At 40.5% G+C, this 270,069-nt stretch overlaps 1 protein-coding gene, 2 long non-coding RNA genes, 1 other non-coding gene and 1 pseudogene across 10 annotated transcripts; 2 read left to right on the forward strand and 3 right to left on the reverse strand.

Annotated features, from left to right (window-relative positions):
• The first annotated feature begins 13,225 nt into the window (after nt 1-13,225).
• Nucleotides 13,226-38,134, forward strand: LOC129657613 (uncharacterized). Of its 7 annotated transcripts, none has more exons than XR_008716882.1 (5): nt 13,226-14,104; nt 14,452-14,632; nt 14,859-14,946; nt 16,006-16,065; nt 36,895-37,445. It is a non-coding gene; the product is annotated as an uncharacterized LOC129657613 (long non-coding RNA). The 7 variants fall into 7 exon arrangements; XR_008716884.1 differs by adding an exon at nt 37,864-38,134 and having other exon boundaries at nt 13,844-14,632; nt 36,895-37,215; XR_008716883.1 differs by having other exon boundaries at nt 13,615-14,632; nt 14,849-14,946.
• A 190-nt stretch (nt 38,135-38,324) lies between these two features.
• Nucleotides 38,325-44,946, forward strand: LOC129657614 (uncharacterized). Its single transcript, XR_008716888.1, has 2 exons — nt 38,325-40,836; nt 44,574-44,946. It is a non-coding gene; the product is annotated as an uncharacterized LOC129657614 (long non-coding RNA).
• Nucleotides 44,947-48,310: 3,364 nt separating this feature from the next.
• Nucleotides 48,311-179,825, reverse strand: ELOVL6 (ELOVL fatty acid elongase 6). Its single transcript, XM_055587959.1, has 4 exons — nt 179,743-179,825; nt 98,116-98,247; nt 63,124-63,275; nt 48,311-51,233 (listed from the first exon to the last, which is right to left on the reverse strand). Exons 1-4 carry the CDS (start codon nt 179,823-179,825, stop codon nt 50,806-50,808), a joined length of 795 nt encoding a protein of 264 aa, XP_055443934.1. The 3' UTR covers nt 48,311-50,805.
• LOC129657354 (60S ribosomal protein L34-like) lies at nt 119,457-132,141 on the reverse strand (annotated as a pseudogene).
• Nucleotides 179,826-243,090: 63,265 nt separating the features above from the next.
• LOC129658213 (small nucleolar RNA SNORA70) lies at nt 243,091-243,226 on the reverse strand. Its single transcript, XR_008717313.1, has one exon. It is a non-coding gene; the product is annotated as a small nucleolar RNA SNORA70 (small nucleolar RNA).
• Between the last annotated feature and the right edge of the window lie 26,843 nt (nt 243,227-270,069).

Raw genomic sequence — 270,069 nt, forward strand, 5'->3', positions numbered from 1 at the left:
CCACAGTTTAAAAGCATCAATTCTTCAGCACTCAGCTTCCTTTATAGTTCAACTCTCACATCCATACATGACTACTGGAAAAACCATAGCTTTGACTAGGTGGACCTTTGTGGACAAAGTAATGTCTCTGCTTTTTAATATGCTGTATAGGTTGGTCGTAACTTTCCTTCCAAGGAGTAAGCATCTTTTAATTTCATGGCTGCAATCACCATAAAACTATAGACATGGTAGCAATTTTTTTTAAATGGAAGTATAAATAACTTTAATAATAAAATTTTAAACTTAAGCCAAATGGACAATTGTCTAGGGAAAAAAAAATCAGCTTACCAAACTAAGAGGAAGAAATAGTTTTAAACCAACTAAAGAAACTTAAAAATTTAAGGGACTTTCCTGGGAGTCCAGTGTTTAAGATCCATGTTTCCACCACCGAGAGTGTGGATTCTATCCTTGGTTGCAGGACTAAGATCTCTCATGTCACATTTGGACAGTTTGGTGATTTCTTATAAAACTAAACATACTCTTATCATACGATCCAGCAATCAACTTTTTTGTATTTACTTAAAGGTGTTGAAAACTTGTTTCCACACAAAAACCTGCACATGGGTGTTTGCTGCTAACTGTTAAGTCGCTTCAGTCGTGTCCGACTCTGTGCGACCCCATAGACGGCAGCCCACCAGGCTCCCCTGTCCCTGGGATTCTCCAGGCAATAACACTGGAGTGGATTGCCATTTCCTCCTCCAATGCATGCAAGTGAAAAGTAAAAGTGAAGTTGCTCAGTCGTGTCTGACTCCTAGCAACCCCATGGACTGCAGCCTACCAGGCTCCTCCATCCATGGGATTTTCCAGGCAAGAGTACTGGAGTGGGGTGCCATTGTTCATAATTGCCAAATTGATTGGAAGCAATCAAGATGTCCTTCCATAGGTGAATGAATAAACTGTGATAATCCAGATAATGTAATATTATTTAGCACTGAAAACAAAGGAGCTATCAAAACTATGAAAAGGAGGAACCTTAAAAAAAATTCCTAAGTAAAAGAAGCCAATTGGAAAAAGCTACTGATAGATTCCAACTGTACAACATCCTGGAAATAGCAAAACTATAAAGAATCAGTGGTTCCAAGGGTTGAGAGGGAGGCATGAATAGGTGGAGCACAGAGGATTTTAAAGCAGTGAAAATACTCTATGTGATACTATAATGGGAGATACATGTCATACATTTTTCCAAACTCAAAGGATGAACACCACCAAGGAGTAAATCTGAAACTGTGGACTTTGGGTGATTGTGATGTGTCAATGAAAGTTCATCAGTTGTAACAAATATACCATTCTGGTGGGGGATGTCAGAAATGGGGGAGGCTATGCATGTGTGGGGGCAAGAGGCATGTGGGATATCCTTGTACCTTCCTCCAATTTTGCTGGGAAACTAAAACCTCTATGAAACAATAAAAAAAGTTATTTTAAAGGAAAACACTGCCTAACTCATTTCATGGGGTTGTTATTATTGTTCCATCACAAAGTCATGTCTGACCATTTGTGACCCCATGAATTGTAGCCAACCAGGGTCCTCTGCCCAGGATTTCTAGTCAAGAATACTGGAATGGGTTGCCATGCCCTGTTCCAGGGCATCTTCCTGACCTGGAGATCAAACTTGTGTCTCCTGTGTTTCCCACATCAATAGGAGGATTCTTTACCACTTGAGCCACCTGGGAAGCCCTATTATGGGGTTAATATAATCCTTATTTCTACATTAGACAAAGTACAAGAAAGAATGCTTATAAATCAAACTCAATTATGAGTATAGATGCAAAATGTCTGAACAAAATATTAACTAATGAATTCAGAAATTAAAGAGAGCTTAAAATGACCAAATGGAAATTCTATGATAAATGAACATTTGGTTAAATATTTAAACCAGAAAACATAACAGTAGTAACATAGCAGTAACAAATTAAAAGAAGAATTAAATGTAGGTTAAAGAAATTCTATAAAATTAAAGATAAATATTTAAAAACTTAAATACAAAAAATAAAATTTTAAAGCATTCAGAAATTTAAAAAATATACTTTAAAAAGACAGGTAACAGAAGTGATAAAGGTCAGAAGAAAATAGAATAATATATGTAAAGTGTTAAAAGGAAATAAATATATTTTTAGATCCAGCAAAAATATTGGTGAAGAAATGAAGGCAAAAATCAAAACTTTGGATAGCAAAAACAGAAAATTGGACAACAGAAGACATGTACTAGTGGAAATACTAGTGATTTTTCAGGCAGAAGTAAAATGATACCAGGTCAAATCATGAAAATATAAGAAATGAAGAACAATTAAAAGAACAAATATATAAGTAAATTTAAATGAATAAAGTCAAAAGTTACCCATGAACAATCTAAGTGGCCATCAACAGATGAGTGGATAAAGAAGATGTGGTTTGTTTATATAATGGACTATTATTCAGCCATAAAAAGAACGAAATAATGAATCATGTCATATGCAGCAACATGGATAGACCTAGAGATTATCACACTAAGTGAAGTAAATCAGAGAAAGACAAATACCATAAGATATCACTTATATGAGGCGTCTAAAATATGACACAAATAAACTTATTTACAAAACAAAAGTTAAAGAGAATTAACTAGGAGGACTTGATCTATCAGATACCAGAAATTATTTACAAACCAATAGCCATTAAGAAGTGTAGTATCATTGTAGGAATATATTAATAACAATGGATAAATAAAATACAAAATACTGATATAAAAAAACTTGAAAGATGATAGAGTGGGACAGAGTGGCACATCAGTGGGAGAAGAATACATACACCTGAAAAAAAGTTTTCTGTACAGAAGATAATAAAACCAATACCCATTTGACACATTTACCAAAAAAAATCAATCTAAGGTAGACTGTAAACTTAAATGCGGGATGCCTTTACAAACATTTATAGGATCATATTTTAATAACCTTGGGTTAAAGGAAAATCTCTTAAGACCTCAAAAAGAAAAATATCAATGAATTATAATTAAAATTAAGAACTTTTCTGTTCCTTAAAGCACATCATAAAGAGAGTAGAAAAGCAAGGTGTAACTTTGAAAAGAAGCTTGAAATTGACAAAGGATGTAAACCTAGAATATATAAGTACTTCCCAAAGGGAACAAGAAGGAAAGAAAGTACAATAGAAAGAAAGGCAGGAAAGGGAACACAGATGTGACCTCAAAACCACTGCACTGAAACATGTATATTACCATATGTGAAATAGATCACCAGTCCAGGTTCGATGCATGAGACAGGGTGTTCAGGACTGGTGCATTGGGATGACCCTGAGGGATGGGATGGGGAGGGAGGTGGGACGGGGTGTTCAGGATGGTGAACACATGTACACCCATGGCTGATTCATGCCAATGTATGGCAAAAACCACCACAATATTGTAAAGTAATTAGCCTCTAATTAAAATAAGTTAAAAAAAAAAAACACATGAAGAGACAATTAATCCCCTTAGTAACCAAGGAAATCAAACCACAAGGAGAGATCATTTCACACTCAACCACTGGGAAAAATGTTAAAGTCAGTGTAGTCTAAGTGTTGGCAAGAAGTGTGGAACAACCAGTACTCTCTGCTGGTGGGGTGATAATTGGTATAATCACATTGGCATCACCAAGCAAGTTTGAACATGTTCATATTTTCAGTTCAGTTCAGTTTAGTTGTTCAGTCGTGTCCGACTCTTTGCGACCCCATGAATTGCAGCATGCCAGGCCTCCCTATCCATCACCAACTCCCGGAGTTCACTCAGACTCACGTCCATCGAGTCAGTGATGCCATCCGGCCATCTCATCCTCTGTCGTCCCTTTCTCCTCGTGCCCCCAATCCCTCCCAGCATCAGAGTCTTTTCCAATGAGTCAACTCTTCGCATGAGGTGGCCAAAGTACTGGAGTTTCAGCTTTAGCATCATTTCTTCCAAAGAAATCCCAGGGCTGATCTCTTTCAGAATGGTCTGGTTGGATCTCCTTGCAGTCCAAGGGACTCTCAAGAGTCTTCTCCAACACCACAGTTCAAAAGCATCAATTCTTCGGTGCTCAGCTTTCTTCACAGTCCAACTCTCACATCCATACATGACCACTGGAAAAACTATAGCCTTGACTAGACAGACCTTTGTTAGCAAAGTAATGTCTCTGCTTTTGAATATGCTATCTAGGTTGGTCATGACTTTCCTTCCAAGGAGTAAGCGTCTTTTAATTTCATGGCTGCAGTCACCATCTGCAGTGATTTTGGAGCCCCCAAAAATAAAGTCTGACACTGTTTCCACTGTTTCCCCATCTATTTCCCATGAAGTGATGGGACCAGATGACATGATCTTTGTTTTCTGAATGTTGAGCTTTAAGCCAACCTTTTCACTCTCCTCTTTCACTTTCATCAAGAGGCTTTTGAGTTCCTCTTCACTTTCTGCCATAAGGGTGGTGTCATCTGCATGTTCATATTTTACAACCTAGCAATTCTAATCTGAGATATATATATGGGGGAAACTCTTACATCAATAATGTATCTCAGTTCAGTTCAGTTCAGTGGGATCAAGACCATTCCCATGGAAAAAAAAAATACAATAATATTTATAATGGCAAAAAACAAAACAAAACTGGAACCCATATAAATATCCATCAACACTAATGTGAGTAAGAAATTACCATATAGGTTTATTACAGAATACTGTTAAGTGAAGTACACCTACCCACATGAAAGTGGATTAATCTGAAAAACAGTATTTAAACAGAAAAGAAAAAATGAAGTATGAAATAATTCCACTATGTAAAGTTATAAGCAGGTAAAGCTAAACAATATCCTATTTGGTGGTGTAGGCTTATGTGGTAAACTTATAAGGAAAAGCAAGGGAATCATTGACAAAAAAATTCTGAAGGGTAGTTGTCTTTGACACCTGGAGAGGAGATCTTCAGTGATGGGCATCCGGGGCTTCTGAGGTCTGGTTGTGTCCTATCTTTAAGTCTCACTGGTAGGGACATAGGTATTTCTATTCTTATTATTTCTCCGTAAACTACCCATATATCATATCACACAAAAAGTGGGAAAAAAATGTGTGTTTCCCAGTTGCCAAAACTGTGAAAAAATTTTTTTTCAAAAAAGAAATAGTGAAAAGAATACAAAAGAAATTGTCCCTCAATTCTATTGAGCATTTCATGGATTCCAAAGCAGAATTATTCACATTCCTTGCATTTGTCTGGGTTAGGTTTTCTGAACTCTGGATCGCGGAAGCCATGGAGCATGTATGCTGGATTAACATGTTTCTGAACTGGGAATTTTCCTCCACAGTTGGAAGAATGAAGACAAGCACGGAGTGCTGTTTACCACATACTCTGAACAGTTTTGGCAAATAGAGGGATAAGAAAGAAGGATGAGATAACAGATTATGAAGAAAGAAAGGCTGTGTAGAAGGCAACATATAGAAAAATAAGAAATTGGCATTTGGAGTCTCATAAGAAATTACCTGGTTGGGGGTAGTAAAAATGATGTTTTAAGTATGATGAAAAGAGTCATTCAAATTCTGGTGATACTTTTTGCTTCATTCTTCTAACACATCTGACCTTTACCAATTCATTGTTAAGGCTTTCCCCTTAACTTTTAGTTTTAGATTCTGCCTTTCAATTCCTGATGCAACTTTCTGTATTTGCTAAATTACTCAATAGATTCACACAACGTTGCTTATGTTTGGTCTGAGCTGGAAATGATAATGAAGCTGTCTGTACTTCCTGCAATCATAAGATAGTTGATAGGGATAATTTTTGAGCAATTAAAATAGAGAGGGAATCAAGATCACAAATGCAAGAAAGCAGAAGCTTCAAGATCCTCTAACAGCTTTTTTAACCCTCTGCAATATTAAAATTTTTACTCTTGGAACCAACTTTTGTTCCTTTCTCATTCCAAACTCATAGCTTTCTTTCCGTTTCTCTCTTGGACTCCAAGTGACTTTTTATTCCCTCGCAATTGTTACCATCTTGTTATTCAAAAACTGTCATAAAACTCAGTAGAGTTCTCAGACAATAAAGGCAAATAGCTAAGTCTGGACTTCCATGATCACTCAGATCCCTAAAGCAGTCTCTCTTTGTCTGCTCAAGGACAGAAGAGGGAAAAGAGCCTTTAAAATCCTAGCTCTGCAAATGGACCATCTTAGAGATACAACATACCCTAAAGATCTTCTAGGTCCGTGTTCAAAGTAGGATTTTCTCTCCCAAGTCTTGGAAGAGGGTCTTGGGCTTCAGCTTTTGACTTGAGACTTGTGGTCATAGGGAGCTTGGTACTCCAAAAGACAATTCGTTATACCGTCTGAGTTCTAAGAAAATTCTTCCTTATATGAGCTGTTAACTCATCCACTGGGCTGGGTCTGACATCTAGAAAGACGCATTCTTCATTTAATCCTTAAAATATCAGAAAATAGTATCTCCTTTTTCAAACCAGGTGTCCAGAGAATCTTCCTTTACAAGAGCCAAATACTCCTGCTTTTGTTGACCATTCCGCTATCCATTACATTTCAGACCTTGCCGACATAGTTCGGACTGTGCCTCTTTGGAGGTCTGACTCCTGGGTGGCAGCATCCTTTTTGATGTGAGAGGCCCAAACTGAACATGCTCGTGCTAAGTCCACTTTAGTCATGTTCGACTCTTTGTGACCCTATCAACTGTAGCCCACCAGGCTCCTTTATTCATGGGATTCTCCAGGCACGAATACTAGAGTCAGTTGCCATGCGCTCCTCCAAGGGATTGTCCCAACGCAGGGATTGAACCTGTGTCTCTTATGTCTCCTGCATTGGCAGGCAGATTCTTTACCACTAGCACCACCTGAGCATCTAAGCATACTCTAGATGTAGCCCAGATCCTGGGAGAACCCTTTTGCACTCAGCTTCCTAAATCTTATTAGTTCTGATAGCAACTACATCAGATGGGAAACATAAATAATCAGGGATTAGAGGCTAGCCCTAAAGAAGTGTTGAATGTAACATTGCCACAGGTTACAGGCATCCATCCAAGATGTGAGGAGAGAGATCTCTGGGTCTGAGGACTGGTCACGAATGGAAGAAGTTAGGCTCTTTCTTAGTCTCTTACCCCAAAGGAGCTCTCATCTCTGCTTCTCTCCACTCTGCCCTCCCTCTTAACAACGTGGCCTCTTCCAGCCTTTTCTGTTTCCTTATAACTTTGGCTTGCCTGTGCTCGCTCCAGTGTGCCCTGAAGCCAACCTAACCCAATTTCTACACAACCTTTCATTTGAAGTGCCCCTCTCCCCAGCATCCAGCTCAGTGTCTCTCAGAATTTCATATCCATCAAATCACATAGAGATATTTAAAAAAATGTGAAGAATGGTTCACTCAGTCTAAGGGAAGGAGTGTATATTTTAAAGTTCTCAGGTGACACGGAAGCTGCTGACCCACAAATCACATTTGGAGAAGCAAAGCAATCGGGATGCAGCTGATCCAGTTTCCCGGTTCCCAGTTCCTGGGAGAAGGAATCTGATTATCCTTGTTTAATTTTTGGTTCATTCACCCTGGGTCACACTGCTCCAATTAGCCACTGGCAGGAGAATAGATGGTCATAGTACAAACACAGCCACCTTGGTTGGCCCTTTCACCTGGAACTGTGGGTAGACTGAGTAGTTCCAAATGCCAGAATGCACCTATGGCAACAGTCAACTCGATCCCCAGGTCATTTTTATACAAATGGTTCACTAAACCAAATTTTACATCTTGCTCTTGTATAATTTTTCTAACAGGAAAGACTTGCCAGGGTCCAGCCCCGGCTGATCCAGGGTATTCGAAGCGGGGACGGCGTTGGCAACCTATTTAATTATTTATTCATCAAAGATATAAAGAGTAATAGAATGAGGATAGCTCAGTAGGAAAATTCAGTGGAGAAAAGAGGCTGAGTAGCTTGGTTTACGCGGGGGACCAATAAAACTTCAAGACAAGAAGTTTGCACCACTTACGTAGGCCACAGGCGTCCTTCCATTCTCCCGAAGGAGAGGAGACACTGAGGCCTCCCCGGTAGGATCTTAGAAGCCCAGGCATAATTAGTAAGCATGGTGGGTTCTGCGCTCCAGATGGAGACTCAGCCAGAGTGAGAGAGAGACATGGGGAGACCAGTCTTTCGAGGAACTGATCCCAATTCTTTATTTTCCATGGTCTACTTTTATACACTGAGATGTTATGCAAAAGTCACGCGGGGTCAGCAGTCCTGACTTTTATCAAAGTCAGGTGCTTCATACAAATGTATACAGAGGTCTTAGGGGTGTTACATCATCTCCTGGCCAGGGGGCCTGCTGACAATTTATGACCCTCTCCTTGTGACAGTGGTCAGTCAACCAGGACACTTATTTCTCCAGGGGTGATTATTCTTAAACAGAGGCCACCCAAATAAAATTACATTCCTATAGGGTGAGGTATAGTGGGTTTTAGTTAAGGAAAGAATTTACTTAGCAAAGGTCTAACGTGATTTATATCAAAGGTTAATACTTATTTCTTCTATATATTCATTAATGTGTGTAAGGGCAGAGGATATGGAGACTTAGCAACAAACATTGGCTCAACAAATGAAAAAACCCTTCACCAATACAATTTCGAATCAGCCCATTATACTTATACTAATAATTTTCTAACTTCTCTAAAGAACCTGTTTTTAGAAGGTTTAAAGCATCTCGTGCCTCTCACGGTTGGGAGGCTGTGAGCAATCACATGTGGCTGGACAAGCCTGTCAGGCAGGCTAGAGAACCTTCAGAGGAGTTTGTAGGTTGAAACACTCCTATCACGCCCAGGAATTATTATTAACTGGAGCTCTAGGTTAACTCCTTCTCCGAAAGAGGTGATGGGGGACAGCCCCCCGTAAAGTCAGAGGTGTAGGTGAGAGCACAAAGTAGTAAAGTAGGCAGGCTCTGGTTATGGGGGTAGATGCTCGAGGATTTCCAGGGGGACTCCTGAGGCTCGATCCCGCCTTTGCGTATGTCGAGCCTCCTTCCTCATGACCTTTGCCATGGGCGGAGTGCCTCACGCCAGCCCCCAACAAAGACTGTCATTTTCAACATGATTGGCATGGTTCTAATTTCCTTTAAACCCTGTCCACATCGTTAGGTTAAACCTATGTTCGATGTGTGGGGCTTACAACTGTCAAGTTAAAATACTCCAAAAAAGAAAAAATTATCAGTTATCTTCTTTTTTTTTTTTTAATTTTATTTTATTTTTAAACTTTACATAACTGTATTAGATTTGCCAAATATCAAAATGAATCCGCCACAGGTTTACATGTGTTCCCCATCCTGAACCCTCCTCCCTCCTCCCTCCCCATTCCATCCCTCTGAGTCGTCCCAGTGCACCAGCCCCAAGCATCCAGTATCGTGCATCGAACCTGGACTGGCAACTCATTTCATACATGATATTTTACATGTTTCAATGCCATTCTCCCAAATCTTCCCACCCTCTCCCTCTCCCACAGAGTCCATAAGACTGTTCTATACATCAGTGTCTCTTTTGCTGTCTCGTACACAGGGTTATTGTTACCATCTTTCTAAATTCCATATATATGCGTTAGTATACTGTATTGGTGTTTTTCTTTCTGGCTTACTTCACTCTGTATAATAGGCTCCAGTTTCATCCACCTCATTAGAACTGATTCAAATGTATTCTTTTTAATGGCTGAGTAATACTCCATTGTGTATATGTACCACAGCTTTCTTATCCATTCGTCTGCTGATGGACATCTAGGTTGCTTCCATGTCCTGGCTATTATAAACAGTGCTGCGATGAACATTGGGGTACTCGTGTCTCTTTCCCTTCTGGTTTTCTCAGTGTGTATGCCCAGCAGTGGGATTGCTGGATCATAAGGCATGTCTATTTCCAGTTTTTTAAGGAATCTCCACACTGTTCTCCATAGTGGCTGTACTAGTTTGCATTCCCACCAACAGTGTAAGAGGGTTCCCTTTTCTCCACACCCTCTCCAGCATTTATTACTTGTAGACTTTTGGATTGCAGCCATTCTGACTGGCGTGAAATGGTACCTCATAGTGGTTTTGATTTGCATTTCTCTGATAATGAGTTATCTTCTTAAAATAGATGTTCATACTTTAGATTCTATTCTGTCATTTCAGTGAGATTTTAAAAGGAAACACAGACTTGCTCTCGTATCAGATACCCTAAAGGAAACCCTTTCTATTGCATTCTTGATCTTTGTACCAGGCCCTGAACTGGGTGCAAATTTGAAATTACAATGGTCAAATGTCCCTTTTCAATAGCCTCTCATGGTGGGCCTGCATGGCCCTTCCAGGAGTCTGAGTGTGATTTGTAAACTGTGCAAATAATATCCAGATGGAAACATAGTAGTTCAGAATGAAAACCTACACCCAATACCCCCACCCACAGACCATGCAGAAAGCTGACTTCCCTGCTACATTAAAGATACTGGAAACCATGTCAGCATTTTACTTTTGCTCCGTAATCTAGATGCTTCCTCCTTGGTAATGATACTACAGTGCTTCGGTATTCCAATTGGCTCCAGAGTTTCTTTAGTCTTTAGTACATAGGTAGTTTGTAGAGACTGAAGTACTTGAGGGAATGTGCAATGGAGAAGTGATGACGAGACAGAAAAATGAGAAAGTTCTCTGGCACGAGACTGGGGAGGGGAACCATGTGATTCTACTTTGGGGAGTCTAGGACGAAATCTTATAACCTTTCATTTCAAGCCTGGCTTGTCAGAGTTGGTTACTATCATTCATTCAGTTAAAAAAAAAAAAAAACTAGTCCTAGAAAAACCATAGGATCCATTTGGGGTTTGCAAGAGGTCTTCCATAATTCAGCAAATTGGCACATAAATTTAATCAGAAACTTGGCTTCCTCTCCATCGCTTCAATTTTGTCAATTAAGAGGCATAGCCACAATGGATAGATTCATTTGGGATGCAAAGAAAATCAAAGTACTCTGGGAGATTTGTTAGGCCAAAAAGACACTCACCTGGGACCATGGTAGAGATCAATTTTCAAGCCCCTGAAAAATAAAAAGAAGCGTCTTTGTGTGAATCTGTCAGTATCAGTACCACTGATGCATGATCCCAGCCATGTTCATGGTGTGTCTGTTTATCACATGGTTTCAACAAGAGTTTTCCATTTTTACCAAATGGGAGATATCAAGACCGAATCCATAGTTTCCTCACTCTGATTTTCTTAGTGGGAATGTCTCTCTTGTCTTTTTTTTTTTAGCGATCTGTAATTTATCTTTGGCTGTAGCTGCAGAGGTTTGTCCTCTTCCATAGGAGGCAATTTTGAAGGCTTACAGTCTTAATATGCTCTATAATTTTTCTTTTTATATCACTGTCATTTTTTTTTAATTTCAAATAAACATCATTAGTCTGAGTTTATCTCATCTAGGTAGTTAATAAGTATAATTTTCATGTAGATATTATAAGAAGAAACATTGATCTGATTCCTACCTTCTATTAGATTATACACAGATATAAAGCACATAGCAACAAGGGTGTCTTCTTTCCTAATAGCAACTAATTTATCCCTTTTAGTGCTAGATAATGTAAAATGGAAGCTTGCATTTGAATTACAGTTCTAATAAACAGTCCTTATTATTGCCTAATTAGAATAATTTATGAATTTTATAGGCTTTTGAGTTTTTGGATTCCATAGCAAGGCACAAGCCTATGTGCTATTTTTTTCCTTCACAAATTTAATCTATGCTAATAGCTATTAAAACTCTTTCAGACTGATGAATATTTGTCTTTAGTGCTTTTCTTGATCAAGATAGTAATTGTTATGGCTTTGAAAAATAATCATTTTATTTATTCTGCCAAGCTCCAAATTTGGTTTATATTAGAACAGTTTGCTCTGCTGTTCTGGCTTTCCCAGTTTCTTTTAATGAAGGACTACTGTTTCAACCGTCTGAATGGCAGTCATTAATTTGTCACACAAAAATATTTTGGTCCAAATCAATATTGATTTGGGTTGTTATTGCATTCAAGTATTTGATAGCTGCATACTATAACTCTAACAGCATCTCAGGCAATGATTTAAGTGGTGATGCTTACAAAACTTACCGAGTTCCATCATGGTCAGCTTTGATTTCTCTCTCACATGCTGTTTCCATTTGTTTCCATGCTAAGTTAGAGACATATTTGTGCAGTGAGCAAGACTTCCAAAAGCCAAATCCCTCTCTTTTCCTAAAGAATGACTTTCCTGCAGGAAAATAGAGCTCATTTACAAAATTTTAGTCAGTTGTTCCTTTGTTTCAGAAAAGCTTGGAAAGGAGACAGACTGGAGGAAATGTGTAATTTTTGACATGAAAAGTGGAGAGATGGATATGAACCTAAATCATAACTTTTTCACTCAGTTTATCAGCTTAAACAGAGCTGGAAACAAATGTTCTTTTGCGAATCTGGATGTGAAGAAAAAGCAAATTTCTGCTTCAGCAGTGTTTGCAGGCTCTGAACATGGACTACTAAAGGGAGGTGAAGTGCTTTCGAGTGTTAGCTAGGTGAACTATTTTAATGGTTAGGTATTTACTTTTCATCCAACATTTAATTATGGAAATTTTTGAAATGCAGTCAGTTGTAAAGAATTTTACAGTGAACAGCTGTAAACCTGCCACTTCGATTCTCCACTAACATTTCACTGTGCTTGCTTCATCGCATATCTAAACTTCTAGCCACCCCTTGATGGAGCCATCAGCTCATCTTATTTTTAATGCATTGCAGACAATGGCGCATTTCTCCTAAAACCCTTCTGTGTGCAGGTTATTAATGAGAGTTCTATACTTGCTAATAGTTTCTTTTTCCTTTTTCGTTTTTTACATTAAAAATTTTTTTTTATTTTATATGGGGTATAGTTGATATACCATGTTGTGTTAGTTTCAGGGGTATAGCAAAATGATTCAGTTATACATATACACATATCTCTTCTTTTTCAGATTCTCTTCCCATACAGGTTATTACAGAATATTGAGTAGCATTCCTTGTGCTGTACAGTAGGTCCTTGTTGATTATCTATTTAGTTTATTTTTTTTATATTAGCAAAATTTACTGAGTAGACAAAAATGATTATGTATTATAACCCAAACTCCTGTAAAAATACAGAATCACTGCAGAAAGCTCCCTTTTGCCTGGTCCTCCTTCATCTCTGTCCACCCTCATCTCCAGGGAACCACAGTTCTGATTTTTTCACCATAGATGAGTTTACCTATTCCAGAACCTCAGTTAACTAGGATCATGATATGTACTCTTTTGTGTAAGACTTCTTTCACTTAGCCTAATTTTTTCCTCATTCCTATTTTTCTGTGCTCACTGGTACTGTATTCCTTTATGTTGCTGAATAGTGCTCTATTATGTTAACACACCACAGTTTGCTTCCATTCTCTTGTCTGTTTCCAGTTTTTAACCATTATGAATAAAGCCTCTATGATCATCCTTATGCCAGTCTTTTTGTGGAGATATATTTTTATTTCTCTCAGGTAGGATTCTAATTCTAGGTGTATCTTTTAGTTTTATAAGACACCGATATTTTTTCTAAAATGGTTGTACCATTTTATATTTCCACCAACTCTTGAGAGTCCCTTGGACTGCAAGGAGATCCAACCGGACCATTCTGAAGGACATCAGCCCTGGGATTTCTTTGGAAGGAATGATGCTAAAGCTGAAACTCCAGTACTTTGGCCATCTCATGTGAAGAGTTGACTCATTGGAAAAGACTCTGATGCTGGGAGGGATTGGGGGCAGGAGGAGATGGGGACGACAGAAGATGAGATGGCTGGATGGCATCACTGACTCGATGGACGTGAGTCTGGGTGAATTCCGGGAGTTAGTGATGGACATGGCAGCCTGGCGTGCTGCGATTCATGGGGTTGCAAAGGGTCGGACACGACTGAGCTACTGAACTGAACTATTATTGTTGTTGTAGGAGAATCAGTCAGCCTAAAGAAGGGAAATATTCCTGTAGGCCAAGATTATTCCAATGAGGATGAGGCAGGGAAGTTAATATCTCTAGAAATCAGAAAGCTCTGTGCCTTCAGGAAAGGATGGTTATCTTATTGGTAGTCTTGGCTCCTTTCTCCTTTTTGTTCTTTCTTTAGGTAATCTCTCATCCCTCAGTTTACATTGACTGGTTACAGAAATGGACACTTGATCTCAATCAGGATAATAACATTCTTTCCTGGGATTTCTGCTCTCTCAAGTTTGTTGTTTGGTTGGTTGCTAAGTTGTGTCCAATTCTTTGTGACCCACCAGGCTCCTCTGTCCATGGGATTTCCCAGGCAAGAAGACTGGTGTGGGTTGCCATTTCCTTCTTCAGGGGATCTTCCCAGCACCCCACCCCACTACCCCGGGATTGAACCCTCACCTGCTGCTTGGCAGGCAGATTCTTTATCACTGAACCAGCAGGAAATTCCCTGAGATAGAGTTCTTCCCTTTGTTTTTGCAGAGATGCTGAGCTGATAAGACATAATGATGGTGCAGCTGGGAGTCACCCCCACGGGAAAGCGTGCCAGAGACTGCATCCCACAAAGAGAAATGCAGCAATGGGGAGAAACGTCTTCCCCATTAGGGCCCTGACTTTGGCCTTTGCTGGGAACCCATTCTCTCAACTTCTGCTGTTCTTACAAGTAAGTCTTCTAACTTTGGGAGAGGAGGGTCCCTGTAAAAGACTGTCAGAGGTTTTTTTCTTTTTTGCTCTCAAACTTTGCTTTAAATTGTTGGTTAATAGATCTGCCAGTCATTTTCTTTTTAAATTCCTCTGGCTTTACTGTTTCCCACATACCCTAAATGCCTAGCTCATTGAACCAGTTAACGCACAGCTCTCCACCTGAATCTCATTGCAGTTCTCCACAGGTTAAAATCTCAGCAATCAGCCTGCCTGAGAACTAGTAGCCTTCCCCCGGCCCTACCAATGAAGCGAGCCTCCTTTCCAACCGGCCAGGTAGGGAGGCAGAGCGTCCACCCTCGGCATTGCTTCCTAGGGTCAAACACAACACCGGGTTAGATTCCCCAGAAGGAGCCTGCGTGGGGTTTCGTGTTCTGGTTGTTTATTGGAAGAAAGCTTTCTAGAGAAGAGGAGAGGAGGCAGGGATAGGGCAGAGCTAGAGACCAGCTTTCTAGTGTGGAAAATCTGGGGCAGGAATTGCCCTGAAGGACTCACCTCTCCTGAGGTGAGAAGACTGGTCTTCTGTTTCACCTTTAGTCAGTATCTGATGGTTGTCTGCCTTTTTGGTCCCCAACCCCCTCAGCACACACCCAGCAGTGGGCAGCTCTCCATTGAGTTGTTATCAGCTGTTGAATTGAATTTCTAGGCCCAGGAAGGAGCCTGCCTGGGGTACTTTATCAGCAAACAGATACTTAGATACCTTATGTGTCCCTGTAAAGTCCCCTCTTGACCAGAAATGCATTACATCCAGCCAACCAATCCCCACACGCCCAGACGACTCTGGACTCTACTTATTTCCTTGTTCTTTCATCCCGGGTTAACTGTGTGGCCCAGCCAATCATGTTTTCTATTTTTCTCTTCCTTTACCAAAATTTTTCTTATTTTTTATTCTCTGAAAGCATCCCACCTTCTGATCCATTTTGCAGTTCCTCAAGTGGAGACTCTGTCCTGACTTTGTTTATATCACTGAAATTGTTTTCCTTAGTTATAACACAGTGACTAGGGGCATGGGTGCACCAGGTTGTAAAGGGAGTGGAGTACCCATCATTAGAAAACTGTTATCCATTGACATGATGGAGAATATTATGGAAAAGTAGTTTGTAGTTTTACAACCAGAAAGTTTCCCAGTTTTACAACTAGAAAGTTTCCCTTTACCTGTTGTTGTGAAACTGATGCCAGTTCTTTCCTCCTACTAAAGGCTATATTTTCCTTAATGTTAAACTGTGTCCAAGTGGAACAGTCTTTTAATTTGAATGGGAAAAACAAGTGAATTTATTAAACAGAGTGTTAATAAAAAGGTGCATTGTAATAATTTTTTCTTCCCATTCCCCATAGGCCTCCCGATGAATCCCCCCACACTCCTCTCCTAAGTATGCCTGTCTGTTGGCTTCTGAGGTAAGAACACTTTTTTTTTTTGGTCAGCTACAGTCCAGGCAAAGGTTTTCCATTCAGTGAATTATCTCCTGTCTCCTGCTTACAGCTAGTGAAGAAGGATACAGTATTACATTATATATTTACCAAAATACATGCTTCAGTATGTGAACCAGAATTAACATTTTGGGTAGAAAAATCCATTTTGTCTCAATAATTTCATGGAAACACCTGAGAAATTGCTTTTCTGAAAGCTGCTGGGAAACTTCCAGAGTGATCTATTAAACCAGAAATGTGAATCTATTTATAGTTGACAAGCAAATACATCTCAGGCATGTTCTCATAGTTTCAAGCTACTCTGACTAGTCCTCATGGCAGAAAACGAAAAAAAAAAGTACTTTTCTGAAGGTAACTCTAATTTTCTTCCCATATTCGGCATACGTGAAGGAATTTAGGGGAAATTTTGCATTGAGTAAAACCCATTTATAAATTTTTCTTATGAAAATATTATAACAGTTGCAGCAATCATGCAGACAGGAAGTGCTCAATCTTTGTTGAGGAAGTGCTCAATCTTTGTTGAGGAAGTGCTCAATCTTTGTTCAAGTCATTGGCTGTGAGAATTAGAAGTGAGAGCTGCTGAGGTCTGTGGTGTAGGACAAGTAGCCTGAAGAATCCTGTTAAAAAGAGAGACTTACACATTTCAGTGTAAGTTTAAGGCCACAAGTAGATAATGACCTTTCAGGGGGGAAAAAAAAATCCACCGAAGAGGTAGATCGCTTTGCCTGCCAGGAGACAGAAGGTTTGAACAGCTCTCAGGAGAGCAATACTGGCTCAGCAGTGGTTTGATTGATCTGCAACTGGATAGGCACTAACTCGAAGAAAGTGTTCTAGAAATATGTGGAAGTTATGGTTTCTCTATTGGACTGCCTTGAAAATTTAACTGTCCCCACAGGTGCTGTATAATCTGTAAAAATGTAGTGACTCATGAGCTTTTGGTGGTGGGTGATGAAGGGTGATGGTGATATGTTGAAAGAAATCACAGTTCTCTTTTTTTTTGGTCAGGAATGGCAGCTTGGTTTGATGCATACTAGCCAATATTTATTGAGGGCTCAGGCTGTACCAAACGCTATCTGAAACGCCCTTTGCTTATGAGGGATGTACTTTTTAATATTATATTTATTTTTATTTATTTGGCTGCTACAGGTCTTAGTTGTGGTATGTGGGTTCTAGTTCCCTGACCAGGGATCGAACCTGAGCCCCCTGCCTTGGGAGCTCAGAGTCTTAGCCACCGGACCACCATGGCGGCCAAAGGGAGGTACTTTTACCACCCACATTTGATAGATAAGGAAATTGAGACAAAGAGAGGTTAAGCAACATGCCCATGGTCACACAGTTAATTAGTGATAGAGTAAGATTTCAGTCCAGATAGTTTAACTCTAGAGCACATGCTCTTTTTCTATTTTGCTACACAGCCTCCAAAAGCATAACCTTAACCGGGAGGAGGCATTTGTAGGCTTATATCATTCAAATTACTTTGAAGAAAGGCAGTGTCCCAGCAAAAAGTTTGAGTGAAGCACTGGATTATTTTCTGGTGAATTCAGTCAACCCTGTTTGGCAACCCATATATTTTGAAAAAGTCAGGTTGCGATGATGGATGGTGTCTAAGTTCTCAATTACTGTGTTTTTTTTTTCCATCCATTTTCCTAAATTCTCCATCTCATTGTATCAATTGGGTTTGTACCAACTAAAAAGACCCGAAGCGCAGTGATGTATATGAAGTCGCCTGGATCTGACCTTGAGTGTGTTTCTCTTTGCTAATGTGAATTTATTGGATTTTTGAGGATCAGAGGCTTGTGCATAATCAGGGGCCATAGTTCAAAGAGGGACTTCATGGGAGCCTAGGATGTTCACTTTCTGGAACAGAGCTCTTTCCACAATGGTGCCCTGTAAACTGAAAAAGCTGAAAAGTAACAGTGCGGGTGATAAGGTGTCTGCTGACAGAGACAGACTCCAATGGTGAAACTGTCCTATTGGAAGTCTCCAGGGCCTTTCAGCCCGAGAAAGCCCTCTGGGGAGGAATATGTTCAGCTTGGGTTGACTCTCTGGTACAGTAGATGCCTGACAATGAGGTGGCTGGGGCTGGTTCCGATGGTGATAGAGACAAGCTGGCAACCAAAATGAGAATAACCCAGATTTATAGCTTGAAAACCTTACCCCAACCCACAGTGTAAAACAAGAGACAACAACTGCCAAATGCCAAGGAACTCAAGGGATTTGATATCTAGAGAAATTAGACCAATTTCTTCTTCTTATATCTTGAAGAGATCATGATACTGTAATCCTACCTTTGACAGTTGTGGGATAATTCAAATGTAATTAATTTAAAGTCACAGGAAAAGTATTCTATCTCTAAAAATTTAAAACATCACAACCCAAAAGACTAAGTGTTAGTGTTTTATGTTTCTAAGTACATAAATATATATTGACTAAATGAATGAATGTTTGCTCTAGCCAATACTTTACCTCCCTGGCTAATCTTTATTTTTATGTGAAATAAAAATTCAAAATTATGCTCAAAACACTTCTTTTAAGTTACTTAACTAACATTTAATCAAAGAACTGCCAGTTAAGTATTATTTGCATAATAGTTTTTGGATGCTTTGTACAATTTCTTTAAAGTCTTGACTAGCTTTTCGTTAATTGTGAGAGAACACGACTCATGCCTTAAGGTTTACATGCATCTAATATTCTGTGCAATTAAGTTTCTGCTTTTCTATTCAGCTCACCTTGTTAGATGGGGATAAAACTATCTTGTACCAAATTAATGGGAATATTGCAGAACCAGTGATAAAATGCCCAAAGTGCTTTGATAATCTTACTTGTGTGTGCCTGGTGATTATTATATTAATTAAAACATCTTTTGGGAGCAGCATGTAAATGGGTTTTTAGTCTTTGAAATAAGTTGATTTTCAAATTGATAATGTAGTTAAATTCAGCTTCATTTTGAAATGTATTTTAGAGTAGAAAAAAAATTGGAACTTTCCCCCACTAAGAGTAACTGTGACTCCTTAGAGAGATGGTTGATTCTGGGTCTGGATGAGGAAAAGCACAGGTGAGCTTGGGACTTTCTGTTTTGGCTGAAGGAGAGGAACCTCTCAGAGACTTCTGAGGACATGCAACAGGGACACAGCAGCAGTCCCAAAGGGTGCTCACTGCCTAAAGATGGGAAAAGCTGAGTAGCCAGAAGAGAATAATGACTACAATTGGTTGAAAAATATGGAAAGTATAAAAACCCATGAGTTAATAAAGATAATGAAAATAAGAGAGTGAAAGGGGAAAAAAAAAATCTCAAAACTCATTTGTCACCTTTGGAAGTCATGGCTGCACCAGATAGATACTCGGAAAATCATTTAAGGATAGAATTAAGAATTTATCCTGCCTTTAGTTTCTGACATAAATTATATTTGAGAGGCCTGAATTACCTGAGTTGATAGAGAATGATTATTTTTTATTTTCCATTATAGCTTATTCCAAGATGCCGAATATAGTTCCCTGTGCTATACAGTAGGACCTTGCTGTTTATTTTATTTATAGTACTGTGTATCTGCTAATCTCAAGCTCCTAATTTATCTGTCCTCCCACTCACTTTCCCCTTTGGTAACCATAAGTTTGTTTTCAATGTCTGTGAGTCTGTTTCCATTTTATAAGTAAGTTCATTTATATCAGTTTTAAGATTCCAATGAGAGTGATATCATAATATTTGTCTTTTTCTGTCTGACTGCCTTCACATAGGATGATAATCTCTAGGTTCATCCATATTGCTGCAAATGGCATTTTTCATTCTTTTTATGGCCAAGTAATATTCCATTTTATCTGTATATCTATATACCTCATCTTCTTTTTTTGATATAAATTTATTTATTTCAATTGGAGGCTAATTACTTTACAATATTGTATTGGTTTTGCCATACATTGACATGAATCTGCCATGGGTGTACATGTGTTCTCCATCCTGAATCCCCCCTCCAACCTCTCTCCTCATCCCATCCCTCTGGGTTATCCCAGTGCACCAGACCCAAGCATCCTGTATCATGCATCGAACCTGTACTGGTGATTCATTTCACATATGATAATATACATGTTTCAATGCCATTCTCCCAAATCATCCCACCCTCGCCCTCTCCCACAGAGTCCAAAAGACTGTTCTGTACATCTGTGTCTCTTTTGCTGTCTCACATACAGGGTTATCGTTACCATCTTTCTAAATTCCATATATATGTGTTAGTATACTGTATTGGTGTTTTTCTTTCTGGCTTACTTCACTCTGTATAATAGGCTCCAGCTTCATCCACCTCATTAGAACTGATTCAAATGCATTCTTTTTAATGGCTGAGTAATACTCCATTGTGTATATGTGCCACAGCTTTCTTATCCATTCGTCTGCTGATGGACACCTAGGTTGCTTCCATGTCCTGGCTATTATAAACAGTGCTGCGATGAACACTGGGGTACACGTGTCTCTTTCCCTTCTGGTTTCCTCAGTGTGTATGCCCAGCAGTGGGATTGCTGGATCATATGGCAGTTCTATTTCTGGTTTTTTAAAGAATCTCCACACTCCTCTCCATAGTGACTGTACTAGTTTGCATTCCCACCAACAGTGTAAGAGGGTTCCCTTTTCTCTACACCCTCTTCAGCATTTATTGCTTGTAGACTTTTGGATAGTAGCCATTCTGACTGGTATGAAATGGTACCTCATAGTGGTTTTGATTTGCATTTCTGTGATAATGAGTGATGTTGAGCATCTTTTCATGTGTTTGTTAGCCACCTGTATGTCTTCTTTGGAGAAATGTCTATTTAGTTCTTTGGCTCATTTTTTGATTGGGTCATTTATTTTTCTGGAATTGAGCTGCAGGAGTTGCTTGTATATTTTTGAGATTAATTATTTGTCAGTTGCTTCATTTGCTCTTATTTTCTCCCATTCTGAAGTCTGTCTTTTCACCTTGCTTATAGTTTCTTTTGTTGTGCAGAAGCTTTTAATTTTAATTAGGTCCCATTTGTTTATTTTTGCTTTTATTTCCAATATTCTTGGAGGTGGGTCATAGAGGATTCTGCTGTGATTTATGTTGGAGAGTGTTTTGCCTATGTTCTCCTCTAGGAGTTTTACCGTTTCTGGTCTTACATTTAGATCTTTAATTCATTTTGAGTTTATTTTTGTGTATGGTGTTAGAAAGTGTTCTAGTTTCATTCTTTTACAAGTGGTTGACCAGTTTTCCCAGCACCACTTGTTAAAGAGATTGTCTTTTCTCCATTGTATATTCTTGCCTCCTTTGTCAAAGATAAGGTGTCCATAGGTGCGTGGATTTATCTCTGGGCTTTCTATTTTGTTCCATTGATCTATATTTCTGTCTTTGTGCCAGTACCATACTGTCTTGATGACTGTGGCTTTGTAGTAGAGCCTGAAGTCGGGCAGGTTGATTCCTTCACTTCCATTCTTTTTTCTCAAGATTGCTTTGGCTATTCGAAGTTTTTTGTATTTCCATACAAATGGTGAAATTATTTGTTCTAGCTCTGTGAAGAATACCATTGGTAGCTTGATAGGGATTGCATTGATTCTATAGATTGCTTTGGGTAGTATACTCATTTTCACTATATTGATTCTTCCGATCCATGAACATGGTATATTTCTCCACCTATTTGTGTCCTCTTTGATTTCTTTCACTGGTGTTTTATAGTTTTCTATATATAGATCTTTTGTTTCTTTAGGTAGATATATTCTCAAGTATTTTATTCTTTTTGTTGCAATTGTGAATGGAATTGTGTCCTTAATTTCTCTTTCTGTTTTCTAATTGTTAGTGTATAGGAATGCAAGGGATTTCTGTGTATTAATTTTATATCTTGCAACTTTACTATATTCATTGATTAGCTCTAGTAATTTTCTGGTGGAGTCTTTAGGGTTTTCTATGTAGAGGATCATATCATCTGCAAACAGTGAGAGTTTTACTTCTTCTTTTCCAATCTGGATTCCTTTTATTTATTTTTCTTCTCTGATTGTTTGGCCAAAACTTCCAAAACTATGTTGAATAGTAATGGTGAAAGTGGGCACCCTTGTCTTGTTCCTGACTTTAGGGGAAATGCTTTCAATTTTTCACTATTGAGGAAAATGTTTGCTGTGGGTTTATCGTATATAGCTTTTATTATTTTGAGGTATGTTCCTTCTATTCCTGCTTTCTGGAGGGTTTTTATCATAAATGGATGTTGAATTTTGTCAAAGGCTTTCTCTGCATCTATTGAGATAATCATATGGTTTTTATTTTTCAATTTGTTAATGTGGTGTATTATATTGATTGATTAGCGGATACTGAAGAATCCTTGCATCTCTGGGATAAAGCCCACTTGGTCATGATGTATGATCTTTTTAATGTGTTGTTGGATTCTGTTTGCCAGAATTTGTTGAGGGTTTTTGCATCTATGTTCATCAGTGACATTGGGCTGTAGTTTTCTTTCTTTCTTTTTTTTTTTTTTGTGGCATCTTTGTCAGGTTTTGGTATTAGGGTGATGGTGGCCTCATAGAATGATTTTGGAAATTTACCTTCCTCTGCAATTTTCTGGAAGAGTTTGAGTAGGATAGGTGTTAGCACTTCTCTAAATTTTTGGTAGAATTCAGCTGTGGTGCCATCTGGTCCTGGGCTTTTGTTTGCTGGAAGATTTCTGATTAGTTTCAATTTCCGTGCTTGTGATGGGTTTGTTAAGATTTTCTATTTCTTCCCGGTTCAGTTTTGGAAAGTTATACTTTTCTAAGGATTTGTCCATTTCTTCCAAGTTGTCCATTTTATTGGCATATAGTTGCTGATAGTAGTCTCTTATGATCCTTTGTATTTCTGTATTCCTCTGTTGTGATCTCTCCATTTTCATTTCTAATTTTATTGATTTGATTTTTCTCCCTTTGTTTCTTGATGAGTCTTGTTAATGATTTGTCAATTTTATTTATCTTCTCAAAGAACCAGCTTTTGGCTTTGTTGATTTTTGCTATCGTCTCTTTTGTTTCTTTTGCATTTATTTCTGCCCTAATTTTTAAGATTTGTTTCCTTCTACTAACCCTGGGGTTCTTCATTTCTTCCTTTTCTAGTTGCTTTAGGTGTAGAGTTAGGTTATTTATTTGACTTTTTTTCTTATTTATTGAGGTATGCCTGTATTGCTATGAACCTTCCCCTTAGCACTGCTTTTACAGTGTCCCATAGGTTTTGGGTTGTTGAGTTTTAATTTTCATTTGTTTCTATGCATATTTTGATTTCTTTTGTGATTTGTTGGTTATTCAGCAGCATGTTGTTCAGCTTCCATATGTTGGAATTTTTAATAGTTTTTTCCCTGTAATTGAGATCTAATCTTACTGCATTGTGGTCAGAAAAGATGCTTGGAATGATTTCAATTTTTTTGAATTTACCAAGGCTAGATTTATGACCCAGGATGTAATCTATCCTGGAGAAGGTTCCGTGTGCACTTGAGAAAAAGGTGAAATTCATTGTTTTGGGGGTAAAATGTCCTATAGATATAAATTAGGTCTAACTGGTCTATTGTATCATTTAAAGTTTGTTTCCTTGTTTCCTTTCTGTTTAGTTGATCTATCCATAGGTGTGAGTGGGGTATTAAAGTCTCCCACTATTATTGTGTTATTGTTAATTTCCCCTTTCATACTTGTTAGCATTTGTCATACATATTGTTGTGCTCCTATGTTGGGTGCATATATATTTATAATTGTTATATCTTCTTCTTGGATTGATCCTTTGATTATTATGTAGTGTCCTTCTTTGTCTCTTTTCACAGCCTTTGTTTTAAAGTCTATTTTATCTGATATGAATATTGCTACTCCTGCTTTCTTTTGGTCTCTATTTGCATGGAATATCTTTTTCCAGGTCTTCACTTTCAGTCTGTATGTGTCCCCTGTTTTGAGGTTGGTCTCTTGTAGACAACATATATAGGGGTCTTGTTTTTGTATCCTTTCAGCCAGTGTTTGTCTTTTGGTTGGGACATTCAACCCACTTACATCTAAGGTAATTATTGATAAGTATGATCCCATTGCCATTTACTTGATTGTTTTGGGTTCGAGTTTATACACCCTTTCTGTGTTTCCTGTCTAGAGAAGATCCTTTCGCATTTGTTGGAGAGCTGGTTTGGTGGTGCTGAATTCTCTCAGCTTTTGCTTTTTTGTAAAGCTTTTGATTTCTCCTTCATATTTGAATGAGATCCTTGCTGGGTACAGTAATCTGGGCTGTAACTTATTTTCATTCATCACTTTAAGTACGTCCTGCCATTCCCTCCCGGCCTGAAGAGTTTCTATGGAAAGATCAGCTGTTATCCTTATGGGAATCCCCTTATGTGTTATTTATTGTTTTCTCCTTCGTGCTTTTAATATTTGTTCTTTGTGTTTGATCTTTGTTAATTTGATTAATATGTGTCTTGGGGTGTTCTGCCTTGGGTTTATCCTGTTTGGGACTCTCTGGGTTTCTTGGACTTGGGTGATTATTTCCTTCCCCATTTTAAGGAGTTTTCAACTATTATCTCCTCAAGTATTTTCTCATGGTCTTTCTTTTTGTCTTCTTCTTCAGGGACTCCTATGATTCGAATGTTGGGGCATTTAACATTGTCCCAGAGGTCTCTGAGATTGTCCTCATTTCTTTTAATTCGTTTTTCTTTTTTCCTCTCTGTTTCATTTATTTCTACCATTCTATCTTCTATCTCACTTATCCTATCTTCTGCCTCAGTTATTCTACTGTTGGCTTCCTCCAGAGTGTTTTTGATCTCATTTATTGCATTATTCATTATATATTGACTCTTTTTTATTTCTTCTAGGTCCTTGTTAAACCTTTCTTGCATCTTCTCAATCCTTATCTCCAGGATATTTATCTGTAACTCCATTTTGTTTTCAAGATCATTTTCACTATCATTATTTGGAATTCTTTATCAGGTAGATTCCCTCTGTCTTCCTCTTTTGTTTGGTTTGGTGGGCATTTATCCTGTTGCTTTATCTGCTGGGTATTTCTCTGCCTTTTCATCTTGTTTATATTGCTGTGTTTGGGGTGGGCTTTCCCTATTCTGGCACTTTGTGGAGTTCTCTTTATTGTGGAGTTTCCTCGCTGTGGGTCAGGTTGGATGGGTGTCTTGTCAAGATTTCCTGGTTAGGGAAGCTTGTGTCAGTGTTCTGGGGGGTAGAGCTGGATTTCTTCTCTCTGGAGTGCAATGAAGTGTCCAGCAATGAGTTATGAGATGTCAATGGGTTTGGTGTAACTTTGGGCAGCCTGTATATTAAAGCTCAGTGCTATGTTCCTGTGTTTCTGGAGAATTTGCATGGTATGTCTTGCTCTGGAACTTGTTGGCCCTTGGTTGGTGCTTGGTCTCACTGGAGGTATGGAGGCATTGATGAGCTCTTATCGATTAATGTTCCCTGGATTTCAGGGGTTCTCTGGTGTTCTCAGGATTTGGACTTAAGCCTCCTGCCTCTGGTTTTCAGTCTTATTCTTACAATAGCCTCAAGACTTCTCTATCTATACAGCATTGATGATAAAACATTTAGGTTAAAGATGAAGTTTCTCTACAGTGAGGGACACCCAGAGAGGTTCACAGAGTTACATGGAGAAGAGAAGAGGGAGGAGGGAGATAGAGGTGACCAGGAGGAGAAGAGGGGGAATCAAAAGGGGAGAGAGCAAGCTAGCCAGTAATCACTTCCCTATGTGCTCTCCACAGTCTGGACCATTCAGAGATGTTCATGGAGTTATACAGAGAAGAGAAGAGGGAGGAAGGAGACAGAGGTGGCCAGGAGGATAAAGGGGGGAATCAAAAGGAGAGAGACAGATCCAGCCAGTAATCAGTTCCCTAAGTATTCTCCACAACTCGGAACACACAAAGGGATTCACAGAGTTGGGTAGAAAAGAGAAGGGGGAGGGAGGAGATAGAGGTGACCTAGTAGAGAAAAAGTAGAGTTCAAAGGGGGAGATAGCAGTCAAGCCAGTAATCTCGCTCCCAAGTAAAAATGGATACCAAAGATTGGGTTCTTAAAGGTACAAAATTGATAGCAAATATCAAAAAGCAAAGATGAAAAGTCTAGAGTAGAGGTTGGATTCTCAAAAACACAATATTAAAGAAAAAAACAAAGTCACAAAAATTATACAATATATATGTATGAAGTTTGCTTTAAAAAATAGGGTCTTTTTTTTGCTAAGTAATAGGTTATAAAAATGAAATTAAAGGAGTAATAGAGGACTTAAAAATAAAAAAAATTTTTAATTTAAAAAATGATAATAGTAAAAATATATCTAGGATTTTCTCTGGTGTTGTTGTGGACAGTGTGGGGTCAGTTAATTTTCAGATAGTTCCTTGATCTGGCTTATGCTTATCAAGATCTATAGGTCCCTTCCTATGTAGTCAGTGCTAACTACAGGGTTTTAATCTATTGCACCTGTCATTTCCAAGGCGGTTCCCTCCATTTGTTTTAGCTTCTGTTTGCTGGTCTCTTCAGTGTCTAATTTCCACCCTGACACAAGCGGGTGGTGGTGGACACTTTTTAAGGCTCGCTTGTCCAGTCGTGCTGTGGGGAGGGAGGAACACTGCAAACAAAGAACACTGGCATGTGCTCACAGTGTCTCGGCCACACTGGGTTTGCCGCTGCTCATGGTGTGTGTGCTTTCCCTGTCTACACTGCTCAGGCTCTAGGTTGTTCTGCCAGGAACTGTCTGAGGTGGGCCCTGGTTTGAGTGCACTTCCCAAGTCTAAGCTGCTCAGGTTCAGGTACTCGGGTACTCCACAAAGGTGCAGACTCGATTGGACCTGCATTTTGTGCCCTTCCCAGGTCCAAGCAGCTCAGGTGACCAGGTGCTTGGCAAGCGCGGTCACTGTAACTTATTGCCTCCCCTGTCCCTGCCGCTCGGTTTTCTGGGTGTAAAACTGGCCCACCTTCTCAGGTGTGCTGTGTGTCTCTTCTGGGGAGCTGATCTCTGGCTGAGACCTGCCTGGTGGATGTCGACCATCCAGAATCCCAAGAAGTCTTGGTTAGCAACAAAGCCTGCTTGCAGTTTGGTGGATGATGCCTCTCTGGGGCCGCAATTGCCCCTTCTGGCTCTGGCTGCCCCCACCTGCCTGTCTCCAGCAGGGGATGGACTGGTCCGCAGCTGGCTAGCTCTGCTCAGTCCTTTGTTCTGTGAGCAGGCCTGGCAGTGTCTTAGGGTTAGGGCTTTTCACAGGATAGCTATCCCACAGTCTGGTTTGCTATCGCAAGTTAGTTCCCTCGGATTGCCCTCGGGGCATTCAGGCCTGGTCCTTACTCTAAGCAATGCAGCCCATGCCTCCCTGCCCAGCCCCTGCTTGCTAGTGGTGGATGTGGGCTTCTGCACTGCTTCTCTGCTGGGAGTTACCATTTGGCATGAAATCTGTGGGTTTTAATTATTTATTTGTTTTTCCTCCCAGTTATGTTGCCCTCTGAAGTTCCAAGGTTAGCCACAGACTCGCCAGTGAGAGTGTTTCCTGGTGTTTGGAAACTTCTCTTTTTTTAAGACTCCCTTCCCAGGATGGATCTCCATCCCTACCTCTTTTTCTCTCTTTTTATCTTTTATATTTTTTCCTATCTCCTTTAAAAGACAAAGGGCTGCTTTTCTGGGTTCTTGATGTCCTCTGCCAGCATTTAGAAGTTGTTTTGTGGAATTTACTCAGCGTTCAAATGTTCTTTTGATGAATTTGTGGGGGAGAAAGTGGTCTGCCCATCCTATTTCTCTGCCATCTTAGGACCGCCCCCTCATCTTCTTTATTCATCTATTGATGGTTATTTAGATTGTTTCCATGTCCTGACTGTTGTAAATAGTGCTGCAATAAACATTGGGGTGTATGCATCTTTTCGAATTAGTGTTCTCTGGATATATGGCCAGGAGTGGAATTGCAGGATCATACAGCAACACTATTTTTAGTTTTTTGAGGGGCCTTCATACTGTTTTCCATAGTGGTTTCACCAGCCTACTTTCCCACCAACAACAGTGTCAGAAGGTTCCCTTTTCTCCACACACTCTCTGCTAAGTTACTTCAGTTGTGTCTGACTCTGTGCAACCCCAGAGACAGCAGCCCACCAGGCTCCCCCATCCCTGGGATTCTCCAGGCAAGAACACTGGAGTGGGTTGCCATTTCCTTCTCCAATGCATGAGACTGAAAAGTGAAAGTGAAGTTGCTCAGTTGTGTCCGACCCTCAGAAACCCCATGGACTGCAGACTTCCAAGCTCCTCCATCCATGGGATTTTCCAGGCAAGAGTACCGGAGTGGGGTGCCATTGCCTTCTCCCTCTAGCATTTCTTATTTGTAGATCTTTTAATGATGGCCATTCTGACTCGTGTGAGGTGATGATACCTGCTTGTAGTCTTTATTTGCATTTCTCTAATAATTTGTTGATGCTCAGTTGCTCAGTTGTGTCCAACTGTTTGCAACCCACTGGACTACAGCACACCAGGCCTCCCTGTCCTTCACCATCTCCTGGAGCTTGCTCAAACTTATGTCCATTGAGTCAGTGATGCCATCCAACCATCTTGTCCTCTGTTGTCCCCTTCTCTTCCTGGCTTCAGTCTTTCCCAGCATCAGGGTCTTTTCTATTGAGTTGGCTCTTTTAATCATGTGGCCAAAGTATTGGAGTTTCAGCTTCAGCATCAGTTCTTCCAATGAATATTCAAGATTGATTTTCTTTAGGATTGACTGGTTTGATCTCCTTGCAGTCCAAGGGACTCTCAAGAGTCTTCTCCAACACCACAGTTCAAAAGCATCAATTCTTTGGTGCTCAGCCTTCTTTATGGCCCAACTCTAACATCCACACATGACCACTGGAAAAACCATAGCCTTGACTAGACAGACCTTTCTTGGCAAAGTAATGTCTCTGCTTTTCAATATGCTATCTAGGTTAGTCATAACTTTCCTTCCAAGAAGTAAGCATCTTTTAATTTCATGGCTGCAATCACCATCTGCAGGGATTTTGGAGCCCCCCAAAATAAAGCCTGACACTGTTTCCCCATCTATTTCCCATGAAGTGATGGGACCGGATGCCATGATCTTCGTTTTCTGAAGGTTGAGCTTTAAGCCAACTTTTTCACTCTCCACTTTCACTTTCATCAAGAGGCTTTTTAGTTCCCCTTCACTTTCTGCCATAAGGGTGATGTCATCTGCATAGCTGAGGTTATTGATATTTCTCATCTGCATACCTGAGATTATTGATATTTTTCCCAGCAATCTTGATTCCAGCTTGAACTTCATCTAGTCTGGCATTTCACATGATGTACTCTGCATAAAAGTTAAGTAAGCAGGGTGACAATGTACAGCCTTGACATATTCCTTTCCCAATTTTGAACCAGTCCATTGTTCCATGTCCAGTTCTAACTGTTGCTTCTTGACCTGAATACAGGTTACTCAGGAAGCAGGTCAGGTGGTCTGGTATTCTCATCTTTTAAGAATTTTCCACAGTTTGTTGTGATCCACACAGTCAAAGGCTTTAGTGGAGTCAAGGAAGCAGTAGAATTTTTCTGAAATTCACTTGCTTTTTCTATGATCAAACGGATATTGGCAATTTGATCTCTGGTTCCTCTGCCTTTCCTAAACCCAGCCTGAACATCTGGAAGTTCTCGGTTCACATACTGTTGAAGCCTAGCTTGGAGAATTTTGAGCATTACTTTGCTAGCATGTGAGATGAGTGCAATTGTGCAGTAGCTTGAGCGTTCTTTGGCATTGCCTTTCTTTGGGATTGGGATGAAAACTGACCTTTTCCAGACCTGTCTGAGTTTTCTAAGTTTGTTGGCATATTGAGTGCAGCATTTTAACAGCAGCATCTTTTAAGATTTGAAATAACTCAGCTGGAACTCCATCACCATCACTAGCTTTGTTCGTGGTAATGCTTCCTAAAGCCAACTTGACTTTGCACTCCAGGATGTCTGGCTCTAGGTGAATCACACCATCATGCTTATCTGGGTCATTAAGATCTTTTTTGTATAGTTCTTCTGTGTATTTTTGCCACCTCTTCTTGATACCTTTTCCTTCTGTTAGGTCCATACCATTTCTGTCCTTTATTGTGCCCATCTTTGCATGAAATGTTCACTTGGTATCTCTAATTTTCTTGAAGAGATCCCTAGTCTTTACCATTGTATTGTTTTCCTCTATTTCTTTGCATTGATCACTTAGGAAGGCTTTCTTATATCTCCTTGCTATTCTTTAGAACTCTGTATTCATATGGGTATATCTTTCCTTTTCTTCTTTGCCTTTTGCTTCTCTTCTTTTCTTGGCTTTTGTAAAGCCTCCTCAGACAACCATTCTGCTTTTTTGCATTTCTTTTTCTTGGGGATGGTCTTGATCACTGCCTCCTATACAATGTCATGAACCTCTGTCTATTGTTCTTCAGGCACTCTGTCCATCAGGTCTAATCCCTTGAATCTATTTGTCACTTCCACTGTATAATCATAGGGATTTGATTTAGGTCATACCTGAATAGCCTAGTGTTTTCCCCTACTTTCTTCAATTTCAGTCTGAATTTGGCAATAAGGTATTTATAATCTGATCAACAGTCAGCTCCTGGTCTTGTTTTTGTGGACTGTACAGAGCTTCTCCATCTTTGGCTGCAAAGAATATAATCAATCTGATTTTTGTATTGACCATCTGGTGATGTCCATATGTAGAGTTGTTCCTTGTGTTGTTGGAAGAGGGTGTTTGCTATGACCAGTATGTTCTCTTGGCAAAACTGTGTTAGCCTTTGCCCTGCTTCATTTAGTACTTCAAAACTAAACTTGCCTGTTACTCCAGGTATCTCTTGACTTCCTACTTTGCATTCTAATCCCCTATGATGAAAAAGGACATCTTTTTTTTGGTGTTAGTTCTAGAAGGTTATGTAGGTCTTCATAGAATCATTCATCTTCAGCTTCTTCAGCATTAGTGGTTGGAGACTTGGATTACTGTGATACTGAATGGTTTGTCTTGGAAACGAACAGATATCATTCTGTCACTTTTGAGACTGCACCCAAGTGCTGCATTTCAGACTCTTGTTGCCTATGAGGCCTACTCCATTTTTTCTAAGGGATTCTTGCCCACAGTACTAGATATAATGGTCATCTGAATTAAATTCATCCATCCCAGTTAGTTTTAGTTCAGTTCAGTTCAGTCGCTCAGTCGTGTCTGACTCTTTGCGATCCCTTTAATCGCAACACACCAGGCCTCCCTGTCCATCACCAACTCCTGGAGTTTACTCAAACTCATGTCCATTGAGTCGGTGATGTCATCCAATCATCTTATCTTCTGTTGTCCCCTTCTCCTCCTGCCCCCAATCTTTCCCAGCATCAGGGTCTTTTCAAATGAGTTAGTTCTTCACACCAGCTGGCTAAAGTATTGGAGTTTCAACTTCAGCATCAGTCCTTCCAATGAATATTTGAATTGATTTCCTTTAGGATGGACTGGTTGGATCTCCTTGCAGACCAAGGGACTCTCAAGAGTCTTCTCCAACACCACAGTTCAAAAGCATCAATTCTTTGGTGCTTAGCTTCCTTTATAGTCCAACTCTCATATCCATGCATGACTAATGGAAAAACCATAGCTTTGACTAGACATACCTTTGTTGGTAAAGTAATGTCTCTGCTTTTTTAATGTGCTGTCTATGTTGGTCATAGCTTTTCTTCCAAGGAGCAAGTGTCTTTTAATTTCATGGCTGCAAGCACCATCTGCAGTGGTTTTGGAGCCCAAGAAAATAAGGTCTCACGCTGTTTCCATTGTTACCTCATTGTGAGAGGTTAGGCTCAATAAAATCTTTATGAATTAAGCTCTAAGGAGCAGCCCAAAATACAGAAAAAACTGAAAATTCCTTTAAAAAATAAACATATATATATATATATGTAAATGTGGGATATTTTGATAAGAACCAAAACAGCTTTTCAGATATAGTAAGGATTTTTCTTGATAAACAATTTTCATGGAACAAAAAAAAAAAAAAAAAGGAAATGTAAACAGGTTCTAACATCTTGTTTGTTAGGGATGCTGGCTTTATTCTAGTTTCAGAGCTGTACATTGGATAAATCCACTAAGTAGAACCACAGTTTTGAAGAAAAACCATGCTGTTATAATTAAAATGCAGTTACTGTAAAATAATTGCAGATTAATACAGAAATGTAAAGTGCATGAAAATTCTAAACAAAGAGAACCCTTTTTAGTGGCATTATACACTATTATTATATTTAATGGCAATATAAATTAAATGAGGTTTAAATAATTCCCACAGTTCAAACCAAAATCCATGGCCTAAAACCTCAAAATGCCTTTAATCTAGTTCAAATAGACAAATATAACTCCTTGCACAGGGACAAGTTTTTTTCATAAGATTTCATTACAGACACTTAAAAATTGAAGTTTTATTTGTGAGCTTAAAAGTAAAGGAATAGGTCTACATCTAATGATGCTTCTAGTGATCAATATTTCATTCACTACTTTTGAATGACAAGTACATGTTTAATTAGCTTAGAATTTTATATGTAAATTCCAGAGTTTTAGGGCCTTTTGAATATAATAATCCTTTGGGAGATGTCTGTATTGCTGGAGTCAAGTTTCTTTGATTAGAAAGCTTCATTAAAAAGCACACATTTGTTATTGACAGATACAGCCACCAGAGCCATGATACAGGAAGGCCATTCTGTTTGTGTTGTATTGAGAGCCCTGGCAACTTTTCACTGCGTTATGCTGAAAACCTAATATTAAAGCTATGCATCACAAGAACTCACCTCTATCTCCTCAAGAATTCTTTTTTGCTACAGTATTGATGCTAGAAGTGAGCTGTGGAGCCAAATGATCTTTTAGGATAAGTTAGAATAATATCTGGGCACAAATACTGGGTACTCAGATGAAAGATTTTTTTTTTTCTTTCTCTCAAGGATCTTGGCTGATCAGGAATTGATATCAAAAGCAGCAAACAAAAAACAAACCATGACAGGAATGTCAGAAAAAACTTTACATTTACCCTCATTGACTTTTTTTTTAACCTAGCATCTCATTCTCTTTTAACCTGGAAAAGATATTTTTGTTGTTTGTAGAATGCATTATAATAATAAGACAATTTATATAGACAAACTTTAGGAATCACAGTGAGGAAAAAAACAGAGGTTCATGTATTTGTGGGCTTCCCTGGTAGCTCAGCTGGTAAAGAATCCACCTGCAATGAAGGAGAGCCTGGTTTGATTACTGGGTTGGGAAGATCCACTGGAGAAGGGATAGGCTACCCACTACAGTATTCTTGGGTTTCTCTGGTAGCTCAGAATCCACCTGGTGGTAAAGAATCCACCTGCAGTGTGGGAGACCTGGGTTCAATCCCTGGGTTGGGAAGACCCTCTGGAGAAGGACATGGCAACCCACTCCGGTATTCTTGCCTGGAGAATCCTCATGGACAGAGGAGTCTGGTGGGCTTCATATAGTTCTTGCATCGCAAAGAGTCAGACGTGACTGAGTGACTAAGCACAACGCATGTATTTTATCATCCAGAAGAGAGAAAGTAAGAAATAACAAACGTAGTAATATTAGCTAATATTTATTGAGCAGTTGCTATGTGGCAAGTACTATGCTAAGGGCTTTACATGGATTAGCTCATAAATTCCTCACAATAACTATGTGGTAGGTATTATGTCAAAGGCAAGAGGAGCTGGTAAAATCTTTTTTTGACTTAGGAATGTCATCTTCATACTTTAAGGACTGAGAATCATTGGAATTGATAGGAATTACAACAAGAACTTGAAGGACAGACAGTTTTCAGTTTGGGTTTTCTGGGGTTTTGGCAGAGGATGAGACAGACAGCATCATTGACTCAGTGGACGTGAGTTTGAGCAAACTGTGGGAGACAGTGAAGGACAGGGGAGCCTGGCGTGCTGCAGTCCACGGGTGCAGAGTCGGACACGACTGAACAACAACAGTATTGCTGGGATTGAAGCTGAATTTTGATGTAATGGTGGGATTTCAATAGGCAGAGACAAGTAATGTAAAAAGCAGGCAAAAAGGAAAGGCACTACGTCAAAAAAGCAGATTAAGGAGAAGAAATACCTTTGTAGGAGAGGTTTATTTGAAGATGCTAGCTAGAGATAAGTCTGGAAAACCCACTGGGAAAAAAGTAAGGATAATTAATTAATTAAAGGCATTATGCAGAAAAGGTTAACCCATGACTATTTACATGGGGAGAAAAGAACTAAATCTATACATGAGTATATGAGAGAAACTGCAGGTATCCAGGAAAGAGATAAGGATCAGGTAGGACAGTGACTTCAGGACAGACAGAAGAGAATACAATGAAGGAAACGGTCTGGAGGCAACATAGTCAGGACTGGCAGACTAACTGGCTATGGGGAAGAGATGAGTTAAAGTTACAGATCAAGGATGCTCCAGAAGTCTGGTCTGATAGCCCACCTTTCACTGATATAGAAATAGAAGAACCAGGTTTAGAAGGGAAGGTCATGAGTTTGGTGTCAGATGTGCTGAATGTTAGATATCTAGGAAGAGATGTCTAGAAGGCATCTGGATAAATAAATCTGAAGCACAAGGTTAGGACTTGGGATAAAGATGTAAGAGTTAAGTGGAAACATGGCAGAAAAGAAATCAGCGGGATGGTCATAATTAAGGGGGTGTGTGTATGTGTGTGATATCCTCACACATGGATATGTATCCTCACTGTAGTTCTGATCTTGAAATTTTAACTGTATGTCAGTTTAGTCATTACATTCTTAGATTGATACGTCAAGTTATCGGTATGCCCATTATCAATAAAGAACAGATTTGGTGGGGGTGGGGCGGGGGGAGGCCTTGTTTACTTGTTGCAGGATGCATAGTAATTTCCTTTATGCTGGAAGCAAGGAAACAAAAAGAAATTTTACTTGAGTATCCTCCACTTAGAAAAAGAGCTGTTGGCAAATAAATTAAAATAATTAACTGGTTCAAACCACCATAAAAATAGGTTGGAGTCTGGATAATAATCTAAATGGGTTGTTTTGCACCGATCAGCTCCCGTACTTAATTCTGGAACCCTGTACTAAGTCTGCAATGATACTTAGCTGTGGCGGCCTCACCTGCATCCGAAGTCCTTTGTTTAAGTTTTCACCCAGACCTTGCTGTTCATTTGCTGGCTCAAGTTATTAAACTACTGAACGTAGCCTGAGAGTCTTCATTGGAAACAGTGTGCTAGATGATTCATGAGGCAGTCAAGCAGTTGTTTTAAGTTGATTCCAAGTGAACGGCTTGGTGCTTGTATCATCACTTCCTCTCCCTTCAGCTTTCTCTGAGGTTACCTTAATCTCACGCACTCAGAGAAGTCAGAGGAATGCCTTCCCTTTTGTAAAACTAACAAGCTACACAGAATTATACTTTTAATGGGCTGGGTCTAGTAAGTGACTTATATTTTTTCTTAATATAAATTTATTTATTTTAATTGGGGGTTAATTACTTTACAATATTGTATTGGCTTTGCCATACATCAACATGAATCCACCACGGGTGTACACGTGTTCCCCATCCTGAACCCCCCTCCCACCTCCCTCCCCGTACCATCCCTCTGGGTCATCCCAGTGCACCAGCCCCAAGCATCCTGTATCCTGCATCGAACCTGGACTGGCGATTAGTTTCATATATGATATTATACATGTTTCAATGCCATTCTCCCAAATCATCCCACCCTCGCCCTCTCCCACAGAGTCCAAAAGACTGTTCTATACATCTGTGTCTCTTTTGCTGTCTCACTTACAGGGTTATCGTTACCATCTTTCTAAATTCCATATATATGGGTTAGTATAGTTGACTCATTGGAAAAGACTCTGATGCTGGGAGGGATTGGGGCAGGAGGAGAAGGGGATGACAGAGGATGAGATGGCTGGATGGCATCACTGACTCGATGGACGTGAGTCTCAGTGAACTCTGGGAGTTGGTGATGGACAGGGAGGCCTGGCGTACTGCGATTCATGGGGTCGCAAAGAGTCAGACACGACTGAGCGACTGATTTGATCTCATCTGATGCTGTATTGGTGTTTTTCTTTCTGGCTTACTTCACTCTGTATAATAGGCTCCAGTTTTATCCACCTCATCAGTAAGTGACTTATTAACATGACGTGGAGAGGCCCCTGTAGAAAAATGGTTTACCTCAGCACATTTTCCTAGCATTATAATTATTCAGGACATACCCAAGAGTTACTCCTGAACATACTGTGATTAGCCAGGCTTTTTCCATTAAATTTGCAAAACAATTCATCTAATTTTAAAAAGAAGCTTTTATCACTAAATAAAACCCCTCCAAAGAAGTCATTGTCCGAAATGGTTTTGTACGGCTATCTCATATACATTGTTTTCAAAGTAACTCTGATGGAATTTAGCATATACAAATAGGGCCTTTTTAAAAAACTGAAGAATACTTGATTTATAATATTAGTTTCAGGTTTATAGTACAGAGATTCGATATTTTTATGGATTATACTCCGTGTAAAGTTACTATAAAATATTGGCTATATTCCCTGTGCTGTACAATATATCCTGAGAGCCTGTTTTATTCATAGTGGTTTACACCTCTTAATCCTCTACCCTTATCTTGCCTCTCCCTGCTTCCCTCTTCCCTCTGGTAACCACTAGTTTGTTCTCTATATCTGTGAGTCTGTTTCTGTTTTGTTATATTTGCTGTTGCAAATAGCAGGCTTTCATCCTTTTTAACAGATGAACAACATTCACTGTATACACACACACTACATCATCTTTATCCATTCATTTGTTGATGACTCTTAGGCTGTTTCCATATCTTGGCTATAAACATTGAAGTGCATCTATCTTTTCGAATTGGTGTTTTCACTTTTTTTCCAGATAAATACCCAGGACTGAAATTACTGGATCATATGGAGAAGGCAATGGCACCCCACTCCAGTACTCTTGCCTGGAAAATCCCATGGACGGAGGAGCCTGGAGGACTGCAGTCCATGAGGTTGCTAAGAGTCGGACACGACTGAGCGACTTCACTTTCACTTTTCACTTTCATGTATTGGAGAAGGAAATGGCAACCCACTCCAGTGTTCTTGCCTGGAGAATCCCAGGGACAGAGGAGCCTGGTAGGAGGCCGTCTGTGGGGTCGCACAGAGCCGGACACGACTGAAGTGACTTAGCAGCAGCAGCAGCAGCAGCAGCATGGTAGTTCTATTTTTACTGTTTTGAGGAACTTCCATACTGCTTTCCATAGTGACTGTACCATTTTATATTCCCTCTAATGTCCTACCAGGGTTCCCTTTTCTCCACATCCTTACCAACATTTATTATTTGTATTTTTTGTACTCCTGTTGTCAATGTGGTGTATCACATTGATTGATTTATGGATCTTGAACCATCCTTCCATCCCTAGAATAAATCCTACTTGATGATGGTGTCTGATCTTTTTTATTTATTGTTGAATTCAGTTTGCTAATATTTTGTTGAGGATTTTTATATCTATATTCATCTGAGATATTGGCTTATAATTTTTTTTGGTACTGTTTTTGCCTATTTTCAGTATCAAATTAATGGCGGCTTTGTGGAATGAATTTGGAAGTGTTCCCTCTGCTTCAAATTTTTTAGAATATTTTGAAAAGGATAGATATTAGCTCTTCTCCCTATATATATTCTATATTGGTAGAATTCCCCTGTGAAGCTATCTAGTCCTGGATTTTTGTTTGCTAGGAGTTTTTTTAAATTCGTCTATTTCAGATTGTCTATTTGTTCCTGATTCAGTCTGGTAGATTGTATGTCTCTAGAAATTTATCCATTTCTTCTAGGTTGTCCAATTTATTGCTTTATGCTTTATAGCTGTTAAGGAGATCCAACCAGTCCATTCTGAAGGAGATCAGCCCTGGGATTTCTTTGGAGAGAATGATGCTGAAGCTGAAACTCCAGTACTTTGGCCACCTCATGCTAAGAGTTGACTCATTGGAAAAGACTCTGATGCTGGGAGGGACTGGGGGCAGGAGGAGAAGGGGACGACAGAGGATGAGATGGCTGGATGGCATCACTGACTAGATGGACGTGAGTCTGAGTGAACTCCGGGAGTTGGTGATGGACAGGGCAGCCTGGCGTGCTGCGATTCATGGGGTCGCAAAGAAGTCGGACACGACTGAGCGACTGAACTGAATATTCTATCATGTTTTTTAATCTCTGTTATATTGGTTATAATTTCTCTTCTTTCATTTCTTACTTTGTTAATTTGTGTCCTCTCTCTTTTTTCTTGGTGAATCTAGCTAAACATTTATAAATTCTGTTTATCTTTCCAAGGAACAGCTCTTGGTTTTATTGTTCTTTTCTATATTTTTAGGTTTCTATTTATTTCCTTTCCATCTTTATTATTTCCTTCTTTCGCTGACATTGGGCTCTGTTTGTTCTTTTTCTTTCAGGTTGTTTATTTGAGACTTTTCTTGTTTCTTGAGGTAGGCATGTGTTTCTATAAACTTGTTTTTGCTACATCCCATAGACTTTAGATAGTTTTTATTTTCTTTTGTCTTAAGGTATTTTCTAATTTCCTCTTTGATTTCCTGATTAAAACATTGGGGGTTTTTTAGTAGCATGTTTTTTAGTCTCCACCTGTTTGTGTTTTTTCTCATTCTTATTCCTGTAAATGATACCTATAGTTTCATAATGCTGTAGTCAGAAAAAATGCTCGATATAATTTCTGTCCTCGTAAATTTGTTTAGACTTGTTTTGTGGCGTAACATACATCCTGAAGAACATTGCATGTACTCTTGAGAAGAACGTGTTCCTGTTTCTGGATGTAATGTCCTACGGATACATATTAAGCACTACTAGCACAAGGTGTCATTTAAGATCACTGATCTCTTAATGGTTTTCTAATGATCCTATCTGAATGACTGTCCATTGAATCTAGGAATTTTTACTTTTAGAAGAGGGTTTTCCCCATAAAATCACATAGGCTCTGAACTTAAAAAAAAAAAAAAAATCCACATTTCGTAGCCCTTCTGGTTGATGAATGTCACTATATGTATACCAGTGTAAGTCCAGATCACTATGACTGATTGGGACTTGCTGTAATTAACATTTGCTGACAGGACCACCAACATGGACCAAACATACCACATAGAGATCTCACCAACACCGTCCCATTCCATTTCCAAAGGTAGGCTCTGATGTATTGTAATCTAATAAGGCATCTTTCCCCTACAATCAAGCACAATCTCTTTTAAAGAGAGATTGTGAGCCAAGGATGGAAAATTCTTCTTTCTCTTAGATGCTTAGGAGTACATACTGTAGCATAGACACTGAAACCAAGTATTTGAAAACCTACCCAATGGCTGTTGCTTAGAACAGTATTATTCCACTCCTTCATTACGTCACCTCCCACACACATGAAGGTGCATGCACACACACATGCTCACGTGTGCACACACACATGGTCTCTCTCTCTCTCTCATATTCCCAAATTAGTGGGCTGGCTTATTTCTGAGATGTGACTAAACTGAAACATTCTTGCAGAGGGTAACTTTTCCTTTTCTTTTGTCTGAGAAAGAAATCAGAATCCAGAAGAATTCAGAAGAAAAAAGTAGCTGACTAAACATGGAGTTGGAGCTAATGAATCTTATTATAAACCCTCAGTATTCTGGGAAAGTGTATAGGTTTCTTTATGTTCTGATGTATTTGAGATTCACGCTTCCCTTGTAGCTCAGTCGGTAAAGAATCTGCCTGCAGTGCAGGAGACCTGGGTTCGATCCCTGGGTTGGGAAAATCCCCTGGAGAAGGAAAAGGCAGCCCACTTCAGTATACTTGGCTGGAAAATCTCACGAACAGAGGAGCCTGGTGGGCTGCAGTCCATGGGGTCGCAAAGAGTTGGGCACAACTGAGTGACTAACACTTAGGTATCATTCTTATGCCCATTTCACAGATGAGGAAACTGAGACACAGGGTAGTCAAATAACTACCTCCAGGCAGATGGCAGAGTTAGGCAAGTTGATTCCAGAGCTTGTTTTCTGAAGTCCTAGACAAGAACTTTTGCTAATCAAACCATGATATTGCATGAGATTTAAAAAATTCCCACTGGAATAAGTAACTAATCCCGTGGCTCAAAACACAGTTCTGCCTATTTGTACGTATACAATGGAAAAGAACAAGAGCTTTCCCAGAGCACACAAACATTTACAAACACACACAGCACACAGAGGAGAAAGAAGACGGAGATCTAAAATTCTGTTTACATCCACAGCTGCAACTAACATTTTTTTTCAACAGTTCAACAAATATTTAACTCCAAGGCACTGGAGTTGCCAGGGGGGACGGGAGAACTTGATTCTTTGTGCTATAAAGCAGCAGTCCCCAACCTTTTGGGCACAAGGAACTGGTTTTGTGAACACAATTTTTCCATGCATCAGGAGTGGGGGGCGGGGGGATGGTTTGAGGATGATTCAAGTGTTACATTTATTGTGCACTTTAATTCTATTATTATTATAACAGCTCCTCCTCAGATCATCAGACATTAGATCCTGGAGGTGGGGGACCACTGCTGTAAAGATTGTAATCTATAGAAGTCAGATTTTTCAACAGTCCACAAATAACAAATTATATATTTATGTGGTGATTAGCCACATGAGGTAGGAATGCACAGGCAGGGACATGAGAACTCAACAAGTGCCCTAACCTCTGTTTTCCAGGCAGATGAAACGTGCACGTGAGAAGGCCCTAAGTCAGGGATAGAGAGAAAGTCTAAGAAATTGTCATGACTTTCTGCAGTTTGCCTGTTTAATTCAAAAGCTGATTTTCATTAGAAAGGAAAGGACTTGTGTAAGTATGTTTTCATTGTTCAGTAGCTCAGTTCAGTTCAGTTACTCAGTCGTGTCCGACTGCTTGTGACCCCATGGACTGCAGCAGGCCAGGCTTCCCTGTCCTTCTCCCAGAGTTTGCTCAGAACTCATGTCCATTGAATTGGTGATGCCATCCAACCATCTAATCCTCTGTCTCCCCCTTCTCCTCGTTGCCTTCAATCTTTCCCAGCACCAGGGTCTTTTCCAGTGAGGCACCTCTTTTCATCAGGTTACCTAAGTATTAGAGTTTCAGCTTCAGCATCAGTCCTTCCAATGATTATTCAGGGTTGATTTCCTTTAGGATTGACTGGTTTGATCTCCTTGCAGTCCAAGGGACTCTCAAGAGTCTTCTGTAGCACCATAGTTCTAAAGCATCAATCCTTCGGTGCTCAGTCTTCTTCACGGTCCAACTCTCACATCCATACATGATTAGTGGAAAAACCATGGCTTTGACTAGATGGACCTTTGTTGGCAAAGTAATGTCTCTGCTTTTAAATATGTTGTCTAGGTTTGCCATAGCTTTCTTCCAAGGAGCAAGCATCTTTTAATTTCATGGCTACAGTTACCATCCACAGTGATTTTGGAACCAAGAAAATAAAGTCTGTCACTAGTTCCATTTTTTTCCCCCCATCTATTTCCCATGAAGTGATGGGACCAGATGCCATGATTTTAGCTTTTTGAATGTTGAATTTAAAGCCACCTTTTTCACTCTCCTCTTTCACTTTCATCAAGAGGCTCTTTTGTTCTTCTTCACTTTCTGCCAAAGGGTGGTGTCATCTGCAAATCTGAGGTTATTGATATTTCTCCCAGCAATCTTGATTCCAGCTTGAACTTGATCCAGCCTTGCATTTCACATAATTTACTCTGCATATAAGTTAAGTTAAGCAGGGTGACAATATACAGCCTTGACATACTCCTTTCCTAATTTTGAACCAGTTCATTGTTCCACATCCAGTTCTAACTTGTTTCTTGACCTGCATACAGGTTTCTCAGAAGGCAGGTCAGCTGGTCTGGTATTTCCATCTCTTTAAGGATTTTCCACAGTGTGTTGTGATCCACACAGTCAAAGGCTTTAGAGTAGATAATGAAGCAAAAGTAGTTTTTTTCTGGAATTCCCTTGCATTTTCTATGATGTAGGAAATTTAATCTCTGGGTTTTCTAAATCTAGCTTGTACGTCTGGAAGTTCTCTGTTCATGTACTATTGAAGCCTAGCTTGAAGGATTTTGAGCATTACCTTGCTAGCACGTGAGATGAGTGCAATTGTGGGGTAGATTTAACATTCTTTGGCATTGCCCTTCTTTGGGATTGGAATGAAAATCGACCTGTGGCCACTGCTGAATTTTACAGATTTGCTGGCATATTGAGTGCAGCACTTTAACAGCATCATCTTTTAGGATTTGAAATAGCTCTGCTGGAATTCCATCACCCACACTAGCTTTGTTTGTAGTAATGCTTCCTAAGGTCCACTTGACTTCACACTCCAGGATGTCTGGCTCTAGGTGAGTGATCACACCATCATGGTTATCCAGGTTATTAAGACCTTTTTCATACAGTTCTTCCATGTATTCTTGCCACCTCTTCTTAATGTCTTTCTGCTTCTGTTAGGTCCATACCATTTCTGTCCTTTATTGTGCCCATCTTTGCATGAAATGTTCCCTTGGTCAGTGTGCTTAGCATTTCATTTTTACAAACTTGGCAGGGTGCCTAGGCTGAATTTAAGTGCATCTCAGAGATGCCTGGACCTGTAGTGGGGACAGATAAAGGGGAGCCTGGAGGAGACCTGGGAGGCTTCTAGAAAAGGAACTCCACCTGTGTCCTCTGCTAGACTCAGAGATGTCAGGGCAAGTCTAGGGAGCAGAGGTGGTCGCCACGGGAGTCCATTTATAGTGGGGCTGAGGGCCTTCTGGGGATAATACTTCTCCAGGTAAAAGGAGATCCAATGAGCTCAACCCAAGGGCCAGCTTTGTCCCAGGCAGGAGAGGAAATAGACATTCTGATTCAGTGCAGTGGCCATTTCTCAAATCCATTCTTCAGTTCCTGGACGCATGTCTGGCAGTTAGGTAGAGAAGGGGGTGGTTTTTCTCACAAAGCACATCTAACCAAAGGAAAGAGGCATCTTGTCTCATTGCAGACCAGAGGGTACCCTGTCTCTCTGAGGGGCAGTGGAGGCCTTCTGAGAACCGCTCCACCTGGCCAGGCCAAGGGGTTTCAGGGCCCAGTGGACAGATGCAATAGCAGCTGGGCTGGCCGTGGATGGCAGGGAGGTGGGGTGGGAGTGACCACATAGCAGAAATGCCTGACAGAGGCTGTGAGACTCCACTTGGCGATTTCTAGAATTAGATGCAAGGGACTTGGCAGGAAGTCAGAGGTCCTGCATCAGTGGGAGCTACAAACCAGCAATTTGCCTTTACAGGCCAGTGGGTCCAGGGGAAATTTGGCTTAGGTGAAAATAAATGAGTTGCCTTGGCCGCCTAAGTCCGTTTAGAAGCTCAGTAGATTTATGTTGTATAGATTTCATTATTCTAAAACCAAGTTGAAATAAGAACTGCTTCTGATTAGGAGACAAAGTGCTCATTTTGCAAAAATGCACTGGCATTTTATAGTCACTCCCACAGTTACGAGCCAGACAAGATGCAAGCATTGCAAACCTGTTTGCCTTCTCTTTGTAGAGAGAGATAGGCTGCCTGCAGAAACACCCAGTAGAGTTTTCATAAATAAAACATAGCAGAGCAATACCCAGGGGGGCAGTTTTTCCCTCTAGTATGAAAGGAATTAGTGTAGTCAATAGAAAAGGAAGCTGTGTATGAAACCCCAGCCTGTAGCTCAGGGCTTTCACACTGGGGGGCTGAAAACACCAAAGATTGCAGAATCCAGTAGTGAGATGCAGGGGTTGTGTCCGGAGGGGCCACCCCACGGGTTTAACCCTGAGGCTGTGTTGTTTTCTGAGAACCTATGTATGTTATCTTTTCCATATAAATACGTCTTCTATAATGCATATATTTCCCCTGGTGGCTCATATGGTAAAGAATCTGCCTGCAGTGCAGAAGACCTGGGTTCGATCCCTGGGTCGGGAAGATCCCCTGGGGAAGGGAATGGCAACCTACTCCAGTATTCTTGCCTGGAGACCCCCCTGGACAGAGGAGCCATATATAAGTAAGGTGTAATACTAATGGTTACATCCTTCAACTATCACATAGGTAAAGAATGAAAAGCAGAAGGAAATGTCAAAGGTTAGAGTGAACTGGGTTGGTGAATTTCATCTGATCTAATCCAGAGCTTCTTAATCTTGCCTGGAGCCCTTTGTGGTGACACGAGGGTGCAGATATCACAGGCTAAGGGGGAGAGCATATGAATGATTCTGTGTATGTCTGAGTGTACAGTTTTGTGAGGGCTGGGGTCACTTGGTGCAGCCCACCTCTCCCCGCACAATGGAAACCCCTGTGGTCACCAGTGCTTCTCAGCAAGACCTCCCTGTTTAGTCTCAGGACAGGTGTTTGGCAATAAATGAAACCTTGCCCCAGATCTACGAGGCCTGGAGATTCATCAGCAACAGACCAATCAGTGGGGAGCCCTTTTAATTACTTTGTGTTGACCATGCATTTAATGATACCTTATTATGGATCCAATTAATTTCATTCATGTTGCAGAAATAACCAAGAGTGGTCATGTTGCTGAAATACTGTATTCTGACCCTATTCTTATTTTTCCATCCCTAGGAAGCCTGCTATAGCATATTCTTGGTCTTGAAGTGTCATAAGGACAGCGTTTTTGCTAGATAGTGACATAAAATGCTCGTTTTCACGTGTGCCATATTCATTTCTGAAGCTTGTATACTATTATATGAGACTGTGTTTCTACCAGAAGCTACCTGATGGCACAATAATTTGGCACAATCATTGGGGTTCTGCGACTGCTATGAAAAAGAGAAACACCTCTAAGGTTTGCTTCTGCTTTTCCTTTACACACCCTATTTTTTGTTGTTGTTGTGGCTAATAAAAATGACTTTCTGTGCAGTATAGGTCTCCCCCTCCCCATCCACCCATTTTGACCTGAGTTAAGAACATCCATTAAATGAGTTACAAATGGGAAGTTTTGTCTTATTCTGAGATGATGTGAAAAGTGAGGCGTGTTCATAGCAATTTAGCTATGGAGAAACTTCCCAAGTAACAGGTTCTTAGTTTTAAACATAAATGCTATAGGGACATTGCTATTGTACACATTGTAGAGAAAAACACGAACGTGTGGCCTGAAACATATACAACAGATCATACAAAAACGTTAGGAGTTGAAGGGCAAGTTGTAGGAGTGGGGAGTAGACGGCTGTGCCCCCTTGCTAGTCACGGGTGTGTAAGTGATGTACCGCCCCTCCTGGGAGGTAGGGGCTACGTTTCCTGTTTCCAACACATTTTGTTCTGGAACTCTTTGTCCAGTGACATGGCACCGTGCTTCCTAGTTCAGGGCTGAGCCTTGGAATTTCACTCATTTATACTTCTTTCAGGAGATTATGTTCACATCTTGTTCCTTCTACTTTGGTGACATTTGATCTAACGAACACATTTTTCTCAACCTGTTAAACAGGGATCCAACTTGGGCTACCTGCCCCACGAGGACTGCCCTGACGTGTCAGTTCTGGAGAATGTGCTGTTTCACCCTTGAAACACTATGGGAGGGCAGAACGCCTGTGGGGTTTTGATCAGAAGTATTTGGCACCCACATCATTCCTGGGCTCTGCTTGAGAACTGGGGAGTTTCAGTGACTTTCCTGTGTTCCATGAGCACATTGGAAGGCCTTTCTGAGATTTCTAAGTAGCCCTTATGGATGCCTCCTTTGCACTGCTCAGAAGAAAAAAAAGAAACCAGAAACAGTTCGGTTTTAAATCAAAAGTTATGATTTTATTTTTAGTATACCAGAAAAAAAATATTTCTTTTAATGTCGTGAAATCAGCACTTGAAAATGACAATTCCAACATTGCTGTGATTTGCTCTGTGAGGCGTATATGGGTGGGCTTTTAGTTGAATAGAGGCGCTGGGTCCTCTAAGAAGCGGAATCTTCCGGTGGTTTTCCAGGTAGCAGTAAGCAACCTCCTGCCTGAACATGCCCAGAGAGCAGACCCATTTGAATTGACAGGCTTGGGCAGCACTATGAGGCTACTTCTGGAGCAGTCTAGGGTTCTGTCTTCTGGGAAAACGTCTCCAGAGACACCAAGCATTGAGAGAATGACATTGTTCAATACCAGCATGAGTCGGGACCTTGAAATCCTGGCTTAAATATGTTGCAAAAATGGCCTGTGATTTATGCAACCAGTTTCTTTAACCAGTTGCTTCAGGAGCTATTTACTACAATGTAGTTTCGTGTTTGAATTTCCATGAAGTGCATCTGATGTGAAGACTTTGACTTGCCCAACATGAAATTAAACTGCCATTCTTAAGATTTCCCCAGCCCCCCTGAACTCCGCCACAGATGGGTTCCCACTGTCTGTTTCTTTAGTGCTAGAATAACTTTTGTTTCACTTTTTTTAAAGTAGAATAATTCAGGAGGAAGGGAGACCTGGGGCCTATTTTTCCCTCTCTGTGAGCCCTGAATTTTCAAAGTATCTGAGGATGAAGCAAGTAACTTGGTGATTCAACAGGCCTGTGAATAGTCTTTGATGCTCTGCACAGGGGTACCTAACTGGTCTCTTTAGCTTTGGGTTTTGCCATATGGCTCAAAGATGTTTATAATTGGCATGTTACAACTGGCATTCAAGAAAATGCTATAACTACAATGATTCTTTTTTTGCTTAAGTATTAGGTACCAGCATACAGAGGCTGTTGGTTCACTGCAAGACTGGGACCTAACACTTCATCCTGATTGTCAGCACAAAACAGAGTATCATTGCTTTATCAGCTCTCACTTTAATGTGTATGCAACAGAGGCCAAACCCTGTGGTGCATTCTTATCAAAATCTCTTTTGGTTGGTGATGGGTCTGAGGCACAAAGAATTGGTTCCTGTATACAGCTAGAAAAGGGACAGAATACCAAGTTACAGGAGACAATGACTCACAGCACGAAAATAGGCTCTGCTACCATCCTGAATTGATAGCAAAATATTTATTATTGAAAACAAAATATTGGACCACTAGACTTTCATCATAAAGCTCTCACACAATTGTACTTTTCAGGATGGAAACATTTTCAGGGAAAGAAGTGTCTAAGAGACAGGCACAGACCATGCACACACAGCTCAAAGCACTGAACTCAGGGAGGTGGTCTGTTTGACCATCTCCACTCTCCTAACAGCCCTCTTGAGTCAGCGCATGACCAACCCAACAACTATGTTGAAGATTCATTAACCAAACTGGGGGGGGGGGAAGTGTGCTGGAGCTTAGTTGCGTCTAAAGAAAGGCTGTTCTCTCATAATAGATAGTAACCTGAGCTTATTTCTCCCTGGTAACCCAGCAGTCTGGAACCAGACCAGACTTGTGGAATATTCTATTTCAGTGTAGTTTACTCCAGGTGCTTTGTTGTTCTTAATGTGACAGGTTTTATCTTATGATGATAACACAGCTGATTTAAAAAAAAATGTTTTTTTTTCTGTGAGTCTCTTTCCTAGAAGTGTTCTTCCATCCCGTTCTGCAAAAACCCCCTCAGTAAAGTTCCAGACTCAGAGCCACATTAATAGAAATGATAGGGGCTATAATTTTTTCTTTCCCCATCAGCAACGTATATGAATGTATTGTCCCTGTCCCCTCGTGTCTATAGCAGTGTATGATTAGAAGGTTTTCCCTGGTGGCTCAGATGGTAAAGAATCTGCCTGAAATGTGGGAGATGCGGGTTTGATCCCTGGGTCGGGAAGATCCCCTGGAGAAGGGAACAGATACTTAGAAGGATGGGAGTAAATCAACTGGAATAATCACCTCAATACATGATTTTGAATATGGTAGTGGCTCTGTTCTCATGAGCAAACTAGAAGGTCCAGATCAAACCTCCTGATCTGTGAACAGAGCATTTCTCATTAGAATGTTTTTCACTGCAAACTCATAGACTTGGGTTGATGCTCAGACCTTGTGCATCAAATTGCATGATTTTTGTCTGAAATGAAGATTTGGTTTAAAAAACTTGTTCAATCCAGGAATGTTTTCACGATACTGGAATTGAAGTGCAGTGGAAAATCTTCAAGAGAAAGGAAATCTATTGCAGCATAGTGGGGCAGCTATAAAAACTTGCCTGCCCAAGTTTTTCTGGAATGTTAAGTGACAGCAGGATTATCTATGTGGCAGTCAATTCTCCGATAGGCTTCAATTTGCCATGGGGTAGTGGTCCTGCCTCATATATTAATAGAATTAATCACTTAAGCTAAGATGTTAAAAACAGTGTATTGAACCTGTAATACCAGAATTTCAATTTTTTTAAAGGTGTGATTTTTTTCCCCCTCCCATGATAAACATCGGAAATGCCTTTAGATATATTTAGCTAATTTTAAAACTATTTATTAGACATTCAACCTGTAAACAAAATTTCTAAATTATCTCATAAGTAGACACAACTATGAACCTGTACCAAGATGAAAGTGCTTTGGAAGCATCAGAGTCTGTTTAAGGTCTATGATTATTTCCTTATTCTAACCTGCATTAAAGGATCACTGATAAATCAATGGATTAAATCATTAAATTAAATTAACCAAATAAGCTCTAACTGTCCTTCAGTTAAATTCAAGTCAACTGTTATTTGGCCTTTTCCTCATTATTCTGCTCATTTTCTGTTATAAGAAAAAAAAAGCTTATTGCACAGTATCATGTATTTTCAAAGCTCAAAATAACATTGTTTGCATCCTAATAATCTATTAGTTGTTATAGCAGGACTTGTCTTTTCAGTCCATGTCAGTTTTTGCCCTAAGAATACATTCTTCGATCAACGCATCTATGAACCCATGTCAAGACGTCATAGATTGTTCACAATAATTTAACACAGACATAACAGCTTCCCTTCCCTGCATACAGCCCACCCTCCATCCCATCAGTCATGACTTGGTTTGTACGGATTCTCTGTTCATGGTTCAGACCATTCACACAGAATGGAATAAAACTTTATTCTTTTTAATTCCACACATAGACGAGATGCTGAGAAAGCCCTTGTCATCTCTGACAGAGAAGCAGAGCAGCTCTGTTTCATGAATGACAGCACAATTAAAGCTAAAATAATATAAAAATAATTTGAAAAATCCCTTTTCTGTACACACTCAAAGCAAGAAAGCTAAACAGCTTCTTTTTCTGCTAGCCAGAAAACATGTTTCTATTTATTTGGGCTGTAAAGTTTGGTGGACTTCACATCTGTGTGTATATATGTGTGGTTATGCATGTCTAATCTATGCACTGTAGTAGCCCCTAATTTTTATCTAGTTTGTCTAATCATTAAGCTATATAACCAGTTAGAATACTATTATATCACATTGACCAACTTGACATAATTGCTTCTTTGAAATACAGGAATGTTTACACATTTATTTGGCTTGTAAAGGACTGAAATATTACAGATATTATAGTATCTAGCTTTTTTTAAAAGAATATGGCTCTTAATAAGTTGATTTTCTGAATTCCAGAGCGTAAGTCCCTTTTCAAAAAATTTCTGAAGCTGACTCAAAGTAGTAAGAATGTCTTCTGATTTGGCCAAAAATATGGTGAATATTTTATATCATTTAAAATTTGAAGAATAAGTCTTGAAGGGGGCCGTTTGTGTGTCAACTGTTCAGCTCAACTTGCCATGAAGTGTGTTTGTCAAAGTATCTCCGCTTGACCAGCAGAGGGCACTTTAAACACCTCTGCATTGCTTTAGGGAGCAAAGGCAGATGATGCAGAAACACAGTGTTCACCCAAGATCAAGGAGAGTCCTGTGGGTTGCTTTGTGAAATTCACAAAAATATAGAAAATATGGACTGTACCACAGGGTTTCATTTGGAAAGTTATGTGTGGAGTCAACTATGGAGGGGTGTACTTATTGTCTCTTATATTGATCTTCAGCTCATTCCTCTTTCCCAGCTCAAGAACTTCAGTGTAGGGCTGCAACTTTTTATAGGTAAGAGAGTCTATTTTTCAAATAATTTGGTTGAGTTGTCTGTTTTCTATTCTATATTTATTCTTCTGTTTGAAAGCCCAAGGCAACTGAACAAAGGATGCTGTGTCCTACCCCATTTAGGGGTAGAAATAAAACTATCAGAAATACTGAGATTGGAGCTGCCCTTTCAAGAGTCGGGTGGCACTGTTTCCTTCCTCCCAGGGAGAACCCTGGGAAAATATTGTGCCCCGTTTTGTTATGGTGAACTCACTAGACTGAGGCTGTGCTATGAAGGGGGACGAGTCTTTCTCTTAGTTGAAATATAGTTTATCATCTGTTTTCTCAGGAGGTGATTAAGACATCTTTTCTCACGGGGGCTACAACCCGTAACCTTTCTGAAAAAGTACTTTCAATTTTGCAAAAGTGTTACTCTAGGTATACACCCCGTGTCGCTTCCATTTTTACCTTTTCCGTTGGCTCCAGTTTAGTGTCAAAAAAGATTAGAAAGGATTGTATGTATGTGCTCACATGGTTTTTAAGTAAACTTCTTTGATCCTTAGAGAAATATAACAGTAAATTCATTTTTTTCCATATACTGTTAATAGCTTGTTGGCCTCCTCTCTGCCTCTGGCCCACTTTGTTCTCATTTGTCCTAGAGCTGACAGATAAAGAGGGAATGGGGTCTTCCAGCAGCAGTCCTTTAAGATGGAGGTGTACTCAGTGAGTCCTCACCCGAAAAGGTTCACTAACTTACTGGGTTAAGTCAACCTAATTATCCCTAAGCTGCCTTGGGTTGTGTGTTTGCTTATATGTCTTGTTTTGTTTTAGCTGCACCATATGTGATTCCTTGTGCCATTTTCTTTTGTCTATTATTTTTCTTGATGACCCTGAGCTACGGCTTCCTCCTCAGTTCCGACACTAGTCAGCCTTCGTTGCTTTCCTCATCTTGCTGCCGATGTAGGCCTCAAAGAAGAAGTGGCAGAAGAGCACAAAGTAGCTGAGGTACATGAGTGAGGACCAGAAGATGTTCTGAAAGTGAGAGTAACACTGGTCATGCTGCATCCACTGGAAGACCAGGTAATTAATGACACAGCCTATCAGCATCTGAATGATCTGGGACAACGTGATGAACATGGCGAACTTCCGGGAGACTCGGAAACCCGCCGCTCGCAAGGCATAGTAAGAGTACATCACAGAGTGCACGCTATAGTTCATCGTCATAAACCAACCACCCCCAGCAACCATGTCCTTGTAGGAGTACCAGGAGTACAGAAGCACAGTGATGTGGTGGTACCAGTGCAGGAAGATCAACTTCTGCTTCCTCAGAATAATGAATATTGTATCTCCTGGAAGACACAAACAGAAATGGACGTGAGCCCCCTGACTATACTCCATATCAGGAAGGTGAATGTCTTGAACTTGTACCTCAGAATGAGATGGATTTGGGTTAGACTTGTGGACGGATATTTACTAGCTCGGTGACCCTGGCAGGTTATTCATCCTACTTTCTAGTTTCCTCATCTGTAATATGGAGATAATAGCTTGGAATTATTTGAGGATTAAATAGGATACAAAACAGGCACATGGTAAGCACTCCATAAATGTTACTGTCAGAAAGGTGTTTTGCACACAGTCGTATTTTTGATTTGGAAGGGACACTAGTAAGTATATTGTCCATTTCCAATGAGGCTATGCATTTTAGGAAATATCACCTAGAAGAGAGTCAAGTGATATTCATTGTTCTTAGGCCGCTCTGGAGTAATAAAACCACCTTTCTTTGGTACACGACAAAAGTACTCTTTAAAAACATATCTTTGTAGGTTCCCTATAAAATGTGAAGCCTTGACATATGGAAATTAGAAAAGTAAAATTTAAACAAAAGGCTATTCCTGGGTAAGAGACAAGATAGCAGAGTAGGACTTGAGCTTACCTCTTCTCACAAAAACATCAAAATCACAAGTAAGTACTGAACAACTGTTGACAAAAAAGATACTCTATATCCAAAGACAAAGACATCACACCAGTCAGAAAGGCCGTTATCAAAAAGTCTACAAAAAATACCTTTTTAGGCTATTTACATATAAGTAATATTATATAATGTTGGTCTTTCTGTGTCTGACTTATTTCACTCACTATGACAATCTCTGGATCTATTCATGTTGCTGCAAATATCAATATTTTGTAATTTTTTAATGACAGTAATATTCCAGTGTGTATATGGAACTTATTTACAATACAGAAGTAGAATCACAGATGTAGAAAACTAGGTTATGGTATGTATGGTTACTAGGGGATAAAGTAGGGGAGGGATAAAATGGGAGACCGGGATTGACTTATATACACTACAGTATATAAGATAGATAACTCAGAACCTGCTGCAGAGCACAGGGAACTCTACTCAATACTCTATAATGGCCTATATACAACTGATTCACTTTGCTGTAAAGCTGAAACTAACACAGCACTATAAATCAACTATACTCCAATAAATTTTTTTTTTTTAAAGTCTACAAACAATAAATCCTGGAGAGGGTGTGGAGAAAAGGGAAGCAACCTGCACTGTTGGTAGAAATGTAAATTGGTACAGCCACCGTGGAGAACAGTATGGAGGGTCCTTAAAAAATGAAAAATAGAACTATCCTATGATCCAGCAGTCCCACTCCTGGGCATCTATCCAGAGAAAACCATAACTTGAAAAGATACATGCACCCTAATGTTCACTGCAGCACTACTTACAAACGCTAAACACGGAAGCAATGTAAATGTCCATCACGAGAGGAATGCAAAAGATGTGGTGCACATACACGATGAATATTAGTCATAAAAAACGAGTGAAATAATGCCATTTGAAGCAATGGATGAGAGATGATCATACTAAGTGAAATAAGTCAGAGGAAGACAAATATCACACAATATCACTTATATGTGGAATCTAAAAATGATACAAATGAACTTATTTGTAAGACAGACTTCAAAAAACAAACTTATGGTTTCCAAAGGGCGGGGGAGGGATAAATTAGGCATTTAGATAATCAACAAGGGCCTACTGTATAGCACAGGGAAATCTACTCAATTCTCTAATAATCTATATGGGAAAAGAAACTGAAAAAGAATGAGTATATATATATATTTATAAGTGAATCATTGCTGTGTACCTGAAACTAACAACATTGTAAACCAACTGTACTCTAACATAAATTTTGAAAAGTTAAAAGACAAAAACAGAAAAAGAACAAAAATTATCTTCTGTATTTACTGGAGGATAATAGGTATTATTTTGGTAGCAATGAATCAAGTGATAAAAAACTGAGAATGACACTTTCTTCTGGAATTAACTCTGAAAATGCTTTACAGGATTATCCAAAATCTCAGTAACATTAACCCCTTGAAGAAAAAGACTAAGGTTTCTTTGGTCTAACTCTCTCATCTGAGCTATTTTGGCTACCCCAAAGACCACTATTCACATCTAAGGTAGAGAATTTACATTATAGGAGCAAGAATGGTGCTCATGTAGGTAGATGATAATGATTCTCTGAAAAGCCTAGGGATTCTGAAAAATATACTTTAGAACACTTACATAAAAATAGATGAAGAGCAGGCACATAACAAATACACCCAATTCCATTAACAAGTACCAAAACAACAAGCACTGGGATGTGGGGCAAAAGCAGGATTTATGTGGCAGATGCTTCATTCTCTTTCCTATCTCCGAGGTTTTCAGATATGAGAAAAATCAATATCCTTCATGACCTTTGGTGACCTCGACTTCTTTGTATAACAAGGATAACTAGGTGGTCCCTCTTCTTATTCTGAAATTTAATTAGCCACAAGGGGAATTAGTACTTACCCTTGTCTTATCCCTTATTCTTCAAGGATGCCCTAAAACATTAGGTACAAAGGAGGGTCAGACAATGTTGGATCTTGGAAAGACTTAAGGTTCTGATGGGACCTTAAGTAAACAGAAAAGATAAGATTGATGGGAATGTAAATTGGTACAGGCATTATGAAGAACAGTATGGAGGTTCCTCAAAAAACTAAAAACAGAGCTACCATATGATCAGCAATCCCACTCCTGGGCGTATATTGTGAAAAGACAAAATCTCTAACTCAAAAAAATACATGCACTCCAATGTTCATACAAGCATGATAAACAACATAAGTGTCCATCAACAGATGAATGGATAAAAATGTGATACGGCAACCCATGCCAGTATTCTTGTCTGGGAAATCCCATGGACAGAGGAGCCTGGTGGGCTACAGTCCATGGGGGTCACAAAGAGTTGGACAGGACTTAACTACTAAACAACAACTACTATACACACACACGAAGGAATATTACTTAGCCATAAAAAAGAAATACTGCCATTTGCAACAACATGAATGGACTTAGAAAATATCATAAGTGAAGTCAAAGACAAACATTATAATGATATCACTTATATGTAGAATCTAAAATATATGCAAATGAATTCATTTACAAAACAGACTCACAAACATAGAAAACAAACTTATGGTCACCAAAGGGAAAAGTGGGAGCAGGGCATGGGATAAATTAGGAGTTTCATTCCAATCCCAAAGAAAGGCAACGCCAAACAATGTTCAAATAAGCATACAATGTTCAAATAAGCATACAATTGCACTCATTTCACATGTTGGCAAATTATGCTCAAAATCCTTCAAGCTAGGCTATAGCAGTTCATGACCCAAGAACTTCCAGATGTACAAGCTGCATTTAGAAAAGACAGAGGAACCAGAGATCAAATTAGATCTGGTAGACAGAATGCCTGAAGAACTATGGACAGAGCTTTGTAACATTGTACAGGAGGTGGTGACCAAAACCATTCTCAAAAAAAAGATATGCAAGAAGACAAAGTGGTAGTCTGAGGAGGCCTTACAAATAGCTGAGAAAAGAAGAGAAGCTAAAGGCAAATGAGAAAGCAAAAGATATACCCAACTGAATGCAGAGTTCCAAAGAAAAGCAAGGAGAGAGAAGAAAGCCTGAGTGATCAATGCAAAGAAATAAAGGAAAATATTAGAATGGGAGATTAGAGATACCAAGGGAACATTTCATACAAAGATGGGCACAATTAAGGAGAGAAACAGCAAGGACCTAACAGAAGAAGAAGAGATTAAGAAGAAATGGCAAAAATACACAGAAGAACTGTACAAAAATGACAGTTAATGACCCGGATAATCATGATGGTGTGGTCACTCACCTGGAGTGTGAAGTCAAGTTGGCCTTAGGAAGCACTACTACAAACAAAGCTAGTGGAGGTGATGGAATTCCAGCTGAGCTATTTCAAATTCTAAAAGATGATGCTGTGAAAGTGCTCTACTCAATATGCCAGCAAATCTGTAAAATTCAGCAGTGGCCACAGGACTGGAAAAGGTCAGTTTTCATTCCAATCCCAAAGAAGGGCAATGCCAAAGAATATTCAAATTACCACACAATTGCACTCATTTCACAAGCTAGCAAGGTAAAGCTCAAAACCCTTCAAGCTAGGCTTCAACAGTATGTGAACCAAGACCTTCCAGATGTACAAACTAGATTTAGAAAAGGCAGAGGAACCAGAGATCAAATTGCCAACATTTGCTGGATCATAGCAAAATCAAGGGAATTCCAAAAAATCTTATCTACTTCTGCTTCATTGACCATGCCTTTGACTGTCTCGATCACAACAAACTGTGGAAAATTCTTAGAGACGGGAATACCCAACTATTTTACCTACCTTCTGAGAAACCTGTATGCAGGACAAGAAGCAACAGTTAATATTATACATGGAACAATGGACTGGTTCAAAATTGGGAAAAGAGTAACTTAAGGCTATATATTGTCACCTTGCTTATTTAACTTATATGCAGAGTACATCATGCTAGGCTAGATGAATCACAAGTGGAATCAAGATTGCCAGGAGATATCAATAATTTCAGATATGCAGATGATAGAAAGCAAAGAGGAACTACAGAGTCTCTAGATGAAGGTGAAAGGGGATAGTGAAAAAGCTAGCTTAAAACTTAACATTCAAAAAACTAAGATCATGGCATCTGGTCCCATCACTTCATGGCAAATAGATGGGGACAAAGTGGAAACAGTGTCAGATTTTATTTTCTTGGGCTCCAAAATCCTGTGGTTGATTACTGCAGCCATGAAATTAAAAGACATTTGCTCCTTAGAAGAAAGCTATGACCAACCTAGACAGTGTATTGAAAAGCAGAGACATCACTTTGCCAGCGAAGGTCCATATAGTCAAAGCTATGGTTTTTCCAGTAGTCATGAATGGATATAAGAGCTGGACCATAAAGAAGGCTGAGCACTGAAGAATTGATGCTTTTGAAGTGTGGTACTGGAGAAAACTCTTGAGAGTCCCCTGGATAGCAAGGAGATCATACCAGTCAATCCTAAAGGAAATCAACCTTGAATATTCATTGGAAGGACTGATGTTGAAACTGAAGCTCTAATTATTTTGGCCACCTGATCGGAAGCAGTTCATGCGGTCACAGAGAGTCGAACACAACTTGGTGACTGAACAATAACAGCAATGGGATTCACAGATACACATGCTATTATATATAAAATAGACAAACAAAGATTCACTGTATAGCATGGAAAACTATTCAATGTCTTGTAACAAACTATAATGGAAAAAATTTTTAAAACAAAAAATCTGAATCACTTTGCTGTACACCTGGAATTAACAAGATTGTAAATCAGCTATTCTTCAAGAAAACATATAGTCAGTTACTACCTAAGGAATATGAAAAAAAAAGAAAAAGCAAACTCCAACATTATTACTTATTTGTTTAGAACAGAAAGGAAGTTTCCAGCTGCTGCATTTCTGAACCTTTTATAAAATTTCATTTGAAGTGTTCTCTATTGTGAGATGTTTGACATATTAAACCTATAAATGTCAGACAAATAATGATCGATGGTGACAGTAACTCTCAGTTGTATGTTAAAGGGAGACAACTAGTGTTAGGAGACCTGGTGTCTACTTATTTGTGTTAATCTGTGCTATTTTTGTGTGCTTGTCAAAGACCCACTATTTCTGTGTAATTACTACTCTGCGCCTCCCTTCCTTCTATGGACTATAACACAGACATGGTAATTTCAACTTACCTTTGCTCACAGCAGAAAGAAGTTAGAATTTCCAAGGAATTGTACGTTAAAAGCAAATTTATTTGTAATTGAGACTTTGAGTCTCCAAGTATTAACTAAAATAAAAATAAAGCCTGTACAATATTCAAGCATAATTATTTGCCATAAAATAATGAGCATTTTATCCTTTTAAATTCCTTAGATTTAATTTGACCTCTGTCATCACCTTTATATTAAACCTTTATTGTCTAAAGAACAGTCTGAGTGGGAAGAGTGGTAGGGGACAAAACACAGATCATGAGAATGGGCTAACATAGAAGCTACAAATCTGGAATAATATTGTGTTCTTCCTGTCTGAGTGGGGGTCTCTGGCTTGATATAAGACATACTAGGTGTTTTCATTTAACATGGGGAGGTGGGGGCAAAGGTCATGCCATGAGATCTTCAAAATGAAATTAATTTAGATACACATAACAGTTTTTCTCAGAACAGCTATGCAGGGTGATTAGATGGAGAAGGAAGATGAGGAGTTTCCAGTAATGGCCCTGAATCTCTCAGGAGTAGCACTCCAATTCCATATCAAAGTTACTGCCTCCAGGAAGGCCACCAACGCAGAGAAGGGGAGTTTCCCTTGAGTGAGGTTCTAGAAAGGACACCCTGAGACCTCTCACGGTTCTTCTGATATCACAGCTGAGACGCACCAGTCATGCAGCTCTGGGAATTATGAATTATTTTTCCTCTGGGAAAAACCACACAATAACTCGTTTAATTTGTTGTGAGCCAGTCATACTGATAGCATTCCACATCCAGGCCTCTCAACAGCTACAGAGTGACCGAGAAATGCAAACAAAACCTATTGAGACTGTGAATGCAGTGTCAGCCAACCAATCTTTCTTGGTCAAAAGTCCTGCGGGCACTATGGGAAGAATGTTGGCCAAGTATAAGCAGTGGATCTTCTGACCCATGAATCTTTAGGGCATGTCACCTATTTTAGCTTCCTCTGGTTCATGTTCTTTACCACAGTCTAACCTTTGGTTTGGCTCTTTTCAGTCAAGAGCCAGCCTGAAGCCAGATCATGGTGATCCGGTATCTAAGTGTCCGTCCTGAACTATGCCTGCAGCGCATGTGTTGTCAAGTGCAGCCCTGTGTGCAGCTCTGGAGACGCTCACGAGCATGTGGAAGCCTCAGCCCCCAAGAGATGGAGCGCCCACTGTGTGTGAGGTTTGTTACAGATGGCTGCTCCCCTCTTCGCAGAGTTAGCGGGAGCTCCGCTGAGTCAGAGTTTCAAAAACAATGACGAGCTCAATTGAGCAAGGACCTAGACTCAGAGCAGATGTTTCCAAGTTTTAACAAAACAAAATCTCAGCAGGTTTTAATGTAATTCAAACAGTAGTCAGTCAAAGATTTTGGCACACAAAGCAGGTTGGTGGCTCTCTTCCCCTCACTTGTTCTAGTAGACCATAGCTGTGGAATTCACTGAAATGAGCTCATTGTTCTCTGCTGAGACAGAAAGCCCTTCTTGCTATTAAAAACCCAGTGAAGGGGGAATGTTAGCGTTTAATGGGCACAGAGTTTTCAGTTGGGGAAGATAAAAGTTCTGGAGGTGGATGGTGTGATGGTTGCACAACAATGCCAACGCCCATAATGCAGCAGCCCTATCACCTAGAAATAGCCAATTTTACATATGCTTTGCCACACACACACACACAAATACTTTAGTGAAAACTGTAGGCAGGCAGGTTTTGGGAGTTGGGAAATAGAGTTTTCAATATTGAACATGGAAGAACTGTTCTTTTTTTTCTCTCAAGACCTTTTCTTTCTGGTATACATTAGGAAGTTCAGAATAGAGAACTGAAAGCAGAACCGGGAACCTAAAAAATAAGAAAAATTCTAAATAATCCAAATGAATAAAGCTTTCTTAATTAAATAGTAGCGACAAGGTTTTCTGAGAATGTTTTACAGGGAAGGAATTTAACTTCCCAAACCAACAAAAAGCCATCCAAAGCACACATGTTCACTAAACTAGGCGAACTGGTTTAGGATCTGTTTTGATGAAGCAGTTTACCTTGGGAAGATAGCTATCAAGTAAGATCCAGGATATCTGAAAGGGAACAAGTCATATTTGAAAACTGGAAAACGGTACTCAAGACTGAAAATATCTGTATAATGGATCTGAAACCACATGAAGAATTGGTGTCACACACTACCCTCATTAAAGAGCTGCATCAAGTTTAGGATTGATTTTTCAACTCTTTAGCCCACTGACAGTACTCTAATCCCTTGTTTGAACTGTGAAGGAATGGGTTGTTTGATATGCAGCCTATAAACTGCTGTGGTGAATGAGGCTTCTCCAGGCAAAGTGATTATCAAGCCAATGGCATAAGGAACTAGAGTACAGCTCCTTTGGGCCTCAAGAGGGAACAGAATTGTGTCTAATTACAAGGTCTACATTGGGGCAGGAGGGAGTAGTATGTTCAAGCCTAGATTAATTACGACAGGTGACTGACTGCCCTACCCTCCTCAAGACCAACAACACTCCAAAAGACAGAGGATTATAGCACAAATACCTCTGAGTGATGCAGTTCTCATCCACAAATCCTAACCTTACGACTCAGTTGTCCATCTAGAGTACAAGCTGGGAGGACAGACAGCACAGAGCTGCTCACGCCTTTGAAGGAAAATGGCCACTATGAATGGGTTGATGTGGCTCTTCCATGTATTATTCCTTCAAAAGGTAGAAGGAACCATTTTTATTCTCAAGTCCCTCAGACACAACTGGATAAAACTCAGAACACAGACAAACAGCGTTGGCAGGGAAATGCATTTCTAGAAGCCAAGACTGAAGTAGCTCCTTTGCAATTAGAGGCCTAAAGGCCAGAAGCATAGAGGTACCTTTTCTGATTAAGGCAAGGAAGAAAGTACTTTTTGAGGGTGGGGAGGGGGAAACTGTGAAGGTGTTCAGGGATGGCATGCAGAGGGAATCAAGGTTCATACATTTACTGTATTCATGTATCTATAGACAATTCTTTATCAAAAAGGTGGGGAGGCAGTTCATAAGGATACTTACACTGAATAAACTAAAAGTCAAAGGGATATATTTCTCAATTTGAATAACTCTTTAGTCTGACTCATAGCAGACTCTATGACTCTAAATAAAAAATCACTATGAGAAATGTAGACAATCTTTTATCTATACCTGAAAATACAAAATTAAAATGTCCTCACAGAATTTTGACATTGCTAAAAAAACACATCTGTAGGCTTTTAGGCATCGTCTGTAGCTCCAAGTCTGAAAAACACTTCTCTAGTGTAAAACTTTGCAGCTAGTGGTCCTAATCTAAATATTAAAAAATAGCTGCCCGGGGGCCTGGTTCATAAAAAATGCATATGATAAATTTCTCTTTTTGATAAAGTAGCAATTCCATTTCAGCATTTTAAATGTCTGGCCCATGGTAGGTGCTTATTATAAGTTTATTAAAGGACCCCCACACCTATTGTCAAATTAATCTTTGACAAACGAGGCAAGGGTATACAAGAAAAGACAGTCTCTTCAGCAGGGGATGTTAGGAAAGTTGGACAGCTTCATGTAAATAAACCAATGAAGTTAGGACACACCCTCTCACCATACACAAAAATAAACTCAAGATGGCTTAAAGACATAAATATAAGACATGATACCATAAGACTCTTAGAAGAGAACATAGGCAAAACATTCTCTGATGTAAATCTTACCAATATTTTCTAAGGCCATTCTCCCAAGGCAATAGATATAAAAGCAAAAATTAAAGGAGCTAATTAAACTTGCAAGCTTTTGCACAGCAAAGGAAAACATACACAAGGAAAAAAAAAAAAAAAGACAACCCATGGACTGGGAGAAAATATTGGTAAATAACATGACCAACAAGAGCTTACTTTCCAAAATATACAAACAGTTCATACAGTTCAACAACAATAAAAACAAACATCCCAATTGAAAAATGGGCAGAAGACCTAATAGGCACTTCTTCAAAGAAGACATACAGATGACCCATAGGCAAGTGAAAAGATGCTCAACCATCAGTAATTATTAGAGAAATGCAAATCAAAGCCACAATGATGTCTTCCCTCACACCAGCCAGAATGTCCATTATTAAAACGTTTACAAATAACAAATGCTGTAGAGGATGTGGAGAAAAGAGAACCCTCCTACACTGTTGGTGGGAATGTAAGTTATTACACCCACTATGGAACAGTATGGAAGTTCCTTAAAAAACTGAAAACAGAGCTACCACATGATCCAGCAATCCCACTTGTGGGCATATATTCAGACAAAACTATAATTCAAAAAGATACATGCAACCCCTATGTTCATAACAGCACTATTCTCAATAGCCAAGACATGGAAACAACCTGGAGTATCTGTCAACAAATGAATAAAGAAGATGCAGCACATACATACAGTGGAATGCTGCTCCGCCATAAAAAAACAAAATACTGCCATATGCAGCAGTGTGGATGGGATGATCATACTAAGTGAAATAAGTCAGAAGAAGAAAGGCAAATACCATATGATATCACTTATATGTGGAATCCACCATATGACACAAATGAATTTTACAAAACAGAAATGGATTCACAGACACAGAGAAGCGACCTGAGGTTGCCAAGGGGGCAAGCAGGGGAGGCATGAAGTGTGAGTTTGGGATTAGCAGATGCAAACTATTTTATATAGAATGGATAACAACAAAGTCCTACTGGAACACAGGGAACTATTAATATATTCAATACCCTATGATAAGCCATAATGAAAAAGAATGTGTATGAATAACAGAATCACCTTACTGTACAGCAGAAATTAGGGCAACATGTAAATCAACTATACTTCAATAAAAAAATTTAAAAATTTGTTAAAGGAATAAACTGAGTCCATACTAATGCATTTCACTCTAAGACTTTTGATAGGCTGTGTGTGTGAGTGCTGAAGTTTTTCCTGCTGTTCCTCCCTTGTCTTTGACCTGGGAAGAAGTGGTCAAACCAACAGTTCAAACCAACTGCCAGCAGATTAGAGCCCCTGATGAAGAGTGGCTATGGGCAGAGGATGCATACATCAAAGGCACGTCATATCCTCTGTGAACAGATACAAACCAGGGGAACCTTGCAGAAAGACTCGATAGCTAATACTGTAGGTAACTTAAAATGAAATTCCAACTTCCAACCCCCTTTTCAGGAGAAACAGGAGATGGAACACAATTGATAGATTAAAATTTTGAACTAAATAAGCCAATTCTTAATTACAGATAAAACATTAAGAAACCCAGAGGATAGACAGGTGTCCCCTAAGGACGTGGACCAATTTGTGAGAGGCTGGCCAGCATGGCTCATAGATGAACTCAGATCTTTTTATCACTGGTGGCTCCCTTTTTCTGGCAACAAAGATATTTTCCTGGGGAACTGTGCCTGTGTTAAAAAAAAAACAAAAAACAACCCTTGCTCCTTGATTTTCCACTGTGTCTGTAAAACTTGTGACACACTTATATTCAAGACTATTAAAGAGTTAAAGCAAAAACTATTAGGAATCTACCTATCTAGTACCAGCATTTTGGATTAATTTCTAGAAGATGAATTACATTTCTCTAAGGCCTATTTCTTCAATTGATTAAAATTAAACAACATCAGAAGTGAACCCTTAATATTTTATGAATGAGAACATGAGGCTACCCAAACAAAAGGCTGAATGTCCTAGTCTGTATCCAAACTCCAGAGCTGAACATACGCTTCCTTGTGAGACTGGGAAATAGCTGTGAGGCTAACTGTCCCCAGTATTCTAATATTAGCTCAGCTGTTAAAGGCCTCAGAGAAGGGGCTAGGTAGATGTTCTTAGCCCCTGGAACTGTGCTTTCAGTGAGGCTTGGATCCATGCACATTCTATATATACTTTTTGGCTCTTGATACACACAAGGTACAATTATTTAAAAGGAGGGAAGAGAACACAAATAATGGAAGTTAGTTAAGAATGCAGATTCACTTATTGTAATTTTCCTGCAACCAGTAAAATAGGACCTTCAAATTATTTCCTTGTTGATTTTTCAATAAATATTACGGGTGTGTAACTACAAAGGGGTGAGGGTGGGGGAGGAAATGGAAGGAGAGAAGACACTCACCTAGTTCGGGTGCTTTGCTTAGCACAAATGCATAAGCCCAGAATTTGCTGACAGGTCCATTGTAAAAACCCTGGTCACAAACTGAATGCTTCAGGCCTTTGGTCATCACAGTGTACACCATATAAGCACCAGTTCGAAGAGCACCGAATATACTTCATAATGAAAAGAGAAAAGAAACAATATTCAGGAAAATAATTTCATGTCTGACATTAACCATCAGTAGAAGACTGCTGTTGGCAGAAATAGGCAGAACTGCACCACAATCATTTGCATTTACCCAGAAGCATTTAAAAATGTTTTGTTAACAAGAGCAAGAAAACTACTCAGAGTTTTATTCTGAAGGCCATGCCACTTCGCTCTTCACCCATGTTCCAAAACGAGGTCATGGAAAAGGGGACTAGATCCAGGGCAGGATCTCAAGAACTCCAATTACCTTAGTGTTTCAACTTGACAACTATCCCTTGGGGATGAGAGGGAATTGGCTGAAAACTTTTGGAATTATCTCAGTTCTGTCCCTTGTCCAATCATTCTCCAAATCCCCTGCCTCTGTTCCCTTGAATCTCGCTAATCCATTTTTTTCTCACAGAAGCCAAAGGAAGAAGGCTGAGCTCTACTGCCAACCCTGCAGCCCACCCAGGTTCACTCCCTTGAGCTCCCAGAACTAGGCCCTGACACTGCGTCAACCCCGTTCTTCAGTGGCCTGTAATGTATCTGCCTCTGCATAGTCACAGGTGCTCCAAGGGCTGAAAAAGTGAGATCGTGGCTTGAGAAGTAAACTTACATGTGGACTTGTTATCACGGAACCGCTAAAGAAACGGGAGAGCTCTGCAGTGTGTTGAGCTCAGTGATGTGAGTGAAGTATGAAAGGACTTGTCAACTGGAACACACAGCCTCCAGCATGGTGTGAACCCCATAGACATGTGTCCCAGAGTTCACAAGCCACGTGCATGAGTGAAGGGAGAGCTGACTGATCACGGGAGAGATGTGTTTGCCCATCTTTTTTTCTGGCAGCATTCCCTTTTTAGGTTCCAAAGTCAGTGAGCATAGAAAACAAACTTACATTACCAAAGGGGAAAGGGGGTTGGGGGAAGTATAAATTAGGAGTTTGGGATTAGCTGACACACACACTACTATATAAAAAATAGATAAACAACAAGGTCCTACTGTGTAGCACAGGGAACTATATTCAGTATCTTATAATAAACCATAATGGAAAATATGAAAAAGAGCTACACACACACACACACACATATACATATATATGCATGTATAACTGAATCACTTTAGCATTTAAAATGTCTTCGTGTTGCTTGACTAAGTCATTCCACTCGGCTATCCAATCCACAAACATGCATCTGCTAGCGAGAACTAAAGGCCAGCTTTGCATAGAATAGAGGTGATGAAGTTCAATTCTTGGCAACTGCCTATTAATTAAGTGAGGACTCTATAAGCAGCTTCTCTAATAACATATGACCTACCTTAAACTGAGTTACTCTTTCCAACACATAATAGCATTCTGCATAGGATTATTGGTATGATTTTACAGTTGCAGATCCCTGTTTAATCCTTCAGTGTCTTCCTGCTGAACACAGAATGTAACCCCCAACTCCTTAACAGAAACTGCCAGACTCTGGATGGCCCCTCCTTCTTCACCCCTGCATCCTGCCACACTCTTCCTGCTCCTGTGAGCCAATCACTCCAACAAGTTCTGATCCTTCCAGTTTTCTGCCTTAGGACCTGTGCATATGCTATTTCCTCTTCTTGCGGAGCTTTTTTTCTGTGTTTACTTGAAGGCTGTTCTTCTCACTCTCTTATCTCAAAGAAATGTCCCCTCCTGGTGGAATGACCTAAAAGCCTTTAGAGTCAATAAACTTGTCCCAGTTTGAGACTAGGGAGTTGGATTTCATTGGTACTGTCAAATAATGGAGAACTTTCTGTCTTAACCTGAATTGATTATTACTGTTTTGTCTTTATTCCACCAGACAATGGCTAAATTTCATATGAAAAGTTGCCACCATCACCAAATTATTAGCAAACTGGGGACTGATTTGCTGCTGTGGAAGGTAGTACGCAAAACTGGATATGGCACGTCCACTGAGCCTACAGAGAGACATTCTGGTTGTCTATTCGGGGGCCAAGTCCCTTCCTCCTTCTCCATGTGAAAACTCTGATTTTGTCCAGGTTTTCCCAAATCACGATTGCCTCCAGGAAGGTGATCTTATCTTCAATTTAGGAGTAAACCCTAATTACCTAAGCAAGTTTTAGTAATCCCATTTCCCTTTCTCACAATGACTTGTTAGGATGGACAATGGCCCAATTCTAATCAATATGATGCAAGGAGAGAGCTGCTGGGGGCCTTCTGGGGAAAGTTTTCCTTGCTCATTACCACATACTACTTGGAAGAGCAGCAGACATCTGGCCACCAGGAGGAAGCTCCCTCGAGGATAAAGTTCAGTGAGAGAGTACCGCAAAGTATTCCTCCAAGGTGTGACTGACCTGCTGAATGCACCAAATCTTTCAGTGACTTGACCACAAGACTTCTTGGTTTGGGGCTAGAGCTTTCTTACTGTATAAGCCATTTGGAGTCCTGCTTTTTATTATTTAGACCCCAGAGCATCCTACTTTCAGGAAACTTCTGAACACTGGTTAACCTTTTGTGGCTATCAAATATGTCTTGGTCACAGATGCTGTTGGTGAACCACCGACTGTATCAGTTGGCTGGTTTTCATAGACAGATACGTCAGTGGGAGATACATCAGTGATTTCAATACCAGTTGAAAGCAAAGAAACACTCACTTGATGCACTTCCAAGATGTATCAGTCCCTGCTCCTGAAGCCCCAGATCAGTGACTTTTCTGAACAATCAACATTGTGGAGACCATGTCTTTCCCTGCTGAGCCCCGCCCAGCACACCCAGGAAGCAGAGCCCTTCCTCCACCACATTTTGCTGCTCGACTATGTGCCTCAGACATGATCATAGTAGATCCAAGGAAAGGAGTTTTGGAATAATGACTTTTTTAATCTTCCTAAGTTTCAAAAGTCACTGTAGTTTAACTATACCCAATATTCTAAGTATTGGCACAGCTATTCATTCTTTCATTTGTTAAATACTCATTGGCAATGTTCCAGGTGCCAGGGTGACAAGAATTGGTACGCTAACACTGGCTGCTGCTAGCAGTCCTGGAAGAGGAGGTGGCATTTGAGTTAGGGTTAAATAGGTATCCAGACTCTTAGGAGGGCACGAAGGGGAGGTCATTTCAGAGCACTGCAGAATTCAAAGTTTAGGTCTCACAGTGATCCACAATATTACTGGCAACAAGTCCATAGCTCATCTTATTGTCCCATGTCTGGACATGCGCCTCACCCCCTAAGCTCTGAACAATAAGGCTGACTCAAAACAGAGGACAGTACACTTTTCAGGGAAAACTTCAGTGCCAGCCGTCGGGCGCATGTGTCTGAGGGCAAAGGCGCTTTGTTGTGATGTAACAATGCCACTGCCAGGGAGCCATCAGGGAGCTGCTTGGCCAATGGGGTTATTGTTATTTGTGGGAAACCAGTACCTCTACCCCTAGCATATCTCAGCCACCGTGAGCTTTGGAACCAGGCAGCTTTCTGTTATAAGTGGGCACAGGGTTCTTAGACTGGGAGACTTCACCAACATGTACTTTAAGGGAGGAGGCTTTTTCCCCTCCATAATTACATTATCTTGATATGATGCAAGAGACAAATATACAGCTTATGTCTGGCTATTCCCAGTCCTTACTCATACTCATGGCAGACAGTACTCTTAGCAATCTTGACACACTTTCCAGGCCACATGTCTGGATCACTTCGAGCCAATACCCATAGATTAGAGTTGCAAATTCCAATCACAGAGCTCTCATTAGTTTCATGACTAGACAAATTACTTAACCTCTCTCAGTCTTTATTCATCTGAATTAATACCTAATTTGTAAATTCTATAAATTTTATAGGACAATATAAGTAAGGTATTTAGTAAGCACACAGCCTCTCATATGTAGGTGCTGAATAAATTATTATACTATTATTTTTTTTACTATAATAAAAAAATTTTATTTTACTGCTGCTTTACTTCATCTGTCCTTCAGTGTTGAAAATCACTTTTAACTTTCTCCAGTTAAGACTAAATATCCTTAATTGAAATTATCCTAATTGAAAGTCAAGGAAATTGATAAATGTAGAATTTGATCGGCACTGATGATTATTCATGTTATTATGTGTTTTATTCTTAAGTGTTATGGGCATTTTCTAACAGGAAGAAGAGATTGTTGAGCTCCTGGTTCATGTGAAATTTATCTTTCGATCAGATGATAAAGATTGTAAATCTAGGGCTTCAAAGAGGCTAAGAGTATGGGCCATTGTATTTAAATGGGGGCATGTGACCACATACATCATCACACCCTTTTCCCAGCTGTAAAGTCACACCAGCATCCTTTTTTTTTTTTTTAAAGAAATACATTATTTTTCTTGCCTGAGTCTAGTTTTGATTATAACAGTTAAAGGAAGAGGGGAGAGCTCAGTGGAGGTAGATGTTCCCGTCCTGTGTCAGCTGCTGGGTCCTATTAGACACATTGCTGGAAGATCGGGAAGTAACCACAGCCCTGATTAACTAAGGTGCTTCTTCTCAATCAGATGTTCCAGATTTCTGACCCAGAAGAAGCCTGTTTCATCATCATCACCATTTGCCACAGCATGTACTCAAGGAGGTGCCAGGAATGCCCACTGGACTCCTGCTGTGACTCTCCGGGGATGAAGATGGAACCTTCTATTTTGTACTGTACACACATTTCTGCATTGCCTGATTACTGGAAAGCAAGTTGGTATTAGACGGACAATTTAAAAAATACGTTTTAAAATAGGCACCTACTTACAACTGATACGCTGAATAATCATGATGACACTAGCTTGCAATTTCTTAGAGACTGAGATACAATACTAATCCCTGATCTGCCCGTGGATGACGCACAGCACTGGTGAAGAAAGACTGACTCATTTATTGAACCAACATCTATGTCATCGGCATCCACCAAGTATCAGACATTATAATCCACTGGGGCAGGGAGAGACTCTCTACAGCTCATTATAAGTGGTAATAAACATATATTATATAAACAACTTTCAAATTCTGACAGAAACAACTCATGGCATAAACACTGGGGTCCCTTCTAAAAAAGCTTGAGCAATATGGCTAATCTTTCAAAACTACGCGGTGATCATGAGGTCTGACTATGTATTTACCTGAGAAAAAGTTGAATAACTGTATTCTAATCTTCCAATTTTAGTGCCTTCTGGAAGTCAAAAATGGAATATCTCAGTAATGACTATAAGAATTCCAGAATTCTACCCTGAGAATAAAGAGCCATGAGTATAAATCATCAATAATACTTTCAATTATTTCTGCATGAACACTAAGAGTTGATAAAACCAGTTTTGCATTGCTTCCTTCTCGGCCCTCAACTTAAATGTATTTAGGGATCAAAACAAGGTTTCTCAAAGATTTTTTATTCTACAGTGCCAACCACACTGGTCTCCCTTCCTCTGCCCCCTACCCCCTGCTAACTCAATAACCAAAGGTGCAATCCCTTCCAGTATTGAGCAACAAAAATGTTTCATTACACTTGTATCTTGTCATCAGAAAAAAAAAAAAAAATTTACGAGATCTTATCAGTTGTCAAAAAATGGGGATGGCTGATCTAACAGTAGCAAGTCTGTAAACATGGGCGAGGCCACTGATTTCCCCAATAACAAACTTTAACTCCATTAGACTGTCATAAAGCGAAGTGAAGTCGCTTAGTCATGTCCGACTCTTTGAGACCCCTGGACTGCAGCCCTCCAGGCTCCTCTGTCCAAGGGATTTTCCAGGCAATAGTACTAGAGTGGATTGCCATTTCCTTCTCCAGGGGATCTTCCCGACCCAGGGATCGAACCCGGGTCTCCCACATTGTAGGCAGATGCTTTACTGTCTGAGCCACACTCTGACAACTGTCCTAGACTCTGACAGTTTCCAGAATAGGAAAAATATTCAATGATCCCCGAATATGTTAAAGCAAATCAATGAGAACCAAAATATTACAGTGCGTGTGACAGGGAATGAAGGCATCTCCACATCGGTATCTTGTCTTTTTCGACAACCCCCCTTTCCACACTTGAGGACACATATCTGTAATAGAGAATGTCTCCTTTTGTTTGGTCTAGACTGTTCCTTGCTACAAACATATTTTCCAATAATAATATAACAAGTCAAAGTCTGAAGCTTTTTTTTTTTTTTTTTGTCCAATAAACAGGCAGTAAAATGGGGATGTATTGGATTGACCAAAAAGTTCCTTCATATTTTTCTGTACGATACTATGGAAAAAAACAGAATGAACTTTTCGCCAACCCCACACAATGTAGATTTTAAAAATTTATTTTCTCTACTCCTCCTTCACTAACAATTCAGAGTGCACAATTTCACTTTTTACTGAGTGGTCATTTATAGCTGTGACTGATTGCTCTTGACTTGGATATTTAGTTGCATATCTCCATTAGAAAGTTTGAAGTTTCTTGTGGATCAAGAAAGTCAATGTTAAAACTGCATAATGTAATGAATATATATATATATTTCTTCTTAAAAAAGAAATGCAAAAGACAGCAAAGTAGTTGTCTGAGGAGGCCTTAAAAACAGCTGAGAAAAGAAGAGAAGTAAAAGGCAAAGGAGAAAGGGAAAGATATTCCCAACTCAATGCAGAGTTCCAGAGAATAGCAAGGAGAGAAAAGACTTCTGAAGCAAACAATGCAAAGAAATAGGGTAGAACAACAGAATGGGAAAGACTTGTGATCTCTTCAAGAAAATTAGAGATACCAAGGGAAAGTTTCATGCAAAGATTGGCACAATAAAGGACAAAAATGTCAAGTACCAAAGAGAAGCAGAAGATATTAAGAAGACATGGCAAGAATACACAGAACTGTACAAAAAAGCACTTAATGACCCAGATAACCTCGATGGTGTGGTCACTCACCAAGGGCCAGACATCCTGGAGTGCAAAGTCAAGTAAGCCTTAGGAAGTATCACTATGAACAAAGCTAGTGGAGATGATGGAATTCCAGCTGAGCTATTTCAAATTCTAAATGATGATGTTGTTACAGTGCTTCACTCAATATGCCAGTAAATTTGACAAACACAGCAATGGCCACAGGACTGGAAAAGGTCAGTTTTCATTCCAATCCCAAAGAGAGGCAATGCCAAAAAATGTTCAAACTACAATTGCACTCATTTCACATGCCAGCAAGATTATGTTCAAAATCCTTCAAGCAGGGCTTCAGCCATACGTGAACCAAGACTCCAGATGTACAAGCTAGATTTAGAAAAGGCAGAGGAACCAGAGATCAAATCGACAACATATGCTGGATGATAGAAAGAGCAAGGGAATTAAAAAAACAAAAAACAAAAAACAAACCATCTACTTCTGCTTCATTGACTATGCTAAAGCCTTTGACTGTGTGGATCACAACAAATTGTGGAATAGTCTTAAAGAGATGGGAATACCTACCTCCTGAGAAACCTGTATGCAGGACAAGAAGCAGTAGTTAGAACTAGACATGGAATAACAGACCGGTTCAAAATTGGGAAAGGAATAAGTCCAAGCTGTATATTTGTCACTCTGCTTATTTAAGTTATATACAGAGTGCATCATGTGAAATGCTGAGCTGGATGACTCAGCAGCTGGAATCAAGATTGCTGGGGAAAATATCAACAACCTCAGATATGCAGATGATACCATTTTAATGTCATAAAGTAAAGAGGGACTAAGGAGCCTCTTGATGAAGGTGAAAGAGGAGACTGAAAGGCTGGCTTAAAACTCAACATTCAAAAACAAGATCATGGAGTCCAGTCCCATCACTTCATGGCAAAAAAGATGGGGAAAATGTGGAAACAGTGTCAGATTTCATTTTCTTGGGCTGCAAAATCAACACCAATGGTGACTGTAGCCATGAAATTAAGACACTTGCTCCTTGGAAGAATAGCTATGACAAACCTAGACAGTGTATTAAAAAGCAGAGACATCGCTTTGCAGACATAGGTCCGTATAGTCCAAGCTATGATTTTTCCAGTAATCATGTATGGACTATAAAGAAGGCTGAACACCAAAGAATTGATGCTTTTGGACAGTAGTGCTGGAGAAGGCTTCCAAGAGTCCCTTGGACAGCAAGGAACTAATCCAGTCAATCCTAAAGCAAATCAACCTCTTAATCTCTTTTGGAATATTCCAAAATTAACTAGAACAGCAATAAAAACTCCAGTGCAAGACAAATAGCACTGACCCATTAATTCCATTGCACAGTCTTAACCAGAGTTTGCAACTGAATATTCTATTGGAAGGACTGATGCTGAAGCTCTAATAGTTTGGCCACCTGACTCGAAGAGCTGACTCATTAGAAAAGACCCTGATGCTGGGAAAGACTGAGGGCAAGAGGAGAAGGGGACGACAGAGGATGAGATGGTTGGATAGTATCACTGACTCAATGGACATGAGTTTGAGCAAACTCCAGGAGATAGTGAAGGACAGGGAAGCCTGGGATGCTGCAAGTCCATGGAGTCGCAAAGCATCAAACACAACATAGCAACTGAACAACATATATATATTCATCAAAATTGAAAATATACACATCTTTTGAAACCTAGCCATTTGGGACAACATGGGTGGACCTTGAAGAGGTTATTAGGTAAGTGAAAAAAGTCAGACTGACAAATTCCATATAGTTTCACTCATATGTGGAATATGAGAAAACTAATAAACTGCTGCTGCTGCTGCTGCTAAGTCGCTTCAGTCATGTCCAACTCTGTGTGACCCCAGAGACGGCAGCCCACCAGGCTCCCCCGTCCCTGGGATTCTCCAGGCAAGAACACTGGAGTGGGTTGCCATTCCCTTCTCCAATGCATGAAAGTGAAAAGTGAAAGTGAAGTCGCTCAGTCGTGTCTGACTCTTAGCGACCCCATGGACTGCAGCCCACCAGGCTCCTACGTCCATGGGATTTTCCAGGCAAGAGTACTGGAGTGGGGTGCCATTGCCTTCTCCGATGTAGAATATGAGAATACTAATAAACTAACAACAAAATAAATGAATAAGCCAAACCAAACAAAAAAACATGTAGATGCAGAAGAGAGAGGGTATTGATTACCAGAGAGCAAAATGGGTAAAGGGGATCTACGCTATGGTAACAGATACTAGAAGTTTGCTGGTGAGCAAGCTATAAGGTAGACAGAAGTAACAATGTTATGTTTTGATTGGGCTGGCCAAAAGGTTCATTTGGGGTTTTCTGTAACATCCTGTGGAATAATCCGAATGAATTTTTGGCCAACCCAGTACCAGTGGGCTTCCCTGCTGGCTCAGATGGTAAAGAATATGTCTGCTATGCAGGAGACTCAGGTTCAATCCCTGTATTAGGAAGATCCCTTGGAGAAGGGAATGGCAACCCACTCTAGCATTCTTGCCTGGAGAATCCCATGAACAGAGGAGCCTGGTGGGCTACAGTCTATGGGGTGGCAAAGAGTCTGACATGACTGAGCGATCAACAACTTTCGATACCCATAAAACTTGTAAAATATTATGAGCCAATGTTACTGCAATTTAAAAAATTGATTAAAAAAAAAGATGGCTAAGACATAATATACACATCTCAATATAACTGACATGAAATGATTAAATTAATTACAATGAAAACAATATAGCAATAAAATATACCAGGTACATTTGCCTTAGGTGTTGACATAGAAGAGCTCCAGGATATGTGGTGATTAAGTGAAAAATATAAGGAACAGAACATTCTATAGGATGATCCAGGTTGTATACATTTAAAAAAGATTATACATACATAGACTGTGAGTTGTAAAAAAATATATGAAGGTAAGCCACATGAAACCAGCTTCAGTTCTGGCTGACAAGTACTTAACTAGATGGTGGCATAGTACTTCACATTTAAACAAATTTACTGAGTCCCTACATTATGAAATTTTATTTTCACAACAACTTCATGTGGTACCACTATGGTGTGGTATGTAACCTTCATGGTTACATAGACAAAGAGAGAAATAGGCATGGAGACGGCAGGGGACTGGCCTGAGATTACAGTTACTAAGTAGCAGAATCTTCTGACTATAGCTCCAGTCCTTTGCCCTTTACCCAGGCCTGACCCTTTACTTGCCAGTAGGCTTTCATTTAGTATAGTGATTCTCAAGTTGACTGGACATTACAATCACCAAGATGCATGCTAAAACAATTCTAATACCCAGGACCCATCTCATACCAATTCACTTGGCATCTTGGATGTGGAAGCACCGAGTGCTGGCTCTGAATTAAGGATGTCCTGGAGCCGTCACCCTGCAGACTGCCTTCCACTCCCTACTCCACAAGCCTTTGGATGAAGCCGTCCATGTAACTGATGAAGACAGATGCCTGTCTCTGAATCACTGCTGTCCTAGGTGAGAGCTCTTCTCCCTGAATTTCACCACTGATGGGATGTCATCTGACTCATGCTTGGGTGAGTGGAGACTTGCTCATGACTAAGGTTTATTGACTGTCACCAACATATGGAAAGAACAATGTGCTGATTCCTGGACTTTTAAGATGGGAACAATGAGATAAAGTCTTAGGATTAGTGACCCTAATTGAGTATGGCAGAAAATTAAAGAAAGAGACTTGAATGAACTAAAAAGAATCTGAAAATAAATGTGGGCATAGTAGAAATTAATGTTGAAGCAAAAAACTCACCAGAACTACAAAAGTGGTTACTTATCTTGTTTCTACAGAAAGCTTTGTTCCTTTGAGAAAACTCTTAATCTCTTTTGGAATATTCCCAAATTACTAGGCAATGGTAACTCCAGTGCCAAGACAAGTAGCACTGACCCATTAATCCCATTGCACAGTCTTAACTAGGGTTTGCAACTGCAAGAAGAAATCAAACTTTTTTTTCCACCTGAGAGATGATTAATGAAAATTTCATTGGGAGAGTACTTGAATATATATAGCATTCTTTGTATAAATGGTCTCTCCTCTAACCCAAAAACTGAAACAAAAAATAAAGAAAGTGAGGAGGGAAGAGAAAAGTAACTATGATGCTCAGCTTTCCACATCCTTAAAGCTGGGGACTAGGAATGTCTTTTAGGATTTGAGCCCTAAAATTACGTGAGATCATGCTTTACCCATAAGAAAGGGAGGAGACATAAGCCATAAGTTTCTGCTCTCTATGTGCCCAATTCCTTTTGTCGGGCTGTTCTAAAACTCCATTAGATCAATGGATGCATGAAATGAAAAAGAATTGCAACAAGAAAAAATGGCTGTGAGGAGGCCTTACAAATAACTGAGAAAAGAGGAGAAGCTAAAGGCAAAGGAGAAAAGGAAAGATACACCCATTTGAATGCAGAGTTCCAAAGAAAAGCAAGGAGAGATAAGAAAGACTTCTTAAGCAAACAATACAAAGAAATAGAGGAAAACAACAGAATGGGAAAGACTAGAGATCTCTTGAAGAAAATTAGAGATACCAAGGGAAAGTTTCATGCAAAGATGGACTCAATAAAGGACAGAAACAGCAAGGACCTAACAGAAGAAGAAGTGATTAAGAAGAGGTGGCAAGAATACACAAAAGAACTGTACAAAAAAGGTCTTAAAGACCTGGATAACCATGATGGTTGGGTCACTCACAGGGAGTGTGAAGTCAAGCAGGCCTTAGGAAGCACTACTACAAACAAAGCTAGTGGAGGTGCTGGAATTCCAGTCGAGCTATTTCAAATCCTTAAAAATGATGCTGTGAAAGTGCTGCTCTCAATATACCAGCAAATCTGGAAAACTCAGCAGTGGCCACAGGACTGGAAAAGGTCAGTTTTCATTCTAATCCCAAAGAAAGGCAATGTCAAAGAATGCTCAAACTGCCAGACAATTGCACTCATTTCAATGCTAGCAAGGTAATGCTCAAAATCCTTCAAGCTAGGCTTCAACAGTATGTGAACAGAGAATTTCCAGATGTTCAAGCTAGATTTAGAAAAGGCAGAGGAACCAGCCTTTGCCAACATCCACTGGATCATCGAAAAAGCAAGAGAATTCCAGAAAAGCATCTACTTTTGCTTTATTGACTATGCCAAAGCCTTTGACTGTGTGGATCACAACAAATTGGATCAACATTCTTCAAGAGATGGGAATACCAGACCACCTGACCTGCCTCCTGAGAAACCTGTATGCAGGTCAAGAAGGAACAGTTAGAACCGGACACGGAACAACAGACTGGTTCCAAATTGCCCAGTCACAGCCAATATCAACAACAAAGTTAAGAGACTGCCTGATAAATGACTCAGCACTTGCAGTCATAAATTGAATCCATTTATCACTAAAGGTGAAGAATCAGTGATGAGTGGTTGTAGGAAAGAAAGAGAGATAAACATCAGTACAAATGTCTTGGGATAGGAATGCTACAAAGCATGAGAGGAGGAGGATGAAATCAGAACGTTTCTCTATAATATACTATATATAACTATATGTTATAGGATGTATCATGTTTTTATTCTTGTTCAGTTGCTAAGTCACGTCCCATTCTTTGGGACCCCACAGACTGCAGCATGTCAGGCTTCCCTGTCCTTCACTATCCCCGCCAAATTTGCTCAAACTCATATCCATTGAGTCAGTGATGCCACCCAACCATCTCATACTCTGTCGTCCCCTTCTCCTCTTGCCTTCAATCTTTCCCATCATCAGGGTCTTTTCCAATGAGTCAGTTGTTTGCATCAGGTGGCCAAAGTATTGGAGCTTCAGCATCAATCCTTCCAGTGAATATTCAGGATGGATTTCCTTCAGGATTGACTGGTTTGATCTCTTTGCTGTCCAAGAAAGAGTCTTCTCCAGCACCACAATTTGAAAGTATCATTTCTTCAGCGTTCAGCCTTCTTTATGGTCTTCATTATAGAATCATAATGAACTCGACCATTATCAACAAACCCTCTTAGTAGGTTCATAGAAATTTCAGATTAAGGAACCCATTGGTGTTGTTACATGTAAATATCAGAGTTCATAATCCTTACTTGAATCCCAAGACAAGAATCTGGCACTCATCGTAAGTAAAATCATTGCACATATATACCTTTACAAAAATTAAATTTTATCAGATTGTTTCTACCTAGGTTTATTCATTTAAAAATACTACTACCTTTTTATTCCTCACAGTGTGAAAGTTCCTATGATCTGCTGACAAACACACAACATCAGTAGGAAAAAACAAAAACGCTCCTGGAGATTTAATCCATCCAGGCAGCTGATTTATTTCAAAAGAAGAAACAACTAATTCTTCCATCAGAATTGCTAAAGCTAAGAGAAAGGGACAATATCAATGGTTGGAGAGAATGGGGAGCAACTGGAATTTTCACATGCTGTTGGTGAGAACTTAAATTGGTACAAACTCTTTGGAAAACATTTAAGCCAAACCTGACTGAGCAATTCCTCTCTTAAGTACAAACCGAGCAGAAATGCCAACATAGTACACACTGGTGCTGCTAAGTCGCTTCAGTCGTGTCCGACTCTGTGCGACCCCATAGGCAGCAGCCCACCAGGCCCCTCCGTCCCTGGGATTCTCCAGGCAAGAACACTGGAGTGGGTTGCCATTTCCTCCTCCAATGCATGAAAGTGAAAAGTGAAAGTGAAGTCACTCAGTCGTGTCCGACTCTTAGCGACCCCATGGACTGCAGCTCACCAGACTCCTCCATCTATGGGATTTTCCAGGCAAGAGTACTGGAGTGGGGTGCCATTGCCTTCTCCATAGTACATGCTAAAGGACAGGTATTCAAATGTTCACAACAGCATTATTCATAATATCTACATAGTAAAAACCAAATGTCAACCTACCATAGAGTAGAATAAATGAATCAATGAAGTACTATAGAGTAATAAGAACAAAGCAACAACTTCTACATGCAAAACATGGATGATTCTCACAAATGTAATGAATGAAAGAATCTGGACACGCAAGGATATACAGTGTGTGATCCTGTTCGCGTGAAGTTCAAACACAGGCGAAGATTACTTTTGGAGAGGTAACAGTTGGGAAGGGGCACAGAGGGAAGATTCCGAGGTGCTGGTAACGTTCTAAACTTTGACTGGGGTGGGGATTACACAAGTGAGTTCACTTTGTTAAAGAAAAAAAAATCGCGTTCTACATTAATCATTTGTGAATTTTTCTGAATATATATGAACATCTCAAATAAAAAGGCTTACAGAAAAAAAAAAAAAAAAAAACTGATATGTGAACTGATGAAAAGGAGCCACTCTGGCCAAGACCTGGAGAAGAACACGACAGGGACAGGTGACAGCAGAGTGGAGTGAGCTGTGTGTGCTTGTGGTGTGAGGCTGGGAGGTGACAGAGGCAGGAGGGAAATGCGCTTCAGCACGTGGACAGAGCCCAGCACTGGTAGGGCCTTCGAGGGTTTCATATGTCACAGTGATAGTAAGATTAAAAATTAACAATGAACGTCATAAAATGTACTTCATTCTAACTGCACTGCATAGACACTGATGGATTTTAAGCAAGGGAGTGACACAATGTTGATATATGTTTTTAATGATCACTCAGACCACTGTGTGAAGAGTAGACTATAATACAATCACAGACAACCACAATAATTAATGTAACATTAACAGCTAATCATAGGGACTTCCCTGGTGGTCCAGTGGTTAAGACTCCGCCTTGCAATACAGGGGACTTGGGTTCGATCCCTGACTGGGTAACTAAGATCCCACATGTCTCAAAGAAACTAAGCCTGCAGGCTACAACTAGGGAGTTCACGAGCCCCAGCTGCATCACAAACGATCCATCGCGACTTAACGAAGATCCTGGGTGTTGCAGCTAGGACCTGACACAGCCAGATAAATAAATAAAATTTTTTAAAAAATAGATAATCATATATAATTAAGACTAATGTGTAATTATGAATAATATTAAATGATAATTTATCATTATGTAAGAAATCCACCAGGGAGAATGTTTAAAAGGATATTATATCTCTATTTCCAAATGAGAGAGGCGGTCACAGCAGACATGAACAGAAAGCAGCAGACAAATCTGTATACCTGAGAGGATGCCCTGGACCACTGTGAGTGGGGCCAAATAACAAGGAGGAAGACTAAGATTTCTGGCTTGATGAACAAGAATGGATAATGATGCCAGGTACTTAGCTAGAGAGGACTTGACCTAATAATAAACTTATCTGCATGTTAATTAAGTCAGAGAGGAAATCCAGACCTCTGTTTAGGGACATAAGACAGGAGATGCCTACCATATGCACATCTAAGTGAAGATGAAGTAGCTTTAGATTAAGGGAAGTTTGTAGTTTAGGGAAGAGATCAGGGCTGGACACTTCAGTTAAGAGTCATCTGATATTTAAACTTGGGCTGAATAAGGTGAGATCCCTTAGGGAGAGAACTGAAATAGAGGGGAAGAGAGCACCTGAGCCCTAGGACACTTTGACTTCCAGAGGTCAGAGCAGAGAGGTGCAACGGAGCACTGCTGCAGAGGGAGTGAGGAAGCTGCTGTAAGGTCCACTAGAGTGGTCACCTGAGCAGAGAGCTGCCTGCTGAGGGCGAAGGCAAAGCTTACTCCCTCCACTGAGCCTCGTAAATAGAACGCCATCAGGCCACCCTGATTGCAAAGTTTGATAAGCTTTATTAAAAAGATAAACAAATAATTACAGCATATAGACTTTAGAAAATTCAGAAAATACAGAGGAAAAGACCAATCATGATTCTATAAACATAACACAATGGTTATAATTTTTAATACCTTCCAGTCTTGTTCACTTTCCATTCATGGTTGAGCTTAGAGTACCTAAGCAGAGCAGCCTACCTAAGTACATTTCCAACTTATCATCAGCAATTTTCCCACGTTGCTACCCAGTTTTCCTGAACCCCCTATTTAATATCTGCATCATGATTCCACCGGATGTTTGCACTGTAACTTACCACTTCCTTCTTTCTTTCTTTCTTTCTATATTGCTTATTTAAGTGCCAATAATGCTGCCATAAACATCATTATACAGGAAGCCTCTCCTTGTTTGACTTTATTTCCTCGCAATATATTCCCCACGGTGAAATTTTGAGTTCAGGGGCTGGCTGTGAACATTTTCCATTAAACAGGTTCAGGTAGTGAGGCCAGATGGGGCAGCCAAGAGAGAAAATGCAGATGGATAATGGAACAGGAACTCAAGACTTGGCAAATCAGGTGTGCATGTTGAGCGGAGGGAGGTGGGGTGGAGAAACCAGAATTAGGGAGAGACCTCCCTCACAGGAAGTCATAGTGGAGGTCTGAGACACTGTTGGGGAGCGGCTGGTTTTGCCTCCCCTGGCTCTGCCAAGATGGCTTTTGGTCGACCAGGATGCTGATTGTGATATAACGCGCCTGAGTGAATACTCCATGGTGCTGGAGAAAGTCTGTAGAAAGGCAGAGGCACAGTAAGAAATGCATGAGTAAGGATCAAGTGTGCTGGACTTGGCAGTCAGCCTGTCACCCCTGTAGGGCAGCTTACCACACACTGAACATCTTCTGAGTCTTTTGCTGTTCTATTGCTGGTGTGTGTGTAGGGCTATGTGTGTGTGTGTGTAGTGGGGAGTTATCTAGATTTTGGGTTAGGGGACAGGGTGATGTCTCAAGAGCCTTGAAATTACACAGGAATTTTAATGACAGTAAACCATGGAGGTCAATAAAAATGCAGATTTCCAAGCTCTACCACCAGAGGTGCCAATTTAATAGCTTTGGAGGAAGACCCAGAGCTGGGAATTTTTAATAGACATTTCAGATGTTTTGACGCAGTTTGAGAAACAGTTGTTTCTCCTCCTTCCCTTGTAAGATCATATTCCCCCTCTTAGGTAAGCCACTCACAAAGTCTTTCTGGAATGAGGACTTTTATTTTTGATTTTCTCAGTTATGTGAGCAGCATGGCATTGAGCACACAGTATGGGTTTTTAAATCAGACCAACTAAATGTGGTCCTGTCACTTATAAGCCGTAAATTTCTTCATCACTCTATGCAAAATAGCAATGTAGATGCATTTTACATAGATTTGGATCATGACATTGTGAAATACTGATGTATTATATGATATTAATCAGGATGTACCTAATATGTAAAATCTGAAGGACTATGAATCCCCCACATCTAAAATACACTCAAGAATCATACAATTTCAAAGCTGGTGGACCTGATTTAAACTACCTTTACTGTGTTGCCCACAGGCGCACCACAGCAATGAGGAACAGAAATACCCAGAGCTTTGGTCATTATCTTTTGAACCACTCTTTCGTTCAGGTGCCTCAGAAGTCTTAATGGTGATTTTGGTGACTACAGGGGGCTGTTAGTTTAACAATCATTGTTGCTAAATTATAACAATGCTATTTGAGTAGTCATTAAGTGGAGGGGTCAGTGGTAGTACAGAAAAATGTGTTAGAAACCAAGAACTTTCAAATGAAGAAACAAAAGTTAGATATGATGAAAAGTTACTCTTCATTTCAGTTCAGTTCAGTCGCTGAGTTGTGTCCTACTCTTTGCGACCCCATGAATTGCAGCACGCCAGGCCTCCCTGTCCATCACTAACTCCCGGAGTTCACCCAAACTCACGTCCATCGAGTCGGTGATGCCATCCAGCCATCTCATCCTCCGTTGTCCCCTTCTCCTCCTGCCCCCAATCCCTCCCAGCATCAGAGTCTTTTCCAATGAGTCAACTCTTCGCATGAGGTGGCCAAAGTACTGGAGTTTCAGCTTTAGCATCATTCCTTCCAAAGAACACCCAGGACTGATCTCCTTCAGAATGGACTGGTTGGATCTCCTTGCAGTCCAAGAGACTCTCAAGAGTCTTGTCCAATACCACAGTTCAAGAGCATCAATTCTTCGGCTCTCAGCTAGGTATATATTTGTTGTGTTTAAAATTATTCCTATGGGAAAATGCTTTTGAATTATGAAAGTTCTAAATTATTTGAAATATCCAAAGAACTCATCTCACCTGGAAAAATGTGACCTCCCTAGGGTAGAATTTTCTGATGTGAGGATGAATACAACAGTGTAGATAAAGTAACCAGCATATACCATCTGACCTGGTTATTAGGTTTGGAAATGTAGAGCAAAACCTATCATTTCTTCTCTATTCTAAACAAAGGGGATCTGTTCACTTTAAATCAGGGTAATCTTTAAAAATTTTGGAAAATAAGGAGCTTTCAGGACAATAAAAATTTCCCATTCAACATTGAGATCTACTTCTGTTCCCCTGCCCCAGCAAAGGCTTTCATGAATTACCTAAATAAAAGTCCCAGTGAAGCCTGGTTGAAATTCTCAGCTCTTCGATTATTAGGGTAGCCTAGCAGTAGATAACGGAGAAGGCAATGGCACCCCACTCCAGTACTCTTGCCTGGAAAATCCCATGGACGGAGGAGCCTGGAAGGCTGCAGTCCATGGGGTCGCGAAGAGTCGGACTCAACTGAGCGACTTCACTTTCACTTTTCACTTTCATGCACTGGAGAAGGAAATGGCAACCCACTCCAGTGTTCTTGCCTGGAGAATCCCAGGGACGGAGGAGCCTGGTGGGCTGCCGTCTATGGGGTAACACAGAGTCGGACATGACTGAAGCGACGCAGCAGCAGCAGCAGGAGTAGATAATGAGTCTGATTTCCTCTCTTTCTATTGTCTGTGGTTTTGACTGGATGGTTCTCTACTTTGCATTCTGTTAGTCAAAGCAAAAGGACCACTTTTGAGAAAATTGCTCCTTTAGAAATATTCCTTTAAAAATCCAGTCACTATTCTTATACCTTGGCCCACATTTCTTTCCTACTACAAGATCAGGGTTTTCTGAATAGCCTGAAAACTTGGCAGTTCTAGAGGGTAATTATCCTCACTTTTGGACTTGATCCAATACAGAAAACAATAAGACTTCCGGAAGGTTTTGCAAGCCCAGCTGCCTCTGACACTTCTCATTCTGCAAACATACTTGAATGAGTTTCTTAGTGCACCTGTCACTAATGTCACAGCAGAGCCACTCGGCCTTACCTTGTCTGTGTAGCTACTTAAACTGCATTAAAAAGTAATAATTTAAAACTTACGGTGGGATAGAGGAGGAGTTAATTTTTTAAAGTACCTCCGATTTTTTGGTTGGTTTTTGGTACAAAATACTTTTAATCAAAGTGATTTCTACCAGTTTTGTTTTGTCAAAAGTGCTCATTTTGTCCTTAAAAATCAGTCACTTTGGTTCTAGTCTTTCCTTTTTGAATAAAGATTAAAAAAATATATGGTTTTATTGACTTTAAAAACATTTTAAATTATAAGTCTATTTAGGATTTATAGAACATCTCATAGGGCTTTGCCCAGAAGTTTCAAGGAAACATGAGACAGTGGTATAAAAGCTTATACAACCTTTGGTCATTTCTCCTCAAAGGCTTCAGTGGAACTAAGTATGGAGTTTGTTTTCACCGAAGCCACCATCAGGGTTTTATGGCTTGTATATTTCATGAGAACAAATATTACTTTCTATTCAAATGCCGAGTGCAGCAAGAGTAAGTGAAAGCAGGAGGACCTACTTGTGTATACTGATGTTTTAATGTAGAGACTCTATTATTTAACTTAGCCACAACTTTCACAACAGATTTCCGTTTCCTCTTTAAAAAAAAAAAAGTCTTTTTTTGGGGGGGTTATTTGATTTTTTCCCTTTCTGGCAGATGCTACTTTGATAAATATTTCAAGTGATAATCACATATTTAGGATAAAGTGTTTTTAAAAAAATCAAAATTAACAATTCAGCCTTTTCCTCATGAAGAAATAGATGTTCAGTCTTTTCCTCATGAAGAAATAATGGACACTGTGTATGAAAACATGCATTTGGCTGAATATAAAACTCTACAGGCTGCCTACACACCTGGTGTCCATTTCTACTGGCAGTCTCACAAATGGATCAACACTGCATCTCTGCATTTCTCAATAACTGAAATCACTAACAGATCACATGCCTTTTAAAAAAAATTTTAGACATGGGCACTGGGTGCTAACATTGTGGACTACACGGGATTCTTGCCCGATGAGAACTTGCACTCAGATGGGCCATCTTTTCTCCTCAGAGCTGCTCACTGTTCTGATGTGGTATCATTGCATCAGGACAGCAAGTCATAAATATTACCAATGTAGTGTTCCTACCCAAAGGGCCGTGGGCTGCAGAAGAGCACAGTCATGATGATGACTAGACTACGAGGAGGAAGAGAGCAGTAATTTAGCCCAAAGGGCAGTAGGTGCTTCACAGCAATTTTCTTTGTAAAACACAATAGGCTTTAGGTTTATTGCCTAGCAGTAAGCAAGGGAAGATTACTTAAACCTCTCTGAGATTCAGTTTCCTCATTTGTAAAAGGAGACAACATATACCTCAAGGCAGCTGTGAAAGTCAGATCCCTGGCTGGGGAACTAAAATCCCATATACCACAGGGCATGGCCATTAAAAAAATGTTAACTTAAAAAAAAAAAATGTGGGCATGGGTGTATCCATGGCTGATTCTTGTTGACATTTGACAGAAAGCCACAAAATTCTGTAAAGCAATTATCCTTCAATTAAAGAAATAAAGTGGCAAAAGTAAATAAAAAAGCATCGGTCCTCCAAAAAAAATAAAATAAAATAAAGAAAGAAAGAAAAGAAATACACAAGGCAGGAAAATGGGTCTTTGCTTTAACTTTTAATGACTTCAAACTTTAAGCCCATTCTCCTCAATGCATTTAGAGAGAAGTCCTTAAGGAGGGCAGGAAATGTCATACATTTACATCCTAGAGGTGTCAATCAGCGGATTCGTGCATGCTCAAGTGCGATTCCCTCACGGCTGGGTGTGGCAAAAGATGGGTTTGGTCTCAGCAAGAATGTAAGTGGTGGTGAGAACATCTTGAGAAGTTTAGATGCAACCTCCTGGGCCAGGCTGTCCCTTCAAAATTGGAAAAATTCTAGATGGTTTTTCTTTCTTTTTTAAGAGTTTTAATTACGTTCTTTTTAAAGGCAAAATTTTTATTTTCCTTCCTCAGCACTTCTTTCCTGATCTCTGTGTACTTGACCTGGATCTTTTTGAAAAAAATTTTTTTTCACCAAGTCAGTATAAACTATAATTTAAAGCTAAACCCTTTCAGAGAACCCGAATCCCTGCCTCCTGCATAAGAGAACTCTGAATAGCTAATGATTCATAATTTCTTCAAGTGATAGGCAATTCTCTAAGCTGTACTGACAATTTCTGCTGTGGGTTAACACATATATACCTAGAATCAATGGACAGCTTTCCTCCAGCTACTGTAATCACCCTGCTCGTCTGCTTCTCAGAACAAAAGAAAACAAAAGCCACCTGTCTGTCCACCATGGTACTGTTAATAATGAAATAAAAAAGAATAAAAGAAAATCATGCTGTTAGGAAAATGCAGCATGAGAGCTATGAAGTATTATGCTCCAAACCAACCATTTGGGTCATATTAATTTGTTTGTAAACCCCAGGGCTCTGAAACTATAAAGGAAATAGTGGATTGCAATGAGTACAGTGAGGACTGCTGGGGTACCACAGCCTCCACCACAAACGACCATCCAGTCCTAAGTGATGAGAAGGTATCCAACAGCCTCCATCAATTTTCACTCAAGAAGTTCCAAGGAGAACCAGCAATTGATTAAAGTAATCCATCTATTGGTAGCATGGACTACAAGGCTCGTTAGTTACCAGGGAGAAAACTGGGTCCTTCTATCACATGCGAAATCAAGTGGGATGTGGGCAGCTTGTCAATTTTACAGCACCATCAAAAATAGATGAGCAGTTACTCTGTGGAGTTCTTGGTTGAAATACAGAGAATAAAAATTGATAGTTCTCATGAAAGGACTGCTGATACTTTCAAGATGGAGGTCAGAAGTCTCCTGCAAGAATTATTTCATATTTCCATTGATTCTGATAGCTGTGGTTAACCCTAGCATGAGTTATCGATGTTTCTTTCCCGAACCCTCATCTCACGTCTTTCCTATAGTTCACCCTCTACTCACACTCATGCCTTGAGGACATGTGGACCTTGAGAAGAAGGAAGTGTTCTCTCTCCAAATTTCAGTTAATTCTGTGCAAACAGGCCTTTCCAGAACAAGCTTCTAGTACTTTTCCATGTTACTCATTTTGTTTTCTTCAGCCAGTCTACAATTGTGGTGATTCTAGTTCAGTCAGTTCAGTTCAGTTCAGTCGCTCAGTCGTGTCCGACTCTTTGCGACCCCATGAATCGCAGCACACCAAGCCTCCCTGTCCATCACCAACTCCCGGAGTTCACTCAGACTCACGTCCATCGAGTCAGTGATGCCATCCAGCCATCTCATCCTCTGTCGTCCCCTTCTCCTGCCCCCAATCCCTCCCAGCATCAGAGTCTTTTCCAATGAGTCAACTCTTCGCATGAGGTGGCCAAAGTACTGGAGTTTCAGCTTTAGCATCATTGCTTCCAAAGAAATCCCAGGGCTGATCTCCTTCAGAATGGACTGGTTGGATCTCCTTGCAGTCCAACCAGTTACTTCATCTTAATAAGGATGTCACATCACCTGATGTACTCTAGATTATGCAGTTAGGGGATTTTATGAAAAGTTAGGTCTGAAGAGTCTTTTGAGGATTCAATTTTTTGTTCAATATCATATATTTTTTAAACCCTACTAAACAAGGATTCTTTAAGAATTTGTGAAGTAATACTGCAAATTTATAAGCAAAGTAATCCTTAACTCAGCTTTAACTCAAAATAATCCTTAACAAACGGTTCAGAATTATAACACTTATATCCTAAATGACTGTGAAATCTCTTCAAGAACGCTCATGTTATTTCTCACACAAGTTTCAGAAAAGCTGTTATTCTAGCTATTTACATACTAATTCCTTTTGGTAAAAGGATTTAAAATTCCCTGTGTGTCACTGTTTTACATTGTTCCAGCACCTGTAATACAAACATATTACTGAAGTCCTATTTTCATCCAGACTCAAATATATTAATTGGACTACACAAAATTAAAATTATGAGGAAAGAATCTCAAGCTTAACATTATTGAGAGGGCATGCACCAAAATATTAATAGCAAATATATGTGGATTTCTGAAAGGAAAGGTTTTGTGTTCATGCTTTTCCGCAGTTACCAGTTTTACGAACAGCAAATTCTCATTTTTATGACTATAAAAAATCATTTAATTAAACAATGACTACTGGATCCCATTTCCAGCTGTAAAGAAGCAAAGGTTGGCAGGCAGACTGTAGTTGTGGGAGCAGGAGGCCACTGCTGCCTGGACTCATTAACCTGTAGCTCCCTTCATGTACACACTGGGGACAGTCTAGGTCCTCTCATAATTTACGTTTACAACAAATGATACACTTTTCTCCTATTTGGACCAGATCACGACACTATGAGTTGATTTTTCTCTTAATCTGGAGCAGCAGAGTGACCTGCAGGTCCATGCCATCCCCAAGGAAGAGGCCAGGGCTCTGCCCAGCGACCAGATTCCACCTGCAAAGCAGGGTTTGCTCTCCTGGCCTTCCTCAGAAAGCGCCTCTTACAGCAGCTCCGAATCCTCCTCTATAATGGACATCTTAATTTTTTTAAAGCAAAATATTAAGCATTTAGTTAATCAATCTAATTACTATTTTCCTAGGAATACTAGAAAATCCACATTGTTCCCAGAGTCAAGGGAAAAGCACAAAAAATACCCTATTTCCCTCTTTGGAAAGAAGACTTTTCATAAAGGGCAAGGAGACTTACTAACAACTATTTACAAATCTCTTTTCATTTCCTTTTTTCATTTTGAAAAGCTATTTTTTTCAATGCCTAGGCGGACACTAGAGACACAGCAAAAAAATCAGACAAAATCCTTCCCCTCATGGAACTCAGAGTTGAATTACAGACCAGAATGAGCAAGATTAGCAATACACACAGTGGCTGGAAGGTGATCCCTGTCAAGGAGAAAAAGAAATCAAGACAATGAGGAGTGAGGGTGGGTGTTAGTGTGATTTTGGACAGGGAGGTGGGAAGGTGAGATCCGAGCCAAGGTCTGAAGGAGGTGAAGGACAGGCTGTTAGAATAATGGGCAATGAATGTTCCAGTCAAGGGAGCGGCCAGTGTGAGAGTCCTGAGGCAGCAACCTTGTTAATAGGTTTGAGGAAGAACAGAGCTGCCTGCCACTCTGGCCTGAGGGATGGGAGAGGAGGAGAAGTCAGACAGGAACAAAGTCAGGCTCTGCAGGCCTCTGCAAGGCACCTCCAACTCCAGGACATCAACCCTGGATTTCTTGAAGTGCATCTGTACTTTCCCAGGTGAAGCCTGATGATACCAAAGGAAGATTGGACTGGGGTCTGTCTGTGGCAGTTGATACAAGAAATATAAAGGATGAACAAGTGCAATGAATAAAAACATTGATTACACATGACTGGAGAAGTAGCTAAGTGTGAGATTTTTATTCATTAATTCAGAAATTGTGTGCATGCCAGGGTGTTCCAGGAACAACCGGACACAATTCTGGCCCCAAGGAACTCACATGGCCCCTCAGAAGTACACAGATAAGGTCGCATATAGCCTGGCTATGTGACCATGAGCAACAAGGTCGACAGAAGCTGAGATATGGGCTGAGATGATCAGAGAATCCTTTACAGAGAAGACACTCTAAAATGGATGAGATTTAAAGGGGGGGGGGGAGATGGAGGATGAATGGAGAAAGAGGAGGGATATTGGGTTCAAAGATAGGAAATGAGCATGGGCAAAAGTATGTATTTTGGGGGGCAACGATGAGGCAAGTTGGCTTGAATGGAAAGCTTGCATAGGGCAGTGATGAAAGATCCATTAAAGAAAGACTAATTTTTGATGGGCAGGTTGAAGTGTCAACCTAAAGGCAAAGGCATTTCAATTAATGCTTAAGCAGGGAAATAAGTAAGATATGTAGAGTAGCTTTGATGGAGAAAACATTTGGGAAACAGGAACTGATGGTTTGCAGTACTAAGATGTGAAGTGATGAAGGCCAGACCAGAGATTCCAGCATGGAAATGGAGATGAGACAGCTACTCAACATATTTAAGAAGAATTTTATAACTCAGAGGAGTTTTTGGACACTAAGAACACTGGATATTCAGAATCCAGCAATTGGTGAGTCTTTAAATACAGCCTTTAAAAACAAACAAGCCAAACCAAATCAGTAATGTTGGTTCTAGCTGTTCCTTCTGTGGTGGACTTAGCTTTATATCAGTAACAATATTAGGGCAGAGAGGTGGGGTTGGAGCAGTTATATGACCCACGGGAACCATTTAACAGAGGGAGAGGAGTTACAGATGGATGATACTTCCTGCTATTCAAACCAGAAATATCTTTTTATTGCAACAGATTATCATATGATGCAACTGATTATTGATTTACAGCTTTATTTTAAATAATATCACCTTATGATGATTTTTTCCCAAAGAGATTTTTCTCCAGATCTTTCAGTCTCCCTGGGTTTTGGCCATAACCTTGTCATGTACACGGCATATCATCTCCCAGACACAGTGTAAAAAGGTCCTTAGGTGTCCCCAGAATCAACTCAGGGAGTATTGAAGGCAGTTTGACCCCAAACTCCAGAGTGTTGAGATAGGAAGTGACTCTTGTCATTGGTCTGGGAATGCATATCGATACCTTTAAAAACGGCTCAGTAGCAATGAGAGGAGATTTACTTGGGTTGAGGTTCTATTTCACTCTGCATTTATTTCTCTCCTTTAGTGTTCATCTTTTTGGGGGAGGGGTGGGTTAGTATAGTGCAAGGCAAAGAAATAAGAATCATACTCAGAAAAACTGTGTTGAATTTACCCATCTTCTCAGTCCTTCCTGCCTCTCAGGTTCCCTGAGAGAGCATATTAGATAAGATTTTAAAATCCATAAAAGATGAGCTGGATCAGTAAAATCTAGATTAGCCCAGTTCATAGTTCCTTCTATTGCATAGCTTCATTACCTCATCCTTTACAATTACTGGTATAAGTATGGCTGTCTTGTTGTGAACAAAGAATACAGCTACCTGGCACCAAGCTCATGAGCTGAAAAGTGAAACTCACACTCCATCGGATTATTTGACCATGGGTCTCAAACCAGCTTCATCTTCCCGAGAAGTGACATGGTCTCCAGCATTCACTTAGATGGCTTAAATTGTGAAGAATCTATCCACAATGCAGGAGACCCAGGCTTGATTCATGGGCCAGGAAGATCCCCTGGAGAAGGAAATGGCAACCTACTCCAGTCTTCTTGCCTGGAGAATTCCATGAACAGAAGAGCCTGGTGGGCTACAGTCCATGGAGTTGCAAAGAGTTGGACATGACTGAGCGACTAACACTTCACTTTACAATTCAGTGACTAGTTGAGCTTTTATTTTTGAATGACTTAAAGATGTTAACTAGGAAAATAGTGACAAATTTTGTCACTCAGTCGTGTCCGACTCTTAGCGACCCCATGGACTGCAGCCTACCAGGCTCCTCCATCCATGGGATTTTCCAGGTAAGAGTACTGGAGTGGGGTGCCATTGCCTTCTCCGAAAAATTTTAAAGGGCTATCAAAAAGACATCTGGTTTGAATACTTTAAATTTGAGTGACAGTATGTTAAATGTTTGGGAATATTATGGACAGAAGAGCAAGTTTCAGAGAGGAGAGAAATACTAAAAATAAAGATTTGTTGGGGCAACTTGGCAAATGATAGTTGCAATTTACCCTTTTTCTGTTTTATTAAGCCAACTCACTTCCTCATTGGGTTATAACTAGATTAACCATTATCTTTTACCATTCAAAGTGGGTCACTGTTGAGAGTGAAAGGGGAGCTATATAATAATTATGCTGAGGCAATGGGTATAAAACTAAGGTTATCCTGAGCAAACCAATATGTATGGATTTTAGTGTACTGGTTCCACTTCAACTGAGCCCTGAATATTCAATGGAAGGACTGATGCTGAAGCTGAAGCTCCAATACTTTGGCCACCTGGTGTGAAGAGCCGACTCATTGGAAAAGACTCTGATGCCAGCAAAGATAGAAAGGAGGAGGAAAAAGGGATGACAGAGGATGAGATGGTTGGATGGCATCACTGACTCAATGGACATGCTGCTGCTGCTGCTGCTGCTAAGTCACTTCAGTCATGTCCAACTCTGTGTAACCCCATGGACTGCAGCCCACCAGGCTCCCCCATCCCTGGGATTCTCCAGGCAAGAACACTGGAGTGGGTTGCCATTTCCCTCTCCAATGCATGAAAGTGAAAAGTGAAAGTGAAGTTGCTCAGTCCCATGAGTTTGAGCTAATTCCAGGAGATAGTGAAGGACAGGGAAGCTGGGAGTGCTGCAGTCCATAGGGTCACAAAGGATTGGACACAACTTAGCAACTGAACAACAACAATATATAAAAAACCATTCTTAATTCTAACATAAATCTGCCATTATTGTGGTGTGTGTTTGGATCAATAGGGCACAAAGTTTGTGTTTTGATATAAACTTGCTTTATTTAATGTACACCAATGGAGAACAAAATGGCAACCCACTCCAGTATTCTTGCCTAGAGAATCCTATGGATGGAGGAGCCTGGTGGGCTGCCATCTATGGGGTGGCACAGAGTCGGACACAACTGAAGTGACTTAGCAGCAGCAGCATTTTGCCAGAATCTTATAAATGACTACAATCGTTATCTTTCCTTTAAACAACTGACTTCTTTTCATTATGTGCTTTCAACTTAAAAAAAATTGCTATCCATATTTGTTTCGAACAGTTATTGTTTTTCTTATTTAACTTTTTCATAATAACAAGGTCATACAAAATCAGGGCAAGCCTCCATCAGACCCTCTCTGATCTCACTGGGCTCCCTGCGTCCCCAAAAGAATCACTAGCTTGAAGTTTTGAAATGTTCTTTTTATGTTTTAGTACACACATATTAATAAATACAATGTAGTGTTAATTTATGGGTTGGGCAGAAAGTTAAGAGGAACTCAAAAGCCTCTTGATGAAAGTGAAAGTGGAGAGTGAAAAAGTTGGCTTAAAGCTCAACATTCAGAAAACGAAGATCATGGCATCCGGTCCCATCACTTCATGGGAAATAGATGGGGAAACAGTGGAAACAGTGTCAAACTTTATTTTTGGGGGCTCCAAAATCACTGCAGATGCTGACTGCAGCCATGAAATTAAAAGACGCTTACTCCTTGGAAGGAAAGTTATGACCAACCTAGATAGCATATTCAAAAGCAGAGACATTACTTTGCCAAAGGTCTGTCTAGTCAAGGCTATGGTTTTTCTTGTGGTCATGTATGGATGTGAGAGTTGGACTGTGAAGAAGGCCGAGCGCCAAAGAATTGATGCTTTTGAACTGTGGTGTTGGAGAAGACTCTTGAGAGTCCCTTGGACTGCAAGGAGATCCAACCAGTCCATCCTAAAGGAGATCAGCCCTGGGATTTCTTTGGATGGAATGATGCTGAAGCTGAAATTCCAGTACTTTAGCCACCTCATGCGAAGAGTTGACTCAAAAGACTCTGATGCTGGGAGGGATTGGGGGCAGGAGAAGGGGATGACAGAGGATGAGATGGCTGGATGGCATCAGTGACTCGACGGATGTGAGTCTGAGTGAACTCTGGGAGTTGGTGATGGACAGGGAGGCCTGGCATGTTGCGATTCATGGGGTCGCAAAGAATTGGACAGGACTGAGTGACTGAACTGAACGGAAACTTTTCACAAAAGGTATCACATTACCACAATTATTTATCAGCTTGCCTTTTTTTGCTACTTAGTATATGCTTTCTAGAAATGCCTTCTGCTTTGTTACATTTGGCCTTTTGAAGCTGTGTCTTAAAAAATGTGAAGTTTATAACCTGTTGTTGAAAAACTAGGAGCTTTTCCCCTATGACATTTACAGTTTATATATTCATTTCCTTCATAATATTAATATCACTGTAATCATTGTCTGTAATGTTCTCTGTGGATTAAGAAGGACCACTTCTGGAAACCATAACAAAGCACTAGATACAAGGCGCATGAGTATAAATTCAGTTCTGAAATTTGTTATTTTCAATGTTTCATCACTTTATAGGTCAATGATGTACTTAACTCCTTCAATATGGGTTTTTAAAATGTTATATTTTTCTCATCTGAACAATTGGTTTTATTATATGTCTGTTTCTTTAAAAATAAGGCAGTTGCCAATAATTCTTCCAATATTAAATACTGATGGGTGAATAAAACCACAAGTAGATTTGATCAAATATCATTCATGTGCATCTTTGCTCTGTTAAACACACTCTTCTGAATATGTCCTATGGTATATATAAGCCCTTTGTTCATGGAACTCTTACTAAAGAAAAAGAGTAATTTTCTATTCACCTTGAATATATTTTATACTTAAGCTTAAGATAAAATTCAATGACTAAATAAAAATAAGGCCAGCAAATAAAAATGAGTTTCAACAGAGAAAATTGCTGGATAATAACATGGCAAAAAGTCCAACTGTAAAGTTAGGGTATCTGGCTTTGAACAAATAAAGCCTAAAGCAATTGAGGCCAGAGTGAATCACCAGGAGACAGGAATAAGCAAATTTGAAGCAGGTGTGATACTGGCATCTACAAATATGCTGCACAAAGTAATTAACTTATTCTAATGTGCATTGACTAGACACCTGTCCTTTGATCTGCTCTGGGTCAGAGACCTAGAAGAAGGCTCCTTATTCTGCTAGTAAGAAGAGAACTCTGCCAGAGAGAGACCTGGTGAAGGCTGCTTGAATCAGAAGCATGCACATCTGCACCCAATCTAGAAGGATTTAAAGTTATTAAATCAGTACATAGAAAGTCCTTTGCAAATCAACAGAAGTAACCCCGCTGAGATGCTATAGCAACATGATTTAATGACTCAGGAAGAATGGGTGGCTGGCATCTTGAAGGGCTTGAGGCTGTCTGCCATAAGCACTAATCTCAGGATTTACTAGTTCAAATTGCCAGAATTTTTTTTTGTATTACTCTAAGGAAATATCCAAATATCTAGGGCCAAATGCCACCTGGAATTGTCTCATCAAATAAGAAAATGTTTATCCTTGGGTTGTAGGCTGCTATGTCCTAATCTTATCCGTAAAGACTGATACAGAAGCTGACAGCTTGGGTCTAAAAGGGGAGGCATGGCTTGAGGTTAATGGGAAGAAATTGTCAAGAAAACCCCAGAGAAGTCATTTTTCAATGAAATAAATCTATGGTGGACCTGGGAAAAACCTCACTTGATCATATCTTATCTACTCTGTCAAAACTTATGACAGCCTTCAATAAATTACAATGCATTTGACCTATATGAAAACTTCGGTCAAAATACAAAGATAAAGAAAGAAAACAGGTAATGCTCACCAAATCATATAACATCCCCTCCCTCCTTCTGAAACAGAGCAGTAAAAAGAGAGGGGTTTGTTTTTGCTTAGGGAGCCTACATATCTTATTTAATTTCCACCCAGTTGTCTCAGTTCATGAGTAAACACAGTTTGGAGTATCTGGAAATAAGTCTAAGTTGGGTCTCTAGTTACTGTAAAGGAGCTCACAGGCAAGTTTGAAAAACTGGGGAAAAGACCTTCGTTTTAAGCAGTAATATACATTAAAAATTCTTTTCAGTGATTTTCCAAAAGCAAAATCTTACTCTTCCTCTCCCTCATTTCTAATTCCTCTAACAGAAAAGTTAGGTTCTCTCTCCTCTTTTTTCCAAACCCATGATATCCTATTACTGGTAAGCAGTGGCTCTTAAGGGTCCTTCATAATTGCATGCCATCTCATGCAGGAATCTCTTGTGTAAGGACCTTATACACTTATATATCAAACACCATTTATAGGTGAATTTGAAAATTTGTGAATTATAATAAAATAAGTCATAATCTTCTACAAACATATTCTTATAATAATGAAGTTATTTTATTAATATATTACCTAGATAGAATTTTTATTAATACTCATCAAAACAACTGTTTGTGAGCTTATCTTTTTGATGCTTTATATACATTTATGCTTTATGTCAATTTCATTTGAAAGCTATTTTTCCAAAAGAAAGAGCACTTGAGATTCTCTAAGCTGTGTATGAGATTGTGTATGCATGTGTGTATATTTTAGGAAATGCTGTAAATGCAGTAAAGCACAAAGAATAATAAACACCCAATATCCAGAATTAAGCTGTCAACATGATGCTTGTTTCATTTCTTTTGAATAAGAAGATAAAGCATCACAAAAAAATTTAAATCCTTTTTGCTCTAGATTACTGGTCCACTAGAACCAACCTCTATAAGCTCTGAAATTTTTTTCTGCTTATTTTCCAGTAAATAGTGGGCATTTAAAAAAAACCTGTCTCCTCTCTCTTACCGTAGCTGTAAGAATTGAGTATATTTTCTTCTATTATATTTTTAGATATTTTTACAAATACTTAAATGTATTAATGAACAACATGTGTTTTATGTCTAGGAGTAAAATTTACATAAACATTCCATTAAAAAATTCATTCTGTATTAAGCCTTTTCATTCAATGCACTGTTGATCAGAATTAAGCACAGAGAAACCTTAATAGACTCTTCCTAACATGGGACCATGTTCAATTAATACAACCACAGAATTCCATTATAATGTTTCCAAATAACTGATTAGAATATTATGATCAATTTTTATAAGACCCAAGACAGTCCATGCTTGGACACCTTTCTGTAGTTCCAGCTTTTACAATTTTATACAAAACATGGCTCTGAAGAAAGTAAAGTAACCAACAGAATTAAGGAAATTGAAGATGAAACAGGAACTTGTCAATCTAAAAAAGATGGTAGTGTTAACGACTATTGCATATGTTCTGTGGTGTAAGTACTGACCTTGGGAACTTGGGTTTTGGCATAAGAGGAAAGATAAATCTATTAAGTAAAAACTCTGTATACATTCTTTCAAAATAACAAATAATTTTCTTTTTCTGCTCTCAGCCCTGGGATTTCTTTGGAAGGAATGATGCTAAAGCTGAAACTGCAGTACTTTGGCCACCTCATGCAAAGAGTTGACTCATTGGAAAAGACTCTGATGCTGGGAGGGATTGGGGGCAGGAGGAGAAGGGGATGACAGAGGATGAGATGGCTGGATGGCATCACTGACTCGATGGACGTGAGACTGGGTGAACTCTGGGAGTTGGTGATGGACAGGGAGGCCTGGCGTGCTGCGATTCATGGGGTCGCAAAGAGCCGGACATGACTGAGCGACTGAACTGAACTGAAGAGGCCTAAAAATAAGAACTTAGTGACAACAACCACCCCTGGTACTTAGAGTTATTTCTAAATACTACTCCTTCTTCCAAAGGAAGTTGGGATCTTTTGAGAAATGATTGATTTCAGTTCTGGACAAGGATATGCAACATGCTTGGCCTGGGACAGCTTGTCATCCCCACCCCTACCCCCCATCACATACACACCCCAAAATACACACACATACACAAAATCAAGCTATGAGCACTACTCAGGATGAGAAAAGGATTCAGGAGCTAATCTGAAGAAACTCCCTCTGGCTAAACATGGGTTAACTTAACATCAAAAAGAATAATAGCATTGGGCTACAATACATCATATCCAAATTCACCTCACACTCACTGACATGTAAAAAAGTATAATTCTGTAAGTTCATAATGATACTTAAAAACACCCATTATTATTTACATGCTAAGTAATCAAATTAATTTTTTTGAAACTGCTAAATATGATTAAAGAATCAAGTACTTATCCTTGCTTTTGTTTCACTAACTTCTTATAAAAAGTCCTATCAAATCTAAATATAATAAAATTTCTAGTTCTGTTGACTAACAAAGAATACAGGGTTTCAGAAGAACGCAATCAGTAACATCCTGTCTGGGGGAAACTCTAAAACAGAAACAATTTGGATTATCCAAAGAATGGATTGGAAGTGGAAGGAAAGACAAAACCTATAAGTTAAATCAACCAATGGCAAAGCGTGGACCCGTTTGGGTGAGGATTCTTTACTTTTGTTTAGGTCCTTATCAGTTGACTATTTTATATATAGAGAATCCCAGGGAGAGGGGAGCGTGGGCCATCTATGGGGTCGCACAGAGTCGGACACGACTGAAGAGACTTAGCAGCAGCAGCAGTGTGTATAAGTCCATTGGGTCAAAATTCTTAAAAATGAATTGTACAAAATAAATTTGAAACACCTGGAGAAAATGGAACACTCAATAAGAAAGAATTATTACTAATTTAGGTGAGATAAGGACACTGACCATTCTAGTGAGACTACTTACTTAACTTTTAGAAATGGTATCATTTCATTCAGAAATAGTTGAGTCTGTAATAGTTCCCAATAATTTGGGTCAAGGGAGAAGTTGGTGGGAACATAGATGAAACAGTGTTGATAACTGTTTAAGCCGGAGAACAGGTGCGTGGGGGTCCCTGGACTTTCTTCTTCCCTCTTATATGTGCTACGGTTAAAAAAACAGAAGATAAAGGTTCAGGGGATGTTGAAAGATCTGTAAAATGCTGAAAGGCATCATCAAGATAATTTTTCCCTCAAATATCAAAGTACTTAAGGTGAGGCAGACTCTGTGAACCTTCCATGTAAATAAAAATGAAAATTCTGCTTTGTATTAGAGAATTAGGACCTGATGCATATGAAACGGAAGGCGTCTTTAGTGATAGGTTCAGATCACAAGTATCTCACATGTAGTGCCTTATGAAATGCACCAAAATAAAGAGTGCCTGCAGTAGCAAGAACATCAGTGTTTCAGACGCAGGGAGCCAGCCTGACGGAAATGTACAGATCAGAGTTTGTGCAAATTCTCTTCCTGCCTGATCATCTTTAAAAAGCCTTAAGTGACTAAAGAGGCTTTTAATGAGTCCATGTGTTTCTCACTAGTGGTGCATGCTAAGTTGCTTCAGTCATGTCCGACTCTTTGTGACCCCATGGATTATAGCCCACCAGGCTCCTCTGTCCATGGAATTCTCCAGGCAAGAATACTGGAGTGGGTTGCCATGCCCTCCTCCAGGGGATCTTCCCAACCCAGGGATCAAAGCCAGTGTCTACTGTGCTTCCTGGATTGCAGGCAGATTCTTTACCACTGAACCACTGGAAAAGTAGAACTGTTAATATGTAATACAAGAAAAGTAGAAATACTCCCATATATTAGAAAGAATAGGTTTTTATTCTGTAGCATATTTATATCTGCTTCCTACCCATCCCCAGGCCTAGTTATCAACCTGCTGGTTTTGACAAGCAAAACACAAAAGGAATAGGTGCCTTTGTTAGCACTGTAGGTAAGTTCTGGCACCTGTTTGGATACCAGCTGTGTGTTAATTCATCTTATGATTGTCAAATCACCAAATATTACAAAGCTAGACATGGTCCTCCAGGGTTCCAAGAATGTGTTTGCATGTTGGCTGGCAGATATTCCTGGAGAGACCAGGCCTGATCCTGACCAGCCTCTATGACGAGTTTTGTCTGACGCAAAGTAAGACCTGAATGCATAAGCATATGCCTGTGAGTCAGTTCAGGTGGAGGATGCTTTGGGGATACAGAACAGAAGCATTTTCTGGTCCAGTGTCTCATCAAACGCTCGAAAGCTATTTTTGACTATGTACCAGTCAGGTAGAGTATGCCCACCCCATCTGAACACTACCATACACTTCAACAGTTTATTGCTACAGTTTACCCCTACATCTTTATTTATATGCCAAAAAATGGAACTGATGTACTGCTTCTAGTCCTAAGACATAAACTGAGTTACTGCACGAACAATCTGGACAAGAGAGGAGATGGCCTGAGTGTTCTCAAAATGAAGAGAGCATGGCAAGCTTGGCTGCATGAAGCCTTTCCCTCAGGATGTGGTGCTATTTTACATCCTTAAGGATAAAAAATATGAGATGCAGGATTAAACGTCGTTGTCTTTCAGCTAATCTGATGAAATAGATGGATTTTATTTGGAAAATGAAAAACAACAACAAAAAAAACCTACCTGAAGACTGCAAGGGTCAGAGACCAGAGCACTAAAGGCTTCCTCAGCTCGAACTTCGCCCGCTTGTTCATTAGGTGCCGACCACCAAAGACAAAGGCAGCATACAGAGCGGAAAACAGGAAAGATTTCTTCCTAGGAACAAACAGAAAAGCAAAATCTTATGAAATAAAGAGCTTTAAGCAATTTATCTTTATTCATTAGAAATGTATATTGCTTCACCAACAACTTTTCTACCCCTCTTCTCTTTGTACTCACTGAAAATATACTCTTGGGAATGTGCCCCCTTCCCTAAAGAGAGAAATTTGAGTCTATTTGGCAACAGGGTGGCTAGTGACTCCTCCCCTGATAAAGTAGGCCATCCAGGTTAACTCTTGTCAGGATAGATGTATTTCCTTTTGAGGCTCTGTAACTCTAAACATTTCATCAACATGGTACTGAGGTACAAAAAGAAATCTTTTTACCAAGAGCACCCATTTTCAGAGTTTGCTGGACAATTTAGATAGATTAATTTAAAAGGACCATTTTGTTGGAAATAGAAAAACTAGGTGACAGACCTGTGTCTAGGACAAGAAAGCCTTTAAAAATGCCATCTTCCTAACAGACTAATGATACTAAAGAATGACTTTGGAGAAACACTTCATGATTTAAAACACTAAAACCAAGCTACATGAATTACGGCTCCTGAAAGATGGATTCCTGACACCTTCACCAGGGGAAGTGAAGTCGCTTAGTCGTGTCCAACTCTTTGCGACCTCATGGACTGTAGCCTACCATGCTCCTCCATCCATGGGATTTTCCAGGCAAGAGTACTGGAGTGGGTTGCCATTTCCTTCTCCAGAGGATGTTCCTGACCCAGGGATCGAACCTGGGTCTCCCACATTGTAGGCAGACGCTTTACCATCTGAGCCACCAGGGAAGCAGGGGAGGCAGGTATTAAATGTCAGTATAATCATTAATAATAAGCCTAATTGTTGACATCATACAATGCAATAGGAAGAACACAGAACTTCTTACAGTACACTGGCCTAAAACCTTGAGGTTGAATCTCGGCAAATATCTGATTTTTCTACCTGCTTATTGGAAGGAAAGTTATGACCAACCTAGATAGCATATTAAAAAGTAGAGACATTACTTTGCCAACAAAGGTCCGTCTAGTCAAGGCTATGGTTTTTCCAGTGGTCACGTATGGATGTGAGAGTTGGACTGTGAAGAAAGCTGAGCACCGAAGAATTGATGCTTTTGAACTGTAGTGTTGGAGAAGACTCTTGCAAGTCCCTTGGACTGCAAGGAGATCCAACCAGTCCATTCTGAAGGAGATCAGCCCTGGGTGTTCTTTGGAAGGACTGATGCTAAAGCTGAAACTCCAATACTTTGGCCACCTCATGCAAAGAGTTGACTCATTGGAAAAGACTCTGATGCTGGGAGGGATTGGGGGCAGGAGGAGAAGGGGATGACAGAGGATGAGATGGCTGGACGGCATCACTGATTTAATGCACATGAGTTTGGGTGACCTCCGGGAGTTGGTGATGGACAAGGAGGCCTGGTGTGCTGCAATTCATGGGGTTGCAAAGAGTAGGACATGACTGAGCGACTGAACTGAACTGAACTGATAGGAAAAGATAGGGGATAGAGCCAAACTGAAACATTCTGTTGCTAAATTGTGTCCAACTCTTTGCAACGCTGTGGACTGTAGCCTGCCAGGCTCCTCTGTCCATGGGATTCTCCAGGCAAGAATACTGGAGTGAGTTTCCATTTCCTTTTCCAGGGGATCTTCCCCACCCAGGGATTGAGCAGGCGTCTCCATCTTGGCAGGCAGATTCTTTATCACTGAGCCACCTGGGAAGTCCAGGACATTCTGTAGGACAGCTGACTTTCTTTCTTCAAAATGTCAGTGGTAAGAAATCAAAATCTAGGGCTGTTCTATATTAAAAGCAACTTGAGAGACATAATTAAATATAACATGTTGAACTTTTGGGGATCCTTATTTGAACAGATGTTTAAAAAAATCTTTAATAAAATCAGAAAACTATCAGTCACAATTTTAAAAGTTCTTATCAGTTAATATTTGTGGGTGAAATTATGTGTCTTGGATTTGCTTTAAAATACTCTAGGAAACAAACAGAACTCAGGCAATATTAAGAATGGAGAGATGAAAGGAGATTTTTTTAAAAAGTGATGAAACACAGGGTCTTCAGCATACATTTATGATTAAAATGCTTCAAAAAATGGTCAAAGAAGGAAACCTACCTCAACATAATAAAGGCCATATATGATAAGCCCACAGCAAACATTCTCAATGGAAAAAAATGAAAGCATTCACCCTAAGTTCAGGAACAAGACAAGGGTGCCACTTTCACCACTATTATTCAACATAGTTTTGGAAGTCCTAGCTACAGCAATCAGAGAAGAAAAAGAAATAAACGGAATCCAGATTGGAAAAGAAAAAGTAAAGCTCTCACTGTTTGCTGATGACATGATACTATACACAGAAAACCCTAATGATAGTATCAGATAATTAATAGAGCTAATCAGCGAATTTAGCAGTTTCAGGAAATAAAATCAACACACAGAAATCACTTGCATTCCTATATACTAACAATGAAATATCAGAAAGAGAAATTAAGGAATCAATCCCATTCACCATTGTAACAAAAAGAATAAAATATATAGGAATAAACTTACTTAAGGGAGAAGGCAATGGCACCCTACTCCAGTACTCTTGCCTGGAAAATCCCATGGATGGAGGAGCCTCGTAGATTCCAGTCCATGGGGGTTGCTAAAAGTCGGGCATGAGTGAGCGACTTCACTTTCACTTTTCACTTTCATGCATTGGAGAAGGAAATGGCAACCCACTCCAGTATTCTTGCCTGGAGAATCCCAGGGACAGAGGAGCCTAGTGGGCTGCTGTCTATGGGGTTGCACAGAGTTGGACACGACTGAAGCGACTTAGCAGCAGAAGCGGCAAGGAGACAAAAGAACTGTATGCAGAAAATTGTAAGACACTGATGAAAGAAATCAAAGATGACATAAACAGATGGAGAGATATTCCATGTTCTTGGGTAGGAAGAATCAATATTGTGAAAATGACTATACTACCAAATGCAATCTGCAGATTCAGTGCAATCCCTATCAAATTACCAATGGCATTTTTCACAGAACTAGAACAAAAAATTTCACAATTCATATGGAAACACAAAAGACCCCAAATGGCCAAAGCAGTCTTGAGAAAGAAGAATGGAGCTTGAGGAATCAACCTTCCTGACTTCAGATTATACTACAAAGCTACAGTCATCAAGACAGTATGGTACTGGCACAAAAACAGAAATATAAACCAATGGAACAAGATAGAAAGCCCAGAAATAAACCCATTACTTTGCCAACAAAGGTCCTTCTAGTTAAAGCTATGGTTTTTCCAGTAATCATGTATGGATGAGAGAGTTGGACTATAAAGAAAGCTGAGCGAAGAACTGATCCTTTTGAACTGTGGTGTTGGAGAAAATGCTTGAGAGTCCCTTGGACTGCAAGGAAATCCAACCAGTCCATCCTAAAGGAAATCAGTCCTGAATATTCATTGGAAGGACTGATGCTGAAGCTGAAACTCTAATACTTTGGCCACCTGATGTGAAGAACTGACTCATTTGAAAAGACCCTGATGATGGGAAAGATTGAAGGCAGGAGGAGAAGGGGATGACAGAGGATGATATAGTTGGATGGCATCACCAACTCAATGGACACGTGTTTGAGTAAACTCCAGGAGTTGGTGATGGATAGGGAGGCCTGGCATGCTACAGTCCATGGAGTCTCACAGAGTGGGACATGACTGTGTGACTGAACTGAACTGGACCTATGCGTACATTATTTTTGACAAAGGAGGCAAGAATATACAATGGGGCAAAGACAGCCTTTTCAATAAGTGGTGCTGGGAAAACTGGACAGCTACATGTAAAAGAATGAAATCAGAATGCTTCCTAACACCGTACACAAAGATAAACTCAAAATGGACTAAAGACCTAAATGAAAGACCAGAAACCATAAAACTTAGAGAAAACATAGGCAAAACACTGGATGACACAAAGCAAGATCCTCTATGACCCACCTCCTAGAGTAATGGAAATAAAAACAAAAGTAAACAAGATTAAACTTTAAAAGCTTTTGCACAGCAAAGGAAACTATAAGCAAGGTAAGAGGACAACCTTCAGAATGGGAGAAAATAATAGCAAATGAAACAACTGACGAAGGATTAATTTCCAAAATATACAAGCAGTCATACAACTCAATACCAGAAAAATAAACAACCCAATCAAAAAAGTGGGAAAAGACCTAAACAGACATTTCTCCAAAGAAGACATACAGATGGCTAACAAACACATGAAAAGATGTTCAACATCACTCATTACTAGAGAAATGTGAATCAAAACTACAATGAAATATCACCTCTCACTGGTCAGATGGCCATCATCAAAAAGTCTACAAACAATAAATGCTGGAGAGGGAGTGGAGAAAAGGGAACGCTCTGCACTGTTGGTGGGAATGTAAACTGATACAGCTACTATGGATGACGGTATGGAGATTCCTTAAAAAACTAGGAATAAGACCATCATGTGACCCAGCAATCCCACTCCTAGGCATATACCCTGAGAAAAAGACACATGTATCCCATTGTTCATTCCAGCACTGTTTACAATAGCTAGAACACGGAAGCAACCTAGGTGTCCATCGACAGATGAATGGATAAAGAAGTTTTGGTACATATACACAATGGAATATTACTCAGCCATAAAAAGGAACACATTTGAGTCAGTTCTAATGAGGTCGATGAACCTAGAGCCTATTATACAGAGTGAAGTGAGTCAGAAAGAGAAAGAAATATCATATACTAATGCATATATATGGAATCTAGAAAGATGGTACCAAAAAATTTATTTGCAGAGCAGCAATGGAGAAACAGACATAGAAAATAGACTTATGGACATGGGGAGAGGGGAGGAGAGGGTGAGATTATGGAGAGAGTAACATGGAAACTTATATTACCATATGTAAAATAGACAGCCAACAGGAATTTGCTGTATGGCTCAGGAAACTCAAACCGGGACTCTGTATCAACCTTGAGGGGTGGACTGGGGAGGGAGATGGGAGGGAGGTTCAAGAGGGAGGGGCTGTATACATATGGCTGATTCATGCTGAGGTTTAAAAACAACAAAATTCTGTAAAGCAATTATCCTTCAATTAAAAAATAAATAAAGTAAAAAAAAAAACCCTTACATTTCAGGAAATACCTACCCACCAACAAACACTTTTAAAGAACTTCTTTGTTTTTGAAGACTGTTTTATCAACATAATGTATGAAATTAGGAAAACAACCAAGAGCTCAGGCATTCTAAACCAAAAGGCAAACTCAAGAGAATCAATTAAGTTTTAAGAACAGTTGGATCTAATAGAACTTCACCTTTTTTTACTACTAAATTATATAAGAACCCATAGGAAATTTTTAGCTAAAGTCCACCTTCATTTGAATTATGTCAAATAGCATAATAATTATTTAATTGGCTTCCTCATATGTTGGCAAGCTGATTATTTTTCAAACTTTAAACCTTTTATTTTGTATTAACAAAATAAATTATTTTTATTAACAATCTTGTGGCAGTTTCAGGTGAACAGCAAGGGACTCAGCCATATATACACATGTATCCATTCTCCTCCAAACCTCCCTCTCATCCAGGCTGGCACAGAACACAGAGTAGAGTTCCACATCCTATACAATAGGTCCTAGTTGTTACACTGTTATTTTTAATGAAAATCTAAAAGTGGTAATTTTTAACAAGTCTAAAAAAATTTTCAGAAAAATAAATGAAATTTCAGAAATAAAAAAGATAAAAAAGAAAAAATAATGGAGAGATGAAAGGAGAGTAACAAAAAAAATGATGGAACACAGGATCTTATGAGTCCTTTTTTCTTTTTGTTAGGTTTAGGTGGGACTTTTAGTCAGGAAGGTCTAGGTAAATAGAATAGAATCTGCATGTCCTGCACATTTATTAGTGTACCAAGGAGAAGTGAACAATAGTATCGATAATGCCATAAAGAACAAAAACACAGTTTTCATTGAGTACAATTCAATATAAAGTAACAGAGGCCATGTATTACAAATAACTGAAACAACTGAGTACTTTCTGATATGATAAAGCAATGTTTCTTTTAAAATGGGTACTCCTCACTCAAGGGCTGAAAAGTAAGTTCTGAGATGTAATACAAAAAGAAAAATGCATTCACCCAAAGAGCATTGCTTGTAAAGGGCTTTGTATTTTTTCCCCAACGACTGCCACGAATTGCTGACTCATGAGAGATCTTATTGTTCACACAGCACCACTCTTCTTCCAGTGATTGCCAGTGACTGACTTGGTGAACACCACCAAATAAAGTGCTGATTTCTGAAATCAACTGGTAAATAGATTTAAATAAATCACTTCCACAAACTCTGGAAACATAAGACCTGGCACAGACTAGTGCTTAATAAATGCTTATTGAATGATCATGCTCTTGTCATATTGAATTTTCTGATAAGAGAAAATATAATTAATGTACTCAGACACATGGAAACTCAGAGAACACTGTGTAAATCAACAGTTGGTGGCTCAGATGGAAAAGAATCTGCCTGCAATGTGGGAGAGCCAGGTTCGATCCCTGGGTTGAGAAGATCCCCTGCAGAAGGGAATCACTCCAGGATTCTTGCCTGGAGAATTCCATGGACAGAGGAACCTGGCAGACTACAGTCCATGGGGTCACAAAGAGTCGGACACAACTCAGCAACTAACAGTTTCACTTTTTCACTTTCCCTTTCCCAGTTAATGTCTTAAAAAGAATAAAATATTTAGAAAAAAAAATGATGCATTTTCTTCCTCCAGAAAGAAAGAGGTTATTTCTGTATTTCAAAGAGAAGCGGAAAAGTGAGACAATTTATGGAAACTGTTAACTATTCAACATTTGAAGAATAAAGCAGTTTTGGCCATAAATACATTTATTGCCTTACTCTTTTTAAGTTTGAAAGTGTATGGCATTACTTTAAAAATCAGAATCACTCTACTTATGTGCACATAAGGATTCACTCAAGAAAAACAAAATTTATTAAGTTAATGTAGACAGTAGTCATAAGCAAAAGCATATATTCTTTTCTAAATTAAAGGTATTATGATTTAAGGAGTGATTCCTGGGGGTAGAGATAGTGCTAAAAACTTTGGTATTTAATTCTCTTAATCATCCTTAATGTAGGTAAAACATTTTCTTCATGTTATGGCCAAGGAGCCTGACTTAGAGATTAAGTAGCCTCAGTTCTATGGTAAGAAGAATTTATCTGCTGTGTTATAAGAATTCCTTAAACCCCTTTACAGAACTACAAGGCTGTTCTGTAACTTTGTGGCACCCTGTTTGTGAAAAGATGAAGAGGAAACCTCTACACCTTTGTTTCAACTGCCACATTTTCTGGGCAGTGGAAGTCTTTGATCCAAATTCTCTTCAGAACAAATTCACTATATGTATCCCTGAAAACTCTTCCTTTCAATGATTTATTATTCTTTCTCTTGCTCATTCACTCTAATTCCAAGTTCTGTTATAGTTATATTAATTATATTACTCCCAATTATGAACCAAGTTAAAGAATGTCTATATGATCCTATCATTCTAGCCTAAGGGAAAAATAATGTGCCTTGAAGAACGAACCAAAGAATAAAAGTCCTCCCTCTGTAGTCCTTCCTCAAATTTCTTCAGTTCTAGAATGAGAATTAGTCCTAAGGTACTGCTAGGTTCCTGGCTGGGGCTGTTCCCTTTTCCACGTGTTTACTAAAGATCTCTTTAAGAATCTTCAAGTCCACAGCTAGGGCAACCAAGTTGATCAGTATAAACATGCAGAATTTGAGAACTGTGAGGGACAAATGTTCTACAGAAAAGGAAATGAGGTGGGGCGTGCTGATGACATTGGTTGTTCAGGGTCACGTGGCTGCATTCACACATATTGGTCAAAACTACCAAAAATGGAAATGGCTGTGATCAAGCATGCAGGTAAACAAAAATCAATTGTCTAGGCTCTATCTGGGTCCCAGGCAGTCAATAATGAGCGCCACCTTTAGCCAAAAGGGTGATTTAAGTGGATTAAAACTGTATTTCCATCCTGGTATCTCTCTGGTAAAGTTTCAGTTACAGTCAAGATGAATAATGACTTGCCGCAGGCCAACTTACTATTTAATGTGGATAGATGACTTCCCTAAAACTTCAACAGTAATCCTATAATACTTCATATTCTGACAGGCCTCCATAGCTGGGTATAATTGTAACACTGCACTATTTTATCACCAGATAACTAGAAATTTCTAGATGGTATGGACTCTTGTTTACTAAATGTACTCTTAAATGCACAATCATACCGCACAACCTTTAACTGTAGGTACTTAATACTTTTCATATTGTTCATAGGGTTCTCAAGGCAAGAACAGTTAAGTGATTTGCCATTCCCTTCTCTAGTGGACCACATTTTGTCAGAATTCTCCACCATGACCTGTCCATCTTGGGTGGCCCTACACAGCATGGCTCATGGTTTCATCGAGTTAGACAAGGCTGTGTTCCATGTGATCAGACTAGTTAGTTTTCTGTGATTGTGGTTTTAATTCTGTCTGCCCTCTGATGGAGAAGGATAAGAGGCTTACGGAGGCTTCCTGATGGGAGAGACTGACTGAAGGGGAAACTGAGTCTTGTTCTGATGGGCTGGGCCATGCTTCAGTTCAGTTCAGTTCAGTCGCTCAGTCATGTCCGACTCTTTGCGACCCCATGAATCGCAGCACGCCAGGCCTCCTTGTCTATCACCAACTCCCAGAGTTCACTCAAATTCACATCCATCGAGTCGGTGATGCCATCCAGCCATCTCATCCTCTGTCGTCCCCTTCTCCTCCTGCCCCCAATCCCTCCAAGCATCAGAGTCTTTTCCAATGAGTTAACTCTTCACATGAGGTGGCCAAAGTACTGGAGTTTCAGCTTTAGCATCAGTCCTTCCAAAGAAATCCCAGGGCTGATCTCCTTCAGAATGAACTGGTTGGATCTCCTTGCAGTCCAAGGGACTCTCAAGAGTCTTTTCCAACACCACAGTTCAAAAGCATCAATTATTCGGTGCCAAGGTTTTGTCACAGTCCAACTCTCACATCTATGCATGACTACTGGAAAAACCATAGCCTTGACTAGACAGACCTTTTTTGGCAAAGTAATGTCTCTGCTTTTCAATATGTTATCTAGATTGGTCATCACTTTCCTTCCAAGGAGTAAGAGTCTTTTAATTTCATGGCTGCGGTCACCATCTGCACTGATTTAGGAGCCCCAAAAAATAAAGTCTGACACTGTTTCCACTGTTTCCCCATCTATTTCCCATGAAGTGATGGGACTAGATGCCATGATCTTAGTTGTCTGAATGTTGAGTTTTAAGCCAACTTTTTCACTCTCCACTTTCACTTTCCTCAAGAGGCTTTTGAGTTCCTCTTCACTTTCTGCCATAAGGGTGGTGTCATCTGCATATCTAAGGTTATTGATATTTCTCTCGGCAATCTTGATTCCAGCTTGTGCTTCTTCCAGCCCAGCGTTTCTCATGACGTTAAATGACTTCACATTCCAGGATGTCTGGCTCTAAGTGAGTGATCACACCATCGTGATTATCTGGGTTGTGAAGATCTTTTTTGTACAGTTCTTCTGTGTATTCCTGCCACCTCTTCTTAATATCTTCTGCTTCTGTTAGGTCCGTACCATTTCTGTCCTTTATCACTCCCATCTTTGCATGAAATGTTCCCTTGGTATCTCTAATTTTCTTGAAGAGATCTCTAGTCTTTCCCATTCTGTTGTTTTCCTCTATTTCTTTGCACTGATTGCTGAGGAAGGCCTTCTTATCTCTTCTTGCTATTCTTTGGAACTCTGCATTCAGATGCTTATATCTTTCCTTTTCTCCTTTGCTTTTCACTTCTCTTCTTTTCACAGCTATTTGTAAGGCCTCTCAGACAGCTATTTTGCTTTTTTGCATTTCTTTTCCATGGGGATGGTCTTGATCCCTGTCTCCTGTACAATGTCTTTCCCATTCTGTTGTTTTCCTCTATTTCTTTGCACTGATCACTGAGGAAGATCATTAAGGAAGATCATTAATGATCATGAAGATCATTAATGTCTTAATAACCTAGATAACCATGATAGTGTGGTCACTCATGGGGAGTGTGAAGTCAAGCAAGGCTTAGGAAGTGTTATTACAAACAAAGCTAGTACAGGTGATGGAATTCCAGTTGAGCTATTTCAAATCCTGAAAGATGATGCTGTGAAAGTGCTGCACTCAATATGCCAGCCAATTGGGAAAACTCAGCAGTGGCCACAGGACTGGAAAAGGTCAGTTTTCATTCCAATCCCAAAGAAAGGCAATGCCAAAGAATACTCAAACTACCATACAATTGCACTCTCACATGCTAGTAAAGTAATGCTTAAAATTCTCCAAGTCTGGCTTCAGCAATACATGAACTGTGTACTTCCAGATGTTCAAGCTGGTTTTAGAAAGGGCAGAGGAACCAGAGATCAAATTGCCAACATCCTCTGGATCATTGAAAAAGCGAGAGTTCTAGAAAAACATCTATTTCTGCTTTATTGACTATGCCTTTGACTGTGTGGATCACAACAAAACTGTGGAAAATTCTGAAAAAGAGGGGAATACCAGACCACCTGACTTGCTTCTTGAGAAATCTGTATGCAGGTCAGGAAGCAACAGTTAGAACTGGACATGGAACAACAGACTGGTTCCAAATAGGAAAAGGAGTACGTCAAGGATATTATCACCCTGCTTATTTAACTTCTATGCAGAGTACTTCACGAGAAACACTGGGCTGGAAGAAGCACAAGCTGGAATCAAGATTGCTGGGAGAAATATCAATAACCTCAGATATGCAGATGACAGCACCCTTATGGCAGAAAGTGAAGAAGAACTAAAGAGCCTCTTGATGAATGTGAAAGTGGAGAGTGAAAAAGTTGGCTTAAAGCTCAATATTTAGAAAACTAAGATCATGGCATCTGGTCCCATCACTTCATGGGAAATAGATGGGGAAACAGTGGAAACAGTGACAGACGTTGTGTTTTTTGGGCTCCAAAATCACTGCAGATGGTGACTGCAGCCATGAAATTAAAAGACACTTGCTCCTTGGAGGAAAAATTATGAGCAACCTAGACAGCATATTAAAAAGCAGAGACACTACTTTGTCAACAAATGTCCATCTAGTCAAGGCTATGGTTTTTCCAGTGATCATGTATAGATGTGAGAGTTGGACTATAAAGAAAGCTGAGCGAAGAATTGATGCTTTTGAACTATGGTGTTGGAGAAGACTCTTGAGAGTCCCTTGGACTGCAAGCAGATCCAATCAGTCCATTCTGAAGGAAATCAGTCCTGAATAATCAGTGGAAGGACTGATGTTGAAGTTGAAACTCCAATACTTTGGCCACCTGATATGAACTGACTCATTTGAAAAGACCCTGATGCTGGGGAAGATTGAAGGTGAGAGGAGAAGGGGACAACAGAGGATGAAATGGTTGGATGACACCGACTCAATGGACATGTGTTTGAGTAAACTCTGGGAGTTTGTGCAGGACAGGGAGGCCTGGCATGCTCCAGTCCATGCGGGTCGCAAAAAGTCAGACGCGACTGAGCAACTGAACTGAATACTTTTGAGACAGTCATTCTACAGCCCAGTTACATTAGTTATAGGACTTCCCGGGTGGTGCTGGTGGTAAAGAACCCACCTGCCAATGCAGGAGACATAAGAGATGTGGGCTTGATCTCTGGGTTGGGAAGATCCCCTGGAGAAGGAAATGGCAATTCACTCACGTATTCTTGCTTGGATACCCCATGGACAGAGAAGCTTGGTGGCCTGCAGTCCATGGGGTTGCAAAGAGTCAAACACAACAGAAGTGACCTAGCACACATAAGAAGTAACCAACCAAATAAGGACCACCCAAATGCAATACGGATATGTTTGTATATACCCTTTCTTCCCCTTTTATTTCTGTCCCTATGATTAATGAAAATAGCCCATAATTAATCAAAACAATAGTTTTACTTTTTGTCTTCAGAAATCTGGATTTCGTCATCATGCTATATTGTTCCAAATCATTCCTACATGTTTTTCCTATTCTGACCTAGTCTGTGTATCTGTTTATGATTCGTATTGATATTTATTGTTCTATCTAACAAAACTTCTTAATGAGCATATGTGTGTATCTGTGTGTGTGTGTGTGTATATATATATATATATATATATATATTCAACTTTTTTTCTTTTCAACTCCTGGGATTACACTGAACCAGCACTTAGTAGCTTGAATTGCCCGTCAAAATCTCTGCCAGATGACTTGCACTCCTTTGGAAGTCCGACAGGTTTGAAAATGGCAAAACTTCCATGTAGGTAGCACTTCACACAGGATAATTGCTAATGAACCCCATGGGGAGATGACCTGAGCGTCTTTATATCAGCAATCTTGTTTTAATGGCTACTATGTACATGTCAGACACAAGGAGTTGTGAAATAGAAAATTATGCTGTGAGGGAGAAAAGGAACAAAAAGGAGACCTAAAAGGACTTCGGCTGATCTATCTGGTACATAGAAAGTTTCTACCTTCTAAGCCGAAGAGTGTGAAGCTCAAAAAAGTATGCTGCTCAGTAAGGCCACATGTTCTTTAAGATTTCTCCTTTAGTTTGGTTGCTGATTCAAGTCAGAAAAATAATTCAAGGTTCTAAAAGTAATTGTAGGACACACATGAATTGGAGACTAAAAATCAGTGAACAGAAACCTCAATTAAATAGAGTCCGGAGACCTGAAGGGGAAATTCCCGTCCCGCAGCCATCTTCTCTTTGTTGTTTTAGTCACTAAGTCGTGTCTGACTCTTTTGCAACCCCATGGACTGTAGTCTGCCAGGCTTCTCTGTCCATGGGATTTCCAGGTAAGAATACTGGAGTGGGCTGCCATTTCCTTCTCCATGGGATCTTCCCTACCCAGGGATCAAACCTGCGTTTCCTGCATTGGCAGGCAGATTCTTTCCCAGTGAGCCTCCAGGGAAGCCCCTGTGACCACAGCAGAGACCAACAGGAAAAAGAACGAGTTCTCTTTTTGCCTGGCAACAGCACAGCCAATGAAAAGTCATGGATTCTGTTTATTATAGCCTTCTGTACTTCCTTATAAAAGCATTGTCCTTTCCTTGCATGAGGTTCACCATGGTTGTAACACCCTAAACTGCAGTTCTCTGCTGATCCCCAATAAATTCATCTTTGCTAGAGAAACATCTGGTCATCTATTTGTTTGATGTCAAACAAGACCCAGAGACTGAAGGAAATATACTGCTTTCTCCCCCAACAAGACATTCAGGGGATGTGTATCATGGTTACAATTTGATGAGGGTATAAAAGGAGGTTTTCTGGTGAGGGATCCTGAAATTATGCACACGTCTAGCCAGGGCAGGACTGTCAGTTTCTTGAGAGTTCCACCAAGACTTCAAGCATTTTTCTATATTAAAAATGATGGGAAATTTTCAGCAGTTTTTATCCTTAAGTAAATTGTAACTGGGCATTAACTCTGTGCCCAGAAATTCTGAGAAATAATTTTGTGAATAATGGAGTATGTCCATAATTAATACAAATGGTGAGTTTATAACGGCAAGACAAACCATTACTGAAGAAAAGGGTGTTATTCTAATCTGTTTGACCCAGCACATATTGTGTGACTTCTGAGCTTTGAGTTGCAAACACCTCTGCTTCTCATTCTGCTTTCCCCTCACATTCTAATTTAAAGATCACAGGTTCTCTTTATTTAAGGTGAGAAAACCATTTTTTTTTTTTATCATTCTATTGTCAAAGTAGGTCATGATCAAAGTAGTTACATTAATACAATGGATTCAATGACATGGTCATATATCCCTTTCCTGGGAAGACCACTCCTCTTAGGACAGATCTGTTGTAGAATATTGTCTGTACATTATCTGTCAACGTCTTTTTTCCCTTTGCTAAAAAAAAAAAAAAAAAAAAAAAAAAAAAAAAAAACCCAACTTGATAAAACTGTTTTGTTATTTTCTTTTTACATTTGGAAATAAGATCTTTTGGGGAAAAATACTTTCAAAATGTGTAAAATGCACACACACACACAGCCCCCTAAAAAATGCCACCTAATACTTAAATTGGTAAGATACCAATTAATTACCTTTGTTTCCCTAGATATTTTCACCTATTGATGAAAAATGCTGACATCTATCCATCCATTCAAAATGTAATCATTTTTTTCATTTGCAGTGTGGTTAGTATGCCATTGAATGGTTTAAAAAAAATTGCTATGTAGGACAAATTCTGCCTTTGACAGGAAAAAATGTATTGGTGCTTTGAGGTGGATGCTTAAGGCTTTGGATGGATGGACAGAGGCAAGAGAACTTGGGTGGGAAGAAGCAGTGGTGTTTGGCATGAGCTAAGTGGAGTAGAGAAAGCTAGTTTGGAAATAAAGGGGAAAGTCAAAGTATGTAGCGTTCTGAAAACAGCAGAGCTAACTCTGCCTGGATCTTAGCTCAAAGTTGCAATAGGTTTTAAGGCAGGGGGCCAGTAATTTGTTACCATTAATAATTAAAGTACAGTACCAAAATTTGTGACTTAATTTTCTTTTCCTTCCTCCTTCTTAAAATATATTATGTGACTTGGATGCAAGAAGAAGGCAGGGAAGAATGATGGATAATGATTCCAGAAAGAGAGAGATGGAGAATGCTGGTTTAAGTCGTGGAGAGCAATGAAAGACTTAGAGATGGGAGGGGGCAGAATAAAAAAGCCTTTGACTGTGTGGATCACAATAAACTGGAAAATTATTAAAGAGATGGGAATACCAGACCACCTTACCTGCCTCCTGAGAAACCTGTATGCCGGTCAAAAAGCAACAGTTAGAACTGGACGTGGAACAACAGACTACTTCGAAATTGGGAAAGGAGTACATCAAGGCTGTATATTGTCACCCTGCCTATTCAACTTCTATGCAGAGTACATCATGCAAAATGCCAGGCTGGATGAAGATCAAGCTGGAATCAAGATTGCCGGGAGAAATATCAATAACCACATATATGCAGATGACACCACCCTAAATGGCAGAAAACAAAGAGGAACTAAACAGCCTCTAGATAAAGGTAAAAGGGGAGAGTGAAAAAAGTTGGCTTAAAACTCAACATTTAAAAAATGAAGATCATGGCATCCAGTCCCATTGCTTCATGGCAAATAGGTGGGGAAACAATGGAAACAGTGACAGACTATTTTCTTGGGCTCCAAAATCACAGAAGGTAGTGATTGCAGCCATGAAATTCAAAGACGCTTGCTCCTTGGAAGAAAAGCTATGACAAACATAAACAGCATATTCAAAAGCAGAGACATTACTTTGCCGACAAAGGCCCATCTAGTCACACCTATGGTTTTTAAGATAGTTGTGTATGGATGTGAGAGTTGGACCATAAAGAAGGCTGAGTGCCAAAGAATTGATGCTTTCAAATTGTGGTGATGAAGAAGACTCTTGAGAGTCCCTTGGACTGCAAGGGGATCAAACCAGTCAATCCTAAAGGAAATCAACCCTGAATATTCACTGGAAGGACTGATGTTGAAGCGGAAACTCTAATACTCTGGCCACCTAATGCAAAGAGCCGACTCACTGGAAAAGACCCTGATGCTGCATCTTGAGAAATGCAGCTTGAGGAAAAGCTTGAGGGCAGAAGGAGAAGGGTGCGATAGAGGATGAGATGGTTAGATGGCATCACTCAATGAACATGAGTTTGAGCAAGCTCCAGGTGATGGTGAAGGACAGGGAAGCCTGGTATGCTGCAGTCCTTGGGGTTGCAGAGTCAGACATGACATAGAGACTGAACAACTACAACAAAGAATTAAAGAAAAGATATGCTCACAGAGAAATTTGGCATTAAATACGTCTATTCTAGTGGGCAGATGTGGCTGAACTTTAATCCTAGTACTCTAAGTTAGTACATTCTGGCATATTCCTCACAATCTATATTGTCAGCATCTATAGCTACAGGAGTTACTAAAGCACATGTATGAACTGAAGGATCTTCTTTAATGAATTATTCCTCTTCACAGGCATTTATTTAACTTATCACTTAAGAATGGATATCCTCCTGTTCTGAGAAAATTTTTGAAGATGGCTAGGCTAATCATGGCATTATTTCAGTCAAGCTGTGTCCTGAATTGTCACATAGAGTAAAGGTCAATTTTAATCCTAAAGTACTGCATCCTCGAGAGATACAAGAATATTTTTGTTTTGGAAGACATGGTTTAACCTAACCAATCAGAAAGAATTAATGTCAAAGTGAGCATCAGAGATTTTTGAGGACAGTAAATAAAAGAAAAAGAATTCTTTGACAAAGTTTTATTTCCTTAAAAAGGGTAAACACATGCCAAAACCTCTGAATAACACGTTAGCCAAAAATGTGTCAGTGGTTTTAATTAGACACATCTCCTCCCATCTTACAATGAGCTCTGCATTGACAAAACAATTTCTAGCTTCTGTTTTGTTTGCAAATATTGCTCTCAATCATCCTGATTCTTTGCTAATGATCATCACTTCAAGTTAGAATTTTCAAATAACTGTCTTATATAATACATAAGCTACTGATACTAGTCATGGTACAACGTTAAACTCTAGAGGCCATTACCAAAAACACAAACAACAAAACACAGTACTTTCCTAATAGGAGAGGCACCAAGCAGAAAGAGAATCCAGAAAGTAATTTCATCAACAATTCCGTTTCATTGTGCTAAAGCCAAAGAAATACCCTTTGTTCTAAGAAACAGAAAGCTTGCATCTTAATTTCCAATGAAGAAATGCTCACTTGTTGGTTATTTTAAAGTATAATAATAAAGGTAATACAGAAAGCATAAAAAAAAAAAAAAAAAAAAAAAGAAAGCATACCAGAATTCTGAAATGGCTATTAAATAGAAGCAGTTGAGGGACACTCCTGTGAACAGATTAAACTGTACCTCTCACAGGCTTAAAACCTACCAAGTAATATAAATGAGGTATTGATGATTTTTGCCCCCTGAATATGAAATTTTCTTGGACCAGAAGTTGTACAATGTAGAATTATGGGCTTGTTTCAAGGCTGCAAGCTTAAAAAAAGATCTTGTCATCCACTTAAATGGCCAGCTGACTATAGAAATATAAAATATATAAAAAATAAAAATAAAATCAGAGTCAAACTAAAAATGTTTCCTGTTAGTCTTTATTCTGAAGAAGCCCTGAATGTTCTGTGGATAATAGGTTTATCTCAGCGCTGGAGACTAAAACCAGAAATGAAAACACTGAAAAGCATATAATTGTTCACAATGGAATGGAAATAGGATTTCAGGTTTAGAAGATTAAATCCAATTCAGACATAAAATGTTCCCAGATTTAAGTCAAAATGACAGCCACACAGATAACTATGTAAATAAACATGCTGCTGCTGCTAAGTTACTTCAGTCGTGTCCGACTCTGCGACCCCATAGACGGCAGCCCACCAGGCTCCCCCGTCCCTGGGATTCTCCAGGCAAGAACACTGGAGTGGGTTGCCATTTCCTTCTCCAATGCATGAAAGTGAGAGGTGAAAGTGAAGTCTCTCAGTCGTGTCCGACTCTTAGAGACCCAATGGACTGCAGCCCACCAGACTTCTCCATCCATGGGATTTTCCAGGCAAGAGTAATGGAGTGGGGTGCCATTGCCTTCTCTGGTAAATATGCATAAATGTACCCAAATCCGAGAGCGTTTTCTCTACAATCAAGGAGGAACTGTTTGAACTGAAAGGTGATCCATTTCTGTTAACTATCTCCTTATATTTACAAAGAGTTTTAGTTGAAAGGACCTACTGTATAGCACAGGGAACTGTGCTCAATGCTATGTGGCAGCCGGGATGGGAGGGGAGTTTGGGGAGAATGGATACATGTGTATATGTGGCTGAGTCCCTTTGCTGTCCACCTGAAACTATCACAACATTGCTAATCAACTATATCCCAATACAAAATAACAAGTCAAAACCATTTTTTTTGTTGACATTCATTGCTTCAGGCAACTTTAAAGTTGGAAAATACTCTCAAGGAAAAAAAAAATTACGTTTTCATGTTAACTATTGGGTGATTAAATATATTTCTGGATTAGGGAGAAAATAAGTCAGCAATAATAAAGATTGCTTCATGGTCTAACTCATGGACCCCTTTTTGTCACCAAATCATATTTACATAAGAAATGAAGACTGAGTAAAAATTAGCAATGACAAGAAGAAGCAATGACATATTAGCAAGTTGCTGTAGTTGTTAATTGTTTAGTTGCTAAGTTGTATCTGACTTTTGCAATCCCATGGACTGTAGCCCATCAGGCTCCTCTGTCCATGAGATTTCCCAGGCAAGAATACTAGAATGGGGTGTTACTTCTTTTTCCAGGGGATCTTCCTGACCCAGGGATTGAACCTGCATTTCCTGCATCTCCTGCATTGGCAGGCAAATTCTTTACCACTGAGTCACCAGGGAAGCCCATTAGAAAGCTTAACAGACATTTTTTCACCCATGAGATACCACCCACTTATCCAAGCAAAGACTATCAATTTCATTTTACTCTTGAAAATAATAATAAGGCAAGATTTTAATTAGGCTATTCACACTGCTACTTCAAAATGTGAATGCTCATTCAGTGACATAAGATAAGGCCCAAGGACAGTAGCTTTGAGAAGGCTGGTCATCAAGAAAACCTGCCTTACAAATTGGATTGTATTACTTTCCTACTATTGGCAGTAACAAATTCCCACAAAGTTAGTGGGTTGAAAATGACATGCATTTATGATGTTATAGTTCTGAAGGTCAGAAGTCTCCAATGAGTCTCATGGGATTAAAATCAAGGTGTTCCCAGGGCTGCATTCTTTCTGGAGGTTCTGGGGGAAATCTGCTCCTTTGCCTTTTTGTGTCTCTCCAGATATTCCAGACCACTCTCCTCATCTTAATTTCCTAAACTTACTTACACATGCACAGTCTCTTTTTGATCTGTCAGGTAACATAGTCAACACTTCCAGGGATTAAGACATGGACATCTTGGAGGGACTATTTTCATTTTACCACATGGATTATGCTGACTCAGAGCAGAGTCTAAAGCCCCTTTTCTACTGTGACAGAGAGGAATCCCCTACAGATGGCAAACCTTTCACCTTTATTCTTGGTTTGCTAGATCCAAAAGCAGTCTCTTCTTTCCAGCTCAAGAAAGCATTTTAGAATTCAACAGGCTGAGAGCCACACTGTTAAGGACTGTCCTGAAACGACTCATGAATATATAAATTCACAAATTTACTTGAATTTGCATTAGTAACAAATGACTTATCATATACTATTAATACCATAAATGGACAAGGCACCAAAGATTAGGATTTCTAGTGAAATGTGCAATCAGAAATTAGTATGTACTCAGTCTATGCATTGGAGAAGGAAATGGCAACCCACTCCAGTGTTTTTGCCTGGAGAATCCCAGGGATGGGGGAGCCTGGTGGGCTGCCGTCTCTGGGGTCGCACAGAGTCGGACACGACTGAAGCGACTTAGCAGCAGCAGCAGCAGCAGCAGCAGCAGCAGCAGCAGTCTATCCCAAATGTCACAGGTTCTAAAGTGCCATCTTATACTATTTTTCAACAACAAAGTTTATTTGGCTTGTGACCACCCTCTGAATTTCAATTTTAAAATATATACTATAGGGACTTCGCTAGCGGTTGTTCAGTGGTGAAGACTCTGTCCCCCCATTGCAGGGGGCATAGGTTCAATCTCTAGTTGGGGAACTAAGACCCCACATGCCACCTGGTGTGGCCAAAAGAGAAAAAGCAATTGAACTTGTTTCTATGACATATTAAACAAGCTTTTGTTTAATGCCTTAGAAACACACACACTGCAGGCTCCATCAAGTACATTTTCCTATCGCAGCAATCCATTTGTTCTAAACTTTAAAACCCTTAAATACCTAAGGAAGAGTCTTCATCTCGAGTGGCCTGATGAACAGCAGCATTTGACACAAATGGTAATCCCTTGTTTTCTGCGACACTTTTTTCACTTGATTTATGGTGCACTATATTCTCGTGTTTCTTCTTCAATTTCACCACTGCTCCTTTTTCCATTTTCATTTGCTAGCTCCCTCTTCAGTTCCCTCAATCTTTAAAGTTTGAAGGGCTCCCAGGGTACAGTCTGTGGACCTCTGTTCTCTTCATCCACACCAGTGGTTCTCAGAGGGGGTGAAAGCCTCCTGTAGAAGGTATTTGACAATGTCTGGAGACGTCCACACAGCTGGTGCGTGGTGTGTAGAGGGCCTGCTGGTGCTGCATGGGACAGCTGTTCACAACAAGCACTATCCACACCTAAGGTCAACAGTGCCAAGGCTGAGAAGAAGCATAGAAAGAGTCTAGGAGCTGGGGAGGGACAGGGTAGCCTGGCGTGCTGTGGTCCATGGGGTTGCAAAGAGATGGACAGGCCTGAGTGACCGAACTGAACTGAAGAACAGAGAAGTTGAAACATGTAAGAGTGTATGCTGAAATGTGATACAGCTTGCAAAACACAAAGTGTTTGTTGGTTAGAATGACAGTCACTTATCCTTCAGATACCCTTGGGTTAAATGGCTTCAAACCAAGCACAGAGTAGACAAAGTAAGCACCTGGTTTCAAATCAGCAGTTTCATTTAAAATTGAGACTAAAACAGAACCACCAATTTGGAGCAATATTTCCCTGCACTGCTCTAGAATTAGGTTCATTTCTGCCTATAATCAAGTCATGGTCCAGCCACCATGGGAAGCCTGGAATGATCCATTGCTACAAACTGTACACCTGTTGCGATGCTTCCCTTGCCAAGAAGGTCATCCAGACTGCATTTCATAACATCCTCTAGGCAAAAGAAACAAATAACCTGAAATGAAGAACAGTAATCGCCAAGACAACTTCCTTTTGAAGTATTTCCATTCACCCCGAGTATAAAAATTCAATGATGGCCAACACTTTACTAGCCCTGGCTAGGGTAATGCTGTAAAAATAACGTTAGACTATCAGGACTTAACCTCTAAATCTGATCTTAAACGTTCTTAGCCAATTTCTTCTAAATCAAAGTATGACAATTTGATAACAATAAAGGTTTCTGTGCTGCAACTTTTTAAAAATTAAGATAACTCTGTTTTGTAAATCTCAGAACTATGTAAGTAGGTGCTATCATATTCCAAAGAATGCCAATTGTTACGAATAAAATAAACTGCACTGTTTTCTAAATCTTAGAACAAATCATTATTTTTATTAGCCACACTCAGGCGTTGGGTCTTCTGTATTTCTGCCATGTCGAGAGATACTGATCCTCTCCTGATGATTGTGTACCAGGCTGAACGAGTCGAACAGGAAGCTGTTCTCTATTATGTGTGTGTCATCAATTTCTACAGGGGAACCAGAATAAAACCTGCCAGAGAGTGGCCAATAACTGGTTTAGGAGCTTTTTATCTTTATATCTGTGTTCATTGTTTCCTACAGAGGCTTTCACTTTTCTTTTTTTTTAAAAAAAAAATCCTTCAATTATAAGATCAAAGCTAGGAACAATGATAACAATTTCTCTTAGGGAAAATGTTTAATAGAAAAATCTCCAGGTCTATCAAACATAGAAATGAAAAGCACAGCTCCCAACTCTCCAGAAAGTGAAAAGAGAATTTGTCTCATTTCTAAAGTTTCTTTTTACTACTGGGCTGTAAGACAAGAATAATTTCTACTTCACTTGCATGGCAGGTGAATCCTGAGACATGACTAAGGTACAGCTGGGATTTATCAAGTATGTGTTCTGAGAAAAGAGATTCTTAAAATAGCAATATGCCCAGAGCACGCCTTTCTTCAATCAGACAATTTCAGAAGGAAGTAAAATTTCTTAAGGAGACACATGTGTATCTGACTCACAGTTTCTTTGAAAGCTGGAAGCTTGATGGGTCTTCCCATATTCCCAAGAGCATTCCCCCGGAAATGTGCATTATGAGGGACTGAGTCCTTGAGATCATTCACAGTGGCATGCACATGCTGTGTCAAGAGAGCCATCACTCTAAATAGTCATCCTCAGCCTTTGCTTTTCTTATTTGTCAAGGCCAATTTAATAAGCAACAAGATTTGGGAGAAAGAATATTCTTTACTTAGCTATGTTTACACAAAGGGTCCACGTCCCACCTCCAACAAAAAAAAGTTAAAAAATGATTTGGCAAGTGTTAATTCAAAATACATCCTTCAGTCTAAAGCATTTCTGAAACAATTTGAAAAATTCTAGATGCCTACGTGCTATGAGCATGCATGTGCATGCACAGTCATTAAGTCGTGTCCGACTCTGCAACCCCATGAACTAAGAATACTGGAGCAGGTTGCCATTTCCTTCTTCAGGGGATCTTCCAGACCCAGGGATTGAAGCTGCATCTCCTGCATCTTCTGCATCGGCAGGAGGATTGTTAACCACTGAGCCACCTGGGAAGCCTCACCTATGTGCTATAACGACATTTAAACACCAATGACATTAAACACCAACATTACCATGGGTGTTTACTGAGCACCCACAATAAATCTCTATTACATGAATTTACTATTCCACAATAGACACAGAATTGAACACTGGCCTAGAACGCATATTTGTGTACTGCTCCAGACCACTAAGATGGAATATTTGGTATAAGACCACTAAGATTCAATTTGGTGAGTAATAATAACTTGTTTCACCAAGCACTGCTGCTGCTAAGTCGCTTCAGTCATGTCCAAATCTGTGCGACCCCAGAGACAGCAGCCCACCAGGCTCCCCTGTCCCTGGGATTCTCCAGGCAAGAACACTGGAGTGGGTTGCCATTTCCTTCTCCAGTGCATGAAAGTGAAAAGTGAAAGTGAAGTCGCTCAGTCATATCTGACTCCCAGCGACCCCATGGACTGCAGCCCACCAGGCTCCTCCATCCATGGGATTTTCCAGACAAGAGTACTGGAGTGGGGTGCCACTGCCTTCTCTGTCACCAAGCATTACTACATTCCTAATTCTTAGTGTTCCAAGGACTTGTTATAAAAAATGTCTTATTTACATTTCAGAGAACATGTCCATTTTGCAGACAAAGAAACTAAAGAACAAGATTACATAAATTGTACAAGAACCCAAAACTTTTCAGTGATGGTGCTGGGACTTAAACCAAGGCAGCCAAGTGTTAGCCCAGGGCCTTGAACCACTACATTGGGTTCCTATTCAAAATATTAGACTACTTCCTCTTTGGCTCTTTCAAAGAAAGAACTTTTTCTAGTTCTCCAGCATGCTACCATTCATGAATGTAAATGATCACTTACTCTTGAAATCCACTTGTTCTTCAAAAAAAGTATTCCTTTTAAGTCATATTAACAAGGCTATTAATTTCAATAGAGAGAAATAGCTTGAAGAAGATAAAACAGTGCCCTTGCCCAAGAGGTCAAAGTCTCTAGCGAATGCATCTCAAAAAGCCAATGCATGCTAGAAGCTGACTCTTTCAGTCTGATGTTTGCCTACTTTTTTCGTATGTTGACAGGGATATTCTCTGGCTCGCTTAATAGTTGGACATACTTTGGGATTTTACACAATTCTCCATGTGATTTCTTTGTAATCTGTGGCATAATAATTTTCTGCCTTTGTGTCCTCCTACTTAGAATGATGTACTCTGTAGAGTTCTAGCTGTCCAAAAGGACATGCTGTATTTCTGTGTTTTGGTTCTTAAAATCTAGTATTCAAAAATTATTGAGGACACATGTACAAGACTATATCTAAGGAAACATAAACATTTAATCATATAGATTTAATGGTCCCACGGTCCCACGGAAGATCCCACGTGCTACAAGTAAGACTTGGTACAAAACATGCATAAATAAATTTTACAAAAGATATAAAGGATAAAGTATGTTAGAAGATTATACATATGGTAGAAAAAAGAGAAAGTAAAAGCAGTGTGCAGGAAAAACAGGCAGGAAATGAGGGGCAGACCACAGTTTAAATAGGGTGGCCAGGGCAGACACACTGAGAAGGTGAATTTGAGCAAAAAAATTATAGAAAGGAAGTGAATCACTCTGAGAAAAGCTGTGTAAGGCTGAGAAAAATCCCAGGGCAAGAACTGTCTTCCATGTTTACTGTTACCAGGTTCTGCCAGTTTTGCCTTTGGAAATTTCAGTATACTGGGATATCCTTTGGGCATGTATCTCTAAGTGTGTATCTGAAAAAGTAATTCCGCTTGTTTCAGTAACTTTTCTTGTAAATACAGCTATGTTTGCATAGTCATAAATATCATTCAGAAAGAATGAGCATAAAAGTATTTCGACTATGGTAAAGAAAGTTATTCATTTATATAAGCAAATGATATTTATTTAGGAGATAATTATAATTGAAAATCTGATTTCCTAAGAAATCCCTAAACTTTTGAGTTTCTGATTTCTTGTAAATTAAGGTAGTCTGTAGACAAAAGATTATGAGGTACCATAGTAGAATCTTAAATTAAGACAGATCTAAAGTAGCTTGACACTAGAGATGAATTTATTTAATCTTTCTCATGAAGAAGATGTATATTATTCTTTCAGGATTTCCTCCTGCAAACCCAAACCTGAATATAAAAAAGCAAAGGCTGGTTCTTAAAAAAAAAAAAAAAAAAAAATTGCCAAGATTATTCCCCAACTAAACACAGAGTCTGATTTTCTGTGAGCACATTAATTCTGCTTTACCAGCAAAATGGCTTTAGGTCCAAGTAGCAAAAAGGGGGTAATAATTCCTGACAAGGACAAGGAAATAAGTTTTCAGTTTTCTTCCTGAATCAGCACGGGGATGGGCAGGGAGGGGGCTTGTAGGACAGAAGTGACTTTTTAATGTATATTTTTCTAAACATCCTTTAAGAAGCAAAGCCCAAGGGTACTGTAGAAATCAAAACTTTAGAAAAAAAGGCAAATGAGTAAAATATGACTTTAAAACTAAAAAAAAGGAACTAAGTGAATTTCTTTTAAAATATATTGTAGCAACTATTTCCATTTTTAAAAAAATTTAGGCTTTTTATTCTAGAGCTTAAATGAGTTGCAGTTAGGTTTTAAATTTTCAACCAATAACACAATATAACTATAACCTAATCCCAACTTTAGGAAGTCATCATAATACTTCAAATATAAGGGCTAGTTGTTTCTCTAAAAGCCAAAAACTAATAGCTTACTTAAAAAATTCTGTATTTGTCTAGTTCATCCTTTCTAATGTCACAAAAGATTATCTTCACATCCTTATAGAACTCAGATTGCTGCCTGCGAAATGAAAGACTAAAACTATATTAATATATATAAAGAAAAGACTGGATAAAAGTTAATTTTCTTTATTTACTCTTTATTAAAAAGAAACATTGAGATGGTAGGTTTAGGGGTAACTTACTTTCTACTTGTGTTTTGCAAGATGTATTTTAAAACAGTATATATTTTATAAGTTTTAATTTGAGTGAGATAAGAGAGCTAAAGATTGGGAGTGAGAATTGAGGAAAACTGGCAAAAAGTGAAAGTCTTAAACAAAAAATGTCAGGTCCTAGTCTGAGTTGGAGGAAGGCCTGGCATTTCCAGGAATGGCAAAACAGTGGCTCAATGTTGTCCCTTCGGTAGCTCAGGAGGCCTTTGGAACAAGTGTTTCTATGGAAGGTGATGAGGGATTAGAAGCCAGTTTTCTCCCACCTTCTAACTTGATCCCTGAGAATATGGCAAGAGTTTAAGCAGATCTGGAGGTGGGTGCTGGTCTTCTAATCTATGTACAAGTGCACATTTTCTAACTATGCACCTTTTCCTAGCAAATCCTAAGTGTTTCTCAACGTGGTCCAGTGACTACTTGCATCAGAGCCTCTGCGTGCTTGTTACAGTGGCAGATTCTAACTCCCCAGACCTAGACCTGAATCTAGAGAGTTCTATGGTTCAAATGTTTGTGTTCCCTTTAAAATCTGTGTCAAAATCCTAACTTCCAGTGTGACAGTGGTAGGAGACGGGGCCTTTGGGAGACAGTAGAGATAGCCTGAATGGAATCGGTGTCCTTAAAAAAGAAAGTTCCATATAAGGTTGCAGAGAGAAGATGGCCATCTAAGGAGCAAGGACCTTTCCAGATACGGAATCTGCCACTGTCTTGATCATGAACTTTTCAGTCTCCAGAACTGTAAGAAAACTTTGTTGCTTAAGCAACTCAGTCTATGGTACTGTGTTATAGCAGCCTGAACAGACTGAGAATAAAAAGTAACCCTAAAAGTCTGCACTTCAGTACACCTCTTAGGAGACATTTAGACTTAACCTTGATCGATGCACATCAGGATCAAACTGAGCTTCCTGTCTTTGGCCAACACCATCCCTCCTGGTTCTTTGATTTCCTACCTCAAATATAACACAACTGTAATGCACAGTAAAATCAATTATATGCCTGGGAAATCCATGGACGGAGGAGCTGGTGGGCTGCAGTCCATGGGGTCATGAAGAATTGGACACGACTGAGCGACTTCCCTTTCACTTTTCACTTTCATGCATTGGAGAAGGAAATGGCAACCCACTCCAGTGTTCTTGCCTAGAGAATCCCAGGGATGGGGGAGCCTGGTGGGCTGTCGTCTATGGGGTCGCACAGACTCAGACATGACTGAAATGACTTAGCAGCAGCAGCAGCAATACACACAAAATCAATTATATCCTACAATCAAATTAAAAAACTTCTAATACCATATTTACAAAAAAGAAAAAAATCAGTGCATTACAAAGAGCAAAGACTTTGACAAAAGAGAGGAAAACAAAAAGAAAGGAAGTTGTTCCTGTTGAGTCGCTCAGTCATGTCCAGCTCTTTGCGATCCCATGGATGGTAGCCCGCCAGGCTCCCTGGTCCATGGGATTTCCTAGGCAAGAATACTGGAGTGGGTTGTCATTCCCTTCTCCAGAGGATCTTCCTGACCCAGGGACCGAACCCAGGTCTCCTGCCTTGGCAGGCAGATTCTTTACCACTGAGCCACCAGGAAAGACCCAAAGAAAGAAGAGTGGCACACATCTCTTGTACTCTGCATTGATAATAGAGACAGGATATTGCACAGCAGCTGCCCTAGGACTCTGATGATGAGAAGGTAAGTCTACATCTCACTAAGCTTCTCCTTTATATGAGAATTTAATACACACATTAGTCTCATTCTTTGCCCTTTAGACAGATAACTAAAACATAGGACCTTCTCTTCATAGATAATAAGCTATTTCAGTTGAAAGATATACTTTTTAAGGAATTCCTTGGAGGAGGATAATTTAGTCTAATAACATAGATCAAAGATACTTATCTCCTAGTTCATATCAATTTACAAAGTCTTTTGGCTTACAGAACTAAATTTTGCTGAATTTGTACTGCTAAGAGTTTATCTGGGCCAAGAGTATGGAGAGTTCTGATTCATTCATTCTTTCATATTGCAATTCAACAAATATTTATTAAGTGCTGACTACATGAAGGCATTGAGAAGGGTTGACAAAACAGACACACTCCCTGATCCCTTGGAGACTTTAAAGCTTTTGGTGGGTAATAGACAAGTGAATGGGAAAGTGGAGGAATAGATGATAAGGAAACACTCCAGTAACAGGTGAGGAGAAAATGGAACCCTCCTGCCACTGTTGGTGGGAAGGTAAATTGATACAGCCACTATGGAGAATAGTATGGAAATTTCTTAAAAAAAAAAAAAAAAAATAGAACTATCATATGACCCAGCAATCCCACAAACGGGCATATAACCTGAGAAAACCATAACTCAAAAAGACACATGTACCCCAATGTTTACTGAAGCACTATTTACAATAGCCAGAACATGGAAACAATCTGAATGCCCAGGAACAGATGAATAAAGAAGATGTGATACATATGTACAATGGAATATTGCTCAGCCATAAAAGGGAATGAAACTGGGTCGTCTATAGAAATGTGGATGAACCTGGAGTCTGTCATACACAGTGAAGTAAGACAGAAAGAGTAAAACAAATGTATTAACACATATATATAGAATCTAGAAAAATGGTACAGATGAACCTATTAGAAGGGTAGGAATAAAGACATAGACATAGAGAACAGACATGGGGAAGCGAAGGGTGGGATGAATTGCGAGATTAGGATTAACATATATATGCTGCTGCTGCTGCTAAATTGCTTCAGTCGTGTCCTACTCTGTGTGACCCCATAGATGGCAGCCCACCAGGCTCCCCTGTCCCTGGGATTCTCCTAGGTAGTAGGAACCCTCTATACAGCACAGAAGCTCAGCCCCATGCTCTGTGATGACCTAGTTGGGTGGGTGCCATGGAAGGGTGACTCAAGAGGAAGAGATACATGTAGCTGATCCGTTTCATGTTAGAAATTAATACAACATTGTAAAGCAATTATACCCCAATTAAAAAAATAATAAGGATGCTCTTTAACCCATATTTAGACCAAATGAGTGAGTGAGTGGGAATAGCATGGGCAGAGAAAGAAACCACATTCAAGCAACTATAAGAAGTTTAGTGGGCTTGAGCTTCAAATTCCAAGATAAGGTTTTGAAAGTTTTGAGCTGACTGCCCAAGAAATAGGTAGAAGCAAGAGTATGAGGGCTCTTACAGATTATGTTAAAATGTTTCTTTTTAATCCTAAGAGCAACAGGAAGCCACTGAAGACTTTAAATAAATGAAGTCAATATGCTCTTATTTGAATATGTCAAGATTGCTCACTGATAAGATGATGGCAGGAGCTTGACTAAGTCTTGAATGATTGGCACAAATTTCAGATAAGGGCAGGTCCTGGAGCTGAGGATAAGGGAGGAGAGTGCAGTATGGTTTTAGGAAGTCTCCAGTGTGGACATTCCGAGTTAGGGAGTCATTTCATAGGAACAGATCATAAAGTTTAATAATCCTCAGTGTAAGGAAGGGTGTATGAGGTTAGTCAAGTGACTTCTGCAAATTATTTTCACTCTACCCATCCATGAGTATAGGGAACCCAGCAAAGTATATTATTTCCTCACGGTTTTGGTGCTTATCATGATCTTGGTATAAAATTCTGCTCCTTCCTATAATGTGTCAAACAGTGATGTGCAATGATGTCAGGACTAAGAAAACATTCACCCATTTTCCTAACCAACAAGGCAGAACTTTTAAAGTTCTAACTTCATGTGGAACACACTTATGCAGATCTAATACACAGGTGACTGATTACCAAGATTTTGTTATGAATTTTATAGTCATGTCTCAAAAGTAAAATAAACCTTTTTAAAGTACAGGTTTATCTTGCTTTAAACAACAGATTCCCCAGAAAATTGTTTAATTGTACAATTGTTTAATTATATACAATTGTCTAAATTATTTTAAACTATTTTGAGAAACTTTGGGGAGCTTCCCTACTGAAGAGGAACTGAATCAAATCTTGTTATTGTATTATGTATTTTCTCAAGTGAGGCCCATCTATGCTGGACTGCTCCAGCTTCTCGCCAGCTGAGAGGAGAGTGTCCCCAGTGTCATTTCCTGCAAAGTCCCTAATCTCTCAAGAGATGCCCCACCACCAGGGCAAACATTACAGAGAGTGATGTGCTCCGCAGATGGCCTCTGATTGGAACCCTAGTTTCAGCAGACTGCACCCTTAGGGAGGTTGTCTGAGGATGGCGGTATGACTGAGCTGCCTATCACAATGCCGTTCTCCCTGTCTCCCTTCCGGCAAATGGTCTAGGGCTAGTCACGTGATGGAGCTCTGGAAATGACACAAAAAGTAGAAGTGGCCAGAAGGCACTTCTGGGTTTCTTGCTTAAGCTGACATGCCCCTTCAGAGTTTTGCTACTGGGTACTTCTTTCTGGCCTTGTCACAGAGCAGATGCCTGGTTGCAGCCATCTTGTAGCCATGAGAGAGAAAGCTGGCAGCACAGAAAGGTGAGATAAGCTTGGTTTTCAGATGGCATCACTGGGCTGCTTTACCAACTCTGGATTGTGCGCTCTGGATTTCTGTTGAATGAAACAAGGAAATCTCTATACTTAATTAAGGTTCTATTTATTGATTTTTCTGTTAGTTTCCAACATACTCTTAATCAGCACCCTGAATTTCTATTCAAACTTCTCTTTGCTACTGATATATATGGAATTCTGTGGCAAGTTGATGACACTGGCTGGGAACAAGCAAGACGTTACCTCCAAAACATAAATGTTGATATAGTGACATTTGTAGAGCCTCCTTATGGAAAAAATGCTGGGCTACCTGATCTACTGTGCTGTTACCAAAAAACAGCAGGGAAACAAAACCCCCAAACTCTCTACATTCTGCCAAGGCATTTTGGCCACAATTACCTTCACTTAGTTGAGCTTGATTGGTCAAGTATTAAAAATGACTGAGCCCTGAATGCTAAAGCAGAAGAGACGCACTGGCCCAAGGATATAACTTTCTAAAAAATCAAGAACCAAATGTTTTATGGACAATTTGGGGAAAATTAAAGTTATGCAATAGTAAGCACTGCGCAAACCAGCCAAAAGCATTAGCCACCAGGGACTGGATGGTTCTCTTTGCACAAACATGTGAGCTAAAGTTCACAACAGCTACCGGCTACTGTGCAACCTGTCTGGCAGACTCCAGGATCTTCAGGCTAGTTTATAACCACATGACAATAAATGTTTATAAGATACCGAACACAGCAAAGTCATCCTTATGGATTTATGTGTTTATATTGGCACTTAAAAGGAATAAATGTTGGTAAGTACATATTTCTGTTCAAGGAAATAATATGTAAGTTTAAACATCACAAGAGACTTCTCATTCCCACTCATATATAGAAGTTCCGGCTGCACTGTTTGTTTTATAGTTTTCTTTGCATATAATAAAAATTTCAGTTAAGGGAGTTTCCTAAGCATTAATACTATACTATGTGTAGGGGCTACACCTGGACATTGAACTCAAAATGATAGAACACATAAAGTGTCCGCCACAATGATTTTCAAATTCCTATAAGCCATCTGGAGCTATGCCCAGGAATTTGAATTTGCACAGAAGGAAACTGAGTTCCAGAGAGGTGAGACCAAGTGCTTGTGTAATTAACAAGAAGAGTCATCTGGCCTGCTTAAATCTAGTTGTGTGGATTATTTCATTCGAACTGTTCAAATTGTTTATTAAACTGATTAGAACTGATCATGGGACTTTCAAATCCCCAGTTCATTTAATAATGTAGAGGTCAACTTTTCTTTAAGAAATTAAACGGTTTTTTAGAAACAGGATGAGTATTTATAGAATGATCAGCAACAAATCCAAGTTACTATAGTGTACGTGAACTAGTAAAATATAAGCTCAAAGGCTCTGGCTGATTTATTTTAAAATATTTGTTAAATACATATATTCATAAAACTATCTGGGGAACCTGTTAAAAAACAAAAGCAGAAATTCTGACTCTCTGGGTCCTGTGGGGGAGAGGAGAGCCCAACAACATAAACGTTGACAATAGCTAAATGAATCTGACCCAGGAAGGCCTGCGGACCTCCCTTTGAGATCTCCCTTTGAGCTAATCTATATGCTTCTAGATGCTAGAGATACAAAGCTCAGACTGTTCAGACTAGTGAGAGACACAAAGAAACAACAATTTTCCAATGCCTTCAAAGTATTCAGAGAGGAGTGAAGGCATAAAACTGAGTGCACAAGTGAGACTAAGCTCCCTTGTGACATGAACTAGTTTTAAGAGTGGAACAGCAAAAGAATGGGAGGAAAGCACTCAGGCAGAAAGAAGCACGGCAAGGACAAGCACTGGGTGAGGCTTGTCGGGAACTGAACGAGGAGTTTGGACTCACCGGGACACCTGAGGAGTCGGAAATGAGGTGGGAGAGTTGGGAAGTGGTGTCCCGAATGACTTTTCTATGTGGGACTTGTTTGAACTTTTGAAGGCACAGGAGGTAGCTGAGGGTTGAGGCATGAGGGGCAGAGTTAAATTCAATTTTTAGAAAGCTTGCAGGCCATAGTCACACAGAGGACACCTGGGAGGAATGCAATCTGATGGAGGCAGAGAGGCCTGGGAACTGCAGTTCTCAAGAGAAGAAGCCAGGACAGGTGAAGGCAGGGGCATGCCATTTGGGAGATGGTAACCCACAGTAATCATTCCCTATGTGGATTGAAGTGAATTCAATAGACGAGGAACAGATAGGTCTTAGCAACTAATCTAATGTGGCTGTGCTCAGTCACTTGGTCGTGTTCAACTCTTTGCAACCCCATGGACTGCAGCCTGCCGTGGGATTTTTCCAGGCAAGAATACTGGAGTGGGTAGCCATTTCCTTTTCCAGGAGATCACTCCAGCCTGGGGATCGAACCCGTGTCTCTAGCGTCTCCTACATTGGCAGGTAGATTTTTTCTTACCTCTAGTGCCACCTGGGAAGCCCTTAGCAACTAAGCTAACCTGGGGAGAAAGGCAAAAAAGAGAGATTAGGTGATGGTTCTTAGGTTTCTGGTTTGTGTGACTTGGTAACTGGTGTTAGTTTTGTGGGTGGGGAGTAAAGAAATGACATTTTAATATTTACTAACAAAGAGAGTTAGTAAGATTATGTGACTTGCTGGTAGAGATTAAAAGAGACCCATAGGGCGTGGGACTTAGAAATGTCTGGGCTGGTCTGGTATCTATTTGGAAGCCATCCACGTCTGCATGGTGATGGCTGAAGTCACAAAACTGGATGAGATCATCCAGGGGGAATGTCCTGAAAATCAAGGTAACTGGGAGGGAGGGAGTGAGTGATAGTCTCTCAGTCGTGTCCAACTCTTTGCGACTCCATGGACTGTACCCTGCCAGGCTCCTCTGTCCATGGGATTCTCCAGGCAAGAATACTGGAGTGGGTTGCCATTTCCTTCTCCAACTGGGAGGGAGGTATCACCATTTAAGGCGGAGATGAAAAGAAACAAGTAGCAAAGAACAAGAGACAATCAAAAGGTAAGAAGAAAACCTAGGAGTATCATGGAAAAAAGGTCACAGCAGAGACGGTCAAGTGTCCCGGAGCAATCAAGACAGATAAGTGCTGATAAAGAGTGTTCCAAAAGCTTGCCTCCTCTGTGCAAGGATCATTCATTTCTTCCAATATTTACTGAAGTCCCCTGAGTGCCAGGTGCTGGAAAGATAAACCTGAAAGGACAGCATCATCCTACTTTGGGAGCATAACAAAAGCATTTCCATTTCCTTACAAATGTTGCACTTTGTAGATGTGAATGGAAATTGATTCATATGCAAAGCACTGGGGGAAGCTGCATTCGGGCGAACAGCAAAAAGAGGTGAGATGACATGCTTCAGAAGGAAGGAGTCTGAGATTAAAGTGGGGACAGGAAGAAAAGGCACTGCAGCATCACCTCCTTATCCTGAGCTTTTCTCTCTTTAACCCTGACTTAACTCCATCTTAACGATGTCTGCCTGGGGAGCAAAGTCCTCTGCTGAGAAGCCCTTATTTCCCAAAAGACTCTTTTGGTGTTGCAAGAAGAAGAATAAGGTAGGAAAGAGTTAAACACACCAAATTCAACCGAAATGTTTCTGGACTACATTTTTGAAACCTCATCTCATAGCTATTTAGCACAGTGCCTTAGTTTCGTTCTGTTTTTTCTTTTAAAATAAAACAAGTCTTTCAGGCTTTTTAATTACCAAAACACTTTTTTAAAAAAACTTTCTGACTCTGTGGTTGTGCCTTTCATACTTTGACCAGGATTTTCTGTTCCTCAGTAAGGAGAGTGAGCCTGACCCAGTCACAGACCCATTTAGCACAGATGGGCCCACCACAGGCCCTGCCGACATGTTTTTTCATTTTAGGTAACCTCTCAAGAACTTCTGGTCTCACAGCATGAACTTCTCAGCACACGCCACATACAGATTTTGGTGCTTTCCCCAATCCTGTTGGTATAGAAGCAAGTAATTCTACTACCAGGGGTTGAACACTGCCTAGTTTTATTAGAGGCTGTATTTCAGGAGAGCCTGCGATGGTGTGTCAAGCTTGGGACCACCATGCTGAACGCCTCTAAACACCATTCCTGGAAGGGCTTCTACTTTTTAAAATGACTCTGCAAACTTGACCTCTAAGCCTCTAAAACAAGTAGTTAGAAACTCTGTTTTTATACCTTTAGAAAATAAGAACGCATACCATCTGTACTTTAGCAAGAGTAAAGCCTATGATTATTTCAGTAAACGAAAAGGTAGGAAGGAAGAAGGAAAAGAGGTCTGAAAAAAAAACCCTTATCACAGAAACATCCAGTCTTCTGGCATTGTCATTTAAAGAGCTGTGGAAATCACATAAACTCAGAATTATGCTCTTTCCTTCTTCTTGGCTGGAAGCCTGAGGACACAAGTCAAAGTTTGGTAGGGAAAATGGCACCTTTGGAAATTTTATGATCTGGCCTTATATAAAGGTCAAGAAATACAATGAAACTGGTTTCTTTGGTTTCCTTAGAAGACTGGAAATCAAGAGAACGTTGGGGTTAATATAAGTACATTTTAGTTCCTTCCAGCACTAGATTTCAGAGGTTCCTTAACTCTGAGCTGGTATTAAATCTACCTTGGTTGAGTATAAACCCGGCACTGGCTGGCTGCCTTTAGTGATTTTGCACTTTATGGCTGCCTCCTCTTAAAAAGTGCACCATTGTGACTAATTTCTTGGGCGGTACATTGGAAAGTGAAAGTGAAGTCGCTCAGTCGTGTCTGACTCTTTGTGACCCCATGGACTGTAGCCTACAATGCTCCTCCGTCAATGGGATTTTCCAGGCAAGAGTATTGGAGTGGGGTGCCATTGCCTTCGCCAGAGGATCTTCCCAACCCAGGGATCAAACGTGGGTCTCCCGCATTATAGGCAGATGCTTTACCATCTGAGCCACCAGGGAAGTCCAGCAGAGGGCAAAGTCAATCTGAAATGGAGCAAACAAATTCACCTTCCATTCCCTGGCGAGGAGGACATTTTCACTGTTGTTACTGAACCAAACTTGGGTCCACTTGCCCATGCACAATACAATGTACCAACACCAGGGTGTTGTGAAGAAAAGGGCAGTTTACGTAAGGTACCAGACAAGGAGTCCAGGGCAGCCAGCGCTCAAAAAGCCTGAGCTGCCCGTGGGTTCCAGCAAGCACTTCTAAAGGCAAGGTGAGATAGGGGTGTCCCAAGGTAAGTGATCAGCTCAGGCACGATTCTCTGATTGGTGGATGGTGAGGTAATAGGGCAGCGTCACAAGACTTGATGAGTCTTAGGTGCCAGGAAGTCTTGGGGCTGCATGCTCATGGTCATTAAGTAGTTAATTTCTTTCACTTGGTGGTAGTTTTAGCCTCTGATGTGCATCAGATGGTATTATCTAAGCACCTCTGAGAGGAGCTGAAGCAGAGGGTATGGGGCAGGAAGTCTGTCCCGAGAAGACCCTACAGGGTCCTGCTTGATTACATGAAGAAATATTACCATTGACCAGGTTTTACAAGTTATTTTGACTATACTGGAGTCATTTAAGCTGATGCTTCTAGTGCTGTGCTTAGTCGCTCAGTCGTGTCCAACTCTTTGCGACCCCATAGACTGTAGCCTGCCAGGCTCCTCTGTCCATGGGGATTCTCTAGGCAAGAATACTGGAGTGGGCTGCCATGCCCTCCTCCAGGGGAACTTCCCAACCCAGGGATCGAATCAGGGTCTCTGGCATTGCAGACAGATACTTTACCAGCTGAGCTACGAGGGAAGCCCATGCTTCTAGTAAGTCTATCTAAATTTAAAAGGTAAAAACTGCTGCTACTGCTGCTGCTAAGTCGCTTCAGTCGTGTCCGACTCTGTGCGACCCCAGAGACGGCAGCCCACCAGGCTCCCCCGTCCCTGGGATTCTCCAGGCAAGAACACTGGAGTGGGTTGCCATTTCCTTCTCCAGTGCATGAAAGTGAAAAGTGAAAGTGCAGTCACTCAGTCGTGTCCAACTCTTAGCGACCCCATGGACTGCAGCCCACCAGGCTCCTCCATCATGGGATTTTCCAGGCACGAGTACTGGAGTGGGGTGCCATTGCCTTCTCCGGGTAAAAACTAAGAGTCACTATAAACTGATTTCTCTTACTTATTAATAGAATCTATTTTTTTAACCACATAATAATAAAGCGACCATAAATTCATTTGGCACTTTGCAACTCACAAAACACTTCTACTAACATTACATAGATTCCTTGGCAACCCACTCCGAGACAAAAACAAATTTGTGGAACTAACACAATTGGCAGTGGGCTCACACATGTCTGGAATTCCCAGGCAGTCAGCTGCATGTGTTTCCCTTTTCATTCATTTCAAAATAATAAGACTTTCAGCTTCACTTATATATTATGGCAGGTTTTAATTGTATGTTATCACCTACCTTATTCCTATGAGACCAAATCATTTGCCTTTTACAGGTAAGAAAATGGAGGCTCTTTAGAAAAAAACAGAAGTTACTAATAAGTGACTAAGAAATAGAAGATCTATGATTAGGAAAAGTACAGTTCTTTCCTCCATCCCACAGCTTCTGCCAAGTCATTATAAAAATGTGCAGGGAGGTTCTTACCCCTTGCTGCTGGGTTTCTCAAGAATGGTAACCCACTTTAGTAACACGGCATGCTCTGTAATTTACTACTGACAAAGCTACTACTAGAAATTTACTAGTAACTTTTAATTTGGTAAAACATGACTAATAAAAAGCAATCCAACACTAACCTCTTCACTACCTCACAGTTGTAAAGCAAGCTAGTTTTGTTTGTGGATTTGTGCTAATGATAATATATAATGATAATAAACAGATATACAGATCATTAATTCCACAAATATATACTGAACACCTATTCTCTGCCAGACCCTATGTGAAGTGCTGGATACACAGTAGTGAAAAAAGATGGGCACTGCATTCTGTTGAGTAGGGGAGAGACGTTAACCAACAGATAAACAAAAATAACCCGGTATGGTGCATTTTGAAAAAAAATGAGAGTACTAGGAGTTGCTTTTTTTTTTTTGGCCACACTTGGAGGCATGCAGGATCTTAGTTCACCGACCAGGGATAGAACTCATGTCCCCTGCAGTGGGAATGCAGTCTTAACCACTGGACTGCCAGAGAGGGCCCATGAAAGATTACTGGGAAAGACAGCGTTTGAGGGTGGGAAGCTCTTTTAGATGGAGAATGAGAATATCTCAATAGAGGTGCCACATAAATTGAGATCACAAAAATGAGAAAGAGCTGGCCTTGAGAAGCATGGAAGAATATTCAAGGTGGAAAGAAACACATGCTGAAAAGTCTGAAAAATAGAGTTTTGTGTAATGGGCTCAGAAACAGTCATTGTGTGGGTAGGACCAGGCAGTGTTAGGGAAGGATGGAGGTAAGGCTGGAGTCCTGAACTGCTTTGTGTGTGCTTAGCTGCTCAATACTGTCCCACTCTGAATGTAGCCTGTCAGGCTTCTTTGTCTTTTAACTGCCTCAAGGTATCGCCTGCCCTGCTACTTGCCTTCAAATGACTACACTTAACTGCCTTGTGACTTCCCAGGTGGCACTAGTGGTAAAGAACCCAGCTGCCAAAGTAGGAGATGTAAGAGACGCGGGTTCAGTCCCTGGATGGGGAAGATTCCCTGGAGGAGGGTATGGCAACCCACTCCAGTATTCTTGCCTGGTGAATCCCATGGACAGAGGAGCTTGGCGGGCTACATCCATGGGGTTGCAAAGAGTTGGACACGACTGAAGCAACTATCACTTTCACTTTTAACTGCCTTGTAATCCAGAAACTATCCCTGATTAAGCAGATAAAGCTAAAAATATAATATCAAAAGACTACCTAGACCAAGGACACAAGTTTCCATCTTTTTAATGAAGGTTTACATCAAGTTAAACCATTATAGATACCAATATAGATACAAGAATGGACAGATACGTATCTCTAGTGTTCTAGAAGAAAAGTAGTATATCTCAAGGTGGGAGGACAGGGAGTGAGATTATAGGGATTTGCTTTGTGTGTATATTTTTTAAATTAAGGAAATAAACAGCAAAATGAAAAAATTCTTTTTGCTTTTAGGAAAGCCTGGTTTTAAGAATTTCAGCTGGCTAAATTTTGGAAGCTTAAAGAAAAAAATCAAATTCAAGAATGTTCCCTGGACCTGAGCCTATGCATTTTTACTTACATAAGAATTGAATATGCATTTTTATCCCCTTAGGGCCCTAGACTGCCAATATTTTACTTTTCAGAGATGGGCAGACAGCATAGGTAATCTATGGTGACCTCAGTAACACTTCCCCTTATTTAAATCAGTCTTCTTTCCAAAGTATTTTTGCTGTTAAAGATGACTGTCTTTTTTGGCTCACAGATATGGTTTTAGAGAACAACCATGCACATAAAAATTCTTCCTTTTGCTCTGGTGGATCTGGACTTTTTCTATGTCTACTCTTTTATCTCTTTTTAGAGGTGATGTGGAAGCAAAGAAGAGAATGGCTGTATAGTTGACCCAACTCTTTCTCTTTTTCTTGTTCTTTCTTTCTTTCTTTTTTTTTTAGCTGTATCACTTGGCATGCCGGCTGTTAATTCCCCAACTGGGAACAGAACTCAAGTTCCTTGCGGTGGAAGTGCAGAGTCGTAATCACTGGACAGCCATAGTTGGCCCAACTCTTTCTTTTAACTTGGAATTTTTAAGTGTAAGTGAACTACATCTTAAGTTGTTGTTTTTTTTTTTTTTTTTCCTTTTTCAGGTTAACTCTAACCCTCTTCCTCTTTTTCAGCAATAACAATCTCTAACAACTGCAACCATCTTACCGTGGCTGAACTTTCATAGCAAAGAATCTCAACTTTTCATTGGTTACAAACTGTTTTGTCACATCTAAGTGTCTTACAGGGTTTTGATCTGCCCCTTCCCTTCTGTGGCAGAACACCTTACCTAAATTTCCCTTAAATTAGGCACATTAAGCATCACTGGGGAAGGTTCAGGATAGTTCTGTCACCCCCATTTGCGCAGTATCCCTCTACTCCAAGCATATGTTAATTATCTGTGACTCCCCTAGTCCCGGGCTGCCATAGATAGGGCTGAACTCACTTGCTCTCAGTGAAAGCTTCTTCTTTATTCCCCATGGCACTATGGAGGTAGGGCTAGCACTTGTCTATAAGTCCCAAACTTGACTTTGCGTTCCACAGAAAGGTGGAGAAGTTGGGTCTCCTCCCACTTTCTCTTTTTACAAGAAGATAAGACCAGAGGAAGCCTGTACTGTCTTTATTTCTGCAATTGCAATGATCAGCTGCTTTATGCTCCTCACTTCTAAGTTTTTGTGCACTCAAGTATCAAATCAGGACTAATTTCAACCACTTCCTCTGCTAGAGATTTGTTGATGCTGAGGGTCTAGTTCTTTTTAATGTTTTGGATCACTTTTTGCCTTCAGTTCTGAGCACTGTTTACTTGTAACCAAGAGACAATATTTTTGTGAATTTTTAAGATTATCAACGAATACTCAAAGTTTTGACAATATCTGATTGATAATAAGCATGTTCTTATTGTCCACGTGCCTTCAGTGACTGCTTGTTAATTGCAACCAAGGATAATATTTCTTAATGAATATGCTGAGGTCTTCAAGAACTGCCTAAGATTTAACAACACAGAGACAATACCGTGTGTAAAGGTCACCTCTTGAATACCATAAAAACACCACAGTAAACTCTTCCAGTGGAGAAGGTAGTGGCAACCCACTCCAGTACTCTTGCCTGGAAAATTCCATGGATGGAGGAGCCTGGTAGGCTGCAGTCCATGGGGTCACTAAGAGTCGGACATGACTGAGCGACTTCACTTTTACTTTCCACTTTCATGCATTGGAGAAGGAAATGGCAACCCACTCCAGTGTTCTTGCCTGGAGAATCCCATGAACGGAGAAGCCTGGTGGGCTGCAGTCCATGGGGTCGCAGAGAGTCAGACATGACTGAAGCGACTTAGCAGCAGCAGCAAACTCTTTCAGAATGATTAGTTTTTCTGATGTTTCTTAGATAACCCTTAATTCTGATCTTAACAACCAACAGGTAAAGGGACATTTAACAACTTATTGAGAGCATATTATATCAATACCCTGCTCCTGGCTCCAAGAAAAAGGCAAAGCCTTATGCTGTTTTTCTGCAAGTGGTTTGCTACCAGTTAAATAGCTTACAGTTTAAACTAAACAAAATATTGGCTTAAATAAATTCTGTTACCCCAAACTTACAGACTATTAAAATGTTTGCTTTTTTAATGGCTCACAATGACTATTAAAATTTCTCATTCACTCATTCTCATACCTCTTTGTTCTGAAAATACTCAGTCCAGGGGGAACTGACTCACCTTGAGGTATAAATGAGTGAATGATAGTTCTCATGTTTAATTCTTGAAAGTTGCATGGTTCTAAGCCCTGGAACACATTAGAATCATCTAGAGAGCTTTAAGGAGAAGGCAATGGCACCCCACTCCAGTATTCTTGCCTGGAAAATCCCATGGACGGAGGAGCCTGGTAGGCTGCAGTCCAGGGGGCCGCTAAGAGTCGGACAGGACTGAGCGACTCACTTTCACTTTTTCACTTTCATGCATTGGAGAAGGAAATGGCAACCCACTCCAGTGTTCTAGCCTGGAGAATCCCAGGGGCAGGAGAGCCTGGTGGGCTGACGTCTATGGGGTCACACAGAGTCGGGCACAACTGAAGTGACTTAGCAGTAGCAACAGAGAGCTTTAAAAAATACAGTATTTGAGAACTGCATCCTAGAGGATCTGATTTGTCTAGGGGTAAGAGACATTGGTATCTTTTAAAAGCTGCCCAGGTAACTCTAATATTCAGCTCCAGCACATCTGAAGGATACTCACAATGTACCTGAGGAATACAACAGAAATGGCATTTCCTGAGGCCACCTACTCAGAAAAGGGTCTATCAGATGATCACAAGGAGGGCAGTAGCAGGAGTGGGAAGTCTGAAGGTGACTGATAATTAACCACATGGAGGGGAGTGGTTCTTATCTGGACAGTCACTATGATTCTTGCAGAAATATTCAAATTCTACTAGTATGAATTCGTGTTTTATTAATCTAAAAGAACCTTGTGATGCTTTGGATTTTCAGGTAAAATGTTGACAAATACGAGAAAGTCAGCTGGTGTGAGAGACTATACAGTAAAGCAGAATGACTACCATACAGATAGCTTAGCCCCACTGTAGCAGCTTCACTTGCAACTTTCCTGTAAGCTGGTCCTGTGCTTCTTATCATATTCCTTTTGTCCCCTTCTGAACTTGCAGAATGGCTCACATTTTTTTCAGTGAGCCATTTGGGGGTATTTTTTTACAGGGCACAGGGAAAGTACCCTGTAAGCCACAATGGCCACCGTCCATGTCTGTCCACTTATTACTGTGGTCTCTTTCCAGTTTTTATCCAATGCCAACACCCATCGTGTTCCATAGTCCAATGGAGCTGGCAGACAACTAAAAGGGAAACGATATTTTCTGGTCGCCACTTCTCCCCCACTAAAACTAACTGAATGGAAATTTGTTCGTGATCTGAATTTATATAATGGCAGATATCTCATGTCCCCTCTTTGAAGTCTTCTTTAAGCTCCAAAGATTAGAGAAGCACTTTACTTTTTCCTCACTGGTGGGATGCCTCCTTTTTCATACAGATATCACAAAATGACTGATTCTGAAATGAGCAGCTCTTTTCTCTAGTAGAAATAGAATTTTTCATATGCAAAAGGATACCTCCTGATTGAATTCTATAAAGAGGTATTCCCATTCCCATACTAATAGGTTTTAAAATTTTTTCTTAATCACAAAATAAGTTTTCACATTCCCAGAGTTACTATTTCTACTATGGCAAGTGAGGAATACACTTTGTAGTGGGTTGTGACATAGTATTAGAGCTGGCTATACTCACTTACCTGAGAAGTAGCTTACTCGGTCTGGAGAATTTCATCCCCAGAGTAACTGTGGTACACAAATAGTTCCAACTATCAGTTTAACTATTTTCTGCAAACTTCTTGCATGGATGTTGTATTTTTAAAAACTTAGCACTATATGAAAAGTGGTACCACTTAATTCATCACATGTGAAGTCACTCAGTCATGTCCGACTGTTTGTGACCCCATGGACTGTAGCCCACCAGGCTTCTCCATCCATGGAATTTTCTAGGCAAGAATACTGGAGTGGGTTGCCATTTCTTTCTCCAGGGTATCTTCCTGACCAGGGATCAAACCCAGGTCTCCCGCATTGCGGGCAGATGCTTTACCGTCTCGTAAGACCCACTAAATTGTAGGGGATACTGCTGAAAATTGTCACATGCTCTTCTTGCTGTTACCCTCTTCTTACTTTTCCCAGGCTGTGTTTAACAGCACTGGGACTAGGCTTCAACAATCAGAAAGGTTTTGATTCCCGTGTGTATGTTTTAAGAGTATTAACTGCACTCCTAATTTTACACTCCTCCAGGTAAAATTTAAAAGTCTGTATATTTTTGTTTTTTCTTTTTAACAAAGTCCTCTGTCATGTATACTGTGAGGATACCAGAGTGCCCCCCAGCCCTTACCTGTGCTTTCACATCCCTCAGTTTTGGTTAACTGTGATGAAAATATATAAATATTTTACAAAAATATTAAATAGAAAAATCCCAGGAACAGACAATTCGGAAGTTTTAAGTTATGTGTGCCATTCTGAGTTAATTCCTTTTCATATCACTTGACTAGGAGCCTTTTACTGTGTTGTCATTTTTTCCAGTTATTACCAGCGCTACAGCCTACACATTTTTCAGTATAATTTATCTTCAAATTGTGATTTTACCTTTTGGAAAAAAATCAATGCTAAATCTTCTAAAAACTACTACTATGACTTACTGATTCTCCTTCATACCCATTCCCCTCCTCCACCCCTCAGCCTACACGGAATGACTTATACCTTTGTCAAGTTCCTAGGCTCTTAAATGTACCAGTTAAAGGCTAACTAATAGCTAATCTTTGTTCTATGTACCTAGCAAGTCAATAGTTACTGTAGACTGAATCATAACATTGTGTGAGGAATATCAAATACCTAATCCCAGGATATGGTGAGGATACCTCATTAAAAAAGAAAACTAACAGCTTCATTTGACCTAAGTAAACATGGCATATCTCATCAATGCCAGCTCAAAAAAAATAGAAGTGAAATTTTCATGCAAACTAGACTTCAGTGCTGTTTTTCATTTATCTTAAAATAAATTTTTTCTATAAGTATAAATATAATATATTATGCTGAATAATATGTTGTATTATATAAAACAAGTTTTTCATTATTAGTTATTCTTTAATGGCAAGTCAAAAAATTCCATGCTCTGGGTTTTTTTTTTTCTCCTCTCTGGTTTCATATTTTGCATTTATAGAGTAAATTCAAACCAAGTTCAGAAGAGAAGCACTAGGTTGTATAGAAATAACCCGTCCCAAGGAATCTTAGCCATTTCTTAGGATGACTAAGAACTTTGCAACTCAAAGCGTTGTGACAACCATCATCACCAGCACCATCTATGATTAAGAATCTGTATTTCTACAGACTGACTTCCTGAAATAGAGTTCTTCAGGTGATCTGGATTCACACTAAAGTTTGAACAATACTGTATTAGAAGGTTTAGTTTTCCATTGAGAAAACAATAATGACAACAAGAACACAAGTGACTTTCATAACACAAGAAGAGTGGTCTTGAAAAAAATCTGTCAAGTGACTGACATAACAATTTTAAAGCAAAATACTTAATCTGTCATATAGGGGCATGCTCCATGATGTGCTGAATACTAGTAATACACAGTCTTGTCAGTTTCTATTACAGGTGAAATAACCCACAAAATTAGGTGGTTCCCTGCATTTTGATTCCACCCCAATCCATAATTCTTATGGATTATTTACAAGAACAGGAGAGCCACATTGAGTAGTCATGAATATTTTAAATACTGGAAAAGCCATCTTCTACTGCAAATCAATAAACTTGGCACTATGTTTACAGTATATACCTATAATATTATACTGGCATCAAAATCACTAGTCCATTTGCGATTTTTTGATGACAAATATGAACACGTTATATGAATACCCTTTTCACCCCCAAGGAACCTGCATGAGCAGCACTGGAGTGACGAGCCTCTGAAAGTACAGATGACTCAGGAAGCCCTTCCTCGGGAGTGAGCTGTGCACTGCTCTCTCCAACTCTCCACTGTCCCCAACCTGCACAAATGATCTTAATGACATATAATGAGCAGGACAGATGCAAGTTAGTGTCATCCTGCTTGGGTGTCACACGGGAGTGACCACTGCCAATAAAAACACAACATGTAGCTAAGTCTTTAAGCAGATTCTCCTTGTGTTGAAGAACAGAATTAATTCCAAATACAGCAATGGTAATCACTACAAAGAGGACATCTGCCAAGAAATACATTTGTAAAGAAGGAAATCGCAGCACTTCAAAAGATCTAACTAACTTTAGAAGCCAGAAAACATTGGTTGTTGACACCTTTCTTATCTTGTCATCAGGCAGTCACCTCTCTCTATTTGGTCTGACTTGCTCCTTCACTTTCAACACAGGCTCCCAGGAGTGTGTTAAAATCCTTCTCCTTAGAAGGCTAGTATCCAGCATGCTACAGTGTAAGAGGTCCATGACAGCTGGATAGGAAATGAGGGAGGAGGGCGATTGAGGTGGAAGGGAAAGGTGTGCTTAGGCCGGTGATAGAAGATAGAAGAACAGGGGCGAGATGGAGAGAAGCTGTGCAGGGTGTTTCCAACCAGAGTCCAGTGCTGTTGTCCATTTATCTTTAAACTTTTTCCATAAAGTTTTTTTTGGAAATAAAATACAAATAATTAAAAAAATATATTTTTCCATAAATAATATGTTATATTATTTTCAGACAAGATATAATACAAGTCTCTTAATTATTTCATTAGTTCAAGTACTCTTTAATGGCAGTCCTGAATCTGTGGATAAGGTCAAAATATGTCAAGCTCTGGTTTCATGTTTTGTATTTCTAGAGTAGTTGCAAAGCAGGTTCAGAAGGAAAGATTTCAGTTTAGAGCTAGGTAGGGAAACAATGCATCCCCCTCAAATGAGGAAGAATAAAGAGAGAAGACAAAACTGATCAAAAAAGGATTGTTTACCAGTTACTCAATCCCAATGCCCACTCCGCAAGGTGAATCCTGGCTGGAAACTCAAGACACTGATGACGCTGATGAGAAAACTGTCACCAAGGCCATTCCCAAGATGAGCAGTTTACCAAAGTAAAGACGTCTGCTTTGGTTGTAGAAAAGAGCTGAATCAGTCTATGGACATGTGGGTGATCACAAATCAGGACAAAGACAAGACAGAAAAAGATAACTATTAGAGACAGATTTTGGAATGAAATAGATATGGGTTTGAATTTTATTGGGACCACTTTCTGTTATCTCCCTGTTAAAGTGTCTTCCTAAGACTAGACATTTCCCTGCCTACATAGAATAATTTCCACTTAGAAAAGACGTACATAGAAAAACATGTTATAAGTACATAAAAATTGACGAATGAATTTGTTCCCTATAGACTTTAGAGAGTTTCAGTTCAGTTCAGTCGCTCAGTTGTGTCCGACTCTTTGCGACCCCATGAATCGCAGCACACCAGGCCTCCCTGTCCATCACCAACTCCCGGAGTTCACTCAAACTCATGTCCATCGAGTTGGTGATGCCATCCAGCCATCTCATCCTCAGTCATCCCCTTCTCCTCCTGCCCCCAATCCCTCCCAGCATCAGAGTCTTTTCCAATGAGTCAACTCTTTGCATCAGGTGGCCAAAGTATTGCAGTTTCAGCTTTAGCATCAGTCCTTCCAATGAACACCCAGGACTGATCTCCTTTAGGATGGACTGGTTGGATCTCCTTGCAGAAGGGACACTCAAGAGTCTTCTCCAACAACCACAGTTCAAAAGCATCAATTCTTCAGTGCTCAGCTTTCTTCACAGTCCAACTCTCACATCCATACATGACCACTGGAAAAACCATAGCCTTGACTAGACGGACCTTTGTTGGCAAAGTAGTGTCTCTGCATTTGAATATGTTATCTAGGTTGGTCATAACTTTCCTTCCAAGCAGTAAGCGTCTTTTAATTTCATGGCTGCAATCACCATCTACAGTGATTTTGGAGCCCCCAAAAATAAAGTCTGACATTGTTTCCACTGTTTACCCATCTACTTCCCATGAAGTGATGGGACCAGATGCCATGATCTTTGTTTTCTGAATGTTGAGCTTTAAGCCAACTTTTTCACTCTCCACTTTCACCTTCATCAAGAGGCTTTTTAGTTCCTCTTCACTTTCTGCCATAAGGGTGGTGTCATCTGCATATCTGAGGTTATTGATATTTCTCCCGGCAATCTTGATTCCAGCTTGTGTTTCTTCCAGTCCAGCGTTTCTCATGATGTACTCTGCATAGAAGTTAAATAAGCAGGGTGACAATATACAGCCTTGACATACTCCTTTTCCTATTTGGAACCAGTCTGTTGTTCCATGTCCAGTTCTAACTGTTGCTTCCTGACCTGCATATAGGTTTCTCAAGAGGCAGGTCAAGTGGTCTGGTATTCCCATCTCTTTCAGAATTTTCCACAGTTTATTGTGATCCACACAGTCAAAGGCTTTGGCATAGTCAATAAAGCAGAAATAGATGTTTTTCTAGAACTCTCTTGCTTTTTTGATGATCCAGGGGATATTGGCCATTTGATCTCTGGTTCCTCTGCCTTTTCTAAAACCAGCTTGAACATCTGGAAGTTCACGGTTCACGTATTGCTGAAGCCTGGCTTGGACAATTTTGAGCATTACTTTACTAGCATGTGAGATGAGTGCAATTGTGCGGTAGTTTGAGCATTCTTTGGCACTGCCTTTCTTTGGGACTGGAGTGAAAACTGATCTTTTCCAGTCCTGTGGCCACTGCTGTGTTTTCCAAATTTGCTGGCATATTGAGTGCAGCACTTTCACAGCATCATCTTCTAGGATTTGAAATAGCTCAACTGGAATTCCATCACCTCCACTAGCTTTGTTCGTAGTGATGCTTTCTAAGGCCCACTTGACTTCACATTCCAGGATGTCTGGCTCTAGGTGAGCGATCACACCATCGTGATTATCTGGGTTGTGAAGATCTTTTTTGTACAGTTCTTCTGTGTATTCCTGCCACCTCTTCTTAATATCTTCTGCTTCTGTTAATACCTTCTTAATCACGTTCTTGGTTGAATTCTTACTAATTTCTTTAAACTAAGGATATCAATGAAGCCAGTGAGTAATTGTGTTGTTAAAAAGTAAAAATCTGAGTGGGAACTGTTTCTTCTTTTCTGCATTATATTCCATATATTTCCAAATAACCATGAAAACACATGCACTCAAGTTCATACAACATTCTTATTCCTTAATTGCCAAATTTAAACATAGAGGCTTCCCTAGTATCTCAGATGGTAAAGAATCTGCCTGCAATGCAGGAGACCTGGGTTCCATCCCTGGGTCAGGAAGATCCCCTGAAGAAGGGAATGGCTACCCACTCCAATATTCTTGCCTAGAAAATTCCATGGACAGAGGAGCCTGGCGGGCTATAGTCCATGGGGTTGCAAAGGGTCAGACACGGTTGAGCAACTAACGCTTTTTCTTTTAAACACAGAGGCAGCAAAAATTAAACTCATAAGTTTAAAGTTCTTGGCTTGTGTAGCTTGATCTAGATTTGTTTTTCATGATTCTCCATAAATATCTAAACACATTGGTAATTTCCATATTATCACATGGCACTATATTGTCTGGCAAAAGGAAATCTCTTACTCATCAATAAGCCAATAAGTCAATAGCCAGCTTCTAAAACCGATGATTTCTCAACAATAAGTAAAATTAAGCAAATATTTTCAAAAGTCCTCCAGTTTGTATCTTACAAAACTAGAAGATGTTTAAAAATCTTAAGGGCTTCACTGGTGGCTCAGTGGTAAAGAAACCACCTGGCAATTCAGAAGACATGGGTTTGATCCCTGAACCAGGAAGATCCCACATGCTGGGAGATCAACTAAGCCCATGTGCCACTAATATCGAGCCTATGCTCTAGGGCCTGGAAACAACTACTGAGCCCTCATGCCACAACTACTGAAGCCGGTATGTCCTAGAGCGCATGGTCTGCAACAAGAGTGTGAGTGTGTGTGTGTGTGTGTGTGTGTGTGTATGAAGTCCCTTCAATTGTGTCCAACTCTTTAGGACCCTATGGACTGTAGCTCCTTGGTCTATGGGATTCTCCAGGCAAGAATACTGGTATGGGTTGCCCTGCCCTTCTCCAGGGTATCTTCCCCCTCTAAGGATCGAACCCACGTCTCTTCATCTCCGCATTGGCAGGCAGGTTCCTTACCACTAGTGCCACTCAGAATGCCCCAACAACATAACAAACCACCACAATGAGAAGCCTGCACAGCGCAACTAGAGAGCAGCCTGCACAGCAACTACGACCCAGCTCAACCAGAAATAAATAAACACAATTTAACATAATTTTTTAAAAAAGCAGAATACTTAAAGCATCAATTTGACATGATTTAAATGACTTTAGATATTAATTTACTATATGATCCCTTCATTTCTATAATTTAACCTTATTTGGCAATATATTGATAATTTAAAAATAAAAATATATCTTTAAAATGAAACTAAAATTCTTAGCTAGATTTCTATACTTCTCATTTGCATAAGTTCCAAATGAAAAGAGAGGTGTCTTTTAATAGCATTATTATAGTAATGAGTCACCAATGAGACCAGTATTTGGGTGGGAATGATAAGATAGGTGCTTGGTTGTCTCAAAAGATTTACATGTAATTATTTACAGAAAGGTTTTACTAACTAGAGCAATAATGAGGTTTGAAATATTTTCCATTCCTAACAGCCAGTGCTCTTGGACCATAAAGAAGTCTAGAAGGCAATCTAGCATCATAATTGAGAGACTTTGGAATGAGTGATCTTGGACTTATTACTTGCTTCTGCCACTTACTAGCTATACAGTTTTTAGCAAATTACTTAATTTTGTAGGGTCTCAGTTTCTTCATCAGTACTAAAAGGAAATAATTAGTCCTTAGTTGCCTAGGAGCATTGTGAAGATTAACTTAATGAATTCTGCTGGCTGCATTTACTAATCAGCTAATAAATATTAACCTTAGAGAAACTGTAGCAGTCAACAATAAGAAGTCATTACCTGAAACTATCAACATCTCTAAATTCTAAACTGTAATGAAATTCTAGTGGTAAAAAGAAAGTTCATCTAATACATGTGTGAACTAGAAGCTGGCACTTGCCAAAGGCATTTGCCATCTGCCTCCGCAATTGAATCCTGTGCAGCTGCAGCTGCTGACCTTTGACACACCTGGAAGGAAGTTCAGGGTGGAGAGTGAGGCACACACCAGGGAAACTGGTGGAACAGGTCTTTCAGTTCAGTTCAGTCTCTCAGTCCTGTGACTCTCTCTGACCCCATGGACTGCAGCACGCCAGGCCTCCCTGTCCATCACCAACTCCCAGAGCTTACCCAAACTTATGTCCATTGAGTCGGTGATGCCATCCAACCATCTCATCCTCTGTCGTCCCCTTCTCCTCCTGCCCTCAATCTTTCCCAGCATCAGGGTCTTTTCAAGTGAGTCAGCTCTTCATATCAGGTGGCCAAAGTATTGGAGTTTCAGCTTCAACATCAGTCCTTTCAGTGAATATCCAGGACTGATTTCCTTTAGGATGGACTGGGTGGATCTCCTTGCAGTCCAAGGGACTCTCAAGACTCTTCTCCAACACCACAGTTCCAAAGCATCAATCCTTCAGTGCTGAGCTTTCTTTATAGTCCAACTCTCACATCCGTACATGACTACTAGAAAAACCATAGCCTTGACTAGATGGACCAGGTCTTTAGATGGTTAGATATTTTCAGGAACTGATTTCATAATTCAATCCTTGCATCTCCTCATATCTAGAAAAGCAGTAAATTTCTTCATGGTGCCTCATGACTAGCAGAAAACCTTCTGTAAAAGAAATGCTTCAGCTCCCCCTTCAACAAAATCGTATATTGATATATTGACCTTCCCCCACTCCCTCTTTGGAGCAGTCTCCTCTCTGAGCTCTCTGAGGTGCTGTCTCTCAGGCTGCAGTCATCATTGTGCCACCAATAAAACTTAACTCGCAACTCTCACATTGTGCATCTCTTTTTAGTTGACACATGTTAACAAAATGAATATTGCATGAGAAGTACTCAATTCTAAACAGTGGACTCCTATTGATTTGGCTCTCGGAACTCCCACACCCTCCAAAAAATATTTTTACAGCTTCATACTGTTTGGATTACTATAAAAAGAAACAGTTTTCCTTAGAGGCTACTGAAAGGCCACATTTTACATCATCCCAGTCCCCAAAAATGGACCTTTCTCTTTGCAGATCTTTAACTGAAGACACAATCTAAGAGGAAATCGCTGAGGGGAAAAAAAGAAATCTGTCACAATGGATTCTTTTCAACTATTGTCACATTATTATGGTTATAAAACCTTTACCTGCCTAAGTCTCCACCACCCCATTCAGGATCTCCCTTGCCTAGGAAAAAAAAAAAGCAGGATTCTCTCAAGCACAGAAAAATACTTTTTTTTTTTTTTTTCCAGTGAAAATACAGACAGTGCCTTTCTGCCAGACAGAGATTGAGTCCCTGACACCAGCTCTTCAAATTCTGATTATGTTTGAGCATATGAAACATCTGGAGATCTCGTTAAAATGCAGATTTTGATTCAGTGGGTCTGGGGTGGGGCCTGATATGTTGTATGTATAGCAAGCAACCCCAGTGATGCTGCTGGTCCACACACAGAGCCAGGTCCTAAGTAGTGAGGACTGTGACAATCCTAGTGAGGTCACTATAGTGTGTGTGTGTGTGTGTGTGTGTGTGTGTGTGTGCACACGTGCGTGCGTGTGCATATGCATGTGTGACATGGCTAAAAATATTTCAGGAATTTTTAGAAGAAGGGGGAAGTACTTGCTGCACTGTCCTAGAAACCTTATTTCAAGATGAACACTTGGTTCTTCCAAAATTTGCTTTTTCAAATTGGTAAAGACAGTTTTTTTCTCTCTCAAAATAAGGCTCTCAAACCTAGGTGACCGCTCCATAACTAAAGACACTGGCCTGTGAGAGAGCAGAGAGGACACAGTAGTTAATGAGCTACTTCTCTGATATACCATGGTCACTTTTTAAGGTCATGATCAGCCTATGTCTCTTAGGTGGCCAGGGCACTGACAGACATGAAGAAAACTACAAACAGAATGTATGTGAGGGCAATTTCCTGCTGTCATGGATAAGATTTTTCAAATTTATTAATAATAATAGTAAACTATAACTTGGGTCACTTTGTGAAAATGGTACCATTCTGTACAAAGTAAATGGCTAGTGTCACTTTTGAGACCTTATTGAAGGCCGTACTTAATCTCTTACACAAAATTTTTATCTTTGAAACAGAATGAAGGAATTAACCACCTGCCTATCTTTCTTGAATGCTTTAAAGCTTAAGAGACAGTAGGATAAGTTCATAGATAGTTATTAGACAGTGAGGTGAAGTTTAATTGATAGAGGAACAAAATGAGAAATATTCTAAGGGTGGCAACTCTGAAGAAGTTCATTTGAAAAAAAAAAAAAGAAACTTATTTGATAATATGAAATCCAGTAGAGTGGTAACATGAATGGTGCCATATAAGGGAAATAAAGTATAAAAAAGGCTTAAGATTCATAAGCTGCTGACATATTTTATTCTCCATGTAAATCTTAAAAGAAGACAGCTTTTTTTTTTGATGTTTCAAAAATTAAACCTTTAAATCTTTTGCTCCCATGTAAAAAAGTGAAAAGTACTATAATCTAGAAAATTTTAAGGATGATTTTACAGATTCAAACAAAACTAACAGATCTTTGTTTAAAATGGGATCCACTGGACTTTGCAGTGCCATTCCTGAAATAACTCTAGAGATGGAATAATGGGCTGTTTCTTACTTTGTAGTTTCTTAATGCAAAGTAAGCAGCTTTACAGAGCTTAGCTGTCTCCACTGACCTAACAGCATTCTTTACCTCATTTGCAATGAAACAGAAATAGTTTTCTCTCCAAAGGCAATTTTATACCAGGGCATAGACTTTGTCTATTAAAAAGTATGTTTCCTCTTTTGTTTAGAAAAGTTCAGAAATGTTAAAGGTCTCAAGCATTGTGTCGTCAATATTAATTTCTTAGTGTCTTCCTAATTGCCTCTCTCCAGGAATTTTTTAAGGCTATCTCTGCCATCGGACCCAAACTCTGCCTGAATTTCTTATCAGCTGCCACCTTTTGCTTATACACCGCTGGGTAGAGGAGGGGGCTTGGTGTGCATGGAAATGAAACAGGAATGGCAATGTAATGGCCAAGACAGAGACTCCTCTTATGCTGCTCTCCAACTATGAAACTCCGTTTCTTATTTGTAATTACCTTGGAGAAGAAATGCTATTCTGGGTGCTATAAGGTCAAAAATGTGGTAGAAGCAGAAATAACAAAAGCCTTTCAGAAAGACAGCGCTGAGTCAAAATCCTACCCTTTTGAGTTACTAATTCTGTGATGGAACCCAAGCTTCTTTATCTATAAAATGGAGAGAATCTCTTCCCTGTAGCATTATTCTGAGAATTAAATAAGTAATACATTTTAAGCACAATAGGCAATTAATTTACTTTATTAACCCCAATAAATTGTAGCAAATTTTGGGCACAATTGGTAACAAATTTTTTAAATTCCTTGAAAATATAATGTTAACATATATATTGAACATGTTTACATAGACAAAAACTTTTACTTCTTAGAAGTTTTCAGATGATAAATCATTATAATTGCATGTTTGGAACAAAATCTTAATCCTAATACATACTAATGACCTTGTGGTTTTAGAAATCCTCTTACAATTAAGTCACACATATTTATTAGTGTGTTAACAGTATTTATATATCATTTAAAACATTATTTAAAAATATAGGCACCAAAAATGGTTAGCCCCGGGACCTGAGGGAATAGAAAGCTTTCCTATCTTTAGCAAAAAATTTTGTTTATAATAATGGAAAAAAGAAAACAAGAAAGATAACTATAAAATCTACTGAAAGTATTTAAATGCATTTTATTTCATATCAGATAATATATAACAAAATCAAAATTTAAAAACTTGTTTAAGTATCAAGATTTAACTACTTTATAGGCATTTGTTGGAGTATTTATTTTTACTCTAACACAATTTCAGTTTTTTCAGAGAGTAAGAAAGAGAGACCCATGTTGTCCTGGTTCACATACTCATATCTAGAGGCATGGCAGAATGGCTACCTTTTCTAGGTAGATTTTAAATAATCAGAATTACTTGGGCAGATAAACAGACCTCATGTCTCTAACATCTTCCTACAGACAAGTTCTCATTATCTCATCTCCTAGGTAAGGCTTTAAACCTGATCTCCACCTCCAGAGATGCTAAGGTGACTTTGCATGGTGACTGCAAAATCTTTCCAGGTGATTACAATGTGGGAAGTGCAAGTCATGTGAAGAACCAACTATGCTAAATAATAAGAATGGCTATGAGGCAGCGCAGGAATAGTAAAGCACCGGAGTGTTAAAAAAGACACGAACAAATGTTCTTTTTAAGAATAGTGCCTTAGTGGGCATACCTCCAAATATGCCTGCTGTCGTCTCTTTAAATATCTGTTCAAAAAATATTAAAAAAAAAAAAAAAAAAAGGATAGAACAAAAAGAGGCAGACAAAAGAAAACCAGAACCTACTGGAAAAGGAGCATTCCATCAGAGCCACCTTGAAAATGCAAGAGATGGGTAGTTGTTACTGACCCTGCCACATTTGGTGAAATCTGAATATTTGGGAAGTTCAAATGCTTTCAAGAGTGGGAGGCGTGTCAGGAAAGAGGATTAGGTAACAAGTGACCTGAAATTAGGATGGGATTCTCCCTGAAGGAGAGAACTATACAGAGGGTGTAATGAAAGGAAGGGCTTTTCTAAGACACTTCCTTGCCTGACTGTGCTGTCTAAAATCTTACTAATGTTCATGAACAGAAACGAAAGGGCTCCATGTATGCTGAATTATATACTTCATTTTCAGGAAAAGAAGGACAGGAGAATTGAATTAGTTTCTCTAAGCAGTTAGTTTTGTACTTCCTTGGTTAAATAAAAATTTGATTAATAAATGTCTGCTTTTACAAAATGTATCAAGACACAGCATCTGTACCCAAGCACAAAATTATCCCTCAAAAAACTCTTTCAGATGGTAGCCTGTGGCTGGATATTTGTGGCTACAGGAAGCCACAGCCAAACTGGTAAAAGATGCTGTTTCCTCACTCACTTGAGTGACCTGCATCAACCTATGCAGCTGGCTAATCATCATTTGGACCCGTTTTTGGAAGACTTGGACAGGGGGACAGTCCAAGAGCGTAAGGCCAGGCCGCCCCTGGTTTCCTTGCAGCAAGGCCAGAGCCCAGGATTAGTGAGAGGTTCATGAGAGAAAGGCTCAGACATTTCATCTATCCTAATACCAACCTCACTTGTTCCCTCCATGCTATGCTATGCTAAGTTGCTTCAGTCATGTCTGACTCTATGCAACCCCATAGACGGCAGCCCACCAGGCTCCGCCATCCCTGGGATCCTCCAGGCAAGAATACTGGAGTGGGTTGCCATTTCCCTCCATAATTTACTGCTAACTGAAGCATAACAGGAACATCTGTACACAGTGACTGACCGTTGTACAGATGGTCCCTAAGTTAAGTAACAATTGGGAATATGCAATGTGAAGCAAAGAGAGCCAGATGCCAAATAATACTACACAGTATTGGAGAGGTGGGTGGTGACCGAATAATCTGTAATATAGTTCTTAAAGATATTTTATCTTTAGAAAGAAAACCAACAGCAATTCAATAAACACCGAGTACCAACTCCCTCAAGGAATTATGTATCTGCCATGGAAGATATAAAAACACCTTCATGGAGTTATGCATGTTGAATTAGTCATTAGGCTAAATGACACTTTTTGTCATTGCATGCTAAGTTACTTCAGTCCTGTCCGACTCTTTGCAGGCTTATTGTTTCATTATACAAAGTAAATTTTTTAAAGGAAAAGGAGTAAGATATATGTTCATGATGCTAAGAAGTGAACCAGAGATCAGTGCTTAGTATTTTGACATCTAATCACAAATTCTTTTCTAGGAAAAGGAAGGATTAAACAAATACATATAAATAGTAACCAAATATTCAGTTACTTCATATTTAAATACAAAGGTAATCCAAAATTCATGGATATAATACACTGAAAAATAAGTTTGCCAAATCAGTCAATTATGCTTTCATACACAGCTTAAGAAACTTATTACATTATTTTCTTGTACTTATTTACAGTTTATTGAATTTATTAACGTGAATGTTATTTTTTAAAAATCCAATCATAGTATACATCCCTATATTACTTTATATTATATAAGGGTGCATTTTCCCACGGCACTACGTATTCATCCATCAGCACAGAAATAAAGAAAGGCCTCCACAGTGACCATTGTATAGAGGGTCCATAATTTAAGTAATCCCATTTTGAATATCACAAGAAATTTTAAGCCAAACATGATGCAATTTATTTTGTGCCACCTGTGGAATCAATCTGCACATTTTCTTCAACTGCGATCTGTTTACTGAGACAGAAACGCAGCTTTGATGAAGGGAAACTCCACTCTCATTAACATCTTTCTGGACCCCTGGCACACCATTTATCAAGAAGCAGGACAAAACGGAACAGCCATTCTCCAGTTGGTAACCAAGAAAGTTGGATAGTACACTAAGTTAAACAACTAGTCACAACTCACAAAATCTTAGCCTCAGCTCTAATGCCAAACTTACTTTGCACAGTTGCTTTATCTATTCTATTCACAACGGACTTACTTTCTAAGTTTTTCCATAGTTTGTCTGTAAGCTGCTACTGCTGCTAAGTCACTTCAGTTGTGTCCGACTCTGTGCGACCCCATACATGGCAGCCCACCAGGCTCCCCTGTCCCTGGGATTCTCCAGGCAAGAACACTGGAGTGGGTTGCTATTTCCTTCTCCAGTGCATGAAAGTGGAAAGTGAAAGTGAAGTCGCTCAGTCATGCCCTACTCTTAGCGACCCCATGGACTGCAGCCTACCAGGCTCCTCCATCCATGGGATTTTCCAGGCAAGAGTACTAGAGTGGGGTGCCATTGCCTTCTCCGAGTTTGTCTGTAAAACAGAGGTAATAGTGTACCTGCCCGGGATGATGGTAGCATTGGAATACTGAACACTATTTCAAAATCATTTTCCTTTATTCATTTAGCCAGCAAACTTTCATGGAGTGCCTACCACATGCCAAGGAACCAGACCACACCCAGGGGAGGAAGACAGGCAAATCTTCTACTGTCATGGGATTTATAATACAGGAGAACTGTCAGTCAATAATATATATGAAGGCAACTTTAAAAATTGATGATTACTTTGCTTCAACTTAAGTAGGTGAGATTAAAATTTTTACCATAAAAATAAGAAATGCCCAGGGTTAGGAAAAAAAGAGAAAGTCAAGTAATACAGGAATGATGCAAAATGAAAGCCAAGTCTCCTTCCCTTTTCCACTGACTCCCAATTTCACTCCTTGGATTTTTATGTATATTTGTATATTAATATATGCATACATGTTTTTTAAAAGGTGTATCTTAATACTATTGTATATTTTTATGTTTTTACTTATGGCAATGTATCTGAAATCTTTTCACATCAGCAGGAGTCACTACCTCCATCTTTTTAACAGTTTATAGAGAACACAAAATTACCCTCAAAAATGACTCCAAAAAGTACAAGAATTTCTATCCTTCTACCAAAATATTTTCCCATACTCCCCAGCATTGAGAGTGTGGAAAAATTTTAATCTGTCATAGTCTAGAAGATGAAAGTAGCATCTCATTGCTGTTTTCTACTCTTAAATTGGCACCTAAAGCAAACACTAAAACAAAACTTTAATATTTTTTTTAAACAATACAATGGGAATTTGTTTACCACTTTGTTCCACATTAAATACAAACACATAAAACACATATACAGGCATGTACTTAAATGCCATGATTTCTTTTCATTTTAACAATGTGTATGGCAGATCTTCCCATCACAGCACTTGAAGCTTGACCTCATTTTTTCTGCAGTTCTGTAGTATTTCATGGCTTCAGCGTGCCCTCGGAAAGCATATAGAATGCCTTCAACTGTTTGCTATTAAAAACAATACTGAAAGAACATTCTTGCACCTGTATCGTTTTGTACACATGTATAAGGGCGGCGGAGGTGGGGTGGGGGGGGCGGTGGGAAGCGGGGGGATCCCAGTCATGGGCAAAACGCTTCTATGTTGAAAAGTCTTGACAGTGTCTAAAGCTCTCCAAGACTGTAGCCATTGACTGTCCCACCAATAGTACATATGACCATCTATTCTCCCATACCCTCAACACACTGATAGTGATCAAACTTTAAAATCTAGTTCCTTTGACTCTTTGCCTGGAGTTTTTTCCTCTTACCTGTCCCCTCACTAACCTGCTCCTACCATCCTGGCCTTGACAGACATGTAACTTTCCTGCCAGACGGAGCCTATTCTTGGACACTTCCGTCATTCTGGCCTCTCAGAACCTGCATAGTTTACCCTCATTACCTTACAATCTTTACTCAGATACTATCTTGCCTAACATTCCTGCAAAACCGGACCTTACAACTATTCCCAATTCCTGTCTAAGCCATCCTGCTTGGCTTTTCTCCATAGCACACATCACTATCAGGCACACTAGATATAAACCAGAAATATACATGGTTAACTTATTTTATCTATCTCTTACTACTAATATATAACCTTCATAAAAAGAAAGTGAAAGTCTCTCAGTCATGTCTGACTTTTTGCGACCTTCATAGAGGTAGGGATTAAAAACACTATTTCATTAAACAATCTGCACAGCTATGCCATTTTACTAGGTTTAATGCACATCAACTTCATGGTAATGAAGCTTCAGATATTTTAAATGTATTCAAATTATCCACTCTAGTCTGTTGTTACAATACTAAAAGCATGCATGTTGCCCATATGTTGCTACAACATGTACTGATTTTGGAAACATGATATTTTCTATAGAAAGTGTAACTAGAATGGGAAATAACAAATGGATTCATGTGAACTACCAAGAAGGGTGACGTACCAAATGAAAAGTTTAGGAAATAGGTAGACAAAGGGGGGAAGGAACCTCATTATCTCACACACTGACTCCTTTGAGGTTTTTTGTTTTTTTTTTAATTATTTTCTATTCAGTAGTTTCTTATGTCTTACTGGGAAACTTAGTAAGATGGTTTCTCTGACATAGGAGATTGATATTAAGATATAATTCATATCATTACAACCAGCAAAAGATGATGCTATGAGGAAGAATACCATTCCCTCTTAAAATAGTGGTAGCAGTGTATAATGTACATCATCAGAGATGGCAATTTGACAATATCCATCAATATTTTCATTGCAGTTTGTTGCTTGTATATCTTACAGATATACTGTATCTCAAATAATAAAGGATTGGAAACAACACAAATGCCCATGTAATGAAACAATATACAGCTTCAAAAATACACAGTGCAGAAGCTCCTTTTTCACTGAAATAAAAACTATACATGTATGTATACATAAAATAAGTTTAGATAGTACTGCTCAATGAAGAAATGAAGATGTAGAACATTATGGATAGTATCCTACCACTTGTGTATCTAAAATTAGAAAATAGAATATATGTGCAGATTTTGTATTTGCAAATCCTCCTACTCACTAAAATTTATTTCTACCCTCTCCTGAAATCAACACCTGAAGCACTTTCAGCATCAACTGTGGACATGTACAGAGTGGCAAAAAAATTTGAGTCACGTGACATACGTGCCCAACTGAGGCAGAAGGAGACAAAGGACCCTCTGCTTCCAATTTCAGCTCTCGCGCTGTAAGCACATGTCCTTTCCAGGTCTTAGCACCCTGTCTCTCGCATTTCTGTGCTTTGTTGTTGATGTTTTGTTGTTTAAAATGGCCCCTGGTGCTAACGTGCTGCCTTGCTCCCAAGCAAAGCTGTGATATGTCTTATGAAGAGATTCCATGCATGAATCAGAGAGCCACTGGCTGGGCTCACTGTTAATCAATGAACAATATATATGAAATAATATGTATGTAAACAGAAATGCATACAAAACAAAAATACATATTGATCAAAGTGATGAGAAGCTCTCAAGAACCAAATCCTATATTTCCCGAGTGCATTGGTTCTGCATTAGCTAATTCAGTGTTTGTGGTGATTTTATAGAACATATGCTATGCTATGCTAAGTCACTTCAGTCATGTCCGACTCTGTGTGACCCCATAGACGGCAGCCACCAGGCTCCCCCATCCCTGGGATTCTTCAGGCAAGAACACTGGAGTGGGTTGCCATTTCCTTCTCCAATGCAGGAAAGTGAAAAGTGAAAGCGAAGTCGCTCAGTCATGTCAAACTCTTAGCGACCCCATGGACTGCAGCCTACCAGGCTCCTCCATCCATAGGATTTTCCAGGCAAAAGTACTGGAGTGGGGTGCCATTGCCTTCTCCATTATAGAACATAGCTACCACCAATAATACATCCCAGGTGGTGCTAGTGGTAAAGAACCCACCTGCCACTGCAGAAGATGTAAGAGATGTGCGTTTGATCCCTGGGTTGCAAAGATTCCCCTGGAGAGCAACCCACTCCAGTATTCTTGCCTGGAGAACTCCATGGACAGAGGAGCCTGGCAGGCTACAGTCCATAGGGTCACACAGCGTCAGATATGACTGAAGCGACTTAGCATGCACGTACCACCAATAATAAGAACTGACTGTATTCACAGTTGCTTTTACATGCAAGACCATAAAGGTATGCTGGTTATCCACAGGAAGGGGCATTGTGAATTAAAAATGGATTTATACCCTTTTATGGACTTCCCACGGAGAAGGCGATGGACCCCACTCCAGTACTTTTGCCTGTAAAATCCCATGGACGGAGGAGCCTGGTAGGCTGCAGTCCATGGGGTCGCTAAGAGTCGGACATGACTGAGCAACTTCACTTTCACTTTCCACTTTCATGCATTGGAGAAGGAAATGGCAACCCACTCCAGTGTTCTTGCCTGGAGAATCCCAGGGACGGGGGAGCCTGGTGGACTGCCATCTATGGGGTCGCACAGAGTTGGACACGACTGAAGCGACTTAGCAGCAGCAGCAGCATGGACTTCCCAAGTAGCTCAGAGGTGTAGGAGACACAGGTTTGATCCCTGGGTGGGTTGGGAAGATCCCCTGGAGAAGGAAATGGTAGCCCATTCCAGTATTTTTGCCTGGAGAATTCCATGAACACAGGAGTCTGGCAGGCTACAGTCCATGAGGTCACAAAAGAGTCAGACATGACTTAGCCACTAAACAACAACAAATCCCTTTACATTGAACACACTTTCCAATAAGTACCCTTGTGTACATTTTTTATTTTATACCATGCCTGTTTTAAATTATTTTTTAAATGAATAAAACTAAAGGTAAAAAAAAAATTAACTAAAAGAAGGTTAACAGTAGAAAGTTCAACAACTGGCTTTAAAGGCTACCCAGAGTCGAATTATAAAGATAATAGACAACCAAATACCAAAATTCTATCAACTTTTGACTCAATACAGCTTTAATGTGGCTATTTCAAGGTGGTATAAAAAACCATTTCGCTGAATATATTTAGCTATTTTGAACAATTTTTCCCCAGAAATTTTTTTTCTTTTTGGCCATTTTCCCTCTGTCTCTCACTACCGTAAATATAAAATAAGGGATCCTGAAACACGCCTATTTGGATTCTAAAGAAAAATGAAATCATATTTTGGTTAAGGAAATATCTACTGGCAGTTTCTCCAGTTCACTTAACATGTTACTGTCTATTCTTAAATCACCATGATATGGTACATATACACAATGGAGTATTACTCAGCCATTAAAAAAGAATACATTTGAATCAGTTCTAATGAGGTGGATGAAACTGGAGCCTATTATACAGAGTGAAGTAAGCCAGAAAGAAAAACACCAATACAGTATACTAACGCATATATATGGAATTTAGAAAGATGGTAACAATAACCCTGCGTACGAGACAGCAAAAGAGATGCTGATGTATAGAACAGTCTTATGGACTCTGTGGGAGAGGGAGAGGGTGGGAAGATTTGGGAGAATGGCATTGAAACATGTATAATATCATGTATGACACGAGTCGCCCGTCCAGGTTCGATGCACGATACTGGATGCTTGGGGCTGGTGCACTGGGACGACCCAGAGGGATGGTATGGGGAGGGAGGAGGGAGGAGGGTTCAGGATGGGGAACACATGTATACCTGTGGTGGATTCATTTTGATATTTGGCAAAACTAATACAATTTTGTAAAGTGTAAAAATAAAACAAAATTAAAAAAAATAATAATAAATCACCATGGTTCCCTCATCAAAACAACTCCTTGAGGGGTTTTTCGGGAGAGGAGTGTGTGTGCAAGCACCTTCCTTGAGGACTTGCTATGCTTCTGATTTTAGAAGGCATAAATTTGCTTTCCTAAGATGAAAACTCCACAGCAATGAATGTTTAACCACTGAAATGAATGGCAATGATATAGAAACACAGGCTCAGAATCTAGATTTACATACCATATTGATAATTTATTTTAATAGGATACTGTATTTTAAGGTACTTGAACTATCAGGCTTCCCAGGTAACACTAGTGGTAAAGAACCTGCCTGCCAATGCAGGAGATGTGGGTTTGACCCCTGGGTCGGGAGGATCCCCTGGAGAAGGAAACGGCAACTCACTCCACCACTCCAAGGAAACGGCTCCACTCCAGAGGAGCCTGCGGGGCTATAGTCCACGGGGTTGCAAGAGTTGGACACGACTTCCTGACTAAATAACAACAACAGATAGTTATTGAACTTACTGTGCTTTGTGGCAGGCTTGATTGAAAGGCAAATCTTATCAAAATTAGTATAAAATGCTATAAAGATGATAATACAAGTCACAACTAACTATTAAGAGAAAATCTGCCAGAGCTAAATTGGAGTTTAGGGGTTTTAAATGCAAATGGAAGAGTTAGGGGGTTTAAAGGCAAAGATTAAAGCCATTTCAAAAAACTTAAGTATTTATGAAGGTGGTAGGGAACGTGGAGCTTTCTGGGTAAGTTTTCAAAGCAGGGAAAAGAGATGGATATTCCTGGTGACAGAAATAAAAGGAAAAGATGGGATGGAAACACAAAGGAAGTAAGAAGTGCTTCAGTCTGCCATGAACATAAGCTATCCATAGGAAAAAGGGGGAACTAAATACAGAAATGGTGAGTTGAGGTCATATTACAAAGAATCTTGTGTATCAGGTTGTGCAATTTGAGTCCATGGATAAGCAATCTGCAAGCAGTGAAAAGGTTTTACACAGAATTGTGATACAATGTTTCTGAATGCCTGCTGCTAAGTCAGTCCTGTGGGACTCTGTGGGACCCCATAGACGGCAGCCCACCAGGCTCCCACATCCGGGGGATTCTCCAGGCAAGAACACTGGAGTGGGTTGCCATTTCCTTCTCCAATGCATGAAAGTGAAAAGTGAAAGGGAAGTCGCTCAGTCGTGTCCAACTCTTAGCGACCCCATGGACGGTAGCCTACCAGGCTCCTCCATCCATGGGATTTTCCAGGCAAGAGTACTGGAGTGGGGTGCCATTGCCTTAAGTGTTGGATTAGGAACCCTGTTATACGGAGAGCCAGGCAAAAATAAAATGGTGGTTCACAGACAAACCAGTACAAGCTACCTTTTACAGAGTGTTTATAAAACTCAGGACATTTGTAAGAGGTTTACACACTTTATCAAGTTTAATTCTGGCCAGAACCCCATTTGATTACCCAAATTTCACACTGAGAAATGAAGACCCATGGAGGTTAATGAATGTGCCCAAGTTCAGCAAGTGAAGAAGAATTAAAGAGCCTCTTGATGAAAGTGAAAGAGGACAGTGACAAAGTTGGCTCAAAGCTCAACATTCAGAAAATGAAGATCATGGCATCTGGTCCCATCACTTCATGACAAATAGATGGGGAAACAATGGAAACAGTGGCAGACTTTATTTTTTGGGCCTCCAAAATCACTGCAGATGGTGACTGCAGCCATGAAATTAAAAGACGCTTACTCCTTAGAAGAAAAGCTATGACCAACCTAGACAGCATATTAAAAAGCAGAGACATTACTTTGCCAACAAAGGTCCGTCTAGTCAAGGCTATGGTTTTTCCAGTAGTCATGTAGGGATGTGAGAGTTGGACTATAAAGAAAGCTGAGCACCAAAGAATTGATGCTTTTGAACTGTGGTGTTGGAGAAGACTCTTGAGAGTCCCTTGGACTGCAAGGAGATCCAACCAGTCCATCCTAAAGGAAATCAGTCCTGGGTGTTCATTGGAAGGACTGATGTTGAAGCTGAAATGCCAATCCTTTGGCCACCTGATGTGAAGACCTGACTCATTTGAAAAGACCCTGATGCTGGGAAAGACCAAGGGTGGGAGGAGAAGGGGATGACAGAGGATGAGATGGCTGGATGGCATCACTGATTTAATGCACATGAGTTTGGGTAAACTCCAGGAGGTGGTGATGGACAGGGAGGCCTGGCGTGCTGCAGTCCATGGAGTTGAAAAGAGTCAGACACGACTGAGTGACTAAACTGAACTGAACTGAAATTCAGCAAACCATGAAGTGACAAATGGCAAAGGTGGATCTGGAACTCAGTGTGCCTGCATCTAGAGGATAGACTATATACTAGGCCATAAGACAACCTTCAAAATAGTTTAAAAGGTTGAAATCATACAGGGTATATTTTCTACCACAAAGGAATGAAATTAGAATGATATACCAGAAGGAGGTGCCAGATAGTCACACACTGCTTCTTTAATGACACATTAGGGAAAAGGAAAGTTGAGGCCATGGTTTTAAAAAGAGAAATGGAAAGTGTTCTAGTTTCATTCTTTTGCAAGTGGTTGACCAGTTTTCCCAGCACCACTTGTTAAAGAGATTGTCTTCAATCTATTGTATATTCCTGCCTCCTTTGTCAAAGATAAGGTGACAAAGGAGGCAGGAATATACAATGGATTAAAGATAATCTCTTTAACAAGTGGTGCTGGGAAAACTGGTCTACCACTTTCTAACACCATACACAAAAATAAACTCAAAATGGATTAAAGATCTAAACGTAAGACCAGAAACTATAAAACTCCTAGAGGAGAACATAGGCAAAACACTCTCTGACATACATCACAGCAGGATCCTCTATGACCCACCTCCAAGAAGATTGGAAATAAAAGCAAAAATAAACAAATGGGACCTAATTAAAAATTTCTGCACAACAAAGGAAACCATAAGCAAGGTGAAAAGACAGAATTCAGAATGGGAGAAAATAAGAGCAAATGAAGCAACTGACAAACAACTAATCTCAAAAATATACAAGCAACTCCTACAGCTCAATTCCAGAAAAACAAATGACCCAATCAAAAAATGGGCCAAAGAACTAAATAGACATTTCTCCAAAGAAGACATACAGATGGCTAACAAACACATGAAAAGATGCTCAACATCACTCATTATCAGAGAAATGCAAATCAAAACCACTATGAGGTACCATTTCATGCCAGTCAGAATGGCTGCGATCCAAAAGTCTACAAGCAATAAATGCTGGAGAGAGTGTGGAGAAAAGGGAACCCTCTTACACTGTTGGTGGGAATGCAAACTAGTACAGCCACTATGGAGAACAGTGTGGAGATTCCTTAAAAAACTGGGAATAGAACTGCCTTATGATCCAGCAATCCCACTGCTGGGCATACACACTGAGGAAACCAGAAGGGAAAGAGACACATGTACCCCAATGTTCATCGCAGCACTGTTTATAATAGCCAGGACATGGAAGCAACCTAGATGTCCATCAGCAGATGAATGGATAAGAAAGCTGTGGTACATATACACAATGGAGTATTACTCAGCCATTAAAAAGAATGCATTTGAATCAGTTCTAATGAGGTGGATGAAACTGGAGCCTATTATACAGAGTGAAGTAAGCCAGAAAGAAAAACACCAATACAGTATACTAACGCATATATATGGAATTTAGAAAGATGGTAACAATAACCTTGTATACGAGACAGCAAAAGAGACACTGATGTATAGAACAGTCTTTTGGACTCCGTGGGAGAGGGAGAGGGTGGGATGATTTGGGAGAATGGCATTGAAACATGTATAATATCATGTATGAAACGAGTCGCCAGTCCAGGTTCGATGCACGATACTGGATGCTTGGGGCTGGTGCACTGGGATGACCCAGAGGGATGGTATGGGGAGGGAGGAGGGAGGAGGGTTCAGGATGGGGAACACATGTATACCTGTGGCGGATTCATTTTGATATATGGCAAAACCAATACAATATTGTAAAGTTAAAAAATAAAATTAAATTAAATTAAAAAAATAATAAAAAGAGAAATGGAAAACTTCATTTATGGCATGGGTATTATAACCCAGGCTCTAGGTAAACATTTAAATAATTCCACCATCACAAGTCTGCCATAGACATGCCATGAGGATTTGTTGAAAGACAGAAAATAGGATGGAAGGCAGGCAGGTAGGCTGTTTGTTTCTGATGAAAGCAAAGATTTCCAAAAAATAATACTGTGCGTGAACTTTCTCTGAATTTAATTTTTCTAATGTTTATCCTAATCGTGGCAAATACATAAACTTGTGCAGCAGGTTTGGCCTTTTTTTCTGCACAAAGAGAACTGACTTCCAACTAGTTGGACAAGCAATACAGATTGTTTGCTTGCTGTCTGCAAACAATGCTAAATTAAAGGCAACCCTTTCCAACAGCCTCTCGGTGAAAGTGGATGTGAAGTAAAAGTGTGATTAAAACAACAGGGAACCTGTTTTAGCTGAAACATATGATGTTGTCATTTCAAAGGTCAAAATATTTAAGTATTGGCACTTGCGTATAGCTCATCCTAAATATGATTTGGGCTTATGAAAGAAAAGGGCACTTTTACCATTATGTTCCTACCTGATTTACATGTGTTTTTCTTCCCCCTCCCACCACTCCCCCCACCCCCCTCCACCATGCCTACTGAAGCTACTCCAAGCCCTAAGGCTGGTTTCCAAGTTGCCAATCTACGTGCACGTACCCAACCTCATTCCTCACAACAACCTCAAGTAAACCTCAGTCAGGCAGGGCTGAGTCTCCTTGCAGCCGCTACTGCTGCTGCTAAGTCGCTTCAGTCGTGTCTGACTCTGTGCGACCCCAGAGACGGCCGCCCACCAGGCTCCCCCGTCCCTGGGATTCTCCAGGCAAGAACACTGGAGTGGGTTGCCATTTCCTTCTCCAATGCATGAAAGTGGAAAGTGAAAGTGAAGTCACTCAGTCGTGTCTGACTCCTAGCGACCCCATGGACTGCAGCCTACCAGGCTCTTCCATCCATGGGATTTTCCATGCAAGAGTACTGGACTGGGGTGCCATTACCTTCTCCACCTTGCAGCTGCTGCTGCTTATCTAATTCTTCATTTTAATGTCACTGCAAGAAAGAGCAGGTGGGAATGAGTTCGGCTTGTCCAGCTCACAAAGACAAGGGAGGGCCACACTTTACCTGTTCTCCTCAACATGTGGGGCTGTAGTGGGTCGGGAGGTGCATGGGTTCCAGTCTTGGGAGATGGGCATGCTCAAGATTGAATCCCAAATCAGTCACTCACTCACTCTGGGGCAGAAGTGAGCCAATCATTTCTTTAAGACTCACTTTCCTCAACTATAAAGAAACAGTTACAGTGCATTCCTGCCCAGACTATCAGGGGAATTTATGAAATAAGGTATGTAGAAGTTACCAGGTAACATCTGCTTCAAAAAACCAAATATTTACCCATGCATTGGAGAGAAGCCAAGATGGATTTCCAAGGACAATCAACCCTACACTGTCTACCTGCACCCTTTGGTCCACCAGGGCAGGTGGAAGGGAGGGGTGGTCCTCTCTAAGCAAGGTGACCAACTAGGCTTTTCTACCTTCCTAATTAATTATCAACAAATGAGCCGCTTTTCAATATACCTGGCCACTTCCCCGTCAGTGACACAGAGTCCCATTACTCCTAGGACAGCTTAGCAACACAGCCTGGCTCAGAGCACAGCTTCCAGGATGATACCTCAGCATTATCCATTCCCCTGGAGACCGAATTCTAGCCTGCTAGTGAGATTAGGAAATGCCTTGGGCCACGTGAATCTGGGCCTTGTGCTGGTGTGTTCTTTGATATCATATCACTGACTTTCTTCAAACATTGCTCTAGTCTTTGGTCTAGGACATTGCCTTATCCTTACCTTATTGCCAAAATCATCTAAGTTTTTTGAGAAATAATTAGATACCTGGTTGCCCTCCTCTTTTCAGATATTAACTCTCTTAAATTCTGTGTTTGTACTTTTGGCCTGGCTAACAGAAAGCCCCTGAACACTGCCTCTTAATCTCGGCCCTCTGTATACAGTCATGGCTGGCATATCGGAGAACATGGGGTTGGTTTTCTCTTCTACCACCTTAAAAGTAAATGCCCAGTTCTCCTTTTTGTCAATCTACCTACAATAAAAGCTCTCAAGGTTCCTGCCTCTTAATAAAGTCTTTCTAAAGTCCCACTATAGTGATTTTCTTTTCTATGTTCTATAATTCCTATATTCCAGCACTTGAATATTTGCTCTGCTATATGACACCTACCTATATTTTCATGGACATTTGCCTTCCTGAATGGATTGTAATTCAAATAGATAGAGATATTTACAGAGGATCTAACACTCAGAGTTCATTGCCTTCTTCTCTCTCTTCTTGCCCATCTCCTGCATGCCACGCACACTCTGATCTCTTAGTAATTACCAGCTGGTTTGACCCAAGAACAGATGGATCAGCCTGGATGCACACAGCTGCTGAAGAGCAAGACCTCTACAAGTCTCTCCACTAGTAAAATATTAGGTGCATTGAGACAACTATTGGTTCCCTGGAGTAAAAACTTAACCCTCTTTTCAAAAGACAATCATAATTAGAATTTTGGTACATACACAATTAAAACTGTAACAAACTAACTGTACTAATTATGTATATGTATGTGTGCAATGTGTGTGTTTTACAAATTGGCCAGACTGTTTTGTAGGCAGGTAATTTTTCCCCGTAATATTATATGATGTACATTTTCTACCAAGATATATTTCTCAGTAATGTAACTTTAATGGGTATATAAGTATCTATAAAATTTTTCTGGGTTTTTTTTTGAGGGGGGGTGGGCAGGTAGAGGACCCTTCTATCAGACTATTCTTGACTATAATTGATCTTAGTCAAGTACATACAAGAAGATCACTGATATCAATTTTTAATAATAATTACATATATATACATATACTTATTTTGTAGAGTTATTTTCTTAGCCATAGAAGAACAGAATGCCTACCTCAATGTTTAAGGCTAACTTAATAGTCTGCACAAAACTTTTTGAGGCCTATGGTGTTGACAAATATCAGTCCAATTAAGGAAGTTCTTTCTTGTATTTTTGGTATAAAATTCTAGATTTAGTGCTTGATTCCAATTGGAAAGTCCAGTAAGGGAATTTTTTTTTAAGATTAATGTTCAGTAGAAATTCTGCCTTTGTATCGCTGTAAGACTACAACCCAGAATATGTGAACACAGAAGAGATTACCAAAAATAAATAAATGAAACTCTTCAAGAGTGAATAAGCATATTCTATAAGTATTTTTAGCTTAAGTGAGCATTATATTGCTGTAAATTATTGGAATAAGAGTCCCATCCAAAAGATATAACCATAATTATTACCAAAACTCCTATTTCATACAGTATACTTCCAGCGATCTGGACTTTCCTAAGAAAATGAATGAAGCCCACTCTGTCTCCCATCCCTACACTTTTAAAACACTGTCTTTGGAAATGGTTTCTGTGATTTTCCCAGTAAGTGCTGGGTTGCAGGCCAAAGTGGGAAACAGAGTGCAGCCCAGTGGGCGGACTCAGCCTACCAGGCTGTGAACCCATCTCTGAGGATGCCCAGCATCTGAACCCATTTCTGTAGGAGTCTTTGCAAGTTACTCATGTTCTTTGTACCTGGGGTTCCTCAGCTACAAAACAGGCCCCGTCACAAAGTGCATTTTGTAAAGTGGAGGCTTAGTTGAGTCAGTGTTCATAAAGTCCCTGTTAGACCTGGGATAGGCTCTCAATAACTGTTAGTTAACATTCTTGTTGGGCTTCCCAGATGGAACAGTGGTAAAGCATCTGCCTGCCAATGCAAGAGACAAGAGTTTGATCCCTGGGTCGGGAAGATCTCCTGGAGAAGGAAATGGCAACCCACTCCTCCAGTGTTCTTGCCTGGAAAATTCCATGGATAGAGGAGCCTGGTGGGCTACAATCCACGGAGCTGCAAAGAGGTGGACATGACTGAGCACACACACACACATAATACCCTTATTAAATGCCCAGAAGTCTTCAAATAAGCATTACTCACAAATTCTAGCAAACACAATTTAATCACTTTCCACAATTATAAATCCAATTGATAAGGATTAATTGTGTATGTTTGAGCACATGTATAGGTGTGTTTTCAATTACCCATCCTTCTCTCCCCAGTTCTCTCTGGATTCTCCCTTAGAAAACCCCGAGTTTTCTTTTGTCCCTTAATAAAATTTGTCCTTTAATAAAATTTCAAATCTCGAGCTTTTAAAGGCATGCTTTGTGATACAAATCTGAAAAGACAAGTTCTCTGTATGTATGAAGAGACGCCTTCTCAGCATTCTGTGAAAAAGTATTTTCACTGCTAAGCATAGCTGAGTGCTGCCATTATAAATCAGGGTTATCCAGGACAGCACAAATACTTGAACTCTGGATGTTACCTCTTATAGCAGAATACAGTTGATCCTCATTATTGCAAGTTCACCTACTCATTAGAATTTATTTCTCACCCCCGACACAGTGCTTCCATGGTCATTCAGGGTAATTCAGAGAGGTGAGTAATCTGAGTTGCCCAATGCCTGAGCTTCAGGCTTAGGTCAAACAAGGTCATGCTCTGCCTTCTTATTTCAACTCTCATATTGTAAATAAGTGTCCATTTTTCAGTCTACTTAGTGTCACATGTTGGAGAAGGCAATGGCACCCCACTCCAGTACTCTTGCCTAGAAAATCCCATGGACGGAGGAGCCTGGTGGGCTGCAGTCCATGGGGTCACTAAGAGTGACTTCATTTTCACTTTTCCCTTTCATGCATTGGAGAAGGAAATGGCAACCCACTCCAGTGTTCTTGCCTGGAGAATCCCAGGGACGGGGGAGCCTGGTGGCTTCCGTCTATGGGGTCACACAGAGTCGGACACAACTGAAGCGACTTAGCAGCAGCAGTGTCACATGTTCTACATTTTTGTGCTTTTTTGTTGGTGATTTCCCTGTTAAAAATGGCCCCCAGGGCTGAAATGCCATCTAACTAATGTTCCTAAATACAAGGCTGTGCTGTTTTACAGAGAAATTCATGTGTTCGATAACATTCTTTCAGGCATGAGTTATGGTGCTGTTGGCTGTGAGTTCAGTGTTCATGAATCAACTATACATAAATAAGGTGTAAAATAAGGTGTCTTTAAACAGAAACACTGGAGTAGGAAATGGCAACCCACTCCAATATTCTTGCTTGGAAAATTCCATGGACAGAGAGGAGCCTGGTGGGCTATAGTCCATGGGGTCACAAAGAGTCAGACATGACTGAACAAATGAGCATGCAAACAGAAACATATAAAACAAAGTTATGTGTTGACTGGTTGACAAAAATATGGCCAGAAGCTTGCAGGAACCTAACTGTATTTCTTCTAGGAACAGAATTTGCCAATTTAGTGTTTCTAGTGATGTTATAGAACATATCTAGTCAAGTAATGAGAATCAACTGTACCACCTATAAGGAAAGTGGACAGAGGGAGACAGTACTAATCCATACAAGAACTTTGTGGAGTATAATCCGGACTTCATATCGGTTGGTTAGTGATTACCTTCTCTTTTGTAACTAAGGACTCTGTAAGTCCATAAGTCTCTATAAGTCTTGTTACAGTGAGACAGGGGTTTCGTTGGTGGCTCAGAAGATGAAGAATCTGCCCACAGTGAAAGAGGACCAGGGTTTGATCCCTGGGTTGGGAAGATCCCCTGGAGAAGGGAATGGCAACTCACTCCAGTGTTCTTGCCTGGAAAATTCCATGGACAGACAACCTGGTAGGCTACAGTCCATGGGGTGGCAAAGAGTTGGACACAACTGAGCGACTAACACGGTGAGACAATGAACCTATGTTGCCTGGAATATGGGGAGTTTTCATCTGAACTTTATGTTACCTAGTGCAGAGGAGGTACACGAAAACTAACATTCACGGATCTCCCAAACCTGCTTTTCTTGAGATCCTAAGTACAAGAGGAAAAACAGCATTCAGAGCCATTCTGACTTTTCGTATGTTCATGTGATACCTTCCTGTACCTTCCTGTATCAGCCCTGTGCTGAGTCATCTGCAGGTCTGTGTAAGAAAGTAGAAAAAGCCCAACCTGCATAACCATAGTAGTGTGCTATTTCATCCACTGACCTCATCCGCTTATCACTGTATTCAAATAGCACCTCTGACCTGCTTCCCCGCCTCAACAACACATATTGCTGGGTGTGACTTAGTCAAGCCTGAGAATGAACACCAACAGAGAAAGGTGAACTCGCGCCTGACAAGGCTCAGGAGCAGGCCATCACAGAAGCAGGTAGATACAGTAAGGACGGTAAAAACCCAGATAGAACCTGAAACACTGATACCATTATTAAGCCACTGAATGACTACAAAGTTTTCCAATTGGAGCCACTCTTATATGAAACAACTAAAAGTTTTATGTTTTAAGCCACAGTTAATTATAATGCTGCTGCTGCTGCTGCTAAGTCGCTTCAGTCGTGTCTGGCTCTGTGCGACCCCATAGACAGCAGCCCACCAGGCTCCCCTGTCCCTGGGATTCTCCAGGCAAGAACACTGGAGTGGGTTGCCATTTCCTTCTCCAATGCATCAAAGTGAAAAGTGAAAGTGAAGTTGCTCAGTCATGTCCGACTCTTAGCGACCCCATGGACTGCATGCAGCCCACCAGGCTCCTCCATCCATGGGATTTTCCAGGCAAGAGTACTGGAGTGGGGTGCCATTGCCTTCTCCTAATTATAATGTTACTTGCAATTAAAAGCATCTTAACACTATTCCTTGATTGGTGGTTTGTTCTACACAGCAAACTGATGTTATTACCCAAAGAAGACATAATCCATGAAGAAAATAATCTGAAATATACTGCATATTTATTCTACTGGCCTATTAACCAGTGTAGTCTTTGCTCTTTTGAAAACAGTGACACATGTCTCCTCAAGCTTTTCCAATGTCAGCTAGAACAAACACTACATTAAAGAAACACAATTATCCCACTTAACAATTTGGTGAAGAAGTATTTAAGAATAGGGAAAAATGTTCCAACCTTTATCAAGAAAAAAAAGTCAGGTTACAGAAAAATAGGGTATGAACTCTATGAAAATATTCTTGCTAAAAATAAAGATGGATAAATGGAAAGAAAGATGTTTAAAAAGATTTACACCAAAATGTTTATCTAAAGGTAACTTTTACTCTATTTTTTCTTATGTTACCTAAATTTCTGACAATGTATAATTTCAAGTTACTTGCACCAGGCCTACCCACTGAATGAAGAAACTATAACTACAAAAGAAACTGAAGAAAAAAAAAAAGAAGCAGCTACAACTTAATAGGAGTTTATTCCCTTACAAAGTGTTTGTGACAATACATATCTCTATCAAGATGCATCCTAATACTTCTCTACATAAGATCTTAAGAAAAAAGTAAAGATTTTATGTATATCTCCTAATTCTAGGCCTCCATACGCATATAATTTGATGAAAACCAACACATACAAACTTCAGGAACTAGCGTGGAAATATTAAATCTTTAAACTCAGCTGAACTCATGAGAAAACAAGAGTATTATTTTCAGGTGAAAAAAAAGCAATTTAAGCCAACTACTGAAGACAATTGGCATGCTATTGATGGTCTGACCCAAGATCAATGAAAACACAGCTTATAGCAATACTTGGGTAAACTACTATATTCCAAATATTCTACACTTTGCATATCAACAAGGCATTTGGAGCTGTTATATTGTAACCTAGGAAAATAGTTTAAATCTATTAGAGCACATCTAGACAAGACAGACTATAAACATAAAAGAGACTATGTATTCTACTCACTAAGAAAAGTTTTATTCCGAAAGGAGTATACAACTGCACCACTTTTCGTTAGAATCTACGTTCCAGTGAGTCCCTTGGACAGCAAGGAGATCAAACCAGTCAATCATAAAGGAAATCGACCCTGAATATTCACTGGAAGAACTGAGGCTGAGGCTGAAGCTCTAATACTTTGGCTACTTGATGCAAACAGCTGACTCATTGGAGAAGACTCTGATGCTGAGTAAGATTGAGGGCAGGAGGAGAAGGGGATGACAGAGGATGAGATGGCTGGATAACATCACCGACTCAATGGACATGAGTGTGAGCAAACTCCGGGAGACAGTGAAGGACAGGGAAGCCTGGTGTGCTGCAGTCCATGGGGTTGCAAAGACTAAGACACAACTGAGCAACTGAACAAGAACAACATTTCAATGTGCAAAGGTAGGATGAGCATAATTCACCAGCTTGAGTCCCTATACCCTGTCCCTTCAGCACTGCTGGGGAAAAAAGAGGCTCTGGATACCAAATGTTTTGTGGGGAAGAAACAGTCTCCCCAAAACTCAGCTTTTTGTTCCTTAGCCAAGAGATAATTCACAAAAACACAGTAGAGTCTTTCTTCTTTTTTTTCGTCCAGCTTATTCTGTGCAGATTTCCATTGTGAGTGTGTTAGTCTCTCTATGTAATAATGCAAATTTAAAAAAGCAGCTCTCTGGTTTGCCTGAACTATCCACATAAATACCACCAATCCAAGCCTACATAGCAGCTGCAGGATGTTGACCATTTCTTATCTGCTAACGAGGGATAAGCATCAACATTGGCTCAATTAAAAAAGAATCCAATAATTAATAAAGATTTCTTTGTAAAAGTACCACAATATTCATATCATATGGCATTCAAATGAAAGCCTATTTTCAAGATAAAGTATAAATAGATATCAAGTGTTTAAAATATGTGAAAATTTTGTTTGAACATTTAAAAATTTATCCAAGTTTATAATGTGAAAATTTCTGTTTAAATGTTTTACAAAGTCAAGGACAATCATATAGCCCTCACCCTCTACCAGTTGGAACTATAACTACATACTCAGAGACTGTGCCAATCAGAACACTGTATACCTGATAGGCTGTAATTTTGGTATTAGACTCATAAACATGTTGCTCTAGAATATGAAATGATGAACAATTTCTTATGCTTTATTTTAGAGTAGTTGTCAAATTAAAAAAAGATTTTTTTTCTATGATAGGAAAAAAGTTGCCTTAAAAAATTACCTGAAAAGGAATGAAGGTACTTTTTCTTCTAATGTTACAGAAGTCATAAATGTTTAGCAAATTAAATTTTAAAATTTACTTCAAGAAATATTATTTTTTGAGGAAAATTAACACTCTTTTAGAAAAATCAAGTCTAATATACCTAACACATATTAAGTATGCAGTATTTTCCTTATAGTGATTATTTTCTTTTTTGGTCCTTTGGAATATTTCTAACCATATTTTTTGTTTTCTTGTTTCCAAAAAGAACACTTTAGTTGTCTGCAGTTTAAGTGCAGAACTTTTTCTAAATTTATAAAAGGTAAAACCAAAATCTCATCATTAATTCAATTACAGAAATTTTGTTACAAACTATATCCCATAGGGTTTGGAGCCATTCTCCTCCACCCTCTTCTCCCTGCTCCAGTAACCTTTTGTATGCTGACTGAGACCATACAAAGACTCTTATGGAAAAAGGAACACCAAGTCTTCCTAGACACAGCGAACTAAAAACAAAACATTACTTCTCATGTGCTCACATGGAAATCCCTGTCTCTCTCGTCTACGAGGAAATACAGAAGAAGCAAGTGTTCAAAGCAATGCCCCAAAGTGATTAGATCTCTGCAAGGCAATCCTGTGAAAAAATCTCTCAGCACTTAGTTCCCAACCAGATCCCTGGTTCTTCCTACCGGACCAGACACACCAGATTCTCTGGCTCCACACAGGCTGGTCTCTGGACTAGACTGGTCCTTTATACCCCTTATAACCTTCACTGCAGATAGTAACCAAATCCTTCCAGCGCCTCTAAATCAGACTCTGTCTCCCAGGCAATGGGCAGTGCTGGAGTATTTGTTAATGATATATCCAATGTACGTGTGCGCAGTCTATTTCCAGATGTCACAAGGTCCCTGAGCCAATTATCCTATTGTTTTTTGCTCTCCAGAGGCAGGTTTATGTTTAATCTTTTATTGCTGTTAGATTAGATGACTCTTGTCCCTGGGGGTCCTTTGCCCTATTAGATACATTCCTGAAACCCAGATGTAAAAGTTGTCATGTTCAAGTCAAACAAGTGTCTGTTATAACCTTCCCTTAAAGAGGCAGGACACTTTCCTACTAAAAAAAAAAATCAAACTGTATAATTTGGAATTGGAGAGAGAAATTTATTGTGACCTCAATCAACAGTATGTCTTACCTTTACTTTAATCTGATAAAGTATACATCTGAAATAAGAATGTGCATTTCTGTCCTCACAAAATGCTTTATGTTTGAAGGAAAGTTATGACCAACCTAGATAGCATATTAAAAAGCAGAGACATTACTTTGCCAACAAAGATCCGCCTAGTCAAGGCTATGGTTTTTCCAGTGGTCATGTATGGATGTGACAGTTGGATGGTGAAGAAAGCTAAGTGCCGAAGAAGTGATGCTTCTAAACTACGGTGTTGGAGAAGGCTCTTGAGAGTCCCTTGGACTGCAAGGAGATCCAACCAGTCCATCCTAAAGGAGATCAGTTCTGGGTGTTCACTGGAACGACTGATGCTAAAGCTGAAACTCCAGTACTTTGGCCACCTGATGGGAAGAACTGACTCATTTGAAAAGACCCTGATGCTGGGAAAGATTGAGGGCAGGAGAAGGGGACAAGAGAGGATGAGATGGCTGGAGGGCATCACTGACTCGATGTACATGAGTTTGGGTGAACTCCAGGAGTTGGTGATGGACAGGGAGGCCTGGCGTGCTGTAATTCATGGGGTCGCAAAGAGTTGGACACGACTGAGTGACTAAACTGAACTGAACATTAAAAGCACCAAGGAGTTTTGTCTAGACCACAAAATTTAACTTCCAATTTAACAAAAGGCCTATGTAAACATTTTATCACTATATTCATATTTATTACTAATGTGAATATAGAGACAGATAATCATAAAACAATTTGCATGATTCCTGGAAACCCTAGAGAAACCAGACTGCATGAATATACATCACATAAAAGTTCAGATTAAAGTTCTTATACAATATTATTTGCTAGGATCACAACAGAGATTGCAATTTTTCTCTGTATACATTTTCTCAGTGTTCTCATTCTTAACCTAGTGCATAAGAGGCCAACATCTCAAGTGCTTTCTAAAGTTTATTGAATAAATGTTGAGTTCCTCACACTTAGGATTTTCAATTTTAAGGCTAATATGAACTGTGATTCTCCAAACTAAATGGCAAAAACACACTGGGTACAGTGTGGACACAGTCGTTTCCTAGACAGCTGACCACATTTGTATTGATTAAATGAGACACTGTGGCCTTTTCTGTCTTATGACCACAGACGGTACTGTTTTCCAGCCACTTTTCTTACAAAAACATACAAGTCACAAGGAGGATTTTATAGATCAATGCAAAACAATTGTCACTACAGGAAAAATAGCCTGCATTACAAAGTGTGATAGACATTAGATGCTATATTTTGAGTAAAAATCTAACACAGGCTTATAATACTTTTATGTTTTTTCATATTGAAATTGCATGTTACCTTCCAAATCTCACATCTAAGAAAAAACAAAAAGATGTGCAATTTCTTTTTAACAGTGTTTAATTTTTTCCTTAGTAAAAACCAATCTGTAGATAGTTTCCTTAGCCAGACAGTATTTACTTCTAAAAATCCCCACACTATCTTATAGACCTCAAACACAGCATACAAAATACAAAAACAATAAAATCTTTATAACCATTACCACGGGTGGAAAGAAGGTCAGAAAAATATACAAAGCAGTGAAAGGCTGGGTGTGAAGGATGCCAAAGGGGAGCGGGGGAGGGTTTCGTGAGGTTCTAGGCAAATCCTGTGATGACGTCACCTCACATACATAATGCTCCAGCAGTCAGCACAGGCCTCCTGCTTTCTTATTGGTGAACACCGTGTCAGCCGACATCAGAAGATAATCATCATTGGTCAGACAATTACAACCGAAGCAACTAGCATCCACCGCTGCTAGCTCAGACCTGGCAGGCTGCTGAAAGAGAAGGCAGAGCGAGCCCAGCTGCCCTTCTCAGTCAGTGAATTTTACGTCACCTTACCAATCCCTAGGCGATTTTAGCCCCTTCCCTGCAGACCCAATAAATGAAGTCAGCTATTTGTGAAAATAACAGGTAAAGGCCAGACATCTCATAAAAGAACAAAACGCCTCTATTTTCAATGCTGTAAAACCACAAGGGCTTTTCAGTGTCAAATCAGAACTTAAAAATGTTGTTAAGCTAAAAACAGGTACTTTCCTCTGTCTCATGCAATATACTCTCATTTACCAGATAATATTACCCAGGATATTTTTTAACTGACATATAAAGATGCGGCTCAGGGTGATTCTCCAAGGCATATTTATTACTCTGCATTTTCCCATAGTTTTTCTAATGTATTATATGTGAAACTATTTGCTAGAAAAGTAAAATGGTCTATAGTATTTATCCCATGTCTAAAACAATGAATACAGGGTTAATCATTGTTTGAGCAACAATAAACTTGATAAATTTGCCTCAGTTCAACTCTTTATAAAAACACCACTCCAAAATAAGGGTCCCATTACATTAATATGTAATAAAGTAATGAATACAGATTATAGGATAAGTTTAATAAAGGCCTTCTTAAATCATATTCAAAGTGCAGACAGCACCCTGACAAAACAACACTCCTGACCTTCCTTGCAATTCTTCAAAACACAGTGAGTGCAGCTTAATCTTTGAGAGATAAGTTATAACTTAATTCTGTAAACTGAGTTTTATTTGAGGCTATGTCTAGGGAATTTTTAAGGACAACTGAAAATAATTTGTCAAAAAAATACAGTAGAAACTTCACAACATTGTTTTTCCTCCAGAAGCTATTTCAAGTCATCTGTAGTTAATGAGTCTGACAAATGCAAGACTTTGTGCTTCCTAAACTTTCCCTCTCCTCAAGAGGGTGTGAGCCTTGGTTAACAAGGGAAATGAAAAGGAAAACCTTCATTTTCTTATATACCTAGTTCAAGACTTTTTGGCTGTTGACATTTTGGGAGAGGTCTATAAAATGGGCACCCAAGGATACTGGGAGAAATGCATACACTCTGGGATAAAAAAAGGAAGCAAGACAATTAGGGTCAAAGAGAGAAAAAGTCAGGAAGGGGAACTCCTAATATATGACTATGGCATAGTATTCAAAACTCAAGGGAAGGCCAAGTCTGCTAAGGTTCAGGTAGCAGTGCTGGCAATAAAATAGACATCCATCATCACTTTAACTCACTAGTTAAGACTTTTCCCAGGTATCTGCCCTGTACAATGCATTCTTCAAGATGCATTCAAGAGTGGAATGAGAAACACGCCCTGAAGAGATGATGGTCTAGTAGGAGGCACAGTGTGTGTTAGTCACTCAGCCGTGTCCGACTCTCTGTGACCCCATAGCCTGCAGCCTGCCAGGCTCCTCTGGTCATGGAATTCTCCAGGCAAGAATACTGGAGTGGGTTGCCATTTCCTTCTCCTAGGAGGCACAGACATTCATCTAAATACTTACGCATATGAATAAAAGCTAGGAAAGATACTGCCAGATGAAATGTACAGAAAAAGAGCTAAGAGTGGTAAGAGTCCAACAGGCGAAGATAAATTGGTGCATTTTTTCCCCTTTTCAATCCCCAGAGGGTTATGCCCTGTTTGATTCGGGTGTATTGGTGTATTGGTCAATAGAGAAAGTGAAAGTGAAGTCGCTCAGTCGTGCCTGACTCTTCGGGACCCCATGGATAATAGCCTGCACCAAGCTCCTCCGTCCATGGGATTTTCAAGGCAAGAGTACTGGAGTGGGTTGCCATTTCCTTCTCCAGGGAATCTTCCCAACCCAGGGATCAAACCCAGGTCTCTCACATTGTAGACAGACGCTTTACGGTCTGATCCACCAGCGAAGTCCAATAGAGAAAGAGGCGGGAAATAGTACCAGGAGGTGGTGGAACCACAGAAAGTGGCCCCAGAGAAAAGGCAACAAGTGAGTAGGAGGAGTATCCACCGAGGAGGTGCAAGGAGAGGGGCTAGCCCACAGTGAGCTCGAGCAGCCGGCCCGAGGGTAGGCCAGTTCCGGAGGGGCAGGTTCAACAAGGGTGCAGCAAGTTGAAGACTGGTCAGATATTAGGAAACACAGAGAGCGCAGGGCCGATGGGACGGGAAGATGGACTGAGCGGTGTGACAAGACACCACGATGAACAGTCGCAAAGAAGACCTTCGCCTTCTGCTGGTCCGCCGCGCGGCTCCCGGGGCCACCGCCCTCGCCCGGTCTTCAGCACTACCCCCTACGCAGGAGGAGGAAGTGCCTGGAGAGAGGTCCCTTTGGTGGGGCCCGAGGGAGGCTTGGCTTCCCTAAGCGCTGAGGCCTTAATTGTCTAAACTCCTACGGGATCGAGCCTCCCGGTGCACAACCGTCTTCCGGACCCACCCTCGGCGCCTCCGCCCTCGGAGGCCCAGGAGGGGCCTCGGCCCAGAGCGCTGCCGCACTTCCCAGCCTGCCGAGCGAATCGCGTGGCCCTCCTGGCTTCCGGCTGTAGCCCTCCGGCCCCCGCGCCCGAGGAAGCCCCCAGCCACGCCGCAGCAAGTGTGAGCGCGCCAGGCCGCGCGCCGCGCCCGCCCCAACCGGCCCGGCCCCGCCGGCGCGCACGGCGCACGGGGCGGGCCCAGCCTGAGACCACAAATGGCCAGCTGGTCCCCGGCGGGCCGGCGGCGAGGGAGAAGGCGGGAGCGGCGGCCGAACCTCCAGAGGAGAAGACGTTGAGCCCCCATTCCCGGGTTCCGGCGCAGAGCACCCACCCGCCCCAGCCTCCAGGCGCGCTAGCGTCTCCGGTTTCCCATTGATGAGCTGGGGGAGGGAAGGCAGGTCGTGAGGGTGCTGGGGGCACGCGCTAGCGCACGCGGCAGGCGGAATCCCCCACCTTCCCAGAGCCCCCTCGGCCCGACCCTCTCCAACAGTACCTGGGAGGCTGCCAGCAGCTGCCTAGCTGGGGGTTGCCTTGGGCTTTCTTTTTACTGATCGTCAGACACGGGGTTAAGGGGGGGGGGGGGGGGTTGGTTAGAGAATGTCTGCCACAGCAGCTCCGTCTACAAGCTAGAAGCGAGATGAACATACACACCCTCCCCTGTTAAATATTGCAAGGTGACACGGGATCGCTTCCCACACGGGGATTTCCAGAAGGACTGGCGGAGGGAACACAGTTAACAAGAAAAGATGCTTTCCCGGGTTAGAAGTTGTGTAGGGAACACTCCCCACCCCCAAGGACTCTGCGGACCCAGGGGTTTATAATCTGTGTCTCAACTCCAATCAGCAGCTTCCCACTAAATTAGAATCGAGTGTGTCCAAAAGGCGTTTCCGTAAAACAAACTTAATAATGGCGTGGCTCCACTCGCTCGGGTTCATTCATTTTTATTACTGTTTTCATTGTCCCCTCCTCCCCCACTCCCCGCCTCCGTCTCTTCATGAAACTGGAAAGGGATCTGCATAGGGAAAAAGGGTCCAGGAAAGGAGGACTCTGGCTGGGGAGCAGCAAGGAGGAAGACAGTGAAGTAGGAGAGCTGCAAGGAGAAAGGAAGGGCAGACAGGAGGGATGGGGAAAGGGCGAGGACCAGAGAGCAGAGGACGGCGGATGGGAAAGGGTTAAACAGAGCCGGAGACCAGGTCCTCCCTCCACTGCCTTTCACACTGTTCGCAGGAGGCCAAGCAAGAAACCCCAAATCTAGAGGGAAACCAGGAGTAGCTCAGGTAGGGTCTGTGGCGTCTCTCCCGCCTTCCCTGTCGCACTCTATGTACACATGTATGTTCTATGTTATATAATCTATGTTAAAGATGCATGTGTAGCCACGGTTCACCCAGGGGCACCCACAGACTCACGCGCTTCATGCAGTTCCAAGGTCTCCTGCACCGGGGAGACCCGGGAACTCAGCGATCCGCTCCCGCTACCCGCGGTTCCTCGCTCCATTCACGCCCCGGAAAGGGAGTACCGACATTAAGGCACACCGGGAAAACGCGCGGGGCTCCTGGGGACAGTATCACACGAAAGCATCACCTACCAGTTTTCCTGCATCCACTGGATGGCTTCATTCTCGTTGAACTGCTTTTCGAATTCATATTCTTGTAAAGTCAACACTGACATGTTCACTGGGGCTGATCTTCGGAGTCGCTACGTGTTCTCTACACAAAATAAAATAATCTGTAAAGCGCTAGATTTCGAGTGCTCTCCAGTCTGTTTCCCCCACCCACCCCCCAAGGTCTTCCCCTCGCCGGTCGATCTCCGGCAACCGGTTTCCCCCAGCCTTTCTCAGCTACAGTCGGGGTTGAGCATTGCCTGTGCCTCTGCTCCCAGCTCCTCTCTCCCGGACTCTCCTCCTCCCGGCGTCCGCATCCACCGTAGGAGGAAATGAATGCCTTGAGGTCTTAGTGCCCGCACGTTTGTCCATCACCCTTTTTACTTGTCTATGGGGAATCTCCTCCCCCTCGTGCGATCCGACAAATCTTAACCCTTTGCGAGAGAGAGCGAGACCTCTCTAGCCCCGGGGGCAGTTTTGTTTATGCAAAGGTGACTAGGGGAGAGAAGGAAGGGCTAGGAGGGGGAGGAAGTAGCTTTGAGGTCATCTACAACGCCCTGTCCAGACCTCGTGGGCCGCCTCGCCTGGCCTTTGAATGAAGTTTCTGAAAACCAAGCGAAGCCCCAGGGCGAAAATAGCACGTAGGCTATAAGTAAATAATAAAACCTGCCCGCTTCCTCGTCAACAATTTCAGGCAAATTTGCGCTGAGATGCCACGTGAAACGAACGCATTTTCTGCCTCCTTGCCCCTGCCGCACCGTCCAGGTCACTCACCGCCGAGCTCTGGCTTTGACTCAAGGTAACTTGGGGCCCGGTCTGCGGAGCCCCCCAGTCACGTGCCCACTGGGGATGCTGAGGGCGAAGGTGGCAGAAAGTCGAGAGTGACTAGAAGCCAGAAGAGGAGGGAGGTTAGGTGGAGGGTTTGGATATGGGAAAGGGTAGAGAGATAGTGAACTGAAACAAAGGGGGTAAGGAAGTTTGCAGATGGGAGAACTGGACCAACTGGTCCAATGCAAAAACTGTTTGCATGCATAAGAAATTCGCTCTATTTATTTTACGGGTGTAGGTAGAAGAGAATCACCTTTGAGGAGAGGGCTAAATGTACCATTGACCCCTACTGACCTCCCAGTCTCACACCAATGTTTTAATATCAGTTTCCATATACACCCTCTTTCTTTTCTCAGAGGGAAAGTATTTTTTACCCTGTCCCTCCCTCCACTCATTCCCCACAAATTAAGAAAAGTGAAATGGAACATCCAGGCATCTAATAATATACGCATGTAATTGTAAGCTTAAAATATAATAAGAATAACGAACCTATGCTTTAAAAATTAGGTGGACATTAGGACCAGGAAGAAAATTCTCTTACTCTGCACCTCCCCACCTCCAAGGCAGTCCAAAGAAGATATTTTCATTTAAAGTCGAGTGCCTCAAACCACTGAAAACTGGAAACTGTGAGAAGCATCTCTTTAAATAAGGAGAGTATAATAAAAAGTTAAGAGTGTTTTGTTTTTTTTTAATCCACCTGATCTGCCTCTTGAGAAATTTGTATGCAGGTCAGGAAGCAACAGTTAGAACTGGACATGGAACAACAGATTGGTTCCAAATAGGAAAAGGAGTACGTCAAGGCTGTATATTGTTACCCTGTTTATTTAACTTCTATGCAGAGTACATCATGAGAAACGCTGGACTGGAAGAAACACAAGCTGGAATCAAGATTGCCAGGAGAAATATCAATAACCTCAGATATGCAGATGACACCACCCTTATGGCAGAAAGTGAAGAGGAACTAAAAAGCCTCTTGATCAAAGTGAAAGAGGAGAGTGAAAAAGTTGGCTTAAAGCTCAACATTCAGAAAATGAAGATCATGGCATCCGGTCCCATCACTTCATGGGAAATAGATGGGGAAACAGTGGAAACCATGTCAGAATTTATTTTTTGGGGCTCCAAAATCAGTGCAGATGGTGACTGCAGCCATGAAATTAAAAGACGCCCTTCTTTCCAAAACCCCTTTGGATATTCACGAGCTACTCCCAGCTTAAGGCTTTACCTGTTCAAAAATAAGGTCTCTTGCTCTCTCACCTCCTAAACTCTTGTGCTTGTTACCACAGCTCTGAAGCCCTCAGCCACGTGGGAGGTGGTGGTGATTGATGGTTTTAGTCACTAAGTTGTGTCCTACTTTTGCAACCCCATGGACTGTGACCTGCCAGGCTTCTCCATCCATGGGATTCTCCAGACAATAATACTGCTGCTGCTAAGTCACTTCAGTCATGTCTGACTCTGTGTGACCCCATAGATGGCAGCCCACCAGGCTCCCCCATCCCTGGGATTCTCCAGGCAAGAACACTGGAGTGGGTTGCCATTTCCTTCTCCAATGCATGAAGTGAAAAGTGAAAGTGAAGTCGCTCAGTCATATCTGACTCTTAGCGACCCCATGGATTGCAGCCTACCAGGCTCCTCCATCCATGGGATTCTCCAGGCAAGAATACTGCAGTGGGTTGCTATTTCCTTCTCCAGGGTATCTTGCTGACCCAGGGATCCAACCCATGTCTCCTGCCTTGCAGGTGGATTCTTTAACACTGAGACACTGGGGAAGCCATTGTACCTTGTATCTTAAGGGCAGAGACAATGAGTTCTTAGTTTCATAGGGCTGCTGTAGCCAATGACTACAAACACCCACATCACATCAGAGTTGTATACCTCTGTTTCAACAGATCTAAAGATTTCTGAACTGAAAAACATACCTCAAGTAGGTGATTCCGTTTTTCCTTGTCCTCTGATTCAGTTGACCCCTTGAGAGGGATTCAGATCATAATTTCTTCATGTACCTTCTTTGATGCCACCAAGCTGGCATTGGATCTGGCTCAGGTGGAAAGGGACTACACCTCTCTGATGACAGTGGTTAAGTTGCAATTTTATTCTGGGCCTGCTTACAGAGGTTGGCAATACAGGGACCACATTTCATTTCTCTTTTTTTCCCCAATGAACTTTGCTAACCTAACTGGAGATAGTTTCCAAAGTTGGAAACTATATTGATTTGTAAGGAAGAAATTCTAACATTGGGAAAAAAAAAAATCAAAACTCCCGGAGAGAAAAATCAATATTCAGTTCCTGGTCATTTTCACTTTCTTTCTTTTTTTCTTTAATTTTCACTTTAGATCTCTCTGAAAATTAAAAAGTTTAGGAAGATCTTTTTTTTTTCTCTCTCTCAAAGACACAATTTATTTACAAACAAAAGAAGCCAAAGAGCCTTAACTTTTCCCATTCCTTTTCTGACAAAAACTGACAGAACTGAGGTGGCTTGCAAGATTTTTGATTGGAACAGGGAAGTTGGAGCCTGGAGCCTTCTTAAAGACTGTGGCAGGGCAGAGGCCTCCCCCAAACACTGGGAAGAACAGGGTGACCTAGGGACCCACCTTCTGCTCCTGCTTCCCACTGCCCCCTCCAGAGGTGCTCTGTATGTGTCTCAGGTGGCATCCTGCATCTCTCTATCGTGGTGCTTGGCCAGAGTTCCAAAGTATCGTCTTCTTTGCCCCAAAGTTTGAGGTGGGCCTGAGCCATTTCAAAGCCCATCCCATGTAGACCTGTCCTAAAAAGATCTTATCATAGTGATCAACATGCCTTATTAATCTTGGAAGAGATTAAGGGAAATATAAAAGGTCAAAATTTTACGTGAATAGGAGATGTACAAATAATTACATAAAAATAAACTCAAACTCCAAAATAGACACTTTCAATTCAGTGAATTGAAAAAGTTCAATTAAGTGAGTGGTGAGCACAGTATTACAGAGGAAGACATCTGATTTAAGACATCTGATTTAATAAGGGGATGAGATAGGTGTTCAAAAATCCAGTTTAACTCTGGGGTTTTCACAACACTCTGAGCATATGCCTTCCATGCTGCAGACAGTCACTTGCTGCCTGAAAGCCTCTGAGTTTGTGAGCCAAGATTTTTTGCTCTGGGAGTAGCCAAGAGCAATTAAGGCCCAAGGAATGAGTTTTCCTTGGCCCTTGAGGGATGTCTGGGAAAGGAGATCAAATAGGAGGTAATAGGATCTTACCTCTTGTGCTTTCTTTATTCAGATATATTCTGATAAACTTCCCCTGTATGTGTTCAACACAGAGAATTATTTGGTAGCACAAAAAATGTATTTGAGATATAAAGGAAAACCTCAAGAACATTATTGGATAATGAAAACAATTTCTTATTATTGCTATTAAGATCAAAGCACTCCTGCAGAACAATTAGGCAACCTGTATGTTAATAGAAATTTAGAGTTACTTTTCACTGCAGATGGTGACTGCAGCCATGAAATTAAAAGACACTTGCCAACAAAGGTCCGTCTAGTCAAGGCTATGGTTTTTCCAGTGGTCATGTATAGATGTGAGAGTTGGACTGTGAAGAAAGCTGAGCACCGAAGAATTGATGCTTTTGAACTGTGGTGATGGAAAAGACTCTTGAGAGTCCCTTGGACTGCAGGGAGATCCAACCAGTCCATTCTGAAGGAGATCAGCCCTGGGTGTTCATTGGAAGGACTGATGCTAAAGCTGAAACTCCAATACTTTGGCCACCTGATGGGAAGAACTGACTCATTGGAAAAGACCCTGATGCTGGGAAAGATTGAGGGCAGGAGGAGAAGGGAATAACAGAGGATGAGATGGCTGGATGGCATCACCAACTCGATGGACATGGGTTTGGGTGGACTCCGGGAGTTGGTGATGGATAGGGAGGCCTGGCGTGCTGTGGTTCATGGGGTCGCAAAGAGTTGGACACAACTGAGCGACTGAACTGAACTGAAGAGTTACTTTTACATTATATTAAGGTTCCCACACTCTCTCCATATATGTGTGTGTGTGTGCATATATATGTTTCTATGTATTAATGAGGGCTTCCCTAGTGGCTCCGTGTTAAACAGTCCACCTGCCAATGCAGGAGACATGGGTTTGATCCCTGGATTGGGAAGATCCTCTGGAGAAGGAAAAGGCAACCCACTCCAGTATTCTTGTCTGGGAAATCCCATGGACAGAAGACTGGCAGGCTACAGTCCATGGGGTCACAAAAGAGTCAGACATAACTTAGCAACTAAACAAATGTATTAATGAACTGGCTGCTAGGAAACTGCATTTACTCTTTATTTTTGTGTTAGTAGAAAATAGGAGATGCGTGGAAATTTATAATGAATAAACTTCTTTTAATTACAAAGAAATACCTAGACCCTCTCAGGCTCTCCCTCTGATAAATATTGGTCCAAACTATAAAGGAGACCTTGAGAAAGGCATGAATCTCAGTGAGTCCCTTTCCCACCACGATCCAACTTTAATCTGTCAGAGGCATGTGGCAGAACAGTGGACCATAGCTGAGCCTTCAGACCTGCAGAGCAGTTACTCTCATGTAAGACTGAGGAGGGCTTTACCACCTTATGACTTGGCCTAAGACAGTGAATACTAATTAAACTCCTAAAGACTGTCTTTTCAACGTGTTCTACAGCAAATAGCCTAAAAGGAACAACAACAAATCTTCAAATATTTTGATTATAAGGAAACTCTGAAGAGTATTTCTACCTGGTCTCAGTATTAATAGTTGTGCCATCTTAGGTACTTGATTTATTATCAAGAATAATGTAAATTGTGTTTCCACTGTTAGAAAAATTTGGAGGCAAATCTGGGACTTACCTTCGTAGACATTTTTACCTTAATATAATATACATTTTTAACCTTATTCCGAACTCCATCTTGTAATCTCGACCCTTATTTTTTCTTCTGTTTTTATGTTTTTACGTTGTTTTACGTTTATGTTTTTATGTTGTTTTTATGATTGTATTGTATTTTATACATCATTTTGCTGTATTTTATATACAACAAGGAAGGAAAAGAATACAAGGGAGGAGGAGAGAGGGAGGGAGAGCTGGAGGGAAGAAGACCACCCAGCCCCAAATGCAGGCAAAGGGAGCCTTGGCAGAAGTCATTTCAGCTCCTGTTAGAGGAAGGATAAGAAAGGGAAAGCTGTAGCACAGCGGGAGAGCCCTAGACCTATTCTTGGAAGGCCTGAGTTCTTTCCTGATGGTAGTGGTGGTTTAGTTGCTAAGTCATGTCAGACTCTTGCAACCCCATGGACTGTAGCCTGCCAGGCTCCTTTGTCCGTGGGATTTTCCAGGCAATCATACTGGAGTGGTTTGCCATTTCCTTCTCCAGAGGCCCTTCCTGACCCAGGGATCGAACCCCAGTCTCCTGCACGGCAGGCAGATTCTTTACTAACTGAGCTACCAGGGAAGCCTGAGTTCTTTCCTAGCCCTGCATTAATTGATTTACCGGGTATCTTAGGCAAATCCCTTTCCCTTTGGTGGCCTCAGTTTTCTCCTGTAGAATGAGGATTATTGGACAGTTAGGTGTCCTCCACTTGTCATGTTTTATGGTTCTTAGTAGGAAAAGGAGGAAGAGGGAAGGCCGAGTTTGGCCATCTGCACTGCAGATGGCCAGGCTCACATCCACGCCCCCACCCTGGTCTGACCATCTATGGCTCACATTCTCTCAGTGCTGTAGGCATTCACAGCAGCGGATTCCTCTCTAACAGTTGTACTTTGAGCCTGGAGTCTTTCTCAATTAGACCATGTAGAGAACTCTTGTAATGGTTCAAGTATCTTAGGAGAAAAATTAATGCTTCTGAACTGTGGTGTTGGAAGACTCTTGAGAGTCCCTTGGACTGCAAGGAGATCCAACCAGTCAATCCTAAAGGAAATCAGTCCTGAATATTCATTGGAAGGACTGATGCTGAAGCTGAAACTCCAATGCTTTGGCCACCTGATGCGAAAAGCCGACTCATTGGAAAAGACCCTGATGCTGGGAAAGACTGAAGACAGGAGGAGAAGGGGATGACAGAGGATGAGATAGTTGGATGGCATCACTGACTCGATGGACATGAGTTTGAGCAAGCTCTGGGAGTTGGTGAAGGACAGGGAAGCCTGGTGTGCTGCAGTCCATGGGGTCTCTAAGAGTCAGACAAGACCTGAGTGACTGAACTGACTGAACTAGGAGAAAAAAACTGTGGAAGAGATTGGAGGATGTTTAAAGTTGGAAAATAAGGTGACCTTGAGAAAAAATATCATCCACAAAATAAGAGTTTCCCAGAAGCCAAATGAGTAAAACTGTTCCCCAAATGTGGGAATTCCAAAATCATGGTGATTTATTTATGTATTTCGCTGCATGGGTCTTAGCTGTGGCACTTGGGATCTTTTGTTGCAACACATGGACTCTTTTGCGGGCTTCCCTCCTGGCTCAGCGGGTAAAGAATCCGCCTGCAACGCTGGAGACCTGGGCTCGATCCCTGGGTTGGGAAGATCCTCTGGAGAAGGGAAAGGCTACCCACTCCAGTATTCTGGCCTGGAGAATTGCACAGAACTGCACATTCCATGGGGTCGCAAAGAGTCAGACGTGACTAAGTGACTTTCACTAATGGACTCTCTAGCTGTGGCGTGATCTCTTTTTTTTTTTTTTTGGTGTGATCTCTTCAGTAGTTGTAGCACCAGTATTCTTGCCTCGGGCCTAGCTGCTCCGAGGCATGTGGGATCATAGTTTCCTGGACCAAGGTTCGAACCCATGTCTCCTGCATTGCAAAGTGGACTCCCAACCATCAGACTGCTAGGGAAGTCCCCATACTGATTTATTGATGTCTGATTCTTTGTTTGAAGTTCTGTACTTTAGACTTTTGAAGGTTTTTTTCTTTTTTAAGATCATATAATACCTGGTATAAAGTCTAATGATTTCCGGGGTATTCTGAATTTAGATCCAGTTTTTTTTTTTTTTTTTTTTTAATGGAGAAGCAAAGAGTGGCTTTGTTACTTTGCTAGGCAAAGGGGGAACACAGTAGGCTAGGGTCTCAAGAACTGTGCCCCCACTCTCTGGTGAATAGGGAGAAGTTATAAGTCAGGCAAGTCGTGAAGTCATGAAGTCGCTCAGTTATGTCCGACTCTTCGTGACCCCATGGACTGTAGCCCACCAGGCTCCTCCATCCATGGAATTTTCTACGCAAGCGTACTGGAGTGGGTTGCCATTTCCTTCTCCAGGAGATCTTCCCAACCCAGGGATCAAACCCGGGTCTCCCTCATTGCGGGCAGACGCTTTACTGTCTGAGCCACCAGGGAATCGCTAAGTCAGGCAAGGCTATGTGATAAAGATCAAGGCAGTAACAACAGTCTTGCATTCCTCTTTCTTCTATGAAGTTTCAATAGGTTGGGGTTGCTGACAAAATTAGGGTGTATGCAGAGTCATAGGTGGTCCAGTCTCCTAATGTTGATGAGCCTCTCACGTCCCTTTAATCTTGGCTCAGGTGGTTTCTTGGCTGCTTTGGGTGTACCTTCTAACCACTGCGAACATGGCGCTGAGCGCAGTGTGGAGCATGCAGGCCGCGGTCGGCAGCCTGCGCGCCATCTCGGCACCCAGCACGCCCTGCTCGCCGCGGCCCTGGGGACTGCGAGCGGGTGCAGTCTGGGAGCTGCACACCGGCCCTGCTCTTCTGTCGGGAAGCTTTGGGAGATGTTGTTTACTGTAGTCTTCCTGAAGTTGGGACAAAGTTGAACAAACAAGAGGTTAAAGCGTCTGCCTGCAATGCGGGAGACCTGAGTTCGATCCCTGGGTCTGGAAGATGCCCTGGAGAAGGAAATGGCAACCCACTCCAGTATTCCTGCCTGGAGAATCCCATGGACAGAGGAGCCTGGTGGGCTACAGTCCACGGGGTTGCGAAGAGTCGGACACGACTGAGCGACTTCACTCACTCTGCACTCACTTTAATCACTGAATTTTTAAAACTGAAGTTTTAATCAAGATGGGGAAGAAGAAAAAATAGGATTATTGGAGATAAGTTAATTGGAAGGGGATTCAGTTCAGTTCAGTCGCTCAGTGGTGTCCGACTCTTTGCGACCCCATGAATCGCAGCACGCCAGACCTCCCTGTCCATCACCAACTCCCGGAGTTCACCCAGACTCACGTCCATCGAGTCAGTGATGCCATCCAGCCATCTCATCCTCTGTCGTCCCCTTCTCCCCCTGCCCCCAATCCTTCCCAGCATCAGAGTCTTTTCCAATGAGCCAACTCTTTGCGTGAGGTGGCCAAAGTACTGGAGTTTCAGTTTTAGCATCATTCCTTCCAAAGAAATCCCAGGGCTGATCTCCTTCAGAATGGACTGGTTGGATCTCCTTGCAGTCCAAGAGACTCGCAAGAGTCTTCTCCAACACCACAGTTCAAAAACATCAATTCTTCGGCACTCAGCCTGCTTCACAGTCCAACTCTCACATCCATACATGACCACTGGAAAAACCATAGCCTTGACTAGACAGACCTTTGTTGGCAAAGTGATATCTCTGCTTTTGAATATGCTATCTAGGTTGGACATAACTTTCCTTCCAAGGACTAAGCATCTTTTAATTTCATGGCTGCAGTCACCATCTGCAGTGATTTTGGAGCCCGAAAAAATAAAGTCTGACACTGCTTCCACTGTTTCCCCATCTATTTCCCATGAAGTGACAGGACCGGATGCCATCTTCGTTTTCTGAATGTTGAGCTTTAAGCCAACTTTTTCACTCTCCACTTGCACTTTCATCAAGAGGCTTTTGAGTTCCTCTTCACTTTCTGACATAAGGGTGGTGTCATCTGCATATCTGAGGTTATTGATATTTCTCCTGGCAATCTTGATTCCAGCTTGTGTTTCTTCCAGTCCAGCGTTTCTCATGATGTACTCTGCATATAAGTTAAATAAGCAGAGTGAGAATATACAGCCTTGACGTACTCCTTTTCCTATTTGGAACCAGTCTGTTGTTCCATGTCCAGTTCTAACTGTTGCTTCCTGACCTGCATACAGATCAGGAAGGGGATTAGACATAAACATATCCCTGGTGACTCATCTGCCTACAGTGCAGGAGACCCAGGTTCAATCCCTGGTCCAGAAGATCCCTGGAGAAGGAAATGGCAACCCACTCTAGTAATCTTGCCTGGAAAATCCCATGGGCAGAAGAGCCTGGTGGGCTACAGTCCATGGGATTGCAAAGAGTCTGACACGACTGAGCGACTTCGCTTTCTTTTCTTTAGACATAAACAGGGCTTCTCTGATGGCTCAGTTGGTAAAGAATCTGCCTGCTATGCAGGAGACCCCAGTTTGCTTCCTGGGTCAGGAAGATCTGCTGGAAAAGGGATAGGCTACCCACTGCATTTATTCTTAGGCTTCCCTTGTGGCTCAGCTGATAAAGAATCCACCTGCAATGCGGAAGACCTGGGTTCAATCCCTTTGGATCCCTGGGTTAGGAAGATTCCCTGGAGAAGGGAAAGGCTAAACACTCCAGTATTCTGACCTGGAGAATTCCATGGACTGTATAGTCCTTGCAGTCACAAAGAGTCAGACACGACTGAGCGACTTTCACTTTCTTTAGACATAAACAAGAGTTTCAAATTGGCTTGAAAGACATTTGAAAGTAAACACACTGAAAACTTTCCAAAGCCATAGAAAGATTTGAGATCAGTGACATAAGGGATTGTGTTTGTAGCATCAGTAGGAAAATTCAGAAAAGCAGAGCCTATACTTATTTCTTTCTATATTGATTTGGATGTTTGCTGTCTTGGTCTTTCCTCTTTTGGTAACTGCATCCCACTGCAGCTTTGAGGAGCTTTTGTTACTGAGTCCAAGCTCCTACTGCTATCTGCATTACAGGTGAATAAATCAAGAGACGATTTGTTGAAGCAAGGAATAGAGACTTTATTTGGAAAGCCAACACACCAAGAAAATGGTCAACTAGTGTCTCAAAGAACTGTCTTCCCTGAGGTAGAACTCAGGCTTTTTTTTTTATACTCAAAGGAGAAGGCGTAAAGTCCTGGTTCTAACGAGACTGTAGAGGGGTCATATTAATATCTTGCTTTCTGCAGCCAATCACAGGTGGGCCTGGTCAGGATGTTTCCTGTGAGCCAAACAATAGTATTTGAGCTTAATGTTCATATACCTGAGCCATTATGTATGATTTAAACTTATAGGCAACATCCCTTTCATGATTAATTTGTAATAGAATACAAAGATTCTTCCCTATCACACTTTGGGAAGCCCCTTAATTCCACGTGGATCCTGTCAATCATGGGGCAACACATTGCTCTCTCTTACCTCTATTTCCTTCTCTTAAAATGAGGATTCAATACAGTAAAGGCTTAAATGGACAATCTATGTAATGTGACTAGCATAGCGCCTGGGACAATAACAGCATGATATTCATGTTATGACCTTTCCTCAAGTCCCTATAGAACAACAGAGGTGCAGAAGGTAAAAAAAGGCCAGCCACTTCCATGCTAGAAATGGGGAAATAGGCCTAGAGAGGTTGAGTGGCTTTTGCAAAGGCATTTGTTCTCAGAGCCTGTTCATTTAGATACAGTGAAAGCCTCAGGCTAGAAATCACTGGTGCTCATGACTTAGCAAACTTTCCACCAAGAGAACAGAAAACTGAGCTTCAGCTATGATCTGGGAGAGCATCTGCCACCCTGTCAATTTTCATGACCTCTGGGACCACTGGGTGTATTTAGATCCATGAACTCCACAAACATTACATTCTGTAGTAAACGAAAAAGCGGGGTGTCCCTGGTGGCTCATTGGTAAAGTATCTTCCTGCCAAAGCAGGAGACCTGGGTTTGATTCCTGGGTCAGAAAGATCCCCTGGTGAAGGAAACGGCAACCCACTCCAGTATTCTTGCCTGGGAAATCCCATGGACAGAGGAGCCTGGTGGGCTTCAGTCCATGGAGTCACAAAAAGTCGGACATGACTTAGCAGCTTAACAACACAACAACAAACTTGAGGGTTAGCCACAAGTCAGATCATAAAGGATCCTGTGGGTCTTTCTGATCTTAAGGAATGTGGACCTTATTATTTATACAGTGAGGCGCTTCTGAGGAATTTGTCCATGATGGAGAAAGATAAGTTTTGCAATTTTGAACAATTATAGAGTCAAGAAAGCACTGTGAAGAATGGGTTTTTAAAATAATAGACTTGTTTGATAGAGCAATTGCACTGGTCACCTTAGCTACACTCTCCACTGACTCACAATCCCCTGCAAATTTGCCAGGTGTTTCTGCCCTACAGCCTCTATTCCATCTGGGGAGAGGCTGGGAAGAGGCAATCCTGTGAGAAACTCATAGGTGAACACTTAATTAAACAAATCTTCTAGTTGCTCTAATCTCACTAAGGACTGACCGGCCTAAGGTAGTTTTTCTCTCTAAGCCTTCTCTCTCTAATGTTGTGAAGTTCCATTGGACCTACTTGTGCTTGTAGGTTGCAGAAGATGATGACCCTCTGCTTAGGGAGCCTTTCAGTCCCTCAGTGACCAGAAGAAGAGGCTCATCTGCTTCCTGCCAATAAGTCATTTAGCAGCCATGCCTCCATTCAACCCGGATGAACTCAGACAGACAACAAAGGTCTAAGCCCAAAGAAAGGTGACTTCATTGTGTTTCTATTATGAAGTGTTTTGAAATGATTCTGCCAAAATCCAGTAAACCTCTCTTGTGGTGTGGAAGACTGAGGAAATGCACGAATGACCCTGAACTTATAAGATTCTTACCTGGCTTTAAAAATACTCATATTTCATCCATGTAAGATTCATCCATATCTAAGGACACACAGGTCCTTTCCTGGGATGACAGTAAGGCAAAATAATTTGAGCAGAAGTAAGGGTGGACCTACAAGATATAAGGGGCTTCCGGTTTGGACTTTCTACCATATAGTACTGCAAAACAGCTTCAGTTTACTGAGAGCTTAATGTGGCATTATGATAAGCAGCTTGCATTTATTATTTCTTTTAATTCTCACAACCAACTTGTATTATCTTCATATTACTGATCAGGAAATTGATGTTCAAAGTAATGAATGACTTACCCAAAGACACAAACTTGGGGAGTATGAGATTTGGTATTCTTACCCAAGACCTTCAGGATCAAAAGACTATGTTTTACATCTTCCATAAACATGTATGCTAAAAATGTATTCCTCATTTATTTATTTGCTCAGTTAACATTCACAGATTATTTGCCAAGTGCGGATAACTGTTCTAGATACTGATTTTTTTTTTGAGATAAAGGGCTTCTCTACTGCATCTGGGTGATTTGTTATTAAATCTCCTCAAATAGGCAAGACCAGTGGTTGCCAAATATTTTATTGTACACTTCTGTTAGTAAAAGAAAAAAGAAAATTAGTGAGCACTCCCTTCATACACATTTATTTAAAAAAAATCATATACAGGTACCACTGGTATATATTATGTTCATTTTATGCATTATTAAAAATATCAAAATCTAAAATAAAAGGAAAATATAAACAGAAATTAATTTTTTAATTAAAGATTTAACACTTACTTTATGCACACAAATGGGTATTGCATGTCCCACCACTGGAGACTGTAAACCAGAATGTGAAGCTCATGATATTTCATACATTTCTCTTGAGGAATTCACGATCCAGTTGATATATGCTCTGCAGTACTTGATGTAAAGGGAGCATTTAGGGTTACCTGAAAAAATCAACAAAGGCTTTATGAAACAGGTGACATTTGCACTGAATCTTGGAGGATGGGTGAGAGTGATGGCAAGTGAAAGACTAGCATGTGCAAAACCATGCATTTGGGAAGGCCTTAGTGTATGGGAGGAGAATAACAATTTTAGCGTGTAATTAGAACCATGAGTGTGGGGAGAAATAAAGTAGTGAAGTAGTTTGGGGTCAGATAATGAAAAGTTATTTGTGTGATGCTATACTCTTGGACTTTATACCTTAGACAACAGGGAAGCATTGAAAGTAAGTGGAAAGAGTTGGCAGACTATTACCATGATCTGGGGGAAAAGATATAAAAGGCATAAACTGATGCAGTGGCAGTGGGATGGGAGGAGGAAATGGATCCAAGAACTGTAACTGAATTTGGACAGGAATGGCTTCCTTGTTGAACAGGTGTGGGTAAGAGGAAGAGGGAGAAATTGAGGAAGAAACCTGGGTTTCTATTAGGATTGGAGTGGAGAGTGACTCCAGTGGCGACTTAAGGGACTCGTGTCCACTTGTCAGCCATACTGTAGACTGGAGAAAGCACGGCCTCTGGAACCAGAAGGGGCTGAGGTTCAATCCCTGGGTCAGGAAGCTCCCCTGGAGAGGGAAATGGCAACCCACTCCAGTTTTCTTGCTTGGGAAATCCCATGGACAGAGGAGCCTGGCGGGCTATAGTCCATGGGGTCACAAAGGGTCAGACACGACTGAGCGACTGACACTACTACTGAAATCAGAGCACCCAAGCTCAACTCACCAGTGAGGCACTGTCTGTCTTGTGTGAGCTAAAGCAATGTGCTCTGTCTCTGACTCACACCTCCACAACTCGCATGCGCTGGGGCTCCATAGCAATGCATCATTGGACAAAACTTGCCTTAAGCAACTGAGCTCAGTTCAGTTCAGTTCAGTCGCTCAGTCGTGTCCGACTCTTTGCGACCCCATGAATTGCAGCACGCCAGGCCTCCCTGTCCATCACCAACTCCCGGAGTTCACCCAGACTCACGTCCATCGAGTCAGTGATGCCATCCAGCCATCTCATTCTCTATTGTCCCCTTCTCCTCCTGCCCCCAATCCCTCCCAGCAACAGAGTCTTTTCCAATGAGTCAACTCTTTGCATGAAGTGGCCAAAGTACTGGAGTTTCAGCTTTAGCATCATTCCTTCCAAAGGAATCCCAGGGCTGATCTCCTTCAGAATGGACTGGTTGGATCTCCTTGCAGTCCAAGGGACTCTCAAGAGTCTTCTCCAACACCACAGTTCAAAAGCATCAATTCTTTGGCAATCGGCCTTCTTCACAGTCCACCTCTCACATCCATACATGACCACTGGAAAAACCATAGCCTTGACTAGACGAATCTTGGTTGTCAAAGTAATGTCTCTGCTTTTGAATATGCTATCTAGGTTGGTCATAACTTTTCTTCCAAGGAGTAAGCGTCTTTTAATTTCATGGCTGCAGTCACCATCTGTAGTGATTTTGGAGCCCAGAAAAATGAAGTCTGACACTGTTTCCACTGTTTCCCCATCTATTTCACATGAAGTGATGGGACCGGATGCCATGATCTTCGTTTTCTGACTGTTGAGCTTTAAGCCAACTTTTTCACTCTCCACTTTCACTTTCATCAAGAGGCTTTTGAGTTCCTCTTCACTTTCTGCCATAAGGGTGGTATCATCTGCATATCTGAGGTTATTGATATTTCTCCCGGCAATCTTCATTCCAGCTTGTGTTTCTTCCAGTCCAACGTTTCTCATGAGGTACTCTGCATAGAAGTTAAATATACAGCCTTGACGAACTCCTTTTCCTATTTGGAACCAGTCTGTTGTTCCATGGCCAGTTCTAACTGTTGCTTCCTGACCTGCATACACATTTCTCAAGAGGCAGGTCAGGTGGTCTGCTATTCCCACCTCTTTCAGAATTTCCCACAGTTTATTGTGATCCACACAGTCAAAGGCTTTGGCATAGTCAATAAAGCAGAAATAGATGCTTTTCTGGAACTCTCTTGCTTTTTCCATGATCCAGCAGATGCTGTCAATTTGATCCCTGGTTCCTCTGCCTTTTCTAAAACCAGCTTGAACATCTGGAAGTTCACGGTTCACATATTGCAGAAGCCTGGCTTGGAGAATTTTGAGCATTACTTTACTAGCATGTGAGATGAGTGCAATTGTGCGGTAGTTTGAGCATTCTTTGGCATTGCCTTTCTTTGGGATTGGAATGAAAACTGACCTTTTCCAGTCCTGTGGCCACTGCTGAGTTTTCCAAATTTGCTGGCATATTGAGTGCAGCACTTTCACAGCATCATCTTTCAGGATTTGGAATAGCTCAACTGGAATTCCATCACCTCCACTAGCGTTGTTCGTAGTGATGCTTTCTAAGGCCCACTTGACTTCACATTCCAGGATGTCTGGCTCTAGGTCAGTGACCACACCATCGTGATTATCTGGGTCGTGAAGATCTTTTTTGTACAGTTCTTCTGTGTATTCTCGCCATCTCTTCTTAATATCTTCTGCTTCTGTTAGGTCCATACCATTTCTGTCCTTTATCAAGCCCATCTTTGCATGAAATGTTCCTTTGGTATCTCTGATTTTCTTGAAGAGATCCCTAGTCTGTCCCATTCTGTTGTTTTCCTCTATTTCTTTGCATTGATCGCTGAAGAAGGCTTTCTTATCTCTTCTTGCTATTCTTTGGAACTCTGCATTCAGATGTTTATAACTTTCCTTTTCTCCTTTGCTTTTTGCTTCTCTTCTTTTCACAGCTATTTGTAAGGCCTCCCCACACAGCCATTTTGCTTTTTTGCATTTCTTTTCCATGGGGATGGTCTTGATCCCTGTCTCCTGTACAATGTCACAAACCTCATTCCATAGTTCATCAGGCACTCTATCTATCAGATCTAGGCCCTTAAATCTATTTCTCACTTCCACTGTATAATCATAAGGGATTTGATTTAGGTCATACCTGAATGGTCTAGGTTTAAATTCATGTCCAAGCAACTGGAAGCGAGACAAAGAAATAACCACCCATAGCCCCATGCAACACAAGTTAGCTCTCATGAAAGAGAATGCATCCCCAAAGTCTTTACCTATATGTGCACTGTGACTTTAAATCCCTTTCATGAAAACAGAGAGGGCTCATGTTTATTTGGCTCTCGCCAAATAAAGATGTTGAGCCAGAACCCCTGTCCAGCACTTGAGTAACCTTCTCTGAAGGCACAGTTTCACAACTATAGTTTAGTGACCTGGTTCAGAGATTTATTCTCAGGGATGTGCCAAAGGATTTTCTTTTTCTTATTTATTTCTGTTTTTACTTTTTAGCCACCAAGTGGCATGTGAGGTCTTAGTTCCCTGACAAGGGAGTGAATTGGCGCCCCCAGCAGTGGAGGCATGGAGTCTTAACTGCTGGACCACCAAGGAAGTCACAAATGACTTTCTCTTTAAAAGGGCTGCTGCATTATTCAAATTGGGGAAATAATGCCTCTGGGGGCCTTAGTTAGGACCAACAAAAAGAACACAAGAAAAAAACTTTATTTGATACTTTAAAATATTAAAGTATTCTTATACCCCCATTCCTGGATATTTTCTTCTCTAATTCCCCATTTGCCTCCCCACACACAAACTACCACCACCATTCAGACAACCAGATTGTTCTCCCTCCTGGACTAGAGGATAGAATGTGTCAACAAATTAAAAGGTTTAAACAACAGCTACCCAAATATATTAGGTCCTAATCCTTGGAACCTATAAACATTACCTTATATGAAAAAAAACAAAAACCTTTTCAGATCTGATTAAAATAAGGATATTGAGATGGAGAGCTTATCCTGGTTTATCCAGGTGGGCCCTAAATGCAATTACATGTATCCTTATTAGGAGGAGGCAGAGGGAGATTTAACATGGATATATAGAGGACAAAGGTATATGAAGACAGATTTGAAGATACTGGCCTCAAAGATAAGAGTGATGCTGCCGCAAACCAAGGAATGCCAGCAGCCATCAAAAATTGGAAAACCTAAGAGATTCTCTCCTCTAGCTACCAAAGGAGCATGGCCCAGCTGACACCTTGATTTTGACCTAGTGACACTGATTTTGGACTTCCGGCGTCTAGATCTGAGAGAAACAAACTTCTGTTGTTTTAAGCTAACCAGGTTTACAGTGATTTACTGTAATAGTCACAGGACAAGTATTTCACAACTGAAATATTGGAGCCTACTAGCTCAATACATGAACCGTGAACTTCCAGATGTTTAAACTGGTTTTAGAAAAGGGAGAGGAACTAGAGACCAAACTGCCAACATCCGCTGGCCCCAGTTCAGATACCTATCATAAGTCCAGGTTATCACCTGTGCTTTTGACATACCTGCCACAAATAGGAGGTTCCCCAACCCCTCCATAGGTTTAGTAATATGCTATAATGACTCAGAGAACTGAAGAAAATATTTTACTTACTAGATTACTAGTTTATCATAAAGGTTTCAACTCAGGAACAGCCAGATGGAAGAGATGCATAGGGCAAGGTATAGAGCTTTCCATAGTCAGGGGATGGCTGATCGTTCCCTTGGGCACCAGCCTTTATCTTGAAGCTAACTGAAAGTCATGTCATTGATAGAAACTCAGGTGTGATTGAAAGGACCTTGTTATGAATAATAACAGTACTCCAAGTCCATCCACGTTGCTGTAAATGGTAAACTTTCTGTTTTATGGCTGAGTAGTATTCCATGTTAATATATATACCACTTCTTCTTTGTCCATGCATCTGTTGATGGACACTAAATTTGCTTCCATATCTAAGCAATCATAAATAATGTTGCTATGAACATTGGGGTACATGTATCTTTTACTATTAATGTTTTTATTTTTTTCATTTGTATACCCAGGAGTGAAATTTCTGGGGCATGTGGTAGTTCAAGTTTTAGTTTTTTGAGAGACCTCCACACGCTTTTCCACAAGGGCTGCACCAATTTATATTCCCACTGACAGTGTAGGAGGACTTTTCCTTTCAGCATATAATTGCCGAAATATCTTCTTTGTTGTCTTTTTGATGACAGCCATTAGGACAGCTGGTTTTGGTTTGCATTTCCCTGACGGTCAGTGATGTTAAGCACCTTTTCAGCACCTGGTAGCTATCTGTATGTGTTCTTTGGAGAAATGTCTATTTAAATCCTCTGCCTAATTTTTAAGCAGATCATTTGTGTAATATCGAGTTGTGTGAGTTCTTTGTATATCTTGGGTATCAACATCTTGTTGGATGTGTCATTTGCAAATATCTTCTCCCATTCAGTAAGTGGCCTTTTCGGGGTTTTTTGATAGTTTCCTTTGCTATGCAAAAGCCTTTTCATTTGATTAGTCCATTTTTTATTTTTGTTTTGTTTCCCTTGCCTGAGACATATTAAAAAAAATTTTTTCCTATGAGTGATGTCAGAAAATTTAACTGTTTATGTTATCCTCCAGAAGTTTCATGTTATCAGATCTTAAGATTAAATCTTTAATCTATTTTGAGTTTATCTTTGTTCGTGGTTTTACAGAACATGTTCAGTTGCTCAGTCATGTCCGACTTTGCAACGCTATGGGCTGTAGACTGTCAAGGATTTTCCTGGTAAGAATCCGGAAGTGAGTTGCCATTTCCTCCTTCAGGGGATCTTCCTGACCCAGGGGTCAAACCTGGGTCTCTTGCACTGGCAGATGATTTCTTGACCACTGAGCCACCCACCAGGAAAGCCCAATAGAAAAGTCCAGTTTTATTCTTCTACATGTAGCTGTCCAATTCTCTTAAGACCCTTTATCAGAAAAGCTGTTTTCTCTTCTTTCTCAATTTTATATACCTAGCTCCTTTGTCATTGATTAATTGCCCATATAAGAGGGGCTCGTTTCTGGGCCCTCTATTCTGTTGCATTGAGCTTTGTGTCTGTTTTTATGCCTGTACCAGACTGTTCTGGCATCCCAGTACTGGTGCCACAGGCTGTGGGCAGGCCTGGGCCCTAGGCCCCAGGCGCTAGTAAAGCTAAAGGGAACATTCCAAATTGCCTAAACCAGTGTCCTCAGAGTAGATCAAGCTCCCCAGAATGACTGGCACCAGTGTTTATGTCTCGAGGATGAACTCCAATTGCCTCTGCCTCTTCGGGAGACTCTCCAAGATCAGCAAGTGGGTCTGACCCGGGCTCCTTTCAAATTAGTGCTTCCGCCCTGGGTCCTGGAATGCGTGAGACTTTGTGGGTGCCCTTTAAGAGTGGGGTCTCTATTTCCCACAGCCCTCTGCCTCTCTGGAAAGTAAGCCCTGCTGGCTTTCAAAGCCAAATATTCTGGGGGCTTATCTTCCTTGTACTGGACCCTTGGGCTGGAGACCTCAGTGTAGGACTCAGACCCCTTGCTCCTTGGGGAGAAGCTCTGCAATTCTAATTTGCAACTCCCATTTGTGAGTTGCGCATTTGGGGTTGTGGGTCTTGACTATGTCTCTGTACCTTCTACCATTGTGTTGTGGTTTCTCCTTTATATCTTTGGTTGTATATTGGGATGGATTTAATTTGCATGAAATTTTAGATAAATTTCCTGAGATGTGTTAGTCTCAACTATTCAGGCAGGTTTGGAGTTGATGTGGCTCAGGTATAAGAGTTAGACCATCTGAGTTCTATTTCCCAGTACCATGGCTTGGGGGTTGGAGTAGGTAGAGAGACAGGGAGCAGAAAGTTCACCTCTCCTTTCACTAAAGTGAAAATGAAAGTCTCTCGGTCATTTCCGACTCCTTGCAACCCCATGGACTATACAGTTCATGGACTTCTCCAGGCCAGAATACTGGAGTAGGTAGCCTTTCCCTTCTCCAGAGGATCTTCCCAACCCAGGGATCGAACCCAGGTCTCCCGCAATTCAGGCAGATTCTTTACCAGCTGAGCCACAAGGGAAGCCCAAGGATTCTGTAGTGGGTAGCCTTATCCCTTTTCCAGCGGATCTTCGCGACCCAGGAATCAAACTGGGGTCTCCTGCATTTCAGGTGGGTTCTTTACCAACTGCGCTATCAGGGAAGCCCTCCTTTCAGTAAGCAGTATACATTGTATAGTGTTTTTTCCTAAGCTGCACAAAAGTCCCTGTGGGCTAGCTGTGGTCATGGCTGCATTGTTGAGGGGAAGTCAGGAGGTCAGTGTTGTCCTTGATGTCATCTGGCATCCATTGGAACAGTCATCCTGTCTGGTCCTTAAACGAAAGTCCATGTAATTGCCTAGTTGTACCTAATTCCCATCCATGGGCCCTCCATTTTTATCACTCTCTCTGTGCTTCTCTGAGGAGCCATGTAAAACATCCAGGCTGTGTCGGAGCATGGGGAAGCCTAAGGCATTGTCTCCAGTGCTACCTGGGTACGTGTGCCGTGCAACAACTTTTCCTCCAAGGCTATGTCATTTCCACAGGCTCTGCCTAAACAATGGGAGCTGATTTCCTTTCCTCCCAGAGACCAGCAGCCCATATAGGGCTTTTGAATCCTTCCTAGAACTCAACCCAAGAACTCGAGGGCAAGCTTCCTCTTTCTGGGACCCTTTAGATGCTCTGTTACCACTTCTGTGTTTCCACTGCAATAAGATGGAGTCTTCTTTTAGCCTGAGGATTCCTTTGTACTTTAGAGGTTGGAGACTGACAGGGAGTAGAGTGAGGACGGGATAGTTTTCTCTTATGTATCAGGTACTTTCCCATTTATATTGTATCTGTCATGGCTCTTTGTTAGTCTCCAAACTGCCTAAGTTTTAAAATCCCAAATCTAAGAATTAAATCTTTTAAATTTGTTGACACATTCTATCCTCTAGTCCAGGAGGGAGAACAATCTGGTTGTCTGAATGGTGGTGGTAGTTTGTGTGTGGGGAGGCAAATGGGGAATTAGAGAAGAAAATATCGAGGAATGGGGGTATAAGAATATTTTAATATTTTAAAGTATCAAATAAAGTTTTTTTCTTGTGTTCTTTTTGTTGGTCCTAACTAAGGCCCCCAGAGGCATTATTTCCCCAATTTGAATAATGCAGCAGCCCTTTTAAAGAGAAAGTCATTTGTGACTTCCTTGGTGGTCCAGCAGTTAAGACTCCATGCTTCCACTGCTGGGGGCGCCAATTCACTCCCTTGTCAGGGAACTAAGACCTCACATGCCACTTGGTGGCTAAAAAGTAAAAACAGAAATAAATAAGAAAAAGAAAATCCTTTGGCACATCCCTGAGAATAAATCTTTGAACCAGGTCACTAAACTATAGTTGTGAAACTGTGCCTTCGGAGAAGGTTACTCAAGTGCTGGACAGGGGTTCTGGCTCAACATCTTTATTTGGCAATGTTTCCCTGGAGTAGAGCCCTCTCTGTTTTCATGAAAGGGATTTAAAGTCACAGTGCACATATAGGTAAAGACTTTGGGGATGCATTCTCTTTCATGAGAGCTAACTTGTGTTGCATGGGGCTATGGGTAGTTATTTCTTTGTCTCGCTTCCAGTTGCTTGGACATGAATTTAAACCTAGACCATTCAGGTATGACCTAAATCAAATCCCTTATGATTATACAGTGGAAGTGAGAAATAGATTTAAGGGCCTAGATCTGATAGATAGAGTGCCTGATGAACTATGGAATGAGGTTCATGACATTGTACAGGAGACAGGGATCAAGACCATCCCCATGGAAAAGAAATGCAAAAAAGCAAAATGGCTGTGTGGGGAGGCCTTACAAATAGCTGTGAAAAGAAGAGAAGCGAAAAGCAAAGGAGAAAAGGAAAGATATAAACATCTGAATGCAGAGTTCCAAAGAATAGCAAGAAGAGATAAGAAAGCCTTCTTCAGCGATCAATGCAAAGAAATAGAGGAAAACAACAGAATGGGAAAGACTAGGGATCTCTTCAAGAAAATCAGAGATACCAAAGGAACATTTCATGCAAAGATGGGCTCGATAAAGGACAGAAATGGTATGGACCTAACAGAAGCAGAAGATATTAAGAAGAGATGGCGAGAATACACAGAAGAACTGTACAAAAAAGATCTTCATGACCCAGATAATCATGATGGTGTGGTCACTGACCTAGAGCCAGACATCCTGGAATGTGAAGTCAAGTGGGCCTTAGAAAGCATCACTACGAGCAAAGCTAGTGGAGGTGATGGAATTCCAGTTGAGCTATTCCAAATCCTGAAAGATGATGCTGTGAAAGTGCTGCACGCAATATGCCAGCAAATTTGGAAAACTCAGCAGTGGCCACAGGACTGGAAAAGGGCAGTTTTCATTCCAATCCCAAAGAAAGGCAATGCCAAAGAATGGTCAAACTACTGCACAATTGCACTCATCTCACATGCTAGTAAAGTAATGCTCAAAATTCTCCAAGCCAGGCTTCAGCAATATGTGAACGGTGAACTTCCAGATGTTCAAGGTGATTTTAGAAAAGGCAGAGGAACCAGAGATCAAATTGCCAACATCTGCTGGATCATGGAAAAAGCAAGAGAGTTCCAGAAAAGCATCTATTTCTGCTTTATTGACTATGCCAAAGCCTTTGACTGTGTGGATCACAATAAACTGTGGGAAATTCTGAAAGAGGTGGGAATAGCAGACCACCTGACCTGCCTCTTGAGAAATGTGTATGCAGGTCAGGAAGCAACAGTTAGAACTGGCCATGGAACAACAGTCTGGTTCCAAATAGGAAAAGGAGTTCGTCAAGGCTGTATATTTAACTTGTATGCAAAGTACATCATGAGAAACGCTGGACTGGAAGAAACACAAGCTGGAATGAAGATTGCCGGGAGAAATATCAATAACCTCAGGTATGCAAATGATACCACCCTTATGGCAGAAAGTGAAGAGGAACTCAAAAGCCTCTTGATGAAAGTGAAAGAGGAGAGTGAAAAAGTTGGCTTAAAGCTCAACATTCAGAAAACGAAGATCATGGCATCTGGTCCCACCACTTCATGGGAAATAGATGGGGAAACAGTGGAAACAGTGTCAGACTTTATTTTTCTGGGCTCCAAAATCACTGCAGATGTTGACTGCAGCCATGAAATTAAAAGACGCTTGCTCCTTTGAAGGAAAGTTATGACCAACCTAGATAGCATAGTCAAAAGCAGAGACATTACTTTGCCAACAAAGGTTCGTCTAGTCAAGGCTATGGTTTTTCCAGTGGTCATGGATGGATGTGAGAGTTGGACTGTGAAGAAGGCCGATTGCCGAAGAATTGATGCTTTTGAACTGTGGTGTTGGAGAAGACTCTTGAGAGTCCCTAGGACTGCAAGGAGATCCAACCAGTCCATTCTGAAGGAGATCAACCCTGGGATTTCTTTGGAAGGAATGATGCTAAAGCTGAAACTCCAGTACTTTGGCCACCTCATGGGAAGAGTTGACTCATTGGAAAAGACTCTGATGCTGGGAGGGATTGGGGGCAAGAGGAGAAAGGGACGACAGAGGATGAGATGGTTGGATGGCATCACTGACTTGATGGACGTGAGTCTGAGTGAACTCCGGGAGTTGGTGATGGACAGGGAGGCCTGGCGATTCATGGGGTCGCAAAGAGTCGGACACGACTGAGCGACTGATCTGATCTGATATGAAGGGAAATATGATCATTTCCCTCTTGATCATCATCTTCCTCTTTTTTTGACTGCCCTTAATTCTTTCTTTCGGATCTATCACTTCCAGAAATCTGGAGAATTACAGAAAGTCTGGAAGTGTTTTCTTATTTGAAAAATGTTTGGCTGTGTGTCTTCTTTTTTAAAAAAAAATTATTTTCCCCCCTTTTTCTTGAGGTATATTCTATATGCAATGAAATGCACAAATATTAAGTGAACAGTTGGAAGAATTTTTGCTTACTTATATATCCACATGCAGTCAGTACTGAGATCAAAATAGAAACAGTTCCATGATTCTAGTGGTTTCCTAATGCCCCTTCCTAGTCAACACTTTCTCCCCGCAGGTAGCCACCACTGCGATCCTACCAGCTCTTTGGTGGAGTCTTTGGCATTCTGTGGGCATTCTTTTCTGACAGCTGGTGAAGGCAGCTCATCTAGATTGTTCATTTGGCCCGAGGAAAGAGTGAGTCTGTTGGTATTGTGAAAGAACCCCAGCTCTTTTGTTCTGTCACTCAGTATTCCTCTGCTGCTGCTTTTTGTTGGACAAGCTTTTCCCTCTGGATTGGAGAAGTTTGAGATTCAGGTGCGTGGGGAATAGGGAGAATGTAGGTCATTTGGTTTGCTTTGGACCCAGGTCTTAGGCTGCCCTTGGCTAGGGAAATGATGTCTTTCAAATAGTGCATCCTCGTCCATCAATAAGAAGGATGTTTTTACCATTTTCCATAGTCTACCTTCTCCTCCGTGACACTGTCTCTGAGGTGGCCTACAACTGGTTACAATGATGCGGTCTTAGGTTGTAGCTAAGGTTTGAAGTATCCACTTCAGCTCAAGAAATGCAACTGATGGTGGGTAGTTGCTGAGATTTAACTGTTAAGGCTTACATTTTGTTTTAGACATTTCCATGAAGTTTTCTAAACTCAGTGGTTAAAGGGCTGGTCCTATGAACATTTGTAAGATTGGGACTCATGAGACCATTGGGGTTGAAGTGATCCAGTTCAGCAGGTGCTAATGTTGGTGCTACCCCAACGTGATCCACTACAGAAAAATACAAAAGTTGGTGCAAGTTGTTGAGGAAGGAATAAGCCTCAACCCAGGCATGGAGTGTGACCCCTCTTGTTGGGTCAGAGAAAAATAAGAATTTGGGGAGGAGAAGCATTGATTCCCTCTTCTGGGACTTAAAATTGAAGGAGAGATCTACCTAGAGGGACATTAATTTATTTATTTTTGGAACAAGGATGGACTTGTTAGTTGGAGGAGCTTCATCATCTTAAATTGATAAGGTGGTGGCCAGGTTCACGGATTTCACACATTTGGATTTACATTTCCATGTGATCCATGTTGTGCATCCATCCATATTGGCTGGAAAGTTTAGCACAGCTTAATTTGATTGTTCTAAGCAGGCAGCATGAGTTTCATCTGTTGTGGTGTTGTAGGTCAGTTTCCCAGTAGTCGGTATGTATATAGACACAGTAGTCTGTGTGTATATGCGTGTATTTGGGTCAGAAGACTTTACTTTCTGGTTTCTGCAAGTGCAGAGTTTAATCAGGGGAATAGAGAAGGTACAAATACTGGAATGGGGAGAACTTCATTCTGTGGCCTTCCTCCCTAATTCTCCCCAGGAAAGAGCTACAATTATATTTTTTAAAATCCTTAATGTTTTGTTGTTGTGTGTCTGTTTATTTTTTCTCTGTAGGTAAAATGCTGGTGCTCATATGAAAAGAGACAGGAATACATGATGATGGGAAGGGCAGGCACTGGCTCACTGCCTGGGGCATGTTTTCCATGGTCAGAATTGCACTTCCACCTCTGCTTTTGGCCTGCTTTTATTTTTTTCCCCCGGCCACTTCAGATATTCTCATTCAGTGTCTTAGAACTCTGAGTGGTTCTTTTTTGCTGAAATCCCTTCCTTTTCCCCTGCAAGACCCTGGTGTTTTCATCTTCTTCTTTCCATCCACTAGAAGCTTGTTGAGTTCTCATGTCTACTGACTGTGCCCTCTTGTTCTCTTTTGTTGTCTGCCATCTTCAACCAAAGGCTGTCAGACATAATTTGGGATATACACAGACAGTTGTAAATAGTGTGCCTTTAAGACTGAATTCTTTGGTGTTCAGCTTTCTTTACAGTCCAACTCTCACATCCATACATGACCACCGGAAAAACCATAGCCTTGACTAGATGGACCTTTGTTGGCAAAGTAATGTCTCTGCTTTTCAATATGCTATCTAGGTTGGTCATAACTTTCCTTCCAAGGAGCAAGCGTCTTTTAATTACGTGGCTGCAATCACCATCTGCAGTGACTTTGGAGCCCAAAAAATAGTCTGACACAGTTTCCACTGTTTCCCCATCTACTTCCCATGAAGTGATGGGACCAGATGCCATTATCTTCGTTCTCTGAATGTTGAGCTTTAAGCCAACTTTTTCACTCTCCTCTTTCACTTTCATCAAGAGGCTTTTGAGTTCCTCTTCACTTTCTGCCATAAGGGTGGTGTCATCTGCATACCTGAGGTTGTTGATATTTCTCCTGGCAATCTTGATTCTAGCTTGTGCTTCTTCCAGCCCAGCGTTCCTCATGATGTACTCTGCATAGAAATTAAATAAACAGGGTGACAATATACAGCCTTGATGCACTCCTTTTCCTGTTTGGAACCAGTCTGTTGTTCCATGTCCAGTTCTAACTCTTGCTTCCTGACCTGCATACAGATTTCTCAAGAGGCAGATCAGGTGGTCTGGTATTCCCATCTCTTTCAGAATTTCCCACAGTTTATTGTGATCCACACAGTCAAAGGCTTTGGCATAGTCAATAAAGCAGAAATAGATGTTTTTCTGGAACTCTCTTGCTTTTTCCATGATCCAGCAGATGTTGGCAATATGATTTCTGGTTCCTCTGCCTTTTCTAAAACCAGCTTGAACATCTGGAAGTTCACAGTTCACATATTGCTGAGGCTTGGCTTGGAAAATTTTGAGCATTACTTTACTAGCATGTGAGATGAGTGCAATTGTGTGGTAGTTTGAGCATTCTTTGGCATTGCCTTTCTTTGGGATCGGAATGAAAACTGACCTTTTCCAGTCCTGTGGCCACTGCTAAGTTTTCCAAATATGCTGGCATATTGCGTGCAGCACTTTCACAGCATCATCTTTCCAAATTTGGAATAGCTCAACTGGAATTCCATCACCTCCACTAGCTTTGATCGTAGTGATGCTTTCTAAGGCCCACTTGACTTCACATTCCAGGATGTCTGGCTCTAGGTGAGTGTGAGTGATCTCACCATCGTGATTATCTGGGTCATGAAGATCTTTTTTGTACAGTTCTTCTGTGTATTCTTGCCATCTCTTCTTAATATTTTCTGCTTCTGTTAGGTCCATACCATTTCTGTCCTTTATCGAGCCCACCTGTGCATAAAATGTTCCCTTGGTATCTCTAATTTTCTTGAAGAGATCCCTAGTCTTTCCCATTCTGTTGTTTTCCTCTATTTCTTTGCATTGTGAAGAAAGCTGAGCGCCGAAGAATTGATGCTTTTGAACTGTGGTGTTGGAGAAGACTCTTGAGAGTCCCTTGGACTGCAAGGAGATCCAACCAGTCCATTCTGAAGGAGATCAGCCCTGGGTGTTCTTTGGAAGGAATGATGCTAAAGCTGAAACTCCAATACTTTGGCCACCTCATGAGAAGATTTGACTCACTGGAAAAGACTCTGATGCTGGGAGGGATTTGGGGGCAGAAGGCGAAGGGGACGACAGAGGATGAGATGGCTGGATGGCATCACCGACTTGATGGACGTGAGTTTGCGTGAACTCCGAGAGTTGGTGATGGATAGGGAGGCCTGGCGTGCTGTGATTCATGGGGTCGCAAAGAGTCGGACATGACTGAGCGACTGAAGTGAACTGAACTGAAGACTGAATTGGGCTTCCCTGGTGGCTCCGTGGTAAAGAATCTGCCCTCCATTGCAGGAGATACGGGTTCAATCCTTGGGTTGGGAAGATCCCCTAGAGAAGGAAATGGCAACCCACTCCAGTATTCTTGCCTGGAAAGTCCTATGGACAGAGGAGCCTGGTGGGCTATAGTCCATGAGGTCTCAAATAATTGGAGACAACTTAGCTACTAAACAACCCACTCTTGCCTGGAGAATCCCATGGATGGAGGAGCCTGGTAGGCTACAGTCCATGGGGTCGCAAAGAGTCGCACATGACTGAGCAACTTCACTCACTAGCAACTAACCAAGAACAACAAGATTGAATCAACAGCCCATTCTAGATTATTTCAGATGCTTCTAGAATAAGAAAGTAGAAATATTCACAAGGTACTAATGGACAGAACTCCCTGTCATGTCTAGGAGCATTGACAATTTCCTGACAAAGGAATAAAGATATTCCAATATTTCCCTCCTGCTAATTGGCTGTCGAAGTGCTACTGAGCTTGTTAACAGGCTAAAAAACAAAATGCTGGTGAATGTTGTTGGCTTAGGAGAAGATTACTGTTCCTTCACAAATTATTCCATCTGTGGCCAGTTTCTCTTTTTTCCTTAATATAAAAGTGTCCCCTTCCTTTATTTGTTTTTGGTTATGGTAATACTCACAGCCATATGTCCTGCCTCCCTTACAGGTAGAGGTGTCATTGGATACAGTCCTAGCAAATGAGATACAAGCAGAAGTGATGAGAGGGTGGCATTCTTGGAAAGCTCTTTAAAAGGAGACTGATACTACTGACAGAATCCTTCTTTGCCTTCTCTTCCTCCTGACTGAAGGGACTTTCAAGATTCCAGGAGCTCAGAGTATACTCTAGAAGGGGCTCAGGACCCAGTCCCTTGTCCCTTTATGCATGTGGAAGGATGAATTCAGAGGAGAGCTTAAGTTGGTAGGACTTCTTTGTCTGAGCAGGAGTGCTAATTTAGCTCTCTTTCTGATTTTACTTTCTATGCATAGATAGGTATTTCCTGCTTAATTCCAGTAATTCATTTCTGAAAATCAGACTTTATGGTATTAATATAAGAACATTCACAGGAAATGTATTTCACATTATTTTAAATTATAAAAATTATATAATGCTGCATATTAGTCCCAAACTCTGAGCCAACTTCTTGAAATGTAAACACATCCAAATACTATGTATAATAAATAAACTGTCTATAAGAATGGAAAATGTTTAAAATATCATTTCCCAGTCACCAAAAAAAATTAATATGAGTGTAAATTTCTTTGCTTTCTCTGTGGTTAATACAACCTCTCTTGGTGCCAGCAAGAATTATGCATCCACTTAACTGACCCTTGGGGTTCTTTTCATATGATTCTTTTATTCTGTCAGTTTGGAAAATAATTGAGACTTTTTATGTGTATTGTTTTGTTTAAAATGTTGTATTGAGTTTTAAAGACATACATACACATTTTGCCTATGTAAATATTATTTCCCAAAATGTGCTAAGAGATATGTACCATCATGAGGTTTGGATATTAAAGACCAAGAGATGTCCCACCAGGAAAAGATGACCTGCCCGCCTTTCTTTCAGGGATTTCTCTGCTAGTATGTGGATCTTTGTGAGTAGAATTTAAAGACTCAGAATTTCATGTTCTTACTAGCCATCCTTTCACCCCCCATTTCTATACCATTATCACATCAAGACAAATTTCTTTGTGTAATTAAGGAAAAGGGTTATATTGAGAAATGTAAACTTGTCAAATGCCACCCAGCAGCACAGCTTGGAAAGTTCTCATAGAGAGAAACATATTTAAAAAACAGAGCCACAGATTCTGGCACCTTGACCTGGAATCATAATGAAGGTTCTTCTAGCAACTCTGATATAATTTTCTTTAATTCATTCTGAAGCTCAAAGATAGATGAAATATACTTTTTGCTCTAAAGTCAAACCTGGGTTCAAATCTTTCCTCACCACTTACCATCTTTGTGACCTGTTGAAGAGCAAATTGTAAAACTTTACTGAGAGAATCTTAATAAATGTCCAGTATAAGAACAAACGACACAATTTCAGTTTGTCTTCTTTTAAACCTATAACTGTCTTTCAGTGAGTTCAAGGTTGGGTAGAAGCTTCCTCTTGACCTCTAGACCATCTCCACGGTCACCTCCAGTCAGTTCCAGTCGATCAACTTCCAGGTTAGGTCCTTGAATAACAGGTGCTCCTTCTTCCTCTCTCCCTTGACCAGGTAGAATGTTCTCACTCTCTGCTGGTTCCTCTTGTTGAGACTGTTCACCAGGGGGCTGCTGGGAAACCACAGGTCCAGCTGGATTATTTTACTACTTGGAGCCCCAATTTCCCTATGATAAAAACTGGTGTCTTGAGGGGGTTTTTGGTGAGGTTTAAATGAGATACTATTTATAAAGCAAGCAGCACACTGCCTGACATAAAATAGATCTTCAACATACATAATCTTTTTTTTCCCCCTAATTTATTTATTTAACTACACCCGGTCTTAGTTGTAGCATGTGGGATCTAGTTCCCTGATGAGGGATTAAACCTACAGCCCCTGCATTGGGAGCTCAGAGTCTTAGCCACTGGACTACCAGGGAACTTCCAACATATATAATCTTAATTCAGCTAATAGTTATTATGGAACTACTCTATGTCCAACAGTATGCGAGATACTGGAAACATATATTGAATAAGAGTTAGTCTTCACGCTTTAGAGTCTTATGTATCCCAAGACGATACAGACAGGTAAACTGATGAGGAAAGCATACTGTGATAGATGCTGCCAGATGAAGAATTAGAGTTTTTATGAAAGTTTGTAAGAAACACTCAGAATTAAAAATTGGAAGCTTGGGGCCCCCTGACAAAAGGATGCCAGAGTTGAGGCATGCAGAGTGAGTAGGGATGAGCCAATGGAAGAGGGGAGAAGGAATATGTGCCATTTCTAGTGAATCGTGGAGCGATTAGGGTGCTTGGAACCAAAAGTGGCAGACCAAGACTAAGGCTAACAAGGTGAGAATTGAGGCTGGAGAGGGAAACAAGAGAGTCATTAGTGAGTGCTTTATAAACTGTGGAGGATTCAAAACTATCCTAAAAGAGATGTGCAGCCTTAAATGTTTGTAATCAGGGGGTGGATATCATCTGAATGGCCTGGGGTTTATTTATTTATTTATATTTATTTATTTCTCTATTTTGGCCTAGGGTTTTTAAAGAAATATTTTAATTTTTTTTCTTCACACTATGCAGCATGTGGGATCTTAGTTCTCCCACCAGGGATCAAACCTGCACCCTTTGCAGTGGAAACGTGAGGTCTCAACTGCTGGACCAACAGGGAAGTCCATGGGCCTAGGGTTTTGAGAAAGGGTAATCACCATCTCAAATGCTGCAAAACTTACATCTAATAAGATGAGAACTAAACACATTTCTGTAAGTTTTACAAGGAAATCTTTAGTGACCTTGGTGAGAACAGTTTGCAAAGATGGGTAGAGGCAGAAACCAGATGGGTAGTGATAGACCTAGAAATGAGGGCATGGTTACAGCCCTCCATACTCCACATGGGCAGGGAATTTTGTCTACTGTGTTCTTCACTGAATCTCTTGTACTTAAAGCAAAACCTTGCATGCAGTTGACACAAGGTATTTGCTGAATAAACAAATCAATTGTTTATAAAATTTGACTCTGAAGAGAAAGATAGACTCATACCTAGATGCAGAGAAGGTTGGCGTGGTAAGGGACTCATACCTAAATGAAATGAAGGATGGTGGGGTGAGGGGACATAGATTTTATTTAAATACCAGGTCAGAGGTGAGAAAGAAAGAAGTGAAGCTCAGAGGAAGACTCCCAGGTGGCAGGATCCCAAGTAGAGGCTTAGAGGTTTAACCATTGGACCACCAGGGAAGTCCCATATCTTGAGGTACTTTGGAGACTGGACACCATGAACTTGGCAGCCAGGGTCCATGACTTCTCTCCTTTTACCTAATTCCTTATATAAATGAACATTTCATTTTTACCTATTAAAGCATACAGATCTATTTCACTTTCAGGAACCTGAGACAAGTTAGTTATTCTTAACACAGGTGTCCAGCTATAGCAAACTGCAAATTGAAGGCCACTCTTTAGGCCAGCAAATTTGAAATACTTTAGGGGACTGAAAATGGAGACGTTGAATTTGCTCTTAGCTAAGTTGATTTGTATATATCTTTAGAAGGGCAAAAATAAAAAATGCATTCATACATACAGGGAAAAAAATTGGAAGGCTGTGTGTATGCTCAGTCACCTCAGTCATGTCTGACTCTTTTTGACCCTATGGACGGTAGCTCTCCAGTCTCCTCTGTCCATGGGGATTCTCCAGGTAACAATAGTGGAATGGATTGCCATTTCCTTCTCCAGGGGTTCTTCCTGACTCAAGGATTGAACCCATGTCTCTTATGTTTCCTGCATTGGCAGGCAGGTTCTTTACCACGAGCACCACCTGGGAAGCCCATCCTTTGGTAGGTGAGAGGATAAACTGTGGTACATCCAGACAATGGAATAGTATTCAGCACTAAAACAAAATGAGCAATGAATGACAGTACCCATTGTTCCAGGAGTCCTCAACTAGGACTTCTTAAAGGTGTTTTCGTTTTTGAGGGATGCTTCTTTTCTTATCATTAAATGTTTATTGACCTTCGGGCTGATTAATGATTAGAAGAGTAAGACTGAGATAGTGTTGGATGAACAGCATTGTATTGAAGGCATCTGAAATGCTTTGGATGTTTATTGTTACTTCTGGCCACTGCAGTGATGGATCTTGTTCATAGATCTCATGGAAATAACTATCATTCAGGAAATAATTACTTATAGAGTCACACAGGGTTATGCAGTGAGCACAGACTTCATGCAATGTAGCAAGTACAAGAAGGGAAAACTTAAATGCTGCAGTTGTTACTCCATAAGCAGACAGTAAAACTTCTCTAGGGTGTTCTATTATTATTGTGGTGGGGGTTGTTATACTAACATTTTTGAATTCTTGTTCATTTGAATTTTTAAAAAATTTATTTATATTACTCACTAAATTTCATAATAATCATATAATAATGCTATTTATATTTTCTGGGTACACTTGAGGTGATCCCAGTTCAATCCATGTCTTCCTTGACCCCCAAACCAGTCACACTGGACTTTAGTTCATCAAACTGATTAAAAGATTAATTATATGGTGTATTACATTCACCAGAGAAACAGAAGCAATAGGATATACAGTTGACCCTTGAACAACATAAGGGTTAGGGGTGCTGACCCTCCATATAGTCGAAAATCCATGCCACGGTTCTATAGTTGCCCTCTGTATCCACTGATTCTACCAACTTTGGATCATGGTGTATCGCAGCATTTATTGAAAAAAAGTCTACATATAAGAGGGCTTACACAGTTCAAATTTGTGTTCAAACCTGTGTTGTTCAACGGTCAACTGTATATATACATACGTATACTGTGCATCGTGCTTGTGTTCAGTCATGTCCAACTCTTTGAGACACCATGGGCCCCATAGCCTGCCAGATTCCACCATCCATAGGATTTCCCAGGCAAGAATACTGGAGTGGGTTGCCATGCCCTCCTCTAGGGGATTATCCTTACCCAGGGATCAAACCCGTGTCTCTTACCTCTCCTGCATTGGCAGGCGGTTCTTTACCACTAGTGCATCTATGTATTACATACACACATAATAGTGAGCAATGCTATCTTTTGTGGAGAAGTGTGTATTATTGATTTGCCTCCTCTCCAGTCAACTTAGTAATTTACATTTGTGGGGAAGACCACCCCTCTAGTGATTACTGCAGAAATATGACATGGTTGGTGCTACTGAATATTTATTTACAGCTTTTCCATTTTTTTTGGTTCTCTGATTACAATTTTTTTTCCTTCTCTCTCCTTCTCTGTTTTCTTTTTGCACCTTCACTTCAGTTCAGTTCAGTCACTCAGTCGTGTCCGACTCTTCGCGACCCCATGAATTGCAGCACACCAGGGCTCCCTATCCATCACCAACTCCTGGAGTTCACTCAGACTCACGTCCATTGAGTCCGTGATGCCATCCAGTCATCTCATCCTCTGTCGTCCCCTTCTCCTCCTGCCCCCAATCCCTCCCAGCATCAGAGTCCTTTCCAATGAGTCAACTCTTCACATGAGGTGGCCAAAGTACTGGAGTTTCAGCTTTAGCATCATTCCCTCCAAAGAAATCCCAGGGCTGATCTCCTTCAGAATGGACTGGTTGGATCTCCTTGCAGTCCAAGGGACTCTCAAGAGTCTTCTCCAACACCACAGTTCAAATTCTTTGGCGCTCAGCTTTCTTCACAGTCCAATTCTCACATCCATACATGACCACAGGAAAAACCATAGCCTTGACTAGACAGACCTTTGTTGGCAAAGTAATGTCTTTGCTTTTGAATGTGCTATCTAGGTTGGTCATAACTTTCCTTCCAAGGAGTAAGCGTCTTTTAATTTCATGGCTGCAGTCACCATCTGCAGTGATTTTGGAGCCCAAAAAAATAAAGTCTGACACTGTTTCCACTGTTTTCCCATCTATTTCCCATGAAGTGGTGGGACCGGATGCCATGATCTTTCATTTTCTGAATGTTGAGCTTTAAGCCAACTTTTTCACTCTCCACTTTTACTGTCATCAAGAGGCTTTTGAGTTCCTCTTCACTTTCTGCCATAAGGGTGGTGTCATCTGCATATCTGAGGTTATTGATATATCTCCCGGCAATCTTGATTCCAGCTTGTGTTTCTTCCAGTCCAGCGTTTCTCATGATGTACTCTGCATACAAGTTAAATAAGCAGGGTGATAATATACAGCCTTGACGTACTCCTTTTCCTATTTGGAACCAGTCTGTTGTTCCATGTCCAGTTCTAACTGTTGCTTCCTGACCTGAATACAGGTTTCTCAAGAGGCAGATGAGGTGGTCTGGTATTCCCATCTCTTTCAGAATTTCCCACAGTTTATTGTGATCCACACAGTCAAAGGCTTTGGCATAGTCAAGAAAGCAGAAATAGATGTTTTTCTGGAACTCTCTTGCTTTTTCCATGATCCAGTGGATGTTGGCAATTTGATCTCTGGTTTTGCACCTCAGCAACCCCTTCTAGGCAGTTTTCATTTGAATCTTCAGTCCTGCCATGACATCTAATAGCACCAGTGGCTTGTTCATTATTTCTCCCTTGGCTGGACTTGCTCTCATCTCAAAACAACTTGTTTCAAGGCTCCTTCTTTCTAACAACACAATCAAAAATATGTCAGATTTTTCTATCAACTTTTCCAGTATATTGATTGATTTTATATACTTTTGGGATGCACAAGGAAATTCATTGTTCAATTCTTCATATTAACTTGGTGCAAAATATTAGACACTTCCATTACTTTCATTCCATTTGATTGCTCAATCAAAAAATCATCTTACTTTCTTAGCATGTAGCATAACCCTATTCTCTGCTTCTGCCCCCATTCTTGTTCGCAGGACCTGATGTGTGGACTCATGGAGTTTCTCCCCATGTCATACTGTGTTGCAAGATATTGCTCTCTAATACAATTCAATAGTCAAATAACCTCAATGGATCCCTTATGCCAATTGTACAATTGTACAAACAAAACTGCTGGTATTCAAGGATGGCAATATGTATTTTTGCCCTATTTATTCAACTGTCCTATCTTTCTGAACTTGAACAGATGAGTACTGCTGGAGAGACACATGGACTGGCACCATCACAAACTTGTTATCTCCGTTCAATCTTATGAGCTTTCCATACCACCTGTCAACATTCAGCTTTCTCTGCTCTACTCTTCAGTGACTATTCCAAATTCTCCTGAGCGTTAACGTAAAACTTTCATTCTCAGGAAGTCATCTTTTTGCCCTGGAAGATTGAGAAAGTAGGTGTCATTTTTCTCAACTTTCTTCCCATCTTCTTGTAAGTTTACTCATACCTACTCATTTTTAGCAACTTGATTTTAATATGCCGAAACCTGTCAGGGTACAATTTAAACTCTGCTAAAGAGTCAGTGAATGAAAATATGCAGGGTGAGGGATTTTTTTGGTGGGTAATGTGCTTTATTAAATTAGCTCGATTATTTCTTTTCTGTTCCTGATTATAGGGGATATGCATATTAAATATTTTCATCAGTTTCTTGGATATGAATAAAATAAATATTTATGGTTTGTGACTTGAGTTGTCATCACTTTTAATTTGATCCTCCCTGGAAAAGGTCAACTTAAAACTGCTTTCTGCAAGACAAAAGAGATTTTTTTTAAATGCGAAACTTCTGATTTTATTGGCCATTATTTCATAATACTTCTAGTGATTAAAATTATATCTGTCTGTCTCTCACAGGTATAAACAACAAACTATTGGTTACCAGTGGGGAGAAGGAAGCGGGGGATGGAGTAGGGGAGTAAGAAGTACAAATTATTATGCATGAAAATAAACTACAAGAATATATTGGACTACACAGGGAATATAGCCAATATTTTATAATAACTGTAAGTAGATAACTTTTTAAAATTTTTGAATCACTCTATTGTACTCTATTGTAACATATGAGACTGTATATCAATTATGGGCTTCCCTGGTAATTCAGTGGTGAAGGATCCGCCTGCCAATACAGGAGACCGGGTTCAACTCCTGGGTTGAGAAGATCCTCTGGAAATGGAAATGGCAATCCATTCCAGTATTCTTGCCTGGGAAATCCCATGCACAGAAGCCTGTCAGTCCATGGGGTTGCAAAAGAGTCAACTATAACTTGGCAACTAAACAACTTGTTGACTGAAAGAAAAACACAACATAAAAGCTCCAAGTTTTATTCAAGCAACTTACTGAGGACTGGGCTTCCCTAGTAGCTCAGACTAAAAAAAATCCACCTGCAATGTGGGAAACCTGGATTTGATCCCTGGGTTGGGAAGATCCCCTGGAGAAGAAAATGGTTACCCACTCCACTGTTCAGTCAGTCAGTCAGTTCAGTCAGTTGTGTCCGACTCTTTGAGACCCCATGGACTGCAGCACACCAGGCCTCCCTGCCCATCACCAACTCCAGGAGTTTCCTCAAACTCATGTCCATTGAGTCGGTGATGCCATCCAACCATCTCATCCTCTGTTGTCCCCTTCTCCTCCTGCCTTCAATCTTTCTCAGCATCAGGGTCTTTTCCAGTGAGTCAGTTCTTCGCATCAGGTAGCCAAAGTATTGGAGTTTCAACTTCAGCATCAGTCCTTCCCGTGAATATTCAGGACTGATTTCCTTTAGGATTGACTGGTTTGATCTCTTTGCAGTCTAAGAGACTCTCAAGAGTCTTCTCCAACACCACAGTTCAAAAGAATCACTCAGTATTCTTGCCTGGAGAATTCCATGGACAGAGGAGCCTGGCGGGCTACAGTTCATGGAGTCACAAAGAGTTGGACATGATTGAGCGACTTTCACTTTCACTTTACTGAGGACTACAGCTTCTCAGAAGCTCTGAGAGGACTTGTTCCAAAGAGGTAGGGGAGGAGCTGTATATATATATGAATTTTTTTTTTAATCTGGGAAATAGATGTAGTCAAGCATTTGTGGTGGTTGTTGTTCGGCTGCTAAGTTGTGTCCAACTCTTTTACTATATCATGTACTGTAGCCCCACTAGGCTCCTCTGTCCATGGGATTCCAAGACAAGAATACTGGAGCAGGTTGCCATTTCCCTGTCCAGCAGATCTTCCCGACAGGGATCAAATCCCTGTCTCCTGCATTGGCAGGTGGATTCTTTACCACTGACCACTTGGAAAGTCTGTAGTCAAGCATACATCTCGGTAAAAGATTACTGCTAATCACACACACACACACACAACAAACTTCTCAAGTTTAATGATTTCAGTGCTTTTTTACTGGAAGATATAAGATCTAGTATCATTGAGATCTCTCTTAGATCTGTATCTTATCTAAGGACTGCTGCTGCTGCTGCTAAGTCGCTTCAGTCATGTTCGACTCTGTGCGACCCCATAGATGGAAGCCCACCAGGCTCCCCCGTCCCTGGGATTCTCCAGGCAAGAACACTGGAGTGGGTTGCCATTTCCTTCTCCAATGTATGAAAATGAAAAGTGAAAGTGAAGTTGCTCAATCGTGTCCGACTCCTAGCGACCCCATGGACTGCAGCCCACCAGGCTCCTCCGTCCATGGGATTTTCCAGGCAAGAGTACTCAAGTAGGGTGCCATTGCCCTCTCTGAACTATCTAGGGACACATATATCCAAAATATGAATGCTTCATCCTATTTTTCTTCCAGCCCAAATTCCCCTCAGGGCAGCTGTCCTGGGCAACTGCAGAGGGATGAAACTTCAGTTCAGTCACTCAGTCATGTCCAACTTTTTGTGACTCCATGAACTGCAGCATGTCAGGCCTCCCTAGCCATCACCAACTCCCGGAGTTCGCTCAGACTCACGTCCATCGAGTCAGTGATGCCATCCAGCCATCTCATCCTCCGTTGTCCCCTTCTCCTCCTGCCCCTAATCCCTCCCACCATCAGAGTCTTTTCCAATGAGTCAACTCTTTGCATGAGGTGGCCAAAGTATTGGAGTTTCAGTGCACCGGCCCCAAGCATCCTGTATCCTGCATCGAACCTGGACTGTACAGGGAGGGAGGTGGGAGGGGGGTTCAGGAAGGGGAACACATGTACCTCTGTGGTGGATTTATGTTGATGTATGGCAAAACCAATACAATATTGTAAAGTAAAAAAAATAATAATAATAATAAAGAAATGATAAATGGTTAAAAAACAACAACAACAAAGTATTGGAGTTTCAGCTTCAACATCAGTCCTTCCAAAGAACACCCAAGACTGATCTCCTTTAGGATGGACTGGTTGGATCTCCTTGCAGTCCAAGGGACTCTCAAGAGTCTTTTTCAACACCACAGTTCAAAAGCATCAATTCTTCGGTGTTCAGCTCTCTTCATAGTCCAACTCTCACATCCATACATGACTACTGGAAAAACCATCGCCTTGACTAGATGGACCTTTGTTGACAAAGTAATGTCTCTGCTTTTTAATATGCTGTCTAGGTTGGTCATAGCTTTTCTTCCAAGGAGTAAGCATCTTTTAATTTCATGGCTGCAGTCACCATCTACAGTGATTTTGGAGCTCAAAAAAATAAATTCTGCCACTGTTTCCCCATCTATTTGCCATGAAATGATGAGAGTGGATGCCATGATCTTAGTTTTCTGAATGTTGCGCTTTAAGCCAACTTTTGCACTCTCCTCTTTCACTTTCATCAAGAGGCTCTTTAGTTTTTCTTCATTTTCTGCCATAAGAGTGGTGTCATCTGCATATATGAGGTTCTTGATATTTCTCCTGGCAATCTCGATTCCAGCTTGTGCTTCTTCCAACCCAGCGTTTCTCATGATGTACTCTGCATAGAAGTTAAATAAGCAGGGTGACAATATACAGCCTTGATGTACTCCTTTTCCTATTTGGAATCAGTCTGTTGTTCCATGTCCAGCTCTGACTATTGCTTCCTGACCTGCATACAGGTTTCTCAAGAGGCAGATCTTGTGGTCTGGTATTCCCATCTCTTTCAGAATTTTCCACAGTTTATTGTGATCCACACAGTCACAATAAGGGATGAAACTTAACTCTTTGTATAACTGGATAATGAGAGACACTCTGTTCTTTTTGTTTACAGTACAAGTACTACTTGTTGTTTAGTCTCTAAGTTCGACTCTTTGTCCAACTCTTTGGGACCCCAGGGACTGCAGCACACCAAGCTTCCCTGTCTACTATCTCCTGGAGTTTGCTCAAATGCATGTGGATTGAGTTAGTGATGCCATCCAATCATCTCATCCTCCATTGCCCCCTTCTCCATGTGCCCTCAATCTTTCCCAGCATCAGGGTCTTTTCCAATGAGTTGGCTCTTTACATCAGGTGGCCAAATTGGAGCTTCAGCTTCAACATGAGTCCTTTCAGTGAATATTCAGTGTTGATTTTTCTTAAGATTGACTAGTTTGATCTCCTTGCTCTCCACGGGACTCTCAGGAGTTTTCTCCAGCACCACAGTTTGATATCATCAGTTCTTCAGGCTCGGCCTTATTTATGGTCCAACTTTCATGTCTGTGAAAGTTGTAGAAAGTTGTAGAGGGGCTTCTCTGGTGGCTAGAAGGTAAAGCGTCTGCCTGCAAAGTGGGAGACCTGGGTTTGATCCCTGGGTCGGTAAGATCCCCTGGAGAAGGAAATGGCAACCCACTCCAGTATTCTCACCTGGAAACTTCCATGGGTGGAGGAGCCTGATAGGCTGTAGTCCACGGGGCTGCAAAAAGTCAGACACAACTGAGCAACTTCACTTTCACTTTCACATCTGTATATGACTACTGAAAAAGTCTAGCTTTGACTATATGGACCTTTGTTGGCAAACTGATATCTCTGCTTTTCATATGCTGCCTCAGTTTATCATAGCTTTCCTTCCAAGGAGCAAGTATGTTTTAATTTCATGGCTACAGTCACCATCCACAGTGATTTTGGAGCTCAAAAAATGAAATCTGCCACTGTTTCCATTTTTTCCCCAACTATTTGCCATGAAGTGGTGGAACCAGATGACATGATCTTAGTTTTCTGAATGTAGAGTTTTAAGCCAGCTTTTTCACTCTCCTTATGCACCCTCAACAAGAGTCTCTTTAGCTCTTCTTCACTTTCTGCCATTAGAATGGTATCATGCGCGTATCTGAAGTTGTTGATATTTCTCCCAGCAATCTTAATTCCAATTTGTGATTCATCCAGTCATTATTTCACATGATGTACTCTGCATATAAGTTATATAAGCAGGGTGACAATATACAGCCTTGACATACTCCTTTCCCAGCTTCAAACCAGTCTGTGGTTCCATGTCCAATTCTAACTGCTTCTTCTTGACCCACATACAGATTTCTCAGAAGGCAGCTAAAGTGGTCTGGTATTCCCATCTATTGAAGAATTTTCCACATTTTTGTGATCCACACAGTTAAAGGCTTTGGCAAACATAGTCAATGAAGCAGAAGAAGGTGTTTTTCTGGAATTCTCTTGCTTTTTCTGTGATCCAAGAGATGTTGGCAATTTGATCTCTGGTTCCACTGCCTCTTCTAAGCCCAGCTTGTACATCTGGAAATTCTCAGTTCACATACTTCTGAAGCCTAGCTTGAAGAATTTTGGGCATTACCTTGCTAGCATGTGAAATTAGTGCAATTGTGCAACAGATTGAACATTCTTTGGCTTTGCTCTTTTTTGGGATTGGAATGAAAACTGACCTTTTCCAGTACCATGGCCACTGCTCAGTTTTCCAAATTTGCTAGTATGTTGAGTGCAGCACTTTGACAGCATCATCTTTTTGGATTTGAAATAGCTTAGCTGTTGGGTCATATGGTAGTTTTATTCCTATTTTTCTAGGACGACTATTATATATTTAAGTACTCAAATTAAGCTTTTTTCTCTAATTGAAATGAAACTTGAACAAGTCCTTTTTAGCCTGTGGCAATCAGCATAAACATTATTTGGCGTTTCAAGTGGAGCAAACAGAAACGTAGTGTAATTGGAAAAAACAGAAAAGGAAGGGAAGGAGAGTCATTTAACTTGTTCATTTATTTCCATTTTGTTCTCTTCCACCTCACTCAGTGCCCTTATGTGCTAACTAGAGATTCTGTTCTATCTGCTATTGGTTTTTACTTTTGTGCAATAAGCTTGTAAAATGAATTTCCCGAGTCATTCACAGACAGATTCTCTCTCCTATCCTTTCTCCCATGGGCTCAGTATGTCTATATACTCAGATTTGGAGTAGGCAGTGTTTCTTAACCTTTCGGTTGTAAAACTGGACTGGATTATTTTCTTGTTTCCAACAGTACCATAGCATAAATAAGTACAGTAGGCCTGAGCTGGTTCACTGCAACTGGCAAGCTTGAAGTTGGGTTTCACCAGGAGTTAACCTAAGTTTCATTATCGAAAACTTCTCTCTTTTGATACTGAGGCCTGTTGTAAAAAATTCCCCATGACTTTATCATCTCATCTGTACTGTAATGAGATAAATATCTTTAAAGAGGTGAAGAATTTTACAACAGTGAGTCATCTCTTTTAAGGGCTATTTAATCTATGCTGAAGATTTCATCCTCAAAGTTTCAAAATGACTTGGAAAAAAATACTGTTGGGTATTAGGCAAAAATTATAATTGTTGCATTATGGTAATGAAATTATCTGAGTTTGTTCCCCTCTGGATTCACAGTAATCTACAATAGGGTAATATTATTTTATACCTAAAAATATCATGCTTAAACAAAAAGATGGAGGAGAAATATCAGTACTGGAAATGTTTATTATGTTATTTTTTTTAAATGCTAGGTTCAAATGTATCTAAAATCAGTGCTGACTCTGACCTACAGTTTTCTAATGTTATTGAACAGGCTTCCTCACAGCAGAACACTTTGGGTGAAAGAAATAGCCTTTGACAAAAGAATCCTTGAGATTTAGCTTGAGAAGTTTGAAAAGGCCTATTTCACATGTTTGATGAAGGAGATCTAGAATTTTTTGTTTCATGAAGCATATAACTTTGTGTTGAATGCCTGTGTTTAAGGATCTCTTATGTTCTGAATGCCTTTTTTTTTTTAAATTGAAATATAGCTGACATTCAATATTAGTTTCAAGTGTACTACATAATGATTTGACATTTGTAGGCATTGTGAAATGATCAACATTACAAATCTAGTAACCATCTATCTCCATACAAATTTATTTTAATATTATTGACCTTATTCCTTATAATTTCTATTATATCACTGTGATGCATTTATTACATAACTGGAGGTCTGTAAGTGTTAATTCTTTCCACCTATTTCATTAAGCCCTCCTACCCCTTCTTTCCTCAGGCAAGAACCTGTTGGTTCTTTGTATCTATGAGTCTGTTCTCATTTTGTCTAGTTTGTACTTTTTGTTTTATTTTTTAGATTCTACATATAAGTGAGATCATGATGTATTTTTATTTCTCTGCCTGACTCATTTCACTTAGTGTTCAGTTCAGTTCAATTCAGTTGCTCAGTTGTGTCAGACTCTTTGTGACCCCATGAATCGCAGCACACCAGGTCTCCCTGTCCATCACCAACACCAGAGTTCACTCAAACTCATGTCCATTGAGTCGGTGATGCCATCCAGCCATCTCATCCTCTGTCATCCCCTTCTCCTCCTGCCTCCAATCCCTCCCAGCATCAGAGTCTTTTCCAATGAGTCAACTCTTCACATGAGGTGGCCAAAGTACTGGAGTTTCAGCTTCAGCATCAGTCCTTCAAATGAACACCCAGAACTGATCTCCTTTAGAATGGACTGGTTGGATCTCCTTGCAGTCCAAGGCACTCTCAAGAGTCTTCTCCAACACCACAATTCAAAAGCATCAATTCTTCGGTGCTCAGCTTCCTTCACATTCCAACTCTCATATCCATACATGACCACTGGAAAAACCATAGCCTTGACTAGACAGATCTTTGTTGGCAAAGTAATATCTCTGCTTTTGAATATGCTATCTAGGTTGGTCATAACTTTCCTTCCAAGGAGTAAGCGTCTTTTAATTTCATGGCTGCAATCACTATCTGCAGTGATTTTGGAGCCCCTCAAAAATAAAGTTTGACACTGTTTCCACTGTTTCCCCATCTATTTGCCATGAAGTGATGGGACCAGATGCCATGATCTTCGTTTTCTGAATGTTGAGCTTTAAGCCAACTTTTTCACTCTCCTCTTTCACTTTCAACAAGAGGCTTTTTAGTTCCTCTTCACTTTCTGCCATAAGAGTGGTGTCGTCCCCTCCAAGTCCATCCATGTTGCTGTAAATGGCAAACTTTCTCTTTTATGACTGAGTAGTATTCCATGTTAATATACATACCAATTCTTCTTTGTCCATGCATCTGTTGATAGACACTAAATTTGCTTCCATATCTAAGCAATCATAAATAATGTTGCTATGAACATTGGGGTACATGTATCTTTTGCAATTAATGTTTTTATTTTTTTCATATGTATACCCAGGAGTGAAATTTCTGGGGCATGTGGTAGTTCAAGTTTTAATTTTTTGAGAAAGCTCCACACAGTTTTCCACAAGGGCTGCACCAATTTACATTCTCACCAACAGTGTAGGAGGACTTTTTTTTTCACCTTATCCTTACCAAAAGTTCTTCTTTGTTGTCTTTTTGATGACAGCCATTAGGACAGCTGGTTTTGGTTTGCAATTCCCTGATGATCAGTGATGTTAAGCACCTTTTCAGCACCTGGTAGCTATCTGTATGTGTTCTTTGGAGAAATGTCTATTTAAATCCTCTACCTAATTTTTAAGCAGATCATTTGTTTGTTTTGATGTTGTGCTGTATGAGTTCTTTGTATAGTTTGGGTATTAACGTCTTGTTGGATATATCATTTGCAAACATCGTCTCCCATTCAGTAGGTGGCCTTTTTGTTTTGCTTGATAGTTTCCTTTGCTATGCAAAAGCCTTTTAGTTTGATGTAGTCCCATTTCTTTATCTTGTTTTCCTTACCTGAGGAGACATAGCCAAAAAACCATTGCTAAGACTGATGGCAGAGAACTTAATGATTTATGTTATCTTCCGGAGGGTTCATGGTTTCAGAGATCTTAAGTGAAAGTCCTTAATCTGTTTTGAGTTTATTTTTGTTCATGGTGTGATAGAATGTGTTCAGTTGCTCATTCTTGTCTGACTTTGTAACTCTATGGGCTGTAGCCTGTCAGGCTGCTCTCTCCAGGGGATTTTCCTGGCAAGATACAGAAATGAGTTGCCATTTTCTCCTCCAGGGGGTCTTCTTGGCCCTGGAATCAAGCCTGCATCTCTTGCATTAGCAGACAGATTCTTGACCACTGAGCCACCATGGAAGCCCAATAGAAAAGTCCACTTTAACTCTTCCACATGCAGTTGTCCAGTTTTCTAAGACCATTTATCAAAGAATCTATTTATTTATTTGTTTTTTCTCCATTTTATATTCCTAGCTCCTTTGTCATTGATTAATTGCCCATATAAGAGGGGCTCGTTTCTGGGCCCTCTATTCTGTTGCATTGAGCTTTGTGTCTGTTTTTATGCCTGTACCAGACTGTTCTGGCATCCCAGTACTGGTGCCACAGGCTGTGGGCAGGCCTGGGCCCTAGGCCCCAGGCGCTAGTAAAGCTAAAGGGAACATTCCAAATTGCCTAAACCAGTGTCCTCAGAGTAGATCAAGCTCCCCAGAATGACTGGCACCAGTGTTTATGTCTCGAGGATGAACTCCAATTGCCTCTGCCTCTTCGGGAGACTCTCCAAGATCAGCAAGTGGGTCTGACCCAGGCTCCTTTCAAATTACTGCTTCCGCCCTGGGTCCTGGAATGCGTGAGACTTTGTGGGTGCCCTTTAAGAGTGGGGTCTCTATTTCCCACAGCCCTCTGCCTCTCTGGAAAGTAAGCCCTGCTGGCTTTCAAAGCCAAATATTCTGGGGGCTTATCTTCCTTGTACTGGACCCTTGGGCTGGAGACCTCAGTGTAGGACTCAGACCCCTTGCTCCTTGGGGAGAAGCTCTGCAATTCTAATTTGCAACTCCCATTTGTGAGTTGCGCATTTGGGGTTATGGGTCTTGACTATGTCTCTGTACTTTCTACCATTGTGTTGTGGTTTCTCCTTTATATCTTTGGTTGTATAAGATTGAATTTTCTTAATTACAATTTTTTAAATACCATGATTGTTTATTGGGATGGATTTAATTTGCATGAAATATTAGATAAATTTCCTGAGATGGGTTAGTCTCAACTATTCAGGCAGGTTTGGAGTTGATGTGGCTCAGGTATAAGAGTTAGAACATCTGAGCTCTATTTCTAAGTACCATGGCTTGGGGGTTGGAGTAGGTAGAGAGAAAAGTCAGCTGAAAGCTAACCACTCCTTTCACTAAGCAGTATACATTTTGCAGGTATTTTTTCTAAGTTGCACAAAAATCCCTGTGGGCTAGCAGTGGTCATGGCTGCATACTGGGAAAGCAGGAGGTCAGTGTTGTCCTTGATGTTGTCTGGCATCCATTGGAACAGTCATCATCCTATCTGGTCTTTAAATGAAGGTCTATGTAATTGCCTGGTTGTACCTAATTCCCATCTCCATGAGCCCTTCATTTTTATCACTCTCTCTGTGCTTCTCTGAGGAGCCATGTAAATCATCCAGGCTGTGTCAGAGCATGGGAAAGCCTAAGGCATTGTCTCCAATGCCATCTGGCTAGGTGTGCTGTGCAACAACTTTTCCTCCAAGGCTATGTCATTTCCACAGGCTCTGCCTAAACAATGGGAGCTGGTTTCCTTTCCTCCCAGAGACCAGCAGCCCATATAGGGCTTTTGAATCCTTCCTAGAACTCAACCCAAGAACTCGAGGGCAAGCTTCCTCTTTCTGGGACCCTTTAGATGCTCTGTTACCACTTCTGTGTTTCCACTGCAATAAGATGGAGTCTTCTTTTAGCCTGAGGATTCCTTTGTACTTTAGAGGTTGGAGACTGACAGGGAGTAGAGTGAGGATGGGATATTTTTCTCTTATGTATCAGGTACTTTCCCATTTATATTGTATCTGTCATGGCTCTTTGTTAGTCTCCAAACTGCCTAAGTTTTAAAATCCCAAATTTTAAATTAAAAATTAAATCTTTTAAGAATAAAATCTTTTAATTTATTGACATCCCCTCCTCTAGTTCAGGAGGTAGAACAATCAGGTTGTCTGATGGTGGTGGTAGTTTGTGTGTGGGGAGGCAAACAGGGAATTAGAGAAGAAAATATCGAGGAATGGGGGTATAAGAATATTTTAATATTTTAAAGTATCAAAGTTTTTTCTTGCGTTCTTTTTGTTGATCCTAACTAAGGCCCTCAGAGGCATTATTCCCCCAATTTGAATAATGCAGCAGCCCTTTAAGAGAAAGTCATTTGTGACTTCCCTGGTGGCCCAGTAGTTATAACTCCATGCTTCCACTGCCAGGGACATCAATTCACTCCTTTGTCAGGGAACTAAGATCTCACATACACTTTGTGGCCAAAAAATAAAGCCAAAAATAACTAAAAATGAAAATCATTTGGCACATCCCTAAGAATATATCTGTACATTAGTTGCACTGAACTATAGTTGTGAAACTGTGCCTCCAGAGAAGGTTACTCAAGGGTTGGACAGCAGTTTGGACCCATCATCTCCATATGACCAGGTTTCCCTGGGATGGATCCCTCATTTTTCTTCATGAAAGGGCTTTAAAGTCACAGTGTACATACAGGTGATGACTTTGGGGATGCATTCTCTTTCATGAGAACTAAGTTGTGATGGGGTGAGGGCATTATTTCTTTGTCTCTCTTCCAGTTGCTTTGCCATGAGTTTGAAGGGAAATGGAAACTATGCTCTGTGATCATTGTCTTTTTCTTTTTTGCTGCTGCTGCTGCTAAGTCGCTGCAGTCGTGTCCAACTCTGTGCGACCCCATAGACAGCAGCCCACCAGGCTCCCCCATCCTTGTGATTCTCCAGGCAAGAACACTGGAGTGGGTTGCCATTTCCTTCTCCAATGCATGAAAGTGAAAAGTGAAAGTGAAGTCGCTCCGTCGTGTCCGACTCCCAGCGACCCCATGGACTACAGCCTACCAGGCTCCTCCGTCCATGGGATTTTCCAGGCAAGAGTACTGGAGTGGGGGTGCCATTGCCTTCTCCGCTTCTTTTTTGACTGCCTCTTAATTCTTTCTTTGGGATCTATCACTTCCAGAAATCCAGAGAATTAAAGAAAGTCTGGAAGTTTTTCGTATTGGAAAAAAGTTTGGCTATGTGTCTCCTTTTAAAAAAAAAAAAAGTCCCCCCACCCTTTTTTCTTGAGGCATAATCTACACGTAATGAAATGCACAAATCTTAAGTGAACAGTTGGAAGAACTTTTTGCCTATATATATCCACATGCAATGACTACCCAGATCAAAATAAAAATATGTCTGTGACTCTGGTGGTCTCCTAGTTCTCCTTCCTAGTCAATACTTTCTCCCCCAGGTAGCCAGCACTGTGATTCCTACCAAATTTTTGGTAGACTCTTTGCCATTATGTGGGCATTCTCTTCTGACAGCTGGTGAAGTAAGCTGGTCTAGATTGTTCCTCTACCCCATGGAAGGAGTGAGTCTCTTGGCATTGTGGAAGAACCCAACTTTTTTGTACTGTCTCTCAGCACTCCTCTGCTGCTGCCTTTTGTTAGACAAACTTTTCCCTCTGGATTGGAAAAGTTTGAGATTCAGGTGCTTAGGAAATAGGGGTCAATTTGGTCATTTTGGCTTGCTTTGGATTCCGGCCTTAGGCTGCCATTGAAAGACTTGCCTTAAACTGACTCAGGGTCTCATCAAATATCCCCACTTTGCCCTCCTCCTTCTGAGATGCTCAGACTCTGTGCTCTTTCTTACCAAGGTAGGTGTAAGCTTAGCTTGTCTTATCAGCAGGTTGTCTTAGTGATATTTTAGGGAGCCAGTCTTCCCTGGTGGCTCAGATGGTAAAGAATCTGCCTATAATGCGGGGGACCTGGGTTCGATCCCTGGGTTGGGAAAATTCCATGGAGGAGGGCATGGTAACCCACTCCAGTGTTCTTGTCTGGAGCAACCCCATTGACAGAGGAGCCTGGCTGGGTACAGGCCATGGGGTGGCAAAGAGTAGGACATGACTGAGTGACTGTTCAGTTCAGTCGCTCAGTAGTGTCCAGCTCTTTGCAATCCCATGGACTGTAACACGCCAGGCTTCCCTGTCCATCACCAACTCCCAGAGCTTACTCAAACTCATGTCCATCAAGTCAGTGATGCCATCCAACCATCTCATCCTCTGTCAGCCCCTTCTCCTACCGCCTTCAGTCTTTCCCAACATCAGTGTCTTTTCTAGTGAGTCAGTTCTTTGCATCAGATGGCTAAAGTATTGGAGTTTCTGCCTCAGTCTTTCCAATGAATATTCCAACTAGTCTATCCTAAAGGACTGAGCAACTAAACATACACATAAAAGGCCTTCCTTGAGCATTCTTATTAAAACTGCAGTCCTGTTTTAATTCCTAGAACTTTATTTCCCCCTTCACTGCTTTAATATCTTCCATAGCACTTCTGTGTTTTTTTTTTGTTTGTTTGTTTTTTTTGTTTTTTTTTTTTTTTACTATTTATGTGCTTAATGTGGTTTTACTAGAAAAATTTCAGCCCCATGAAGGCTGGCATTTCTGTCTCAAAGTCCAGAACAGTTGCTGATACCTAATAGATTGTCGATTTTTATTGTTGAATAAATGGATATTATCTAATTACTGTGAACACAAATAACTTAAACTGCAAATTGCATTTTGGGCAGATATCTTCAATCATTTAATTAACTTCCGTTAGGTTCAGTTCAGTTTAGTTGCTTAGTTGTGTCCAACTCTTTGCGACCCCATGGACTGCAGTACGCCAAGCTTCCCTATCCATCACCAACTCCTGGAGCTTGCTCAAACTAATGTCCATTGAGTCAGTGATGCCATCCAACCATGTCATCCTCTGTTGTCCCCTTATCCTCCTGCCTTCAATCTTCCCAGCATCAGTGTGTTTTCCAATAAGTCAGTTCTTCACATAAGTGGCCAAAGTATTGGAATTTCAGCTTCAGCATCAGTCCTTCCCATGAAAATTCAGGACTGATTTCCTTTAGATTGACTGGTTTCATCTCCTTGCAGTCCAAAAGACTCTCAAGAGCCTTCTCCACGACCACAGTTCAGAAGCGTTAATTCTTTGGCACTCAGCCTTCTTTATGGTTCAACTCTCACATCCATACATGACTACTGGAAAAACCAAAGCTTTTATTAATTGACTTTCATCTGACAAACCTGTGTGAGTTTTCCTCATTTTAAAGGTCAAGGAGGACATGTGGAAGCCATGGTAGGATTCTCTTATTGAGATTTTTGTTTTTATGACTTTGTAGCTACTGGAGAAGGCAATGGCAACCCACTCCAGTACTCTTGCCTGGAAAATCCCATGGATGGAGGAGCCTGGTAGGCTGCAGTCCATGGGGTCGCTAAGAGTCGGACACGACTGAGCGACTTCACTTTCACTTTTCACTTTCATGCATTGGAGAAGGAAAAGGCAACCCACTCCAGTGCTCTTGCCTGGAGAATCCCAAGGACGGGGGAGCCTGGTGGGCTGCCGTCTATGGGGTCGCACAGAGTCGGACACAACTGAAGCAACTTAGCAGTAGCAGTAGCTACTGGAAAAACATGCTCTGGGAGGTTTCTAGCTAACATAATCACATGGAACTAGGGTTCTTTGTTAGTTCATTTGTCTTTGGTTACACAATATTTTTTTTTTTTTTTTGTTACACAATCTTATAATCATTTTTTGAGGGACACATGGGACTTATCCTTAGGCACTCTATCACCCCATCTCCATATCCATTCAGTCTGGCCTTTCCTTCATCAAATCGATTTAAACACGACAACGTCAACCAAACCTTCTGATTACTCCCATCAGTCTTTAATTCCAGAGAAATTCTCTCAGTAAAAACTCCTTTGTGAGAAATGATACCTCTGCCTACTGAATACACTATCTCTTCATCCTTTTGGGTATTACTAAATTTACTAGTCCAGAATCCAGGCAGATCATTAGTAAGATTTTTCTTAGAGTATCCTTGTCACTCCTGGATACTTTTACTGAAATAAGCTTTGATGTAACACTCACTTTCACAAGACTCAATACACACACACACACACACACACACACACACACACAATAAGAACGCACTAGTGGGGGGGGGCGGTCCTGAGATGGTGGAGGAATAGGATGGGGAGACCACTTTCTTCCCCACAAATTCATTGAAAGATCATTTGAATGCTGAGCAAATTCCACAAAACAACTTCTGAATGCTGGCGGAGGACACCAGGCACCCAGAAAGGCAGCCCATTGTCTTCAAAAGGAGGTAGAACAAAATATAAAAGATAAAAAGAGAGACAAAAGAGTTAGGGATGGAGACCCATCCCAGGGAGGGAGTTGTGAAAGAGGAGAAGTTTCCAAATACCAGGAAACCCTCTCACTGATGGGTCTGTGGGGAATTTTGGATTCTCAGAGGGCAACATAACCAGGAGGAAAAAAAAATAAAACCCACAGATTACCCGCCTAACCACAACTGCCAGCAGAGAAGTAGCCCAAATGCTCACGACCGCCACCAGCAAGCAGGGTCTGAACAGGGAGGCGCGGGCTGCATTGCTTAAGATGAGGACTGGGCCTGAATGCCCTGAGGGCCAACTGAGGGAACTAACTTGAGGTAGCAACCCAGACTGTGGGATAGCCAGAGAGAGGAGGAAAAAAAAGAGAGAGAGGAGAACTTTCCTGCAAAAATCTCTAACCTAAGGCACTGCCAGGCCTGCTCACAGAACAAAGGACTGATTGAATACCAGAGGAGAGCTAGCTGGCTGCGGACTGGCCCATCCCCAGCCGGCCAGAGGCAGAGAGGCAGGCAGGTAATGGCCAGAGCTGGAGGGCGAGGGGCAATCTCAGCCCCAGAGATGGCATCCTCTACCAAACTGCAAGCAGGCTCCCAGTTGCTAACCAACCTGGACGGTTGACATCTGCCAGGAGGGTCACAGCCAGAGATCAGCTCCCCAGAAGAGACACACGGCACACCTGAGATGGCACTCCTGCTTGCACCCAGGAAACCGAGTGGCTGGGATGGGGGAGGTGATAAGATGCACTGCCCACCTGGGGAGAGTGCGCTCGCCAAGCACCTGGTTGCCTGAGCTGCTCAGACCTGGGAAGGGCACAAAACGCAGGCCCAACCAAGTCTATGCCTTTGTGGAGTACACGAGAACCTGAACCTGAGCAGCTTAGACCTGGGAAGTGCATGCAACCCAGGGCCTGCTTTAGCCAGTTCCCCTGCAGAGCAACCTGTAGCTTGAGTAGTGTAGACCAGAAAAGAACACATGCCATGAGTTGGGGAAAAGCCAGTGTGGCCCAGACACTATGAGCGCTCCCCACACATGCCAGTGATATTTGTTTGCAGTGTTCCTCCCCCGCCACAGCAAGACTGAACAAGTGAGCCTAAATAAGTGACCACCCCCGCCGCCTCTGTCAGGGCGGAAATTAGACACTGAAGAGACTTGCAAACAGAATAAGTCAAAATAAACAGAGGGAACTGCTTTGGAAGTGACAGGTGCAACAGATTAAAACCCTGTAGTTAGCACAGACTACATTGGAAGGGGCCTGTAGACCTCAAGAAGAAGTATAAGCTGGAACAAAGAACTATCTGAAACTGAACTGACCCCACAATGGCCACAACAGCTCCAGAGAAATTCCTAGATATATTTTACTATTATCATTCTTTTAATTTTATTTTTTTTATATTTAAGTCCTTTATTACTCCTTTAATTTTCATTTTTATAACCTACTATTACCTTGCCAAAAAAAAACACCCTATTTTTAAAGGAAGTTTCATATATATTTTTAAATAATTTTTATGATTTTTTTTTTAATATTGTATTTTTGAGAGTCTAATCCCTATCTAGATTTTTAATCTTAGCTTTTTGGTATTTGTTATCAATTTTGTACTTTAAGAATCCAATCTTCAGTACCCATTTTTACTTAGGAGTGTGATTACTGGCTTGATTGCCCTCTCCCTCTTTTGACTCTCCTTTTTCTCCCCCAGGTCACCTCTATCTCCTCCCTCCCCCTTCTCTTCTCTACTTAACTCTGTGAATCTCTTTGGGTATTCCAGGTTGTGGAGAACACTTAGGGAACTGATTACTGGGTAGATCTGTCTCTCTCCTTTTGACTCCCCCTATTCTCCTCCTGGTCACCTCTACCTCCTTCCTCCCTCTTCTTTCCTCTTCTCTACGTAAAACTCTTGTGAACCTCTCTGGGTGTTCCAGGCTGTAGAGAGCACATAGGGAATTGATTACTAGCTAGATTGCTCTCGCCCCTTTTGACTCCCCCTCTTCTCCTCCTGGTCACCTCTATCTCCCTTCTCCCTCTTCTCTTCTCCATGTAACTCTGCGAACCTCTCTGGGTGTCCCTCACTGTGGAGAATCTTTTCTCCATTAATCCAGATGTTTTATCATCAGTGCTGTATGCCTGGAGAAATCCTGAGGCTACTGTAAGAATATGAATGAAAACCAGAGGCAGGAGGCTTAAATCCAAAACTTGAGAAGACCAGAAAACTCCTGACTACAGGGAACATTAATTGACAAAAGCCCATTCAAAAGCCTCCATACCTACACTAAACCAAGCTCCACTCAAGAGCCAACAAGTTCCAGAGCAAGACATACCAGACTAATTCTCCAGCAATGCAGGAACATAGCCCTGAGCATTAATATACAGGCTGCCCAAAGTCACACCAAACCCATAGATACCTCAAAACTCACTAGTGGACACTTCATTGTACTCCAGAGAGAAGAGATCCAGCTCCACCGACCAGAACACTGACGCAAGCTTCCCTAACCAGGAAACCTTGACAAGCCACTTGTCCAACCCCACCAACAGGGAGGAACCTCCACAATAAAGAGGAACCACAAACTTCCAGCATACAGAAAGGCCACCCCCAAACATTGCAATCTAAACAAGATGAAAAGACAGAAATATTCAGCAGGTAAAGAAACATAATAAATGCCCACCAAACCAAATAAAAGAGGAGGAAATAGGGAGTATACCTGAAAAAAAATTCAGAATAATGAAGAAGAATGATAGTAAAAATGATCCAAAATCTTGAAAACAAAATGGAGTTACAGATAAACAGTCTGTAGACAAGGATTGAGAAAATGCAAGAAACATTTAACAAGTGCCTAGAAGAAATAAAAAAGAGTTAATCAATAATGAATAATGCAATAACTGAGATCAAAAACACTCTGGAGGGAAACAACAGTAGAATAACTGAGGCAGAAGATAGGATAAGTGACGTGAAAGATAGAATGGTGGAAATAAATGAAGCAGAGAGGAAAAAAGAAAAAAGAATTAAAAGAAATGAGGACAACCTCAGAGACCTCTGGGAGAATGTCAAGTGCCCCAACATTCAAATCATAGGAGTCCCTGAAGAAGAAGACCATGAGAAAGGCCATGAGAAAATACTTAAGGAAATAATAGTTGAAAAGTTCCCTAAAATGGGGAAGGAAATAGCCAACCAAGTCCAAGAAACCCAGAGAGTCCCAAACAGGATAAACCCAAGGCCAAACACCCCAAGACACATATTAATCAAATTAATGAAGATCAAATACAAAGAACAAATATTAAAAGCAGCAAGGGAAAAACAACAAATAACACACAAGGAGATTCCCATAAAGATAACAGTTGATCTTTCAGTAGAAACTCTTCAGGCCAGAAGGTAATGGCAAGATATACTTAAAGTGATGAAAGAGAAAAACCTACAACCCAGATTACTGTACCCAGCAAGGATCTCATTCAAATATGAAGGAGAAATCAAAAGCTTTACAGACAAGCAAAAGCTGAGAGAATTCAGCACCACCAAACCAGCTCTTCAGCAAATGCTAAATGATCTTTTCTAGACAGGAAACCCAGAAAAGTTTTATAAACTCGAACCCAAAACAACAAAGTAAATGGCAATGGGATAATACTTATCAATAATTACCTTAAATGTAAATGGGTTGAATGCCCCAACCAAAAGACAAAGACTGGCTGAAGGGGTACAAAAACAAGACCCCTGTATACACTGTCTACAAGAAACCCACCTCAAAACAGGGGACACATATAGACTGAAAGTGAAGGGGTGGAAAAAGATATTTCATGCAAATGGAGACCAAAAGAAAGCAGGAGTACCAATACTCATATCAGATAAAATAGACTTTGAAATAAAGGCTCTGAAAAGAGACAAAGAAGGACACTACTTAATGATCAAAGGGTCAATCCAAGAAGAAGATATAACAATTATAAATATATATGCACCCAACATAGGAGTACCGGAATATGTAAGACAAATGCTAACAAGTATGAAAGGGGAAATTAACAGTAACACAATCATAGTGAGAGACTTTAATACCCCACTGACACCTATGGATAGGTCAACTAAACAGAAAATTAGCAACCAAACACAAACTTTAAATTATACAATGCAAAAGTTAGACCTAATTGATATCTATAGGACATTTCACCCCAAAACAATGAATTTCACCTTTTACGTCAAGTGCACATGGAAACTTCTCCAGGATAGATCCCATCCTGAGCCATAATCTAGCCTTGGTAAATTCAAAAAAATTGAAATCATTTCAAGCATCTTTTCTGATCACAATGTGGTAAGATTAGATATCAGCTACAGGAAAAAAGATGTTCAACCTGGTTTTAGAAAAAGCAGAGGAACCAGAGATCAATATGCCAACATCCACTGGATCATGGAAAAAGCAAGAGAGTTCCAGGAAAAACATCTATTTCTGCTTTATTGACTATGCCAAAGCCTTTGACTGTGTGGATCACAATAAACTGTGGAAAATTCTGAAAGAAATGGGAATACCAGACCACCTGACCTGCCTCTTGAGAAACCTATATGCAGGTCAGAAAGCAACAGTAAGAACTGGACGTGGAACAACAGACTGGTTCAAAATAGGAAAAGGAGCACATCAAGGCTGTATATTGTCACCCTGCTTATTTAACTTCTATACAGAGTACATCATGAGAAATGCTGGACTGGATGAAGCACAAACTGGAATCAAGATTGCAGGGAGAAATACCAATAACCTCAGATATGCAGATGACACCACCCATATGACAGAAAGTGAAGAGGAACTAAAAAGCCTCTTGAGGAAAGTGAAAGTGGAGAGTGAAAAAGTTGGCTTAAAACTCAACATTCAGAAAATGAAAATCATGGCATCTGGTCCCACCACTTCATGGGAAATAGATGGGGTGACAGTGGAAACAGTGGCTGACTTTATTTTTGGGGGTTCCAAAATCACTGCAGATGGTGATTGCAGCCATGAAATTAAAAGACGCTTACTCCTTGGAAGGAAAGTTATGACCAACCTAGATAGCATATTCAAAAGCAGAGACATTACTTTGCCAACAAAGGTCCGTCTAGTCAAGGCTATGGTTTTTCCAGTGGTCATGTATGGATGTGAGAGTTGGACTGTGAAGAAGGCTGAGCACCAAAGAATTGATGCTTTTGAACTGTGGTGTTGGAGAAGACTCTTGAGAGTCCCTTGGACTGCAAGGAGATCCAACCAGTCCATCCTAAAGGAGATTAGTACTGGGTGTTCTTTGGAAGGACTGATGCTAAAGCTGAAGCTCCAGTACTTTGGCCACCTCATGCGAAGAGTTGACTCACTGGAAAAGACTCTGATGCTGGGAGGTATTGGGGGCAGGAGGAAAAGGGGACGACAGAGGATGAGATGGCTGGATATGGCATCACCAACTCGATGGACATGAGTTTGAGTAAACCCCGGGAGTTGGTGATGGACAGGGAGGCCTGGCGTGCTGCCATTCATGAGGTCACAAAGAGTTGGACACGACTGAATGACTAAACTGAACAGAATTGAACTGACAAGAAAAAAAAAACTATTAAAAATGCAAACATATGGAGGCTAGACAACACACTTCTGAATAATCAACAAATCACAGAAGAAATAAAAAATCAAAATATGCAGAGAAATGAATGATAATGAAAATACAACAACCCCAAACCTATTCAGTTCAATTCAGTCGCTCAGTCCTGTCCGACTTTTTGCGACCCCATGAAACACAACACGCCAGGCCTCTCTGTCCATCACCAACTCCAGGAGTTCACTCAGACTCACGTCCATTGAGTCAGTGATGCCATCCAGCCATCTCATCCTCTGTCGTCCCCTTTTCCTCCTGCCCCCAACCCCTCCCAGCATCAGAGTCTTTTCCAATGAGTCAACTCTTCACATGAGGTGGCCAAAGTACTGGAGTTTCAGCTTTAGCATCAGTCCTTCCAAAGAAATCCCAGGGCTGATCTCCTTCAGAATGGACTGGTTGGATCTCCTTGCAGTCCAAGGGACTCTCAAGAGTCTTCTCCAACACCACACTTCAAAAGCATCAATTCTTTGGCACTCAGCCTTCTTCACAGTCCAACTCTCACATCCATACATGACCACAGGAAAAACCATAGCCTTGACTAGACGAACCGTTGTTGGCAAAGTAATGTCTCTGCTTTTGAATATGCTATCTAGGTTGGTCATAACTTTCCTTCCAAGGAGTAAGTGTCTTTTAATTTCATGGCTGCAGTCACCATCTGTAGTGATTTTGGAGCCCATAAAAATAAAGTCTGACACTGTTTCCCCATCTATTTCCCATGAAGTGGTGGGACCTGATGCTATGATCTTCGTTTTCTGAATGTTGAGCTTTAAGCTAACTTTTTCACTCTCCTCTTTCACTTTCCTCAAGAGGCTTTTTAGTTCCTCTTCACTTTCTGCCATAAGGGTGGTGTCATCTGCATATCTGAGGTTATTGATATTTCTCCCGGATATCTTGATTCCAGTTTGTGTTTCTTCCAGTCCAGTGTTTCTCATGATGTACTCTGCATATAAGTTAAATAAGCAGGGTGACAATATACAGCCTTGACGTACTCCTTTTCCTATTTGGAACCAGTCTGTTGTTCCATGTCCAGTTTTAACTGTTGCTTCCTGACCTGCATACACATTTCTCAAGAGGCAGGTCAGGTGGTCTGGTATTCCCATCTCTTGCAGAATTTTCCACAGTTTATTGTGATCCACACAGTCAAAGGCTTTGGCATAGTCAAGAAAGCAGAAATAGATGTTTTTCTGGAACTCTCTTGCTTTTTCCATGATCCAGTGGATGTTGGCATATTGATCTCTGGTTCCTCTGCCTTTTCTAAAACCAGCTTGAACATGAGGAAGTTCACAGTTCACATATTGCTGAAGCCTGGCTTGGAGAATTTTGAGCATTACTTTACTAGCATGTGAGATGAGTGCAATTGTGCGGTGGTTTGAGCATTATTTGGCATTGCCTTTCTTTGGGATTGGAATGAAAACTGCCCTTTTCCAGTCCTGTGGCCACTGCTGAGTTTTCCAAATTTGCTGGCATATTGAGTGCAGCACTTTCACAGCATCATCTTTCAGGATTTGGAATAGCTCAACTGGAATTCCATCACCTCCACTAGCTTTGTTTGTAGTGATGCTTTCTAAGGCCCACTTGACTTCACATTCCAGGATGTCTGGCTCTAGGTCAGTGATCATACCATCGTGATTATCTGGGTCATGAAGATCTTTTTTGTACAGTTTTTCTGTGTATTCTTGCCATCTCTTCCTAATATCTTCTGCTTCTGTTAGGTCCATACCATTTCTGTCCTTTATCGAGCTCATCTTTGCATGAAATGTTCCTTTGGTATTTCTGATTTTCTTGAAGAGATCCCTAGTTTTTCCCATTCTGTTAGTATACTAAAGCATATATGTAGAATTTAGAAAGATGGTAATGAGGACCCTATGTGTGAGATAGCAAAAGAGACACAGATGTAAAGAACAGTTTTTTGAACTCTGTGGGAGAAGGCGAGGGTGGGATGATTTGAGAGGGTAGCGTTGAAACGTGTATATTATCATATGTGAAGTGGATCGCCAGGCCAGGTTCGATGCATGAGACAGGATGTTCAGGGCTGGTGCACTGGGATGACCCTGGGGGATGTGATGGGGAGGGAAATGGGAGGGGGGTTCTGGATGCGGAACACATGTGCACCCATGGCTGATTCATGTTGATGTATGGCAAAAACCACTACAATATTGTAAAGTAATTAGCCTCCAATTAAAACAAATAAATAATTTTTTTAATTAAAAAAAAAAAAGAACTCACAGGTATTTTTACTGTGGGGATGATGTTGAGAACATCATCTACAACATACCTATCAACCCTTCATAAATATCCATAGGAAAGAAAGCCATAATACCAGAAAAGAGCTATGCTTGTTTTGTGCAATAGGCAGGTTTTGAATGTGTACTCTATTCATGTATTTTATTAATTTCTTTCTTTGCTTTGGTGGCTAGGAAACTCCAAGCTAAATCTGCTCCTTACCTTCAGCAGCTGTGTAAGAAATTTTGTAAATTTTACTTTGGCTTTATTTTACTCTTCCTCCCATACTCCCCTTCACTTTGACTCTTTTATTTATTTTATCCCATTTAATTTTATGTATTTTATCTGTTGTCTCAAATTCTTTTCAGATATAGGTATGTGAGAAGAAGTTAATAAATAAATTAAATACTTAATATAAGGATTTGTTCAGGAAGGATGGTCTTTTAATCATAACTTTCTGACTTGTCTATACCTTTTGTTTTCCTTTTTCTTCTACTAAGTAAAAATTCCGCCCCCAGAGACCAGTTATCAAATGTAAAAAATGCACAGTATGATTGATGTCATTTAGAAAACCATACAGATTATTTAATTAATACATAATTGTTTTATTTAAATGATATACAGGATACTACAGTTGATTAACTGGTTCTTTTTTCTTATTAATTTTACTAAATGAAGTAGCTGTTAATAAAATATTCAGGAGGTCAAGTCAACATTCATGAAGCATCATATTTTACCTGTAAAGCTTTGTTGTCAGTTACTAAACATAAATAGAGTGAAAAAATGAGTCTAAGAAAAATAATTTAAAAGCTATCAATATGGTGATTTATGTTAGACATTTAAACAAACCCTAACTATCCATGTCAATAATAAATGACATATAAATACTTAAAAATTCTTTACTGTGTTTCCCCTCCAAAACTATTTTCTGGAGAGTTTTAAACCTATTGGACACTTTTCTAGACCTAAGTGCCTCAGATCACCTACTTCTTTTCCATTTCACTCCCTGGGCTGCTCAGAATGGGTGCTTTGGTCCTGTAATTTTCAGGCTGTAGTTTTTAATTCATACAAAATTGTCTTCAAACAATGTCAGAGCTTGAGCTGCCTTTTGGGGTTATATCTCTTTCTTCCCTTGGGGGAGCTTCAATCTGTGATCCTCTGGGTAACCCAGATGAAAGGCTTTTCTGCAAGTCTCTAAATCTGTTTTAAGATCCCAAATTTAAGAACAGGATTCATGGAAAAACTGATCCAAGATATCTGTTTGGATGATGTTTCTGACAGCCAAAGAAAGGATAATGAGAATTCAGTTTCTCTATTTGGGACCAAGACTATCCTGATCTCATTCCCTTTTTCTGTGCATCATTTGAAACTGAGAGACAAAAAGGGGTGGAAACGGGTCAACGGAAGCCCTTTTTCCAACTGTCGCCCTGAACAGGGATATATTTGACAAACTGTGAATGAAGGTGTGCCCTTAACAAGCTTCCCAGGTGGCGCTAGTGGTAAAGAACCTGCCTGCCAATGCAGGAGACATTAAGAGATGTGAGTTAAATCCCTGGGTTGGGAAGATCCCCTGGAGAGCATGGCAACCCACTCCAGTATTCTTCCCTGGAGAATTCCAGGGACAGAGGAACCTGGCGGGTTACAGTCCACAGGGTTACAAAGAGTTGGACACGACTAAAGCAGCTTAGCACACACGCACGTGCCCTAACATTTTGCTAAGTGAGATGTGAGATTTGAAATTCAGGAGTGATAGGGCTAAAGACCTCTCTCTTTACAACAGAAAGGATGTTGAACATGGTCAGTCAGAGTCCAATCAGGAAAAGAGAAACCATTACAACTGTTTTAACAAAGACAATTTAATGTGGGGAGTTGGTCAAATGAGAAATGGAAGGGATACAGATAAAACAGATACGAACTTCAGGAAGTAGCTTCATTTTTAGTACTAGGGAAACAAAGGGAAGAGATTGGGGTTCTCAAAAAACCTAGACACTTGGAGCAAGGGTCCTCAGAACTGCTTGCCTGGTCATTACCTCTCTAAGGGGCCCAAAAGAAGTAGCAAATACCAATTGCCCGGTCTAAAAGATGATAGTGAACCAACCATTCATTCTAGACATATTCATGGAAATGTTTCTGTGTTGAAACAAATAATTTAATAACTACCTTAATATGTGATCAGACAAAAATATCTCTTTGATCCTTTCTTCTTATTTGTAATACATGAGTTGAACTAAATGGATTCTATCCTCTTTTAGCTTTTAAATGTTCATGCCTATTAAAATGACTACCTTTCCCCCGAATCTGATATCTTAAAAGTATTCATAATCCAAACCCAGCAAACCAGAGATTCTCCTTTAGTTTTGATTTTATTGTTCCCAAATCTTTAGATAACAGAATTTAATTAACTGCAGTGGTACCAGAGATTATGGAGGTGGTGAGTTAAGAAAAGAATACATGACAAACGAAGAAAGAATCACATTTAATTCTCTGGTATAGCAGGCTCTGTACCATTTTCTCCTATTAAGACAATATATTCAGTGTTTAAATAATTGCAGGTATTTGAAAACTTTTCAATAAGATGACTAGAAAGAAAGACACGAAGCTATTTTAAGAATCAATTTCTGAACGTTTGAAATAGAAATTCTGGAGAGTGGAGAAATTTCATCAGGGTCCTGATATCATCTGCTTGCTTAGATCATCACTTGTTTGCCTTAAATCACTATTTCTTAAACCTGAGAGCCATGAATATCTGAAACTACATCTGCAGACTCCAGTCGTATCGTGGAATTATCAAAAAATTGGAGAAGAGTTTATCCTGATGACCTAGCAAGAGTCAGTGCAATTTTCTGTATTGCCATGGATGAGTTATTGATTAATTACTTAGTGTCTTTTTGTTGGTGTGGAGGAAGGGACAAAGAGTCAAAGATTATGTCTCCTTTTGCTTTTGTGGATGCTCAGCCAGCTCTCTGTGCTCTGAGTGTGTCAGGTCCACTGATACTAACCAAGAGTGTACTGAGTGGGGAGTGAAAGGAAACATCTGCTCTGCCAGAGTAAGACAAGGATGTGGGTTTACCTTGGAAAGAGGGTTGGATTTATCAAGACTAGAAGGACTGAAGGGTGGAAAGTTTCTGTGGTGATCAGTGCACTGGCCTGATGGAGTTGACTGTGTGGATGCCTGGGAACTGGGCCCTCACACTGTTCCCTTGGTTGGATAGCAAAGGTCCCAGTGGTGAAACTGGCCTCAGTGGGTGTAGACACTGCTCACTGACTCACTGATCTTCATCTGGACCATGTAGACTTGGACAATAAGCATCTCAGCAGTGACATAATGGAATGAACATCAGATCTTCCTCACTTTTACCAAATTATATAAATATTAGGGGTCTTGTACAATTTTAAAGGAGGGGTAGGGTCCCCAAACTGACCAATACTGGATTTCCTCCCAACAGGTGCTGTTAACATCTAGGGATATCAGTACATGGGCAACAAATTCACACCATAACATGGTACATTACCTGCTGAAGGGAACAGAGTCTCATCTAACAGGTTATTGTAGAAAAAGCTTTTTGCTGAAAGCTTAAAAAAAAAAAAAACTATCCATAATTATTTCTAAGCCCATACTATGTGGCTAGTATGATATATTAGGCACTTAAAATTCAAAAATTAATAATAATAATCATAACAGAACATTGTGTTTTACAAAGTATTTTCAGTGATCATATATATCTATCATCTTCACAACAATTCTATAAGGTGTCATTGCTTCTCATCTATAGGTAAGAAAGCTGAAGCTCAAAAAGTTACTGAAGCTACTTTGCATAGGTTTAAAGTAAATAAACTCATGAGTTAGGTTCTATCAACTGTTTGCCTTCAGACCCAATACTATTAAAATCCTTGCTTTACAAATAAGAAAGCTGAGGCCCCAAAGAGTGAAATAACATTTCAGAGGCCCCATATCCCCTTGCATGTGGCAGATTCAGGATCTATGACTCTAAACTTCACCACTGTAATAAATTCTAGACACAGAGGTGAAGGGAAAAGCTGTTCTAGGAGAAAGAACAGCTGTGTGAAGGACTGAAGTGAGGAATGTATTCTGCTTCCTCCATCAACTTTTTATTCTGAAAATGTTTTAACTTGGAGACAAGTTAAACAGTTTAATGAATATTCTTCTTTTAGATTCCACTTTTTTTTTGATAGAAAAGTAGGATTTATTGGTGGGAATGAGTAAGGAGAGGACAGAGCCAAGGTTCTCATTAATGTAAGGCCTGCCATTTGTCCAGAGGGTCACAATTAAGGATATATTTGACCCCCAGCCATCCAGGATGAGCTGCTTTTCTGCCACCGTGTTTTCAAATTCATCCACATTTAATTTTGTAAATCCCCACTTCTTGGAGATATGGACCTTCTGGCAGCCGGGGAACTTGAACTTGGCCCTGTGGAAGGTCTGGCTTCAACCACAGGCTCCTTGTTCTGAAGCTTGGTGAAGATGGACATTATGACTTTGCCAATGTGGGCCCTGGCCAATATGCCCTGGGGCTTTCCAAAGGTACCACACATACCTGTCTGGAGCCTAGACTGGGGACATCATGCCAATCGTGATTGTCCACTGGAAAGAGTTGTCTCCAAGGTTCCTTAGGGCAAACTGTACAGGCAACAGGCTGCGTACATTACCAAGAAGGCTGCCCCTTTGCAGTCATTGCACACTGGGCGCCCATGGGGAAAAGAACACAATCTGCTTTATTGGATGCAAATAGATTCCCACTTTTAACATTTTGCCACGTTTCAAAATAAGCTGCAGATATAATGACATCTCATCTTTGAATATTTCTGACACTGCACTTGTGGCAGAAAGCGAAGAACTAAAGAGTCTCTTGATGAAATGAAAGAGGAGAGCTAAAAAGTTGGCTTAAAACTCAACATTCAAAAAACTAAGATCATGACATCTGGTCCCATCACTTCATGGCAAATAGATGGGGAAACAGTGGAAACAGTGACAGACTTCATTTTTGGGGGCTTCAAAATCACTGCAGATGGTGACTGCAGCCATGAAATTAAAAGACATTTACTCCTTGAAAGAAAAGCTATGACCAACCTGGACAGCATATTCAAAAGCAGAGACATTACTTTGCCAACAAAGGTCCATCTAGTCAAAGCTATGGTTTTTCCAGTAGTCATGTATGGATGTGAGAATTGTACTATAAAGAAAGCTGAGTGCTGAAGAACTGATGCTTTTGAACTGTGGTGTTGAAGAAGACTCTTGAGAGTCCCTTGGACTGCAAGGAGATCCAACCAGTCCATCCTAAAGTTGATCAGTCCTGAATATTCATTGGAAGGACTGATGCTGAAACTGAAACTCCAATACATTGGCCACCTGATGCGAAGAACTGACTCATTTGAAAAGACCTTGATGCTGGGAAAGATTGAAGGTGGGAGGAAAAGGGGACGACAGAAGATGAGATGGTTGGATGGCATCACCGACGCAATGAACGTGAGTTTGAATAAACTCTGGGAGTTGGTGATGGACAGGGAGGCCTGGTGTGCTGTAGTCCATGGGGTCACAAAGAGTCAGACATGACTGAGTGACTGAACTGAACTGTACACCCTCTTAAACTTCTTGTAGAAAATTTGAGCTTAAGTTTTGAAGAACAGGAAGAACATACATTAATAAAAAGAGAAAGGACACATTACTATATTACAACCTTAATCACTACATGATGCTATGATACAGAATGAACGTAACTTTCTCAGAGTCTAATCAAGATAGTGTTTAGGAAGCAACAATTATTTTACCTTTATTTTAATCTGTGTGATTGTATTTAATTTACACACAAGGTTGCCTTTGATTTCCATAATAGTCCTTGGAGATAATTAAGATAGTTATTTTTAAAAGTCAAATGAGGAATTTGAGATGCTACAAAAGTTATTTTTCCCCAGGTCTTTTGGTGAATACGTGAATAAGCCAGGTTTATAATTCTGAAAAACACATTCTTCCAGATTTTTCCAGCTTCTGCAAATACATACTTTGCATCCAAAAAGGAATCCTAAGAACTAGGAATTTTTGGTTCAGTTATGTTTCTAGATGCATGCTCCTTGGATGGCTGCTCCCTTTCTTAAACATTTGAGTTTCTGCTGCTGCTGTTGCTGCTGCTAAGTTGCTTCAGTCGTGTCCAACTCTGTGCAACCCCATAGACGACAGCCCACCAGGCTCCCCCGTCCCTGGGATTCTCCAGGCAAGAACACTGGAGTGGGTTGCCATTTCCTTCTCCAGTGCATGAAAGTGAAAAGTGAAAGTGAAGTCGCTCAGTTGAGTCCGACTCTTAGTGACCCCATGGACTGCAGCCTACCAGGCTCCTCCGTCCATGGGATTCTCCAGGCGAGAGTACTGGAGTAGGGTGCCATAGCCTTCTCTGTGAGTTTCTGCTAATTTGTAATATATTTTACGCTGCAGTCCTTGAACTGATGTTATAGCCCTATTGTATGTATGAACTGCATTCTCCCCAGCTCCTATGGCTGTCAATACAATTGGTTCTTGAGATGTCCACAGCCAGCATGACAGACATGATATCCCACCTTTGGATTTTTAACAGTTCTGAGTAGGTCTCTGGATATATGTTTTGTACATATGTGAGAGAAAATTGAACATATATTTCTAAATTTCTCGGTAATTATTTAGAAGTGAATATGAAGCAAGAGAAATCTGTATGTAGGTCAAGAAGCAACAGTTAGAACTTCACATTGAGCAACTGACTGGTTCAAAATTGGGAAAAGAGTATGACAAGGCTGTATATTGTCACCCTGCTTATTTAACTTCAATGCAGATACATCATGTGAAATGCCAGACTGGATGACTCACAAGCTGGAATCAAGATTGCCAAGAGAAAGATCAACAACCTCAGATATGCAGATGATACCACTCTAATGGCAGAAAGCAAAGCGGAACTAAAAGAACCTCTTAATGAGAGTGAAAGAGGAGAGTGAAAAAGCTGGCTTGAAACTCAATATTAAAAAACTAAGATCACGGCATCCAGTCCTATCACTTCATGGCAAATAGAAGGGGAAAAAGTGGAAACACTGGGCTCCAAAATCACTGCAGACTGTGACTGAAGCAATGAAATTAAAAGACACTTGCTCCTTGGAAGGAAAGCTATGACCAACCTAGACAGCATATTGAGACATCATTTTGCGAACAAAGGTACATATAGTCAAAGCTATGGTTTTCCAGTAGTCAGGTAAGGATATGAGAGTTGGACTATAAAGAAAACTGAGCACCAAAGAATTGATGCTTTTGAACTGTGGTGTTAGAGAAGACTCTTGAGAGTCCCTTGGACTATAAGGAGATCAAACCAGTCAATCCTAAAATAAATCAGTTCTGAATATTCTTTGGAAGGACTGATGCTGAAGATGAAACTCTAATACTTTGGCCACCTGATATGAAGAGCTGACTCATTGGAAAAGACCTGGATGTTGGGGAAGACTGAAGGTGGGAGGTATCAGAGGATGAGATGGTTAAGCATCACTGACTCAATGGATTTGAATTTGAGCAAATTCTGGAAGATAGTGGAAGACAGAGGAGCATGGTGTGCTGCAGTCCATAGGGTTGCAAAGAGTTGGAAAACAACAAATGAAGCAACTGCTCAATGAATAATTAGCATACATGAAAACACATTTCAGCATAGGCAGGATGCTTGCCATATGTTGTTAAACACTTGCCAGAGAATCTGATCTCCTGGGTTCTTACAAAGACTCGGAATGAATACCTCACGTTCCTGCAATTTAACCATTTGTCTTCAAATAAAGAAGTAACAAACCTAATGTTTCCTTTCTAATTGCTATAGATATGTGATGAGAAATCAGAATTTTTTTCAGAATTTTCTGAGGACCTGATAAAATAGTACTAAGAACGGTAGCATTCTCCCCATATTCTTTTCTGAATTAGGTAAGAGAAATATAGTTTTGTGGGTTTTTTTCATTTATTTTTGGAGGTTTTAGTGAAACTCAGTCCTGGCCATGAGGACCAATGAGCTGAGAGCAGAAAGAGCTAGAGAGAGGTATTGAAATGATCCAGGTTTCCAGAGTTCTCACAATCACAAGTTTTCTAGGTTGTCGTAGACTCTGATAACTCTGATTATGATTGATTCTGGTTATATGATCATAGATTTTGCTAATGCTATAGTTGAATGAGATCTACAATCTTTTTTATGTTTGAGAACCATCTGCTTCATTGCTTTGGAGTAAATTAGTTGACAACTTTTAAACTTGAAAATTCCAAGTTTCAAATGAACTTTAGATAGGTAACTTGTTGCTTCAGTGCTTCAGATTGTGGTCATCAGGGTCTGTTTCACTTTTTCTGAAATTTGGTGGTGAATTTGCTGACATTTGCTCCCTCAGTTCTTCTATCCTTCGGATAAATCCTTATTCTTATAATAAACATTTTTTTTCTGGAATTTTAAAATTTCTCTACTTTCATAATGGGCTTCCCTGGTGGCTCAGAGGTTAAAGTGTCTGCATACAGTGTGGGAGACCTGGGTTCGATCCCTAGGTCAGGAAGATCCCCTGGAGAAGGAAATGGCAACCCACTCCAGTATTCTTGCCTGGAGAATCCCATGGATAGTGGGCTACAGTCCACAGGGTCGCCAAGAGTCAGACACGACTGAGCGACTTCACTTCACTTCACTTCTACTTTCATAACCACATCCAGACTGAATGAGTCTGGTTCCCTGGGTATATGTGTTGGTAGTTGTTGTTTAGTTGGGAAAGAATGTAAATACCAAGAAGAAAAATGCAAGTATTGTAAGTAAGAATGAGGTAGGTAATAAAGTACTGGAGATGACAGGAGAGGTTTTGGTTAAAAGTACTGTTGAATGAGCTATCCTTAAGCAGGAGGAGGAAGGGATATATTCTTAAGACTAGAAACACGAATGATGTTGTATTAGTTTGGTTCCTCTGAGAATAAGACACCAGAAGGGAACTAAATATGCAAGTTATTTCCTGGGGAAAATGACTGTGAGGGGAAATGAAGGGGAAGCTGGAGGAGGCTTTAGTTCAGGGGAGAACTCTAGTTCAGGTATGACCTCTGTGAAGGAAAGATGGAAGAAAAAAATGTTGAGTAGGAAGTGCAGGTACCATTTTGGAATTCTTTATCTAACCTGTTATCACCTGTGGGCACATTCCACAGAAAGGCCCACCCACACTGCACCTTAGCTGGACCTTACAGCTGCCTAATAGCCACCGATGCACTGAGGCAGCTACCAGTGGGTCTTACAACCATCTGGAGGCCATCCCCACCCACCAGCACCCTGCAGTAGCTACAGCCCAACCACTCCAGAGGGGCACACACAGACCACAGGGGGTACCCTTTGATCTCCTGGCTCTGATGGCACTTCTGAGCCCTACAGGACATCCTTTAAATAAGGATAGTCCTTCGAAACTGGGAGACACAGCTGACATACCTAATACATAGAAACAAGCAGAGAATTAGGCAAACAGAGGAGACAGAGGAATATGTTCCAATCAAAAGAATAAGACAAAAACCTCAGCAAAAGAGGTAAATGAAATGGAGATAAGCAATGTACATGATAAAGTGTTCAAAGTATTGGTCATAAAGATGCTCACAAAACTTGGGAAAAGAATGGATGAACAGAATGATAACTTCAGCAAAGAGATAGAAAAAATAAGAAAGTAACAAACAATTTAAAATTGAACTGAAAAATATATTACAGGGGTTCAGTATCCGAATAGATGAGGCAGAACAAATCAGTGATCTGGAAGGCAAAACAATGTAAGACTTGAGATCATTTCATTCCTTGAAGAAAAAATAAAGGTAGTAACTTCACTGAGATTTGGCTTACTGATGATGTTTGTTTGTTTGTTTTTATCTATCTCCATAGGCAAGAGGGAAAAAAAAGAATAAATGGGACTGCATCAAACTAAAAAGTTTCTGCAAAGTGAAAGAAACCATCATCAAAATGAAAAAGTAGCCTACTCAATGGGAGAAGATATTTGCAAATCATGTATCTGATAAGAGGTTAATATTTAAAATATTAATAAAATACTCATGCTGCTGCTAAGTCACTTCAGGTGTGTCTGAATCTGTGTGACCCCATAGATGGCAGCCCACTAGGCTCCCCCGTCCCTGGGATTCTCCAGGCAAGAACACTGGAGTGGGTTGCCATTTCCTTCTCCAATGCATCAAAGTGAAAAGTGAGAGTGAAGTCACTCAGTCGTGTCCGACCCTCAGCGACCCCATGGACTGCAGCTTTCCAGGCTCCTCCGCCCATGGGATTTTCCAGGCAAGAGTACTGGAGTGGGATGCCATTTCCTTCTCTGAAAGTACTCATACAATTCAACCAAAAAGAAACATTCTGATTAAAAAGTGGAAAGAGAATATGAATAGACATTTTCTATTCCAAATAGAAATGTGGACAATAGACATTTCTTCTGTTCCAAAGAAGATATACAGATGGCCAAGAGACACATGAAAAGATGCTCGACATGTCTAATTATTAGGGAAATGCAATGACATATCACCTCATGCACATTAGAATGGTTATAATGGAAAGGACAAGAAACAGCAAATGTTGGAGAGTATGCGGAGAAAGATGAAGCCTTATACACTGTCAGTGGGAGTATAAACTGGTGCAACCACTATAGAAAACAGTATGGAGATGCCTCATAAAATTGAAAATAGAACTATCATATGACCGAGTTATTCTACTTCTTGGTATTTAACTGAAGAACATGAAAATACTAATTAAAAAAGAAATATGCCTTTTTCTGTTCACTGAAGCATTATTTACAATAGCCAAAATATGATAACAAGCTAAGTGCCCATTGATGGATGAACAGATAAAGAAGAAGTAGTATGTATATACACATATACATACAATAGAACATTATTCAGCCATAAAAAATGAAATGTTGCCATTTATGATAACCTGGCTAGACTTTAAAGATATCATGATAAGATATCTTTATCTTAGATAGAAGAGTCCTCATGCCAAGAGTCCTCTTAGATATTTCTCCATGTGAAATAATTCTGGTGGAGAAAGACAAATACTATATAATTTCACTCATATATGGATTCTAAAAAAAAAAAAACCAAGGGAACAAAATAAAACAAAAACAAACTGATAAATACAGAGAACACACTAATAGTGACCAGAGGGAAGAGGCAGTTGGGGGTGGGTAGGTGAAATGAATGAAGAAGGTCAATTGTATTGTGAAGGATGATAACTAGACTAGTGGCAGTAATCATCTTGTAGTATATACAGATGTTGAATTATAATGCTGTACACATGAAACATATATATGTGTGTGTGTGTATATATAGACATGCGTGTATGTCATACAAAAGCCAAAAAATGAAAAAGACAGATATCAAAATGAATTGTGAGAAAATTAAAGTTTTAAATTATTAGTATTTAAATTAAATCTATCTTACCTAATAAGAAATGGTGTGAATAATTTTTCTCCACTGGACGTATAGCTTCTAAAAGGAAGGAGAAAAACCCTTCTGTGTTTCTAGTCAAGTTGCTGGCAATTTAGGCACAATTTTGGTCGTTTGAAACAGGTTCATTCAAACTGACTTAAGTGGGGAACATTTGGAACAATTGTGCTGACAGTTTGAAATAGGTTCTGTCGACACTGAACTGAGTTATTTCAATAGCTTATTTTTTCTCTTTGTGAAGCCAGCCAAAATGAGGGGGTAAGATAGGTCCAATATTTGCACTGAAGTTAGTCCAATTAGAACTTTGGCAGTAGAATTATAATCTCAGCCAATAGTTGAGTATTTTAGAGAAGTCTGCATGCAGTCAAGGCATGCACATGCAATGGTTTGGCAATAGGTAGAGGCTGTCCAGAGCATGAGACAATCTGTGTCCTTTATTCACTGTGACTTCATGGAATGAAGAATAATTCTTTCACTGGGGGGATTTTTCATATTCACTGGAAAACTGATGATGTTAAAATTATTAAATGATATCATGTTCTCTTCAATTTATGCCAGAGCCATACTTTTATCCATATTGAATTGAAAGATTTTAGATTGCTAACTTTAAAAATAGGGGGAAAAATTCTTGGATCTTTCTTCTAGTGAATTCATTCATTACAAAGAGTAGTGATTTAGAACTCCTCATTTTAGAAGAACATAGCAATTTTGTTGATTTAATGTACAATTATGACATGTTGTGAAGACCTTGATCTTGGCCTGTGGAATAACTCTTGAATAGATAATCCAGGCTTAGGAAAATTATAATCTTTACCGACAGTTATTATTGTTCTTTTTTTTTTTTTTTGACCATTTCCAAGTGGGTATTTTTTAAAATTAAGTTTTCCTACAGCTGACAAAGGAGAGTAAATTTTATTATTTATTTATTTATTTGGCTGCTCTGGGTCTTAGTTGTGGCATGAGGACTCTTCAGTCTTGGCGGCACAAGGGATCTTCAGTTGCAGCATGTGAGGTCTAGTTCCCTGGCCAGGGATTGAACCTGGGCCCCCTGCATTGGGAGCTTGGAGGCTTAGCCTCTGGACCACAGGGAAGTCCAAAAGAGAGTAAATTTTAGATTTATATTGTCCAGTATAGCAGCTACTAGCTTACATGGAGCTTTTAAACATTGAAATGTGGCTGGTTCAGATTGAGATGTCCTGTAAGAGTAAAATACACACCAGTTTCAGGTCTTAATACAACAAAACAAAGTAAAATGGTTATTGAGTACATGGATACAAATGTTAAACAACATATACACATGCACTAATTAATTTTAAATATTTTAGCTTTAGGTTTACATATGTGGCTCACATTACATTTGTTAGATAACATGGCTATAGAGTATTTCACAAGAAAAGATGAAGTATCAGGATTTAGACTGCTACAAGACAAGAAGAAGGTTAAAAAAAAGCACAGAAAAAGCAGGGTGAGTAGAAATCAGGAAAAGTATGGTGGAAATAAAATAACATATAAGTAATAATAATAGATGTAGAAGTCTCACGATCTTATAACTGAGTTCACAGACATGTAGATGAGAGAAAAGTGCTTATCAAAGAAGTGTCTTTTGGGTTTTTTACATTATTCTGTGTCGTGTTATAGTTAGTCTTTTCTTCTAATGGTAGGGTTACAGACATACTATTCTAGAGATGGGCAGGTGGATAAAAAATTTTAGAATTCAACTAGGGAGAAAAAAGATTTCTTTTAAAATCATATTTTATTATGAAAGACAAGGAACTATATAATAGTTAATCATCTTGGTGGTATTATCACTCTGAATAGCTTATTACTACACTCAGAATTTTAAGATTCTTTCTATTTAATTTCAGAAATTCTACTCCTGGAAGATTAACTTGCAGACTAGTATTCTGAAAAATATGCAAGGAATCATATGAATAACTGTTGAGTTGAATAAGAGAAAGGATATATGCTCATGTTCATATTGTGTGTTCATAAGTTAAACATGTCCATCTGTAGGAGACAATTTGTAGCTAGCTACCTTGAATAACACTCAGTTTTTATCAAAATCATTCAACACCTGTCATTTTTGCAAGGCTAGAAAGGATTATAATTTACAACAGTAAAAGAGATGATGATTAAAAAAATAACATAAAAAATAAGTGATGATTTATTTGCTCACTGAAATTTTCATTTGGATTTGATGTGGCAGAATATCTGAAATCATGCAAAGAAAATCCACAACCATCAAATCCCTTAAAACCTAGTGGGAAAAGAATGGTGTCTCTTATATAAACATGTTTTATAAACTTAATTAAAAATATATAGTTTAAACATCTAGACTAGTTATGGCAAAAAGACATTGGAGAATTTTTTTGTTTTGCAATTCTTTGCTTATATGATAATTTAATTTTGAACTCAATATTATAAAGTAATAAAACTACTCTAAATCTTTATTTGAAAACTTATTTTAGGTGACTTTATCCAGAGATTGGTATAGTAATATGTCATCTTCTTTTACTGCATCATTCATTAATTTAATCAATAAATATTTATCTACCTACTATGTGCCAAGAACTAACTCAAGTATTAAGGATTCATAATGGCAAAGGACATGATTATGTTGTCATGTTGCTGTCAGTTGAGTGGAGGAAATAGTCATATGAGTAGAAAAGTCAAACCTAATGAAAGAAGGAGTGTAATAGGGAGCTAAACCAAGCATGATGGAGCACAGAGGGAAGCAAGAAATCTTCGTTTGCAAGAAACTTTCATTTTCCTAAAAAAAAAAAAAAAAAAAAAAAATTCACTTTCTTCCACAAATAGAAATTAAAGCCGTAGGAATATAGATATTCCTTGTTTGTACAAATATACAAGTTGAATAAAGATTTCTGATTAGATGCTATAGCTGCTCCTGTATTTATAAATGGAGAATTTCACTACCTTCTACAATGTACACCCTATACTGTGCATTAAGAGTACACGTATGACAGGATATTCATTATGTAGCAAAAGCAAAATAATGGTATAGAGAGTGTAACATGGTCATGCTGAGCATCTTAGCAGCAAAGAGGTGATTATAAAGAAAAAGGCTTCAATCATATGGCATATGCAAGTGGGGAGCAGTCAGCATCTGCTCTCATATTTCTTTACACAATACTTGCGGCTGCAGTGTGTGCTGGGAATCAGTCTTGGGCTAATGTGTTCTGGGTAGTGTGCCATTTACTAATTGTGAACACTTGGGAAAGTCAATCCATTTCTTGAAGCTTCAGTTTCCTTCTTTGAAAAATGAGGATAACAATAATACTTCATATGTTTGTTGTGAGGATTATATGAGAAAATCTTATTGAAATGCTTAACACAGAGCCTGGAAATAAGACATGCTTAATAAATGGTAGCTATTATTATGATTAATTTGCTTTGCCAAATTATTTTTAAAATCTTTACATTGGTTATTGATCCTCTGGCATTATTTCTGGGACTTCTTTTACTCTCTAAGGCTAGAAGGCAATCAACAAAGGGAAAGATTTATGGAGAGACTGGCTTCAGCCCTAATAGAAGTAACCACTTCCTTCTAGTGCTTTCTTTCCTAAAAAATCTAATTTGAGGAGAAGTATTATGGCTGGCTAGCAGACGGGTTGAAACTCAGAAGATCAATGAATATTTACTGAGGTACAGCTATGAATCTCTCTGATTCTCAGTTACCTTGTCTATAAAGAGTTGGGTTAAATCTCCAACTCTAATTCCAAATTGTATTATTTAGAATTGGATGCTGCTTTAAAAGAAAAGAAAAGAAAAGCTAAACAGGACAGAGTTTACTTCTCTGTCACAACAGAGTCCAGGACATTTCCAGGGGGAGGGTGTGACAGATTGATTCTGCAAAAACCTAAAAAGCTTAAACTCCTTTGGAGGATCACTGAGGAAATAGTCCCCATCTTCTTTAGCCAAGGTGGTGACTGGTATCAAGAGATCAAAACCTGGTTAGAGATGCCAGCCTTTGCAATGAGGGTCAGTCATCAAAGAACAACCCATAAGGGGCTTAATGGACAATGGGGATAGAGGAGGCCTCTGTGTGGCAACTACCTGGTCACAGTGGCTATCAAATCTTTATTGACTGAAATGACCCCTCCACTCTATTTTTGCTTTGTTTTTATACAGAATCCAGAAATTGAAGGCTGCCAATCCAAGTAGTTTCCAAATACAAGGAACTATTGGTCTTGGATTTTTTTTTCCCATTAAATTCAGCTGATCATATTGATCAGTAGATAAATGTAAATAGCTTCAAATTTTACAAGTCAAATTTAAAAGTTGATTCAGTGTTTTTTTCTTTTTACTATATCAAAGAGTGTCAGCACTTTAGTTAGTTATTTTTTTCTGTATCATAGCAATTGTTACTTGCTTATATATTACATTGTCAATTATGCATTTGCAAATTTACATATAAATGCATTATTTGCCAGTTTTATTATATAGGCTATGGACCTTGCATGCACACAGAAGGACAGAAAACTAGCTCTACCACGGGTTGTGAAATGTTATCTAAGATCTTAGAACATAGACTGCTAGTCTCAGCTCACTCTGTGGTGTCAAGTGCAGAATGTACAATCAGCCAGTGATTTTCCCACACTTTCGATATTACTTGTCCCTGTATGTCTTTCAGAAAGACATTGGTGGACTCAGTATCCCTTCTGTATTTTAAATACAATAATAGTGCATATTTGATATGTTTTTGATGAAGATGGTAGAAAGGTACTATGTTTATGCTTCTACATCCAAGTTTGTCCAAGCTGGAAAATAAATAAATATGACATAATGTCTTGTCTATAAAAAATAAAAAAGAATATAGTGACTGGACTGCTAGAGCTACAGCCAGAAGTGATACGGGCACACTGGGCATCACAGTGTGACAAAGAATAATGGGCAAAGAGCCCACTAGGTATTTCACTAAAAAGGTTAAAAAAATAACTATTTTAAAGCATAAAACTTAATGACACTTAGAATATTCACAATGCTGTGCAACTGCCACCTCTAACTAGTTCTAAAACATTTTCACCATTCAAATGAAGCCCCCCAATACCCAATTAGGCAGTGACTCAAATGGTCAAGTAGCATTGACATATATACACTGCTGCTGCTGCTGCTAAGTCGCTTCAGTCGTGTCCAACTCTGTGCGACCCCGTAGATGGCAGCCCACCAGGCTCCCCTGTCCCTGGGATTCTCCAGGCAAGAACACTGGAGTGGGTTGCCATTTCCTCCTCCAACGCATGAAAGTGAAAAGTGAAAGTGAAGTCGCTCAGTCATGTCCGATTCTTAGCGACCCCATGGATTGTAGCCTACCAGGCTCCTCCGTCCATGGGATTTTCCAGGCAAGAGTACTGGAGTGGGGTGCCATTGCCTTCTCCCCATATATACACTACCACATGTAAAATAGGAAGCTAGTGGGAAGCTGCTATATAACATAGGAAGCCCAGCCTGGCCCCCTGTGATGACCTAGAGGGGTGGGCTGGAGGTGGGGTGGGAGGAAGGCTCAAGAGGGAGGGGATATATGTATAATTATGGTTGGTTTGCGTTGTTGTATGGCAGAAACCAACACAACACTGTAAAGCAATGATCCTCCAATTAAAAATTAAAAAAATATTTTAAATTGCAACCTGTACACTATTGTTTTTCCCTCCTTAAGCTTCCTAGAGTTGCCACAACAAAGTACCAAAAACTGGGGGACTTAGAACAGCAGAATGTATTGCTTCACATATCTAAGACTATAAGCCTGTGATCTAGATGGCAGAGTTGGTTCTTTTGGGGAGTTTCCTTTTCTTATTTATTTATTCTTAATTGGAGGATAATTGCTTTACAATATTGTGTTGGTTTATGCCATACATCAACATGAATCAGCCATAGGCATATGTATGTCCTTTCCTTCATGAACCTCCCTCTCACCCTCCAACCCTTTTGGAGAGTTTTAAGAGACAATCTGTTTCATGCCTCTCTCCTAGCTTCTGGCAGGTTGGTTTTTTTTTGTTTTTTTTTTTTTTTTGTTTGTTTTTTTTGTTTGTTTGTTTGTTTTTTAGCAGTCTTGGGCGTTCTTTGGCTTGTAAGGGTATCACTCTGCCACATGCACATGGCATTCTCCTGGTGTGTATATCTATGTCCAAATATCTCTTTTTTATAAGGACATCTGACATGCTGGATTAGGGGGCCCACCTTGCTCCATTATGACCTCATATTAACTAATTAGATCTGCAGTGGTGTAACTGACAAATATGGTCACATTATGAAGTACTGAGAGTTAGGACTTCAACATATGAACTTTGAGGGGCTCACAATTCAACCCGTAACATCATCCAACATACTATATATTTTCTTTATTATGCTTGTGGTTTGTTTTCTATCAGTTAAAATATTAGCTGCCAGAAGGGCAAGTATTGTCAGTCTTCCCATACTAGCTAAGCAATGAATTGACAACTGAGATGTAAATTCCTTGAAGACAGAGAATTTGTCTGTTTTGGACTGTTGAATCACCTTCACCTAAAACAGAATCTGGCACACAGCAGGCACTCAATAAATATTTGTTGAATGAACTGATGACATGCAGAGTCAGATAGACCAGTCTTGCCTTTCTTTTATAGATTCTGTGTTAAGCAATCAATATAATAATCACTTATGGGGGAAAAAGAAGGACATCTGCATTTCTGAAAAGCTGGACACAAGAAGGATATTTTCCCTAGGAGGAAATTCTTTATTCATGACTGTCAACCATGATGTGAAATGACTAATATACCAGGAAAACTAGAATCACTACCCTAACACTTTCCTTAATTTTCCCAGAAATGAGATCTGAAATTTTCTATATTTCCCTGAATGAATCATTTCCTTATTCAGTTCAGTTCAGTTCAGTCATTCAGTCGTGCCCCACTCTTTGCGACCCCATGAATTGCATCACCAACTCCCGGAGTTCACTCAAACTCACGTCCATCGAGTCGGTGATGCCATCCAGCCATCTCATCCTCTGTTGTCCCCTTCTCCTCCTGCCCCCAATCCCTCCCAACATCAGTCTTTTCCAATGAGTCAACTCTTCGCATGAGGTGGCCAAACTACTGGAGTTTCAGCTTTAGCATCAGTCCTTCCAAAGAAATCCCAGGGCTGATCTCCTTCAGAATGGACTGGTTGGATCTCCTTGCAGTCCAAGGGACTCTCAGGAGTCTTCTCCAGCACCACAGTTCAAAAGCATCAATTCTTTGGCACTCAGCCTTCTTCACAGTCCAACTCTCACATCCATACATGACCACAGGAAAAACCATAGCCTTGACTAGAGGAACCTTTGTTGGCAAAGTAATGTCTCTGCTTTTGAATATGCTACTGTTTCCCCATCTATTTCCCATGAAGTGATGGGACCAGATGTCATGATCTTAGTTTTCTGAATGTTGAGCTTTAAGCCAACTTTTTCACTCTCCTCTTTCACTTTCATCAAGAGGCTTTTTAGTTCCTCTTCACTTTCTGCCATAAGGGTGGTGTCATCTGCATATCTGAGGTTATTGATATTTCTACTGGCAATCTTGATTTCAGCTTGTGCTTCTTGCAGCCCAGCGTTTCTCATGATGTACTCTGCATAGAAATTAAATAAGCAGAGTGACAATATACAGCCTTGATGTACTCCTTTTCCTATTTGGAACCAGTCTGTTGTTCCATGTCCAGTTCTAACTGTTGCTTCTTGACCTGCATACAGGTTTCTCAAGAGGCAGGTCAGGTGGTCTGGTATTCCCATCTCTTTCAGAATTTTCCACAGTTTATTGTGATTCACACAGTCAAAGGCTTTGGCATAGTCAATAAAGCAGAATAGATGTTTTTCTGGAACTCTCTTGCTTTTTCCATGATCCAGCGGATGTTGGCGATTTGATCTCTGTTTCCTCTGCCCTTTCTAAAACCAGCTTGAACATCAGGAAGTTAAGGCCAAAATAAATAATTTCATCAAACTCATGCTGACACAGGTGGCGCTATTCTATCTTCACTAAGAAAGTGAAATTAACTACATTGGAAAGGACTGTGAGAGACACCGGACACATTCCTCTTTTTTTAGCATAGTAATTTGGACAAATGACTTAGAATTAAAAATGCTTTTTATAGAAGTACATCTTTCCCCGTTATTTTATTTTCATGAAAACTACTTAAACACGAGTATTCTATTCAACTAAAGAATAGAAAATTAGTGAAGTAGATAATAAAGATAGGAAAATAGATTAGAACTTGTTTTGTGGATGTTTCTCACCATGCTCAGAATATTCATTCTTAATTAGTTGGTATTTGACTAATTGAGTTCTTTAAAAAATATTTAGTACACACAATATGTTCAGCGAAGTAATAAGTAGTTAGCATACATCCATAAACAAAATCAACAAAGATTCCTGTATCAGTGCAGCTTCTGTTGTAGCAGAGGTAGAAAGACAATACAAATAAGAAAATTGTACCGTATGTTAGAAGGTGGTGAGGGCCACCATGAAAAAAAGAAAGCTCGAATATGGTGAGGAGGTTCAAGAATACTGGGCAGTAGAGAGGGTTTGATTCTGCTATTAAGAAGGGAAATTAAACAAAAATATGAAAGATGTAAGCAAAATGGCCTGGTAAATATCTGGGTAAAGATTAGTTATGCAGAGAGAACAGACTATCCAAAGGCCTTAAGGTGGGAGCTTATCTGGCTTATTTGGAGAACTCAGCAAGGAGGCAGGCAGAGCTGCAGGGGTGAGCAAGAGGAGAGTGGTAGGTGATGAGGTCAGGAAGGTGAGGCGCAGGGCAGATCACGTGGGACCATGCAGACCACTATAGGATATTAGAGGAATTAGTGCTATTCCCCGCTTTTGAACAAAGCAGTAACAAAACTGATTTACATAAGTTTTTTTTAAAGGATCATTCTGTCATGTGATGAGAATAGCAGACTTTCACCTGAGAGACAAGGTAGAGGCTACTGCAACAATACAGCAAAAGTTGAGAGTGGCTCAGGGCAGTGTCAGTAGAGGCAGAGAAGTAGCTGGATACATACTTTGATACTACAGGTGACAGATTTTTTTTTTCCTGAAGGACTGGATGCTAAGTATGGAAATGCATGCACGCTAAGTTGCTTCAGTTATGTTCGACTCTTTGCGACCCTATGGACTATAGCACGCTAGGCTCCTCTGTCCATGGGGTTCTCCACACAAGAATACTGGACTGGGTTGCCGTGCCCTCCTCCAGGGGATCTTCCCAACCCAGGGATCGAACCCATGTCTCTAAAGTATGGGAATACATATCTCTTAAGTATGGGAATACATATCTCTTAAGTATGGGAATGCTGCTGCTGCTAAGTCGCTTCAGTTGTGTCCGACTCTGTGCGACCCCACAGACGGCAGCCCACCAGGCTCCGCCGTCCCCGGGATTCTCCAGGCAAGAACACTGGAGTGGGTTGCCATTTCCTTCTCCAATGCATGAAAGTGAAAAGTGAGAGTGAAGTCACTCAGTCGTGTCTGACTCTTAGCGACCCCATGGACCGCAGCCCACCAGGCTCCTCCATCCATGGGATTTTCCAGGCAAGAGTACTGGAGTGGGGTGCCATTGCCTTCTCCGAAGTATGGGAATAGAGGTATTAAAAAAAAAAAAAAAAAGACTTGAAGGTTTTTGCCCTGATTAACTGGAATGACAGGGAAAACTATAGGAGGAGTGAGTTTTGCAACATAAACCAGGAGCTGCCAGCAAAACATGTTGATTTTGTAATGCCCACCACTGACTGAGATGGAAAGAATATGGGAAATGAGAGTTTGAAGGAGATTAAGGCCACATTTTTGGATATATTGAATTTGAGATGACTACTAGCCATCAATGTGGCAAGGAGGAGCTTCTGAAGGTTTTTGAGTGTAGAATTGGTAATCAGTTTGCATCAGCAGGGAATGCCTCAGAACAGGGAACAGAGGAAATGATCTTGAAGGCAGTTATAACTGGGGCCAGATAAGGAAAGCCAGAATTTGAACAGGTGTGCTGTGTTGCTTCAGTTGTGTCTGACTCTGCGATACAATGGACTGTAGCCCACCACGCTCCTCTGTCCTTGGGATTCTCCAGGCAAGAAGAGTGGAGTGGGTTGCCATGCCCTTCTCCAGGGGATCTTCCCAACCCAGGGGTCAAACTTGTGTCTCCTGTGGCTCAGAAGACAGTGATACTGCACAGGCAGAATGTCCAGAATCTAGTGGCTGACTAGACTTGTAGGGTGGGAAAAAGATTAAATGCCTGGGTAAAGGGATGGTGGTTAGTGACATTAGTCCAATAGAAGATGAATTACAAAGGAAGATTTTTTTCTGCATGTTTATATATTGATTTCTCAATTATCGTGCATTATGGAAAATGAAACAGAAAATTCTCTTTGTCTCATTTCTAAAAAGCCTTAATGAGGGACTTCTCTGGAGGTCCAGGAGATAAGACTTGGCACTTCCACTGCTGTGGCTTGGGTTCAATCCCTGGTCAGGAACTATGATTCCTCAAGGTGCATAGTGTGGCCAAAAAAAAAAAAAAATCAAAGAAACTGGGGAATACACTGCACTGGGTTTGGGGTGGAGGTAGGGGGGAACACTTTGATATATTTATTCCTTTATTAAATTATGATTATTTTAAAATTTCACCTGAGTCATGTCTATTTCATTACTCCAACCAAGAAACTCACATTGCTTTTTAAGATGAAGTAACCTGCACTGCTTTTGGGAATGAATAATGTGGGGAATACGTTTTCCATCAAGAAAGTAGGAAAAAGGTCAAGATCAACTGTGTTGAGAAGGGCAATAAGGACCACTCGGAACTGGCACTTCGCATTTGCCCTTCCAAAGCACATATTTGCAAAATACTATACAATGCCTTGGTGGTATTGAGAGGGTAACAGGCAGGAAGGCTAGGGGTCTCCAAATGGAGAAAATAGGCTGCAAGTGTCAGATGTTTTCAGTGTCAGACTTTTTTCCCTTCTCTATACAAAATTAAAGGCAGGTTTCTCTTAAAATTCTGTGTTGCCATGACACTTGGCTCCACCTGAACTTTTCTCAAACCTTGAGCTAACCAACGCAGTTTTCTTATGGAAATGTTTTTCTTAAGCTATGTTAATTAACTATGTATTTACCCTAGACTCTGTCTTTCTTCAAGTTGGTTCCAACTAAGACTCAGAACCAACTGATAAGGGCTCAACAAACCAATGTGTTTTACTCATACATTGTTCTCCTAATCTATGTTAATGAATCTATATATTTACTTGGAAACCTGCCTTTCTTCAAGATTCATGTCAATCGTTTTATGGCACGGGATGACTCACCTGGTACCAATGTTATCTCAAAATGCATGTTGTGGGTGAGGGAACTGGTGCCACTCTGAGTTTTCAGACATCTCTTTTCTCTAATTAACAGCTTGCTGATAGGTATATAACATACTGCTAAAGGCTAGCAAGGGGGCAGCTCTTTCTGCCCCCATCTGATGTCTATGTTAGAAGCTTTCTCTATCTCTTTTATACTTAAATAAAACTTGATTACACAAAACTCTGAGCAATCAAGCCTCAGCCCTGGATTGAATTCTTCTCCAGAGGCCAAGAATCCCGGCGTTTTTCACACCTCAACAACAACCTTTCAGTATTTTGCAAACTGCCTTTCTAACTTGTAACTTTTCCTGCAATAATTGGTAATGCTAATGTCTGAATATGAAATAGCAAAAGGGTGACATACTTCTCACCTGTATGTGTGCATGCTAAGTCACTTCCATCATGTGTGACTCTTTGTGACCCTATGGACTGTAGCCCGCCAGGCTCCTCTGTCCACGGGGATTCTCCAGGCAAGAATACTGGAGTGGGTTGCCATGCCCTCCTCCAGGGGATCTTCCCAACCCAGGGATCGAACCCACATCTCTTACGTCTCCTGCATTGGCAGATGGGTTCTTTACCATTAGGGCTGTCAGGGGAAGCACACTGACTGAAACCCCACACCCTGGCCAGGCACCATAGGAACCATTCGCATGAGTTGTTTTACAACAGGAGGTCCTGGTAAGGAACATGAAACTAATAAGCCGCCACCAACTGGAAGAGTTTGGGAAAGGTCAAAAGGAGACATCACATGTCTGACCACCTCCCAGAATCCTCTCTGGCATCCATCTTGGCCTAACAAGGTGTGCACCACCACAAACGACTCTGAGTCAGAATTATTGGCTAAAGGCAAACAGGAAACTAATCCCATCACCATGAAACCCGAGACTGCGAGCCACATGACAGAGCTATTCTCCTAAGTTCCCTTACCCTACTGCTCTCCACCTGGGTGCCCTTTCCCAATAAAATCTCTTGCTTTGTCAGCACATGTGTCTCCTCGGACAATTCGTTTCCGAGTGTTAGACCAGAGCCCAGTTTTGGGCCCTGGAAAGAGTCCCCCTTCCTGCAACAAATGGCTACTCTGGCAGGACTCTTCTTTGCTGCAACTGACATCCTGACCACTCGGGATACTCAGGGACCAGCTTGCCTGCCGATGGACCAGACCCAGTGGCTGCAACTGGGACCATGTTTTCTCCAGTCTCCTTCTGACTCAGGCAACTGGCGAGAGTGCCCCAACCAGTTAAGGAACAAGAGACTTTATTGACCTCTCTCCGATTTGCTCTCTCTTTCCTCTCCTTAACCTTTCCTATCCTTCCCCTTTTTTGTAGTCCCTTGGTACTGGATGCAGGAATCTGGTCGAAGGCCCTCAGCCTAAGCTGAGGATTGAAGACTGCAGTCACCATTTGCAGTGATTTTGGAGACCAAAAAACCAAAGTCTTCCACTGTTTCCCCATCTATTTGTCATAAAGTAATGGGACTAGAGGCCATGCTCTTAGTTTTCTGAATGTTGAGCTTTAAGCCAACTTTTTCACTCTACTCTTTCAAGATCACTGCAGATGGTGACTGCAGCCATGAAATTAAAAGACACTTACTCCTTGGAAGGAAAGTTATGACCAACCTAGACAGCATATTCAAAAGCAGAGACATTACTTTACCAACAAAGGTCCATCTAGTCAAGGCTATGGTTTTTCCAGTAGTCATGTATGGATGTGAGAGTTGGACTATAAAAAAAGCTGAGCGCAGAAGAATTGATGGTTTTGAACTATGGTGTTGGAGAAGACTCTTGAGTCCCGTGGACTGCAAGGAGATCCAACCAGTCCATCCTAAAGGAAATCAGTCCTGAATATTCACTGGAAGGACTGAAGCTGAAACTGAAACTCCAATACTTTGGCCACCTGATGCAAAGAGCTGACTCATTTGAAAAGACCCTGATGCTGGGAAAGATTTGAGGTGGGAGGGAAAAGGGACGACAGAGGATGAGATGGCTAGATGGCATCACCAACTCAACGGACATGAGTTCGAGTAAACTCTGGGAGTTGGTGATGGACAGGGAGGCCTGGCATGATACAGTCCCTGGGGTTGCAAAGAGTTGGACATGACTGAACGACTGAACTGAACTGAACTGAACACCTCCTCTTTGCAGAGAACTCGAATTCTGGTTCTGTCCTGGTCTGGTTCCTGGTAGGGCCAAGTTCCAGTCCTCCCTTCTCTGGAGGCCCAGGGTAAAATCCCATAACACCTGGGTATCTGCAGGTGGCAGGAGACATCTGTAAGGCCACCCCTTTTGCCCCCCTCTCCCGCCTCCTCCCCCTTCTTCTTTCAACCTGGCTTCCTTTCCTCTCTTTGAAATGTTCAAAGACCTGAGATATTTTCATTTACTCTGTTAGTACTTGGATCTGAAGTTCTGTGTCTCTGTAGAAGGTTTTCTGAGAGACTGTATTCTTGTATTTAAGGGAGTGTCTGATGAGGACTGCCAGGTATATATGTGTGTTTGAACTCTGTGTTCTGTGCTGTGATTTTTGATGGCCATTTTGCTTTGTCTGGACATCATTTGGTTTAGACCTGCTGCCATTTTGTTAGAACTTGATTTTCTTTCCCTGTGCCTTGAGACCAGGGCTCTCAGTACCACTTATCTAGACCATCTCTAACACCTGAGACTGAGGAAAAATGGGAAACAGCCTTTAAAAATTTTATTTATCCCAACTGTTTTTTTTTTATTTTATTTTACCAACTGTTTTTTATAAGCTAGTAAATTTTATATTGTAATATCTAATTCATGACTGAGCTTAGAAAATGAAGCTAGATCTTGCACTGTGTCTGTCTAAATATGTCTCAGTATGTCTCTGTCTCTGGATAATATTTTTGAGATTAATTTGTAAATGAGCTCTATTTAACTGGCTTAAAGGAAGGTAAGAGCTTACAAATCAAAAAATTCTAAATTAAACAATAAATTCCAGGTTCATGTGAACTGGGAAATATCCAGTATTAAATACCTGATATTAATGTTTGTTTGTTGACCTAATATTGACCTGTCTTAGAGTAATTAACATTAAGTAGAATATTTTCATTGTAGGTTTAATATAAGTTAAATATTATCATATCTGTTATAAGTTTGTCAACAAGGAAGTTACCTCAAGTGAAGAAACTTCTAAAAAGAAGTAAATGAAATATGAACTTTTAGATAAACTCTATTAGGAATAATTATGCTTTAGGAATATCTGTCTAAAATAGTCTCTCCAGATTGGGATAACTTGAATTTCTAAGTGTTGTGCTAAACTCAGTGTTGGAAGTCTATTGAACAGTTAGGTCATTTCCAAATAAAATACGATTTTGAAACATTTACTGCTGCTGCTAAGTAGCTTCAGTCGTGCCCGACTCTGTGAAACCCCATGGACTGCAGCATTCCAGGCTCCTCCGTCCATGGGATTTTCCAGGCAAGAGTACTGGAGTGGGATGCCATTGCCTTCTCTGAAACATTTACGACTAAACACTAATTTCCTTTTACAGATAAACTAAAGAGATTTGGGACTATAAATGAATAATGTTTGGTGCCATCCTAAAATGTTCTAAAGAAAGCAGGGGTTTTAGAAATTATCACTGGCATTTATGCTCACTAATCTATAAAATGCTAATATAAATGTTAGTTCTTGATTCCTAAAGGAAAGTAGGAAGTGTATTTTCAGCAAAAAAAAAAAAAAAAAAAAAAGGCCATGAAAAAATACTAAAAAGAGTTATGCATGATCAGGATTTTCTAAAATTGGATTACAATTAGTTAGATAAATGGATTTTGTTAGCAATGACACAGCCATAGGAAAACTGGTTAGAGCCAACTAGGTCCAAGATGGTGGATTTGACTTTCACTAGACCTTGAACCTTGATATATAGGCCCACTGTGACATATCAGCAAGCTAAATGATATACCCATTTACAACACTGACTAAATCTGATCAAATGTTCTAAATCCTTTTAGTTATTTTTTTGACAAAACTTCCTAAATTCAATTCTTTTGAAGTTCCTTTGACCTCTAGCTAACTTTGGGGTGCTTCATCGGACCCCTGAAATATCCCAAAGAGACATATTAAATCAATTGTGTTTATTTGGTTGGTTAAATTGCGTGAAAAATGTTATCAAATGAGTAGTAAATTCTCTCATGTTATAAAGTATGGTAAATATTACTAACACAGATATCCTAGAAATTATATGGAGTTCTTAACATTCTGATATGTCCTGGAAACCTGATGACTTCACAAACATTAACAAACGGACTGAATGAACCAGCAAATATGCTTATAACTTCTATGGTTTCTATCTGAAAAATTACATGTTTGAATATTGGGTTTTTTGGGGGTAGGGAAAAACTTCCTCTCAAACTAATTATGACAATAATTTGGTAAAATCATACATTATAAACAAAACAACTATATTTTCTCTCTGACTCCTCCAAAAATTGGAAACTTTTAGGTTTCCAGTAAGCTTATCAAATGAGTTAGGAAGGTTATTTCACTAACAGGTAGAAAATCTCAAGGAAAATTTTTGAGACCTTAGAAAGGGAAGAATTCACCTAGATCTGTTAGGTGAAATCTGTGATAAGGCTTTGGTGTGAGTTTCTCAGTTTTATAAAAATAAAACTTTTATTTTAAAAGTTCAGTCTGAGACTCTATAAATGTTTCAGCAAAATAAAAAGCCTATGATCAATTATGGTTATATAAATCATCAGGCCAAAATTAGTGAGAGCAGACCTATTTTGCAAACAAACTAGCCTTAATTTGGTTATATTTGATAAAAATGAGGGTAATTTTAGGGAGAAAAAGATGTTTCAATAAGTGTTAAATCCCAGTTTGTTAATGGAGTTCTGTGTCTAGTAAGACTCATTTCTTGGATAGTTCTTTGCTGTTATGAGATATTAATATAAAATTTAATTGGATTCTTAAAGAACTCCCTAAGTTTGTTTCTGAAGTTTATCTCAGTAATCTGTCTTTGGATGAAGATCAGATGCCTCATGGCATGCAACCAGGACTAGAAAAGACATAATTTAAGGGACTGTCTCCAACTGGTTGGAAGGACTTTTTTATCAGGTACTCTTAACTAGCTCATGCACAATGAAACTGAAGGGAAATTGACTCTTAGATTAATTCCCACCTCCAAAGGCCCCCACCCTGGACTGGGCTATGGAGAAGACAGCTGACCTTATCTCACCTTAAAATGATGCTCAAACAGAGGAGAAACTACACTACACCAGGATGAGAAGAGGACACTGTCAGAGGTAGACAGCTTGCTAAGATGCTGGACCTGATTCATATGATCATTTATAATGTTTTCTTGACTTCTTAGACCTTTGCATATAAATCAAATACTTTTCTATCATAGGCCTGATCCTATGCTAGTTTTATAAATCAATCCAATTATTGGGTTTGTGGCCAATTACCTGTGTCTAGTTCTAGGTTACCTTGGTAAATTTCTCTACTACAAGGCTCTAACTGGTTGGCCCTGAGAAAATTTACTTAAAAAAAAAATTATAGTCATATTCAGGTCACTATTGATATTACTAGATGGGATTCCCTCACTAGGCTGATTAATAATGCCTGCTCTGACTCTGGCCATAAATTTGAATTTTCTTCTATTACTCAAGCTCAATCAGAGCAACAAGCAAAGTTTCAGCAAAGAAAAAAATCTCCCACAATTATGGGATGGATTTATATAGCTAACACCAGGCTATGGTAATTTAGATTTAAAGTCTCCTCTAAGTTGAAAGCAATTAAATTATACTAAGTATAATCAGTCTAGTATCACTAGAAAACTGGGCTATGTGCCTTATAGACAGTGCCAATATATAATTTCCCTGGAAGATAAAGATTCATACAGAGTAGACTAAGTTAGATGACCTCAGATATACTGGGTTACATCCAATGGAAGCTCTTAAGTCTTACTTCTGACTTTACTAATACTGCTGGCTATGTTATTTGTATTTCACCTGTTTTACCAAATTGCTGTTTCTCACAATGCCAAATGTGTGACTAAGGCCTCTGATAAAATAATATATAGTTCCTTATGAGACTGATGATGGTAACTCTAACTCTAGATATGGGAAGAAGCAATAAGAGGGAATGTTTTCCTGGACCAAGAGGCTAGTGAGACAGGTGGGCCAGAGAATTTTGGATACTGTTTTATGACCTAGTCCAGTAACAGCACATTGAGTGGCCTGTCAACAAAATCTTTGCCAAACCTGAGAATGGACATTCTCAGCACCATGGGATAAAATGGTCCTGAAATGCCCCCCTCAAAATCATGGTCAAATTTATGAGCAAAAAGGGGCTCTGCCAACTGAAAACTGACACTTGCCATCTACATCTACAAAGATTAAATCTGGACAGGGAACAACAGATTGGTTCCCAATAGGAAAAGGAGTACATCAAGGCTGTACATTGTCACCCTGCTTATTTACCTTATATGCAGAGTACATCATGAGAAATGCTGGGCTGGATGAAGCACAAGCTGGAATCAAGATTGCCAGGAGAAATATCAATAACCTCAGATATGCAGATGACACCACCCTTATGGCAGAAAGTGAAGAGGAACTGCAACTTCCACCACAACTGCTGATCTTCAACTCCCCTGAAAGGAGTTCAGGGTGAAAATCAGGAATGAGGCACTTTATGCTCTGGGAAAAACTGGCAGAACAGGCCTTCCGATAGTTAGATCTTTTCAGGAGAAGATTTTATGAGTCCCAATTCTTGCATCTTCTCATACCTAGAGAAACGCCGATGTCAATAATGGTGACATCTGCTTTGGCTATTAAGGAAAATTTTACAATTAAAAGTCAAAACAGTGTAGCCATGGTTCAGACGGAGAAGGCAATGGCAAGCCACTCCAGTACTCTTGCCTGGAAAATCCCATGGATGGAGGAGCCTGGTAGGCTGCAGTCCATGGGGTCTATAAGAGTCGGAAACGACTGAGCAACTTCACTTTCACTTTCACACATTGGAGAAGGAAATGGCAACCCACTCCAGTGTTCTTGCCTGGAGAATGAATCCCAGGGACAGCAGAGTTGTGTCTGACTCTTTGTGATCCCATGGACTGCAGCATGCCAGGCTTCCCTGTCCATCACCAACTCCCAGAGTTTACACATACTCATGTCCATCCCGTTGGTGAAGCCATCCAACCATCTCATCCTGTGTTGGCCCCTTCTCCTCCTGCCTTCAATCTTTCCCAGCATCAGGGTCTTTTCCAGTGAGTTAGTTTTTCCCATAAGGTGGACAAAGTATTGGACTTTCAGCTTCAGCATCAGTCCTTCCAATGAATGTTCAGGACTGATTTCTTTTAGGATTGATTGGTTTGATCTCCTTGCAGTCCAAGGGACTCTTAGGAGTCTTCTCCAACACCACAGTTCAAAACCCTCAATTCTTCGGCACTCAGCTTTCTTTATAGTCCAACTCTCACATCCATACATGAGTACTGGAAAAACCATAGCTTTGACTATATGGACCTTTGTTGGCAAAGGAATGTCTCTGCTTTTTAATATGCTGTCCAGGTTGGTCATAACTTTCCTTCCAGGGAGTAAGCCTCTTTTAATTTCATGGCTGCAATCACCATCTGCAGTGATTTTGGAGCCCCCAAAATGTCAGCTACTGTTTCCCCATCTATTTCCCATGAAATGATGAGACCAGATGCCATGATCTTCGTTTTCTGAATATTGAGCTTTAAGCCAACTTTGCACTCTCCTCTTTCACTTTCATCAAGAGGCTCTTTAGTTCTTCTTCACTTTCTGCCATAAGGGTGGTGTCATCTGCATATTTGAAGTTATTGATATTTCTCGTGGCAATCTTGATTCCAGCTTGTGCTTCTTCCATCCCAGCATTTCTCATGATGTACTCTGCATATAAGTTAAATAAGCAGGGTGACAATATACAGCCTTGATATACTCCTTTTCCTATTTGGAACCAGTGTGTTGTTCCATGTCCAGTTCTAACTGTTGCTTCCTGACCTGCATACAAATTTCTTAAGAGGCAGGTCAAGTGGTCTGGTATTCTCATGTCTTTCAGAATTTTCCACAGTTTATTGTGATCCACACAGTCAAAGGCTTTGGCATAGTCAAGAAAGCAGAAATAGATGTTTTTCTGGAACTCTCTTGCTTTTTCGGTGATCCAACCGATATTGGCAATTGGATCTCTGGTTCCTCTGCCTTTTCTAAAACCAGCTTGAACATCTAGAAGTTCATGGTTCATGTATTGCTGAAGCCTGGCTTGGAGAATTTTGAGCATTACTTTACTAGCGTGTGAGATGAGTGCAATTGTGCGGTAGTTTAAGCATTCTTTGGCATTGCCTTTCTTTGGGATTGGAATGAAAACTGCCCTTTTCCAGTCCTGTGGCCACTGCTAAGTTTTCCAGATTTGCTGGCATATTGAGTGCAGCACTTTCACAGCATCATCTTTCAGGATTTGAAATAGCTCAACTGGAATTCCATCACCTCCACTAACTTTGTTCGTAGTGATGCTTCCTTGAGGCCCACTTGACTTCACATTCCAGGATGTCTGGCTCTAGGTGAGTGATCACACCATCGTGATTATCTGGGTCATGAAGATCCTTTTTGTACAGTTCTGTGTATTCTTGGCCACCTCTTCTTAATATCTTCTGCATCTGTTAGGTCCATACTATTTCTGTCCTTTATCGAGCCTATCTTTGCATGAAATGTTCCCTTGGTATCTCTAATTTTCTTGAGGAGATCTCTAGTCTTTCCCATTCTATTGTTTTCCTCTATTTCTTTGCACTGATCATAGAGGAAGGCTTTCTTATCTCTCCTTGCTATTCTTTGGAA

This window comes from Bubalus kerabau, chromosome 7, assembly GCF_029407905.1.
Source record: "Bubalus kerabau isolate K-KA32 ecotype Philippines breed swamp buffalo chromosome 7, PCC_UOA_SB_1v2, whole genome shotgun sequence".
In the NCBI taxonomy this organism is placed as follows: Eukaryota; Metazoa; Chordata; class Mammalia; order Artiodactyla; family Bovidae; genus Bubalus; species Bubalus kerabau.

What these genes read in the sequence shown, in the direction of transcription:
- ELOVL6 (XM_055587959.1), bottom strand. Translation starts at nt 179,825, where the DNA reads ATGTCAGTGTTGACTTTACAAGAATATGAATTCGAAAAGCAGTTCAAC. An exon ending in CTGACCCTTGCAGTCTTCAG is followed by an intron (nt 63,276 to 98,115) that starts GTAGGTTTTTTT and finishes TTCATTATGAAG; the next exon opens with TATATTCGGTGCTCTTCGAA. An exon ending in AAGCAAAGCACCCGAACTAG is followed by an intron (nt 51,234 to 63,123) that starts GTGAGTGTCTTC and finishes TGTGTCTTCCAG; the next exon opens with GAGATACAATATTCATTATT.